Source organism: Hippocampus guttulatus, chromosome 2 (genome assembly GCF_054856545.1).
Source record: "Hippocampus guttulatus isolate MCC_2025c chromosome 2, RoL_Hgut_1.0, whole genome shotgun sequence".
NCBI classification, from domain to species: Eukaryota; Metazoa; Chordata; class Actinopteri; order Syngnathiformes; family Syngnathidae; genus Hippocampus; species Hippocampus guttulatus.
In genome coordinates this window covers 20,383,186-20,634,740 of record NC_141262.1, presented here as the reverse complement: position 1 = coordinate 20,634,740, position 251,555 = coordinate 20,383,186, and the positions used below count along the sequence as shown (strand labels likewise).

At 42.7% G+C, this 251,555-nt stretch overlaps 10 protein-coding genes across 25 annotated transcripts; 3 read left to right on the top strand and 7 right to left on the bottom strand.

Moving 5' to 3' along the window:
- The first annotated feature begins 8,875 nt into the window (after nucleotides 1–8,875).
- npas4a (neuronal PAS domain protein 4a) lies at nucleotides 8,876–17,598 on the top strand. 4 transcript variants are annotated; one of them, XM_086101268.1, is made up of 8 exons: nucleotides 8,876–9,092; nucleotides 10,084–10,244; nucleotides 10,303–10,405; nucleotides 10,503–10,806; nucleotides 11,762–11,871; nucleotides 12,004–12,139; nucleotides 12,787–14,534; nucleotides 15,789–17,598. In XM_086101268.1, exons 1-8 carry the CDS (start codon nucleotides 8,915–8,917, stop codon nucleotides 15,815–15,817), a joined length of 2,769 nt encoding a protein of 922 aa, XP_085957394.1. In that variant the 5' UTR covers nucleotides 8,876–8,914; the 3' UTR covers nucleotides 15,818–17,598. The 4 variants fall into 4 exon arrangements, with proteins under 4 accessions (XP_085957394.1, XP_085957393.1, XP_085957392.1 ...); XM_086101267.1 differs by having other exon boundaries at nucleotides 12,787–17,598; XM_086101266.1 differs by having other exon boundaries at nucleotides 11,762–12,139.
- Nucleotides 17,599–20,540: 2,942 nt separating this feature from the next.
- On the bottom strand, nucleotides 20,541–87,172 carry mrpl11 (mitochondrial ribosomal protein L11). Its single transcript, XM_086101264.1, has 6 exons — nucleotides 87,080–87,172; nucleotides 69,439–69,595; nucleotides 29,411–29,506; nucleotides 24,634–24,727; nucleotides 23,054–23,213; nucleotides 20,541–21,271 (listed from the first exon to the last, which is right to left on the bottom strand). The coding sequence occupies exons 2-6, from the start codon at nucleotides 69,559–69,561 to the stop codon at nucleotides 21,151–21,153; spliced, it is 594 nt and encodes a 197-aa protein (XP_085957390.1). The 5' UTR covers nucleotides 69,562–69,595; nucleotides 87,080–87,172; the 3' UTR covers nucleotides 20,541–21,150.
- tmem265 (transmembrane protein 265) lies at nucleotides 41,760–53,436 on the top strand. The gene is made up of 2 exons (XM_086101263.1): nucleotides 41,760–42,276; nucleotides 49,984–53,436. The coding sequence occupies exon 2, from the start codon at nucleotides 49,986–49,988 to the stop codon at nucleotides 51,033–51,035; it is 1,050 nt and encodes a 349-aa protein (XP_085957389.1). The 5' UTR covers nucleotides 41,760–42,276; nucleotides 49,984–49,985; the 3' UTR covers nucleotides 51,036–53,436.
- Nucleotides 87,173–88,936: 1,764 nt separating the features above from the next.
- On the bottom strand, nucleotides 88,937–110,575 carry LOC147208861 (uncharacterized). 3 transcript variants are annotated; one of them, XM_086101259.1, is made up of 17 exons: nucleotides 110,117–110,573; nucleotides 109,401–109,512; nucleotides 104,596–104,809; nucleotides 103,690–103,832; nucleotides 101,483–101,645; nucleotides 101,328–101,383; nucleotides 98,069–98,259; nucleotides 97,715–97,825; nucleotides 97,436–97,561; nucleotides 96,646–96,744; nucleotides 96,390–96,548; nucleotides 93,900–94,339; nucleotides 92,554–92,717; nucleotides 91,050–91,113; nucleotides 90,783–90,976; nucleotides 90,522–90,610; nucleotides 88,937–89,538 (listed from the first exon to the last, which is right to left on the bottom strand). In XM_086101259.1, exons 1-17 carry the CDS (start codon nucleotides 110,351–110,353, stop codon nucleotides 89,440–89,442), a joined length of 2,661 nt encoding a protein of 886 aa, XP_085957385.1. In that variant the 5' UTR covers nucleotides 110,354–110,573; the 3' UTR covers nucleotides 88,937–89,439. The 3 variants fall into 3 exon arrangements, with proteins under 3 accessions (XP_085957385.1, XP_085957386.1, XP_085957387.1); XM_086101260.1 differs by having other exon boundaries at nucleotides 109,470–109,512; XM_086101261.1 differs by lacking the exons at nucleotides 88,937–89,538; nucleotides 90,522–90,610; nucleotides 91,050–91,113 and having other exon boundaries at nucleotides 90,814–90,976; nucleotides 110,117–110,575.
- A 3,058-nt stretch (nucleotides 110,576–113,633) lies between these two features.
- On the bottom strand, nucleotides 113,634–118,294 carry slc25a5 (solute carrier family 25 member 5). Its single transcript, XM_086101258.1, has 4 exons — nucleotides 118,039–118,294; nucleotides 115,518–116,004; nucleotides 114,661–114,801; nucleotides 113,634–114,044 (listed from the first exon to the last, which is right to left on the bottom strand). Exons 1-4 carry the CDS (start codon nucleotides 118,147–118,149, stop codon nucleotides 113,887–113,889), a joined length of 897 nt encoding a protein of 298 aa, XP_085957384.1. The 5' UTR covers nucleotides 118,150–118,294; the 3' UTR covers nucleotides 113,634–113,886.
- A 553-nt stretch (nucleotides 118,295–118,847) lies between these two features.
- On the bottom strand, nucleotides 118,848–128,568 carry slc25a43 (solute carrier family 25 member 43). 2 transcript variants are annotated; one of them, XM_086101256.1, is made up of 5 exons: nucleotides 128,152–128,566; nucleotides 126,600–126,841; nucleotides 125,875–126,047; nucleotides 122,952–123,086; nucleotides 118,848–120,628 (listed from the first exon to the last, which is right to left on the bottom strand). In XM_086101256.1, exons 1-5 carry the CDS (start codon nucleotides 128,421–128,423, stop codon nucleotides 120,413–120,415), a joined length of 1,038 nt encoding a protein of 345 aa, XP_085957382.1. In that variant the 5' UTR covers nucleotides 128,424–128,566; the 3' UTR covers nucleotides 118,848–120,412. The 2 variants fall into 2 exon arrangements, with proteins under 2 accessions (XP_085957382.1, XP_085957383.1); XM_086101257.1 differs by lacking the exon at nucleotides 122,952–123,086 and having other exon boundaries at nucleotides 128,152–128,568.
- A 14,815-nt stretch (nucleotides 128,569–143,383) lies between these two features.
- lnx2b (ligand of numb-protein X 2b) lies at nucleotides 143,384–166,601 on the top strand. 8 transcript variants are annotated; one of them, XM_086101246.1, is made up of 12 exons: nucleotides 143,384–143,561; nucleotides 148,666–148,767; nucleotides 151,402–151,491; nucleotides 151,576–152,071; nucleotides 154,627–154,820; nucleotides 157,489–157,688; nucleotides 158,804–159,208; nucleotides 159,559–159,690; nucleotides 162,405–162,579; nucleotides 162,819–163,062; nucleotides 163,414–163,572; nucleotides 165,023–166,601. In XM_086101246.1, exons 4-12 carry the CDS (start codon nucleotides 151,683–151,685, stop codon nucleotides 165,156–165,158), a joined length of 2,034 nt encoding a protein of 677 aa, XP_085957372.1. In that variant the 5' UTR covers nucleotides 143,384–143,561; nucleotides 148,666–148,767; nucleotides 151,402–151,491; nucleotides 151,576–151,682; the 3' UTR covers nucleotides 165,159–166,601. The 8 variants fall into 8 exon arrangements, with proteins under 8 accessions (XP_085957372.1, XP_085957378.1, XP_085957373.1 ...); XM_086101248.1 differs by lacking the exon at nucleotides 143,384–143,561 and adding an exon at nucleotides 143,620–143,920; XM_086101252.1 differs by lacking the exon at nucleotides 148,666–148,767.
- On the bottom strand, nucleotides 166,599–174,633 carry chic1 (cysteine-rich hydrophobic domain 1). The gene is made up of 6 exons (XM_086101255.1): nucleotides 174,488–174,633; nucleotides 173,238–173,292; nucleotides 171,035–171,190; nucleotides 170,898–170,954; nucleotides 170,256–170,315; nucleotides 166,599–169,377 (listed from the first exon to the last, which is right to left on the bottom strand). Exons 1-6 carry the CDS (start codon nucleotides 174,613–174,615, stop codon nucleotides 169,327–169,329), a joined length of 507 nt encoding a protein of 168 aa, XP_085957381.1. The 5' UTR covers nucleotides 174,616–174,633; the 3' UTR covers nucleotides 166,599–169,326.
- A 2,118-nt stretch (nucleotides 174,634–176,751) lies between these two features.
- cdx4 (caudal type homeobox 4) lies at nucleotides 176,752–186,238 on the bottom strand. Of its 2 annotated transcripts, XM_086105998.1 has the most exons (4): nucleotides 185,746–186,238; nucleotides 178,238–178,383; nucleotides 176,905–177,075; nucleotides 176,752–176,823 (listed from the first exon to the last, which is right to left on the bottom strand). In XM_086105998.1, exons 1-4 carry the CDS (start codon nucleotides 186,236–186,238, stop codon nucleotides 176,752–176,754), a joined length of 882 nt encoding a protein of 293 aa, XP_085962124.1. The 2 variants fall into 2 exon arrangements, with proteins under 2 accessions (XP_085962124.1, XP_085962123.1); XM_086105997.1 differs by having other exon boundaries at nucleotides 176,752–177,075.
- An 8,292-nt stretch (nucleotides 186,239–194,530) lies between these two features.
- kdrl (kinase insert domain receptor like) lies at nucleotides 194,531–251,154 on the bottom strand. Of its 2 annotated transcripts, none has more exons than XM_086101244.1 (30): nucleotides 250,981–251,154; nucleotides 244,894–244,984; nucleotides 243,834–244,054; nucleotides 241,555–241,682; nucleotides 239,472–239,625; nucleotides 239,237–239,373; nucleotides 238,985–239,156; nucleotides 237,889–238,009; nucleotides 237,638–237,807; nucleotides 233,775–233,931; nucleotides 223,249–223,360; nucleotides 220,674–220,782; nucleotides 218,265–218,549; nucleotides 217,103–217,249; nucleotides 216,599–216,727; nucleotides 214,705–214,811; nucleotides 213,442–213,574; nucleotides 213,229–213,333; nucleotides 210,889–211,002; nucleotides 210,448–210,536; nucleotides 210,211–210,361; nucleotides 208,557–208,654; nucleotides 208,010–208,132; nucleotides 207,744–207,855; nucleotides 205,108–205,207; nucleotides 200,639–200,744; nucleotides 198,865–198,989; nucleotides 197,996–198,074; nucleotides 197,554–197,657; nucleotides 194,531–196,856 (listed from the first exon to the last, which is right to left on the bottom strand). In XM_086101244.1, exons 1-30 carry the CDS (start codon nucleotides 251,042–251,044, stop codon nucleotides 196,673–196,675), a joined length of 3,927 nt encoding a protein of 1,308 aa, XP_085957370.1. In that variant the 5' UTR covers nucleotides 251,045–251,154; the 3' UTR covers nucleotides 194,531–196,672. The 2 variants fall into 2 exon arrangements, with proteins under 2 accessions (XP_085957370.1, XP_085957371.1); XM_086101245.1 differs by having other exon boundaries at nucleotides 213,442–213,571.
- Nucleotides 251,155–251,555: the final 401 nt, after the last annotated feature.

Below are 251,555 nucleotides of genomic sequence, written 5' to 3'. Positions count from 1 at the left end.
ACAGGAAACTTAATGCAAGTGACAAAAAAATCTACTTGAAGCAAGCAGCAAATATGGGTCTTCTTTTCCTTTTTCAAAGTGATGATAATTTTCCATTTCTTGACACTAAGCAATCTTTAGAAATACTTAAAAAATGTCTTTTTGTAAGTTTTAATGTTTTAAAAGGGGTTATACATACACACACACGCACGCACGCACCCACACACACACACACACACACAAACACATGCTCAAAGTGGCAATCTGTTGTTACGTGTGAGTCCGACTTCTTTTTCTTGAAAAAGGATTTATATAAACGCTGTGACCTCCACCTTGGCTTCCTTTCCTCATTACATGAACACGGTTGCCAAGAGGCAACAAGGTGTTGCTATGGCTACGTGGGCGCACATCTACGATATACTGTATACTGCTCAAGACATCCACCCACAAGGGAAACGAAATAGCAACAACCTTTTAATTTAAAAAAAAGTTTATATTCATAAAAAAATGAATAAGTAATTGTTAAGGTACATTTTTAAACACTGCTTTCATGAATTTATTTAATAGTTTTCGCGGTTATAAAAAAGACGATGATTTTAAATACAGTTTATTTTTAATCCAACCATCCATTTTCCGAACCGCTTGATCCTCACTAGGGTTGCGGGGGGTGCTGGAGCCTATCCCAGCCATCTCCGGGCAGTAGGCGGGGGACACCCTGAATCAGTTGCCAGCCAATCGCAGGGCACACAGAGACAAACAACCATCCACGCCCACACTCACACCTAGGGACAATTTAGAGTGTTCAATCAGCCTGACATGCATGTTTTTCGAATGTGGGAGGAAACCGGAGCACCCGGAGAAAACCCACGCAGGCCCGGGGAGAACATGCAAACTCCACACAGGGAGGCCGGAGCTGGAATCGAACCCGGTACCTCTGCACTGTGAAGCCGACGTGCTAACCACTGGACTACCGGGCCGCCTTTATTTTTAATAATAAATGATATTATTCATTCATTTTCTGATCCGCTTCATCCTCACAAGGGTCGCGGGTGGTGCTGGAGCCGATCCCAGCTGTCTTCAGGCACAAGGCGGGGGACACCAACCAATTGCCAACCAATCGCAGGGCACACAGAGACAAACAACCATCTGCACTCACATCTAGGGACAATTTAGAGTGTTCAATCAGCCCGCCATGCATGTTTTTTGGAATGTGGGAGGAAACCGGAGTACCCGGAGAAAACCCACGCAGACCGGGGGAGAACATGCAAACTCCACAAAGGAAGGTTGGTGCTGGAATCGAACCCGGTACCTCTGCACTGTGAAGTCTACGTGCTAACCACTGGACTACCGGGCCGCCTAAATGATATTATTTTTCACAAAATTCAAATAAAATGAGCGAAAGATGCAGAAGTCGACTTCAAATAAAAGGAACATTTTTATTTAAAATGTTCAATTTCACCTGCAACATAACAATGCTTCAAACATTTAAAAGCTTAAATCATGTCTAAAAAAAATTAAGTGGGAGAAAATATCTGAAATGTATTTTCCTAAGACACAAGTGGCAAAAAAAAAACTAAAATTGAAATGGAATAAGTATACATATTTTATTTGATTTTTTTTTTAAAGAAAATGAAATAAGACAAGCAAAAATAAGTTTCATGGTCAGAAACGATAATTGTTGTTGTGTGCATTTTGCAAGGCAACGTGATCAAAACAGACGACTCGCTTTTACTAATTTGTTTGTTCTGCGCTGCTTGACTCAAGTGTGCTGCCGGCGTCTATTTGGAGCGGCAGTCAAAAGTAGAGCGCATGACCATCACCGTGATGAAGCGGCATCGGACGTCGTCACTCTTCATGAATCAGGAGTGAAAGTACGTGTGAATGGCCAAGGACGGCAGCCGGCGCACGTACACACACACACACACACAGCTTCATGTCCTCACAGTGTCAACAACAACAATGAGGTTGAGTGCAGTGTGCAGACAAAAGTGTCGTAGAACAGCACAACCAGTATCTGAGTGAATGACACCCATTCTCCTGTTGTACTGAGTGAGTGAGTGAGTGAGTGAGTGAGTGAGTGAGTGAGTGAGTGAGTGAGTGAGTGAGTCAGTCAGTGAGTCAGTCAGTCAATCAGTCAGTCGATTGGCTGGTCGGTCAGTGGAAATGAGTCAGGGAGTTGCTAGGAAATGATTGAAGGAGTTAATTGTGAGCGACTGAATAATAAGTTAGAAGTGTATACTCTTCGAACACACATTACATACATACATACATGTACAGTACGTATATTCCGTGTGTGCGCAGTGTATGGATGAAAACAACATTTGACCTGCATTTGTGTTCCTTGTAAAAACATTAAATAATGGAGCAGGAGGAGGAGGGGGAGCCGACGTTATCAATGAAAAAGTGGAGTGCTCTCATCATGGAAGACGTCGATGTGACATCTCCATGGCAACACCTGCATCAGCACCACTGTGGCAATGGGTAAGTGTGTGTGCGTGTAGGCGCTGCCGTGTACACACAAGTCAGTGGCACCCAAAAAGTTGATTCGAGTTCACTTCCAATGCGGCTAAAATCTGTTGGCAGTTCCTGCATGATGACAATTTAGAGTGTTCCATTAACCTGCCGTGCATGTTTTTGCGATGTGGGAGGAAACCGGACTACCCGGATAAAACCCACGCAGGCATGGGGGAAACATGCAAACTCCACACAGGAACCCACACACCTCTGCACAGTAAGGTAGATGTGCTAACCAGTCCAGCATGCCGCCCTATTTTTGCTCATAATAAATGATTTTCTTTCTGAAACAAATTGGTTTTGTTTCTTAAAGGTAATTAATTAAAGCATATTTACATATTGTGTATACTCACGTGGAACTTTGTGCGTTTTCCACTTGTCTAATTGAATAATCTAATGTATAAGATAAAATGTAAAAAAACGGAGAGACATAACAATTAAGAAACGTACACATATTTTCTATGGGGAAAAGAGCACACACACACACACGCGCGCGCACACACACACACACACACGCACACGCACACGCACACGCACAGGTATGCTGATGCAAAACATTGGGCAAGCATTGCCCGCCTGCCTCCTCGTCGGCTGCTCAGGGACTAAAAATAAACCTCTTATTGAAAAAGCACAAAGAACAAGGTGCAAGGCTACACAGCCGCAGCAGCAGAAGATGAAGAAGAGGAGGAGGAGGAGGAGGAGGAGGAAGAGGAGGAGGTGTCGGTGTACTTCTTATTCACCACTTGCACATTGAAAACTTGACTTTTGTGGGAGGCAACATCTCATACACTTTGTCCACTACATTGACAACCTGGAAAAAAAATCTATGTACATGGATTTCAAATGATGTTATTTGGATGCGATGAAGCAGCAAATGGATTTGGGTCATGTTTTGCAAATATGCTCTGCACACTCAGGTTTACATCAACCACTGCAGTGTAATTCCTAAACAGCATATGGGCGCATAGAAATCATCGATTTAACCCTTTCATGCACCAATTCTGATCATCTGTAATGTGATAACATGATAAGCTGTCCACTGTAGTAACCGCTGTCCCCGAAGGGTTAAACAAACCAAACAATAAAATAAGTGAATGCATGCTTAACTTCACATTACCACTTCCCTTCCATGCTTACATTGGTCAAGTATTCATGATTAATAATTAAATTGATCAATCAATCCAAAAAAAAAGTTGATCAATCAATTCCTTACTTTGACTGACTTTTGTGTCTCCAGCCCATCGCTTTCCTTGTTTTCACATATTCAAACTGGCCATGGCGGCTTTAGTCACCCCTTCGCTCTTCTCTCTCTGTCCTTTCCACCCTCATTCATCAACACGAACTCTGTGTTCCTGACGAGTACGCACGCGCACATAGCGGACACTTCGAGAGCGGTCCCGTGTTTGGCTGTGACAGCGTGCAGCTGTCCTGCTAACAGGTGTGACTTTCAAGCCAAAAAATAAAAAAACAGCACCAAAAAAAAAAAAAAGTGCAAAGATTCGGAGCGAGCAACGTGTTCCTGCTCACCTTTCGTCATCGTCCCATCACGCACCATGCTGACAGAATACATATCATCATTATCATCAACAACTTGCAAGTTTGGACAAGAATCCAAATGTGTTGGAGCCACACGCGCGCACACACACACGTACACACACACAAAAGCAGCAGTGGACTGCAAACCATCAATACAAGAAAGCATACAGCTGTGCCACAAACATCATCTGGAGCACTTCACAATCAATCTTCATCTCGTAACGTGACAAAAATGTCAAGAAAATACACCCGAGTCACCGGAAATGCCGATGGAGTATTTTTTTTTTCAAATCCACCCTTCTACCGATTATCCCATTGATGAATGGGACCAACAAAATGTACGTGTGAGGCGCAGGTAGCATTGCTGTCCACAAGGGGTCGCCATTGTCACATTCAACTGTAACGTTGAGTGTGTATGGCTTTAAAAGGCGGGGCCTGGCCTGGTGAGTGACGTGGGAGTCATCAAATGAGAATGAAGAGTTGGAGGGTATGTGTGAGGCTTTGAGCCAGAGAATTGTCTTGGATTTTATGAGTTATAAATAAGTCGAAAAGTGGTTTATTTTTGGGACACCATTGTACAAAAGAGACATGAGGGACAGCACACTCACAGTAATAAGTTCCAGCAAGGTGATTTTTTTTCTTCCCCTCTATGTGCTTATTTTTACACCCACGGATTTCAAGGTCTGCGCTTTGTTTCTTGGGAAAAAAAAAGGGGGGGGGGGAGCTAATCGGTCGCCTAGCAACACCTCCTACTGCCACATACGAGCAGCAGACAAATCGCATCAGATTTGAAAAAGAAAGAGAAAAGTCAATGAAGGTAATAGTTACATTTATGAATCGTTTACATAAGTCCTGACTTGGGACCGCTTTCTTTTCGTAAAGCTCCATAATCTAGATGGACAGAGAGATTGATATGGTAGCTATTGTTAGATTGAGTATGGTAGACCAGGGATGGGCCACAAAATACACACGTCTGTTTTGATTGAAGGGTTGGCTGCTGAATAAACTTACGTGAAAACCTGTAACCATTGTAAATAGCACAGCCACCTTATGCTGTGTTTTCTATGCTATTGCTAATTTATTATATTTATTCTACAAATATATTGCTATATTTATATTGCACTTATATTGAACTGTGTACAGTTCTTTTCTGAGACATTTATTTTGGGCAATGAAACACTTTCTCAGAGTGATTTTATCAAATAGTCTCCCAACTCTTGACAGCGTAAGAACTGGCGTTAAGGAATACAAAAGTATCGCGGGTGAGACTGGGACATATCCTTCATGATAAACAAGGTTTAACTAAACACCTAATGAACTTGCTGGAGGTGACCTTTCTCTGTGATTTGCAACATCCACTTCAAACGCTGCATGAAAATATGTCTTTTTTTTAAAGATAATTATGCTGATTTTGCCATAGGAGGCCACGCAAAAATAGAGCGGCGCATGTAATTAGGAGCACTTGTGATGTTATTTTTGTTTGTGAAACAAAGGATGTGCATGACTCACCTCATCTTGGGTCCATTCAAAAGCTGAACGAGCTCGACCTTTGATTCGGACTTCATTGACAGATTCACGACGAGCGAGTGTGAGTGATGTCATTGCCACGCAGCGACACACATCATAAGGCATATTATTAGAAATGTAATGAGCCTGAATTGCATCTTTTCGAGTTCAAAGTGTTGCACAATAGAGTGGCCGAATGAGACGACAATGACTAGGATCGCATGATGTGAATTGGCCCAAGTCATTTTCAACTTGCTGTTATCAAATCAGCTCAAAAAATAAATGCAAATGAACGTATTCAATTTTTGGGGTGTTTTTATTTTAACAAAACACTGAAATATGTCTTTAGCAAGTATGTTTCAGGCAAATTACAGAATTCAAAGATACATGCATCAGCCACAACATTAGGAACACTTATACATGTAATAATAGTAAGGCTGCTTTGGAGTCAGCCAATCCTCCATTAAGCATCTCCAGTTGATCCAGAATACTGCTGCTCGCCTCTTGACTGGTACTCATAAGAGGGAGCACCAACTTCTATACTGACATAACTTCACTGGCTCTCTATACATTTTAGAGTTCTTTGTAAGATCCTATTTGTTCTCAAATGTTTAAATGGCCTGTCCCCACCTTACCTCTCTGAGCTCCTCCGCCCTGCCCGGTGCCTCGGGGTCTGTGGACCAGACACTATTAGAGGTACCAAGAACTAAGCGGAGGCTCAGAGGGGATTGAGCCTTTTCTGGTGGTCCAGTGGTTAATCCTTCCGTTGCGATGTTGAGAACGCATGAATGAAGGAGGAGGAGCCAAGTCACAAGTCCTCCCTTGACACTCTGGAGGAGGTGGGCAACAGAAGGATGCTAACTAAGCTAAAGGCTATGATGGACAGTCCCTCCAACCCTCTCCAGCCCGCCCTGACAGCACTAGGTAGCTCCTTCAGCCAGAGACTGTTACACCCGCGCTGCAAGAAGGAGAGATACCGACGCTCGTTCCTACCAACTGCTGTCAGGCTGCTGAATAAAAAATAGCAACAATAATATTAATAATAATTAAATGATGTGGAAAACAACTGTAAATAGCACTGCGATTTATCCATTTTGTATTTATATTGCACTTAATTGAACGGTGTTTGTTTGTTTTTTCTTCTTCTTTCTGCCTACATTCTTGCTGCTGGAGGCTGTAAATTTCCCCAGTGTGGGACATATCTTATCTTATCTTATCTTAATGCTTTGACCTCACAGTGCAGAGGTCGTGGGTTCAATCCCGGCTCCGGCCTTCCTGTGTGGAGTTTGCATGTTCTCCCGGGCCTGCGTGGGGTCTCTGGGTTTCCTCCCACATTCCAAAAACATGCATGCAACAGGCTGATTGAACACTCTAAATTGTCCCTAGGTGTGAGTGTGAGCGCGGATTGCTGTTCATCTCTGTGTGCCCTGCAATTGGCTGGCAACCGGTTCAGAATCTCCCCCGCCTACTGCCTGAAGATGGGTGGGATAGGCTCCAGCACCCCCCTGCGACCCTTGTGAGGATAAATGGATGGATAAATACGGTTGAGTTGGGTGTACGTGCCTAATGAGCCCCAACACTAAAACTGTACTGGGTTGTATATTCTGTCTGAAGAAAACATGAAAAAAAGCTCACTTTGGATTGACAATGACAAAGGTCTATTCATATTACGTGTTTATTTTTATGATATACCGTCGAAGAGGCAACCAAAATATGAGAAACGGTGCTAGTTCTGTTTCCTTTTGTCCATTCAAGTGCTCCTCCTAGTCTATAAATAACATGAGAGTGACTGCAGGGGGCGCCATGCAGCACCCCCCCCCCCCCCCCCCCGCCTGTGTGTGCCTCATCGGTAGGATGCATCTTTCAATCTATTTTTAGATCCCCCCCCCCCCCCCCACACACACACACTCTTCTCTCACATGCACCGCAGCCAAGTCTGCGGGATGCTGCATGCACCTCATCCATGCATCGCTTCGTCCTTCACCCATCCGTTCATCCCTTCATTCATTCCACTTGTGACTTGGCTCCTCCTCCTTCATTCATGCGTTCTCAACATCGCAACGGAAGGATTATCCAGCGGCACATTCATTATTTGCGAAAGCGATAGATAGATAGATAGATAGATAGATAGATAGATAGATAGATAGATAGATAGATAGATAGATAGATAGATAGATAGATAGATAGATAGATTAAATGTTAGCTTGATTGAGAGAGGTCAATCGATAGATGACGGGATATAGAAAAGACACAGACGTACAGAAATATAAATGTATAATGAAATGGAGAGATGGAAAGAAAAAACTAAAAAGATAGAATGATAGCGCAATGGAAAGAGGAAAAGACAAACGAAATGACAGAAAGATGACAGACACACAGGCAGAGCGAGAACGATACAGCAGTAGAAAGATAGCCACGGAGAGAGATTGAAGGGTAAAAAGATTTTTTTTAACAGTCAGAAAAATGGGATAGAATGGTAGAAAGATGGGCAGAAAGATACAGACTAGAAATCGGAGAAACAGAGTGGTAGATAGACGGCACGAGATGGAATGACAGCAAGGCAGGAAGAATGATGAAAGATGGAACGATGGAAAGAAAGAATGATACAAAGATGGAAAGAGACACAAAGGGCAGCGGGAAGAAGGACAGATTGACATAAAGATAGAAAATAGACTGAAAGCCAGCCAGAAATGTACCCAGATAGAGACAGGTGATAGAATTGTGACAGCAAGATAGATGGATGCACGTCAAGGGAGAGATAGCAGTGAGAGATGGAAAGATGGGATGAAAGATGGGTAGACGCTCGCTAAGCTGCTCATACAGGAGCCAAATGCCACCTCTAAACGTGACATGTAAACACCGTTCCTCTCCTCGGATGCGGCACATCTCCCTCCCTCCTTACCGGGTGACTCCGTTTTACGTTTTTACGCTGGCCCCGCCCCTTACTCGGTTTTGTCCAAATCAGGCTTTCTGCGTGGCCGGAGCTCCCCGTTTCATCGCGACGTCATCGGCGGGGAGAGGCGAGCGCTGACGTCCGCGTGCAGTCACCGCCGGGGAGGGAGGAGGGAACGAGGGAGGGAGGCAGAGGAGCTCCGCGCTCGCAGCATCCATTCGGATGAGCCGTCCTCCCCCCTCCCCTCCCATCCTTCCTCGTTACGTCGGCGGCCGCGTCGGGGAGCCCCCCTCGCTCCCAGGCTATATAAGACACCTGCGAGCAGAGTCCCTCACACACTGTCAGCGGATCGAGCCCAGCGCAGGCCAGCCATGAACAAAGTCCAATAACCGGCGAGCGCGCGCGTGCCCTCCAGCGGGACTTCCTTTGCCCTTATTTTTTTTTTCAGGGGGGGGTGGGGGTGGGGGTTGGCTATCCGTAACAAGCATGTACCGCTCGACCAAAGGAGCCTCCAAGGCCAGACGGGACCAGATCAACGCCGAGATCCGCAACCTCAAGGACTTGTTGCCCATTTCCGACGCCGACAAAGCCAAGCTGTCCTACTTGCACATCATGTCGCTTGCGTGCATGTACACCAGGAAGTCCGTCTTCTTCTCGCCGCCAGGTAAGACGACGCGTAGTAGTATCATCATCATCATCATTTTTACACTCGCAATTTAGCAGAATGTGAAAAAAATATATTTCCCCCATTGAAATACTTTGAAATACAAAAAATATAAACGCGCAATCAAATATTGAAAATGTAAAGATAAAGTGTAACTGAGGCAAAAGTCGCACACAAACATACATGCATAGGCACATATACACGAAGGCACATACATACAAACCCTCACACATTTATGATACAATGCAGTACACGTAAATACAAACATAGATACACGTTCACGCACACTCGCACACACACGCACACGCTCACAAATGCGAAAAGTAGGACTCAAGTGTTGATGTGTACCTTTAAGGGGTGGGGATTGATCACACGGTTTAGTTGAGTGTGAATGTCTCAATTCTCCCTGTGTTTTTTTTTTTTTTGCGGGAGGGGGGGGGGTTGTTTGAGGGTTGGGGAAAAGTGCAGTTTTGCAGTGTGTGTGTGTGTGTGTGACGTGGAATCAACAAGTGTTTTTTGGCGCGGCAGCAAGGAAACTGTCTAGGGTCCTGGAAATAGATTCACTTCATCGTTAGTCGCTATCCATGGTGCTGACGTCACCTTCTTTATGCTTTAAAAAAAAATCCCCACGACAGTATTTCCATTTTTTTTTATTGGGCCAAAAGCAAAATATCTATTGATCTATCCACGCCTATATATATATATATTAACCTATTGCTATTAATCTATCCATTTATGTTAATTTTATTGTCCGATTATTCTTTCCATCATCATCCACCTGCAGCCATCTATAACTGTTATTCAATTTTTCTAGATTTCTTTATTATCCATCTGTCGGGCCACCATTCATGATTATGTTTGGAAAGTATGTTTTGTTTTAAGATTGAGTATGTTGATAGACGTGTGCGTTGATTAGTGTCTCTATCCTTGGTGCTGAAATCCCATGACGACCCCCAATGAAAAGTTTTTTGTTTTGTTTTGTTTTTACAAGAGGCCGGAAGCGCATCGGTGGAGCCGAGTGCCCGCTTCCTGTCCCTGCCCGAGCTGTCTGACCTCATGCAGGCTCTCCCAGGCTTCCTCATGCTGCTCACCGCCGAGGGGAAACTGCTCTACCTGTCCGATGCCGTCTCCGACCACCTGGGTCACTCCATGGTGAGTCCGTCCATCCGTCTACTGAAAGATCAGCGGATCACACTTGCCTGTGTGTCAGGTGGACCTGGTGGCGCAGGGAGACAGCGTGTATGACATCATCGACGCTTCGGATCAGCTGACTGTCAGGAATAATCTGTCCGGCGGAGCCTCCCCCGAGATGGGTCAGTGGTGGTGTTGATCTTCTGTGATTGCCATGTGTGCCAATAAACGTTGGTTCGTTTAGTTCTCATCACCTTTCCCTCGGTTTTTCGGTGACAGATCGTCTCTTCCGCTGCCGCTTCAACACCTCCAAGTCGGTGCGCAGGCAGAGCGCCGGGAACAAGCTGGTCCTGATCCGAGCTCGCCGCCTGTCCGTGCCGGCCACCAGCAGCGCCGCGGCTGGATCCTACTGGACCTCCAATCCAGTCTGGGTGTGTTTCTGCTCCCCTATGGAAAGCCATCTCACACGCTCCGGAGCGGAGAGCACGTCTAGCGGTCCTCCCGTGGGCGACGCCAACCTCTTCCTGGAAGGCTTTCACTCCCAGCACGGCAGAGACTTGAGGCTGCACGCCGCACACGAAAGGTACACGCCGCAAGTCGGAGTGACAAGACTGAACAGGATTAGTTGTTCAGAAACACATAGTCACTTTGGAGATACAAAAAATTACTTAGGGGGTTACTGTATCCAATTTGGAGGACAAAAGTATCATTTCAAGAGTCATATTTTGAAAGTTGTGTATTTTGAGAAGAAACTGCAAGAAAGGGCATAGAAGAGAGACAGCAGGGAGAAAAGTTGTACCGTATTGGTCCGAATATAAGACGGTGTTTTTTTGCATTGAAATAAGACTGAAAAAGTGGGGGTCGTCTTATATTCTAGACATTATACCCATTCACGACGCTAGATGGCGCCATATATCATTGAAGCGAATGCTGAACTTGACTCCCCAGGCCAAAGTGAACCTGTCACGAAGAATAAAAATAAAAATAGCGTAGCACGAAGACGAAAAATAAAAAATAGTGGTAAGAAAGAAAAGAGAAGAAAATAATAGAAGAGATAACAGAAAATGGAGAAACGTAGTGCCAATCTGGAGAAAAGTGGGTCGAAGATCGGCCAGGTTATCCGGCAGCTGAGGAGAAGTTATGAAGTAATTTACATTTCAAAAACCTGAAACCATTCATTTACGAATGTGATTGCACTTTTGTTTGCATATTTAAAATTTCAGATTATTAAGATTTGAATGAGGCAAAATAACCTTTTTTTCTCAAATATATTGTTATAATCATTTGTGTCAGATGTATTGTAATTAATTATTTTCTGTGTAAAAATTAATTTGGTGTTCAAAAAGTCTTTTTTCAAACTTGAGTCTTGAAAAAGAGGAGGTCGTCTTATAATCAGGGACGTCTTATATTCGAGCCAATGCGGTATTTGTGATTTCATATTTTATGGTTTTGTGAGAAATATGAAATTGGAGATGGAAGCTTGCCCGATGGTGGCCTAATATTGGCCTGCATCCTTTAAGTGAACGTGTCCCCCACAGCGTACGCACTTACCTCGGCTACGACGTAGCGGCGTTGCGATCCCGCTCCTGGTACGGCCTCCTCCACCCGCATGATCTGGCGCACGCCTCCGCTCAGCATCGCAGCCTGCGTAAGTGTCAGCTCACAAAACACCCACATGTACATGCCGACGGGAACACTGCACCTCCTGCCGCCTCACTGAAAAATAACCCGAAAATGAGGATGATAAAGGCGCTTACGAAGTTGCGCTGTGACTCATCAGTGCGAGAGGGAGGAGAGGGACGAGGCGAGATGGTGGTCCGTGTGCAGGCTCACGACCAGACGTGGGTTTGGCTGTACATGGTCCTCCAGCTACAATCCGGAGACGTACCCGTCGCCAGCAGCAATTACATGATCAGGTACGCAACGCCGCCGCCGCCACCGCCTCGTACGATTCGCGAAAACACAACATTTTCTCACCACAGTTCTTGAGCCAAGGCACATATTTGACATGAGTAAAATCTCAATGCGTTGAAAGATGTTTGAGCGTTTAGAATATGACAGCTTAAGGTCTAAGTTGACAAGGTGGTGCCAAAGCAGTACCTTTGTCTAAATGAAACTTCTCAACTCACTTTGACATCGTTTCTTGGCACCAAGATGGCATCAAATGCATTACTTTTTCCTAAACGAAGCTACTCAACACAGTTCAACAAAGTCCAAATGGAACTCTTCAGTTAATTATCAACATTGTTCCTTGGCACCAAGATGCCACAAGATGGCAGAAAAGTACTGCTTTTGTGTAACTGAAGTCACTCACTTCAACATAGTTCATTGGTCCACAAGTGTGAATGACAACTCACTTCGACATTGTCCTTTGGCACCAAGATGGTATCAAAAGCATTACTTTTTCCTAAACGAAGCTACTCAACACAGTTCAACAAAGTCCATCGGCACCAAGATGCCACAAGATGGCATCAAAGCACTACTTTTTGCCCTAAATAACAGTCCAAAACCTTATCTGATACCGATTCAGTTCCCAACAGTTTTCATTGTGTTTCAATTTCAGTGATTCGGAGGCATGGTCAGTGCGTCAACAGCTTACCATGGAGCAGACTCAGCTCAGCCTGGTCCTGAGCTCAGGCCCCCCCCAGCAGGAAAGCCTCCAGTCCCCTGACACCCTGTCCAGCCCCGACCAGGTGTTCACTCCCAGCAGCAGCGGCTTGTCAGGCCAGTCCTTCGACTTCAGCACGGCGGCCTGCAGCGTGGCCTCCTCAGACGAACGGGCCGGCTCGGCGGCCGAGGCCATGCAGACGGAAGGGGAGCCCCGCTCCAGCATCTCCTCCCTGGAGGAGGAGGCCTTCTTCCAGCCGCCCGCCGTGAGCAGCCCCTTGGCGGCCCCTTCTCCTACGCCGGTCACGGTGGAGACGGTGTCCGACTTGGACTTCTTAACCCAAAACATCCTCATGCCGCCCTCCTTCGAGCTGGACCCCCCTCTCCCGGTTCTCCCCCTGCCGCTGCCGCCCATCCCCACCTCGCAAGCTCAGCAGACCAAAGAGTTTGTGTGCACGCCTCCGTATACCCCCCACATTGGAGGGGCTAGCTTCCCGTTCGAGGAGCCCCACTTCAGCTTCGACCCCACCGGCACCACCACGCCGCCGCCATCCGCCACCACGGCCACTGCCACCACCTCCATGGCTGCTTCCGCCTCATCCAGGGCCCCGCCAGTCACCACCGCCTCCAGCCCTGCACCCCCCACCACCATGTCTACCAAGCTCCCCCTCAGCCTTCCCACCCCCTCCACAGAGCTGCTCTTCGCGACGGATCCTTGCTGCGGAGCTCTGTACGAGAAACTACCCCCGACGCCGGACAGCCCAGGAGACGGCGACTGCACGGTGATGACCCTTCCTGAGGTTCGGGGTCCGCTTTACGTGGACGTGCCCCTGGGGCCTCTTCAGTGTCCGCCAGAGGGGATCCTCACCCCCGAGGCATCCCCCGGTAAACAGCCTTGCCTCCCCTTCTTCTCCCTGGAAAGAGAACGGGAGAAGGAGAGGGCGGAGATCTCCTTGCTGGCCCAGCACATCAGCTCCCTGGTGGAGGGCTTCTATCTGGACCCTCTCCTGTCCAAGTTGTCCCCTCCATCCATGTCCCCCTTGTCCAACCCTCCATCCCCCTTCTTGGCTCCCGTCGAGACAGTCGATTCGGTCCAAACGCTTCGGGAGTTTTATCCCATCAAAGCGTGGTGCGGCCTGGATATTCCCACGTTCCTGCCGGATGACACATCTCTGTTTGAAGAGAGTATCCTAGACACCCTCCTCCAAGACGCACCACCCGAGTCCCCCTCGCCCATTCCCATCCCGGACCCCTCGAGCCCGATCTCTCCTCCCACACCAATGTGCTGGCAACAAGCCTCCCAGTTTGAGGGAGCGGGCCAATTCTGTAGCGTCCAATCGGCGCAACCTAACTCGGCGGACGGGTGCGGAGAGAGCGAGGAGGTTGCCATGGAGGAGGAGCCGGCGGAGGAAGCGGCGGAGATGGAGGTGGCATCATCTCCTGTGTCCTTGTGCTCCTCCATACCGGCTTCTCCTCCGCTAATCCTCACCGCCTCGCCGAGGCCCACTAGCGCCGCCGCCGTCGCCTCGACCACGCCGGCGGCCTCCCCTGCAGCCGCCGCCTCCTGCACTCAGTCTCTCCTGGAGGAACTGGCCGTGCTAGAGCCCATGTTTGGGGCAGGTGCCTCGATCGCCCCTGGTTTAGGGCAACAACCTGAGTTGTATCAACTCCAGTGTCATCCATCGCCACAGTGCTTCCACAAAGGTGAGATCCGGATGGATACATTTTGTTCTGTATCTTCTTACAAAGTACCTCACTTTCGTCTCACTGATACTACTACCAAAAAAGTTCAGGATATTGGGCTATGAGGTGAAATTTCTAGCTGATTCTCCAATGCCCTAGAACCTTCGGATCAACTTTACTGCAAACTTTTCAATGCACATGTACAAGAAGCACAGAAACAATAATTTTGCTGGGATGGGGAACTGAATGTCAAGATTCACAGTAGGTGTTTGATCCATGGAAATTCCCAAAGACATCCACTTCTATTTCTTTCTGTGACTCTACCAGTCTCTTTGTTGAAATCCGATGAGGTGACACATAAATCGCAAGACGCGCTTGCATTTCCGTGTGTACAAGACGTGCATCGTTCCTGAGATGGTCATGTAGTTTTCGTGCGCACATGCAGTAACACGGCCACCATACAAATGTTTACAATGACTGGAACAGTCACAGAAAGAAATTATTGTGGGTGTCCTTGGAAAATTCCGTGCATCTGTTGCGAATTTTTACATTTAGCTTCTACATTAGAAAATAACAAGCCGCATGAAAAGAACCGAAACAATTTGACATTCAAGGTTGGCGATGGTCAAATTACAGTCACCTTAAAAGTGTCTCGTGCATTTTAGGATCGTCCTGAAATGTCATCCAAAAGCTCAATAGCCCGAACTTTTTATGAGTACTGTATTTAATTTGCTTAATACCAACTCATGACTGATTAGATTGCGTTTGCTTGTCGTCGTTTGGATGGCTCCAGCTGATTTTATGATGACGTACTTTGTAGCTATCAGTTTAGTTTTAACAATCAAAGGCCTTTTAAACATTGAACGTAGTCTTTTGGGTGCACACCGTGTGGCAACACATAAGGACGACAGCATTCAGATGCTAAATTTGGAAGTACTTGCATAGCATCCAGCTAAGACATACCAGGGAGTCAGCACTCTGATATCACTCGACCGGCTCCACTCCTATTGCATGCGCCTTCTGATGTCAGCAGAAGTGCACTCCCGAATTGAATATACAGCATTCGTTTCTTGAGTCCTTAAGGAATGGATTCCTCGACGGTGCGCCGCGTGTTGCTAAGTGCAGTGTGAAAAGGCCTTCAGTTACCAAGATATTAAGTCATTTGAATTCTCAAAGAGCCTCTCTATTCCGTTTTTTTCCCTCTTTCCTAACATTAGCGCACGGCTGACTTGTTCTTTCCCTTTTTTTGTGTGTGTGTGTGTGTGTGTGTTCCAGATGGGAGTGGAAGCATCCCTCCGTTCTAAAATAAGTCTGTGACTTACTTCATCAAGTATGGCATATTGTCATATTTTGTGGAGACATACTTTTACTGCAAAGTAAAACATACTTAAGTGTATAAATATACATAATGTATAAAGGACTGACGCCTACATGTCTCTCCCGAGAACAAAAAAAAATGGGCTTTCTAATTTTTTTTTGTTCCATCACGACGCTGTGCACTAGTAAACCTGGTGCAAACATTTACAACCAGAACCAGAATAACAACATGGACGCCCGACTGACTGAGTCCTGAGTCCATGTGGTGTCTGCCGCTTCAGATTGGCCGTCTGAACTCGTTAAGCGTTGTTTAACTTACAGACATGCATTTGTATTCACTCGTAGTGAAAAATATCTGTTGTGAACATGGACGACAAAAAAAACAAAGCTATTTTAATCGAGATTTGATTTAATGACTTCTAGCACTTTTTTGCCTGACGTTCAGCAAACTCAAAATCGAAAAAGGTGCTCCAGTGTGACATTTTGAACACATGCGGAATTGAAAGCACACTCCCGGCTTCTGAATTCTGAGTTTGTGGCTTGTAAACCTTTAACATTCCATATGTGTCTGTACATCTCAACTTGTGTTGATGTTTGTGATGTGCAACAAACTGGAAAAAAAAGCATGTAAAGAGATGCTGGTTTATGCTGCCAATGCGCTCTTTCGTCGTACTGTACATTTAGACTCTGAATGTGGACTCTTCAGGTCGGGGATCGGTGTTGGAGGGAAGGGGGTCATATCCGATACGGTTGGAAAGGGGTGGAAATTTTTCAGCAGATTTCCATGGAAGTTAAGATGGGAAATTTTTGAGACATTCCGAAATGTAAATTTTTCATGGGAATTCGATTTGGAATTGAGAGGATGCTCATGGAAAGTCATCACATAAATTGAAAAACTCACATAGTTGCTGTTTTATTTTATTTTCTCTCAAGCCAAATGGTTGCAGATTTATGCTATTTGCAGCATAGCTTGGTCCCTCTCATTGTACATTAATTGCAATTTTTTTTTCAACCTTGCACAAGTGGTGGCATATCTGAAATTTTCCAAGTGATGATTTTGGTCGAGCTTCAAACTGCACAAAATCTATTTTCTCCAACTCGATTTACGCTGCCTATGAAGGTCCAACTTTAAATGTTGTCAATTGTCGGTTTATTCACGTTGCTTCCCATGAAAAATTTTCAATTCCAAAAATTCCCACAATTTTGCAACCCGAATATCTGCTGGCAGCTTATAGCAGTTCCCGCACTTATCACATTTGTCCTTTTGTTGACAAAAATGACATGTGGGGGGACTTTAGTAGTGAGGCACAATCATTTTTTTAGTGAACAGGGGAAAGGAGGGGGTTGTTGCTACTTGTTTCTTTCTTTCTCTGACTTTACCAAGCGACGCGGCTTGAGGACGCTCCGATTCCCACGGTGTCGACACGCTCACGTAGAGTTGTCTACGGTCAAGTAAAGGATTGATTCCTACGTTCTAGCTATTTAAACGGCTAACTTAATACGTACAATACACGTGTACACTTGTATGACTTGTATGTGTGACATGTGAATATATTCCTTTTTTTTTCTCCCAGAAGGTTGTAAACATTTATATGGAGGTTTGTACATAGCAAATATATGAAGAGAGATTTTTATGGGATCAAATATGAATATATTAAGTATACTTTACTGCAGAATGGACATTGTGGACCAGTGTTCTATTGTGTTGCTTATAAGTGTATTTGAATGTGGACAAACGCATTTATAATAAAGTGCACTTATAATGCGACTGAGGTGTCGTCAGTCCCCACCGAGCGCCCGCATCGTCTCAACGGAAGATTTCTTAACCCTCTCACGCACAAATAATGATAACCTGAAACAGCATAACCTGATAAGCTGTACACTGTAGTGACCGCTATCCCTGAAAGGGTTAAGGTTCATGTCCTCGTTGGCTCTTTGTCCTCACTAGTAAGACAATTCAGCACACTCGACTGTGTGTTCATTCTCCTGTTTTTTGTTTTTTTGGCAGACTCATCTGACATGTGACAAATGAGCCAAAACGGTGTTTTTGTTGACCAATGTGTGCTCCTAGTACTTTTAGCGGAATCACACAATTTTACTCTTTTGACGCCTAGCACATCCCAAGGTGAGTGCAGTTTTTCTTTCCTAGTAACGTTCCGTTGATCCACCCCACGTGCCCTTGTCACTCTGCTAATTACACTCCTTCTCCTCAGAAGTGAGACAATTCAGAACACGAGTAGAAGGATGACAATGTGCAAGTAGAACAGCGCATCAAAATAAATGCTCAGATCGCTGTATGAGAAGCCTTTTGAGAATTTAATTGAGATCCCTAATGACGAGGCCACCCTTGTGTGACACGTAGAAGCCCAAAAGCGGCATTAGTCGTGAAAAATCATGACTATTATTGTTCTACTAGTCTTCTCCCGGTGCTGTGCGGCATGTGAACGTAGCATATGTCGTTATTCTCCGAGGTGAATGTGAAACGTACGAGGAGAGAGATTTCCATGTCCGGCGTAACATCGCTCACTTCTCAGCATCAGCACCCGCATCCTCGTCATCATCATCATCACCATCATCGTCGTCATCATCCTCCTTCTCCTCCTCTCCTCATCGTCGGCAGCCCTCCTTTTTCTTCCCCCCCGAGCCAGGTTCGCTCGGCAACAGCGCTGACGCACACGCGTGACGAGACAGAATGAGACGCCATCTGACTCAGAGTGACGCACGAGCTCGGCTTTGTGGGTAGCGACGTGCGCGCGTGCGCACGCATTTGCCTCCCGCCTACGCTGATGCCAATGATGATGATGATGATGATGATGATGATGATGACACATGCCTCCTTTTACAAATCTCCTCATTGCCTCGGCGTACCTGCAACTCGGGGGGCTCCATATATAGGCATTCCGGTGCCACGCTCTATTCTCAGCATCCATTCCGCAGCTCGGGTCGGGGAGGGCTGCAGTGACGAAAGAGGGAGGAGAGAAGAAGAGAGGAGGTGAGGGGAAAGGAGAAGGAGGGGGGAGACAAAAGGGGGGAGTGAGGGGAAGCTAAATTTAGAGGTACAGTAAAATGAGGCAAGTGGGACAATGTGAGGCCGCACAGGCAATCCAATCGTTTAACATACGGTCGGAGCATTTCCGCCTTTTTGGTCAAGCACAAAGGTTACATAACACGGGCATCACATATACATCAATGCACATATACTACGGAGGTGGAGAGTAATAAAGTACATATCCATCATTCACACGCACATTCTGTATTTATTTTTTTTAACATATCCTCTGTTATTATATATTATCGTGAAAAGTGAATTGAGGAGCTTCATTGACACCAGGGCTGTGCACACATCTGTGATGATTCAAACAGAGAGGCGAATTGGGCCGTTTAAAAACGAACGTAGAATCTGAATTTTTGGATTTGACGCGGGTCATGGCAGAAGTACATGAACAATGTCTGGACCGTATTTTGAATTCTTGTGATCCCTCGTTCATTGCGCATACCAAACAAATGTTCACCTATTAAGACACACCTTTTAAATAAATTGTCAAGGTATTTCAACACACAAAAATTTAGCAAACAATACAATATCGTAAGTGTTCAAATTGAAGCCTTACATATCCCTCCAAATGCTGTAATCACACTGAAGCTTGAAACACTTTTCAAAAACACATCGTATATAAAAAAATATGAATAGAAAAAAAATCTGCGAAATATTTAAACACGACTTTCACAGATCAAACGTAATACAGCAAGGGGAGAACTGCACAAGCGCTTTACTTTCAGCAACAAAACACAAACATTTGCAAGTGACCGCAAATGTTTGAACGGTGTATTACTTGTATAAAATATGATTTTTTTTTACCCTGAAAAATGAACGTACCGGTACGTTGAAACTCCATACTGACTTTTGTGGAACAGTCGAGTTGAGCAGCTGAGCAGTCTTCAGTGAATCAGTCGACTGCTGCCATCATCTGCTCGAAATAGGAACTGCACCAGACGTCATGTCACACAGATAAATTGAATCTGTCACACAACAAACAAAAAGCGCACTATTTGAGATCGAGGCCGGCGTAGTAAAAAGGCAAAAAAATAAACATGACGGAGGGAGGGAATCAAATTAACATCCTTTTGAAATTCGAGGCTAAAATGTTGAAACATCTTCTTTTCCTCTTCTTTTATATAGCACATGAAGCTGTTGCACATATTACACGAAATGGAAACAAGGATATAGTGAAGTTTACCTTTTAAGACAAGTTTTCTAAAAAAAATAAAAAATAAAAAATTCACATCAAAATGTATAGACAGCAAGTGTCCTTTCTTTTCAAGATGGCGCAACTTGTAGTTATGCGTTTATTTTTTTTTAAACCAAATTAAGACGGAGTGAGAAATTTCAAGTCAATTGTACAAATGGAGTGAGGGGGAAGCAAATGTCAGACTTCGGGGCGACACCACATGTAAAACATCTATGATGCAAGTTTTGTTTGTTGAAAAAACAAAAAGACAAAAAAAATTGTCTGTGAAATTTGAGGTTAAACACACTTCAGGCTTGTCAAACACATTTGTCATACTCACGTATGGAGTGACGTGCACGACTAACTTTGAAGCTTGATGACAGTGTTACCTTGTAGAAAACTTCGATGGTGCAATGATTTTTTAATTTTTTTTTTTTTTTTAATGAAGTCTGAGAAAATTCAAGTCAAATAAGACGCAGCAAAGAGTTGAATTGGATTTATTCAGTGTTGGTATTGTATACAATGTGTATAAATAGGAATGGGCGGGTAAGGAAATCGGTCTTTGGCCTCACAAGTAAGAATTCAGTGCACGAGTAGAACGACAAGGGCAAACAAAATGCCACTTTTGGCCTGCCAGTACGCATTTAAACCTTACGAGAAAACTACTGTTACATTTGTAACATTATTAATTCCACCACAGCTTCATAGAATGCTTAAGGTCGATGTACTCGTAACGCTCTTTGTCAACACTCGTGGGACAAAGTTGGCATTTTAGTAGGACACTAGTGAGTTAAAATTGTGCACTGAGTGACTACGAGTGTATCATTATAACATCGCCATTAACATTGAACGCTTCACTAGCGGATGTGGATGTCCTATGCAGAAATGCCCAGAAGTGGTAAAAAACAACAACAACAAAAAAACGTTTGTTCTAATAGTGCAAGGAATCGTCTTTACCAGTGAGGTCAAAGAGTGTACGAGTACACGGACGACATGGAACAAATGCTGCTCGGGCTTTCCATGGAGGGCAGTGTAGCAGCTCACATGGCCGCTAGGTGTCAGTAAGGAGCCGCGGACACGCTCTGAATGTTTTATCTCTTCTTGCTTTGTGGCGCTTCAGCCGCAGCCGCAGCCTCGGCAGCCGCCGCGGCGTCCGCCTTCAATTTTTCTTCTCGCTGCTCCAAGAACACTTTGTACTCGTCAGCGGAGAGGCTGAACACACAAACAAAAAGAAGGATTAGGGGATGATGGGGTTTTGCTATTTTTTTGGGGGGGGGGGGCATGAGAGAAGAGAAACCACTGCAGATCAACCGTGTTGTTGAATCGATATTGTTGTTGGATCGAAACACATCTTATACACCTAGTAAAGGTTTTAAGATAGCGAAGACTCAATAAATCTAATCTTGTGACTTTATGACTTGAAAATATGACTTTTCAGGTTTGAACATGTATGCATTTATTGATATTGTGACATTAAGTTTAAAAAATAACCTGCTTATGCTATTAGGTTAACAAGATATAAACACTTATTCTGGAGAATAATTCTTATTTTGTGTGATACTGCAATGACTTTAATACTTTTCCCCCCCAAAATACGCATATTTATTCTTCTGATATTCGGACATTCTACTCTACAAGTTTTTCCTCAAATGCAGGGGTGCCCAAACCTTTTGGACCGAAGATCTACTTTTCGATCAACTAACCTCACGGGATCTACCCTTACGAGACACGCACACGCACACGTACACGTACACGTACGCGTACCCGTACGCGCACACGTACACACATTCACACACGCTCGCACACGTACACACACACACACACGCCATGATGAGAAACAGCCTGAAACTGAGGCATGCGATGCACTTTTGCAGCCTGTTAACCATCGTAGCTCACACGTACCGTTTTAAAGTGCTTCCCTGGGCCCTCCGAGGTTCCTATTCTTTGCCCGTGCCCTCGGTGAATTGTACACGAAGCAAACTCTGAATGAGAATAATGTCGATAAAAGATTGAGAGCGCAACAGCTCTGATCACAAGCTGCAATTGCAGACTGCTGAGCGCAAACAACTTCCGGTGACGTCATCACGCGCCACCATAAATTCAAGATTTACCTGCTTTATTTTATTTTTTTAAATATTTATTTTGTGAAAAGGAGACTGATAGGATGATTAGGGTGCAGCGTACATTAACACTAAAATATATTACTAACATGTACAAAGACACACAAATGGGTTTTTTTTCTCCTCGACACTCTTCGGATCTACTTGGGACCTGTCTCAGATCTACCAGTAGATCAGGATCGACGTAATGGGCACCCCTGCTCAAATGTATTCACACAATATAAATATAGTACTTCGTTCTCATAATATTGGAACTAATTAAGAAAATGTAAAAGCAGATTTCTCCAAAATGAACGAGATTCTCTCCAAAATGGGGCCTACATTAACCCATCATTTTCAAACAGATATGAAACTATTTTTGGAAATATATGCATTAATACTCACAATATTAAGACTTTAATTTTGAAAATATTATTTTCTATCTAGAAAATATATGTTTCAAATATAAATATGAGTTTATTCCTGAATGTATGTAACTATTGCCATATTTATCCCCCCAAATTTCCTGTATTTTTGTAAATGACCAATTATTGAGAAAATACATTTTCTTTCTTGTCACAATATTAATAATGAAAACAATTTCGCTTTGATTAAAAAAATCTTTTTTCTTGTGATATTAGGATTTGAAAAATAACATTTATCTGAAAAATATACATTTTTTTTTCTTACACATACAAATATACTTGTCCAGCATATTGGTGCTGTTGTGGTGCAATCATTTGAAAATACTCCTTATTCTTACAAATATTTCTTTGTCTGTTACGCGGGCGGGCGCAGTTGTGCCTAAACTTCATTAAAAGTGGCGATCAAACATTCAACTCGGCCAATCTCGAAGCTTCTGGCGCCGACTGACACAATGGGTTGCGCCACTTACTCGTTAACCACCTTGATGCCCAGCGAGCGTGCCGAGCCCACGATGCTTTTGACCACGTTCTCCAGCGACGTGTTCCGAAGCTTGAAGCACTCATCCTCCGCTTTCACACGGGCGATCTCGTACACGGCTCTCACCGACACCATGCCGGCCGTCTCGTGCCCTTCCAACGGAATGAAGATTGAATTATTTACTTTGATTATCATTCTTTTACTCATTAAAGTTACAGTGAAGGATTCATCCGGTCAGGACAGGAAAAACAGCCAGTGTAAAAAAGTGGGCCAAACATCACGGAATGGTGACGACCCCTGACAGGGAAAATCTCATTGCTTTCCTGCAGTCACAACTTTCCACCACCAGAGGGTGTAAATAGACTAAGAAAACAATCCTGAGTAGTTTGAACACAGTGCAATGGAGTTTGGCATAGACTGGAAATGTCTGTCTGTGTGGATGCCATCACGAGGTGCTGGCAAAGCTTCCGGGTAAAAATTGTTGTTGAATTATCCAACTTAGTGGACCTTTTTTCCTCCCCAAGCACAAGTGGGGACCACATAATATAGTACAGCGTTTTACCCCTCCACACTGTGTGTATGCATTGCTGCCCCGTGAGTTTTAAATTCAGTGGGATTTGCGGATTAAAATCAATCCATCCATCCATTTTCTGATCCGCTTCATCCTCACAAGGGTCGCGGGGTGTACTGGAGCCTATCCCAGCTGTCTTCAGGCAGTAGGCGGGGGACACCCTGAACCGGTTGCCAGCCAATCGCAGGGCACACAGAGACAAACAACCATCCGTACTCACACTCACACCTAGGGACAATTTTGAGTGTTCAATCAGCTTTCTATGCATGTTTTTGGAATGTGGGGGGAAACCGGAGTACCCGCAGAAAACCCACGCAGGCACGGGGAGAACATGCAAATTCCACACAGGAAGGCCGGAGCTGCAATCGAACCCGGTACCTCGGCACCGTGAGGTTGACGCGCTAACCACTGGACCACTGGGCCGCCGTGGATTGAAATAAATTAATTAATTAATTAATATTACTTTTGAGAAAAATTCCACCTTGAAGCAACAAATGGAAGACAAACGGTTGAGCAACAAAAACTCCACAGTCATATACTCTTTACCCTCTGGGTAGAATGACTAATATTAATGCCGTACTGATCATTCCACAGAGGAGCTGAGATGGTTTTATAAATTTCACTGCAAAGAGGCAAACTTTGTCCGGAATGCAAGTGGGATTCATAATAACACCTCAATGAACAGCACTCATCATATCTCTTTGTGCAGTTTTTCACCAATCGCTGGTGTGTCTTAACCACATCCCCCCGCAAGAACTGGAGTTAAATGTATTTCTCTATTGTAGAATGTGAACAAGAGTGAGCGGGCAGCAGGGTAGAGCTGGCTGTTAGAAGTCAACATCTGAACAGAGACGGCGCCGAGGAGGGATTAGCGATTCTCTTTACTGTAAAAGCTGAGAGTCCGTTGGAGCCGCCAGAACTGTGAAAGCAACACCGCTCGAGTCGAGCTCAAAAGGCAGCGAGCGCTCCCATGGCACGAGGGAAGGAGGCGAGTGTCTCACCTGTTTTTCCGGCTCCTTTGGCGATGCCCGCCGCTTGCTTGAGGAAGTACGAGACGGTGGGCCGGCCGATTTGAAGGTCGTACGTCCTGTCGGGCTGCCGACACAAAGGGGTGACAGTTATTAATTATCATGGAAGATTCGCCTTGCGCAGATTCCTCAAAACAAATCAAAGCCTTTCTCTTGGCTGAGAAAAAAAAAATGTCTTTGAAGTCATGCAAACTTTGGAGTTAAAAAGGTTGCAGCCTCAAGCAGAAAATGACGAATAACTCGACAAAAAGTGCTTGAGTTGACAAAAAAAAAACTCCTTTCGAAACTTGACGACAGCCAACTTTAATTTAGCAGCTACAGCCAACATTATATTGTCAGCTGAAGTCATATTCTTAGAGGGTGAGGGAAAAGTTTTGGACCCACCTGTCATAGTCGGCAAATCTGTGATACATGAGACCATATATGTTATTTTATTTTAGTTTTTCAGGGATTCACCCTTCACACACATATTTTTCAACATACGCCTTATGACCCGTTCTCACTTGCACCCAGTCAACAAATAGGAGACTATTGTATAACAAGCCTTTGAGGAAACAAGTACAAGTCTATCATTCACACTGTTCTCTTAATAAGAGGCCCAGCGTGCTTGCCTCAATTTGTTTGTCAGCCCCGATGAGGTGAACTGTAAAACTGACATAAAACAAAAGCTCATTTCACCATTGACGGGCTAACGGAAATGAGCATAATTGGCATCGGAATTCTAAACCCTCAAAGAACTACCGGCACTTTAACACACATGGAACAGCGACACTCTCGCACAGAGCAACTGTTGGCCACAACTTACACCCACATATTCACATGTCAATGTCACACACCACCTCACTAGGCTCCACCTCTTAAAGGAAAATCAACATAAATCAGCGATGTATTCAGCAGGTATTGTATTCCCATTTGTGGGGCTTTTTTTCCAATATGGTGCTAACACAGATAACTACCGTATTTTCACGACCATTCGACGCACCGTATGGTTGGGCGCAGTCTCATTAATGGGTGCTATTTCTGTATTTTACACATAGACAAAACACACTGTATTATTGGGCGCAATTTTAAAGTGGTAAAACATACGCCAGCTTAAACATACGGCATGCATGCGCGCACGCTAAAAACACGTTAGCTTGAAGCATACGGTAGCATGCCAAGACATACAGATACAAGCTAAAAACACGTTTTTAAAAAGGCAACGGAAAACTGAGTTCCGTTGTATTTTATTTAGCCATCGTACAATGTACTCACGTTTTTCGATCAATCATCACCCAGAAATCCATCAAAGTCCTCATCCTCTGCATCAGAATTGAACAATTGTGCAAGTACCGGTAATCCATCAAAAACGCCGTGTTCCCTCTCGTTGTCAGTCACTCTCATTGCCATGTGGCTCCACAGAAATGATGCCGGCTTTGCCAAAAACTCGAACAACAGTGCAAGCAGACACGTTCGTCCAAGCAGACACAATCCATTCGCAAATTGTGGCGTAACTCGCCCGGCGCTGCCTCTCACTCTTTGTAAAGTTGTGTTTGCCATCGATCATTCATTGTTCCCATGCCGCTCGCAACTTTACTTTGAACGCCCGGTTGATGCCGATGTCCAGCGGTTGGAGTTCTTTAGTCAAGCTTCCGGGAATAACGGCAAGCTCAGAGTTCATTTGCTTGACTTGGTTTTTCACCGCTGCTGTGAGATGGGCACGCATGCCAAAAGCATAACCGATGGCTTGAAGTTTGAACTGAGCTTCGTAGGCGTGTCTCTTTGTAGAATTTATTTTCGGGGGTTCTTAGAAACCAAAACCGAAGTTGTTTTGCAACAATGCACATAGCCACACTCTATACAGGTGTTGGTACCTGCTTGGGGCGTCCCTTTAGCGTCCACTTACACGCCCACCCTTCACCCATTGGCGGACTTCTTCCCCGCATGCCTGTCCTCACTCACATCTGCCTTTTCTCTCTCTCGCTCTCCATATGTGTATATATACACGCCCACCCTTCACTGATTGGCCGACTTCTTTGCCGCATGCCTGTCCACAGTCACTTCCGCCTTTTCTCTATATAAACAGCGTATCGGCTGTCAGTCAGTTTTGGAACTCAGCGCATAGACAAGACGCTCCGCATCATAAGGCGTCCTGTCCATTTTGGAGAAAATTTTAGACTTTTAATGGCACCTTATAGTCGTGAAAATACGGTACCCTAATTTTGGTTTATGATGATAATAATAGATTCACATTTCATCTCAAATATTGACTAGATTTGCACCTTGATCCAGTTCCTTGCCAAAATGTAAAGAATTGCGCAGAGCATGCTCCACCTCCCGACAAATGAAATGTCCTGCTAATGTATTCACCGTTTTCATCTGTCACGACTGCTGTGAAGAGCTTCATTAACAAAAGACAACACGGTAGATTCATCTAAGTGTCGACTCCCACGCAGTCTTCCACACTCTGACAAGGTGTCTGTATTTTCTCCCGCCACGTGCGCTTTTGAGGATGAAAAAGACACAGCAAGCGCCAGGCGGGGTTGCTATTCCCCAGAATGCCGTTCTCGATGCTAGGCTAAGCTGCAGTTGTCACCTCCCGGCATCAACAGGAAAGCGGCAGCCATCGTTAGCGGGGCACAGTCAACTCGGTTGGCGCGTCTTGTTTTTCACGGGGGTGTTGACGAGTCTCGTGGCTTATGAAGAAGAGAATTGCAAATACCACGAAGTCGGATACATTTTGTCAGGTATGTAAAAAAGCCATTGGTGTTCTAGCCGAGTTATGTGTTGCGTTAGCATTACTCACGGCACGTTTCTTAAATGCCTGTCCATCCATCCATCCATTTTCTAAACAGCTTATCCTCACGAGGGTCCCAGCCTTCATCAGGCAGTAGGCAAGGGACACCCTGATCTGCTTGCCAGCCAAGGACACACATAGACGAACAACCATTCACACTCACACCTCGGTACAATCTGGAGTGTCCAATTAACCTACCATGCATATTTTTGGAATGTGGGAGGAAACCGGAGTACCCGTAGAAAACCCACGCAGGCACGGGGAGAACATGCAAACGCCACACAAGAAGGCCAGAATCGAACCTTGCACCTCGGCACTGTGAGGCTGATGCACTAACCAGTCGACCACCATGCCACCCTTAGATGTATGTGTGTAAAGAAATTATTTTGAGAACAAAATCGCTTTCTCAGTCTTATTTTTGTTCATTTACATTTTGAGGTTTCACCTAAGCAAAAATAAAAATAAAAATTCACGTCAAAGTCACACATCTGCTTGACTCTTGACAAAAAGCTAATTTTCTCTGCTTCTTGTGCAGAAACCAGTGTTGTTCTAATGTTCTAATCCTGATTACCAAAGAACAGAAAAAGCTCGGGGGAAAAAAAATCAAAGTCGACTGCTTATTTTTGGTAGCTTCAGTGACACAGAAAACACTATTCTGTGGGTTTTCCATTGACGAAGTGAAATTGAGAGTAAGTTGAGAGATGATAACCATCCTTTCAAACCTTTTGTGATACAGTGATACAGCTACTTACGAACGTCTCTTCATATGAAATTTTCAAGTTATGAAACCCCTGAACGGGAAAATATTGCCTTTTGTTATGAAAGAAATTTCAAGATACCAAAGGTAAAAATATAGTATGGGTTGCTACTCACATCTCCGAGTTTTCTAAACGCAACATGTTTATAGCTGCTCTGCCATTGGCTATTACCGAGCATCATCCTGGCATCTCATTGGCTAAGAGGGACCTCTACCGTATGCGTCTATGTGTGGAGATAGATATATGTGTCTATGCAGCGTCCTTGTCATTCGCCCCTATGAGCTATTCCGAGTTTTAACGCAAATGTGAATCACCCAGAAAAAGTGTTCACCAGTCGGGCGGTCGCTCACTATGCTGATGTTTGCCTTGGACATTTTCAAAGGATCGTTAAAAGCCGACAAAAGCAAACATCCTTGGATCAGTCCTTTACAAAATGCCAGGCAAAAAAAACACTTCTGAGAGAGAACATGAACTAAAGAGGACAAAACACGATGAGGACGCAGTTAAAAGTTAAATGACCATCATTTTTCTTCTTTACTTTATCTTTTTTTTTTGTTTTTTTACATTATACATAACTCTCATTTATTGTGCAATAATCTATTTGTAACATGCCTTTGTTACATATTTTAATGCATTTTTATGCTTTGGAAAACATTTATGTCTGAATTTTGGGGGGCTTGGAACGGATTAGGGCATTTACATGGAAAATGCATCTCTACTTACAAAATTTTATTGTGAAGACATTTCTTCCAGAACCAATTAAATCATGAGATTCTTCTGACGTAAAATATGTCCCTGGCTTGGGAAACGCTGCACTCCTGCAACGGACATTACCTGCAGGTGGCAGCGATGGGCTTTAAGTAGATCATATGTCACTGTATAGTGACATTTGAGGTGGCAGAGTGTCAAGTCAACTGATGAGTGGTGATGGGAGAGAGTGGTGGTGGTGGCTGTGGTGGGGATGTCAAAGAAAGAACAAGCACTTTTCACTCATTGCAATGTCTTCCTGGCACTTAATGCCGCTTGACTGCACCTTCCTCTGGGTATTACTTCATTAATGAATTGCAAATGAAAAAAAAAGGCTTAGTTCTACGCCTGACTATGAATTATGGAAGCGCTCAGTAAATGTTCTTCGGCTGGTGGGTGGGCCGGGTCGGCGCGGGGCGGGAAGCGAAAGGAGGTCGCGTGGAGTTTGGAGCGCGCTCGTGCAAAATACCTTCACGTTGATCTTGATTGGAAGAGGGATGCCTTCCTTCATCTCTTTGGTTTTCTCGTTGAAGTCCTTGCAGAACTGCCCGATGGGGATTCCTCTCTGGGTTGGCAGAAAAATAAAAACATTTTTAAAATGCTCCATAATATCCGGATAGGTCAAATTTGACGGCAATAAATACGCTGCCATTTTTTTCCACCATGAAATTTGAGGAATTTGCTCAAAGTGACTCAAGTCAAGTACAACTTTATTGTTAAATGTGCATACAGCACAGATGAAATTTCTTCCCTCTCACAACATACAAAATATACAAATCAAAATTTAAAATATTCTTTAGTTCAGGTGCTATGAAATTTGTGTGCAGTGATTTTGTCAACTGAAATAAATTTTTGATTTAGCATCGTGTGTTCGATTCACAATAATAGTTGGAATCGAATGGAAACAAAAGACCCAGGGTGCCTTGAAAATATTAATTTATTCAATCGAGAGATCCAAAAAGTGGTCATACTTCAAAATTATGAAGTCACTTGAAGTGACATTTTCAGTGACTTTCTTTTGCTTTCTTTTTTTTTAATGCCAAAAACAAGTAATGTAAACCATGAAAAATACATGTTCCCTAACACCGATGAAAGATTAATCAGCCATTTATCAAATCCAGACAGGCTATTAAATTTGAAAAAAAATTTGATAAAGACAAATATGATGAATATATTTTTGGGCAAAACCTGGAACGTGCTACAAGGTGCGTATGCAGACTGAACAGCATCTGTAGGTGAGGGTTAAAATGGATGAGGGGGTGAGGCGGACGCCTGCATGTCGCCCGAATCTGCCCGGGGCCACCGTCATCCATCAATCACAAACCCTCTGACAGATTTGACTGCACGTGCGTACACACACAAACACACGCACGCACACGCGCAAACAAAAACTCACACACAAGGGTAGCTGAGGAAATGTACATATGACAGGGTGTGTTTGCATCAATGTCACCAGTCAAGTGTGTGTGTGTGTGTGTGTGTGCGTGTGTGTTAGTTCAGTGGCTGACACTTTTATATTAGATATAAGGCCCCTTGTTATAAATTCACAGTGGAATGCACTCGTGTGTGTGTGTGTGTGTGTGTGTGTGTGTGTGTGTGTGTGTGTGTGTGTGTGTGTGTGTGTGTGTGCCACGTTGTTTATGTGCGCGTCTGTCACTCGGTTGCGCGGGGGCCCACAGCCGCACAAGGCCGGTGATGAATGAGCCTCCCGTTCTGCAGCCCAAGCGCGGTGAAAGCAAAACGGATGGCTGACATTAAGTCAACATGTAACCCACCACACACAGAAACTCAACAGGCGACGTCCAATAACGAATCTAATTATTCGGGCCGCAATTTAAATTGGCCCTCACCCCGCGTCACCCCATCCACCGGCCCCACCATCCATCCCGACGCGGTGATTGAAAATGTTCATTTCGGAGATGAAGGGAAGGAAAAAAAAGAAAAAGTTTAATGGAGCCACCTTCCGTCTCTAATCAAGGAGCTGATGAAAAGTCAGTCATCCCGAGGCGTTCCACGATGACAGGGTTTCGGAGGCGTTCATTTGAGGTTAATGGGCTAGAAAGTTCTTTCAAGTCCACTCAGGGCTTCAAAAGCACTTTATGAATGCTAATAATGGCTCCATATCACCATTACTTTGGCATTCCTGATACTGGATGTTATGCACAGAGGTGGCAAAAGGAATCACATCTTGTACTTCAGTAGTAATGCAGATACTTGGCGGGAGACCAAGAAAAGACTCTCAAGTTGGACTGAAGCAAAAGAGTACAGACTGTAATGTACGTGAGCCGAAAAGTAAAGATGATGTTTTCCCCATTCGTCAAATAGAGTGACAACTATTTTGACAGAAAAAAATCCTTTAGGGCACACCATTAACTTAAAATTGTTCAAATCCTCTCAACACTAAAAACGCTCAGATTTGTGGGGTGCTCTGTAGAAGCAAACTAGTTCCCGCTGTGCTGCACACATATGCAGCATTCCTGCCAAATTCACTTTTCGGTTTTGCGCCGTGAGACTTTCTCAACGTCAAATCCGGCTCGGTAAAGGCAGAGGAAAAAACAATGAGGTTCCCAATTGTTTCACGGTCGACGTGATAATTTCCATCCTGATATTTTGCAACAATAAAATGGAATATTGACATCCCCCAGAGGCTTTATTTGTTTCTAACTACCATTCCCTGCTGTGCTTATTAACCAAATTCCCCTGTCAACCTGACTACCTTCTACATGTGCCCTTCCCTCCCTATGCATCGCATAAAACAACATCACCCGAGTAAACAACAAAGGGGGGGGCACCTAATTAAAAAAAAAAGATTCATATAAAGATGGCAATGCAGCATGTGAATTGAAGAAAGTGGCATCGTCTCACTCACTCAGTAGCAACCTCAATCTCTGTCATTGTGTGCGCTTGGCATCATCGAAAGAGCTTGACGCCACCTTTTCATGCCGCACAAAGCCGAGAAAACCCTCACACCAGCCCCCCCCCCCCCCCCCTTCCCCGACCAGCCGAGCCGGAGATAACAGCCCCATTGCATGTGAATGTGCTTAAGAGCAGACAAAGGAGCGCCACGACTAAACATAGCCGGAGAAAATGACTTGCTCAACAAAAGTCGGCTGCTTCAAAAGGGCTCGGACAAACATGGCGACCGGGTTGGCAAGATAAGAAGGACATGCGAGGCCACCTCAACAGTAAGCCGAACCACACCGAGTTTTGTTGGATGTGCGGATTTGCACTCGCTTAAAACATAAATAAATAAATAACCCACAGGTGACGTTTTCAAGTGCCTTTTCCTGAGTGATTCCTTTAAAGCGTGAAATTCTTCTGATGCTGTTGGAAGCTGAACTCCTGAACTTTATCCACGGTTTTTTTTTGTGTGTGGTGCATGTGAACCTGGCTGCGTAGGTACTTGCAAATTGCACTTGAGCAGAAGTACAAATACTTGTGTAATAAAGAAAAGAAATCACTCTGGGTAAAGGTGATGTCGAGATTCAACTCTTGTACTTAAGTAAAAGTACAGTGATCCCTCGCTATTTCGCGGTTCGTTTATCGCGGCATCGCGGATTTTTTGCAAACATTCATTAAAAAAAAAAATTATTTTTTTAAGTCCGCAAAAATCAGTGTCTAAGTGTTGTTTTCTATGCGTGCTAGTGTGTGCCACTCTGCTCAAGCGCGGAAGGTCCATGTGGGGCACCGTGTGTGTGGTGCACGCATGGGCTCGCAGATGAGTGAGTGTATGTGTGTTTCTGAGAGAAAGAGAGAGAGAGAGAGAGACTTATAAGAACAAAAGCAGGTCTCTCCATCCTTAATTGTCTAAACAACCTTATGTTGTATGTATGTTAATTGGTCGCTACTTCGCGGATTTTCGTTTATCGCAGGTGGTTTTGGTAACCATTAACCAGGATAAACAAGGGATTACTGTAATCAAGTCCAAACTGTAATGTACTTCTGCGTGAAAGCACAAAATGATAAACATTATGATTCTGTCAAAGTAAAAGGCCATCAAAAAAATCAAAATTGAGTACAAGTACAGTTCCAGAAAGCGACTTCAGGAGAATACCCAAAATGTGTCTAGAAAGTCACACTCTACTGTGCTATATTTACTGGGCTTGAAACACTGCAATAATCCCTCTACTGGGCACTAATAATTATTTATACAATTCTATCCTTCTGCAATGACTAATTATCTTTTGTTGTCAATATTTCTCGCCGTTTTTTCCCCGTATATTTTTATATTCTTTTTCTATTTAACATACTCCAAATGTTTGAACTTCACAAGGAGCTGCTTTCAAGATAACGGCAGAAGGGTATCGTGACAAGGAAAAGGCTCGTCTATTCTATTTGGAGCAACAGTGTTATTTTTTCCAACGCGTTACATCTCAGCCGCCTTCGATGTGAACTGCATCGCATTTCAGAACAGTCAAATTGCCGTGAGCCGCCCCACAAAGAGGCTCGTGCTAATGGTTTAAGTACTACAGGTTTGTCAGCCGCTTGATGTTGACAGCATTTACCACGTTTGTTGTGGCGTGCGATGGTGACGTAAGAGCATAAACTGCAGTGAGAGATGCTGCGAGCGCTCTTTAAAAGGTAGCAGATGGCGAGCGAGTCAAAAAAGTCCGCTTCAAGGTTGACTCGTGCACTTCTTATCGCATTTATTGAAGTGGCAAAAGCGGCGACGGCGGGCCGGCCAAATGGCTAACTCGCTTCACCGCGTTCAAGCATCTAATCATCCCGCAGCTCCAGCTGCTGGAGAAATCCTCTGCGCATGACTGAGCGGAGCGGCGTGATCTCCAGGAAGAAAAACGGCTGCGACCCATCACGGCAAGCGAGGTCACGCACGACGTTGGCTTGACAAGGACAACAAGGTTCTGGCTGCGCGTGTTGAAAAGGACCTTGGGGGTGCCAGCGCGAGCTCAGATTTAACGTCACTCTCGTAAAGAGGTTCCTCACCGTTAAATCCGGCGGCAAAAACGTTGTGTAATTGCTATGTGATGTGTTCGGAATCCACACAGCCCACTTTTTTTGCTCCTCACAATTACAGGGCCAATTACACATTTGCAATTAAAACCGGAGATGGGTCTATTTGATTGGACCCTTCTGGCAAATTCTCGGCAACCTTTTCTTGACACTTCCTCGGTGGCCTTTTGCGTGAAAATTGAAGGCCACGACACATTCTGCTAATACGGCAGCCGACACCATCTGTCGCTGGGATACAGTCGGCAAGCAACACTGTTCTGTTTCATGCTTTTTACATGCCGATCTTCATTCACTGCACGAACTGGGTCATCTTTTCTCAAGATCTCCACACAGAGAGTTTCTACTATCTTCTACGACCTTTATCTCCTTCATAATCTAGATCCCGTGCCGAGATTGACACCTTAATCTTTTTACGCAAAAGATGGGAAAAAAAATAAAAACGTACCTGCTGAATATATTCGTGGATGGCAGCAGTATGTGGAAATAAAAGTTGCGTGACGATTTATAATGACCAAAAGTCCGATGCTAATTTCAATTAGCCTGTCTGTGGTGTTTCGCATTATATGCTAGCATTAAGCAAGCAGACTCTTGTTATTAAGTGGTTGGGTTGAACATCCATCCAGCCATCCATTTTCCGGTCCGCTTCATCCTCACAAGGTTTGCGGGGGGTGTTGGAGCCTATCCCAGCTGTTTTCGGGCAGTTGGCGGGGGACACCCTGAACCGGTTGCCAGCCAATCGCAAGGCACACAGAGACGAACAACCATCCACGCTTACACTGTGGGACAATTTAGAGTGTTCAATCAGCCTGCCATGCATGTTTTTGGAATGTGGGAGGAAACCGGAGTACCCGGAGAAAACCCACGCAGGCCCGGGAAGAACATGCAAACGCCACACAGGGAGGCCGGAGCTGGAATTTAACCCGGTACCTCTGCACTGTGAGGTCGGCGAGCTAACCAGTGGACTATCGGGCCGCCTGGGTTAAAAATGTGTATGGGAAAATAAATTGCTTAAAAATCTACACTATCGTTTGGGTTGACTGTACTTGATTGGACCGTCTGGCAAATTCTCTGCAGTCTTTTCTTGACACTTCCCCTGTTAATGTGATTGCCCTTTCAGCTTCAGGAAGTCTTTTTAACAAGACGGCGCACTCAAGTGGTGCGGTGTTTGGACAAGGGTGGGGTGGGGGTGTTGGTGTGGTGAACTCTGGGGAGGCTTGTTGGGGGGGGGGGGGGGGGGCCCATGAGGAACTTCTGATATTCAGCCAAGTAGGAGGCGAATGTAAACATTTGAACAAATTAATGGCCGTTTGTTTGAGCGAGCCGAACGGCGCGGCGGATGGTCGGCGTTGGCGAGGGAGCGGGCTGGAGTGGGGGCGTTTGGGGTACGTTTCTGCATGAATGCCGCCACCTCATTTTGAGCTGACAGGACTATCTGCTGAAGAGTGGATGCGAATGCATATTAAGTTGCCGGGGAGAGCTGACAAAGGGGGAAACGTTGTCCGCGCGCGGTCGCAGGTGTGTCCACATTGCAGCCAACTGAGCGGCAACAGAAATTGCCTGAGAGATGGCGGGCGATGGCAAGGAGACAGGAGAGAATAGGTCAGGGGATGTTATTGCGCTTATGGAAGCGTGGCAAACATGGAGATAAAGGGCACACGGACGGTGATGGGCCACCAGGCGGGATTAATTGCCCCTGGCAGATGAGGACGGGGGCAATAATTACCCCACGTAGGCGACATGGAGCGCAATTGTAATTGTGAGGCCGCCACTTTAAAGAACTCGCGAGCTTGGTGGGAGGCCAGGGTCATTAAACCGGTCTGAGGGAAACACTCATTCATTACCTTGTACACTTAACCTGCCTCGCACTCTGTGTTTTATACTGTGGTGAAGGGTCGTGGATAGCAAAGGCCTTCTCTGCAGACCTAAACAATATCAGATGCAGTGACCTGTCCAAATTTGGTCAAGTCACTTTTTTTTTCAGAAATCGATACATCACAAAATAAAAATACAGAAAGATTAATTGAATAATGGAATCATTAAAATTACACTTTATTATAGTTCATCATACTCTACAAATAAATCAATTGCCATTTTATTATTTTTTTAAATTATTTTACACATTTTAAGTTTTTTTAAAAAAATTAATCTGGCCCATCTGTTGCCAACTTCAAATGTTAGTGGTGTTTCTCTCTGTTGGACTGCTTCCAGTACATTTGGATGTAAATTTCTATTTATTTAATTTTGCCCAATCAGAATCACGCCTCAACGTGTTGTCAAGTGAATTCAATCTGCTAAATCGTGCTGGCATGTGTAGTAACTTCAGTGCTCAGCTCAGCCTCGGGGTTGATTGATGATTCAGATATTGCAGCATTTTTTTTACAGTCACTTGAGAATCTATTGTCTGCAACTAAATGATTTTAAAAGGGGTTATTCATCAATTTCTTGTGTGTATGGAATAATATGAATGGCCCTCAAAATGGCCCTCTGATGGAAACCGTTACTACAATGTGGCCCGCTACAAAAATTAATCATGAACCAAACACATTTCCAACTTGTCCACACAGGGCCAGAACGCCGGTCCTTGATGATATCAGTATTTTTTTTTCTTCCTCTTCATCTGAAGCAACATTCACATTTGAATACATTGAATAATCAGCTCCATTGTGGCATGATGGTGGTTGTAGAGATGGCTTAAGTACAGACTGAAGGCCTGGGTACCAAATGCACGGAGCGCCACTGTTATTGTCACAATCGGCCTTTGCCAAAGCGGCATCTAGCTGATTAGCTCTCATGCTACGTGCGCGATGCCAACTCGAAAGAGCCAACAGATGGTGCCCCACGCAGCACAAAAATAAATTCGGTTCACTCCGGACATGCCTTTTACCTGATTTTCCACCCTGGAATTGGCAGCTCTGTCTCAAAAAAACAGGAGAACAAACTCTCAGTCCGCCAGACCGCAGTCAAGTGCGATAAAGCTGGTGAACGGGTAAGCAGATGGAGAGCAAACCCTGCGGCCAATTTTTAAACTCGCCAAAACAAAGACTCCACATGTTGGCTATTTATGCTTGAAACAACGTTACAATGAAGGCCAACACGAGCTAGAAGCGTCTCGGCCAAGAGGACGCAAAAGAATGTCCTGTTTGGATGGCAATCGGGGGAAGGGGGAAAAATGGACGGCATCGCGCACCTACAGGTATATATTCCATTTTCAACTCCATTAGGTCTCCCACACAGTGTTGTGCTTCTGGCCACCTCATGTGATTAATCACGTGTTCAAGCCAAGCAGCCTGAACGACACTCAGCTGAAACTCAATGATGACCATGGGAACGCATCGGTAAAACACAAACAGCACACCATGTGGGGTTTTGCCCTCCTCGTGGAAGCAAAAACAAAAATATGTTATACTAAGAGGATCACTACCAATGTATTTTGCTAGTCTGTAACAAGTGTTGCTCTGACCAATCAACCAGAGGATCTGCACCCTCGCCCGGTGTTTGGTTAATGAAACAGTCCCACTGGTAATGCGGATCGGAAAATGGATGGATGGATGGATAAACAAACATCCAACATACATGCACGATAAGCAGTGCGGCGAACACAAACACGATGAAATGAGTCGAAGACTACAGGGAATAAAGTAATCCATACATATTAAAGGAACTAATACAGAGGCGCCCTGAGATATGACTTTAATTAGTTCAGTGACCCTTCTCCAAACACTCAAGTTATCCTTTCCCCCTGAAAAGAATGGAAATGCCAGTAATCGGTTCTTACGTCTCCCCAAATACAAGAAAAATGGGGTGACTTCTTTTTTAATAAGGAAAATCTCACTATATAATACTGACTTCATACAGCACAAAGGAAGAACGTAAAAAAAGAGAGCAAAGAATTAAACAATATGCGCATCATTAAATATACAGTGAAACTTCTCTACAACGAAACCTACATGGGCGAAAATACCCCCTAGTGTGTAAAAATGTTCATGCATGAACACCATTCCCACTTTCCTGCCCCCCATACAACGAAAAAAAAACTGTCGCATTATACGAAATCTTTTTCTCTGCTCTTACTTCGCGACGAGATTCACTACAACGAAGTCTAATCCAACAGCGACCTCTACTGCTTTGTTCGGAAACAGCAACAGCAACGACCACACTGGCTTACACATGCGCAGTAGTCCAGGAAGTATTTGTTAGTATTCGTTTCAGACGAAGCAAGAACGTTGCATTGCTAAAATGGCGACAAAACGGACCTTTGGATATCAAGCAGCTAAGACAAGAAGAGCTCTGACGCTGGAAGAGAGGGTAAAAGTGATCAAAATTAAAGACGGGGTAAGCAAAATAAAAGACATTATCCAAGAAATTGATGTAAGTGAAAGTGAATGCTGATCGTAAATTTTGCAATTTCTTTCCCTTTTTTCTTTCTACACTGACTATATGAAGTGAAAGTAAGTGTATGCTCATACTTATGCACTATTGGAATAAAAATAGAGTACACAGAGGTTTGTGTGTGCGTGTACACATACGTTTGTGTGTGTGTGTGTGTGTGTATGTGTGTGTGTATGCGTGTGTGTGTGTTTACATCTGAGATCGAATTTGCTGCAGTGAAAAACCCCCGTTGTGAAAAATTTCTTGCTGCAAACATGATTTCGTTGTAGAGGAGTTTCAATGTACAAACTGTCATTCTCTGCTTTGTTTAAAGTGTTATATCATCAAGACATATGCTGGATGTTGCTTCGGGAAGTTCCTATTATGTGTTAGCATCAAGCTAGTGCACTTTGAAGCTATGTGTTTTTTTATTTACACGACATGTAATTTTCTTGGTTTTATGTTTAACCCTTTCAGGGACAGCGGTGACTACAGTGGACAGATTATCATGTTATCAGGTTCCAGGGTGCATGAAAGGGTTGATTTTAGTGTAAAATTAAGTGGGAGTGGTATCTTGATGTTCTGCTCACAAGTCCCCCCCAAAAAAGTCAAAGGAAGACTCACATCTTGAAAATATTCAAGGCATCTACCGCCTTGCTTCTTGCCTTTGGCACAGGTCAAATTTGAAGGTGTGACCTTCGACCACACCCATGGAGGCGGAAAATAGGTAAGCAGCATCAGTACGGAGAAGTGGGGAAACAACAGACCCTCACAATCGCAATTCAGTGTGAGGAATGCAAGATGCGAGTCGGCAAGCCAATGGCGGGGGTTGTTGCTAAATGTGACAAGAAGGATGAGTCACCATCCCCTTTTCACACCGGTCTGATTAAAGGTCACACTAAAGGCAAGCCCAGCACACTCAAAGTGTTGTGCTGTTACTTTTAGTGCAAAGTGAAGTGCCTGCAGATGAGACCACGGGACCCTGCGGACACAGAAAAGCGATGAAATCCAAGAGGGAGACACATCAACAAGGGAGCAAAGACCAAAAAGAGTTGGCTCTGGAACCAAAGGGTTTTTCACATTGTGACTGCTAGATGGAGAGTCGTTAATAAACTTCCTGAGCACTAACTGGGAACTCAAAGTGCCTCTACGGTAAAACATTCTGAGCCGGAGTGTGATGCGAGCAGCACGACCGCACACACACAGCGTGTAAAGGGGGTACAGTGTACAACTGGTTACAATTTGGAGGCATTACATTTTTAAGGGTTTTTACAGTGTACAGGCAGGTCGGAATTTAGAGTTACATGTTGTGCGGCACGAGCGAAAGGAGGCAGAGAAGGTCCCCACCTAAACTCTAGTAATATTCTTTGTTCCCAATGAGCAGAAAGAATATGTCCGTGAACGTTTGTGTATTTTCTTTTTGTATGCGTTGCTGCGCCGTGTGACCTAACAAGAAGCAGTTGTTTGAACGTTTATCATTATTGCTAACATCTATGCTAATTTCCACAAGCCTGTTTATGGTTTTTCACATGCTAAGGTAGCATTAAGGTAATACGCCTTTATTCGATGAAATGATATGGTGTGGTTGAACATTCCGAGGTTTAAGTATGGAATGTTTTGATTTGCAAGTCAGTTTTCCAGTAAACCTAACTCACAAACTGACCGGGAGTAACAAATAAAATAAAATGATTGACGCCAACCGTTTTGCCTCTTACGTGAAGGATCGTGAGCCTCTTCAGAAAAACAATTCTCTAAATCTTAAGAGCACCTTTCCTTAAACTTCCTGGAATAGGGCAATAGTTCAAGGCAAAATGGAAAAAAACATGTTTTTCTTCTCATCCTAGAAAAAAAAACATTGACACACATGCATGTTTGACTTGAGAATGAAGCGCTCAGCTGTTAACGGAGTACAAAGTCGCAATATTTTTCCCCCCAATACGCGTGCGCCTGTTGGCTTCTCGGAAAGGTTCATTCTATATTACTGCGAATAGCTGCACAACCACTCTCCTGTGAAGGGCAACAATCAATTCTTGGAAAACATGTTTTCACCGAGATACACAACAGAAGTAAAAATAACCTCTCTCTGTTGGGGGTTGACATTAGTTCATTGTGCTCGATATGTAATTCCCCCCTTTTGGGGTCACTAACCTCAAATCAATGTTTGTAGTTGGAAAGGACGACAGTGTTTTAAATCAAGCAGCTGAGATTTGAACCCAGAAGCTGAGAAACTCCGAGTTAGATGCGCTAATCTCTTGTCCAGTGCTGTTTCCCGCCCTTTTAAAATGTTGTGTTAAATTCCATCCATCTGCCCAGGAAAGTCTCAGAGCTGCTGTGGAAGCGTGCAGTGGGCAGGCTGCAGCGGCGCACAGCACGAAGACAGCCTGCAGTGAGTGAAGAGGAGGCGCTCTAATTAAACTTGTATCATCTGCCTGCTGCTCTAAATGCGGCTACAGGCTACGAGCATGTCTCGCTCCACTTCCTCGCCCGCCTCATTTGAAGATGGGGAGGCCTGCTCCTTGACAATGCTGCTAATCTACACAAAAGGAAGGGGGGGGGGGGGGGGGAATCTAATGATGGCAAATGCACGGCGCCCGAGAAAAAAAATGCAATTGTGGCCACAATATCGATTAAAACGTGCACAAAATGCCAATTTGTGGCCATGAAAAACTCATTAATGGCCATGGAGTAGCCTTGGGTGCACCAGTAGAATGACTGAGTCATGTTTTTTTTTTCCTACCGCTATGAGTCATTCAAACTGGTCCTCTGAAGTGTCTTACTACGTCAAAATCTTGTTTTTTTTTCAATCCTAAATTGTAGGATTAATTAATAATCCAAATGAATTAGTAATCCAAATGATAAAGAAAAAGATTGATTAATTGTTTGGAAACTAAAAATCTGTTCGTCAAAAGAGAATGAGGTTTACAATATGGATTCTTCAAAGTGGCAGATAACAGCTTTGCACATTTGGGTTAGTTTCTCAGTCTGCTTTATGACCCGGAATGACGTTCACATCTCAGGTGTGCGTTATCAAGAGTTAACCGCTTGAACGTCTTGACCTCTTGACGTGTTTTGAGATCATCCGAATTTGAAAGCAGTCCCAAACTTTTGACCAATACTGTACTGGAAATGTAGTCATAGCCTTGGTAAAAATCTGTCGAAATGCTCTGAAAACTGTTGGCAGCGAATGAGTTAAAGGGAGCTCCTCCACCGCTGTTTGGCTCAAGATGTAAATTTGTAAAAGTGACTCTAATGTCAGTGCCTCAGCAGTCATAAAGCCCACCACATGTGATTAGGGTAAATACTGCAACGGGTTTCCGCACGGCTCCTCGGTGTCAACGTCCCACAGCTGAGGGGGAGGAGGGAGAGGGGGATGTGGGGGCAAGCTCGGGTGGGAGGTCCTCAGCGGAGCACGTAACCCGCTTACAAATGAACATCGTGCCGGGGCCAAACTCACGCGCTGTGCACATCACTCTCTTTTTTTCGCCCCCCTTCTCGTTTCTTTTTTTTTTTCGTTGTGGGAGGCGTTGCGCATCGCCGCTGAGGCTCCGCTCCCCCTTCTTCTATTCCTTCCTTTCATTCAGCTCTACTCTACTTCGGACGCATCTCGCTCGGCGGTTCCGCTCGGCTTCGCTGGCCCACTTGGCGAAGCGACACTGCAGCGTGGTGATCGGATCAGTCTCCTCCTGGATCCCCCGCAGAACCATCTGCCATGCCAGATCTGTATCGGGGGAGCTGCTCCTCTCGCTCTTTCTCTTCCTCTTCTTCTTGTGATAAACTCCACTCGTTTGTGGCACAATCTCACCGCCAGGCTCGACATGCAGCCCGGACCGTGAGCCTCCATCAACGGGCTTATCGGCGGCAATAAACAAAAAGACACTTTTTTTGGTCACGGACGGCGCCTCTGCTCTCCGGACGAGCCGACGCCGCCGCGGACTGCTGTAAATCAAGCCCCGGAGCATCGGAGTGAGCAACGGGGTGCAAAGACGAATGATTCGGGTAACTCAATCTTTTTCCACTTTACTATCAGCCACGCAAGGCTGTTTTCTGCTAATGGCCGGGGCGCGCTTGAAACAGGTGTCATTAAGACATTGCTCAATTGGTGATCGTGATGAAATGGGGGAGGAGGGGCACATTTTACACGTTAAGTGCTCCAAACAGCTCCCCAAAGGGACGCTACCTGAGAAGTCAACAGATGTTTTGTACTCGCGTGCAGCGGATTGATGGAAGTGATGTCTCGTCAAGGATTAACCTCCTGCTTGGGCGCTAATGAATTAGTTTGCCATCGTGACACACATTGTCCTAGAAAGTGAAGAACAATCTAGTCTGTGTGGAGTGCACAACATAGAATCATAGATCTCCGCCAAGGCTCAAAAAAACCACTTGCAGTGAATCTCTGTATATTTGTGGTTCCGCATTCGCCAGTTCACTTCGTTGTGGAGGAAAGGGACCGATCGAGGCCCGCTGTGAAAAGCGAAAAATGTGCAAGTAATTGGCACTCTTCCCTAAAGCTGGTTATGATTGCTTGCAAGATGGTAGCAAAGCAAAATAAAGCTCCTCAATTTACTTCAAAGTACATTTTGACACGAGGATGCCACAAAATGATGCCGAGGTAATACTTTTATCAAAGTGAAACTCTTCAACGCACTTCAACATTACTCCTTGGCACCAGGACCAGGCCACAAGATTGTACCGAAGCACTACTTTTGCAAATGAAACTTCTCAAACCACTTCTCCATAATTCCTTGGCAACAAGATGCCACAGGATGGCGCCAAAGTAATACTTTTGTCAAAATGAAATTGCTCAACTGAAATGAACACCGTTCCTTGGTACCATAATGCCACAAGAGTGCGCCAAATCACTACTTTTGTCTGAATGAAGCTCCTCAATCCATTTCTTCATCGTTCCGCAGCATGAAACGCTTCAATATCATTCCTTGACACTAAGATGCCACAAGATTGCTCGTACAGGTCCTACTTTTGCCCAAATAAAACTCCCCAATTCACTTCAACACAGTTCTGAGATATGAAGAACAAGATTGCACTAAAGTGCGACTTTGATCAAACTATCCATCCATCCATTTTCTGATCCGCTTATTCTCACAAGGGTCGCGGAGGGTGCTGGAGCCTATCCCAGCTGTCTTTGATAATATAGGTAAACAACCAATAAATGAAACTGTATTAAAATAAACAAGATCTGATTTATTATACATTCTGCTACCAAACAAGTGCGGCGTAAGCAGTCATAAATCAGATGACAACAATAATGCAAACAAAATGTGTGGCTTTATCACTTCCACTTTGCATGTTCCAATTAAACAAAGATATGGACTGCACTTCTCAAGTTCTCAACTTATCTTGACACTATAGAAATAATATATGAATATTTTATTATTTCTATCGTGTTTTGAAGGCCAATGTATGAACATTGCCCTCCATAACCTTTGGCACTCCTGGTTAAGATGAGTTCTTTAGCTTTTTTTTTTCCTCCTGAAGACTGGACTAATTTTGTTTTTGTACAACTCCCAATCTTCCAACGAAATAGCACCTAACCTTCTCCTATATTGTTTCACAAGATGGGAGAATACAGAAAGAGGCATCTTCAACCATTCCTCTTAAGTTTGCACAATCTTTCAAACTTATCCAGTCCTCTCCTCTACACTCTTCTCTTTAGCCCACTCCACAGGGTTTTGATGGGGTTGAGGTCTGGGGACTGAGATGGCCATGGCAAGAGCTTGATTCTGTGTCTGGTGAAGCATTTCTACAATTTTCAGTCTGAGAATATGCTTCTTCCAAAAAAACTGAATTCACTTTCAGGATTTTCACACATCTTAACCAGAGGTGCCACTAATTATGGAGGGCGCTGTACATATATATCTAGTCAAGCGGGATAGGCTCCTCATTAGTGACCGTATTAAAGATCAGCACTTCAGAAAATGGATGAATGGAACTGCAGTTCAGGGACTTTGTATCGGTCTGTCGTGGTGAAGAAGGAGCTGAGCCAAAAGGTGAAGCTCTCAATTTACCGGTCAATCTACGTTCCAACCCTCACCGATAGTCACGAGCTATGGATTGTGACCGAAAGAACGAGATCCCCGATACAAGCGGCCGAAATGACTTTTCTCTGCAGGGTGTCGGGGCTCTCCCTTAGAGATAAGGTGAGAGGCTTGGTCATCCGGGAGGGGCACAGAGTCGAGCCGCTTCTCCTTCAGATCGAGAGGAGCCAGATAAAGTGGCTCGGGCATCTGATTAGGATGTCTCCTGGACGCCTCCCTGGTGAGGTCTTCCGGGCATTTCCCGCCGGCAGGAGACCCTGGGGATGAACCAGGACAAGCTGGAGACATTGTCACCCAGCTGGCCTGGGAACGCCTCAGGATTCCCCAGGAAGAGCTGGAAGAAGTGGCTGGGGAGAGGGAAGTCTGGGCCTCCCTGCAAAAGCTGTGCCCCCCCCCCCCCGCGACCCGACCCCGGGGATAAGCGGTAGAAAATGGATGGATGGATGGATGCAACTGCAGTTCATGAGTTATGCGAAACGTAGTAAAATGCAGGAAAATGTCTCTTTTGTGGTTGCAAGAGAAAAGAGCAACAAGAGCCCAATAATCACCCGCCCTCTCATTTCCCACCTCAAATCGGCCTCAACGCCATTACTCATGCTTAAAGCAAAATTGGTTGCCTCACCTTGTCAATGGTGCTGTCACCGAGCAGACAAGGAGGAGGGGTCGCCTGTGATGAATTGGTTCGTGATTGATGAGCGCGGTGGACAGGTGGGCCATCACAACACAACACACAACAAAGTGCACAGCGTTGATGCGCCACCTCAATACAAACACCGTCAGTCATGTGGGAGATTTCTGAATAACTGAAGAGGCAACGCAACAAAAACAACACAAAATAAAAACATAAACCCTCCGCCTGCCATCTTGCAGATTATCAGGTTTGCACACCCAGAGGGCAACATTTCAAATACATCCAATTTGAGGCTGACGATAATCAAGTTTCTGAGGGTGATGAAACAAAAGGGCTTGAAGACAATCAGATATGAGGAAAACGGCGGCGTGATCCGTGCGTGTCGTCCGCACAGTCGGCCTACGAGAAGATTAAACGCTTCTCCTCGCTTTGATTCACACGACTCCCCCCAAAAAAAAATCTGCGATGCATTCCAACGCCGCCTGTGATGAATATATTCACATTCATCCGCGCCAAGCTGAAAAAGGTGCCTTCATTTAAGCACGTGGAAGTCACTTTCTATCTGCGTTGGTGTCTTTTTTCCCCAACCCCCTCTCCCTTGGAGATTATTTATGAACTATTAACATCATGCAGTAACACTTTATTGGGCAGAAAGCCAAAAGGCCTATTCATCTTTCACTTGGAGTCATATGCTAATTTTCATACTCGCACGCAGAGGATCTCAAACCTCCCTTTTTTTTTTTTTTAACTCAGTGGAGTTTCTCAGTTATCTTCAATGTGTCAAATGGCGCAGAGGAGACAGCAATGGCCATTTTTACTGTTTTAGGGAGGGTAGGAGGAAGGGAGGGAGCAAGCGAGCGAGCATCCACCACTGGAAAATATTAATGCAGTGAAACCCACTGTGTCATAGTTGACCTCTCATGCCCTCGCTATATTTAAGCGACTCACAGTACAATACAAATCCATACTCTGGTGGAGTGTGAGATGTCTAAAATTGTCCGACTTCCAACAAGTTGGCATTTCTCTCCCTCGTATCTGACATGACAAACTGAAATTCTAGGCCCAGTTTCAGTTTCTTTTCGTCCTTTTATTTTATTTAACTAAATTTATTTTTGTGCATGTAAATACTTTGTTTTTCTACTTTCCTTCTTTCAAAATGTTGCCGCTGCAAATTGCGGATTGATTGATGAGACAAATAAAGATTTTCTTAACTTAATCTTTATCTTCTACTTAAAAGCCGTGCCGATCTCAAGTCAAAAGTGACACAAGGCCGCCATCTTCAGGGATCTGTTCAGCATTACAATTGTTTACAAAGCTGAATTTCACAGACAAGTTGGGCGAGATCCTTCTCCGCAGCGACCCATTGAAAAATGTACTTGATGAATATATGCCTTAGTGGCAATGGCCGGTTGGATGACAGCTGATGAATATAAACCGTGGCACTGAATGAGTTAAGAGCAAGAAGAAGAGGCCCCGACTAAGCTGCAGTAATAGTCGCTGTTTCTACAGGGCAGAGAGAGAAAAAAGGCCTCTAAGTATTGTTGAATGCTCTATATGGATGTGTTGCTGCTGCTTGAAGGTTTAGAATTAACATCTATAGTAATTTCCCCAAAGCCTAATCGACAGCATTCTGCATTATCTGTCAGCATTAAAGTGCAGTAATCCCTCGTTTATCGCGGTTAATGGGGACCAAAACCACCCGCGATAAACAAAAATCCGCGAAGTAGCGTCCAATTAACATAAACAGGTAATAAATATACTGTATATATAATTTTTCTTTTTTTTTAAAGTCCGCGAGAAGCTGCAAAACAACAGCGAGTCACAGAGAAACATATACAGGACTGTACTCCATGTACCTGTATATGTAAAAAAATAAAATAAAATGAGAATTTTTTTTTTTAATGTTTGAAAAAATCCGCGATGCACTGAACCCGCGAGAAACGAACCGCGAAGTAGCGAGGGATCACTGTAGTTGGCTTTCATTCGACAGAATTAAAGGGTTTGGTCAACATTTTGAAAATAGAATGCTTCATTTTGTTTTATGTGATGGTTTTACAGAAAATCTTTAACCGGGAGTGACAATTAAATAGCTTTTCCTCTTATTTAGAGGACTTTGCCAGCAAGTATTCTTTTCATTTCCTGAAAGTAATGGACATGTTACACTCCCAATTTCTTGACCGTGAGAGAATGACAAAAGGCGATAAGGAATGCAGTGAACCTCCGCAAATTTGCAGATTATTTTTTAGGGGAATTTATTTTCCATTATTCGGTGAGGGGTTCACCTATTTTGTTGCTGGATTTGTAATCAGCAGTTTTGCTAAGGCATCTTCGTGCCAACGTTCAATTGAAGAGATTTGGGATGCTTCAGTTAGGCAAAAGCGGACCTCAGTCACCACCTTGTGGCATCTACAGGCAACTACTGTACACAATAAACCTTTTAGAGCGGCCCATCAGTTACTCATGGATTTTCGGTAGTCGGGCTAGGGCACAGTCCCACACTCCCTTTTAAATGTGTCAAAGGCATGTGGAAAGCTGAAACGAGGAAAACATTTTTTTTTCAATATGGTCTCTCTCTCTCTCCATCTCTCAAATTTTCACAAATCCTGGTGGTTTCGGGTACGTGCCTCCACAATAAACGGGAGTCGACTGTACTCATGTTAGCGTGGTTACTCGGAGGCTTGCAATCTCACTGGCTGCAGCTGGTTGCATCACGCTCTACCGTCTCCTTCCCAACACGTGCGAGCGGCTAGCCATTCGGCATTATAATCTTATCAATCAGCGTTGAAGGGTTAACACCCTCGGGTGACAGCGCAGTAGTCGGTGTCGCGCCGTATGATAAAGACGCGTGGGGGTAGATCTCACTGTAAAGCCAATGATCATTCCTCATTCTGCAATCAATAGTGAGGTTTATTCTGCGCCTAAGCTGCGAGCCGCGGCGTGTCCGCGAAGGACGGCAAAAGTCATTTGTCGCTGTTCGTTTGGAACGAGAGTGGTTCTGGATGGCAGCAGAAAAGCGAGGTGGCAGAAGTCATCACACTCTGTATTCGAGTAGAAGTACACAGATTCTTGTGTAAAACAACAGCCTGGTCAAAGTAGAGGTCCTTAAGTTCCGGTAAAAATGTACAGACTGTGATTGAGTAGCAAATGTACTCACGCGCTATACTTCTGTACTGAAAATATTAATGTACTTAAATCCATCCATCCATCCATTTTCAAATCTGCTTATCCTCACAAGGGTCGCGTGCGTGCTGGAGCCTATCCCAGCTGTCTTCGGGCAGTAGGCGGGGGACACCCTGAACCGGTTACCAGCCAATCGCAGGGCACACAGAGACGAACAACCATCCGTGCTCACACTCACACCTAGGGACAATTTAGAGTGTTCAATCAGCCTGCCATGCATGTTTTTGGAATGTGGAAGGAAACCGGAATACCCGGAGAAAACCCACCCAGGCACGGGGAGAACATGCAAACTCCACACAGGAAGGCCAGAGCTGGAATCGAACCCGGTACCTCTGGACTGTTACACTTACACAAATGAACTCAATCAGTCAAATTGCTCTCAATTTACATTGTTCAGACCTCACATCATCAGCCGCAGAGACTGAAAAACACTAACAAGGAAATTTTGACTAAGTGAGGTGTAGAACAGTACTGAAATCTGCTTTCAATTGTAGCAGACAAAAGTCATCAGAAAAACAAATATTCAAGTAAAGTACACATCTACCCAATGTACAGTAACGTTATATTTGTACTTTGGTATAAACCACCGCTGGCAAAATACGAGCCGAAGCTAGGGTAACAACAGAAGCATCGACACAGCCAAGTGAATCCATTTGGAAGACAGTGAGAGCAAACTGCAGGTGAAACAACAGCTCAGAGTGCTCGCAATATCTCCAAGAAGCAATGAAACCATCTACACAGCGGTAAATTTTGGCCCAAGATGAAAAGCGCTAGCTTAGGCAAGATAACATTGTTGACCATCGGAACATGCAGCTCTGTTCTATTTTGCTCTTTGGATTTGAATCGATGAATCCATACACATTCATACATAATGTGCTTAATACTAACTCATGACAAATCCTAAAAGTGACTGTTGAACAGGTCAAATAGTCAAAGCAACAAACACAAAGTGGCGCTTCTCTGATTGGCTACGTTCCGTTGGCTACGTCACAGTTCACATAGTCATTAACACGGTGAGAGGGCGGCTTTCCCCAAACACGAACATTTTTGAGCGGAATTGTTCAGCACATTTCATATTTAAGACTATCAGCCTGACTCATTTTGAACCCTATTATCTGGATTAATAGACTCTTAACACACCTCAGACCGAAAGAGAATCTTACAGAGTAAGCCTATAAAACATTTGATATCCTTTGTTGAGAAGGGGCAAAATATAGACCAAAAAAAAAAACCCAGATTGTCTTTATGTGCGTACTCGGCTTTAAATATTAAACATGTTCAATATTTCTGACCAAAACGTGTGTGTGTGCGGGAATGCCGACATCTCCCAAAGTTTATGATTCTGTGAAGTGTGGAATCGAATGTAGCCAATCAAAGAAACAGCATGACTGAGGAACGAGGAAATGGCCGCAAAAAAAAGTATTACCGCATGTCCTTTTTTTTTGTACGAAAGTGGATCCTCCAGACAGTAAGAAATACTTTCCAAAGCAAGTGTTTTTGTTTTTTGACATTTTACAACCCTGCCGCCTGTGGTCCTTTTATTGAATTTTTTTTAAACATCGGTGCGTATCCGGAAGTATCTGTTGTTCTTACTTTTCGTGTGAGATTTATTCCTTGGAGGACTTTGTTTTGAGCTTGGTGGTAGAACAGAATCTCCGTTTGTGGTGTTCTGTGTTGAGATAATCGGCGCAGACCACACAAAGTGCGACCAAAATTGTTATTCTTTTTCACGTGTGGGGTCTGTCACAGATAAAATGAAAAATTTGGAAAAACAAAACAAAACATATGCGTGGAGCAGGCCTAAGTTTAACTAAAATGATCTTAAATGTGTCTTCCCAGGCATGGTGCCCACGCCCCAGGTGTGCGTCTCCACCCTGGTCACGGTGAGCACGATGGCGGTGGTGGACCTCTACCTGCTGGAGCAAAGCATGCTGGGAGCTCGCGGGCTGCCGGGGCCCAGCGTGTGGCAATGCGTGGCCGTGTTGCTGGGCGACGCGGGCTTCCTGCTGGCGCTGCGCTTCGTGTCGGCAGGGGTAGTGTCGGAGGCGCGCTCGCCCCGCCGCGGCTTCGCCAACGCTCTCTGGTTCCTGTTCCTGTCGCTGCTCCAGCTCAAGCTCTTTTTCGTCTGCCACAACTACAGGCAGGAGCGCCGGCCGCCCGACCCGCTGGCCAGGAAGGTCCTGACGCTCCTGCTGTCCATTTGCCTGCCGTCACTCTTCCTGATCCTCACGGGCGCCGACTACATGACACCGCAGCGCAGGAAGCAGGAAGTGCGGGGTCGCCTGCTGTGGGTGGTGGTGGACCTGCTGGATATTTTGGATCTGCAGGCCGGGTTGTGGGAGGCCCAAGGAGGGGCGGCGGGACCAGAGCAACGGCTGCCCATCTGGGCCGAGGGCTTGGTTTTCTTTTACTGCTACACTCTCCTGCTTTTGCTACCGTGCGTGGCCCTCACGGAACTGGGGGCCACGGGCCTTCCGGGACAGAGGGGCCCCCGCAAGGAGGCTTTGTACCCTTGGCTCAGCCTAGTCACCATCAACATCTTCACCCTGGGCCTGAGGGGCGCAGGCATGTTGTGGTACAGGGACCCCCGGGTTTCTACGGTGTTCCTGGGCAAGAACCTGCTGGCGTTGGTGGTGAAGCTGAGCTCGGCCTGGGAGAGGCACAACCAGGAGCGCGGTCCAGGGGGTGGCGGGGCACCGCCTGGAGGTCAAGCCGAAGAATCGACCCTGCCGAGTCAGGACTCTGAGCAGGGAGAGGGCCAGCCTCAAGGGAAAACTTCCTCGGCTCACATTCACACACTGTCTCGCTCGCAAAGCCACACGCTCTCCCACGTGAGCCCGGGACACGAAGGGTCACCCTTGGCACCCTCTTTCATCTCCCCTGAACTCTAAATGCCCTCCCATGTGCGCACAAATGTAAAGTTGTGCATAATCTATGCACAGCCACGGCCAAAACCCTGACAAGCCAAACAGATGGACACAATGGATGCGGTGCTCTGAAGCTTGGATTGATGCACACTTGGATCACTGTGTTTGTTTGGTTCTCTTTGGTTTGTTGGCATCAACAATGAATCTACTTCATTTTGACAAGATTGTTCCAAGAATGTATGTTGACATCATCTCATGCTCATGTCTCTGTAAATCGTCGCCCCGAAACCTTGTATGTCCAATTATGGTTTCCCCCCCACAAATAGATACCATAGGTCTGTCCCTCACGCTGCGACACAAGACTTGGAAGTCTCAATCACAGGTGTCAAACTCAAGTCCTGGGGGCCAGATTTGGCCCGCCACATCATTTTCTGTGGGTCGCAAAAGCAAACCATGCATGCGAATTTCCATAATCCTTGCTAAAATCCGAACCAAAATTTCAAATTCTAACGTGTAATAAAAAAATATAAAGTTGAGACTTTACAAGATTTTTTAACTAACTTTTTTTTTTTATTGTAACTTGAACAGTAATGAAATATTATCCTTGACTTCTGATTTTGAAACTAGTAATGCATCAATTTGTTGTATATATGTGATGACACTATGAGATGATTAAACATTTATTTGGTTTCGCCGTCACAACAGCCCTCCGAGAGAAGCCGTAAATACAAAACGGTCCACGACAAAAAAAGAAGTTTGACACCCCCGGTCTAGATGTTTTTTTGTTAAGACAGTAATGAGCGAAACGAGCTTGGTTCGATATATTTGATTGAGGCTGTTTTGCTAAAAATGGATCGCGACTGGATGGATTTTCTAGCATATGAAATCAATTGAACAATGTGGTCATTGGGGGAACTCAAACAAGATGGCTTTTTAAAATTCTCTGAAAAGTAGTTATTGTGGAAATACAAGGGTTCTGCCCGACAGTGACGATAGTTAGCCTTATAGGATAATTGCCTAAATCCACCCCCCCCCCCCCGAAGCCAACGTTTTCAAAATACAATCAAAAGAAAACTTAGTGACAAAACAATAAGAGTTGAATTGCTTTAATTCAAACTATCGACTAGGATGAACTAATGGTGGAGAATCCACACACAAAAAAAAAATTGAACAAGCAAATTGGAACTTTTTATTGATGCTCCAATAGTAATTTAAAAATGACTGAGGCAATTATGTTACTAGGATTTGATTTTCTTTGCATCCCAGTTTTCAAACTTTGAATGTTTTTTAAACTGTTGTGCATTCACAGTCCGAAGAAAGTAATTGTGTAGGGAAAGGATAAAACCGCTTCAATTAACTTATTTGTCCAACTCAAAATCACATTCAATCTTTGCGGGGAATAGCCTGTAACTGTTTTGCAATATCACTTTGTATTGTTCAGATTAACAAAGTAAATGAAGGGCTTTGGCAAACGGCAGAATGCTCTCGTTTTGTTTCTGCCTGTGAGTGGGATGGAGCGTCAGCGTGCTTGATTGATCAGCTAACAACCACACTGCAGAAATTACTATCGTTTAAGACGTGACTTCTCATGCCATCCAGCCACAACGACTCTTTAGAAACCCCCCACCCCTTTTTTTTCTTTTCTAACTAACACAAAATGAGCTTGTTTGCGATATTTGTAAGATAGTTTTATTGCAAGTCAGTTCAGGTCATCGGAAAGTGCTTGTTGGCAATAAGGTCGCTCTGAATTTATCAGTGAGATCTCAAAGCAAAAGCGAGATACAGTGAAACCTCTTTTTCAACGTACACCGTTTAAAACGTATTCACCCCTATAATGTTCTCATTTCAAAGTCCCAATTTCACATCATTCATTTTCCATTTGCCGATTGTGCTCACAACGAACATTTTTAGAACGTCGACTTCAGCATAATGACCAGATTTGTCCCACAAAATAGTGAAAAGGCCTTCGTTTACAATGAATGGTGGGAAACCAACTGCCGCCACGACCAAAATGTAATGCGCTGCATTCCACTCCGTTGCTTAGCAACACTACTGATTGACTCTTAAAATGCTGTACTCTCAGAAAAGTGGCGCGGTCCTGATCACATGGTATGAAAACAAGGCTGAAGCTGTCTCTCACTTTCAAAAGGGAGTCCACCAGACGAAAGGCGACGATTTTGACAATCATTCGTAATGGCAGCAAAATCATGGCAGAGTTCGAGGCTAACAGATGGAAAGATGGCTTCGGGGTGCGGCATATCCTGAACTGGAGAAGTCACCTTTCATTTGCTGACTGAATGTTTTGTTTTGTGTCTTTTAAAATCATATTTTTCTTCAAACTGTATACATGTATTTGTATTTGACATGTTTATACTGTATTACATGTTCATGTTTTTACATCTATAAATGTTCATACTGTATTAAACCTCGTAGTTGGCGTTCATTTTATTGGAAATGGTTACATCGAACTACCATTATAACGCACAGATTCGTTATGTCCCTCGAGGCGCGTTGTAAGGAGGTTCGACTAGCTTGATAAGAGGCTGAGCATTTATGATAAATTTCCCTCGAAATTTAAAATTAGGGATTTTGGAAACATGAATAATTTTGGAAACTGGCTGGGAATCGGGCTCTCGTTGCCCACATGCAAGGGCATTTTCTACCTCGACTCATTCACTTGCAAGCCGGTTCCAAAGCGGCTCCCCAAGTTGCCGGCCATTTTAGAGCATTTTGACCCACAAATTATGTTCGATCAAAAGATAAACTACGAAACACATTTAACGCATTCACTCCCACAGACGTATTTATATGTCTTTTCAGATGCCACACATTTCATCCCAGCTCCTCATTTTATATTGACTGTACTTGAAAAAAGGGTATTTTCAGACCCTTTTCCCTGAAAAAAGGGTATTTTCAGACCCTTTTCAAGTACAGTCAATGTAAAATGAGGAGCTGGGATTAAATGTGTGGCGTCTGAAACGACATCTATATACGTCTGTGGGAGTGAATGTAAAAATGAGTAGATTTGTTTTTGTCACCAGAGAAAAGTTACTTCGTAGCATTTTCCGTTCTTCAGTACCTGAACATTACAACGTTGTGGTTTCACAAAGGGAAAAAAATGTGGTTTCTGACCAAAAAGAGGTAAAAAAAAATAAATAGCTTCTTGTGAAAAACACGTCAAGCAGAACATTGAACTTGACGCAAATATGTTTTGCTTTTGTGACACCGCAAACTATAAAACAACAACAACAAAGAGAAAGGGCTTTGTAATGGCTAAATTATAATTTATTTACAGATAAACAGTATAACTATGAAGTGCACTGTGGCCTTAGCTCACTCCATGGCTTGAGTTGAATGACAGTGGCTTTTTAACATGTCCTTCGCCATTTTCTCCACAAGCTGTGTCATCACATCACATACTTCTTATACCACACATGTACAGTCTGTTAAATATATAATGTATAATCGACGTGACAAGAAAAAGTTCACCACCATATCGTTATTTTCAACTCAAAAGCTGTGCTGGTCTCTAACCCAAAGTGATGCAACACTGCCATCTATTGGGATCTGTTAGTCATTAGAGTGGTTTACAAATCTGAATTCCATAGATAAGCTCGACAAGACCGTTTTCCGCGCCTACCTGTTGAAAAAAAAGTTGGTGGCAGGAACGGTTTGGATTCCAGTTGACGAACAGAAAGGCCAACGGAGGTGAATGAGTTATTTGCTCCTTTTTTGGTTCACTGGAGTCACAATGTATCTTAAACTTGCTCGTATCTCAAATTTTGGTTGGAACATGAAGCCAAAAAATCTATTAAGCGACAGTCATTAAACGGCTTTGAATTAAGTATTTACTAATTCACAAGATAGACCGTTATGCTTCATTGACAGCAACGTAATCACAATGGGCTTATTTATTATTATTTTTTATATACATATACTGTATATATATTATTTTCAATATTTTTTAATATTGGGACTTAGTTTGTTGCATTTCAGTTTACAGCTACAGTACATGATGATTGGCAAATAGACGTAAGTGTTGCTTTGGGGTCATCTTGCTGTTGAGGCTTTCCAGAAATGCTTTGCTGATATCTATAGGCAATTATAAACCTTTTTGGAGGAGGTGTCACTCACTCACAATCATGACTCAATTGCGGGGTTGTAATTTTTGCGTCACAGAGCATTATGGCTCACAGCAGTAGGCGTACACCAACATCAGTACAGTGAAGCGGGCCCGGACGGGGGAAGATTGTCGGTGGTTAAGAAGTTCACGGCCATCGTGTGCTCCACGCCTCCAAGATGGAAGGAAACATGACAAAAAAAAAATAAAAATTCATTCTCGCCATGGCACCTCGTGGAGCATGATGCGGGCACATATTGACAACCTGTCGTCCCCACAAATACAGGAGGCACTGGAAAATAATTCAAGGCCAATACAACCTTCAAGACCAATAACGGCCTACTGACTTGCACATCCTGAGCTCTATTATAAAGTCAATCGGACTCCATTTGATGGCGCACACAAACACCTACACACACACGTAGATAGATACGGGATACCTGGACTCGCACGAACGGACAAAGACACATGAACACAGATGCTGACACACGCGGGTACACAGACAAACAGGCACACACATGGACATGGATGTGCACGCACGCGCACAGCAGCCAAAAGTCCGACACACTTTTGCACATGTGGTTGCCGCATACACGGTCACATATGGACACAAACAAACTCATGCACACGGGCAAACAACAAAATGGAAGGCATGCATGGATCACACATGAAAACGCAGATAGACGCACATATGCACACAAGCACACACACACACACAGACACGAACATATCGACAGACGCACTCATGCAAATTAACAGCAACTCTCTCAAACACACACACAAGACAAACGTAACAAACACAGACATACAAACATGGACAGACATGATGAACACAGACACAGAAAGACACACACGCACGCGCATACAGCGACACGCATGAACACAAGAGCATACACTCAGGAGAGAGTGAATTGATGGCATTTAAATACAACATGCCAGAAAAAGCCAGCTGTATTTCCCCAGCAAAATGTCACGCTAACAAAAAGCCGCCATTCATCACAATTATGCCGGCGAATCCTCTTGGAATCCACGAGCGTGCTGGCGTGCTCGCGCCTTTATGCTAAAGGCTGCAGACAAAAGTCTTGACGCGATCGGTGTCAAGTGTTGTTCTCACGCACGGACCTGAGTGCACTGCCGGCACCTCTTCAAGACTTTAATGGTCCCATTAGGTTCAACTGGGGCCATTTGTCACAATACGGGCCTTTATTGTCTCACCGCTGCACATAGCACATATTTAGACAAATGAACACACACGGCTGCAAAAAGGGGAATTCATTTTGAGCTTCTGCGGCGATTTAGCCGCTTCAGAGGCAGGGGCAGAACCAAAACGTGTTCAGTGGGGTGGCCAGGGTGACACAAGGATTCACTATGAGCCCGCCATAAGATGACATACGCACGCGAATTCAAATGTGTGTAACCTCATCACTCCAGTTGCGAGATCTGCCTTGGCTACACAGGGCACATGGCTGAGAAGTTATTCTTAACGCTTTCATGCACCCTGTAAGCTGGTAACATGATAAGCAGTCCACTGTAGTAACCGCTGTCGCTGAAAGGGTTAATCATACCATATGGTGGCCGAGCAAAAGTGCCTGAGGAGCCAGAACTGGCCCCCAGGCCTAGAGTTTGTGCACCTTTGAAGGTTCAGTCGTGTTTACACGGCAAGATTTGAAAATTGTCATCCGACTTCCAAATGCCGAGTGATCCCACACGTGATGAGAAAAAATAATAATAAATCACGGGTTTGTGTAATCTGCGGTCACAGCGTAAGATCAACACATCACATACGGACCAATCCATTCACGGATATTCTCATGTCGGACGGAAAATCTTGCAAAACCACTCAAGATTAAATGTGACTTCCGAGTAAATAAACATGGCGGACGAAAAAGGCAGCAAGGGGCTCAAATTGCGCTTTTTTTGTGGATTCTTTTTCGCAGAAAAAAACAAGCAGCACTAAAAGAAAAGTCGTTGGTCTTAAGGGTGGAGCCAGTCCAAACACGGGCTTTACCCGCGACAGCGTGATGTTGGTTTTTTTCCCCCTCTTAGAAGTATTGTGAAACGTATAAACATCAACCCCGTCTGTTTCATCGAGCTCGCTCTCCGTTTCAAATGCAAATTTTCAAGACACTTTTCATCTTACATTTGTCATATGCGTTCCCTCTCGAAAAACGTTATGCTTTTCTTTTCCACAATAGCAGCTACCATTTCGAATCGGTCGTGTCTGCTAACCTCTGGATACACTTTTCAGTATTTTCCCTCAGCTCCCTGTAGACTCTCACACTTTCGAGTCCCTTTGTGCTTCCACTCCTTTCCCAGACGCATTTCTCCTTCGTCATCTGAGCTAATTTCAGTCTGGCCTGTAATTGCTCTCCAGAGCCAAAACTGTCAGTTTTTTTTTTGTCTCCAGCTCCTTTTTATTTTTCTCGTTTGTTTGAATTTGCCTCACAGCGGACATGGCTCCTACATCTGTGCACTTCCCCTGTCAACGATGGGCAGTCGCAAACAAGGTGAAGAAAGCCAAGGAGGGTTAGAAGGGGAGGCGACCAAAGATTAAAAACAAAAAGCTGCTTCGAGAACAAAATGCAACTCGTCTGGGCAGACATGCGTTTTGCACAGTGCACGTTTGCTCTGATCACCTTTCGCCAAACGCACGTTTTTGTTCTGTGCGTCTGCGCACTCGCACCCGCGTCACCTCATTTCCCTGGCAAAGCGAGCAACAGCCACTGTGCGCCTCCCGGCGCTTGTCCACTTTTAAGCGACAGATTGGCGGAGAAATCTTTCATCACTGCGCTCGCCTTCAACACTGCGAAGACAACTTCAAAAGGAGGCAGCGAGCCAGATGGGGACTGATGCAGACAGCTTGGACGCAGAGTAGTGGCAAACGCCTACACACAGTCGGCAAACGCGCATGACGACAGACAGCGACTGTGCTACTTTGATTGACATATTGAACTCATTCCGTGACAAAGTTGTAACTCCTGTTCCTAGTGTATCAAATCAATTTGCCCCATTGGAATGAATTGAAATGCTATTAATCCGTTCCAGTACCCAATAAACCACCCCCACTGAACATTCTGCAAGCCTCCTCGCTGCCCATCTTTGAAAACCGCCTCAAAACTCATTTGTATTCTTTGGCATTTGACTCAGCATGACTCAGATTTAATCCTGGTTTTGCTGTTCAGTGCTTTCTACCGTCTTTGTTACTGATTTGTTGCTTTACTGTTGTATATGTTAGTTGCTCCATGTACAGCACTTTGTGTGCAGCGATGGCTGTTTGAAAGTGCTCTGTAAATACAGTTGAGATTAAAAAAAATCTTTCATAACAAAAGATAGCTCAATGTTTTATTATAAAATCATCATATGTAAAAGTATGTTGTATGTGTAAAGGTGCAACAAACGTATTGTTGTACCTTTAAGGGATGTGGCCGAGCGAGCAAAGACAGACGCTGAAATCACGCTGGCTTCGTCTGAGAGGCTTGGTGTGATTTGTGGCATGCAGCTTCTCCTGGCAAGCGTTTTCATTTTTCGGATTAACTTTATGTGCTATTCAATAAATGGCATGCAAGGGCATTTCACATAGTTTTCCTTTTTTTCACAACTGTATTTGTACTCCACAATATGTTAGACTCCTTGGCTGAGGTCATCAGAAGTGACTTAAAAACACTTGAAACTGTTGTATATGTTGGTTGCTCCAAGTACAGCACTTTGTATGCAGCGATGGCTGTTTGAAAGTGCTCTATAAATACAGTTGAGTTGAGTTGTCAAACTGGAATGTCAAATATTGAGCAATTTCAGCTTTTACTTTTCAACCGACCAGTTCGAAAACCAAAAGAGAAATTCAATTCAATGGTTTATATGTGATTGACCAAATCAACAGAACAACCTTGAAATATCCCAAAAAGGCGCCTTGAGCTGGAAGTGTCAGGGGGGACGACAATTAAATTCAGAAAACAGGCCAGCTTTTACAAGAAAGGTTGACAGCAAAGCAACGTTCACTTTGAAGAAACACTTTTAAAAGCACAAAGCGTTTATGTGTACCAGATGGCTTTAAATCAACAAGTTTACCCATATTTTATATTATATATCCCCTCTCAATAATAAAATTGACTGTGATATTCGTAGTGCCTTGCCGCATTCTGCATTCAAAGACAGTCTGCAATTGACAGCTTAAAGGTTACAAGATGCCTACGTGAACAATAGAAAATGAAGCAGTCTTTCCCCCACCTCCCCAGCCCCCCGAGCAAATTAATGAAGACATTGTGTTGAACAAAAGCAAAATTGGCCCCCTGGCTTATAAAATAGACGTAGATGCATACGGACAGGTGGCCTTTGTGTTTCAGGAGCAGAAATTGAGGAAGATTGTGGCACCCACCTGTGTAAAGGAGACCAGAATAAGAATGGGCGTCGGAAGACGAGATGACTGGAATAAGAATGGAAGGAGAGGGTGAAGGCGGAGGGATTCAGACGATTATCCCATTTTTATTTTTATTGAAAAAACTTTTAAGCGATCATTTTAAACCCAGAAGGGAACTTTCATTAGGCTTTTATTGTTAACGTTATTCAGTTTTATGTTACAGGAATGACAGATCACACTTCAAACTTAAAGGACCAAAACGTGCAAGGAAAAAGTCTGATCGTTTATGCCAATTCATCCCCTTGACAAAATATCGGCAAAATATTCTTGTCAAGTCAAGTCAAGTCAAGTCAACAGTATTTATAGAGCACTTTCAAACAGCCATCGCTGCATACAAAGTGCTGTACATGGAGCAATTTAACATGCACAATAAACAGTAAGACAAATCGGTAATAAAGGCGGTAGAAAGCACCAAACAGTAAAACCAAGAACAAATCTAAGTCATGCTGAGTCGAATGCCAAAGAATACAAGTGAGTTTTGAGGAGGGTTTTGAAGATGGGCACGAGGAGGCTTGCCGAATGTTCAGTGGGAGGTCATTCCAGAGAGAGGGACCAGCAACAGAAAAGGCTCGATCCCCTCTGAGCCTCAGTTTAGTTCTTGGTACTTCTAATAAGGTCTGGTCCACAGACCTGAGGCGCCGGGCAGGTGTGTAGGGGCGGATGAGCTCAGAGAGGTAAGGTGGCGCGAGATTATTCAGAGATTTGAAAACAAATAAGAGGATCTTGAAAATAACTCTAAAATGAATGGGGAGCCAGTGAAGGGATGCCAGAGTAGGAGTTATGTGCTCCCTCTTACGAGTACCAGTCAAGAGGCGAGCAGCGGCATTCTGGACCAGCTGAAGGCGCTTAATGGAGGACTGGCTGACTCTAAAGTAAAGGGCATTGCAGTAATCGAGCCGGGATGTGACAAAGGCATGAATTACTGTCTCAAAGTGTTCATGTGAGAGGAGAGGTTTTATTTTGGCCAGCTGTCTAAGGTGAAAGAAGCTGGATTTAACAACGGCACCAATTTGCCGATCGAGTTTGAAATCACTGTCCAGTTTAAGGCCCAAGTTTGAGACTGTTGACTTAAGATAAGGAGACAGGGGGCCCAAGTCTACAGGATGGAATGTACAAGGGCCACTGGGACCAAACAATATCACCTCTGTCTTCTTTTCATTGAATCTCAAGAAATTTTGTGCCATCCAGGTTTTGATTTCTTCCAGACAGGATAGGAGTGGCCTTAATGAGAAGGTGTCTTTCTTGCTCAGTGGGACATAGATCTGGCAGTCATCTGCATAGCAGTGGAAGGGAATACCATGTTTCCTTAAGATGGAACCCAATGGGAGCAGATACAGTGAGAACAGCAGAGGCCCCAGAATTGAGCCCTGTGGAACACCACATGACAGGGGAGCAGTGCGTGACGCAGAGCAGCCAAGGCTGACACAGAAGGTTCTGTCAGCTAAATAGGACCTAAACCACTCAAGAGCACTGCCACCAATGCCCACCAAGTGCTGCAAACGAGTCAGCAGAATACTGTGATCCACTGTATCAAATGCTGCAGTTAAGTCCAATAAAACTAGACACATGTGGTCTCCAGAGTCATTTGCCAGGAGGATGTCATTAGAAACGCGTAACAGGGCTGACTCCGTGCTATGCATCGTCTTGAAACCTGACTGGAAGACCTCCAAGATGTTATGTTCATCCAAGAAAAATTTCAACTGCATGTGCACCACTTTTTCCAGAATTTTGGAAATGAAAGGCAGTTTGGAAATTGGCCTGAAACTTGACAGCACATCTGGATCAAGACCAGGTTTCTTGATCAAGGGTTGGACCACAGCATGTTTAAACTGTTGGGGAACTACACCAGAAGAGAGGCTGCTGTTGATGATATCCAAGACTGATGCGCCAACACTCGGGAGAACCTCCTGAAAGAAGTGCGGGGGAAGAGAGTCGCAAGGGGAGCCAGATGGCTTCGTCTGGCGAACTACATCCTCCAAAAGCACCAAGGACACAGTTTCAAAAGAATTTAGCACAGCTGAACATGGAACATGGACAGAGGGGTCAGATCTTGTGAAAATAATACATAAAAAAAGACGTGAAAATGGAAAATAACTTCTGAAAGATGATAGTGAATGCAGAGATTTGTTTCAAAATACATTGTACATGTTTGAAGATAGTTTCACAATGTGAGAAATATGACTTAACCCTTTCAGGGACAGCAGTTACTACGGTGGACAGCTTATCATGTTATCAGGTTACAGGGTGCATGAAAGAGTTAAAAGACCAAGAATTATGTGGTACCGAATGGAGATAGAATGTTAAACTACTTTCCCCCCACCCATCTCATTTTTCCTTATTTTTGGGATTTATGGCTAAAAGTGTGCCACATGAAACATTTGGCATGAGTCGCTCATCGGCGGTTATGCAAACTGCAACATGCAGTTAGCTAGCTCGCAACGCCGACACCCCGACATGCATCTTCCATTCGGATGTTTCACTGACGGGGCTGCTTTAGAGCGCCTGGTCGTCAGCTGTGAGTGCGCGGACTTCATGCAGAGAAAGATGAACAGTTAACAGGTGAACGGGGCATGGGTTTAATCCATTCGGCTGACACGTCCACAGCATTTGAAAGCAGAGAGAACAGTATCATTTTTCGTTATCTTGATTTTCACTATTGCGTGCTGACTACCAGGAAAAAAAATGTTGTCCAATCACATTTATTTTGAAATTCCCCAATCTATGTGAAGTAATTGGACTCCTCCAAAAGAAATTTTTGAAATTCCACTACATTTTTTAAACACTTGAATACTAGGCTCAAATACACTTAAAACAACTCAACGTGTTCATAAGAGTCTTATAAATAAAATGCCAACAGCATTTCAAGACAAAATGTGTTTGATAAAAAGTATTACTTTTCCTCTTCCCATAAAAAGTGCTTGCACTAAGGGAAGCCATTTTCTTACTTTTTCTAACCCCTACAAATTTGGTATCATTGGAAAGCACAGAATGTCCTCTTTAGAGTAACAAAAGGAGTTAATGCGATTGGATGCACTGGGTGGGAGATATTTAGGTTCACAAATGTCCTCTACAGAGGACAAATTTGAACTACTGGTAGTCAGGAGGATAGAGTGAAAATGTGATTTACTTCGTTGCCCCACGAGACTGCAGTTCAACATTCACGGCCATGCTTAGCTTCAGATTGGAACCAATCGTTTTGTGTAGTCTGCATTTAGTATACTGTACGTCGTATGACATTGTGCCGTAGCATGGCGGGCAGCAGGGAGGTCTATTGGAAGGGACCCTCGAGTGAGACATTTACAGTGGTTAAGTTTTCCTATTTGTGGTTCCCATAAAGCTGGACAAATATATGCCTGTGAGTATTGTTGTTTGCTTTTTCTGTATGTTTGGAGCGCTACGGTTTACAATGGCCGTAACAACCATGCTAATTCCCACTAGCCCATCGACTGCGTTTCCCATTACTTTCGCATTCTGTTAAACAAATCGTTTGGTTTGGTTCAACATTCAGGTGCTTAAATATAAAAAATAATGAAAATAATAATAATTTTAAAAAATGTGCCAGTTTTACAGCAAACTTCAAATGGAAGTGATAAAAAAACAGCTTGAAGCAAGCACAGTTCTAAATAAAATACGAGTGCAAATAAGGGGCCTTTGCTTCTTATTTGGAGAACTGTGCATATAAGAGAGTAGGAACAGACACAAAGGAATACTTTGAAAAGTATGTTTTGATTAGTTTGAATGTGTTTATGATGTTTAAATGTATCAAAAGCTTGTGGGAGTTGCAGATTTTCACCTATTATGTGAGGGCCTGAAACACATTCCACGCAATAAACGCAGGTTCAGTGTAATACCAATACAGGTATGCCTTTTTTTTTGTCCTGTCCATTTGCGTACACAGCACAATTCAAGTGGCACACATCCCTTATGGCTGAAAGAACACATGAAGCGACCAGCGAGTGCAGACTGCCAAATCGCAGGTAAATACAGTAACTGCACAAGCATCGACACCAGACATTATTTAGTAAGTAAACAATAATATATATTTTAAAAAAACAATTTGAACGATCAACATAGCCTGTGCTGTCCCTCCCCTACATTGATTTAAAGGAGGGGTGTCAAAGTAATTTTTGTCATGGGCCACATTTTTGTTACCGTTTCCCTTGGAGGGCCGTGATGACTGCAACCAAATAATAAAGGTCAATAACAACGGATTATTTAACTACTGTTTAAGCTACTGTAATGAGGGGTTTGGTTACAAGAAAATGCTTACAATGTGTCTCTTATTTATTACATATGAGAATTTTAAATTTTGGTAGAGATTTTAGCAAGCATCATTGAAGTGGACATGTTTGATTTGCTTTCGCGGGCCACATAAAATGATGTGGTGGGCCATATCTGGCCCCTGGGCCTTGAGTTTGACACCTGTGATTTTAATGAAAGTAACCTCTGCATTACTTGACTGGCCGCAATTATTCAGGTCATTCAAATGTGCCATTTTTATTTACTAAATTGAGCTAATAGTTAATCCATTTGCTGTACTTTGGATTTAGTGCGGGTGTTTGTTTGACCGTTTTTCCGTGCTGCCTGAGCAGAAGCAGGTGTGTGTATATGTACTGTATATGTCAGCGATCAATTAATTTCAATGACTGCAAGAAGGCATTGCCAGCGTATACAACATCTGTGCATTTGGCAGACATCTGATACGCAGCAGATTTTTATCCACATTTGGAAGAGGCCCGATACAGATCTGAAGATATCCTGCTGCCATGACACGTATCCCCCATTGTACCAGAGAGCAAACAAGTCAAGTCAAGTCAAGTCAAGTCTACGGAATTCTGTCATTTGGATCATGTATTGTGAACCTAGCCTAACACTTAGAGAAGCCGAAACTGACTGAACTGAAAAAGCAATTCGCATGCCACGAGGCTGTCACATAAGCGCCCAGTTCTTACTTGGTATCAGGAATTGTGGGTATTGAAAAAAACATAAACCAAACTCAATTCATGTGATTTTCAAAATGAGATTGTTGGATTGGTTGGGATAAACAGTACAAGCCATTTAAAGTCGAGACAAGCCAAAAAATTAGGCTCCACACATTTGAAAGAAAGTGCGCAGATGCTTTTTTTTCCCTGCTAAATTAAATCACAAACAATTTTAGACAGTGGGGGAAAAAAAATCCTCTGTCCATGACCAGAAAAAAAAACATTTTACATTCAGGGCACCCCGGTGCGTCAACCTCACAGGGCAGAGGTACTGGGTTCAATTCCAGCTGCGGTCTCCCTGTGTGGAGTTTACATGTTCTTCCAGTGCCGGCGTGGGTTTTCTCCGAGTACTCCGGTTTCCTCCCACATTCCAAAAACATGCATGGCTGGCTGATTGAACCCTCCAAATTGTCCCTCGGTGTGAGTGTGAGCGTGGATGGCTGTTCGTCTGTGTGTGCCCTGCGATTGGCTGGCAACCGGCTCAGGGTGTCGCCTGCCCGAAAGACGGCTCGGATAGGCTCCAGCACGCCCCTTGTGAGGATACAGTGGTCCAGAAAATGGATGGATGGATGGATTTTGCATTCATTTGTGAAGAAAAGATGAAATGAAGTTCATACTGGATATTGTGCAGCCTGTATTCTTCTTAATGTTTCAGCCACTCCATTGGCATGCACGAGAGTGGATCGCGTTTCAATATAATTCACTCTGGTGCAAAATGGCCACCCATTAAAGCCTCACTGATGAGCGTAAAGAAGAATTACGACCTTTCCGACTGTGTCAATAAAAACAGGAACATTATAAGCTTCGTAAAAGCGGCACTGACTGCAGAAGCCCCTAATAAAGCCACCACAAGTGTGTATCTTAACAAGGATAAAAGCCGTACAAATTGCATGCGATTAATGCAGAGGTCCAACTGCTTATTACAGTATATTTGTCCTTTTCAAAGAGAACCGACTATCAAAACGCAATCCGCTTTTTTTGTCTGTAATATCGATCACAAAAAAAAAAAAAAAAAATGTTTGGTCAGTGCTGAGCAGCACAAATACCGTATTTTCACGACTATAAGGCGCCATTAAAAGTCTAAAATTTTCTCCAAAATGGACAGGACGCCTTATGATGCGGAGCGTCTTGTCTATGCGCTGAGTTCCAAAACCTGACTGACAGCCGACACGCTGTTTATATAGAGAAAAGGCGGAAGTGACTGTGGACAGGCATGCGGCAAAGAAGTCGGCCAATCAATGAAGGGTGGGCGTGTATATATACATATATGGAGAGAAAGAGAGAGAAAAGGCAGACGTGAGTGACAGGCATGCGGGGAAGCAGTCCGCCAATGAGTGAAGGGTGGGCGTGTAAGTGGACGCTAAAGGGACGCTACAAGCAGGTACCAACACCTGTATAGAGTGTGGCTATGTGCATTGTTGCAAAACAACTTCGGTTTTGGTTTCTAAGAACCCCCGAAAATAAATTCTACAAAGAGACACGCCTACGAAGCTCAGTTCAAACTTCAAGCCATCGGTTATGCTTTTGGCATGCGTGCCCATCTCACAGCAGCGGTGAAAAACCAAGTCAAGCAAATGAACTCTGAGCTTGCCGTTATTCCCGGAGGCTTGACGAAAGAACTCCAACCGCTGGACATCGGCATCAACCGGGCGTTCAAAGTAAAGTTGCGAACGGCATGGGAACAATGACTGATCGATGGCAAACACATGGCAGCGCCGATCGATGGCAGCGCCGGGCGAGTTACGCCACAATTTGCGAATGGATTGTGGCTGCTTGGACGAACGTGTCTGCTTGCACTGTTGTTCGAGTTTTTGGCAAAGCCGGCATCATTTCTGTGGAGCCACATGGCAATGAGAGTGACTGACAACGAGAGGGAACACGGCGTTTTTGATGGATTACCGGTACTTGCACAATTGTTCAATTCTGATACAGAGGATGAGGACTTTGATGGATTTCTGGGTGATGATTGATCGGAAAACGTGAGTACATTGTACGATGGCTAAATAAAATACAACGGAACTCAGTTTTCCGTTGCCTTTTTAAAAACGTGTTTTTAGCTTGTATCTGTATGTCTTGGGATGCTAACGCATGCTACAAGCTAACGTGTTTTTAGCGTGCGCGCATGCATGCCGTATGTTTAAGCTGGCGTATGTTTTACCACTTTAAAATTGCGCCCAATAATACAGTGCGTTTTGTCTATGTGTAAAATACAGAAATAGCACCCATTAATGAGACTGCGCCCAACCATACGGTGCGTCGCATGGTCGTGAAAATACGGTAGTCCACAGTGGGGTTCTGATTTTTTTGCGGTCTTTTGGGTTTGTTTTTGTTTTGCCGTATCTGCCACCAAAGTTGTGGAAGGAATAAAGCCAAAGATGAAGGGCTGAGTGTTTTTTACGCAGCCCGTCTCGCGGTGGCTGGAAGGGCATAACAAATTCTGACAGCGATAGTGTAAAAGAGCCCAAAAGGCACTAAAAGCTTGACGGGGCTGTGACGAGCTGATGTTGGAGCAACTACTCATCTCACATAAAAAAATAAATAAAAGTCATTGCAGCAAGCAGTACAGTTTGCAAAACGCAGATCTGGATCGTGTTTCAAACAAAACAATCCTATATAAGAACCACTCATTACCGCCTGATTTGATGAGATTTGGTGCCTCGACTTATAATTAACCCAATTTACAAGTTTCCAGTTTGCCCTGCTCAGACCTTTTTTTTTTTTGCTTTGAGTGGCATGCAAAAATTGGACGACCATGCAACAGTCGCAGTGATGGCAAACTTCATAACAAGTTGTGCACAGCATGAGCAATTCTTCAAAGCTTCAAGCATGAATTTTTCACTCCACTCAATTGAAGTTTACTTTAAAACCAAACACGAAACAAAGTCTTATGTATTGAACCAAAGCACATTAAGCTCGTCTTACAAAAGTCCGCTAACTTGATGCTAACACACCATTCAAAACGCCATAGACAGACCAAAACAAAACTAGCATCGACATTGCGAAAATTGCAAACATTTCAACAACTTATATTTGAACACAAACAGTAGGAACACATGGAGACAGAGCATAGGCAACAATAATCACAAGAATGTATTCTTTATCCTCTGCGAAAAATAACGACATATTGAATCTTAGTTGAGATGGTTTTCTGCGGCATTTCATAAGATAAGGCAGGATGATGTATTACCCCACGATGGGGAAATTTGCAGCGTTTCATGAGCAATAGTGAAAACGGGAAATAAAAACAGAACAACCGAGTTGCTCAAGCACGTTAGCATCATAAAATTTTCACAGTGCAAACGGCAGAGTTCACACAGTTCTTGTTCTAAATATCGGAGTTGGATCCCCATCAGAAAAGACATTAGTACAAGAAGTACATTGCACAAAATAAAATTAATCTGGAGCATTTTCATTTATTTTAATGGGGAAAGCTGATTTGAGAGACAAATAGTTAAAAAGAGAGTGCGCGGAAAGAAAGCAATCGTTTTTCTCAAGTGTCAAATATTTCGAGAGGAATACAGCCCAATGCCGTTTGTGTCTCGGGTGCAGTGAGTGTGAGGGGATTGTGTCAGATGGAGGCCCCCACCTGCACAAAGCGCAGAGCGCAACGGGTGGAGGACGAAGTGGAGACCGAGACAACTGTGTGATTTGCCAAATTGGAAGTGGTTGTTCCGCAGTTGTTAAAGAGTCACGCGTGAAAGGTCGAGAGATAAGATTAAGATCTACTGTGTATTCGTGAAGCACCGCTACAACCGCGAGTCATCATTTTCACCTCTGCAATAGCGCAGATTCTAAATAATCGTTTTGATTGCATTTTATAGTATACAGGTAAGTTTGAATTGAGTTGCATGTCTTTTGTGTAATATCGGGTTACGCCACAGTACGCTGAGCAGCACTGAGCTCTAGTGGATGGAGACTAGAGCAAGAAGAAGAGCCAGAAATATGTCTCTGAGTATTGGGGCACTGCGTGACTTGTTTGAATATTTTGGTGTTCAGATATGTTGAATTCTCTTTGATTTAATGTTTTGCTGCCCCGTGTGTGGTGAAGTAGCAGATGCTTGCATGTTTACAAATACAGTACCATAACATCGCTGCTAATTTCTGTTAGCCTGTCAATCGTGTTTTGCGTTATATGTTAGCATGAAACGCCTATACGATGCTAATCCATGTGTGTTGAAGAGACAGTTTGAAGGTTGAAAACGTCAATAACATCAAGGATCATTTCCATTCGCCCTCTATGGCATTTATATGTTAGCATTAAGCTAGCTGACGTTCACCCAAAGTGTGTTTTTTGCGTGAATATTTTGGTGTTCAGATATTTTGAATGCTCTTTTATGTTTTGCTGCCCCACGTGTGTTGAAGTAATCACTGCTAATTTCTGTTAGCCTGTCAATCGTGTTTTGCGTATGTTAGCATTAAGCTACCTGACGTTCGCCTAAAGTGTATATTTTTTGTTTTGGCGTGCATTTGTTTGACATTTTGGCGTTTAAATATACATTTAATTTTTGGGGCTTTGTTTTATGTGTCTTTTTTACAGTCACTCCAAATGAGAGTGACAAACGGGATGCAAGCATATTGTGGATCTTATTTGGAGAAGAGTGCAAGCGAAGGAGTCTTCTTTTCGTTTCCTTTAAACATGACAATGTTATTTAAGAGTCTCCCATTACTTAACCACGAGAGAGTCAGCGCTAAGGAATAATTTAATAAGTGATTAAGTTTAAAGTGTGCCGGAAGGTTGAAATGATATTTTTAATATGCTCTTTCTATATCACAGATTGTGAATGGGTCAGAAATATATTGCCCCATTAAACGAGAGTTCACTGTACTTCAGCGAATACAAGTCTGGTACTTCAGCGAATACAAGTCTGGTGATTACACAAGGACTAAAAGGGGGGGGAAAAATCATTTTACCTGTCCGAGGACTGGGCCCAGCGGTGGCCCGGGGGTTGCTTGTCCCGACCTCACAATAGCCCGGATCACGCCACCTGCATCCATCTTCTTCACGGCTTTGGCCGCCTTGGAGATCTTTGACATGTTTCCAGCTTGCCACCGAGCCAACGAGAGAATGCTGCCAGTGAAATGACAAGACAGCAAATTAGCATGCCTTCATAACATAGTCAGTGCACTAACTGATTTCTACACGAGACTCATTGAAACATGTTCAACTTCAAAAACATTACGAGCGAAAGCAACAGGCTAACGCGGCGCCTTCCCATTCTGCTGCAGCGGGCGAGTAATTAAAGAAAAAAAAAAAAAGATCTTTGTCTTCGATCAGCGTAGCGAGAGCTGGAGGTGCCCGAGGTGGCAGAGGTGGGGATGAACGTGAGCGTGAGATTCTCCACATGGCGCAGACAGACGGCAGGATTGAAACTTTGAAACCTGCACGCCAAAAACGCCTCACCTCTTTTTTTGTTTTTTGTTTTTTTTTAGATGTGTCACCGCTAAACTCCACCACGGGGGGGTAAGTGTCAAGCACGTGGGAGGATAAAAGCTGCCTTTAACATGACAACTACCAAGTTAGAATGGGAAAGTTATTTTCTCAGAGTTTTGGAAAGTTCCAGGGAAACTCAAAAACATTCGTTTTTTTCCCCCTCAAAATAGGCAACTTTTTAATTCCAGTGGCATTTTGAGTGACACAAGGTAATCATTTTTTAATTTGATTTTTGATCACAAAAAAAAAATCCATGAATAGATTTCTCTACAATACGATTTCTTTGAGTACAACATGACTGGTGCACTCATGCTGTTGGCCACTGCTCTCACGAGACCACTCACACGCAGAGTTGGAACTTCACCTGCCAGCCCACCAAGCCCGGCCTCACGAATTATATTCTCATAAATTGAAATGTATTTTAAGCATTTAAACAGGAACCAAAAAATTACCTTTTAAATAAGCTGATATATCCAAAAAGCTATTCTTGTGCAAGTGAACAGCCAAAACTGACTCCGTTTTTTTCTTGTTTGTTCTTCTGTAAATGGCCCTGAAGTAACAATACCAACATGAAGCAGCATGGAAATGTCATTTCTGTCACGCATGACCCCGAGGGAGAGGTTTTTTTTGCTTTTTTTTAAGCCCCATTGCAATTCAAAAAGCAAATAAGAAGTCAATTAGTCGAGTGAGGAGAAAAGCCTGAACCTGTGGCCTTTCTCCGAGGAGGCTGAACACATAAACGCGCTTTTGTAATCCTCTGATGGAATCAAAGTGATACAGGCAGAGCCATTAAAAAAAAAAAAAGCAGGAGCTGGAGAAAGGGGGGGGGGGGGGGGGGGAAGAAAAGATCAATGATGGGAGCCAGGGGACAAATAGAAGTTTTACGGTTGAAGCCTTGCAATTTGAGGGGGTGTTGAGCATTCAATAAAAATAAGTCGTTGAGGGTCGAAGCGTTATAGTGATGCTTCATCACAAGTAACCGAGGGGATCCAATTAGATCAACAGAGGAGAGACGACGAGCGAGAAGCACGGGACCGCATGCTGTTCTTGAGTCACTAACAGAAGGCAAGAAAAATTTGGAGCTCTAAGTGTGAACACAACGATGCGATTTTCGTAAGGCGCGGCTGCACGGGCGCCATTTAGCGGCTAAGCTACTTGTGTGAAGAAGAAGTACGTGCCGCCTCAGATCAAGCGTGCCGCAGACAGTGCAGAGGCGTCCAACACTAATTTGCGGGAAATAGACATCACAGTGGAAGAAAACTGGGGCAGAAATACCAATCCGAAGGTTTTGTGACTGCTTGCTTGTGCGGAGAAGCACCAAGTGGTGCTTTTATCCTCCTATTATGATATTTTGAAAAATAATCTCACTGCGATTTTTTTTCTGAATATTGCAATTGCGATTTAATGTGCAATTATTTTTTAAAGTTCTCTTTACATTGTTTAAAAACAACTATAAGTAATAATTAAATCTGAATTGAAATAAACAATATCAGTGTTATTATCCAAAAATGTTCTGGTCATAATTTAGGATTAAGATAAAATAATAATAATAATAATAATAGATTTTATTTATAAGCGCCTTTCAAGACACCCAAGGACACTTTACAATAACAAAAAACACAAAACAATACGGGTTGAGCAGCGGCAGCCAAAACGCGCCAGCGTTCACTCAACCCGAAAGTCAGAAAGAAACAAGGGAGGGAGAGGGGGAGAAAAAAAACCCCACGCTCGAACTACCCTCATTTAAAGGCCAAAGAACCACGAAAGGTTATGAAATATGTTTTTTTCCCTTTTCCTCTTCAAATAGACTTATCAATGTATTAAACGATTTGACTTGCGATCTTTTTAAATGTTCACGATAACAACTGGACAAAATTCGACCAAATAAATGTAGCATGTCTGAGGTGTGATAAGAGTGGATTTGTCCCATGAAGAGGGTCCAAAACGAGTCGGGGGCCAACAATCTTCATTTACGTGTTCAATATTTCCGAACAAAAATCTTAACCCAATAATGATAACCTGTAACCTGGTAACATGATAAACTGTCCACTGTAGTAACTGCTGTCCTTAAAAGGGTTAATATGTGCAGTAGAAAACAAAATCTCCCAAGTCACTTGAGGTAAAACGATTGTTGACAATCAAAGAAGCACCCTGACAGATGCTAAATAAAACAAAACATGTTCCACCAACGTCTTTTATTACATAAAAGTTGCTTCCCCTGACGCCAAGGAGTATTTTTTCCAAAGCAACTCTTTTTCTTGATAACATCATCATTTAAAAGACACTCCGCCTTTGGTCCTCCTCAGTCGGGTAAAATCGGCGTAAGATCCGACTTTGTTGTTTTGGAGAAATGACACGTGATATTTCTGCCTCTAATGACGTCAGTGGCGGAAGGCACACAATACGACCAACTCTGTTCATGTTGTGCCGTATATGGAATTTTTTTTTTTTTTTAAGATTTTGAAATGTACTTACGCATGTACCCCGGGCTAAATCACAATTAAGGGTTAAAAAAATCAGTGGCTCTATCACTTCAACTTTTTACGTTTCAGGAAACTATGATATGGAAACATGTGGACTGAACTTCTTAACCACTGTATCTATCGAGACAATACATGAATAAATAAATGAAATATACATTTGTAGAAAAGAAAAGCTTGCCAACTGACCAAACTGAAGGCGTTTTTTTCCTCCCTTCTAAATGCAGCCGTTGCGATTTGAAAACGGCATTCTACTATGCTGCCGTGTTGATTTGACTTTGATGAATTGTTCAGCCTTAGTTTATTCCAATTGGGAATTAAGGGAATAAACACACCGAGAAAATACAAAAAGCGCCTTGCTGCAACTCCAGTTGAGGTTGCGAGTGATTAAAGCGAGGTCTTCAGTCGGCGTGGCGCTAAATAAAACGAGGCATCGCAACGACTGAAGCGGCGAAGGGGGTGACCTACATCAAGGGGGCGCGCGACTGCACTCTGAGCACGTTTTGGCACGGCGGAATTTACATTACATCCAAGGGATAAAGGGCGTGCGACGAACATGCTTCAAGGCTGCAAAATAAGCATCAATCAGAGCCGTTGTGCAGGGGAAGAATCCAATCAAAGCAGCAGGAATGTGAGCGGAAAAAGACGCTTTTTCCCCCCATCGCAATGCTGCGTTCCCATGGCAATTCCTGGCCCAGGCAACTGCCGGGTCGTCCGTGAAGCCCAAGTGCAGAGTTAATGCACTTTGTCCAAAGCGGGCTTGATGAACGAGGCGTGAAAACGTCAACGTATAAATTACTGCCTTATTAACAAGGGGGGGGGGGGGGGGGGCGTTGTCTCGCAAACCGAGGCTCCTGACTTGCTGGCAAGTCTTTCTAATGGTGTGGCGGCTCGAGTTATTTTTCTCTGTCCAGTGGAAGCCATTGATTTTTTGCGGACCTTTGAGTGTGCAACGTTTTCTTGGCTCCTCAACAATTCATTCCTTTCACGGCTAACGGACTGCCTGCCAACCATTTAAAGTTCAAGTCGAGTTCCCCATATTGCCAGCTGTTTTTCACCCTTTTGACTGATCATTCACGACCCACAAAATATTGTTCTGAGACAAAATATAAGCACCAAACCTACCCGAAGACTCGACTCTCTTCTTCCACTAGAAAAAAATTCTACTTTGACCAAAAAAAAAAAAAAAAACGCTTTTTGTGGGGGGAAAAAAACACGTCAAGGACAACAGTGACTTCAACGTTAATATTTATAGTTAATAGTTGTTTTTGTGAGACCTCAGACCACAAAACAACAAAGACACCTTTTTCATGACAAAGTAATTATTTATTTACAGATATACAACTAAGAAAGGCGCCATGAGTGAAATTGACGCAACACATGGCTCGAATTGAATGTCGGTGGCTTTTTTACGTGGCGTGGAGTGAATCGTGTCCTTTTCTCCACATGCTGTCTAACACATAATCTTTATACTGTACATACGAATGCATACATACTCTGTTGCCTAAACTTGCTCTACTTCCAACGAGTTGTAATTTCTCTTCCCCATAATTGTCACGACAAGCCGAGAATTCCCCTTAATCTTTATCTCAAACTCCAATACTGCATGGACGTCAAATCCAAAGCGACACAAAGCTGCCATCTACTGGGATCTGTCGGTCATTACAGTTTTTAACAAACATGATCCGTGGGCAAAAACACAATTCGCGAATGAACAGAATTTGTTGGAGTAAGTAGCATTCCGGGTCGGTTTAACAAAAGAAAAAAAACTATTTGAATCGGAAAATCATTTTTGAGTAATAAGATGCAAATTTTTTTGTTGTTGTTGAATGTTTTACTGCTGTAAGTGGGTTTAAATACAGTATAGATAGCAGTTGTTTGAAGGTTTATAATGAGCGCAACTTCAATGCTATTTTTTCCTTCGATCGAGTATTAAGAAAGCTGACTATCTGGAAGCAAGCACGCATCCTTTTTCTTTGGAGAACTGCTCCAGTGAGAGTCGTCTTCTTTTTTCTTTCCACAAAGAGATATTATCTGACAGTCTCCAATTTTTTGACAGCGTGAAAGTCAGCACATAGGAATACTTAAAAATATCTGTATTTTAATATGCGGCCCGGTAGTCCAGTGGTTAGCACGTCGGCTTCACAGTGCAGAGGTACCGGGTTCGATTCCAGCACCGGCCTCCCTGTGTGGAGTTTGCATGTTCTCCCCGGGCCTGCGTGGGTTTTCTCCGGGTACTCCGGTTTCCTCCCACATTCCAAAAACATGCATGGCAGGCTGATTGGACGCACTAAAATTGTCCCTACGTGTGAGTGTGGGCGTGGATGGTTGTTCGTCTCTGTGTGCCCTGCGATTGGCTGGCAACTGGTTCAGGGTGTCCCCCGCCTACTGCCCGGAGACGGCTGGGATAGGCTCCAGCACCCCCCGCGACCCTAGTGAGGATCAAGCGGTTCGGAAAATGGATGGATGGATGTATTTTAATATGTTGTTTGTCAACTATGAAAAAGTTTTATTTTGGATACGGTCTTGCTATAGCGCCGATTTTCACTGATTGCAGGCGGGTCCGTTGCGCAACATCTGCCATTTACATTCGGTGTACACGGTATTTTGAAAAAAAATAATGTGATTTTAGTGAAGCTCCATGCAGAAAATAAAAAAGTTTAAAAAAAGAAAGAAAAAAGAGCATCACGGGAGCGCTTGCTTTCCAGTCCATAAGAAAATAAAAGCAAACTGTAAATAAGTGATGCGGCTGCCGTCTAAAACAGCAAGGCAGAATGGCTGTAGTGTAGAGCAACGGTACTTTTTTTTTGGACTATTTTTGAACACAATCTTGGAGTGACACACACACGCAACATAATCCCAATATATCACTATACATGATCACATTTTAGAAAAGATTTTCAAGTGTTTACAGGGGAAAGGTGGAGGCCTCGGATTGCTGCAGTCACCACAGTACCCAACACCTGCTTTCTCCAGACAGATTTGACTGCTCAAATAAATATGGCCTCGAGATGTTCTTCCCCCACAAAACATTTATTAGCACAGCCCGGTGATAGGACGAATTTGGGTGACGTCCTCGCCGTAGGAACAGAACTATGTCACCAATTAAGGTCCCGCTGAATTCCAATAACGCCATCTTAAAATAAATAAATAAGTCAATAAAACCTAAAACTGGCTTTAGATGTTTGTTTTTTTTAAACGCTAAATAAGTGACATAATTGCGGATCGTCGCTCTTGAGCAGAATCCTTGCATCTCCATGACAACTCTTTGGAAAATATATTTTTTAAAAAAATAATACGCCAACTGGCATGGTTCATATCGGTATTATTATTGCTTTCATATACCATTGCACACCAGCATTCACAAAAACTCTTTCTATAATTATGTCAGTTTGCCGATTGACAAAACAAAATCACTTTATTATTTCTGTTGAGTTATTACACTGTCAGTGACTAAAATGTTACAGATATGTCGCTGCTGCCGGCCACGCCGATCACTGTATGCGCTAATACTTCACAAATGTGTGGTTACATCGTGTTCCCAAACTCTTATCTGCACACACCTTAGTGGCTCACCGGTTCCTTCTGCACTAAAGTATAACAGTGATCCAATTTTAACAAATTTTATTGAAATGTATCTATTTTTACTTGCCATTGTCTAAAAAAAAAACCAACATCCAGACTTTCAATCTTGAGGCAACACAATGCTGCACGGCACCCACAGAGCGTGGGAAGAGGCAGATTTCTACATTTTTCAAACAGTTGAAGCATCCAAAGGAGACACAGTAGTAGATTTGCTGTAATGCTGTTCTCAACACTTTACATCCATTGGTGAAAATAACAGACCAAACGGTGACTGATTGAAATCGAACATATTCGGACATTCAAGGTAATTGCCTGACAGCGTTGACATTATAGGGCCTGCACGAAAACACTGAGGCAGGATGGCAGAAAGTTTGACTGTGGTCCCCCCGCCAACACTGCAGAAAGCAAGCTACACTGCAAGCCATACGGCAACACCACCGGGACAAACAACTAAGTGCAGTGCAAACACGTATGCGTTACTCATCCCTCCATTTTCACATTCTTAAAAAGCCGAAACATTGATCATGGATTTGAGCGGGTGTGATGGCAAAGCGCAATGCTCCTTTTTGTACCTTCAAATGAAAATGTAAATGATTTTCCCCGCATCGTTCAGGCTTCCTCCCAAGTCAATTGTCAAGCTGCCGGTGCCAGAGAAATCCAAGTAAACAAGTCAATAAACGCGGCCAAATGAGGTGGCTGGCGGGAAAACATAGCACCTGACGACAGTATACCCGGCGCCGCACAATCTTTTGCGCGGGCCGAGCCGAGGTGCTCCGCCCCCGAGGTTGCTCTTTCTTTTTCTTTTTTTTTTGTTTTACGAGCTATTCGTTACAAGCGCCAGGCGATATGAGAAAAAGATTTTCATTCGAGCGTAAAAGCTATTGCCGCTGGAAAACAAATAGAAAAGCAGCGCAATTCAAGGACAGCGCTCATTTTGGAGAGATTAATCAGCTCGTAATTAAAAACGGTGAGCTTAATTGCACCGGTGAGGCCTACCGTTGTGTCTTGTTTGGGCTATTAGAGGCTTTTTTTCCCGAATCCTCTTCAAGGAGAGCAACAACCAAAGCCAATCTGTTGGTTTATTTATAAGTCATGGGGATGTTTCAAACTAACAGATGTTTGTCAGCACGATTGTGAACGACGTGGCGAGAGGGGATCTCATCGCATCTCTTTACGACCTCTCAGTGAAATCCGAAACCAACTGGTTGAATGGAGAGCTTGAAACGGGTTGGCACAGTAAATCCTAATTCAAAGAGTTTGCGAAAAGGAATCATCACAGCTTGAACACGGTTGGCTTTATGCTGGCCTTTTTTGTCCACCTTGCGTCATTATTTTTTTTAAGATGTGTTCATGCAAATGCAATAAAACTTCCCATGGTGGATTTGTGTCTGATGTTGTCACTTCCAACTTCTGTCCTTTAGATATAGCAATAATATGGGGTTTACATGAAATTGTATCTTTGACCAATTGAAACTTGCACAAGCTATATTCTTGTTGCCTGCCAGATTACATTATTTAGTATTAGACAAGGGAGCAATTTTATGTAATATTGTCAGTTTCTCAAAGAAGTGTTTAATGTCATACTGCACTCCGACGCCGAAAAACGAATGATGCAATTTGCATTTGAAAATGTGGACAGAGCCTCAGCTGACCCTGGAGAAGATTTATGCTTTCATCGTACAAGTGGAAGCTTCCTCTGCTCACTGGAGAAAGGCTATCCAGTATATGAAACAACAACAAAAAAAATCTATAAAAATGACAAGAACTGATGTAAAAGGGGAAGTCACCCCCCCCCCAAATTCTTTAGAATAACAAATTCTATGCAGCCCACTAGTCTAAAGATGACATTCTGATAAATATCGCGTTTGTGAAATATGAGTTAAGCAGTAAAATCTAGCCGTTGTTATCCAACTCACGGGGCGGCCATTTTGCCACTTCCCGTCGACTGAAAATGACATCACAGAGCTTTTCTTTAAAAAAGGAAAAGAAAGAAAGAAATTTCTAAGTGCCGCTAAACTTTTCAATGGGATTTTTTTCTTTTGTCAAAACTTTTTACTACTGATTATCCCATCAATAATATGGATAAAAATTATTATAAAACAATAATGTACATTTCAGATGCAGGTGTTATTTTTGCGCATTTGGGGTCACTATCGCCATGTTCTACCACAGTATCTGTGACAGAGTATGGTTTGATGAGTGACGTGGGCGTCAGCGAGTGTCGTTGGCTGACTGTTAGCTGGTTAACTCATTAGCCGGTGTGCGTGTTGAGTGACTTGACGTGGGCATAGGCAGCTCATGTACGAACAAGGTTATCGCGTGTACAATTATTTACCGTTTGTTAAATTAAGTTACTGATAGTAAACCAGCAGCTATGTTTATCCTTGAAAAACCTTGGAGGCATTTACAATTTGTTATGACTAGCGATCATAGGCTACATTAAATCAGCTAGCATTGAAACGTTACCTTGAGCCCGGGTACAACCTGAACTGGTGGCCAGTTAACCACAGGGCCGCTATAATTCTGGTACAAATTGTTCATGTTGCCTTCATCTCAATTAAGGATGACCTGTCAGGGCAAATCATCATACAAAAGGGAAGGCAAGACAGCTGGTTGTTCACTTTTTTTTTCGGTGGATTGAACAGACCAGATACGCCACAAGCTTCCACAGGGGGTATGGACAGCACTGAAATTAACATAGCACTGACACGGACAAAATAGCCCCCTGCCTCAAAAAGGAAAGTAGTATTTCCAGCAAGTGAGATGATGTCCGCTGTGCTCTGCGTGCGTTCCCAGTGATTCCCCCCCGCCCCCCCAATCTTGTGTCTGACATCTTGCTTTAAACGCAAAGCTAAAACATGAAAGTGATGGCGGACAAACCAGCTGTGCTGCTTAATAAATAAAACTTGCTTTCCCAGCTCTGCAGCATTAATATTCACACTGTGCCAGTTTTATCTACGCTATATGGAATGCTTACAAGACTCGTCAATATGAGCAGCCTTAATTAATATAATAATTGAAATGATATAGATGAGCATTTTCACTAAACGTGAGTGAAATTGCTGGGATAATCTCTCCCTATTATCTTGCATCTTTGATTGATATGCTGTAAAGTGAAATCTCGCGACATCACGGTTCATCTTTTGCAAGGGACCGTTTTTAATGGGAATGTACTGATGCCCAGGCTCGCTCCCAAAATCCCCATTCGCTATTTGTGTTGACATTAACAAACAAGTGGCTGCCATTGTACTTTTGCCCAAAAAATACATCCAAGTCAAACAAACGAAAAATCCAATTCAATCAGAAATTTACTTACTTCCACAATACATTGTCCAAAGTGCTTTACAAAGCCTCATATTCACTTCTGTTTTACCGTATTGAATGACAATTCTACATTTTGCCCAAGGACATTTATTTTATCACCACTCAGTATTAACCGGTAAATTCTATTTGAAATAATTCATGCCCATAAGAGCCCGTTTACATGCGGCAATTCATTTTATTGAGATGGTAAGAAAAGGTGGCACAATATTGTCCTAATCTCCTAAACACATTTTGGTTTAAGGGAATTAAGTCACAACACAATAATAGCGCACATTTGAAAGAACGAAAGAGGAGGAAAGGAAGAGCAGGAGAAAGGGCTAAAAGAAAAAAGCCTTCGAGACACGCTGTTGTCCTTGGATACCGGTAGGAAAATAACAAGAAAGAAAATCATAAAAGCAATCCCGTGTCCCTGCCCATCTTTGCACAAATGCTTGAATCTCATTAGAGACACAATAAATGACTGAGAGCCTTGAATACTAAATGTCTGCTGACAGCGCGATAGACAGCGCAGGGAGGGACCTTCACCGGCAGCAGGGCATTCTGGGAAGTCATATTTGCTTCGAGGGCAGGCGTTTTATTAATTAGGGCCATGAGGTTTTTTTTAACACACTGACCAAAGTGAGAGGATCTATTATCGAGTGGCGACCCGCGATTGGCGGCGGCAGGCCGCTGCTAAACACGATCATGCGCTGTTGCAAAGTGTTAGCATTCATCACGTGGGTGTGAGCTGCGTCTTCTGATTATGGGATGGCAGGTGCTGAAGGGCAGTGGTACATAACCAACACTTCAAAAGAGTGCCGGTTGAGAAGACTCGCTTTCACCCTCCATCTCTGCCGCCTTTCAACTCGGTCGCTGTTAATATTCACCAATATGCAGCGGTGCCTTAACTTGAGAATTTAATTTGTTCCACGACCAAGCTCTTAACTAAGTTGACTCACCTAGCAAATCCAATTAACACATTGAAATGAATTTAAATGCCATTACTCTATTCCAGCACTCCCTGAATAAATATGCAATCAAATAAATCTTTCATGTTTTTAACTCTTTCACTGCAGTTGGATGCTTACAATCGTCAATGTGTTGTGTTTATTATTTTACTTTATGTTAACTGTTTTGTTAAGCGCTTTGTTACAGCTGCCGCTGTCGTGAAAGCGCTATATAAATCAGCATGTATTGTATTGTATTGTCAAGCAGAACCCACAAATACAGGTATATTTGTTAAATGTGTTTTTTTTAATTGGTAGGCTCGGAAGAGGCTCGACACCCCTTGTCTTCTGCGAATATCTAGTTTGTCAACCACCGGAATGACAAGCAGATCCCTGGAGATGGCATTGTTGCATCGCTTGGGATTTGAGATCAGCACAGCTTTTGAGTAGAAGATCAAATTTGGGCGGTTGATGTCGGCGTGCCACTTCAATTATGAGGGACACAAATGCCAAACGGCAGCCCAATCAATCAAGAATTTGTCGGAAGTCGGACATTTTTAGGCACTTGATGCTCGAACAGAGTATGTGTAAGTGTGGCATAAACAGAGTGTGTGTCACCGTCATGAGAAAAGATGATGGAGTGAATGATGCCATGTAAAAATAAAAAAAAAAGCCACTGACGTTCAACCTGAGCCATGTGAAAAGTCAGTGTCGGCCGCGGAGTGTTTCTTGGATGTGTTCTTACATTCTTCTTTGTTACGTTTTTGTTGTTTCATAGTGTGAGGTGTCACAAAAGCAAGTGTTTTGCCGCCATCTTTTGGCATCTACAAGCAATTAGAAACCTTTTTGTGTGTGCGTCAATTAATAGGGAGTTTTCGCTATTCGCGGCAGGACTCGGAAAGAAACTGGAAAAACTTACTGTGTTTACATTCCAATCACACAGGGCAGATGTTCTTACTCGGCCTATATGTGTGTTATAAATATTCATCTATATTCAAAAGAAGAACCTTGTAATCGAGTCCCAGTGGGATGTGCGAGATTGCATTGGCTCACACTAACAGGGGCTTCAAATACATTGGTTGGCTTCCACTGAAAGGTACAGAGTACCAAAAAAAACCCCTCATAATATAGTAGAGTTTGACACCATTGAAAACTACATGCATAATAAGAACTACGACTGGAAAACAAAAACAACTTAAACATTACTCTGCTGTAAAGTCGTCTCATTGCAAGGCAAAGGTTCTCAAGTGTGTGCGCATGTAGCGAAGGTTTCTATTTTTTTTGGTCAGGGTTCGTTCAATGTTGTGAACAGTTAAGCTAAAGCAACACCTTTGAACTAACAGACATTTTGGCACAAGGCAAATTTGTTTTTACGGGTGCTTTTGAAAAAGAGATCATAAAATATGGAGCCGTTTTGTGCACATTGTGCGTGATTACAGTTGACTGCTTTTCTACTTGTTAGGAAACCCCAGCGGGGAAATAAAACATTTAGGCAGCGCATCATTCCTCGGTACAGTTGTATGAAAAGTTTTGGCTTACAGCGGCAATACTTTGGCGGTCATCAGCGCGTCCGAGTTCAAACGAGGACCCCTCTTCCCAACCCCAACTTGAATCAGCCATGCAGGCGTCATCTCCCCTGAGGATGCTGCTTTATTTATTGCCTTCTTTGAATTGCATTTCCTCCCCCACCATCATATTTGACAAACAGCAACAATGGCGGATAAGCAGCATGGCGTGTGCCTGACAAGCCTTTCTCTCAAAGTGGCAAAACTAAATACGGTTGAGCCTCCAAAATATGAACGATATGAACGCACTGAAAAGTGCAGTCCAAACAACAGTTTCTGGAAAATATGCCTCAAAAGGAGAAAATAACTTCAAACATCACCCTTCATCGCAGGACATCAACAGATTTCAGGTGTCAAACTCAATATTTGGCTGCCACATTATTTTAAGCAGCCCTCGAAAGACTCGATAAAATGATTTCAAAGTAAATTAAAGTCTATGTAAAGGGAAACTTATGTCATCTAAATATGACACATCACAGGGATGAGAGTAGCATCTTTCTTATGCTAGCCCAAATGGATATATTCGTTATCCTCTGTGAAGAAAGAATTATTCCATCTTACAGAGGAGCTGATCGACCATTTTTACGTACAGTATATAACACACAACAGAAGGAGAAGCACGCATTAAAGCATATAATGTGACAAAAAATGTTTAATTTATTTTATTACATGTAATTACACCATTATGGGATGTTTCTATAAAGCGCAATACCCTATAATATGATTTTTATCATTAAATTACACATGAAAATTATTTTTGTTGAATTTTTTTTGGGGGGGTGGGGCTGGAATGAAATAAGGGCATTTCAATTCATTTCTATGGGGAAAGACGATTTCACTTCTGAGAGAGAACATGAACTAAAGAGTGCAAAAAACAATGAGAATGCAGTTAAAAGTTAAATAACCATCATTTTTACTCTTTATTCTTTGTTTACATTATGCACAACTCTCATTTATTGCGCAATAATCTAATTGTAACATGTAAATATTTTGATGCATTTTTATGCTTCATAAAACATTTGAATTTTGGGGTGGCTTGACACAGATTAGGGAATTTACACGGAAAATACATCGCTACTTACAAAATGTTCAAGTTAAGAATTTCTTTCCGAACCAGTTACTGTATTTTCCGCACTATAAGATGCACTTAAAAGCATTCCATTTTCTCAAAAGCCGACAGCGCGCCTTATAATCCAATGCGCCTTATATATGGATCAATATTCTGATGTCTTGGACATAGTATTTTAAAGATGACGTTCTTTAAAGCGCTTTGTTACAGCTGCAGCGGTTGTGAAAGCGCTATGTAACTACAGCTGTATTGTATTGTATTGTATTCCCTTTAGTGTAGCGCCATCAAGTGGATGCATATGCCACTATTGTAGCTTCTGTTTATGCACCTTATAAAGCGGTGCACCCTATTGATGAAAACAGATTTAAAATAGGCCATTTACTGACGGTGCGCCTCATAATCCTCAGCACTTTATACTGCGGTAAATACGGTAATTTCGAAAGTATAGGTACCACTGTACTCCGTTTCATTTCATGGAACGTACCTCCAGAACAAATGAGTGTTTGCTGCAGACTGTATTTTTCAGGCAGACGGACCTGTTGCTGATAGATAGTCATCCTCTTCAATGTGTAATGCATGGCAGGATGAGGTGAATTAATCCTACAGATAGAAACAGATTGATGCACGGTGCAAAATTTAGTCTGGAGGAAAAATGAAGATGAAACTGAAGAGAGCGGGGCTTCTCTACGCTTGAACATATTCAGGGAGGACGGCGCAAGATGAAGCGCAATCCAGCGGGCTATTTCAATGATTCAATTCTCTGTAGAAGCATCCGTCATCTCGGGGCGACACGTGGCTACACAAAGGCTTTGACATTATCAAGTTCCCTCTTTGGAGGAGTTCTTCTTCACCAGGCACCAGGCCACGTGTGACAGCAGCCCTAGAGGTATGAAAAGTCGTCTGAAAACAGTGCATTCTTAAGCATTATTCATCGATGTCACAGAATATTTCAGGCAAAAAAATGGGAACAATTGTCATCAGAATTGGAAAGTCATATCTCATGAATAGCAAGCAGTTTGTATAAAAGAGTTAGTACTCATTGACATTAAGGTGCAATTATTTGTGGTGTCCACCAGGGGTCGTTTCTGGAACCTTTGTTATTTTTATTGTACATTAATGCTTGATATTGTGTTTCAATGAATTTTTTTCGCAGATGAGAGTGCTATGCTTTAGTAGAATGACTGTCGTTCTTGAAGAGTAACTGGTCACCACCAGTGATTTTTGGGGGAACTATTAGTGCCATTTTTGGCATGCAATTAAATCTTACCTAACTATGTTGCACTACTAGCCTAACAAATAGGTAAGTGTTACAAACTAGTCGCTGCCTAATCACGTATAATGGTGTATAATAGTGTGTCATGCACTTACGTATTTCACATCAAGGATATCGAATAAATACTCAAACAGCTTTCTGTAAAGAATGTGCATGAAAAACGGGTTAAAGGTGGTGGTAAATGTTTGGCTAATAGGGCAATATTGATAAGACCGATCAGAAAAGATACAAGATATTGGATTGATTATTTTTAGTCATCATACATTCGCTTATGCCTGACATGATAAATTGATTATGCTTGCAAAGAAGAACACTTATGCTTGCAATCATTAATTGACTATGCCTGCAATGAAGAACGCTTCTGCTTTTAATAAAGATACATTCTTTATTATGTACTCACATTTTATCCATTATATACTCACTTTTATAATCAAGAATGCTTGGTGCACTGTGTGGAAGTTTAGGGACGCAACCACCTTTCCAAGGACGTGATTGGGAAGAGATAAGTGTTAAGACTAAACAGTGAGCAAGGGTGAACAGTGAATGGAGCCATCAACACCAGCTGCGGCGTGATGTTTTTGTGACAATTGCACACATGTACGTAATTTGCACTCACATAGTCAAACAAGTTCAGTGTGTGTTCAACAGCCCCCACCCTTTAGGTTGGACACACCTATGTAGTAGCTTTCCCAATAAATGAGGAGGTGAAGGGGGAGACCGTTAGGGTTACGTGCGGAGAACTGAAACCGAACGCTTCTCCTTGTTCCCTCCTGGTACCAGAATGGAGTCTCCTGTCTCCTCCTTGTGTTTTACTCCCGAGTGTCAAATTGGACCAACCTGACACAAGAAGACAACCATTTAATTCTGTAAAGCTGTTTGCGTATTTACTACTACTACGACTACGACTAGGGCACAAGTGGCACTTGTGGGGGGGGGGGGGGGGGGGGGCATACCTTGTACAAAGTGTGAATCCTATTCGATTCAATCTACTAGTCTATAAAACATCTTTTCACAAGTCTGCTTTCCATAAATCTGAGCATTTATTTGTTGTTCTTATAATCCACCTCAGGGTCCAAGTATGAGTAAACCTTTTGTCCACACTAGTTAATCAACTTTTGCAAACATACATACATCAATAGATGCCAACATGTTATTAGTACGGGAAAATGATAAGGAGCTACCACTGTGAAACATGCCTACTAGTTGGACCTAGTCACGTCACTAGTGCATGGTAGTTTACCGGTTCAACTGCATATTAGTCGGCCAAAAGTGGCACCATTGGTGGATTTTTGATACATTGTTTTCAAGGTCCTTTGGATACTTTGATTATTATTGCCAGAAAACATGTTTCCAAGCGTGTTATACACGCGACCAAGTGAAGCCAACTTAACAGCCGTGAGTGCGTTCAACTCCTCGCAAAGCGAAGACAGTAACAGAAGTACAGCATTCAGTCTCCTCCACTGACACGTGTGAAAGCATCACCGCCATGCCCATTGGCCTCATCCCAGTGCCATTCAATCTTCCAAATGCTTCTAATGAACTTTTCAACTGATTATTGCCGCCACTCGACATGAAATATGCCACCGCTCCTCTTACGATTTCATTTGCTCACCTCAACAATATTCATGAAAGGACCGCTGCATTCAAGGTGAAGGTGGGGGTCGAGGGGATTCTGACAAATGGTGTGAAATAAGAAGGATATGGCATGAACAGATAGCGCATTCCCTGGAAAGGACAACACAAGTGCAGTCTGGGATTAAAAGCAATACAAAACGTGATAGAAAAGCCAAAAATGAGACAAAATGGTGCTACTCAAAAAGATATTTCCAGACAAATTGGGTCCAAGCACTGCCGCAAATAATTGACACCCCTATCAGCCCCAAAAGTAAATGCTGATGGATTCCACCAGACTTTTAGCAAAAACACTGAAAATAAAATGGAGAGGACATGAAACATGAAAACCATGCATTTAGCATGTACAATATCATGAACCAATGTTACATAAACAACTGCATTCAGTATTCACATGAGGCTCATCAGTGGTATTGGCTAGCATACTAACCGAAATTCTAGTACAAATTGGCATGACATCACACAGGGGCAAAAAAAAAGTGTACTACCACTTTATGCACATGGTAGTGAGTCATTAAACACACCTTTTGCCATTTACCCACAATAATAAATGTTGGCGGCGTAGAAGACATGAACTATTATTAGCTACATCTCGACAGAAGCAAAAAAAACTTTTCACTTTGGAACCGCCAGCAAAATCGGACATCTCAAACGTAAATGAAAAAACATTATCAATTAATTAAATACGACAACACCCGATAATCCCGGAGATGACGCCTACTACTAGTCGGCCGCATACATTTTACTGGTACAGCACAGTAGTTAAATGGTGAATTTGAATAACGTACCAGTAGGCTACGAGTAGTGGGGGGAAACGCTTCGAGTAAGACGGTCGTTTTTGAGTGTGCTGAGCTGCCTGCTAGTGAGGAAAAGGAGCATACCAGAACATGATCTTGAGCTGAATATCAGGGATACGAAATGCATACATGCTCAAACAGCTATGTTGATGGTGATGCCATTCGTTTTTGATGGTGTGGGTTTATCTGAAGATAGTAAAAGAATTGCGCCATTCACGTGATAGGGACACAATGTGTGTGTAAAGTGAAGGAATAATACACCACTCCTGTCATAAAGATTGTGAACGCCACGAGAAAATGCATCCACTGTTTCCAATTGCAACTCCACGAGCCGCTCAGTCACGTTGAACGCCACACGCCGGACGTCACCGTCACGTTCACTAATAAATGAACCAACATCGGATGCTTTAAAATAGGAGAAAGCGAGCCGAGTACAGCACAATAGAGATCATCTGCAGCAGATGACGTACCTGCTTGTCGTCTTGTGCTTTCACAGTGTTTCTATTGCTGTTTGTGTCTCTCCTTCAGGGCGCAGACATGTTGGATCAGTACTTCGCTCAAGTATTTGCTGTTATTTGTTTCTCCACTGCCACTCGCAGGCGGGGAGGGTTAACTGCAATTTTCCCACTTAATGTTCATTTTCAATGGACAACTACATCAATCAGTATTTCATGAAAGATGACAAATAACAATCCCCCTATTCTTGGCACCCAAGTTAAAGCATTATTTACTTTCTGAGTCTTCTATCATTGTTGAATCGCACTTTTTGGGATGTTTATGTTGTGGACTGAAGCTTGTGTTTACGGGCTTGTCCATCTTGAAAATTGCAGTTGGTCACACATAGATCATTAAAAGCGCGGATTGCCACCTCCAAGTTGAACTTGGAATAAAACCTTAGTCAACTATTCATCTGAAAAATATGCATTTTCCCGATTCGTTTCTGCACTCTGCAAAATACAAAAATGGACTTTGCCCGTTCCAGTTCTCAATAGGTCGAATAATTATTCTTGTGCTGTTTTGAGACTTCCCATGCATGACCCTTAAAAAGCAACCGTTTTTGATCATGTGCAAATGTGGTGAGGACACAGACATTTCTCAAGGGTGTTTCAAGCTCCTTTTTACGGGTTACCGTGATGGGCTCTAGCTCAGCCGCTTCCCTAATGAGGAAAAGAGACGGACTGATGGATTTATTCACCTTCCAAGAGGACCGCTTTAAATTAATGTGCACATTTTTAGACCATGGTCATTTTTTAGTGCTTCATGTAAAATGACATACATATAAACTCATGAAATGTCAGTCACTGAGCCTTATAAGGACTATTGCCCGCATATTCATGAAATAAGCCATCACTGGGCATATGATTAATTTATGAAGAGATGCAGTTGGCATGTTATGATTATTATGAAAGTGATGATTAACGATTATCTAAAATTGCGTGCATACACACTAATTTCTCTCAGGAATTGCTGCTCTGTATTAAATTTAACATGTTAGGGGAAAAAATGAAAAACATCAGATCTGGAAATTAATCATGTTCCCTTTTGAGACTGACTCTGTCAATCTCACTGCTTCAGTGTGATTAATTTTCACCTGCATTTGAATATTCATATTTCTATTCATGCAAACAAATCAACACTTCAAATGCGCAAACATGATTACATGACATCCACTTGAGCCCCTGGAAAAGAGTACAAATAAAACTTGGCATTTTGTTGCTTCGCCACAGAAGCAAAACAAACAAAAACTCATTTAAAAAAATGAACAATGACTTGCTTTCTAATAATCTCCCTCCAGTGACCTGAACCCAAATAATCCCGCAATTAAATCTCATTCATTTCCATAATTAAACACTGTGACTGCACTGGCTCGGGGATTTCAGGACTGAAAAAAAATGAAACATTGCCGTTAGATTTTGTCCAGTCTCAAAACAAACTGTCAGAAGAGCAAATACTCTGCTCTTACACTATGCATGATTTTGTTTTTGGGGGGTGGGGGTTGTTTTCTCCCTTCAATATGCAGGTTCACGATGTATTTTTCCTCACCGTTTGTTCCACTTTTCGCCTGGATAGGGATTGCCAATGGTTATATGGAAAGTGTTAAATAAACCATTACGTTTCCTCTGCTGAACTATGAGACATGACAAATGGAATTTTTCGCATCCAAACCAAAGGCGTTGGCTGGCACGAAAGAAACGTGACGTGGTTCAAATTCTAATTGGATTGCAATTTAACTGTGACAATGACCTTCTCCTGAGGTTAAGTAATCACTTCCGACCACATTATCGTCATCAATCTCAAAATCCAGATCAATTTCATCAAGGCAACAATAAAAGTGGACATTTTGTTTTATTTAAAAAAAATAAAAATGGCACTGAAACTTGACATTTCAATGTAGTTAACATTTGACACTTTTCAAGTTTTCTGCTTATGTGATTTGTAACAATGACATCATCTCTTGGTGGAAATAAATCCTGCCGATCAGGATACAAAAAGTCAACCGACTGATGTGTGAAAAAGTGACACCAAAACATTCATGGAAAAAAAAACGTGAAAGAAATTAAATGTCTTCCTTAAGGTGAAAAATCACAGTGTCGCAACAGGAATCCCCCTCCACACAAAAATAACGATTATTCATTTGAAACAAAATCTGATACAAAATTCACATTCATGTTTAATATGAGGTAAAAGAAAAAAAAACCATCAGAAATTGCTGACTGGCGCTGAGGTGGTTTGAAAGTTTAAGGCATTTCACTGTGATTAATAAATAATTATACATGATATATATATATATATACCACAAAAAAAACTGCATTAAAATAAAATTCACAGATTAGGCGATGAGGTTGGTCACGTTCTGCAGGGCGGCAGCACTCCGGGTCAGGGAATGCTCGTGAGGGAATAATTCTCGCAGGAGGAATGACAGTAGCATCTGAAAATAGAGGGGGTGGGGGGAGCCACCAATATACTCAAAAATGATTTTTAATAGATTGAAAGCCTCATTACTTTCTCAAAACCCTACTTTGAAACCCATTTAAAACCCTAAACCAATTAAATTTCTACTTCAATTTGCGTTTGAAGATTCAAATTGGAATCTTCAAACGCAGGTCTGAAACCCAACTTTGAAGCACAACGTAATATCCAACTTGGAAACTCCCAAACTAGCTTGAAACCTTAACCCTGACTTGAAAGTCTTCTCAGAAAGGAAGAGAAAAGCTGTGCATGTATTGGGGCCAGCTGATTTCATTGGTTGACATTAGCTCTTTTTAAATCGACAAACATTTCCAACATGAGAAAGATGACATTCAACCCTCACCCACAAAAAAATGTCACATGTTGCTTATTTTTGTCTGTTTTAAAGGTAACTTTTAAAGGGAAAATTGTAAAACCATTAAACATGCTGCCTGTAATTCTTTGTAGCATTAAGGGATCAAAAAATAAGTTCTTCTATTCATATATACAGTCATACATCGGTATTCCATCATAATCCGTTCCAAAAGGCTGTTCGAAAAGCGATTTGTTCGAAATCCGAAACCATTTTATTTGCTCATGATTAGGGGCTAATACACTATGCAGAAATAACAAAAAAACAGTCAGATTTGCGTAAATCACAACAAACACGTCTACTCAGAATGAACGCTACACGAGGAAGCGTCACTCCCTCGTGTTAGGAAGCCGAGAGGAGTCGAGTGTGTATTCAGGTTTGCTCAGTTTGATCGAAAACCGGTTTTCGGTCGAAATCAGAAGCGTAAAAATCTCACATTTTCTGTTTGAAATCCGATTTGGTCGATAACAGAGACGTTTGAAAACCGAGGTTTGATTGTATCATATTTACATTGCACCTTTCTGATCCATTAATTTTTGTACTAAGTGCTTGAAATATAAATAAACCAGTCAAAAACAACAGTTACTTACATAAACAAGGGCCTTGTTTTTCTCAGCGTCCTGAAAGAGATTAAAAACGTTCTCCATGTCCGTCTTCTTGAGGACCAGATAGTGCGAATCTAACAAGAGGGAGGGGAGAACATTACAATTAGAATAATTAATTATATTATAGTATACATGGACTGTCGTCCACGATATAAAAATCCCTATAGAGTGAGAAATGAAGTAAATGATCGTAAACACAGGTAGCGAGTGCCGAGCTTGCATGTCAAGTTGCGGCACGACGCCTACATCGAGTGCTGATGAGGTTGTGCGCTCGCTCGCGGGTCTCGCTTTTCTCGTCATCCGTGCGAGGCGGTGGCGGCGGCGCTGAAGGAGAAGCGGCCGCGGGGGTCTGCGGCCACGCTTTGTTGCATAGGGTTTGGATGTACGCCGCCATCTGCTCCTCGCTCGGGTTCATCTTGTTCAAGAAGGAGTTGACTTTCCTGCACAGACCAACAGCGTCGGCGTCAACAGAACGGCGGGATGCAACTAGCAGGAAGTGGAGACTACACTCACTTTTTCAAAATGGGCATGACGGGTTTCAAAATGGCGTCAAATATGTTAATGAGAATGGAGTTTCCTATGAAGACAACAACAGGGTTAGTGAAAAGACTGACGCCCTGAGTGCAAGTATCTTGTTGCGCCACAGCATGCTGAGCAGCACTGATCTCGACTGGCTGGAGATAGAACACAATCAAAAGCAAAAAAAAAAAAAGGCAGAGAAGGTCCCCTACTAAATGACAGTAAATTGATGGTTCCCACAGACCAGAGAGAATACTGTATATTTGCATAGGTATTGTAGTATACTCTGTTTGTACGTGTTGCTGTTCCTTGTGTGTTAAAGTAGCAGTTGTTTCAAGGTTTACAATTACCGTAGTCGTGCCCGGGAGCACCAGGTCGCCATTAAGGATCACCATCTTTGCATTTTAGGACTAAACACGAAAGGCGACACCTCTTGGCGGTTTACCATAACATGACACAAGCCACAAAGGCTCAGCACAAGTCGTCATCGCAATTAAGCCAAGGCAAACTTTCTTTTGACGGCACAGCGTGAAGTTGTTTAACTTCCAACTGTCGCTTGTCGCCGGAGGCCAACATAACCTTCAACAATCAACATGCTATGCAAGTCATCTAAAAATAGGTACAAGATGACTAAACGCTTGCAGCGTCTTTGAGATGGAAATGAGCTACAGGAATCACTCGCATATTCACGGTTCATCATTCGCAAAGTTACTTGCTGAACCCCCAATTTGCATTTTTTTTTTAGACGTACTTCCAACGGTTCGGAAAAGGTCAAATTAAGTCAACCTTTCAAGGTTTTAAAAGCATTTATGTTCCTCCTGAAATTTCACTCCAAGGTTCAATATCCTCAGATTCTTTTGAGTATGCTATTCAAGTGATACATCTTGACTTAAGAGCCAAGCTTTGTATGATGGGGAGGAGCCAAGTTTAGCCTGTGTGATTAGCAGAAGTGAGCCTTAGCTGCTTGTGAAAGCCCATTTTCGTGCATGTATACGAAATCAAATCATCTGTAAATCATTTCTTTTTAAGGTCAATGTTGTAAAATGTGTTTGAAATATTTAACTGTTTATGTACAAAAAAAACAATGTGGGAAAAAAAAAAGATTTGTAAAAGTGTAAAAAAATGTACGATGGGAAAGCTAAAAGTCAGAACAACTGCACGTGTGACATCACAAACATGGCCGGTGAGTCTGTGTGTGAGCTTCTGTGTGTGAGTTGTGGCCTGCGGCAGCTCCTTGCAGGCATTTTTTTTGTGTGTGTGTATTTGACCGTTTGTTCCATTCAGCCATCACTGAAAGAGCATCTGCAACTGACTCCCTGACGTCTGTCGAGCGATAGCATATCTGAACATCGCTTGGGGCACAACTTTTAGCTTGTCTCAAAAAAAAAAAAAAAACTCAATTGGAGGACTGAATAGAAGAATAGAAAAAATGAATAGAAGCTGTCAGGTTTTTTTTCTTTTAGCTATTGTATAGGCTTTGCTGTTAAAAGGAACAAACCTGAAATTTCTTTGAGCAGATCAAAAATGGCTTTGGTGGCCTCAAGCTGCTCCCAGGTGCCTTGACTCCTGGCCTCATCCCCCTTGGCCGGGACCACCTGCTCCTTCCCTTTGGATTTGTAAGTCCCGCAGGACAACCTGGGGCTTGTCTTCTCTTTCTTAGTCCTTTACAATCAAGACAACAAAAGTCAACGTTAACTCACTTTAGACAGTTCTAACAAAAATCGATACAGTGATCCCTCCCTATTTCACGGTTCGTTTATCGTGGCTTCAGTGCATCATGGTTTTTTCAAACATATTCATAAAAAAATAAAATATACATTTTTTTCACATACATGGTACATATACATGGTACTGTATATGTTGCTCTATGTGACTCGCTGTTGTTTTGCTGACTTTCGCAGCTTCTCATGGACCGTTTGCGGACTTAAAAAAAAAAAAAATGTTAATTGGTCGCTACTTCGCGGATTTTCGTTTCTTGCGGGTGGTTTTGGTCCCCATTAACCGTGATAAACGAGGGATTACTGTAGTTCAAAAAAATTAAATAAGCACTTTATGGTAAAAAGAGCACAATAATGGCACAAACAGGAAGATTATTTCCTTTTTTTTTTGTAATCGTGCACTTGCTAAAGGTTTAGGGTTGCTGTTTGCTGAATCTTTGTGCTTTTCTAAACCACAATAAATAAATGAATCCAGATGGCATCCCAGTCTCCATTTATTAATTTATTCCAATTATTCATGGAACTATGTTCCATATCAACCTTTATTACTGTGTTAAATGGCAAAAGTTGAGTTGAATGGCTTAACACTGTTTTGCGTCCAGTGCTTGTGTGCCGATGTACAAGCAATTTATTGAGAGAATCCGCTATCTAATATCATCGACATGCCTCATGTGACGGTGGTTTATTTGTATTCACTGACTGAAGAAAATACTAAATACAGTTTTCTTGACACATTTGCTCATGACTATGTACATGCTAGATGCTTTTTTTTTTTGCTATGCTGATTATTTGTGTTGTTACAAAACCACGGTGAATACATCCAACCAGAATAATCAGTATGTGTTTGTTAACTCTGAACCTAAACATCTGAACGACCAAGGGCTTCATATAACCCCCGTTTTATTATCTCGGTCGTTTATGTAACACGGTTGATGATTGTGTACATGCTAGATGTGTGGTGTTTGTTCTTTATAGTGGTCTTACTTTAAGTGTTTTGCTGCCATCTTGTGGCATCTATAGGCAATTACAAATACCCTATGCGGCGGGACGGTCATTATTCGGAGATTTTTTGCTTTCTTCTTGCGCTCTCCTGATTGGTGGAGCAGCTAGTTACAGGTGAGCTAACCTGGCATTGAAGTGCAACCACGACGGGGCATTGGTGGCATCCTCCCCATGAAGGCCTCCTTCGCGGCTGCAGCTTGGCGACGCGTACTCCAACTGGGATGCGTCCTCGTCGCTGTGGTTTTTGAGAGAGACCAGAGACTCCTGCGATCTGGATCGGGTTAGTCCCCTGAGGATCATTTTAAAGTGCGTTAAAGGATTTTCGGAATCCTCCCCTTTTTCCTGGGCACAGCTTCCAATGGAAGAGTCTGAGTTGAAACGTGGGCGCGGCTTCTTTTCGGTTTCCTCGTCGTCTCCCTCAGGCGTCTCACATGAGGTTATGACAATGGTGGGAAGTGAAACGGCGCTAACGATGCAGCTCGTCTCAGAGGAACTGGGGAAGATCTCTGAACCTTCTGCGGATGTGATGATTTCTTTGGAGGCTTCTGTCGGCGGAGTAGAGCTCTGCAAGGAAAATAATCAACTTTGGTTGAAGCGGCAGGAATGAAAACACATCATGACACATTAAGCGGTTTATATCCTTGATCCAGTTCAAGGTCCATATAGATTGAATGTTTACAAGTCAGGCTTTTCTTTTCACTACTGTATGACACCTTTGCACACGACTGGGACAGCTCCAAGTTACCGATGAGGCAAAAACGTGCACTAAGAGACAACTGTCTGCATCTAGTTCTTTTGTGCTCAGATTAAAGCAAAAAACTGCTTCCAATATTAGTTATCAAACGTGCCCCTTTTTATGTATTTTTCATCTTAACAGATTAATACTTTTTTTCTGAATTGCTGGTCCCTCTCTCTGGAATGACCTCCCACTAAACATTCGGCAAGCCTCCTCGCTGCCCATCTTCAAAACCCTCCTCAAAACTCACTTGTATTCTTTGGCATTCGACTCAGCATGACTTAGATTTGTTCTTGGTTTTACTGTTTGGTGCTTTCTACCGCCTTTATTACCGATTTGTCTTACTGTTTATTGTGCATGTTAAATTGCTCCATGTACAGCACTTTGTATGCAGCGATGGCTGTTTGAAAGTGCTCTATAAATACTGTTGACTTGACTTGACTTGAATTGTATTGGTGTAATTTGCACAGTTTTTAAATAAAAATGTTGAATTTATTGTAGTATTACATAAGAAAATTCTGATATTTCAACGGGAGTGTGTTCACTCCCTACATGTACTGTATATGAATCTTTATCATTTAAAAAAACACACACTTGTTTTCAGTTTTAGTGGATTTTCGATCCAAATTTCTCTAATGGCTCTCAGATGTATCATTTCTACAACATTATCTTATTACTGAGCAAAAGTGATCCGATACAAAAAAAAAATAGGTCTGCATTTTTCTGAGGATGATTGTATCTTACCCAATATTAATAACAATCTCAAAAATACAATGTCTGGGCATCATAGCTGGAGTTTAAAACATTTTTACTTCAGCAGTAGAGTGCTGTTTACCCCACAGCCCACTAAATAAAATATGCAAACACATTGCAGACTGCGTATCCCCTACAGACACCACTAAAAATGACAAGTTTATTTGCCTTTTCTTTTTTTTTTTGCACTCAATTTCCTTCAGTGCTTCTCCATTGTGTGCATGCGGTGTGGCATCTAAGAGGGACAATACAACCAATTGCTATAAAAGATCTGCCTATGCATGAGTAGCTCTTTAGATTACTTTGATGCAGCCTATTCCTGAGCAAGACACTTTCTTCAGAACAAATTGAAAAGTGTCTGTCATTCAACTGCGGGTCATTTGAGTAAGGCGGTCGGTGTAAAACAATCAACATAAGAATGACAAAACAAGAGCTGCATCAAAAATGTGGCTTTTGCAAAGATAATGCTCACCACGTTTGAGTGGTATGGCCAGGGAGATTTTTTTTTTTTACCTTATAAAGCCAGATTATGGAGCACTCTCATATTGGATTTGATGAGATCATGCAGGCCGAGATACAGCATTTCCCCGTTACATCGTAAACTGTTAATATTATGTCCCAATATTTTGGACATACAAACACTACAACGCAAGTTAAAAGAGCGAGACAGTGACAACAGGCGCGAAGGAACACTTAGAGTGTGTTTGAATATTTAACAAGGTCTGCGGGGGCTATAGAACAAAAATACACACCCCAAAAAAAAAAGGGAAAAAAAAACCTTTTGTTATTTTCCACCTATAGCAGGTAGATTTGGAAGGTATCACCCACATTAACTGTGTTTCAATGCACTGTATAGGTAAAACAATTCACTTATTGTGATTTTAAAAGAAAAAAAATAATTACCGGTAGTTCAAATTAAGTTTAGTCGCGAAAGGGTTCAAATACAGAAAAAAAAATCTAAAATGCGCTATAGAGTTTGAAAAAAAATCCAATCATCATCTTTTTTTTTTCAAATGTATGTACATTACCACCCACCCCACTCCCCACAAAGGTGGCCATAGGATAGTGCAGCCCATTTGGTGAGGGCGAGTGTTGTCATGAAATACCTAAAATGAACTAGGTTACCTCTTCGTCCTCTTGTCCAGGTGTCAAGAAGTAGGCCAACCCGCTCAACAGGCCCCACACGCCTCCGTAATGCTGCTCTTCATTGAGCAGCTTGTCCAGTGGACACAGAAACTGGAACACCGGTTGCGTGTGTCCAATTAGAGTGTCACAAATTAATTCCTGGCAAGGCAAACAAGACGCTTAGTAAAGAGTAAAACAATCCAATTAGCTTCTCGTGTGCGTGTCTATGTTTCTTCTTCTTCTTTTTTTGTTTTACCTGAAGGAAGTGCTCCACGGAAACTTTTGCTGCTTCTTTAGCCTCGTCATTGACCTCAAGCTCATTGACCTCCAAGATCATGGGCAAGCTGGTGGAGTCCTGAAGAAAAAACAAAAAAAATAAATAAAAACAAAACACACACACACACCTCTGCCAGTGGAATGCACAGACGCAGTTGGAAAATGCGGTGACTGATCACCTCCAACAGCCTCTTAAAATATCCACATCCACCTTTATTTTTGCATATTCTCTTTGTGGCAAGCTTCTTCTTCCTTGACAATCATGCTATGTTTTAGCTGGTTCAATAAAATAAAATACAGGACAGTATATTGTATAAGACTGCTCATAGCCTGATACGGGGTTGCAGTTTCTCCCTTGCAGCCTGTCGATAGATGTGTGGTGCTCAATCGCTCGGTGAAAAGAATTGTTAAGAGTATTTTTTTCCAGGATGATTCACTTCAGTCCTGTTGCTTCATGTGGGGTGGGCCTAAGATGCCACTAAAGATCCTTGCAGTAAAGCCCTGGCTAATAGGAAAGCAGTACTTGGTGTCAAGGAGGTATATATCTTGAGGTGGTACGTCTCTTTAAGAAGAAAATAATCTCACACACTTTTTATGAAGACACCTGGCATCCGTTTTAAATTGTGTGTGGGGGAGGGAGGCACAAGATTTTCTCTAACTGCTCCTTTTCAAACAGTTTTATATGCACAATGAGGTCTGATTCAAATGGCAGTCTTCAAGAAAGAGATCTGAATGGCATTCAAAGTGGGATGTGGAGAAATCCAATTTACCTGCCACCCGTTTCTGAAATAAATGACATCTGTGTACTTCTTCTTGATGTCCCACTGGAAGTTTTCAGGGCTGTCCCTCTCCTCCAGGTGAACCGTGAAGATGAGCTCTTCATTTTCCCACTCAGCCTGAAGCAGAAACAGAGAGAGTGAGACGGAAAGGGGGAAAATATGTACACCTACTCAAGCCGAGCTTCCAAGGACAAGCATTCGCATACTCTCTGCTGACAAATAACAGGCCCCGCAGGACATTCCAGACTGTCAGTGATATTTAGAACTCACATGAGGGATGCTGACAGCCCAGCGGCCGACGCGCCACATTTCATAAGACAGCTTGAATTCCATCATGTCCTCTTGGACGCTTGTCAGGTAGTTCTCCAGATCGCTGTCCTCCTAATGGTGTTTGGCCACAAATCAACAATGAGTCGTCCTAGTTTGACTCCGGATCACACTACATTGTGTCTTGCATCCGTGTTTGACATCCTTTATTGAGCCAAGACGTGCAATTTTTACCAAACAAAAATGTCCCTACTTGCCAGAAAGGGATTTTTTTTTTGTGAACACCTTATAAAAATCCAGTCTATAGAAATCCCAATCTAGTGATTTAGGGAGTGAGCAATGATGGGGAAGCCTCACCCGGTCGGAGTCGTGCTGGCTGTGCACGGAGCCCTCCCGGCTGCTGGCCTCGTCCTCGTTGGCCGCGTCTCCCTGGGCCGCTATGATCCTCATCACCAGCTCCCGCTCGAGCTTTTTCATCTTTTTCTTCTTGGCCTTCTTGGTCTTCATCTTGTCCACAAATTTTGACCAGCCCGCCTTGAACTTGTTGCCTGACAGAAGCAGATTAGAAAACATGTGGACAGACGTGTTGCGAGAGGAAAAAAACAGAAGCAGCTCCTGTACTGTTATTATTATTGGCATTATATTGACATAATTTCTACCATGACTTTTGAATGAAGCAACAGCAACAAACGTGTTAAAAATGAATAATAAGTTTGCAGTAAGCTGCCGGATAAACAACCCAACTTGCTCATGATGTGTGGACAAATACATCTCATTAGAGCGCTTGTTTGTCCACATTATGTAAACTCGGGCTGGTGTTGCATAAATATGTACAAGGCTCATTACAAGCGTATCATTATTTGCTTTATTTCACTCATCGATGCAGTTTGCGGCGCGCTGGCGTGACGACAGCGAATAAATGAGTTGACATTAGCTGCTTGGACAAACAATGGAGAAACTAATTAAAGCATGAAGCGCCCCGGTTAGTACAAACGTGTCACGAATAAAGACGACACCACACGGCTACTGATTAAACCCGTCCTACATTCACAATCCGAATCGTAATAATGATCACATCTGCTCTCCCAGATGTCGGCGCCATCTTCCCATTTGAAAACAACCCTTCAATGAAATGTGCTTTTCCTCAAGGTTGAAATGAGAATAAAATTCAACCTTGTCCCGACTTGCCTCATTCTCATCCAACTATGACAGGTACACTGATTTATAGCTCAATTCAAATGTGTTTAAGTTGGCTTTGGAACCCAAGAAGCGATCCGGTGAGAAGACTTAGAGAGGAGTTCTTGTCCTTGTAGATGTTTAGATCAGTGATTCGCAACCACAGTAATGTACCGCTGAGAGATTAACCAATTGCATGAGGCAGATGATAACTGCCTGTTCATGTGTATATATGAGCTCACCTAAGGAGAAAATAAACAGACGCTTCTTCGTAAAGAAGCCATCAGGTTGCAGCTGAACTGTGCCTCTCATTATTCTCAAAATGCTAGTTTCGTCTCATATATTAGAGGTCTTTATGTCCTCAGGATTGCCACTTTTACCATTCGTCACTAGAAATAATAACAGAATACTAGGAAAGGGACGTTTAGTAGGCTCGGCACAATACAGTCAGTACAATACGCCCTCATGGGCCGCGGTTTATCAGTTTTCATATTGAGATGATGTGTGCGTGTACCTGTACTCACATTCGTAACATTACCGGGCTTCAAAGTAAAATGTAAAACTAGCACTACGAACATAGGGTTTGAGGGGCGCAACTTTAAAAGCATGGCTACATTGACATTTCTGGGGTGGACTAATGTTGGCTTTACCGTCGAATATAAGGACAAAGAGAGTGAAAACTGTTGACATACAATTTACTGGGTTGCTCATTGTTCCGTGTTCTGTACGTCAAGGGGAAAAGAGCCTTATGCCCAAACCCGTGTCCGCATTCTGATGCAACATTTGCGACACTATCCAGTGGTAGCATTTATTGCTCAAGATTTGCAGCCCTTTTCTGGGTTTGAAGATTTGTGCTTTGCCCACTTCCTGAAAGTGTGCTTTAAATTCAGCGTGTTTTGATTGATCGCGCCTGCAGAGTGGGTTGCTGGTATGACCAATTGACAGTGAAACAGAAATAAGTTAGTGTATTGTTCGGTACACCAAAAAAAAAATCAATTTTTGTTGACAAGTTAAAAATTTTAATAACATTTAAAAATGGAGGTAATTTTGAGAGTAATGTTTTTGCTAAAAACATTGACCCAAATGTACAGAACCATGGCCCCAAAAACTGTGACAAAGAGTACCGTGTGTTAGTTGTACCGTCCAGCCCAACAGAATACATGAAGAGATACAAACAATAAATTGGCTTCAACAATGGGTGCATTCATGAAGCCATTTCACTCCATCTGAGCATTACCACTGCTGGAATTTGATTAATTTTAACGAAGAAAGAATTTTTTAAAAAAGGATTTCAATAGAGCGCAAGATGCAAAATCCTTTTCAATCTGCTTTAGCTCTTTGTACAATATTCTGTTGTCAGTCTGTTGATAACTGCCAGTCTTCGCTGGGAGGATGCATTTAAAGCCAACAGAAGCTTCATTAAAATACATCCAGCCGCTTGTCAACAGGACTTCAAGCGCAGGATTGCCTTTGCAATAAACAACACAGGCAGTGAGAAGAAACGCACGCTTCTGTGCTTTGTCACAAAACATTAGCGCTTGTAGCGCGGGTACAAAAAGAGCAACGGAACACAACCCAAACACAACCCGTCTCAACCACAGATCGTCTGTCTCCAGATAGAGACATGCAAGTCACCGTCAAACACAACGGGAAACTCTTCAATTATTCATTCACAACAAAAATATTGCTTTTCGCGTCTGTCGATGTGAATGCCCGTTTATATTTCAAAATGGACGGAGCACAAGCGACACACTAAGAACACTAGAATAAGGTCTCATACTTTTTCTGACCAGTTGCTCGTATTCTCAATTCAAGTAAACCTAGATCAAAATGGAAAATGCAGTTTGGCCCGAAATGATGTATGAAGGCTCCTGGACTGAAATGTGGAAATTTTGGGGGGGGGGGGGGGGGAAATGTGAGACGTGAAGTTGGAAGGGCTTGAATTGGTCAAGAAACATTGAAGGAGCGACAGTAAGTGCCAAAAAAAAATCTGGTCATTTGGGAATTCTGGGAAAAAGAGGCAGAGAAGGTCCCTACTAAATTGCAGTAACAATCATCGTTGCCACAGAGCAGGGAGAATATGTGCCCGCGACTCTTGACGTACGCCCTGTTTGTTTGTGTGCGTTGCTGCTCTGCGAGTGTGCTCCGGTATCAGTTGTTTGAAGGTTTATAATTACTAGGACCAAGTCATGTCTGTGCTAATGTCCATAACTATTTCAGTTAGCGGCAGAATTTCATTTGATAAAATTAAGGTTTAGCTCAATATTTTGATGTTTTCATTTACAACTTTTACTTTGATTTTTTTTTTTTTTTTTTTTTTATGGGCGTTTTGTAATCGGGTTTTCAGTAATCTACAGCTGGAAGTGACAAACAACTTGAAGCAAGACTGCCCGGCCTCTTATTTGGACATGTAAAATGATGCTCCAGAGTTCAAACAGACCTTTGCCTTTGCCCTTGATCCTGGTGCTGGTGGATACTTCCACTCCCTCCAAGTTCCTATAAAAGCAGAGACACGGCAGTCAGGACCTACGAACGCACGCATGCCGACAGATGATCATGAATCAAGCTGTGTGTGGAGTGACAGTGGCAACCCACACTTGAGCGGTGTCGTCCTCCTGCGAAGCCAGAGAGATTTGGTCTGGGTCAGAAGCGCATAGCTCTTCTGTCGAACCTTTAGTTGAAACGCTGTCAAGTTGGCTCACCACCAGCTGGTTCAGGTTGTCAGGGTCAGACAGCCATGTCACCAACAGGCCCAAACCTGAGGATGGAAGGGGGAGAGAAAAGGCAAAAACACTCACTTACACTTGATCGGGTATACAAGCACCCTCCAATTCAACAGAAAATAAGAGAGAGAAAAGAAATTTAAATACAAAGTGAACACGAAATCGCAGTTCGTTTGTGCCACAGTTAGATCACCGATTTTAAGGCAATGGCTTTTAAGGGTTTCTCAAGTATGAAGTCACGGATGTTTGAGGGTTCATAATCACCAACATCTATGCTAATTTCATTTAAAACCCACCTATGGTATTTCGCCTTATATGGTTGAACATGTTATTTAAAAACATTTCAATAAAACATCAGTTAATATAAATGTGTTACGTTTTCTTTGGTTTGATGGGTCAGTTTTAGTGGAGTGACGAATATACAGCCTGAAACAAGCACATGGTGCCGCTGACCTGGACGGCTGCGAGCGAGTCTTCTTTTCCTTTCCCAAAAGTGATGTTATAGAATAGCGTCCAGAAAGTTACTTTCTTTGTTGCCACATTGAACATCTATCTCCGAGGATGCACGTCAAAACAAAACAAAACAAAACGTTCTGAGCAAGAAACTTACTTTTAAAAAAGATTAATCAGCCAGACGTAATGAACCGATTAAATGTGTCTTTTGTCGATAAGAGTTTAAAACAAATGCCGTTCTTTTTGAGTCAACAGTTCATCTTGTTGCAATGTATCATTTATGCTTGGGAGAAACGAGTGACATGTGCGCAAAGACATTTTTTCGTTGCACACAACTCAAAGACTATCGATCAACAAATTATAGCCTCCTAATGTGTTGTACAGTTGAAAACAAGTGCCACTTTTTTTTTGTGCCTCCAATTAGTCAAAGTCCGCACATAAGTCTTTTGGCTAATTACAACTGATATAAACAGCATTTAATGTTGGAGAAAATCGCCGTGCGATATTGCCAACTCAATTATACGGCATATGAATAAAATGTTTCATCAATACTTCTTTGGGTGCAAGCCAACAGAAATAGAAAGAGCCTGCACTTGGGCGATAATTCTTCAATTAGAGTCATAAAAGGCATTCAGTGTAAATGCGGCGCAATAGCAAAAATGAAAAGATTTTATGTAGTTGCTTTAAAAGACAAAGAAGCCCTAAAGGGAGATTATAAATCTGTGAATACAGACTCTTCTTTTAATGTGATTTTGGGGCCTTTTTTTAAGATCTTAAAAAAAAATCCACTGACAAAGAATTAAACTATAGTATGTTATATAGAGAGAGAGAGAGCTCTGCCAAGGTGGAACAAAAGAAGGGTAAGAGGCAGAAAAATATTTCATAAAAGTGGTGGGAAAATGTGGAATGCACATATGTATTGAGGAGACAATTTTGGAGTACATAAACTCACTCTCTGCCGCACTGTGGACAGTTCTATTTGTCAACAGGAAATCAATCGCTTATTGCCATCAAGAAATATCTTTCTCAAGTACGTTGTTCTGATGGGTAGGCGTGCAAGTCGGTATTGCCCAACTTGTCTGCAAAATTCGAGATTGTAAATCACTTAAAGGACAAACAGATCACTGAAGATAGCGCTGTTGCATCGCTTTGGAGTTGAGATCAGCAAAGCTTTTGAGTAGAAGGACAAGATCAGGTGGTGAATATCGACTTTTCACGTCAATTACCTGGGAGAGAAATGCCAACATGATGGTAGTCCGACGCTGTGAGTGTTTAGAGAGGCAGAACGCGCTCCCCTCTTATTAGTTTGCCTTTCAGAGCTGTTGAGCTTTTATTGTTATTATTCTCATTCAGAGTTTCTTTCATGTACAATTCACCGAAGGTACTGGCAAAGAATGGCAATCTGGAGGTCCGAGAGAAGCATTTTAAAACAGCACGCCTGAGCTACGATAGTGAACACGCAGCAAAAGCACCTCCCATGCATCCGTGTCAGGTCTCGATGAAGGTAGGCAGTGATTTCCTTTTCACAAACTCACCTATTTTTCTGTTTCGTTCACCTTAGGGGCCGTTATGGCTGTTGCTCATTATGGCATGCATGTGTAAGTGCTTCCTGAAATGGTTCCTTACCCTTTAAAGCAACTATCTCACTTAGGGCACAGCGGGCCATTTGCTGGCACCACAGGTGTTCGGGCAGCAGGTTCCGCACCAGAGCGTCCGAGAGCTCACGGAGCAACGCCATCTCCTCGGTGCGGCAGCTCAACAAAGGCTCCCTGAAAAGATATACAAGAGCACAGGGTGAAAACATGGCGGGATTTCTAAGTGTCCTTCAATGCTATTCATCCCTACGGGGGTGAAAAATCACATGCGCTAAATCGTCAAGGTGCCACTTTTTAAACCTTTTTTCGCCGGAAAAAAGCCATCACTGCAGGTAAAAATCCAATAAAGCGCGGTAAATTATTCATGGACGATAAAACATCCGGAGGTATTTATAGGCACGTTATTGAGAGCAAAGAGCAGCTGAGACAGCAATAATTGAAGATGGGGTTTTTTTGGTTGTTTTTTTTAACTAAAGTAATGCACAGCACAGCCTCCAGCACGACAAGCCGCGCTTGAATTTTAATATGCTGGGATTTGGAGCACATTTCTTGATTGAGCAGTGTTTCCACGGCACTTGTTTTACATTAGAGAAATTTTACAGTACCAAATACAAATGTCAAACTGTATTCATTCTAGATACAGTCATGTTTTTTGTGTGAAAATTTTTCTGAAAAATAAATAAAAATAATCCACAATAAAATCTTTTGTGGCCCAAAAATCTATTGTTTAATACCATGACGAGCAGAAGGTTCAGTAAATAACTTTGTGAATGCTGTTTTCTTGTTCTGTGGTGTGCTTTGTCTTGAGAGCTTTCTCATGTAAAATATGAGCCTTGGCGCGATAACGTTTGAAAAATACCGCGTTCATGACCCCTGATGACCTTGTGAGGGTACGCGTAAAACCCCAGCAAAATTCGAAACGCGAGGTTCTGTTCACCTGTCTGGTTGCTTGGCGTCGTGCAAGTGCTGCGTAAGAATGCGAATGGAGCCCACCACCGTTTGGCACACATCCAAGTCCCGCGTGAGCTGGATAATGCTGTCGATGACATAGTCAAACTCCTCACCCAGAGCCCGGCGCAACGGCTGCCGCTCGCACGGCTCGGGAACGTCATACCACGGCAACACCAGCCGCGCGTAGGCACAGTGGAACACTGCGGAGATCAAAGTTAGAATAGTTTGGGAATTTTCATTGTCGTTTGTTTTCATTTCATTTTGATGTTCTTTAGTTAGTTTTAATTACTTTTCTGAACAGGTTTGTTAGTTTTTATTCATTTTAGCTTTATTCAAAAATGCTTCGTTTTTGGTCTTGTTCTTATTTGTTTGTTTGTTTTTTTTAATTTTGAAAATTTTGTGTACTTCTTGTGTCAAAGAGTGACAAAAGCTGGAATGAAAAGCCATTCCAAAACACGCAATATGGAAACACGGCTGTTGCCGAGGAGAAACATCATTTGGTGGCGCTTTTTTATTTGCGGCCACTAAATGACGTCGTTTCGACGGGACACACAGGAAAAAGATCACAACTCCCAGACGACTGTTCCACCTTGTTCCTTCCCACGAACGACCGAGCTCGAATGCCAAAATAAATATATCTTAAATCAACCCCTGAGGCACGTGTATTAAATTAATTGCCAATTATGAAACCAAAGGACATTTTAACATAGATAGTTGTGTAAATGTAAAAAAGTAGTTTCAGTTCATTTTTAAGAGTTGTTTGAAGTCTCGCCATTGCGGTCACCGAGCTTAGCGGGTCATTGGCAGGTTGCAACAGAGATGGAGAGATTGGAAGAGTCACACAGAGCCATAAGTGCACCAAACTGGTAACCAGTCCAGTAGACAATTAAAATACTCATCTAGATTCTGATACCAGGACTTGCTTCCAAGATCCTTTCAACAAGTGCAAAATATTGTGAATCCCGAATATGATTAATTTTCAGAATGAAACCAAAAAAAATGCATCCTCGATGTCTTTCAACAAAAATGGATGGATGAAACTAAAGTTGAGTTTGTTAACATTTCCCTGTAAATTATCTTATACATACACACAATGTGTGGACAAATACATCATGAGCACAAAAGAAAAAAACAAAATAAATTTGAAAATAAAAGTGTTTTCGTTTTACGAGTACACTAATCAGGGTTACGAGTGCCATTACTTCCCACTCAGAGTTACGACATAGTCTGCGGCCGAGTCATGAAGAGACATTTATTAAAGGCGGCGGGCGAAAACACACGCCGGTGAAGCATGCGAAGCAGGCATGTTACTTCCCGTTCTGTCTTATCTAAGAATGGGATACATCTTTTTGGTAGGTGGGGTTTTCCATTTTTTTCTCTTGCCTGGACGCCCCTCCTCAGTGGAGGTAACATGACCTCCTTAAAGTGTGTCAAGTCACAACACAACACTGCATTTGCTGGCATAACACAGTTAGAAGGGAACCAATGCGTTGTAACAGCACAGATTTGATTTGTTTCTGGGCGCCGACAGGTATGGCAGCCTCGGTCACACGCTCCCTAGTATTATCCCTGTTTTTGTCATTTTCGTTAGTTTTTGGCGACCCTGAGCGGCTTACTTACACGAGGGAAAAGTTGCTGCGCATTGGGGAGTCTACGCTCGGTCTTTTTTCACCAGCACGCGAAAACCCACAAGGTTTTTCGGAGCTAATCGCGAGCGGAGCGGCTGCGCTGTACGGAGCATGGAAACGCCGCCGGAGGAGGGGGAAGAGAGCCGGCGTGCTCGTCAAGCTCCGGCAGCGCGGATTTCGAACCCCGCTCCCATCGATCCATCTTGCTAATCTACGATCTCTGCCAAACAAGATGGATGAACTTCTTCTCCTCACAAAGACCAACAAAAACTTTGCACGTTCTGCTGCGCTCTGCTTCACTGAAACCTGGCTCAGTGACCGCCACCCGGATTCCGCGCTACATCTACCCGGCTTCCGCCTTCTCCGAGCCGACCGCGACACGGAGCTATCAGGGAAATCGAAAGGTGGCGGGATTTGCTTCTATATCAACGAAGAATGGTGCACTGATGTCACGAAGCTCGACGCACACTGCAGCCCGGACCTGGAGTCGCTGTCTTTAAACTGCAAGCCATTCTACTCGCCACGTGAGTTCACCTCCTTTTTACTAATCGGTGTTTACATTGCGCCACAAGCTAACGCTAACACGGCGATACAAACGCTAGCCGAACAAGTAAACAACCTCGAACTAAAATACCCAGAGTCACCCCTGATAATTTTGGGCGATTTTAATAGAGCACATCTTAACCGTGAACTTCCCAGATATAAGCAGCACATCGACTGTTGCACCAGAGAAGGCAACATTCTAGACCACTGCTATACAACAATCAAAAATTCATACCGATCGGTCGCCCGTGCAGCATTGGGTCTTTCTGACCACAATTTAATCCACTTAATACCTACATACAGACAGAAACTCAAATGTGCTAAACCGGTTGTTAAGACTGTGAAAAAATGGACAGATGAAGCAAAGCTAGCTCTACAAGAATGCTTAGACTGCACTGATTGGGGCGTCTTTGAAACTTCAACGGGCACACTGGATGAATACACAGACACTGTAACATCATACATCAGTTTCTGTGAGGACATGTGTGTACCAACGAAGTCCTTCCGCTCCTTCAACAATAACAAGCCATGGTTTACTCCCAAACTCAGGCAACTCAGGAAAGAGAAAGAGGCCGCATTTAGAAGTGGAGATCGGGCACTGTACAAACACGCCCGAAACCAATTGACAAAGGAAATTAACATCGCTAAGAGAAGCTATGCAGAGAGGCTGAAAAACCAGTTCTCTGCTAACGACTCTGCATCTGTATGGAATGGCCTGAAAGCAATCACTAACTATAGAATGCCATCCCCCCAAACAGTGGACAATAAGGGTCTTGCTAATGAACTAAACATGTTTTTCTGCCGATTTGAAAAGGACACCCCCATTTCCCACTCACACCCACCTCTACCAGAAACTACTCTATCTACCCCCCCACCCTCTTTTTCTCCACTACAGATCCACGAACAGGACGTGAGACGGCTCTTCAAGCAGCAGAAGATCAAGAAAGCTGCGGGGCCCGACAAAGTGTCCCCCTCCTGCCTGAAAGTCTGCGCTGACCAGCTGGCTCCGGTCTTCACACAAATCTTCAACAGATCTCTGGAGCTGTGTGAGGTCCCATCCTGCTTCAAACAGTCTACCATCATCCCAGTTCCCAAGAAATCGGCAACATCGGAACTGAACGACTATAGGCCTGTCGCCCTGACGTCTGTGGTCATGAAGTCCTTTGAACGCCTTGTGCTGAACCACCTAAAGAACGTCACCGGACCCCTGCTGGACCCTCTCCAGTTTGCCTACCGGGCAAACAGGTCTGTGGAAGACGCGGTCAACATAGGTCTGCACTACATCCTCGAGCACCTCGACAGCACAGGGACCTATGCAAGGATTCTGTTTGTGGATTTCAGCTCTGCGTTCAACACCATCATCCCGGAACTCCTCACCCCCAAACTTCTCCACCTCGGTGTGTCCCCTACGATCTGCCAGTGGATCCTCAGCTTCCTGACGGGACGGACACAACAGGTGAGACTGGGAGCAACAACATCATCAATACGCACCACCAGCACTGGAGCCCCACAGGGATGTGTCCTCTCTCCACTGCTCTTCTCTCTCTACACAAACGATTGCACCTCAACAGATCCAGCTGTCAAACTCATAAAGTTCGCTGACGACACCACGGTCATCGGTCTCATCAAAGACGGCGACGAGTCTGCGTACCGCCAACAAGTGGAGCAGCTGGAGCTCTGGTGCAGCCGACACAACCTCGGGCTGAACACGCTCAAGACTGTAGAGATGATCGTGGACTTCAGGAAACATTCTTCTCCACAGTTGCCCCTCACACTATCCAACTGCCCCGTGTCAACCGTCGAGACCTTCAAGTTCCTGGGAATCACAGTCTCCCAGGACATGAAGTGGGAAGTCAACACCATCTCCATCCTGAAAAGGGCGCGGCAGAGGATGTACTTCCTGAGGCTGCTGAGGAAGCATGGCCTGCCACAGGAGGTGCTACGACAGTTCTACACGGCAGTCATCGAATCAATCCTGTGTTCTTCCATCACGGTTTGGTTTGGGGCCGCCACAAAAAAGGACAAAATCCGACTTCAACGGACGGTTAGGACGGCGGAAAAAATCGTTGGCACCGCCCTACCCACTCTTGAGGACTTGCACACTGCAAGAATCAAGACAAGGGCACGGAAAATCCTCCTGGATCCCCCGCACCCTGCCCACCACCTTTTCCAGCTACTCCCCTCAGGCAGACGCTACAGATCCATGCGCACCAAATCCAGTAGACACTTAAACAGCTTCTTCCCTCTAGCCATTAACTCCTTAAACAGTCACTGACGTAGTCACTCTTCTTGTACTACAAATACTGCTACTGGTTACTCTAAAATGGTTCAATGATTTGTTGTTTACGATGATACTAATGCAGCGTGTTATACCGGAGACAAATTCCTTGTGTGTTCTACATACTTGGCCAATAAAGATGATTCTGATTCTGATTCTGATTCTGATTCTGATTTTAAAAATGTATTTGTTAAAACCATGGTTACCAACCAGTGAGCCAGCAAACGTGAGTAAACGGACACGAGATGGTCATTAATCAGTATACATGCTTTTTGTGAGATTTTTTTTTCCCAATATGAAATATTTACCAAAGTTCGGAAATAACTGCATGAAAACACCCACCATGCTGCAGAGATCTTTTGACATGAGGATAGCGGCGCCCCAGAGAGCCCCCGGCGTCGTCATCGTTACCTTCTGCAGTTAAGTCGCTACTCAAGCGTTCATCAAGAGTCTCCTGGGAAACACACAAAGTCATGAGGGCCCTGATCTACACTTCAACATTGCAGTGGCCTCAAACATTTTGAACTTACTGTCATAATATTAGTATAAAATAACAACGGATAGTTTTCAGGTGTCATTCGCTAATTTAGCATTTCTTTGGTAATCCGTTCAACGTGTTTGCAAAGGCGAGGTGACAAGTTGGCCAATGTTCAGTAATTTTGGTGCTATTTTATTCCGTTTGTTTGTTGTGTGGGAAATAAGTTTTAGCTTCAATCTTTAATTAAACACCGTGATGCAAACAAAATGCAAACATCAATCAACTCATAAATGAAGCTCTTATATAAATTATTTAGAAAAGATTATTTTATTTGTTCATGATTGCATGATTGTAATTTTAATCGTCTTTTTTTGGAGTTTCCATATTTTGTTACAGCTGCAGTTGATAAGTGTTCCATAGATCAAGTTGAGAATCGATCAGGTTTTAAACATGTACTTCTACTCAAGTACAGGGAGAGTACATCTCTGTATCTCCTTAACTCAAGTAATTGTACTTCTTTACTTTTCTCCACAATTAAGTCTAACCGTCAATTTACAACTCGCAGTGTTTGTTGGTTCACCTGGAGAGGGTCGTCGTCGGTTTGCGTGCTGCTCTCCCGGCCGCTGTTGGCCAACAAAAGCGGCGCAGAAAGGCAAAAAAAGAAGAAGCAGACAAAATATTGAGCCAGAGTTCGACCCGACTCGGTCAAGTACCAAAGAAGGCCCAGCGTCACCGCGATGGACACGCGCCATCCAAACATCTTTTCCTCGTCCGTTTCCTCCTCACCACTACCTCGCTCGGACCCAAGTGCCAACATGGAGCGGTATCCGGGCCGCTCGGGCCGGCAGCATCGCGAAAACAGGCGCCGAAGAAATAACGTTGGCGAAACCAAGTCGGAAAACACAAATGAAGTGGCAGGGAAGCAGCAAAGTTTGGCGAACAGTCTACTTGGACGGCGCGTGGTGATTGGCTAAACCAGGCCCGCGTGATACTTCAAGGGGAGGGCGCCTTCTACAGGACACATTGTGTCACTACTGAAAATTTAATCAAAGCCTTGACTAGCGAGCGAGCTCGATAGATAGCTGGATTGATAATTTATTTTTTAAATAGATGTATCCCCGATTACATTAATTGATTAAATAAACATAATAAGATAAACATATTAGATCATATATCAAAAGACATAAGTCTGATTTCTCTGTACAAGGCATTTTGCAAAATCTCTCACAGTGATAATATTGTGGTTTCAAAATATCCATCTCGACCTCTCCCGATTAATGTCCTTGAGATATCTCATGTACATAGTTTTACACCATTTATCAAAACGATCCTTGAAGCAACAGTCTTGTGTTTTAATGAGAAAAAAATGTATAATCGCATAATCTCCACATTTCCATGAACATGCTGATTTTGTATTTTGGGCTCATAATAATCATTCTTGTTTTCAATTCCCTTTTCTTCCCAATTCTTTGTCCCTGTGTAGGACAATTCAACCCACGAGTACTGCAGAACGACAAGGGCACACCAGCAGTTGCATAGTGGGAAAAAAATTACTTTAAAACACGATTGTTCCACCGGTCAACTGAATTGTTTTATTGGGCAAGCCAAACGGTACAAGTGGATGTAAAACACACACACGCACACACACGTACGCACACACACACACGTACGCACACACACACGCACGCACGCACACACACGCACGCACACAAACACGCACACGCGATGCACACACAAGCACGCACACGAACACGCAGACACACACACACACACACACACACACACTCACACACACACACACACACTCACACACACACACACACACACATAAACAGCTGACTAATGTAATACCAGCCTTGACCTGTGGAAGGCAGCATGCTGCCACTGGCCATCCAAAATCCTTAATATAATAACCGTTAATGTAGTCCAATTTGATGGTTCAGCATTATTGATGGCAAGGCCCTGGGCGGTTTACATTGGCAACACATTATTGGAAAAAAAATCAAAAACATTTACACCCATGCACTGCAAGCTGGGCAGCCAAGAGAAATGCTACCAAATGAAATGAATAGACTGTTGGGAATACTGTACATTCATACAATTAAATGGAACAAATATTAGAATTGTTTGTAGTTAAAATAATTTAGCATATAAATGTAGATGAATTTTCAACCTTTCTTTAAACCACAATTTTTGTATCACCGTACTCACCTTTTGCAACATGGCATGAATGAAACAAATGTCACAGTGTCCCTATGTGGTTTGTGTGAAGTGGAAAGCGATGCGGTCGGTCATGACCTAACCGAGCTCACCCATGACAACTCGGTCTACCAGCTGATGTTACGCAACAAGTGGGAGACTTTTAATAACCCACCATGAGTAAAACATTCACCCTAGCTAGATTACACCTTATTAAGACAGGTGTAATCCAAATTCATAAGGCCATTGAAGCACTTTTCCGATATCCTTGATATCAAAGTTAAGGTCCATGGACTAGTACACTCTTTGTCCTCACGAGCAAGACAATTTAGCACACTAGTAGGATATCAAATAAACGCTCAAAGTGATTTTATCTATTTTTTTTAAAGAAAAGATTGTAGAGTGTAAAATTGTCCAAGATAACATCGAGTGCCCCTCCTTCATTTGACATTATTACTGTATATATGTTTTATGTTCAATAAACAAACAAACAAACAAACAAACAAACAAACAAACTCCACTTAGGACTCATGCAGTGGTGAGCACCTAGGGACCATGTAGAGTGTTCCATTAACCTGCCATATATGTTTTTGGAATGTGGGAAGAAACCGGTGTACCCACAGGCACGGGGAGAACATGCAAACTCCATAGAGGAAAGCTGGAGCCAGAATCCAACTCTGGGCCTCAGCGCTGTGAGGCGGACGTGCTCAATTGCTAACCAGCTGACCACCCACTCACCCCATGCAAAAAGTGAGCTGTTTATAAGCCATTAAGAAGTCAATTTTCCAGAATATTTAAGTCAAAACGCTCTATCTGGATGACATATAAAGTTTGCTGGCAACATGTGACCTCACAAGCCGTCCGAGTAGACATCGTAAATTGCCAAAGCGTCTCCACTAATCCCGGCTAAAGTCATTCAGTAAACCCCGAGGCGGGGAAGCCGGGGGGCATCTCATTTAACAGGGGGTGAGCCTGAGGGGTTAATTTGAAGTCACCTAATGGGATAGAAACTCTCCCGTGCAACAATCCAAACAACATCCCTGCCTAATTTCAGCAGGTCAAAAGTTACGCCTGAGAAGCGCAATACTAAAAAGTGCTAAAATGAGGCTATGTCCTCTATTAGTGCGACACGTAGAGCTCACATTACTCATTTCTATGGTTGAGCTTCAATGTCAGCCTTATTAAGACATTCTTGGAATGTGATATTTATGACATTTCATAAGTATCAAAGTAATGCTTGGCAAAGTATGGCTACCTTCTTTAATTAGGCCCATCGAGCATCCTGTAATTGTAATGAGTCGAATCAGTCATTCATTCATTTTCTGAACCGCTTCATCCTCACTAGGGTCGTGGAGTCGAATCATATTTGTCAAATAATTTCTCCCTAAAATCTGAAGGAACCAACAACAGAGTCCTGGGGAACAACCAGAGGTCCAATCCAGGATGTTAGACTTTTCACTTGTATAAATAGTACCATGTGCAAATCCAAAAAATACAAGGTGAACGCAATCTGTTCCATTGACGGAAGCTTGGCAGGAGATAAAAGTTCAATTCAAAAGTGTGAAATAATTCACATAGCAGCAAGTAATCCCAACCCTGACACCCGTGACTCTAAATCTGTCAGCGCAAATTCAGACTTCTAGGCAAACTGACAGGTGCAAAAAGTGTCTTGGATGTCGCACACTGTGGCAGCTCAACCTTAACGGCTGATTTTGGGTCACCCCCAAAAACAACGTGGTTATGCAAATGTATTTGTACACAGAGGGGGTTATCAAACATTTACTTGCTGTAATTTGTAAATCAGATAACCTGTGTCTCATGAGACCACTGTAATCCTACAATGTTAATTTTCGTATATGTCATTGACCGCTAAAAAATGAACAACACCAGGCAGGATGTTCACTCAGTAAGTTGCCTTTATTTCTCTTTTTCAGGCAAAGTTCCTGCATTAAGTGGACGACATTCAGGTGTGGGCCAAAAAACATAAGGCGACAAAACAAAAACATGGGCCAAGAGTGCATTGCAGATTTCAATTCCCCCCTCCCCCCCGGCACAACTAGTAGCCAAATACTAGTTGGTCCCTTATAAATATATTGCAACACGTCAGTCCATCCGAATGTACAAGATATGCGAGAGCGAAAATGAAAACAATTACAGCACTTTCTTGAGCTCGTCATAGAGAACGAGCACAAAGGCGCCGCCCATGCCTCGCAGCACGTTAGACCACGCCCCCTTGAAGAAAGCCTTGCCGCCCTCGTCACGGGCAATCTTCTTCCAGCAGTCGATGGTGCCACTGTACATGATGTCGGCTACAGGGGGTAAAAAATGCAGTCATGACCAATCGAATCAATTTCAGAATATAATTTCCACAATGAAATGAAGTGAAACGCCCTTAATCCGTGCCTGCCCCCCTCAACCACCACCAATTTTTTGGTTAGGTGTTTTTAATAAAGAATAATGACTAACAAACTATTAGCCTCTTTGACAGGGACATCAACTCAACGCTAAAATGTTTCTGAGCATTTCTTCAATACGATTGATATCTGTCTTAAGGTGCATGCGCAAATGCATGCTTTGTAATAGAACAACCAATCATGGCTTTCTATAGCTGAGCCATGATTAGTCGTTTCCATCAAAATGGGTGGACTTTCCTGCTTAATTGAAAATCCACAAATGCAATATTAATCAGAATACGGTGTTTAGACAAATGGGGCTGCATAGAACACATTCTTATCAAGTCTTGTCAAATTTGGCGGTTCACTTCCCCTTTAAGAATAGGCTAGAGCACATTACAATAAACAGCACATTGCTTAAAATCACCTTTGTAAGCATACGGTATGTGACGACATTTGCCGTCAATCTCGCTGCTGTAAAAATGTGCCTGAACAAAACAGTCGAGTACAACATGGAAAGTGTGTTTGTCACCTCCTTTACGCCCGGACTGCATCATCATACGACGGCGGACAGTGTCGAACGGGTAGGACACCAGACCTGCCACCGCTGTCACCGACTGAGCGATCATCCAGCTCACCACAATGTGAGTGTTCTTGGGATCAGGGAGCATGCCTGCCAACGTGACACACACAAGGTTGGAAATGGCAAAGAGAAGACGACAGAACAATGAAGAATAAAGCAACACAAAAATGAGAGAGAAAGAAAAAAGAAAAGCGAAGTAGAGAGCAGGGCTGTAGTACTCGAGTCTGCACTAGACAGTTTTTTGATGTATTGGACATGACTCGGACTCCTCGACATTTGTCTTGGACTCGCAAAATAATCTTAGCGACTCGACCGAGTCCAACTACGCTTTTATTCCTGCACACACAGTTAAAAAAAAGCAAAGGGTTCCATGCCATCCAAAAACAGTGTTGAGCATAATGAAATTTCTCTAATTTTATGGTTGTGAAAATACTTTCTCTCTTAAGGTTTACTCTTGATCTCATCTGGAATAAGACTCCAGCCTTGTGGACTCAAACCTGACTTGGACTAGATAAAAGTGGACTTGACTAGAGCCCCGGTAGAGAGACAGACAGATAAAGAGATAGAGGGAAAGACAGCAACAGATCAATAGCGAGAGAGAGAGAGAGAGAGAGAGAGAGAGAGAGAGACCGCCATAGGGAGACAGATTGGCCACCATAGGGAGAAGGTTTGACAGAAACAGACAGACAGATACATTGAAAGGGACAGACAGACAGACCGAGAGACAGACAGATAAAGAGGCACAGACAGCTGAAGAGACAGAAACAGAAAGAGAGACAAATATAAAGAGACTAATGTCGCCCGACCCTTGGCGGTGTCGTAGACGCCAAAGTAGGCAGCCCTGTAGATGATGATGCCCTGCACGGACACGCTGAAGCCCTGGTACAGGCCCCTGACGCCATCCGACTTGGTGATCTTGACCAGGCAGTCCCCAAGCCCTTTGAACTCGCGTCCACCCCCCGCCTTGCCCACGTCGGCAGCCAGACGCGTTCTGGCAAAGTCCAGTGGGTAGACGAAGCACAGCGAGGTGGCCCCCGCCGCACCGCCCGACGCCAGGTTGCCGGCAAAGTATCTCCAGAACTGCTTGCGCTTGTCCACGCCATCCAGGAAAATCTTCTTGTATTTGTCCTTGAAGGCGAAGTTGAGGGCCTGGGTGGGGAAATATCGGATGACGTTGGCCAGGTTGCCCCTCCAGAATGACAGAAAGCCCTGCTCCTTGGGGATGCGGACTACGCAGTCCACAATGCCCTTGTACTGCTTGTCCACCGAGATCTGCTTGCTGGCATGTTGGACCTGTGGGCAGAGGATAAAAACAAACAAAGTCATCAAGTGACAACAACTAAATCATAATTTTTCAGAGAAAAAAAAGTCGCAGTGTTAATTGAATCAAATTGTATTTTGATGACAAAAGGAACAATTGTGTATTTTATTGAGATAAGAAGGAGTAATCTTACAAGAATAGTCCCGTTTTTCAAACACAAATCATTAAAGTCCAAGTCAAACTAGAGACCAAAGTCAAATTTGAACAAGTGAATTTTGGAAATACAACTTTAAATCATCTTTTTAGTTTGTTGACCCCAAAACGTCCCATTAAAAGTCGCCTATTTCAGAGAACAAAGTCATTAAATGTTGATAGCAGCCATTATGTAATATTAAAATCAAGGTTTAAAGAGGGAATAGAGTCATATTTCAATATTTCAAATATACACTTTTACTCTCCTAATATTCTAATTTCCGGAAATGGGAAGTACACAACACCAATCATTTAAGATGTTTAAAAAGTCCGGTGTGCGTGTTGCCCTCTGCCACGCGTGAGTGTGAAAGCGTTGCAGCTGCCAAGGGCACCTTCGCATGTCTCATGAGGCTTTTGCGTCTTCGTGCCAAAGTGCAATCCGGACAGCAAGCATTCAACTATTCACACCTCGCCCTCTCATCCCCCTTCCTTCAACCTCATCCTCCTCTTGATCCAAAACCTCGCAGTGACCTTCACATTCAAAATGTTACTATTAGTCTAAAAAGTCTTGAATGGGCTTGGTCATAATATAGGAAGATCTTTTAGTTCCCTCTGAGACTTTTCGACCACTTTGAGCCTTATTGAGTGTTTGCCAGAATCACAAGCAGAGTGAAGAGGAATCGTGATCCTCAATACATTTCATAATGCAGCCCTAAATTGTTCACTGCTGCCTTTTCATCAAGAAAAAAACATAAAGTTTTGCATTTTCACTATCTTGCTTTTATTTATTTATTATTATTATTATTATTATTATTCATCATTAGGGGTTTCATCATTAGGGGTTTGCGGACACGCTGGAGAGACTATGTTACCCAGCTGGCCTGGGAACGCCTTGGGATCCCCCGGGGAGAGCTGGAAGAAGTAGCTAGGGAGAGGGAAGTCTGGGCTTCCCTGCTAAAGCTGCTGCCCCCGCGACCCGGCACCGGATAAGTAGTAGAAGATGGATGGATGGATTATTATTATTATTTTATCTCTTCAATGCAGTGACCTTGATTTGTGTCCTTTTATGTAATCATGCTTTTAATCATTATTTATTTGCCTCTGGAAAGCGATTAGGCAGCGGTGACAAAGTCCAACTTGGGAGGCCTTTTGCTTTCTCAACGATAACACCAAGTGTCGATTGAGATTCTTTTCTTGAACTATGTTGAACAGCTTATCATATGGTTTGCATATCGAATTGATTTTAGAGTGTTTACTAAACAAAAGCTGAAGTGGTCGCCCTAGTCCTTTGGTTTTTCTGTTAAGTGTCCCTAAGCAAAAGAAAAAAAAATTGACATGCTTACACTTTTTATTTGCCTTGTGTATGAATGGTGCTGTACAAAGAAATGTGTCCTGCCTTCAATGTCTATTAACTTCCAACCAACTCTCATTTCACACCAGCTGGGCAGAGTGCATGTTTACGCTCACGCTTTTTGTCTATGTTTGGTCAGACAGTAACTGAGGCTCGCCATGAATGGAGTATAACATAACATGCAAATCCAGTGTTTCTCAGCCACTGTGCCGCAGAGAGATCGTCACATGTGCCATAAGAAAGGGCCCATTTTCAAATTAACGGCTTTTTTTCAAACATTATGAATGAATGAATCGATTGCTCTAATTTTGGAGAATCAAGACATACCCAATCCTTAGCATTATAAAAGAGAATTGTTTGTTATTGTTGGCACATCATAGTGTTGATGAACATGTTTTAATAGCATAAAAGTTGAGTCAACCAAGTTAGCTGTTGGTTGAAAAAAAGATATTAATGATATTTTATGATTGTGATTTGGCGCTCGATAAATACAAGTGAATTTAAATTCAGGAATGAAGATGACCTGAAGCAGAAGTTTGACCCTCTCAATCGGGGCAACGGCGGTCTTGGAGATGGCGGCAGCGATACCCCCTGCCAAAAAGTCCTTGGCAAAAGAAATGGCTTGTTCACTCATCCTTCCCTCTGTCGAAAACTGAAAAAATATATATATATCTGTACAACAAAAACAAACAAACAAACACAAAACAATTGATAAATAAAAAGTCGCCGTCCGGCTGCACTCTAACCGTCTAATGTTGAAATGGCCAAAATTCAAGTGGAGCAGGAGGGATTTAAAGAGTCACAGCCCAGAGGTTGTGTCCCGACTTCCGCTCTTGGCGCCCATTGGTGGAGAGTAGAGGCGAGTAGGCGGGGACTTTCTCTCAAACGACATACGACGTACGTTTCGTGGTTACGAACGGCGACCATAGAACAAGGTGTGTAGTGACCAATGTATCTAGAAATTCTATTAATTCAGTCCCAGAAAACACCACCATTTTTTTGATGTTTCTATTACCACGAATAGTAAAATATAATGCCGTGGCATACCTGCGTTAGTCACTACTGCAAACTCAGGAACTATGTTAACAGCGAGTTGAGGAGCTTCAACTGTTTTTTGTTGAACACAAAGCTATTAGCATGCTGTATGAATGGCATCAAGTGGATAAACCGGTTAAATGGACCTACTGTCATCTAGTGGAATATCATTAAATTATTCTGCTTGTCACTACACATGGCTGGAATTGATAGATGGACAAAGAAACATTATTTGTAGTACCGGTACATTCATAACTTTCAGATCAATTAAGTGAAAATGGACAAATTATGTCACAATGGTGGGGAATCATTGCTTTAATAAACGTCAGTCCTTAAATGAAAATTATGTTTCTTGCAAAACATAAAAACATATCAGTTTTCATTTCAAAACGTCCTATCGCACACATTGTACAGCAGTCTCAAATATTCATTGAGGCCCCATTTACAGCAATAAAGAGCATTCTTTATTTTAATTTATGTGCTACGATAACCTAAATAACTATTAAGGCACAATAAGATATTAAAATAGTCCTTTTGAAGTAGCTAAGACAAAAGATGTGGAAATGTGCACTTCACAATTTATAGAAATTAGAAGGCATTAAGGGCACTTTTGCCGACATTTAACTAGATTCGATGAAGATTTGGGGTGTGGGGGTTGTGTGTAATCTTGATACAGCACTGAACAGAGAAAACCTCCTTGATGTAAGGAGGTTATAAACACATAACACAGCTGAAAATAGTAGGACTTATCTGTTTTGAGAAGTTGTTGATGCAGTGACTGTACTGTTCGTGACTGCATTTCATGTAAAGCACTTTGTGAGTCTGCGAAATGGTATATAAACAAAACATAACGGTACCTTCTTCTTTATAACACTGACAGGAAAAGAGGTAGAATGCATCATATAATCGCGCAATTATTGCAGAGGACTGTTTCCAAAGAATAGACACATCAGTGCGATCCAATGTTGCCTGTACACATGCTTAGTTTTAGACTGACACATAGAGTTACTCTTTTTAAGAGAAATAACATAAGGTAGGGCGGCCTGGTAGTCCAGTGGTTAGCACGTCGGCTTCACAGTGCAGAGGTACCGGGTTCGATTCCAGCTCCGGTCTCCCTGTGTGGAGTTTGCATGTTCTCCCCGGGCCTGCGTGGGTTTTCTCCGGGTACTCCGGTTTCCTCCCACATTCCAAAAACATGCATGGCAGGCTGATTGTACGCGCTAAATTGTCCCTAGGTGTGAGTGTGGGCGTGGATGGTTGTTCGTCTCTGTGTGCCCTGCGATTGGCTGGCAACTGATTCAGGGTGTCCCCCGCCTACTGCCTGGAGACGGCTGGGATAGGCTCCAGCACCCCCCGCGACCCTAGTGAGGATCAAGCGGTTCGGAAAATGGATGGATGGATGGATGGAACATAAGGTAACCCATTCAATTAAAATGACAAAAAGTAGCATCATTGAGCAAATAAGTTAGAAGCTGTGTAAAAATGGATCAGAGTCAATAAATAAATACAGTACGGCCCTTTGTAAGATAGCATACACTTTGTAAAAAGCCATGTAACAAATGTATTAATCAATGAATACCTTTCAAAACACAACAGATTATTAAGTGACCGTTTTTGTGGGTTTTCACTGTGTGTATACTGTATATACATACACATGTGTGGGAGAGGTAAAACTATATTAAAAAAGATGTTAAGTGGTTTCTCTATATCAATCTTTTCATCACGGGTGGGTCTGGAACGTTTCCCTTGTGATAAACAGGGGTTCACTGTAAAGGCACATTTTGTTTTTCGTATGAGCTTGTACAGGTGTATTTTTGCACTGTCAGAAGATATTCTGGATTTTTCCTCCTCTGTGGATTTTTTCACCAGCGGTTTCCAATGGTGGATTGGCTGGCTGCTCCAAAGCCCCTATTCTTCAGGTAGCGCTTGACCTCCTGCAGCTCGGCCGGCCTGAGGCTCTGGTCCACGCCGGGCGCTGGCGTGTAGCTCAGCGGTGACACGATGTAGCCGTTGCGGTACAGGCAAATCTGCTTGCAGAGCTCGAAGCATGCGAAGAGGAGGCCGAAGTAGGGCACTATCTGGAAACGATACCATCAAAGTGGGCATATAATGAGGCAGAAGAAAGACAGAACGGGGGGAAAAAACTGATATACCAGCAATAACAGAATCCTACCAGCATATGACAATGCCATGACATAGGAGGTGGAGTATACCTATATAAATGTATATGATGGATTGGGAAGGCAGTCCGACACCAAGTGTTGGAAGGGGCGTGTCAAGTAGGGTAGTAAATAGGATAGGACAGAACAGGATAAGGCAGGAGCCATGACTAATAATTAGGACAGGACAAAAACAAAACAGTACAATGCAGGACTGTTTTATGACGAGTAGCAAATAGGAAAAGGACATAGGAGAAGACAAAGCACGATGCAACAGTAGCAAACCTGGACAGGCATGATAACAGGAATGGACAGGGCAGAGCATGGCAAGATGTGACGAGTAGCAAATAGGGCATGGACAGTCGGCATTGGATTGTACAGGACAGTACAGGATAGAGTCAAACAGGAAGGGCAGCACACAGCAGGATTGGGAAAGATGGGGTAGGATATACACTATCAGGTAGGATGCCACAAGTAACAAATTGGAGAGGATGGAACTGGATGGGAAAGGACAGAGACAGGACAGGGTAAGATATGATGAGTCGGCAATAGGACAGAACAGGAATGGCTAGGAGAGGGCAGGGCAAAGCGCAAAAAGTAGCAAATAATGCTGAGCAAGACAGCACAAAGAAGGGTTGGAATAGATAGGACAGGGTTGGCCAGCGAAGGCCAGAATATGACATGACAAGACAAGACAGAACGAAGTAGCAAACAGGTATGACAGCATTGGACAGGCCGAGACAAACCGTACAATGCAAGATGTGAAAAGTAGAAAATAGGACATAACAAAACTAGGCAGGGCAGGAAAGTCCAGGCCAGGTCAATATGCAACAAGTGGCAAATGGACAGGATCAGGCAGGGCCAAAAAAGATGCAAATATGACAGGACAGGGCAGGATGCAATGAGTAGCACATAGCGGAGCACAAAACATCTTGCAACAAATACCGTATACTGTACTGGGGAACACAATTTTTGTTCAGTTAGGTCTAGGTCTGACAGCTGTTTATAACTGATTTTTGGGTGCAGAATAAGAAACTGATCTCAGTTTTTCCTCCATCACATCATCAAGTTTTGAGCCATAAGATACCAATTTTCTTCAAAAAAAAAGTGTGTGTGTGTGTGTAAATAAAACACTACGATGGAATACTATATTTACAAGCTTTGAAAACAAACAAACAAAAAAATAGCATAAAATGAAATACAACTTAAAATGGTATGTTCATGTTTACAAGGTTACAGCACGATGCTAGAGCAGTTTTCCGTTTGAGGACATTGACAGAACTGACCTTTTGGGAGCTGCATACACCTCTCACTGTACTTAATGTCTTAATTATAGATGATTAGAGATGACTCCAATCACAATCAACTCCTCTTACTACAATCTTACTACAGCTAATCAGTGGAATTTTGCTTAACTGGAGGGTAAACTGTGGAGAAAAAAAACTTGACTGGCTAGAAAAAAAAACTGACTGTAATCTTGGACTCAAATTGGCAATTTTCGTTTTAATCAGTATAAAAATCCAACTCAACACATTTTATTAAATTGTCCCAGAGTGATAGCAAATGGGACAGGACAAGATTGGACATGACCATACAGGAGAGGGGCCAACATATTCTCACAAATGAGCTCTACCTTGACTTTTGCAGTTGTAAAAGCACATGCAGCCACCTTGACATTTGTGGCTGAAATCGGAGAGCAGAGCACGCTGTTCCCGAGGCAAACTTTGCCCACCTCACTCGTGATATTCTTGCTATTAATTACTCGTTCCGCATTGTTTCTCATGCAGCCACTGCCACCCCTCTCCCTTTCCCTCCCCGTGGCACCCTTTTACCTCCCTCATGGGACGCTCACGCTCACCAGCACGTGCACATGTAGGACGGCCAGTTCTACTCAACATGGAAAACCCGGCCTCATGAATGACGTGGTTTGACTGGGCAAGACCATGTGACTTGACTTGTGATTCGCTTAACTCTAGTAATGACTCAAACGTGACTTGACTTGATTCTTCCCACACAGTAACTTGGGACATGCTTGAAACTTGAAGGTTAAGCCTCGAGAATTACTGATGATCTACACACAATTTGACAACTTTTTCGCTATATGTAATGACTTTTCTGACCTCTGTAGCAATAAATGAATACATTTTAAAAAATATATTTGCGGATTTTAAATGAGCTCATATCTGGCAATGAAACCGCTGGCCTGTTAATCAGTCGGGCCCATATAATAATGTCACTGTACCTTTATCGTATTGGCGGTAAGGCCACTCCAGAGCGAGAGGACGCCCTTATTTTTGACCACCTGTACAAAACAGTCGGTCACGCCGCTGAAATGCACATCAACACCACCAAAATGCGGTAGTCTGGAACTCTGCGCCTGAGAAGAGAGCATTAGAAGGAGCCTCAAGTTTAGCAGCCACATAACGTCCTTCCTCCACAGCCCACTTGTCATCCTGATGAGCTCGAATATGACTTCACGCTGCGAAATATGGCTGTAATAATGTTTCCAAGGGTCACGGAGACCCACTCGATTCAAACACCTCATTTAGTTCCATTGCGCTGGAAAATCTCCAAGCCGTTAACCCTCTTGAACTTGCAAAAGAGCTTTTTATAGCTCGGGAATGTATGATCCTACCTCCCCGTCTGAGGTCATTAACCGGATGAGAAACAAGTTCATTTTCATTAAGAAGCAGGCAAATGAGTCGGAACGCGCCGGCATCGTAAACTGTCACTTGGGATTCGGGGAACAGCAACTTTTAGAAAGGGATTCATCTACGCTGAATGTTTACAAGCAGAAGTCCTGATGAATACATATTAAAAATGCATCGCTACAAAAAATCCATCCAGTCATTTTTTACCATTTGTATGCACCGAAGAGTATTGTTCACTACTGGTTTGGCAGTGCAGTAAAACTGAATGAGAGTTTGTTTGTTATATTTTGTTGACGTGTTGTGAAAGGGGCTAAAGATGAGAAAGTGGAGGGTCAACCTACCTACAATATATATTCACCAGTCCAAAGTACAACTAATAATATATCAAAATGTTTGCCAGAAGTTTCTCTCGTAAAAGGTATACTGTGTTTATTTTGTGGGATTATTGATTGTGATTCCAATAAACTGAGGCGTTCTAATAAAGCAGAAGTTTGGGTGTATATTAAAATATAAAACTGCAAATTATTTTCTTTCTGTTTTGGGCAACAACCTATTCTACTATAATAATAATAATAATAATAATAATTCATTTGATTTAAAAACGCCTTTCATGCCAGCCAAGGACATTGTCAAGTTGCTCTGGAAAAGATGCTCAAAACCATATAAAAATACAATTTATTACATATCAAGTTGTAAAAAAAATAATAATTATGTGAATAAAGTCTTAGTTTTACAAGCATAAATGTCACACTTACTTAGTAGTACAGTTGACCACGAGAGCACATTTTTGCCTCTCGTAGTTGTAATATGAAGTTGTCCTACAAGTATGCCAAAATTGTCCGACTCGCATGCAGTAACGCCATACGGTCATGTGAGACAGTGGTGGAAAAAAAACTAGATTCCACCAGTGCGCTGAACTGTTTTACTTGTAGAGCCCAGAACTAGTGTAGTTTTATCTAACTCGCAACATGTACTGTCGTTGTCTGAATAATATGCCAAAGTTGTCCGACAGTGAGGACAAAGAGCATCTTAGTACATGGATGTTAAATTGGATATGAAGAATTGATAAAAAGGCTACTAGTGTGGTACTCATGCCTGCTAGTTGGACCGAGTAGTGTTACTAGTGTGGCTCAGTATGATTTTGTTGTATACATGAAGGCCACTATTGTTAAAAAACATTACTGCTGAGACAGCGGTTCTCCAAGTGCGTGTTAGTCTATTAGTATGCTGAATTGTTTTACTAGAGTCTTTACAAAAGAGTCTTAAGATGGATATGAAGGATACAGAATAAATGCTGAAATGGCTTTCCATGGACGCGTTGTGCACATAAAAGTCAAGTGGCTAGCCTGATGCTGATAGCCAAAGTCTATCTTTAGACGTTTTATCTAAAGCTTCTGCTGCAGACCCGCCATGCATTCCCAGCTGCTGGCAGCTAATAATAATAGTACGCACATGGAACCGGATGTAGTATTCCCGTTCCTGGGGGCCGCCATTGTCCCCTTGTGTCCTTGTGATGAACGTAACACATCTATTTCTCATTCACACCTGAGACCTTGTAACACAAATGAGTCACATATAGGTAGGGATAGGGCACATGGCTAATTGGGTGAAATTTGGATATTTTCAGTTTGGAGTGTACTCAGTTTAGCTGCCTGCAGTGTGTCTGTGTGCTAAGTTATTTCTATGGTACAGTGAATTTACTGTGTTACACAAACTGTACAATGACTACTACACAGAGTAGCAAAATCTAATTTCTTCATGAAAACATGAAAACATTTACATCGCCCCCTTGTGGATTCAAGACGTTAATACAACTACATTTAATATATGTTCACTCTTTATATAGAGAATCCCATTTTAAAATGAGTTTTAAGGTCACGATGAACGTATAAAATTAAGGTATAGGCTTATGTGAACTAACAAAGAAAAAAAGGAAAATAAGGAACAAAGCGTTTTTTGTCACTAAAATTGTGAGTGATGTGGTGCAGGTTCCCTCTTGTAATAGGCGAATTGAATGTTCAGAATATGCCTTTATAGTGGCCAAAAACTATTTTTTTAATCCAGTAGAATTGTTGATTACAGTTCAGTTGTATTTAACCTTTAATACCGGTACAGATGGAGTTTTTTCTCACATTTATTTACCGGTACTTTTGTGCAATATATTTTAATTGAATCATCATTTAACTATGTACATTTTCCAATATTCTAGTGCAATGTTGATCTTCAAACTGTGCACAATGTTATGGCCACTGACAATAATATTAAAAACACTTTCTAGAAATAGAATCTTTGTCTGGATTTTGACTATCTAAGCAAGGTAATGTTAGTACCTGGATAGCTCAGTTTTTTTAGGGAGTACTTGTAAAAGATTTGAGAACCACATATATAATGCAGTATAAAAAAGTAGCTTTGGTAGCTTTATTTAAATTAAATGAATACATAAATAGATATTTTTTAAAAACAGAAATCACATGCAAACGTTTTCCCCACCCACGCTGTGCTCCAGTGACTTACCTGCATTTTGCGTTTAACAGTCTCAAAGGGGTAGGAGAGCGTTTGTGCCACTCCTGCTGCCAGGCAACCATTTATGAAGTTCTGGAGAGGCGAGAAGCGGAAAGGAGGCTCCTGCCACATTTTGTCCACGTTTGTGTACACCACGTAGCATCCCAGGGAGAAGGGAAAGGCTCCTAGACACACACACACACACACACACACACACACACACACACACACACACACACACACACACACACACACACACACACACACACACACACACACTACTTAATTTAGAAAATAAGTTGTGCTTCGCTGCCATCTTGTGGAATATTTAGGCAATTCTAAATATTTGCAGGGGCATCAATTGCTAATTTCTGCTATTTGCAGCAGCGCTGGTCCTTATCCTCCAAAACAGGATTATTGTAGCCTGAAATAATAATCTCGATTTAATTTATTCAAATGTCCAATCTTTACCCATCTAGTTTGAGCTATTATTTGGATGTCTGACTGGCAACAGATGGAAAGACAGGTCAAACAGACATTCGAACATATAATTGTGCTGTACCCATTTGGCGCTGGCATAGTTTGGGCCAAACAAAGACACATTCTCAATAAATGATAACATCTTCAGTTAGGTGAAATTCGATCATTTCCTGAGGCACACCTGATGGTCGTTCACTGCACATGACACAGGGTTCAGGAATCAGTGATGTAGATTCTTTTTCCTGGTGTCTGCATACCTAAGACAGTGAGGGAAAAGCCCCTGTAGAGCGCGAGTAGGCCTTCAGTGCTGTGGATCTTGGCCAGCGTGTGAACAACGCCAGCATACGAAGGCTCCCTGCTGTTCTGGACGATCAACCTGGTCTCAGCAACCTCCAGGGGGTACGTGGCCAGGGCGGCGGCCGCGCCCGCCAGCCCACCCGCAGCGATGGCTCTCGCCTGGGAGATGAAGCCCAGTTCGTCCATGTGAAGGTGGACTATCCTGGGCACAAATTGAATGTTACTTGTTGCTTGTTTCAAACATGACCCCACTCTCACATACCTCCCACCCGCCCACACCCAAAAAATGCTGTGTATTTTAGTGCAGTGATTTTCAACCAGTGTGCTGCGGCACATTAGCGTGCCGTGAGAGCTCTAATGGTGTGCGCAGAAATTTTTCGAATTTCATTTAATTGGTGAGGAAAATTATTTATGAATAACAAATAATGTACAGATTCTTCATCCATTTGACAGGTCACAGATAAATTAGTAACAAACCTGGGAGCTGTCTTGAATTCTGAAAGAATTAATATGTTACCACGGAGTGTACAGTAACTCATGAAATGTGTGCTGGATAGGAAAGTGGGGGTTTTGTTTTCCTGGAAGACTTTGTAACAACTGTACTGATTTTGCGAGATGAGTGGTTATATATGCATTAGCACGTGTCCTAGATGAGAGGTGTGCTTTTCTTGATGCCCTTTACAGATAGCAGCTACCACTGCTCTATTTGTATTCACCTCAGTGTTTATTTATCAGCCATATGGTTGCTAATACATCACGTTTTGACCGATAGTAACTCAGACGAAAAGAGTTTGCCCAACATCTGATCTCTCAGGAGACACAACCTGTATAGATTTCAGTCTACGAATGTTCAAATGCTGTTTTATTTTTCGGCCGTGCATTAAGAAGTGACATGTGTGTGTTAAATCAAACAGGACTTAGGTCAAAAGTATCGGAACAGTTTTCAAGTTTAATGTACACATTTTTAATCAATCTCAAGACCCAAAAGCTATTTTGACCGATAATGCACTCAAATGCTGTGCCCATTTATGTGCCCAAATATGACGCCGCTAGATGTTTAATTCGTCAGATTGTCAAGTCATCGTTTTGTTTGTTTGCTTGCTTGTTTGTTTTTTAAAGGCAAATGAATTCCTGTAAGTTAAAACCCAGGGTAAAACTCAAGGGGTAACATTTGAATATCGACTGAGAAAAGAAAGCCCTCCGATTGGCTTGGAAAAAATCAGGAGCTCAGAAACAGGAAGTAAATCGTAACGTCAAAACATACTACTTTTACGAAAGCCTGATAAATGTTACGCTCTTAAATACGAAGTTTATTAAAGGTTGTGCTTTCCGCCAATCGAAAAGACGATAAAACCCTTACTACGGTCGCTGTTCGCTACACAAACGTCACCTCCTACTAATCGGTTGACTAACAACAATAAATAGATCATTAATGGTCCAATTGACCACCAGTTTGTGCACACTGACCTCAAACCTGTCATTTAAACACGATTAAAGTGTATGCGGACTTACTTCCTGTAGGTTGTCAGATGGACTGCGGTGTAAGGGAACAGGCGAAGGCAAGAGACAAGATTCCCCTTCCAAAAGCCTTTGAAACCCTCATTTTGATAGATGATGAGAAAAGTTTGTCCGAAACCTTTTTTGCAGTGAAATGTTCCCACTTGACTTTTAATCTTCACCACTTCCAAAGGCGATGTGGCGCTTTTACTGAATAAACCCGCAAAGCCGACGCAAGTGAAGCTTTGCGAACTTGTTAGCCTGTAGTCCTTTTTAACCGTGCCCATATCTTGATAATTTGGCTTTAAAAGACGAATGTAAAACTGTTTTGGGTTGTCCGAACGCGATGTTTACACGGCTTAGACATCTGGTATCTATTTGTGGAGCCCACTGGCAAGGCGGATCTGACTACACGAGTGACGTCAGTTAACCCACAGCCGAAGTGACATCCAGGATACACTAGAGGACGCCATGTGGCAACGTCTGCATCGCAGCTTACTTCAGGCCGGTTTAAAAAAAACCGCTTCATTTTTATTTGACTACTTAAATTTTTATTTTCATTTTGGGCTGGTTATTTTTATTTTTTTAATTACATCAATGTAATAATTTATAAATACAATTATTAAAACATGTAATAACTATAAATAATGAAAAAGTAATTCTAAATAATTTCACTGTCTCTGTTTTAAGACCTATGTTTGTTTTTATTTTAAAAAAATACATCTTGTTTATTCATTTATCTATTATCATTTAATATTATTGTTGCATAATGCTACGATTGGCTGCCAACCAGGGTGTACCCGCCTGCTGCCCGAAGACAGCTGGGATGTGCTCCAGCACGTCCGCGATCCTTGTGAGGATAAGGTGATTAGAAAATGAATGGATATTGCATCTTGTTTTTAATTTTTAATACTCGATTACTATTTATATACACCTTTTTAAATAAAGGTGAATTGAATAAATAATAAATTAATTTTAACTCAACATTTAATCTATTTAAAAACAAACCACTGAAATGAGTTTCGGAAACAGAAGGTGAAGTATCACCCTGTCCCCCCTCTTCCTAACAATTTTGTGTTCTGTACATTGTGCAACCCTCCAGCAATGCATCCGGAAACCCCACCAGGTGTCAATATCGTGCTGTTATTTGTCTATCAAGTGTCTTCAAAGGGTGAGTAGTTTTGCTTTGAGTTACAGTATTTTTATTGTACTTAACAGTTAGGAGAGTAAAAATGTCATTAAAACACATATGTAACATTAACAAAAGTTTAATGATGCTGACAGTATGGGTTTAATTGTCTTTATATGACTTCTTAGGAGTGAAATTGGTCTTGAGTCTGGCTGTGCCTACTAATGAGGTATTTGCGACACTGTACATTCATCAGGAGGGATTAGCCATCGTGTTTGTTTGTTTTCTCCGCACCTTTAACAAGCGTCACCACCCTTCTCTGTCCGCACCACTTGGCCCCCTCCACAAAAGATTTGTAGAGTAACAGGACCCACCAGAAGAAATGAGAAGCGGGCCACCTCGGCCGACATTTTCGCTGCTCGCTCAAGATGCCGGCATGAAAGGCAGATTTGAGGGCAGACCAGGAGTTTGACTCGATAACTACAGTCAACCTGTGTGGTTGGGCATTTGCAAAGTTCCCAATTTGCACATTTTTAATGCCGTTTTTTTGTGCAATAACAGTATTGCTTTGGCTTCCTCTGGTGGCTCGACTAAAACAGTAATTTACCGCCATCTTGTGGCATGCATAGGCATTTCCGTACTGTAAAACTGGTTGAAATACAGAAGCTCCTCTCGGCTGGGTTTTCTGATTGGCCGATTTCATTTTGACAAAATGGAAGGAAACAATTTATTTTCATAGTTTTGTCAAAAAAAGTCAATTTTCAGCGAGCACATTTTTCGAGAGGGCATTAATTACTTGTGGATAGTGGTGATATTAAGAGGTGGGCTAAGTTGGGCAAGTACTCACTATGCACTGCCCACCACTGAGTGAAATCCACTTGATGAAGGCAAAGATAAGTTGGATGAAACAGCATTTATTATCAAGTAAAAATCTGTCTAACAGGACACTGTAACAATACCATCTGTGTGTCTGTCAGTCAGTGTGGTGCGTTGCCCTTCATATGTCCCTCCTCATTTGTATAGAATAGAGAGTTAGGCCGCGGCCATCCTGTATGTATGTCTGCGCTCTTGAATGAGCACTTCCTCAGTGCGGGAGCAGGCTTTGGGCCTTTGTGTCTTCTGGGAGCGGCACGTCGCTCAGACCCACGAGGCATTGTCATTCTCCGCATGGCATGCGCAAGTCGACCCCCTTGATGTCTCACTTTGAAGTGCGCTAACCGCTAAGTGAAGGACACAATGGAAAGTTGCTTCAGCATTTACTCCATTCCATATCCTTGGTATCCACCTTGAGGTCCATGTACTCGTATGGTCTTAGTACTCTACAATTGCCTTACTAGTAAAACTGCTGCTACTAATAGTGTCCCTTTTGGCTTTCTAGTATGCAATTAAACCTTAACAGGAAACTACTGTGTTACACCAGTAATACTATTATGCCCCACACTATTTAGTTTTTCTGACTAGTGAGGAAAAAGAGCACACTAGTAATTATAGTATTCAGTCTATAAGAATGACTGTCAAACTAATAATCATTTTTCCACTACTAATGTCACTTTTGGCTGACTCCGATTAAACCTTACCTGTGAACTACTGTGCTGCACATTACTAGGCCCAACTAGTTGACATATGTCACAAACAAGTAGCCTGCTTGTCAAGGATATTGACTATATGCACACTAAATACTAGTGACGACAAAGAGTGAACTAATACATGTACCAATTCAGTCTTTGTTCTCACTAGTGACAATTCAGAGCACAAATACAACGATTGTATTGCTCGTAACTTTTTTCTGTTACGAGTGCTGGTTTTGGCCTACTCGCACATAATTAAACTTGACTAATAAACTACTGTTTAGTTACCCTACCAGCCCCAACTAGCAGACATGTGTCATGCACTAGTAGCCTACTGGACCTTCAGAGTAGCATCAATATGACAACTTGTAGTAATATAAAAAAATTCAGGTACTCAAAATTGCACCTCAATGCAAATTGAAAAACTCATTTCTAAAATATAAAATGCAAAAAAAGTTAAATAGAACTGAATTGAATGACGGCAGTGATTCTTTTGTGTACCACTAGAGGGAGCCCCACACTTTGAGAATCACTTGAATAAATCCTCAAAGTGCTTTCTATAGAACATTGGGGAAACCCTTCAGCTCCAATGTTGGCCATGAGGGGGCCCCCGGCACCACGACGGGCTTGGGGAGTTGGGAGGGCGGGGGATGCGCGAGGCCCGCTGTCATCCTCGCAGACTGGTGCCAGGATCACAGAAGGCCGCAATAAAATTCTCACCTCATTATCTGAGACGGTCACATCACAGGCTTGTGTTGGGAGGGGAGGGGCCGAATGAAGAAAGGCTGGGGGGGATGTTTGAAGGGGGGGGTCGTACGGAGGAACAGGCATGGTGACACCACAGTCTGCCTGTTTGTGTGTCTTCTTCTGGGGGTGGTGCGCTGGTGAGAAAATCAGGCATAAGCACAATTGATGTTGACACCTCGACCAACAAGCAGCCCTCACCCCTCGCCCGTGTGACCACCCCGCTCAATCTTCCCCGCTCACTTAGCAAGAATGGGAGACATGTTATGCAAAAGAAGCCAATTTTCAATTCGGTTTCTCTGAAAGGCCGTCAGGGTTTGCTATGATTAGTCAATGTAATTTTGCACCTCATTAGAGCCGACACTCGTTTTGAACTAATACAGTGATTCCCAACAACTGTGCTGTCAGATGTACTGCGGGAAATTATCCAACTTCACTTATTGGCTAAAAACAAGTTATTTACAACAAATGTTAGGGTTTTTTTTTTCATATACTGTATATCCATGCCAGCATTGTACAATGACATTTTACTATGATGTTACACATACTTCTGGGTGGAAAAAGATGCTTTGTTAGATGACGCCATGAGTAAACTTCCATGTTGTTTGACAAAGGCAGAATGATTGAGAAAACAGGGGAAATGGCTTGAATGAGGAATTTCTTAGTCAGAAAGTGACTAAATTATGAGAAAATGCTTAAGCCACATGTAATATACATTTCAACAGGTCAGTTTAAATTTAAAAATAAACGTGGTGGAAATTCAGATATAGTTATGATCACAGAGGGACTGGATAATAAATACACTTTTCTGTTGCGCTCTTTGTGCATTTTTTACACTAAATGGGATGTTAATTACCAGGCTAGGCATGATTTATTTTTACTGAACTACACAAAGACTACAAAAGCAAACATTTTGTACATACCTTTCAGAAAAAGGTCTTTGATCTAAAAAACATAAGGAGTTTTTTTGGTCGTGAATATTTAACATTTGTAATATTTTAGGGCCGCTGCACACGAAGAGATGCGGCGGAACTCCATTCAACACTGTCCAAGTCTCAGCGACTGATTTTATGGAAATTCAAAATTTGAATAGCAGTCGCACGATGTGGCAATGTCACAAGTTATTGCCAATCAAAATGCACGGAAGCTTTCACACAGACGAAATTTTTAATTTGGGGTTATAAGTGAGCGAGACACCGCCAAGCGATCGAGATACACTATATACAGTTTCCATTTTGTGTTGAACAACAATACTTAACCATATTTTACAATATTTACCACATACACTCAAGACATCAAACAAACAAACAAAATCAAAATAATTGTTTTCAGTACAGGTCAATCATTTTTCTGCAACGCGAAAGTATCCTGTTACCTATTGTTTACAAACTTGATGAAAAGATCGATGTTGACACAGGCAGAAGGTATGTACTGTACCTTTGTAACCACTTTTTGTGACATTTTGGTTTATACCATGCAAAAAAATAAAAACCAAAACAAAACAAACAAAATAAAAAAAGGTTGAGCTGTAAATCCTAACAGGAATCACACATCACCTATTTAGCAGGATGTAGATAACCAGGAGGCCCATTGTCTACCAGGATGCAGTGGAGAACTTGTGGCAGCTGGTGTCGCCCCCCCCCCCCCCCCACCTTCCCTTATCTGGCCATGTACAGCCAATAAATCAATATCAAATCTAAAGGAACAGGAAGCCAGATGGCCTTCCCACAAGCGGGCCGCTCTTAGGGCCTGCTCGGCTACTGTACCGCCGGGCCGATACATGCCGCTCGGCCTCCCTTTGAAGGCATACACATGCAACCGGCAGCTCAATGAATGACTAAAGGGAACAAATAAGCTATTACGACTCTCCTCAAATCAGTGTTTGTGTTTCCATCCACATCAAAGAGAGCCCGCGGCCTGTTTGATATGCGGCCCCCACACCTTGATCCGACCCGCGGACAGGTACCGGGGAGGAGCAGCCCATTGACAAGGAGAGAGGGTCATGTGGTCCCGGCTCGAGGGTAGTTGACCTAGACGAGGGGTCTGCCGCTGTCTCTTGTTCTCCAGGGGACCATTTACTTCTTGCGCCGATCTCCAGACACCTTATTGATAGATACTGTCGATAATTTAGTCATCCCGTGAGGGGAAATTCAATTCTCACAGCAGAAATATTGACACATATACACTTGTATTAAAAATAAGGCTAATAAATAACCAGGTCAAACAAATACAAGGAGTGGAATTGAGTGGGAATTTGAAGAAAGTGAAATCGAAACAATAATCCACTTTTTTTTTTTTAAGTGACGAGGTTAAGATGTTGCACGTTCGTATGCAATATGTAGTAACTAGACAAAGTATGCCACAGTAATATTTAAATTCTCCAGAAAAACAATTCTTTTGCGAGTTGACAGTCAACCTCAGTGGCGTGAAACAGCTGGAAGCCTTTTTAACAATCGTTTGTTGTCTGCCAAACTTCTTCTCGTGGAGTGAGTTGAGTTCACAGCAAGCGTACAGCGCTCAGTGTGTCAGGTCCCTTGTATCTCAAGGCACCACTGTATTAAAAACGGATAGTAATATAAATAACGTATAGCGCGCACACGCTATGTTAATATGCCAACAACCGAATGTGCATATGTAATATGTCTCACAATATTTCACAAAAGCACTTATCTCACACACAGTGGTGTGCTGCTCCACAAGCAATTGCGAACAGTACAAAACAATGACATTTATTCGGCATTCTGTTTGCTGGATGCAGCAATTGGAAACAAAACATGTCAGAGTGACAGAATGAAGTGGAGGCCTGCTCAGCCTAAAAGGTCAGTTACCTCTCAAAAGAGGTCCCGCCAGACTCATCCAGGTCTGAGTGGAGGCCAGGGGTCACGTTAAACAGTAGTTTGATTGAATGGCCGTTCACAGGCCAGCGTGAAATGCCAGCTCCATTGCAATGTGGGAGAGGGGAAAACGGGGGTTCTCTGGCCTTTGTGTGGCCCGTGCCCCTAAAGGTCTCCGAGCACGCAGCCATTGTTAGCGGGCTGACCAGCCAGCCCCTCTCAGACTCTCCTTTGGCCTGCTTTGTCTCCAGCAGCGTGACCATTTCCTTCATCCAGGTCAGGGCAGGGTCGTGACTTTGGACACCATCTTGTCTCGTCTGTCTGACTCAGCCTGAAATATTCAAATCTGACCCAAGATACAGTGCTCTATACTGTATTTGACTTGCGAGTTGAGGAAGTTACATGGAGACTTTTTTTTGACAATCCGATTGAAATAATTCAGGTTGAAGATCTCTGGTCAACAGGTTACATGTGACGTTATCTATACCGGTCTGCCTATTACATGTGTCACGTCATTCTTCAAGATGGAGTTCAGTCATTGAGAGCACAATAGTTGCAATTATTTTCTCACTTTTATTATAATGACATCTCAATAAAAATGAAGTTAGCAGCAGTTTAAAAACGTTTCCATTGTATACAAGCTCTGTCAGGAGGCCACCATCTTAAGGTGAGTAATTAACGACGTCACTAATCATTTACGTCAAGAAAGAGCACGCAGAGACCAACCAGACTAGCAGACTTTCGTAATACAAAATTATGTGGTTTGATTAATTATAAGGGTTTTTGTTGTTGTTTTGAATTTAGTTTTACAGAATACTTAAAATGGGAGTCGCTGTGAACAACTTGAAGCACGCACACTAGGCTCACGTCAAACTGCACACGGAACGTTCAGGGAGGGCAAACTAGACATCCGAGTTGGGAAGAAAGCCTACTCGTATGTCAATTTTTCTGCTCTCTTTAGGGAGACAAAGAATGGGAAACCCTCAACACTGAATCTTGGGTCAATCATTCAAGAAAAAAAATCGTGACACGCAGACAGATACGCTATGCTCACGTTAGCGGAATAAATACATTTTGAGCCCAATCAAAAACAAATATACTGTACGCTGGCAAATCATGTAGCTCATTAGGTATCCTCCAAGTATCTTTGATCGTGTAGACAATCAACCCCAATTATATGTACATTCATGCCGGCATTATATTGTGGATGATTGCTGTAATAGTTGTGTTCGCAAAGCACAGCAAATATACAGTATGAATGTGAGAATATTGCTCTGATGGTCTGAGTTGCTGCTCTGTGTGTGTTCAAGTGGCACTTTGAAGGTTCAGAATTACTGTAATGTCGACACTCATATCTGTTAGCACGTCTATGGCGTTTTACATTATATGTTAGCATTAAGCTAAAGGACGTTCATTATTATATCGAATGGTTGAATATTTCGATGATTCAATAGACAGTGTTGAATTCTCTCATTCAAGTGTCAGTTTTACAGTAAACTTCAACTGCTGGTAACAAATGAACAACTTGAAGCAAACGCTCTCTTTGCCTCTAATACCGAGCGCGTTCAGAAATTCACCGATGCCCGTGCACTATTCTGAGAGTGTGTGTGTTCGGAGAGGCAGTGTGCGCTCCATTCCCATTCATTTCCATTGACACAGCAGGCACTGGTGCACCTTGTTTCCAGTCGGAGTGCTGAGTGCATGCACGGACAGTGTTTGGTGCACTCTGAATAAGCGAATGGCAAATTTGAGCAACACTCTGAGTTTCCGAACTCAAAGAGTGAACCGGTGCGCGCTTGAAGAACAGTGTGAGTCTTCTTTTTATTTCCTGCAAGTGATGTCACATGATAGCTTCCAATTTCTTGACACAGAGAGAGTAAGAATATGTGCTAAGGAATCATTTAAAAAGTGAGTTTTGATAAGTTCAGAGCATTTAATGAGTTTAAATCGGGTTTGTGTGTTAAAACTATTTTTAATTGAGAAATAATTTTTTAAAATTAAAAAAAAAAATTAAACTGCCCAGTGGACCAGTGGTTAGCGTGTCGACCTCACGGCGCAGAGGTACTGGGTTCAATTCCAGCTCCGCCTCCCTGTGTGGAGTTTGCATGTTGTCCCCGGGCCTGCGTGGGTTTTCTCCGGGTACTCCGGTTTCCTCCCACATTCCAAAAACATGCATGGCAGGTTAATGGAACAAACTTGTCCCAAGGTGTGTGTGGATGGTTGTTCGTCTCTGTGTGCCCTGCGATTGGCTGGCAACTGGTTCAGGGTGTCCCCCGAAGACGGCTGGGATAGGATGAAGTGGTTCAGAAAATGGATGGATGGAATAATAAAATAAGGTTCTCAGATTCAAATGCAGAAAAGTTGATTTCGAGTAGGTGCAAATCATGCTGTCAACTGGCTAACTAATGTCTGAATCTCACCCAAACTTAAGTAGGAAATTGTGTTTCCATCAAAAACACACACACAAAAAAAATCCTGTGGCAGTGGACAGACAATCATGAATTCAATTTACAATTATGCCACTGATGTGTGTTCGTGAAAGCCAAGGCAAACCAGACTACAATTACGATTTGAACAGCGAGACATGTCTCACTTTTTCCACTTGGCGACTGTGTAAAAGTCAGCGCGGGACACAAAAAGCAAAGATAACCTCCCCATTGCCCTAAAGTGTCCAAGTTATGCAAGAAGAGCGGCCAGCACCCTCACCCTCAGAAGGTCCCCAGGCTGGACCTGCCTTATCACAACCCAGCCATCACGCTGATAAGAAGAGGAAAGGCCAAAGGGCCATAAGGAACCGCGTGCACGGCTCGGGTCAACAGTGTAAGGAGGCTGGACTTAAAGGGGACAAGAATATTATCTGATAAGCATCAGCCGGCTCTTTTGATCTCATGGGGGCTGATCCTGGGCTACGGGGTGTCATGCTGGGTGGACGAGCAGAACGACATGGCAGGTACAAACAAGCGAGCCCTTGAAGATAAAACTGAGGCTGAGCAAATTTACACAGATGAAGCACGACGAGGCCAGGGATGCACACAGGGAGATTTTTTTTTTGGGTCCCCACGATGGCACACTAGCACTCACACTGGCATCCTTCAAAAACAAGACAGACGGTGAGCCTCGATCACGCAGGCAAACATCCGTCGCCGTTTACTGACCACATGCTCCAATGTCACAGTCTGGTCTGCTGATGCGTGCCCATCAGTCACTAATTAAAGGCCATCATGTGGAGGCCAGACACGGCCTGGGGGTCTGCGCAGACAGGCTGTGGCTTGAACCAAATGCCTTACTGTCCCTCCCTGGGGCAAGATGCTCGTCTTTATTTTTTTAATCATTCATTCATTTACTTTTACCTTTGGTGACCTGAATTGTCCTTTCCACTTTGCAACATTTGCCCAAAGCGGCAGATGCTACGCTTGTAAAAACAAGCCCCCTATTAATTATTAGTTAAAGGGGGCATTCTGGATGTGTAACGGTTTCTGTGTTGCAAAATACATTTATATAATAAGTACAATTGTTATCAGCACAACTAGTAAATTACCCTCAATACATTCCGTATCTTCTCTTTCATGGAACAAAATAAATCCCTTAAAAATCAAACGCGAGTTATTTTCACAAATGTGGCAGATCCCTCTATTTATTTAGCTTATACTCTTGCTGCTTAATACTGCTTTGATATACGTATTTCATTTTCTTAGTTGGGGCGGTATTTCTTCATTTTAGATTGCACATTTAATGCTGAAAAGGGATTTTGAATGACATGAAAGGTGCCCATACTTGCATGCTTGCGACAAATTATTTTATTTTCTATTCCATGACTGTAAGTCAGTATTTTCTCCAGTTTAGCCTTGTAATTTACACGTGTGTTCAAATATGTTGACAATGTGTTGGTTTAAAAATTGTTGAAATGCATCCAGTGTGTGGGAGGGGTATCAGGCTTCAACTCTATATTTTTTTTAAATTGTAAAAAAAAGGGCTGAAAGAATTCTAGGTTCAAGCACTCAGGCGGGTACTGTAAATGTCAAAAGCTTTTATTCATTTACATTTACAGTTGACAACCTTTTTTAACCCTGGAGAACCCACGGGGTCAAATTTGGCCCCTATAAATTCTGCTACTCAAATGCTACCCTTAAATCCCAAAAGGGTCAAATTTGGCCTTAATCCTAAATTAGGATTAAAGCATTAAATATTTGGAAAAACATATATTTTGGTGTTCAGTGAACATATAGCAGTCATTTAATGTAAAATTCTGCATTTTCCAAAGAAGAAAAGGGTTCTTGGGTTCTCCAGGGTTAAAATTAATATTTTAACACTTCTAAAAGCACCGGATGATGCAGACAACGCTCCAGCTCCTAATTGGTTTGTTTAATTCAAGAAAAACGTTTTAATATTTTTAATTTTTTGTGATGCCAAATTGCACATTTTCACCTATTGCACGTGTGCAACTCCCACCATGAAGAAGGGATAGATGTTGCAATATTTAGACAGATAAACAATGGTCAACATAAAACACAATTTTTTTAATCAGCCATGCAAGTAAACTTTTGTAGATGACTTTTTGCTCCCCATTTTGTCTCTAGAACATTTATATAACGTTATATAAATTACAACGCATGGTAAAATCCATACTGCGTGAGATGTTTTCGGCCAAACCTAAACATTTGGCATTAAACTATCGAGAAAAGAAAAGCTATAAAAAAAAGAGGCATTTTTGAAATCACCATCAAAAATGTGTTTTGTTACACATGTTGTGACGGTGTTTTGATTTGGGACCTTGATGTTGTCAGTTGCTACAGTTTTTTATTAGTCTTTATTTTGTCACCTTCACTTTGTCATATAGGATCGAGCTTGGCCTATTGTCCCTCAGTATTTAAGGTCAGGTGGCTCAGTGACACGTCAGAACGTCATGCCCAGCTCTGATCTCTCGCGTAATTGATATTTGTTAATATAAAAACTCTTTTTTTCACTTCCATGTCCTGTGTTCCTCGTGTGCCAACATACAGGCAAATGTGATTAAAATTGAATGTTGACCAATGAACAAGTGATGCAGTTCTTCAACAACGCGGTTCTATTTTGATTACGAAAGACAGAGGTGACGACAATTTATGAAAACAAACTGCAAGGGACCAATCCAAAAATAGATTATGGGTCATCGGAGTTGCTATGCACCGCCCCGCTCCCAGGCATATAATACGTACAGAAAAAGGACTACGTGAGCTGTTTTATGTAAGTTCATACGAAAAGACACGCAGACGATAAAACAATGCTGAGCTGTGGTCTCAGCACATCAAAGAAGGCGGTGGAGTGAGAGTGCAGCTGCCCACGTTGGTGCGAGTTTCTCTCCTCTTTCACTCCTAAGGAGCTGTTTTGTGTCGAGGATGTTTACCGATCCCAGGAAAAACAAACGACGTCTCTCTTGTTTGGAGGCAAACATTGCGCGTGTGCGTGCGTGCGTGCGTGTGTGTGTTCGCGTGCGCGAGACCCAGGATGCGTCAGGATGAGGCGTATTGTTAGCTCCGTGTTTATCTTGTCTCGGGGCCTTAAAAGGCTTTTACCCCACTTCCAAGTTTCCCAGCAGTGGTTGATCAAATCCAAAGTTGACAACGCGCTTCAAGACACAAATCTCATCGCAGATGTGGCAAAAGTATCCACACTCGGCACTTGATACTTGCTTCACATTATTTTATGTCACTGCTATCCCCAAGATCCCAAACAATGAGCGAATCAAGATCACAACCTCTCAACCGTGGTTGACTTTCCCCGTTTTCCCCCCACACGCCACATCGTCGGAGGTTGAAAAAAAAAATCACGTTACCATCGTGAGGAAAGTTGATGCAGTTCACATACCTGTCAACTCATACGGTTTAGCCATAGTTCATACGGATTTTGTGGTGAATCTTACGTATATGGCCGTATCGCACAAATCATACGGATTCTGAAAATTTCCGGGGGTTTTTTTCACCAACTCCAAATGATTTGGAGTTGGTGAAAAAAGTAACGCAGGAATACAACTCTGAACACAGTAATGCCACTAAGTAGAATGATTAGACATTAACCAGACATTGTATTATGGAGATCTACAATAAATATCATTGAAAATTTCGTGGGTTTTTTTCTGCCGTTATATTGACATATAAAATGCTTTGGTGTGTTATAAGGATTTTTTGCTCTTTATAAGGATTTTTTTGTTAGTTTATACAGGTTGGCGCTCCGAAAAGTTGACAGGTATGAGTTCATGTGGTGAATGGCGAACGCATGTAAAAAAAAAAAAGTCAGTGATGTTCAACTTCAGCCTTGCAGTGAGCCAGCGCCGTTAGAATAGCTCGATCTTTATCTGTGAAAGGTTCCCCGCCGCTGTTTTAGTGATCAACAATACCGCATATGAACACAAGGCGGCACTGTTTCTTCACTATACACTGAGAGGCCTCATATTTCACACTGTGTACATTTATTACATGCCAACATACTGTCAACTTGTAGTTAACCCTGTTTTGTTTGCCATAAAACCACTACCTTTTGTCATAAAAGCTGACATGCAAGGTCAAAATGCGATTTATTTGGCGGTTGTCTGGCTATTTTGCAGGCTGCTCTAATTTTATATAGTGCTCCTAAAAGGCGTCTGCGCTTAAATGACATGTTTAGTGAGAATTTGAGGAAGGTCACTATACATGAAATGTAAAGTCAAGCTGAGACAGTGGTTTCACACAGCAGCAAAATTTTCTTATACTTATTAAAGCCAATGTTAGCTTCTTTTTACACTTGTATGACAGGTGAGGATGTTGAGTTTTTACCTCTATTTTCATTTCTTTTTCATCGTTAACCTCTAACTGTATATCATCAGGATGTCATTATATAACACCATCAATAATATTATAGCATAATTATACAATGCTATTTCTTACCATATACCTCCATGCAACATTAAAATTCCTTTTAATTTCTCCTCACTACTGCTTTTTGATTTATTTTTACTGTTAGTTGTTTCTATATTATTCATAAAGTTTGCATGTGAAAATATTGCTTCTGTGACAATTGAATTTCCCCGATGAGAAAAATAGCACTCTTGAAAAAAAGTGTTCACTAATTGTGCAGCTGCTTGTTGTCATCTTTCTATCTACAGCTGTGGCCCTAAGTGAAGAGACCTTGGCAAAATGTGGAAGTGCTGTTTTTACCATTGAACCGCAACCTTTTTAAAGAAAGAAGACCATGAGTGATCAGGAGAGACACTTTAAAAAAAATCGATCCAGTTTACAGTTTGTAGCATTTCAGAACAGGACAATCATGAAAGAAAACAGAGCAATTAGGGGGGCAAAAAAATGGTGTGTATTTTCCCAAAATTGAAGATATTTTGCAAATTATATCAGGGTATATAAACTTATATGTAACGTTGGCTTCTGTACTTCACTCTTGTTTAATTGCATTTTGAGGAGGTGCCTGACAATCTCATGTTTGTCCTGACATTGGTCACTGGTTAAATGATGAAAGTTTTGATTTACCATTCACAGAAGAAAGGACTTTACAGAGTAATACCGGTAATTTGTGCTGCTGGCCTGCCATAGGTGGTTGATTTTAGAACAGTTGTAGGTGTTCTAAAAAAATGGCTACAAAGGCTATTTTTTGGGAGGGGTGGGCGATGGTAGCTTTGGTGTGGGGGCAATGTGACACATGAACGGTGTAAAGTACGGTACCCCCTGTAGAATGGAAGGGAAGTCCTCACGCCATAAAACCTCCTCTCTGTGAAAGCCAGTTCCCCCCCAGACGATTTACAGCCGTGGAAGGAAAAGCTCCAAGACAAAGCGACATTTGCTGATGCCAGCTCGCAGGACTAGACACTCACTGGTGACAATGCAGATAAGTGCAGGAAGTAAGGCCACAGAGCGGATGTAATAAGCGGCTCATTGATTTCAATGGTAACATGCTAATAGCGAAGGGGAAGCTATCGAGGGTTCAGTCCCAACAAGGCTTTTTCTTGTGACCTTAACACTATCAGAAACAAGGGCCTCGAGTTACAACCTAAATTCTAATAGTTGCACCAAGCACAACACTGGTACCCCTCCGGGCCAGTTATAAAAAATAGCTCATCAGTGATGGGACAATATGAGTTCCAAGGAATATCTACACTTGCAAAGATTTATAGAAATGTTATAGAACATTTTGCTGGCACATGTAACTTGAAGTTGTTTCATGTTGTTTGAAATTTACTACTGTACGGTACTTTGTTAAACCATTGTTGATAATTATTGAGGAATCATCAATTTGATCAGTGTCTTCACATTGTTGATTTTTTTTAAATTCATCATCATATGTAACTGAAGTTAATTTGAGCAAAATGTTTTATAATGAGTGATTTATCCTCTCCAATCTCCTCTAAAAACAGCCAGGGCCGACTATCATCAATGATAAATGTGTTTGATATTTACCAAGCTTATTAGACTTGTATAATATGTCAATAAAGAATAAATTCAAAGCTAAATTCTTGAATAATAGCCAGTAAACGCCTGAGTACAGTATGTTTTGGAAACACTCAGAGGAACAACTTGAAAAATTAACGTTATTTAATGTATACCTTTGACCGTGTCAAATAACACGATCTTTACTGACAAAAAAGGTTTCCAAGGTTGGGGCAATTTTAAGTGGGTGTCTTTTGTTCCAAAAAGGCCAAATATATATATTTTACTGAGCTTTCTTGTACATTGCAACGAGGCATACAATAATTGTAGCACGATAGTGTTATTTGGACAGGGGTACGTGAATTATAGACAACGTCAAACATTATATAAGAGGAGCATAGAAAACAACACAGAAATAAGAGACGTCTGTTTTTGTTTACATGGAGAGTGAAAATAAAGACGTGTGATTCCCTCCATGTTGTTGTTCCACCTGCATTCACTTTCTTTCCCCTCAAGTGCTTTACGTGGGAAACTCCCTCCTGCCCCCCCCCCCCCCCTCCCTCCGAGCAGGTCCAACTACACCTGATACGCCGAATTGAGACTTTTTTTTTTAACCGACGGCGAGACCCAACAAAAAACAAAAAACTCATCAAGAGGGACGTTTATATTTTGTTTGGACGTCGTTTTTCGCCCCACGTTGGCAACACCGATTGACGTCTTTGTGTTTGCCATTTCCGGGTAGAAGGGAAAAAAAACTTCACAGGTAAAACGAGTTTCGGTCTGACTTGCACAAAGTAGATTATTGTACGCGACAAACACGCCAGAAAGACAAAGACCACCCACTGATTATTAATGATCACATTTATGATGCGAAAACACAACAAATCGTTCATTTGGAATTTGCTACGAAACTAGTCAGCCGCGCCGTTTATCCATTCGGTTCATTTCACCTCTTCTGCTACATTGAAATTGGGATTAACGAGGTCCACGTTGACATGGGGACAGTGAGTTATTTATGAGCTGGGTAATAAACAAGCAGGGGCCATAAACGTCTTAGTTTAGGAACTTTTTACTGCAGGACATGGAAGTTCAGACTGACATTTTGGAACCCTTTGTGTCCAGGTAGGACCAATTGTGGTAACTTTATGGCCTTAATACATTTTCCAAGTGTGAGTCTCACAGTCGCAGTTACTTGGCCAATGACAAAAATAACACGTGTTGCTAAAGACGTTTCATGAAGAGCCCTAATTAAAGTGATTAGAAGCACCACATGCCATGTCCTGCTGCTGTGTTTATGACTTTATGGCACCTTTTTTGGATCCCACTATGGTTACTGGTTCAAGTTCAAAATGCAGTGAAACCTCCTTTATGGCTGTATTTTCCCGAGCTTAAAAGTACTTTTAAAAGACTTTTTAAAGTATTCCCTTAGTGCCTATTCTTACACGGTCAAGAAATGGGAGACGATCACACAACATAAGGAAATGCAAAAAACACTTTTACTTGCACAATTCTTTGGACAATAGGTACAATGCTTTACGCCGTTTTCCATCAGTCACGTTTCCTGTAAAATTTAATCACAAAACAGATGTTGGGGTCCTTGGATTGATCGGGCACTGATCATGATTGGCCGATATCCTTGGAAAAGTACGTGATCGGCATGTAGTTCAGTGCCTTTCCAGGGCTCGATACTGCGATCAATATGCTCGCAAATGCAGACAACTTTTCAGTGTGATGTGGTAAAACATTCATCTGGTCGCACTAGCTTGAGTGCATCATTTAATGGTCCTACTAGTAATTGGGGGAGGGGGGGGGGTGGAAGGGGATGTAGTTTAGTTCGTTCTGTCAGACTGCACACATAGGGCAGAAACCCATCTGATGCACATCAGGTTAAATCTTTACTGTATAAATTGTCTGAATGTGTACTTTGCCACATTAATAGCCCTTTATCTAAACTACCTCTATTTACTTTTGAAAAAACATTTTGAGGTGGCTTCCCATTCAACTCTTGCGTCACGTCTCGCTCAGCATTTTGGCAACAGCGACTGCGTGTTTGTTAGTGGTACTTGTGTTATTATAAATTCTTTTGGGTGGTGCTCTTGTAAAAATACAAGAAGTATATGGTCGTTTGGGTCTCGAACTATTAAACGATCGCTATCTTAAAATGACATTTATTTACGGGAACATTGCATTAAGCATTATCATCTCTCAAGTTCGGCGAGACACGAGGTGCATTCAAATAATCATCCATTTCAAACTAAAAACAGAAAAATAGAACTTCAATGCAGTCACTCTTAATAGCTACAAATCTCTAAAGTGTGCTTTCGTTCAATTGAGAAAAAATGGCATATCAAAAATAAACCCGTATTTTGTGTTTTTTGTTATTGTAAAGTGTCCTTGGGTGTCTTGAAAGGCGCTTATAAATAAAATCTATTATTATTATTATTATTATTATTATAATAATGGGGGTGATATCACTTTGCTATTTTACTTTATTATCCAATCAATGGTCGATCTAGCCACTCATGTTGGGTTAAGTGCAAAAGTTTGTGTAGCGCCCTGCTTTCATTGACGATCACAAAAACTCATCACCCGCAGCTCGGGTGAAAAATAATTGAAATAAATAATTGACAGATTAATCAATGATTTAAATAATCATTAGTGAGCAGCTCTAAAACTGAAAAATGTGTAGCTGGTTCATATGATCGCAACACTGAAGGTGCGCGACACTAAATTCAGACTTACCAGTGAACTGTAAAAATGCCCTAAAAAAATAACTTTGGAATCTGTGATAAATTGATGCAAAACACTAAGTTTGGCATGTTGAATTGTTGTGACTTAAGCAACAGGAAATCTGGGGCGTTTTGAAGTGCATCCAATTGCAAAACTTTATGCCTTTCTTTTCTAATTAAATCCATTTAAGTTGATGAATAGCCCACCACCTTGAAAGATTAACAACTGTGTCTTTATCTAAGCTCTTCTGAAGATGAATGTGATGTCCAGGATGTCATGTTGTTGTTGATTTTGCTAAGTTGAAGACTTGTGAATGTAAACACAAGTGATTCTTGCATTCCAGCTGTAAAGACTAACCATGTTGAAACATTCATAAAGGAAGTGTGAAGGCACTGCGAAACGGACAAACAGAAGGGTGTATCCGGCTTTTTCATTATTTAAATTGGAATTTCCCTTTTAAATAGAATGGCAGGAAAAACGAAATGTCCCTTGATCAAACTTGACACATCCAAGCTTCTCATCTGATGACTCAAGTGCTGATGTCCTTGATTTGATCAACTTTCCATTGTTTGCAATTTCCTTTGCCGGTAATCCCAAATTTGACGCATCGCCTGTCTTGACGGCTGGGTGAAGTCATTCGTCTGGCTTGGCATCACCTGAGTTCTGTGAGGGGTGTGGTGGGACATGTGACTCACTGGTATACATCATAGTAAGTTCTTGGGCCCAGAATCATAATCCTTCGTGAGGACACTGTCGGACCACCAATGTTCTCTCCCCACCATGCAGTGGGAGGGGAGGGCTGGGGGGGGGGGGGGGGCTTACATCACATGATTGCAGCTTTCGTGTTTTATTCTTTTTTGAGACATTTCAAAGGAGCCCAAAACATAAGGTCCTCGTTTGAGATATTTCCGAAAAAGCATATATACTCGGTTACCAACGACGACACTCCTTTGAACAGATTTGCCACAGGAAAGAAGAAAATTCAACATTCATGGCTTTTCTTCTTTGACTTTCTTCATTAGGTGCTAATTGTGGTCAAATCAAATTTTATCAGCTGCATTTTGTATTGATATTGATCACGTGATTGATAGTGAATTATCAACCAGCCCTATTTCCTGTACAACCCCCCCCCCGAAAACTTGCCAATATTTCTAACATTCTGCTAGGGAATGGAAACTTGTGAGCCAAACTGTTGTGAAAGTGAAAAATATTTACCTTTGATCTGTCATGTACGTTGTCCTGAATTACGGGACTTTTCTCTCCTTGTTTTAAATCCTTAAACTGCATCTAGGACCTTCAGCTTGATTTTTATTATTATTTTTAATTCTTTTTTGACATCATCTTCAGAGAGTGACATCGGCTTGTCGCTGCCTTGGCTCTGTGACATGGGGAATATGTCACTTAAACTTGTAACTGCCAATATAACTAGTTTGTGCGTACTAATACACACAGCGATTCGATGGAATTTCCTATTTTCCACTGAACTTACTCATAACCATGGGCGAGTCGTCGTCTTTTCGTTTCCTCAAAGTGATGTTATACAATAGTCTCCCATTTCTTGACAGTGAGAGAACGAGAACAGGGGTAAGAAATATCTTTAAATACTGGTATCAAACTCATGGTCCGAGGGCCTGATCTGGCCTGTCGCGTCCTTTTATGTGGCCCGCGAAACCAGATCATGTGTGTCAACTTCCATGATCCTGTCTAAAATCTGTACCGAAATGTCAAATTTTCATGTGTAATCAATAACAATTAAGATTTTCCAATAATTTTCTGGCCCTGTTTACACTCACTTGAACAATAAGTGCCCAAACAACAAACAAATAATTGACTGATTTCAAAACGAGTCATCCATCAATTTGTTGTGTACAAGTAAAAATACAATGTTATGATTAAACATTAATTCGGCATTCCGAGGGAAGACGTAACTCCAAAGTGGCCTGCAACAAAAATGAAATTGGCACCCCTGCCTTAAACAGTCGATTTTAGTACTGTAAAATTTGTTTTAAAGGTCCCATGGCACAATTAAAAATAGTTATACAATTAATTTTTGGTGTTCTTTAATCTTGTTTGCTAGATAATTCAGATTGAAAAAATGACCAGGGACCTCTTTTTCAAACTATTTTTTGTTTTCTCAGAACTCATTCAGTGCCAGCCATTTTCAAAGCCTTCTTGAAACAACCACCTGAAAAAAAAAAAGAAAGAAAAATACATGAAGATATACATGGTATTGAATGGCTGGATTCTTAAAAAAAAAACCCATTTTTGCCATTGAATGAGTTAAATTCATACGTCAACAAGCTTTGCTCTGACAGGGTTGCTGTTCTCCTTGATTTGATAGGGAAAACCGCTTTCCTGTGATTGGTAGTTGCCGATATGTGGGCGTGTTGGCCGCCAGTGTCTCTTTGTCAGCTCCGTTAAAATTCAGCGGTCAGAATTCCGGTCAGCCACAGTGCACTCCGAGATGGCCAAGGCAGCCTTCATGGTGACGCTTGGTGCCCTCGTGGCCGCCGAGAGGCCACTGGCACTGTGGCCGACCGACCAATGTGTGCTCATATAGGGCCGTCTCTCGTAAAAACCTGGAAAAGTATTTTTCATGTGTCTGAAAGCTTATGTTGAAAAAGTCATCCTACCCGTAATGTGCCCAAACACAGCACAATTCTGGTTCCAAAATGTTTAGGTCTTTCTCAAAATAAAATACAACACTTTACTCCTCAACTCCTCTGAGGTCAGCAGACGATGCTAAGTTTTAGGGCGTGTAGCAATCACCAAGTAGGCACACTGAAAAAAGTTTTTGTTGAATTTACTCAATTTTATTTTATCAAGTGGTTGCACGAAATAAAGTTGAGTCAATTCAACACATCATTTTTTGTCAGTGCAATTACTTGAAAAAAGTCTCAAATCTACGTCACAGCGCAGCCAAAATCTGATCCGCTCATTTCACAAGCCTTGCCTTTTTTTTGGCGATTGCATACAATCGACAAACCAGCTGTCAAACAAAAACCATGTCAATCATTTGGGAAAATATATATATACCGGTACATATATTTTGATGGTATGGGACCTTCAAGCGTACAGGAGGGGTCAATCTACGGTACTGGGGAAAAAAATATATTGACATGTTCTCTCTATCGCAGATTTTCCCCTATCGCGGCGTGAGTCTGGAACGTATCCCCGTTGATAAACAGGGGTTCACTGTACCTCCTTTTCCACCCCCTCGTATAAGGATCACAGCCTGGGTGAGTTTGCACATGCGTGTGTTGCGTGTGTGTGTGTGTGTCACAGGATCCATGAACAGTATCCATTGCAAGACCAGATATAAATTGTACCAAGTGAGAAAAAAAAGACCAAAGCCACAGTATGCGACAATCAGCTGTTTGTATGCAATCAGTCATTCAGTGTACTTCACCTGAGGAAGTGCAACATCAGCAGACCTACACCCAGCACACACACACACATTACTTACGGCCACTGACAAGAGGAACACTTTGCTCTCGGCCAAAGCTCCACTCTGCCTAGTTACACCAAATCACCACTGCATTCCTCACGGCTGTACAGCACACAAGTATTCTTCCACACTTAGTCGCACACACACACGACACACACTGACACACGCATGGCACGCCCAGACATTATCGTGATGGTGTGCAGGGGAGGCAGGGCTCTAGTTTCATTGAGGCTGGAGGCAGCTGCTCGGTTAGTCTCGTGTTTGCGTACTTTGACTGCTCGACCGTCCGCATTGGAGATACCATCTCTGGTGAGTACAATACGAGGATAATAACCCTAAACGGGGAGGGGGGGCGTGCAGGGGGTAACTTGTCTTCAAAACTGTAGTCCTCGAGAGAAAACTCAAGGGTGTTGTTTGTTGCCAATGTGAGCAAGTCCGGACAAATACAAAGCAACATTTTACATGTTGAACTAAAGCCATCGACAGCAACTTTATCAGTCCTTGTACTGTACTCCTAATTTAGCATTTATGAGTAGCCGAATGTTTTTATGTAACCTTTTCCGTGGTTGTTCCATTGACATGCACTCTGCGGACGCAAATTGAAGGTCCTCGGTTTACGACGGTCCCAACATACTGTATTATATGGTTTCAAGGTTACAAACAGACCACCCTAGCTTGGTTTGTCGGGTGGTTATAAGAAGGCACTCTTAGTTCATGTTGTTGCGATTCTGGTTTATATTTAGGGACAGGAAATGTTTTTCATACAAACATCGACTGTAATTATGTGAGGTTAGCTTTGATTGGTTGGTGACCAGTTCAGGGTAGGCCAAAGTCAGTTGGCATAACCTGTTGATCACCAGTGACCCCCGTCCAAAAAGTGGGCGGATGTTAGGATGACAGGCCATAGTGCCACCTGACTTCTGTTCAAATTCAAGTTGCTTCGCGGCTATTGGATCGGACGTACAGAGCTATAGATGTCTTTTATACCCACAAAACGTGAACATAGAAGTCACAATATTAATTGCATTACTTACAGCTAAAACGGCTTCGATTGTTTTGGGAGACACTCTTGAATATGTTGGGAGTATTTCTGTGGGAATTTTTTGTCTTATCTTGACAAACATTTTTGAGGTCACTGATGTTGGTCCTGAGAAGAGGGTCTGGCTTGCAATCTCTGTTCCGGTTCATCAACGGTGAATTTATCCAAGTCTCTTCCCATAGAGTTGGACGCATGCACTTAATCCAAAATGCCATAATGATTGATGTCTTTAACAATTGAGAGGTGTGTCTCAAATTCCAGTACTGTTGTCCGTCTAATGCTGCGTGCTACGTTGAGTGTTACATGAGAGGACATGTACAGTGCAAGAAACTCCAAATAGGACGCAGAAGTCAGCTATTTTAAGTTATTCAAACGCCCATAAAGCTATTAAAACACACTTCTGAAATTATTCCTGTGCACCTGTTCTCACTCTCTTGCGGTTAAGAAGTGGGCAACAATCGTAGAACATGACTTGGACCATTATCTCAAGACCAGGCTTGCTTCAAGATGTTGTCAATGCATACTATAAAAGTAACACATTCAACAAAAGAAAAATAAAAAGATATTTCAGTACCGTAATGTTCAACTAAAATATACTTTTGTCTCCGGAGGTCCGCTAGCTTAATGCTAGCATACAATGTGAAACACCATGGATGGGCTGACAAAAGTTAGCATAGCATTGATGTAAAATGGTAATTCTAAACCTTCAAACAACTCGTAGTTTTACATTTAAATGGTAAGATGTGATTAGAAAAAAATACACCGGAAGGAGCGTCCTCTTCATTCTCCTAAGTATGCTACATCTTTTCCAGTAGAGCTAAGTTGTCTGAGGCTGAGTCACCTATGGCAAACAGGTACTAGGTGAGGAAGCAACGTGGCACAACATGGTAGTACCCTGAGGCGGGCAAAGTAAAACTCGGAATTGTGTGTGTACTGTTAAAAAAAAAAAAAAAATTACTTAAAAATCTCCATTGTACCAATGGTGTGATTAACCAGGCTATTGTATTCATCAATTGCGAGGTATGTCCCAAACCCCAATACTGTAGACCACATTTTGTCTCACTACACACAGTGAGTGAATTCCATGACAGGCCAAGTACAGTATGTATTCTAGGAGGTCAGATGTTTGTTCCAAGAATGTGTTCCTATTCAGCATTCTTCGAAGGGAGAATTTAAGGAGATTAAGTGGTGCACAAAGAGTAAAGACCGGTGCTGATTAGGTTCAAGGGGCCATTAATGACAGGACCTCCACTGCGGCTCACTTCATCCAAACTTCTCGCACTCTCGTAGCACTATGTCTTTATTCCTTCGTCTTAGCACTCTTCTGTGGAATATAGAGCATTTTGTTTTTAGCTGAAATTAGCTGAAATTCCTTTTGTCCCTTAGGAAGCCCGCTGAAAGGAAGCAGCTGCAGTTCGCTGCCATGTTGCTATCGCTCGGTTGATTTGTCATTTCCTGTGGCCGCCTTGAGCACAAGTAGCCGCCTCATTTCCCCTTTAACCCCCCTTTAACGCCCCTTTAACCGCCTCATTTCATCTCACTGTGTTCCTCTGTCCACAGAAGATGAAGACATGGCGGTAACACGGTCGGACCGTTATCGCACGCTGACCGCCTGAACGGATTTGCCTTTATTTGAACACACCATTTTTCCGGACTGAAGAGAGACAATGACCACAGCAGAAACAAAGACTGCGTGCGTGTCCTGGGCGAGGGTCTGCAAGGAGTGCGGACAGCAGCACGAGGGCCAGGAAAGCCACCTGTACGAGTATCCCGATGATGTGGATGACGAGCTTGTGTGCCACATTTGCCTGCAGCCCCTCATCAGGCCCATGGACACCCCCTGCGGACACACCTACTGCTTTGACTGTCTGAGCAGCTTCTTGAAAGATAAGGACTTTTGCCCCGTGGACCGTCAGAGGCTGCAGCTGCACCAGTGTCGGCCCTCCACCCTGTTGGTCAGGAACCTGCTCGACAAGCTGGCTGTGATGTGTCCTTACTATGCAGAGTGCCAGCAGCAGATGCAGCGCTGTGAACTTCAGCCTCATCTGCACAACAGGTACCACTCATCAGCCTTGTTTGATAAGTCACCAAATAACGATTAAGTAATTTTTTGGGGTGAATTTGTTAGGAGTTTAACAGGAGTTTGTCAGTGTGCCCTGGTGTTTGCTCCCAAGTGGCTGCTTCAAACCAAAACAGCCAAAATAATTTTTTTCATGCATCCACTGAAATTAATGTCAATTGACAATTGCATCATGTTTTTGTGGTTCATTAAAAGTAATACGGAACAATATTACTGTATGTGGAGCCTCAAAGCACAATACAGGGTACAGTTACGTTACAGCACGCTTTTACCAGGATATGCATACGTTTGCAAAGAATTGGGGACTTTGCCGGCTTTTTTAGGCCCCAAAATGTCAATTTCTGAGTCTGTAGAAAACTAATACTGTGAATCCTAGAAGGCCGAAATACCTCATTTTGGAAACGTTTGAAACGTTTGAGTTAAAACACCTGTCCGTCACAATTAACACAGAGAAGTTCTGCCTTTGCATTTTACACGGAACCCAGTGAAAGCATTGGTAGACAGTTCACTTATACAGACGTGTCCTGCGGCGTCAAAAAGTACACAATGGTTCAAGTAAATAAACTTAGAATGCCAAACAGAAACCAAATAACTTAAAGTGTAACAGAGAACGTGATGCTTGTGGAAAAACACACTCCTCCTTGCCGATGTCTTGGCGAGAAAATTTGTAAATTTAATATGCAGCCCACAGCCTGCAACTCCTTAATTTAGCATAAAGGCTAACAACTGAGCTAATCTTTCTACTACAGCGTGTCTAAGGTGCACTGAAGTCAAACATTTAAATGCATGCGTTTAATCCGAGGATAGTTAGAAGCCACACGGCTTCTCAGCTGGGCTACAGTAACTCTCTTGACTCTTTCTGTTAGTTGCCTGACAACTTTGCGGTTTCTACAGTTATTGAAGAAATCCAACGGACAGATTTTAGCTTCAGCCCGATTGCGCTTTAATGCTAAGCTAACTGGTTGATGGCTGGAGTGTGATGCTTAATGGGCATGGACGAGAGTGGTATTGATCTCTCATCAGCTGCTAAAAAGCCTTGAAGCTTTTTGTAATTCATACATTTTACATGAAATTCACTGGTCACATCATTAGGTACCTGCATTTCTGCAAAATGGCGAACCCACTAAATAGAGCGCTATCTAGATAGGGACTAATTCCCAACACAGCCATAGATTATGTAAGTCCCTTGTGTGCGTTATAAAAAGTCTCCCGTTCTGCTCCACTTCACAGAATACTGAAAAATCATTTACAGAAGAGTCATGCATGTACAGTATAAAAATATGTCACTGGCTTGAACTGCCATCATATATTTGCTTGTGTAACGCACTTCCCTTCAGACATGCAAAAGCTGAGGTTAAAGAGTTTGAGGCGGGCTGTAAATCAGTCGCCAAGTTATCCACATGTTCAGCGAGCTGCTTCTTCTGGCCGAAGTCGGGCGAGATGACGCGGCCTGTTGTGGTCGGCAGGCAGCGGCCGATCTGCGCAAACAACCAAAGGGGTCAAAGTTTGGCCGGGAGGAACAAGCACACAAAAGTTTGCAATGAGTTTTGAGTATTTTTTTCCATATCCTGATAACCAACTTCAGGTCCATGTACTCATACAACAACTGTTTTACTCGTGATTTATTTTTCAAATACTAGTGCCACTTTTGGCCTACTACTACACAGTAAAAGCTACCGTCCGCTGTGCTGCACTCGTAACAATACTAGGTCTAACTCGTAGGGATGTTTCACACACTGGTGGTAGCCTCCTTACCAAGGATATTCAGTAAATGGTTTTCAATGCAGTCGTGTCATCAGAGCATTTATTCGATAACCGTGATATCCAGCTTTAGAACAAATATACTTGTACTATATTGTCCTAACTAGAAAGAAAATCCAGCTCACTAGTTGGATAACTTGGTAGGACATCTACATACTACCAGCGGAGCAAAACTTCACTACAGTGTCGACATCTGTATTGTACTAGTATTGCTAGTAGAGGTATTGCCACATTAGTAGCTGGTAGTTGTCCTATTAAGTACACAAACCTTCAGCTCGATATCAAGGATATTGAATAAATACTCCAAATAGCTTTATATAGATAGCCGTTGGAGCATTTTTGGGATATCCTTGATAAGGAGGCTCCTCGTGGGTGACAATTCTACTTGTTGTGCACAGTAGTTTCCTAGTAAGGTTAAATTGCATACTAGTGGACCAATAATAGTAGGAGTGGGAAAAAAAAAATTCGGACAGTCGTTCTACTAGTGTGCTGAATTGTCATTACAGTGACGACAAATAAATATGGTGGATATCAAAGCCATCGAACAGTTTTCCATACTTGAGCGGACGCCCAGCTTGTAATGCACTCAAATGAACTTGTCACGCGTACAGTAGTACTTTGCAGTTTTAGGCACAAGTGTCATGTTTTCCGCTCCGTTATGATGTCCACCCCTCTCTTTGCACCTCCTAAAACTGCTGTTTCCGCATGTTTCTTTAAAAGCAGATGATCCGTCATCACTTCTCCCTGATGGCATTCTGTTTTTTGCCCAGATGTTCCGCTTTCAGGAGACTCCGGGAGGAAGCGGAGAAAAGGAAGAGGCCCCCGTGGAACGAACTGAAGGGCCGCAAAGGCGACGGCGAGCTGTCTGCTGACGCTAAACATTTGGGAACTCCGCCGCGCAGCGCCAACAGAGACCTGCCCGATCCCGGACTAATTAACCCCGCCTATGAAGAAAGCGAGGATGGTATGGAGTCATTTGTCATCAAGAAGCTCTGAGTGCGTCAGTCGCGCCCTCATGATGAGTGGCTAATATTTGGCTGAGATGAAAAGAAATGATCTCACCGGTGTGCCCATCCCCTGTCTGCGGGGAGTGATTGTAGATGCAGAAGAATTGCTGATGGTTGAGTCCTAAGTCTGCCATGGGTGAATCATTAGCCTCGCTGCAGGAACATGCTGCACATGCAGCACAGCTGTTTACACCAGACACATTCTGATTGAAAAAGTACTACCAGCTTCTAGCAAGTCTGTCTGGAACTACATTTAGTTCCCACTTAAAATACAGTGATCCCCAGAAACTGCAATATAGCTAATTTGTTTAGTTTTAACTCTCCCTCATGCTTTAAACACAATTCAAATTATTCAGTCTCACTCTTTAAAGTATTCCTGACTGTTTCCAGTCCCTCGCTGTCAAGAAACGAGAGACTATAGTATATCATCACTTTGAGGAGATGTAGACAACTATAACTCGCACAGCTCTCCAAATAAGATGCAGAGCGTGCGTGCTTCAAGATGTTTGTCACTCCTAGTTGAAGTTTAATGTAAAACTAACACAATACAAAAATCAAACATACTATTTCCACACCAAAATATCCAAACAAACCACAAAACAAAAGGCTGCTACTTTAATGCTAACAATACGAAACACCATAGCTAACAGTAACTAGCTTTGATGTGACAGGAATTGTAAACATTCAAACTGGAATTTTAAAAGCGGAATCACATACAATTCAAGGGAATGAAACTTAGTGTATTCAAACACCAAAATCTTCAACCAACATTTTAGTTGTGTTTAAAAAATGTCAGATTGCCTGACAGCAACAAAACACCATAGACAGGCTAACAGATACATGTATAGATGCCATAGACACATGGAGGAGCAACACATACAAAGTACACAACAATACTCAGTCATATATTTTCTCTACTTGATGACTTATTGGCATTAAATTGGGGGCCCTCTCTGCCTCTTCTTCTTGCTGTTTCTGACACGACATACATCCGGTAGTGCTCACTGCTGCCTGGCATTGTTGTGGCACAACGTGGTGCTACACCGAAGGCATGCAACACTGAATTCAACTTCCAACTGTTTTAAAACCCATTAAAAAAATAAAATTGCAGAAAAATCCACCATTTACTGTAGCTTGGAGCCGAAAGCCAACACGCAAACTGTCATTTTTTTTCTTAGAAAACTTTTAAAGCGGTGTGTATTGGTTCAATGTGATCTGTGTGACTGCACGTGGAAGTCCTCCTCACTGTCCTGTTTGTTTTACCTTTATCTCTACGCCAGAAAATTGAACATCACGTGTGTCATTCTCTCTGTTGACACAGCGTTATGTCATAGATTTACAAGCAAAGGTCTTTCACTTCTATTTCAATACAGGTATCAGTAGAAACACAGGGTCATTGGATTTTTTTCCCCGTCCTTATCAATGATATATGCTATTTTTTACATTCCTATCAAGGATAAGACACAATCTACAGTACAGTGCTCAACATAAATGGATACGCCCCAACAGATTAGTTAGACAACCTTGAGTATACTTTCAGAATCGATATTTGTTCTTACTTTCACTGATAAATGAATGCGGAAGTTACTTTGGGTTGCATCTCAATACATTTGAAGACTGTGGAAGACTTTCAAAAGAAATTCAAAGAAGTAAACTCAAAACAAATTAACTTCAAAAACCAAAATATATCATGATTCTTTTTTTTTAATGAATTGTTTTCCAAAGTAATTTTGATGACGACACCCTTCAGCTCATGAAAACTCAAAGTTCATCACCTCAAGAAACAAACAAATTTTTGGACCTGTGAAAATTATCTTCCTATTGATTTGATGATCTATAGTTCCATATTTTGTGTTTAACAATTGAAAAACATTGACTTTTGTCAATACTCCGTTATTTACCTGTATGTTGAAAAACACAAAACTCAATATGGCGTTGGAGTTGTTCCATGTAACGTTTGCAAAGTGTCATACTCTGTGTCATCATTTCCAGTGTCTGGATTATGATATCATTTTGACAGGATAATAGCACACTCGTGGCCCACACATAACTTACCCCTTTATTAAGGGTAATTTGTAACATTGTGGGCGGCCCGGTAGTCCAGTGGTTAGCACGTCGGCTTCACAGTGCAGAGGTACCAGGTTCAATTCCAGCTCCGGCCTCCCTGTGTGGAGTTTGCATGTTCTCCCCGGGCCTGCGTGGGTTTTCTCCGGGTGCTCCGGTTTCCTCCCACATTCCAAAAAAAATATGCGTGGCAGGCTGATTGAACACTCTATATTGTCCCTAGGTGTGAGTGTGAGCGTGGATGGTTGTTCGTCTCTGTGTGCCCTGCGATTGGCTGGCAACTGATTCAGGGTGTCCCCCGCCTACTGCCCGGAGACAGCTGGGATAGGCTCCAGCACCCCCCGCGACCCTAGTGAGGATCAAGCGGTTCGGAAGATGAATGAATGAATGTAACATTGTGCAGCTAAAGATCTGCTGCTGTTATGTAATGATGGCAAGTAACATAATTGTGAAGTCATACTACAACAGTACATCTTTTATCAATAATCATTTCAAATATGAAATGGTATTTAAAATGGAGGAAAGGTATTTCATGATGGTTCTCGTCCTTCTCATTGCCAGACAACACACCGCTGCGCTCCAGCCTGGTGTCCGAGTCCAATGTGGTGGAGCTCTTCAGAGAGGAGGCGGATGAAGAACTCGGCCTGCGCATCGTCGGGGGCAAAGACACGCCGTTGGGCAACATCGTCATCCAGGAAATTGTACGCGACTCGCAAGCTGCTCGCGATGGCCGATTGGCGCCCGGAGATCACATCTTGGAGGTGAGAGTGTGTGGAGACTTTTTTTCACCGTGGCGTCACGTGTATTCTTGGGCGTCAAAAGACTGATATTTCTTTCTTTGGTAGCACCACTAGTAAACAAACGCTCCCATGTCATTTATTCAAGGCACAGCACGTTTTTGTCATTGTTTTCCGTTCAGGTCAGTAGTAGTCACTCGTGTTCTGCCAGCTGTGAGTCCCCTGGTGCTATTGTTTACAAGCATTGTGAAAAGGTCTATGCTTGAAAAGCATCATTTCACACATAGTTTGAAGCTAGAAAATCAGAACGCGCGACTCATTTCCATACATTTTCGAGGCAAACAAATCAGACTCCCATTAAATTTGTATTGGAAAGTTATAAGTGTAGCTTGGCCATTTAAGTGATAACAATCTTCTATCAATACATACAGGTTACATCCATTTTTTGTAAGTATTTCTTAAGTAAAATGCAGAATCATTATCAGTCAAAAGTCTAGAGGTCAGTTTTGTCCTTTGAGACAAAACTGCTTTTTATTAATAAAAATCCAGACTGTATTATTTGAATATCTGAAAAAATGTGACAGTGATTTCCCCTCCCCCTCCCCATGTCGAACTAATCTGAAACTTTGAGGCGTAGCGTGATAACTGTATGTGCATATATGTTAAGAGTCGAGCAATGCGAGCACGATACTCTTGCACCCCCCCCCCCCCCCCAGTTTTGTAAACATGCCTCGATACAGCAGGGAATGTGAAGGCAGATATTCAAGATAAACAGGTTTGATCTCCATGGTAACAAGGCGTGGTTACTACCAGCAGGCGTGAGCACCTCAGGTCAACTTGTGGCTGGTGTCACTGATTGACAAAATGTTGTGTGGTGGTGTTTTTTCGGCTTGGAGGCTAAAGTTCAAACTAGTTATGCAAGTATTCTATTATATGGGCCAGGGTGAAGACATTTGAGTTTCCTCCTTGCAAAAATAAACAAATAAATTTAAATTTAAACTTCAACAATTTTTGCCATTCCGTCTACATCCCTTCTGATGGAAAACAAGCCAAATCTGGATGAATTGTTCCAAACAGTGCTGTACTCTCCCACCGGATGTACACACACCTTCATCTTGTCTGCGCTGTGATGTTTTCAGGTGAATGACATCAGCCTCGCGTCCGTCCCTCACGCTCGAGCCGTCGCCGTGCTACGCCAGCCTTCCCTCGTCAGGCTCACCGTCATGCAAGAGAAAGGTTTCAAACCCAGGGAGGCGCGCTCCGATCAGCACCCCGTCTTGCCCGGCACCGCCCACGGCAACGCGGCCTCCCCTCAGAACCCCGGCACTGTACTGCAGGTGACATTGACCAAGAGTCAACGCTCGGAACCGCTCGGCATAAAGCTGATCCGCAAATCGGACGAGAGTGGCGTGTTCATCCTGGATCTACTGTCGGGAGGGTTGGCGGCCAAAGACGGCAAACTGAAGAACAGTGACAAAGTTTTGGCCATCAATGGACAGGACCTGAGGCACGGTACACCCGAGAGTGCCGCCCAGATCATCCAGGTATAGTTTTTTTTCCCCCTACTGTCTTGCAGTTCGTAGCTCATGGCTGCGCTGTATTGTAAATTTTAGAAGCAAACATTTTTTCCATTTTTCTTTTTCGGTATACTTATTGCAATGCTCTTGCATGTGGGAAAGGAGAGCCACAGTTGCTGATGTCCCATCATACCGCCTCTTAACTCATTCAGTCCCAGCCAATTCTGGACCAAGTCTGAAAAGACGTTTAAAAACGTTTTTGGGAGTGAATGAGTTATGGCACATGCAAGTGTCGAAAAGACAATATGGAATACATGATGTACGAGAAAACATCTGGTTACTCTACCAGTGAGTGAAACAGCGTTTTTGTTTTGCAGGCCAGTGAGGTGCGCGTCAACTTTGTCGTCTTCAGGCTGGCAGAGATTCAGGACGAAGGCGGACCACAAGGCCGAGTGGCCAGGAGGGTGCCTGAGCCGCAGTACTTCAGGCGGCGCTCCACATACATGAAGGTACAGCGCAACGTATTTTTGCACCTCACCTGAGTCATCTTGAATTGTTAACCCTCACACCGCACAGTTGTAAACATGTGCAGTGTGTATAACGCGGGGTACACACATAGCGATTTTTAACATTCTGAAGGATTTTTAAAATGTGAACGAACGTCGCTGGGCTGAACTCAGGAGGATTTTTGATTGTGAAAATTGAGCAGGTTTATATGATTTAGTTTACCATCAACCGAGACGAGTAGTTGAACCAAAGTGAAGTGAAATTGTGGTGCTGGAAAGGGTCAACAAAGGCTGGGTTTCCTGTGCAAGTCCAAGTCCAGTGGCCGCCACCCAAAATTATTTTCTTTATCCAACTTTGAACACCCCTTGAATGTATTGTCTGTGCTTTCGCTGTGGTTTAGATTTACAATGGGTGGATTTGAATGTTTCATGGATCTACATTAACGGTGGCCCAGTGGTTTGAGGCCACTACTTGACTGTCGGGCCACCTGACATTAAAAGACACTGGGCCAGTACAAATTTAGTACAAACCTAAATGCAGTGAAATCAGCACATTTTTTTTAGTCCAGTATTTTGAATTTTACACACTTAAAATGCTATTTTTACCATGCTGCCTTCATTAAAAAAATATTTATTTTTGCACATCTTGTTAATTTTCTATAAGGAAGGCCTTGAAGACCACATAAAGCCCAGAAATTTTCAAAAATTAGTTCGATTTTATACTGGAAAAAAAACCCAACATACAAAAAGACAGAAGTAATATTTTTCAAATGCCTTCAATTATTTGAGTATAAAGATGCTAAACATGAAATAATAATTTCAATTTACCATATTATATCACAAATATATAGGGCCAGTGCTGGCTCTGACATGCCCGCACCCAAAAAGATGTTTATTTATATTGTTTGAGCAGACACCAGGTAGTCATCATTTTGTGCATTTTTTTTTTTTACATCTTTGCGCTCTCAACGAAATATCTCAATTCTGCCTTCATACCACAAAATCTGTGCAGTGCAAGTCCATCAAACAGCAGTGAGAGGGAAAGGTTTCTTGTTTGGTAAATGTCTCTGTGTCTTTGCCTTGAATATATGGCAGCATTGTGACGCCTCATTGCTCCACAACTTAAAATGTCTTCCCGATCAGCCCACTCTTGACTTGCATTGCAGTGTGTATGTCCAGCTTCCTGTGACGCAAACACTGCACCTCGTGGTGGTATCCAAAACAGGACATTGTTAGTGTTTACACAGCGTAATTGTTGTTCCATACAGCGTGAGCAGGAAGAATAGCAGCCCCCCAGCTGGGGGTGCAATGCTTTTGAGAGCAGACACCTGCGTCGCATCGCGGAGATGAAAGCGGCCGTGGAGGGCCTCCTTCTGTCCTGATCAAAAGGCCCGGGGTGCTGATCAGTCTGCCACTGCGGGGCCGCTGCCTTGTTGTTTTTTGGGCCCTTCTTTCTTTGGGTGGCAGAGGATCAAAGTGGGTAACAGTTAGCTTTCGCCTGCAGAGTGGAGCCTTTTCGTCTTGCTGGGAGGGAAGGACCCCCCGCCGGGTGGAGGAAGAGGCCTCGCCCCCCTCCCCCGAGCTTCCCTTCCGACGGTTTACAGTCTCCAGAGCGCAGCCAGGAGGCTGCCGGGAGCTGTCACTTTCCACACATCTTCTCCATTACGAGACACCAGTGTGGGAGCTCGCACGTCGCCTCCATTTCGCGTGTTCCACATTTGTTACTGCCCCGAGGCTTTTTAACGAAGGCACTTGTTCACCGTTATTGGCAGCAGTGTCCCAACCATGAATGTTATCTGAAATGACAGGAGTGATCCACAGATCTTAATCAATCCACTCCTTTGAGCGTTAACTAAAGTACAAATGTAATTGTTTGTTTTGAGCGGAATACACAGGTGGCGTTGCAGCTACCTCTGCCTGATTTTAGGCCATCTCTTGCTTCAAAATTGCTAATGTAGTGATTTTTCATTTCTTTTTTTTAACTGCAATTGCGGCCCTGTATCGGAAACATTTGGAAGTCGTTCCTTAAACTAGTGATGGGCTTTTTTTTTTTTTTTCTACTGACACGTCAGACGATTTTCATTGATTTTCCGTATTTTTACTTTTGTAACCCAATAATTCTGATTTTGCAGGGGAAAAAAATCTTACATGAGCACAAGACTTTGTTTTTGACTTTTCGTCAATGTCTTCTCGGATTTATTCAAGACAATGTTGTGACCAGTGTCGTTAGAAAAAGGACGTGTTAAAGAACAACTCAATACATGAGAAAAACTAAGAGCCAAGTGTCTACATAATGTACTTATGCGAAAGATCAGATGGTTCACATTAGTCTCAATTTGAACCGTAACAAAAAAATGACAGATGTGTGCTGACTTCTCAAATTATGTGTGGTGTACTCAGGATGACACCACTCCAATATCATATCTCCACCATGTACCGTGAGTGTGTTTCATCATGTAAAATATGTGCAACGCTCAATGAAGGTTGACATCCGATAATCTTTTGTCAGAGGCAAAATGCTCAAATTTGGCCTGACCAATTAGTCTGTGTGTACCCCGCATCAGTGAGTAGTAGTTGTGAAAGATGGTCACTGGATGATTTTTTTTTCTAGACTGTATTTTGATACTGGAGAGAGCTGCTAAAACTCTATTGACATTTTATTTATACCAGCACTAAAATGAAACGCGTGCACTGAACGTGGTTGTGCAATCACACAGGACCCTCCTGGTGGGTTTTCCAGCCAGGAGAAGACCGTGAGCCTGAAGAAGGAGCCTCGCCTTTCCCTGGGAATCACCATTGCTGGCGGACGAGACTGCCGCAGCCGCCTGCCGGTCTACATTACCAGCGTGCAGCCCGTCGGATGCCTGCATCGAGACGGCACCATCAAACGAGGTATACAGAAGAATCTTTGCGTTCCAGTGGAACCCTGCTTATTAGCAATTCACTACTGTACTTACAAATCCATCTTTTGTTTTAGTTTTTTTTTCCTATGTAAACTATCCTCAACTACCTCGGACCATCAATTGATTACTCATGAGTTTTCACTATTTGGGTCTTGGGCCTGACCTCCCTCAAAGAGTTGACCGCAAACATCTCACCAACTCTGTTCTGAATTTCCTGTGCGTACTCAGGTGACGTTCTGCTGAGCATCAACGGCGTGGACTTGACGCAACTGACGTACAGCGAAGCCGTTTCCACGCTGAAGGCGCAGGCCGCTCAGTCCCAAGTGGCGCTCCATGTCATCCAGACCATTTCGGAAGAGTCACAGGAGGACGCCGAGGCTGGCGGCGGGAACAGGTCTGATGGCGCGGAGGACGCACGGGAAGAAGCCTTCAACTGGACGCCGCTGTGGACACGATGGTTGGGCTTACCGAGGTACAACTTTTCCTCCATTTCGGCTGGATTTTGCACTGCATGGTTCAAGTGACACATTTCCTATTTCTTGCTTTCAAGCGGCATAATTGCGATATGCCGAGGGAAAAAAACCAAAAAACAAACTCATGGATTCTGGTTGGCCTTAAATACATTTTGCAATGTGACATGCAGGTTTGTTCAAGAATGCAAATTGTATTTTCTAACCTTTATTGAGCCAAGACACGTTATACACATTTAACTGTTGTGTAACTTGAGAGGTGGGGTTTTTTTTTTTCTTCTGGTTCCAATTCTACACTGTGAGCCTCATTTGTGGCGTACTTTTTCCGCTAACGTTACCCTTGTCATGTCAAGCCACATGCACTGGTGCCGCGACATCGTCCTGCAGAAGAGCAACAATGAGAGCTGGGGCTTCAGCATCGTTGGAGGCTACGAGGAGAGTCGCGGCCAGCAGCCCTTCTTCATCAAGACCATCGTGCCCGGCACACCTGCTCACTTTGATGGACGCCTCAAGTACGTTAGAGCAAGGGCTCTTAACCTTGTTTTTGTTGTTTGTTTAACCTGAGGACCCAATCTTTTGGGGCCCTTTGCTATAGTTTACACGTTATTGGTTTTGATGTAACTCTGGTTTCATAGGCATGACATCAGCAAATCAAATCAACTTAAAGTAAACCAACTTTGTCAAATAAATTACATTTAATATCGCTGGCGGGTAAAATCCTCACGTCTCCCAAATAACTACTTTTCAAGACGTAAAAAAGGCCATGTTGTTCAACTTGCCATACAATGCATTTTTCAAGTATTACACTGTCAAACTGTCATCATCATTTCACGCCAACATCAACATTCCACCACCATCAGTCAGTGATGCGCAGAAAAAAAAAGAATAATAATAATTTTGTTGTCGTGTCATTGATTAAAATATTAGAATAGAGTAGCAGTCCTGGCGGATCACATCAAAAGTCTGTGCCCTTGCTGACCCACCCACCCATCGGCGATTCAAAATTTGAAATGCAGCTGTGCAATGTGGCAAATAATTACCTGTCAAAATGCATGGAAGCTTTCACGCAGGTGAAAAATCTCATTTCTGGGTTGTAAGCGAGCAAGACACAACCACCCACCATGCAACGTCAAGCAATAGAAATACAATTCACATGTGTTTTACAACAATACTTAACCATATTTATATGTGCAGCGAAACCTGAAAATATATGCAAGCGGCGTACATACCATTCATTTAAATGAGTGAGAGCGAGCACCGCTTTTCAATATGTCTCCATTTTTTCAACTTTATGCAAGCCCATTTCCTCTTTCTGGAGCAACCTATGTCTTGACTGACACTCCTATCTTTTTATGGATTAAAAAAAGTGATACGGTACAACATGAGGAGACTCAGAACGTGATACAGGATTGTACAGTTCATATGACAAGCAGCCCTTGTGGTATACCGCCCAATATGCGAGGTGGTCAGTAATAGTTGCGATGGTCACATCCTAGTCTGATTCGGAAGCATCCTGCAATATGGGGGCACTGAAGCTCAAATATAGTGGGGTGGGGATAATTACATGATTGAGATAAAATTGTTCAGTATTGCGCTAAAAACATAATTGAAAAAAGGTTCTTCCAATAGTATTTCTTAAAAAAGGTAAAGATTAAATGCAAATGTGCTGTACTTGAAATTTAAAAAAAATATATTGTATTAGATTTTTTTTTCTTAAACAGGCGTTTTTCTAATATCTAATTGTATTTAATGGTCTAAATGTTATACTTTTCAGTTGTATTTAATTCAGTAGTAATTTACACACCACACTTTGAAACTTGCCGATCAGTATATTTAATTGGGGTTTTTTTAAGCATATGTTATGACCACAAACTCATAAAAACTTATCTTCGCTGGATAAGTTTGGACATCCTTCCTTTAGTCAGTCCTATTGTTGGTGTCTGACCAATGTTTGTCTTCCAGGTGCGGCGACGAGATTGTGGCAGTGAACGGCTCCACAACGGTGGGCATGAACAACTCGTCGCTCATCCCCATGCTCAAGCTGCAGAAAAATAAAGTGACACTGACGGTGGTGTGCTGGCCCGGGAGTCTGGTCTAAGCCAGCGGACTCAATATTTGGACGCATCCTGTGCACAAAGCCGCAGGTAACTTAACCCCCCTCACCCAACATGTGCCAGTGTGCTTCCTTAAAGGGCCGGCGCTCGCATATATACAGGGTGTCCCAAAAAGAAATATGTCCTCACTCTTTGACTGGCCATTACTTAATTACATGAGTAACAAGCCGTCCATGAGTGTGTGTATATATATACAAGTGTATCATTTCTTTTGGGGGGGGGGGGGGGTCAGACCCTGTTTGTACACTTTTAAGTTTGACCAGGGTGAAAATGTGATGGCAATCAGCAACGATGTCCACCAACTTGGAGGATGTTGAATTATTTGGAGCACATTTTATTGTGTGTGTGTTTTTCATTTTTGTTGTGTTTTTTTTTAATTGGAAGAAAGACGCAAATACACACTAGACTGTTGCGATGAAGGATTTATGTTGGCTGCTCGTGACCAAATCCAAACGATTCCTGACTGTAGTGACCAAAGTGTCCTTTGTCCACTTTTACTGCACTTTTTTTTCAAAGCCATCACAGTGAATGCTTCTTTTAGATGGGGTGGGGGATGCTCGAGCCACTTTGGGGGTCTTGACTTTAAAGGTTCCTGACAATGCAGTTCTCCATTTCCCATGTACATGTTTGTGTCTTTATGCCATCTAAATTGTGATGATGTCGCCTCAACACTGTTTTGTCCATTCCCTTGGATTTATTTACATTTATGGCTACATCTCAATAAAGTGGAAAACGCCATTTATTTAGTTGTTTAGTTTTAAAAAAAAAGGTGAAACAGCCATTACTGTATATAGATTCACTTGATGCGAAGAGGTTTTTTCCCTGATTTTATTGTTTTTCATTTTGAAGATTATTGTTTTTAAAACCCCAAATTCTGCATCATTTTTAATGTAGAAGTTAAGAATTGGCCTTCTGAAAATTCTTTTCCTCTGTGTTTAATGAATCTGCATAATAAGTGTGACTCACCAAATTCAGCTATTAAAATTAAGGGACGTTTCTACCACATATGTCCTTTTTCATCTGAAACTGCTTCAAACAACAAAGCGTGTGACGGAAAAGTGGTTAGGACTGCACGACTGTCCGTGTTTTATGTTATGTGTTGTGTTTATTATTTTACTTTATGTTAACTGTTTTGTGAAGCGCTTTGTTACAGCTGTCGCTGTTGTAAAAGCGCTATATAAATCTGCATGTATTGTATTGTATTGTATAAATTGTTGAGATGCACCTGCATATGGTAACTTATTGAGAGGTGGCTCACTTGAACGTAAATTTGCCCTCCAAAAATGCCCCCCTTACCGCCCATCCCCCTTCCTTGGTTATGTCTTATGTCGATGCAGAATTTTCAGTTCAGAGTGGCTTTGTTTCAGTTGCTCACTGGGCCACTCTTCACTGTCATCTCTTTGGATACAATAAAAGCACGACAGTAACTGGTAGTCATTTATTGACAAGAGCGCGGGATGTTAATCCTGTTTTGTTTCATAACGGCGACAACACAAATTTGTAATCGGCACGACCCGGTATAATGGCACTCAACACAATCGCGGTTCGGTATGTACAGTACTTGGGTTTCAAGGTCGTAGTTTGGTTTACATTGGGTAGAGTAAGGGAACAAAATGCTCTTATTTTGCGCAAACTGGAACAGATATAATGAATCATCAACAGCTTGATTTTTTGGGGGAGGGCTGGGGGGTGGAGAGGGTACATCACCAATGAGCTGGCTTGTCAAATGCAACTATCAAATATTTCATGTATAAAAGTTTAGGGAACACTGATAGTCTGTCTCCTTTTTAGGAATCAAAGGCCGCAGTCTCACATTGAACAGTGAATTGTGCTACACAAACACTAATAAGGTAATTTGGTATCATTTTGACTCCACCTCAAGAGCCTGACTAGAAAAACTAGGCCAGTCGATGAGTGAATTGGTACATGGAGTCTTAAAATGGATTTTAACCCTTTCAGGGACAGCAGTTACTGTAGTGGACAGCTTATCATGTTATCAGGTTAGAGGGCGCATGAAAGATTTAAAAACATGGACAAAATGCCCAAAGGGCTTTGCATTGGCTGGTCAACAGTCCAAAAAAATTGTTCAACATATTGTACAGACTGACCCCTAGTGGACAGAAACGCCTACTGTTAAACGTTTCCTGCTCATGTTCTGTTCGGTCCCAAATGAGCAGAAAGTGTTGGATAATGTAACAGTTTATTACCTATAAATGTAGTTATGGGTTTGGATGACAGTAAATGTTGCACTTTCTTATCTTCTTGATGTTGGCGGGATTGCGCTGTAGGCCAGTGGGCCAGACGACGTGGAAACAATTCAACAAAGGACCATAAAAAGGACTCTTGTGGCTCTAGCTTGACTTACTTTGAGGTCCATCGACCGGTTACACTGTTACTACTGCTACTTGACTTTTACACTTGTGTTCAAATAATTGCGGGCCGTCTTGTTAAAGTTAACGATTCTCCCGCCACGACTTGCCTAACAAGATTTGGACGAGGCGTGTTTTGTAGAGCAGAGACAATTGACAACACATGAAAGTTTTATTTGTTTTTTGTAAAAGGAGGGGGTGGGGGGGTAATAATCTGGGTAAACATTTAGAAGAAATGGTAACAGGACACAATTTCAGCCTGCGGGTATGTGGTTCAACTGTGGGAGAGGCACTCGAGTTAGTATAAATGGATGCCGCCATGGAAGAGGATCACAAAGAACTACCATCTGCTGCTTTGCCAAGTAGCAGACGCTAAAATGACAGCATGTTGGGATCAAACAAAACCGGAGGCCATAAACTCGGTTTACATCATGAGCCAAGCAGAAGTCATAGTTTTCCTCTGAGCGGCCAGTATGACTAAGAAAACTAGGGTTGCAAAATTCTGGACCTTTTCAACAGTGGGAACTTTGTACAGGAATTTTCACATAGGACCTTGATTTAAAAGTGGCCCAATTACAAGTCAACCAAATGTGGCCCAACCCAGAAAACAGGTGAGTCTCCATGTTTGTAATGCGAGCCCAAAGTCACTGTGACCTCAATTCCAGTCGACAGCAGAGGGCAGTATAAGGTCATGACTCCACCCTGAGACAAGGGTTGAGTTTGCACCCTTTTGAATTCTTATTCCACCAAATCAATATTACCCAGCATACTGTGTTTAGACTAGTGGGGCCACGTAAACCATATTTTGGCCAAGACATGTTTTTGACTTCCGCTTTTAAGGTGCTATAATGCCCTCACATGTGGGCAAGAACTACCTGCTTAGGATAAAAATATTTAAGCTTGAACATGACACATTTCCTTTAAATGACCCCTACTTCCCATGGAATGCTTCTCATGTGGAGTATTTCCAATCTTTGTAATTCTAACATTTTTTAAAAATCATATAATCACATCACCAAATTTACACTAATTCTTCAGATTTTTAGCAACTATTGTCCAAGGAATTGGGTGAGGGCAAATGCTGGTCGGAAAAGCATTTTGCATTCGATTTTCTGCTCGGATGTAAACAACAAATACATTTTAGGAAAAAAAAAACTATTTTGCTTTAGTGTGACCTGTCCAGCCCCTGGGCTTCGACTTTTGACACCCGTGAACTCAACAAAAACAAATAATGACACACATGAAGGATTCCAATCTTCCTTCTTGGCAAACATGACAGTTTCAACACTGTGGCACGCATTAGGTTCTCTCGAACTACATATGCTGTATATGGCTTACAAGGTAAACAGGTCCGCACGAACTCGGAAAAACTATTGTACAGCAATTCACTGGCAACAACAACAAATAAGCACCTAATATGTAAACAATGGACATGAAGTTAACTATTTACACAGAAGGAAGGAAACTTGCCAAGACATGGATTTATACAGCGAAAAGCCAGCACGGCATTGGATTAGCCTTCCATTTTCTACTCTAAAAAAGAAACAAGGCCATAATGTCCTCTGATGGGGGAAAAATGCCCTTTCATGAGTTTTTACCCCATCATGAAACAGGGATGCAACATGGAGGGGGAGGGGGGGGGGTCTCACTAACTGTGCAAAATGCGCTCAAAAGCAAAGTGACAGCGTGGCAAGAGTGCTGTGTACAGCTGCACGGCGGGTGGGGGGCTGATTTTTCTTTCTGACAAGGCACTGAAGTAGAAAAGGGGGTGCAGGTTGCATCTTCAGTCTGGTCTCAAGATTGGATACTTGGGTAAGAATTCTATAAGAATCACCTTTGTACACACACAAACAAGAAAATCATGTTACTTTCATTTATGAACAGTTGACACTTGATTGTAATTAGTGCACTGTAGGTCAGTGGCACCGTGATGTCGTGAGAGAATCTGGTTTAGAGAATCTGATGACCCAAATACATTGGTCAACAGCAACTTTATAGTCCGAGGTGGCTTCATGTGGGCCTAAATATATTGTTGATGCAGATTTTTAAAAGTCTTGACCGTCCTTTTTTTTGGAAATATTGTACATTTTTTTGTTTCCAATTTTGACCAAGTATAGCTTGCGCAAAATTGATTTTACCATGTCATTTATAGCTAACTTGTTGCAGGAGGGCCGCCGGCAAGACTCTTTTGTCGCTGCGCCGCAGCTTCGACGGACCATCAAAATGTGTCCTTACACAAAAGCAATCCAGAGTGCAAAAGAGATTGGGCACTGGACTGCTGCCCAAGAGAACTGTGCTTAAGTAAGCTCACTGATCAGAGGGTCCCATACTACAAGTCAGAGATGGGGGGCAATTCATTTGTTATTGTTTTTAGTGGTGTTAAATATGAGTTTGCCATTTTACAAAGCAATACGGTCTCGTTATAACTCATTCACTCCCAAAGACGTTTGTAAACGTCTTTTCAGACTTGGTCCAGAATTGGCTGGTACTGAATGAGTGTTAATAAGATGCCACTGTGTAGCCTTGGTACGATATAAAGTTTAGTCAGTTATGTTAAAAAGTCTTCTCTATAGTTAACCGATTTTGCAGTGTTTTTAACAGTGAATGTTACAATTGATTAAATGGAGATAACTCGCTGTTGGGAGTAAAGGATGAACACATGCCTGGTGAACAATGATGTGACCAGTAGATGCTGTGCTTATTACTACTTACATATTCCATCATGTTGCTGGTCTCACATTTTCTTTTACTCAGCTTCCAGTGCAGGCCCAGCTGAACAGAAAAGACCAAATCAATAACACATGCAGTAAACACACACGCCAGACAGCCCTGGCGTGTGTGAGGTCAAACTGTGGCCAGACATGCTGAAGGGCTTTATGTCCACGTGCACACACACAAAAAATGCTTCAGAGTGACAGACACAGACAACAGGCAAAGAGATTGACAGATAGAAACAGAAAGCCAGACTGAGAGAGGAACACAGTGACAGACAAACCAAGAGAGGCACAGACCAACAAACTGAGAGACAAAGTCAAAGAAACACATTCACAGAGAAAGACAGACAGACACAGTAAGACAGAGAGAATGACACAGGGAGAGACGCACAAAGAGAGACAGTTAAAAGCGAGGGACAAACAAAGATAGGTGACAGTGACAAACAAAATGAGAGACAGAGAAAGAGACGGACAGTTACAGAGACGAAAAACAGACAGCAAGACAGAAACAGCAAGACAATCACAGAGAAACAGACAAGACGGCGAAACAAAGACAAAAAGAGACCTACATAGTGAGACAAAGATCCGACCAACAGACATAAAGAGTGAGATAGACAAACAGACGAGGAAGTTAAGATACCTTATGGTACAATCTGTTGTTCTCCCATTCTAACAACTTGTGAATGGACCTTCTTGTCTGCAGTAGGAGAAAACACCAATGAGTCCAGAAAGAAAAGCCTTGTTCGGGACACTCTGGTATTTTGTCTCTCGTCTGACCCTCTTGTTGAGACATATGACGGGCCACAGGCTGCATCCGACCGTGCAGCAGCAACAGAGACACCCGCACAGCAGCCACTTGACGTTGACCGGCACGTTCTTCCTCAGGCAGGCGTTGACGCGACCTACACTGGAGCGGAATTCCTCCGGCGCCACCTGTGACCAAACAAATGTGAGAGCAATAAGATTTACTTCACTTCCAAATTGGGTCACGTAGGATACGTCCATTATTGTACTTGCAATTGTACAACTATATAAGTGCCAAGTTGGACTTAGTCTAGTTTCCAAGAAAGCCTAGCCTACAGGACCGAAACATGTATGTATCATCTGATGTTGCTTATTGTAATATAGATTAATTTTATATCGTGTTTGTTCAAAAATACATGGTAAAATAATCAGATATTTAATTGCAATAATTGAGCGTACACAATTCTTTTTCCAAATTGCTCAGCCATATTTATTCATTCATTAAATACTGATAGATAAGGAAATCTGAATTTTTGTAAAAATAATAGACCACCAGCACCCATGATATAAATCCCAGAGGTTTTATTGCAGCCATACTTTGCAACTCTAAATTCGTCTTACAAAATGACAAAAAAAAGCCCACTCTGGTGTCAGTGTTCCATATAAAACTTTTTTTTAATAGTTCACCCCAACCACACATTAAAACATATTACAAAACAATTTTAAGTATTTTTTCACACCTGTTGTCACTCGGAAAAAAAAAACAAGCTGTTGTTGCGCCCAGTTGAGTTTTACTGTAAAACTGAAACAAATGAAAACCGAGACATCACCAAAATGTCCAATGATATCATGTAAAAAAATGTACACGGGTCTATTAGCTTAACGCTAACATATAATACAAAACATCCTGAACTGGTGAAACAGAAAAAAAATCCTGCTAAAATTTTCCATGGCTTTAAACAACACCTACTTTACCCACCTGGAGCAGCAACACATACAAAGAGAGCACATAATGATACTCAGAGGTGCATTTTGTTGGCCTCATGGCATAAATGCTTAAGTCGTTTTAAATTAGTGTCACAAGCTCAAAAGAATACCAATGTCCTTACTAAAAATTGTGTATTTTTCCTTTGGCAGTGTAAATTCTCTTGTCACCCAGGTCGTGACAATCTGCAAAGGTTAATCGAGGCCAATTTGACTCTTGTTTGAGGAATTTGTTTTTTCCTTGTTTTCCCCAAAAAGGTTTAAATATGACTCTAGGTGACGATCCTATTAGGGTAACGAGATTCTCTGTGATCTTTGGGAACGACACCCTCGTGAGGATAAGTGGTTGAGAAAATGGATGGGCTTTCTCTGCCTTTTCTTGCTCTTAATGCTGCTGCATTTCTTACAGTCCAGTTCAGTGCTGCCCGGCATGCACTAAAAGCACACAGCTGTAAATTGGGTCTCAACAAGTGTGCTGTAAAAATCTTTTTTTTTTTTAATGGTCACTTGAAATCTACGATATAGAGAATGATCAACCCCAATATATTGGATGTTGATGCTATCACGCTCTGTGATGTCTCTGAATACCCTTTCAGTATCTCAACAGTACTGGCCATCTCGTAATGTTGTCCCTGGCCTTGCAAGAGCGTGTCAAAGGCCTCAAAGGACAAGATAAGCAGCAGAAGCGCGGCCTGTGGCTGTGGCGGGCGGGCGGTTTGGTCAGAGCCAAGCTGAATGGATTGCTCATTCCTGGCCCCGAGTTTGTACGCCATAAAAGGGGGTCGTAATCTTTTGTGACAGGATGCAAAGGTCTCTTTGCAAACAAGCAAAGAGCTGGGAATAAAGCCCAGCAGGGCCTGATGCGCACCCTTCAATCATCATAATTGTGAGCTCCTCCATCACATGTCGGCCGGTCTCACAATGCCGGAGGTGCGCTTTATTGCCCCGCACTTCCCTCGGCCCCGCACGCGGCCCTGCAGCCTTTTTGTGCTCCTGCGTCTGACCCAGGAAACGGACCCTATTCTTCTCGCCCTCACATTATTTCGTCACCTGGAGTCGGACCCGCGGACGCGACCGGCCTGGCCCCCCCTGGCGGCGGCTTACTCATTGACGGGGCCAGCGTGGGTGTGACCAATCCGCTGGCGAGGACGTTTGAATGGGGAAGATAAAAGAAGCGCTGGGCCTTTTAATTGTTCAACTGGAAGTGAGTGGAAAGTGCAAGAACAAGAAAAGTCCAAACGTGCAAATGTACCTTTCCCGTGAGAATGGACGGGAACTCGCTATCGAATCTGTTGCTCAGCCCGAACCTGCACAAACACAAACACGGGGATAATGAACATTATGAAAGTGCAATCAAGAGTGTCTTCTTTTTGGCATCCACAAAGAAAAAAATTAAATGCTCTCTTCTGTACAAATACGTCAATATATTCGAGAGGGGAAAAATGCCTCAAAATACAAATACTGTTTAAGAATAATAATCTATGAAAATAGTAATAAAAAAAAAATAGTGCAATCATGATGTCACTAATGAGACATGAAATAAATTAAAAGGCTATTTCAGAAATAAAAATTTAAATATATTAAATTCAAACAAAATTCTATAAAATGAAATATTGTATAAAATACAGATTTTAATTTCATTAACTCATTTTAAAAGATGCAACTATTAAGATAACGTAAATAATGTCATGATACAAAATACATTGAAATCCATTCAATAAAAATACAAAAGAATGCTATTTAAAACAAGACAAATGCATATTCCAAAATATTTGAGTACTAAAAAATAAGTCATTAAATGAATAAAAATGCAATACAAATTCCATTAAAGAATAAGTACCGTATAAAATTCATAACGAAACGTACAATACCATTTTTATGCAAGAAACATTTCTTAGTAATAAGATTTTAAAATTTCTATAATTACATTGGAAAAAAATTGTATGATGGAAATAATTCCATGACAGATGTTCTTAAAAATCTCAAAATAAATTTAAATACAATCAGTAAAAAGATACACAATCCAAAATCGGTTTTTATACCTTTGAAAGGCTTCGACTGCGAACGCAGTTAGCGTAGTAACAGATGACGTCACAACAAACGACGAAGCTCCACAGTTTGACGCTCGACCTCAATGTAAACTGACATCAATCACGCTTGGACACGACTGAAATAACATCAACTTGAAGTCCAAGTTAAACGCGTGGCTGTCGTGGCAGTCAGTGAGCTCGTTTGCTAACGTCACACCACGTCACCCACTGTCGACAACGTCCTCGGTCGGCCGGACCACACCGTAGAACAGCATCAAGTTATCGGTTGCCATGGTGACGCCAGGTGCAGGAGACGCTCGTTTCGTGTCTTAACAACACCCCGAGGGACAATTCTTGTTTACCAAATGAGCTACTTGGCTACCTAGCAGCTGCACAAGCTACGAGATGCAAAAGTGACCGCAACAAAACACGACACCGTGACGAAACATGCGCAAGAAAGAAAAACATTTACACTGTGATGTGTCCAGCGCCGCGCATCACGACGGGCTCCGGGCAGTATCTGGATAAGCACTCCTCAATGACGACACGTTCGTCTTCGTCGTCGTCTTCTAACTCGTAAATGGTATCAAAGTCCGCCATGTTGTGGCAGCGAGCCGTGACGTCACTCGCCAAGCCGCGCGCGCACGCCTGGACGTACGAGCACGAGAGCGAGCACGCAGGGGAGAGGCGTTAACATTTACCATTCCAATAATGAAATGTGTTCATTCTGACAGCAGGATTGGTATTACAGTAAACCAGACGGATCAACTGAATTTTAATCTTTAAAATGCTATATCATACATATAAATTGTCCATATATTAATTATAATGGCCATTATATGTCATATCAGCAGATATACGCCTATCAATGACATTTGCTGTTAATGAATTTAGAAAAGTGTACATATTGGTTTTTTCTTGAACTACTGGACATATTTGAGTGAAAAGACAGAGGTGTCATAAATAATCCCAAGTGTTTTGACCCTCTGACCCAAGCACTCCATTTACAATGATGAATATTTCTTGAAGACATTTATTATATGGGGCTTGCAAGGTGCAGGATTCAGTTGACTTAACAGGGCCTAATTTGTTAGGTGTACCCATATTTAACATAACAAATTTCACTGAAAATAACCCCAATAAGTAAACGTTACTCATTGAGACATAGGAGTCCTCTATGGAGACCTCTGCTGTATTTAAAAAGAAACTATGCATATACATTTTGCAAATTATAGTGTATACTGCCCATCATTAACATTACTGATGACCAAATGTTCTCAAGCTTCCTGGCCTCTGGTAGAGGACCCGAGCTGAATGGGGGACGGACACTACCCGAGGGGTGAGACAAGGATTTTAATGTATATATATATATATACATTTTAAAAATCTCCAAAATTATATATATATAGATCTATATCTATATATATATATAATTTTGGAGATTTCTTTGCATTGGGTTCCATTTAGGATTGGTTTCATTTAGGCTCCTTTAATTAACATATGTTTAGAAAATAAAAAATGTCATATTCCAAATACATTGAATCACAAAACTGAAAATCAAAGATTTTTAAGTTTCAAGACATTCCCAAAAAACTCCCCAAGGATTGACCGATTTTTTGGATGTTTGGAGATTGAGAAAAGGTTGATCCTCCCGACACCACAGTTAGCAACTAACTTCAGCTGTCTAGTACAGTGTGGCTAAGCATGTTTTTTAGAGTCATCCCGAAGTCAGTAAAAATATCCATGACTGTGAATAAGTTTTTCTTTTTACTTTGGAGGTCTGCAAAACCAGTGTTCTCAATTTACATTCCAGTAGATCTTATCTTTTTTTTCAATTTAGCTTTACCAAAAACCATAAAACCTATTCAGAACTACTGAAGTAAAACTGAAATTTACATTTGTTGGACATTCCCCCACTTAAAGTGTTCTTACACAACAAATGAGTTTGTTGCAATGAGACTTTAAGTTTAAAAAATGCTTTTTGTAAAAAAAGAAAAACAATTGTCCATTTGTTGCATTGTCCAATATTTTTTGTTTAATGAAACCTTTCCTTGAGGTCTCTGGGATTAACCTGTTAAAAATTGCTCCTCAAAATTACAAAATTGATCCTCAAATGAAGTCACTGATGACCAAAACTGCTCCACAACAAACATATGCTATTTTGTTCATATTCTATTGGTCAGTATACATGACCGTATACTGTGTGTGCATGTGTGTGTTTGTGTGTGTGTGTGTGTGTGTGTGTGTGTGTATATATTTGTATATATAAACATTTTCTAGCAATTTACCACTTTTTAAACAAGGTGTACAAGGTGTATGAAGTTATTTCTTGTAATGGATCAACTTGGCAAATTCTGCAAAAAAGTATTTTATGTACATTGTTAACATTGCCAGAGAACACCATTCTATACTATTCTCATCCACATAATTTTTTTTTTACACTGGAAAATTTAACATGATTGATTATTCCCTGAGTTTTCATATTTCACAAACAAAGACATTTCAACCCAAAAACATTTATATCTCATTAAAATTCACAAACAATGTCAAGCTTTGGAAGTTGGAACCCAATTTCCCCGCCTATCCCCCCCCCCCCCCCCCCCCAATCCTCATCCTCTTCCTCCTGAGGTAATGGAACTATTGTATTTTTTTTTTAAAAAGCCAAGCATATTGTGTGAAGAGTCCTGCTGCAGTGTGTCGGAGTGCTCCATTTGGTTCCATGTGTTTGGTGCCACGTCACTGGCTGACAGTCACTTGCTGTATATTCCTGATGGGCGGCAACGTGCTCATGGCCTGTGCTGGAGGGGGCTGAGGGTGGGGGTGGGGATGCGGGTGAGGATGAGGATGAGGATGAGGATGAGAATGGGCATGAGGGTGAGGGTGGGGGGCAGGATACAGGGCGCCGTGAATGTCCGTGGGACTGAGCGAGCCCGGAACCGGCAGAGGGCTGACGGAACCCGGGTCGCTGTGCACGGAGCCCCCGCTGCCATCCGACTGGCCCATCTTCTTCTTGATCAGCTTGCGTTCCTTGGCGCGCCGGTTCTGAAACCAGATCTTCACCTGCCAACAGGAGATACACACACGTATTTTATTTTGTCTTATACAGTGATCCATCGCTACTTCGCGGTTCGTTTCTCGCGGGTTCAGTGCATCGCAGATTTTTTACAAAAAAAAATATATACAGTATATATATATATATATTTTTTTACATATACATGGAGTACAGTACTGTATATGTTGCTCTATGTGACTCGCTGTTGTTTTGCAGCTTCTCTCGTTTGTGGACTTTTAATTTTCTTTTTTTTTTACCTGTTTATGTTAATTGTACGCTACTTCGCGGATTTTCGTTTATCGCAGGTGCTTTTGGTCCCCATTAACCGCGATAAACGAGGGATTACTGTATTATTAAGTTTTTATTTTGTTTTAGTAGAACTTTTTTTAAGTTGTGATTTATGATTTTTATTTTATTTTTATTTAAACTATTGACTCTTTTCTATATTTAAATTTTTTCTTTAGTTATTTAATTTTACTTATTCATTTATTTTTGTATCAATGTTTAAGTATTTTTAAATGTAAATTTTTGATTTTGTCATTTATTGCTGTATTTATATTTTAATGTTTTCAATGTTATTTTAATTTATTGTATTTTATTTGCTTAATAGTGTGTTTTTTATCTTGTATTATTTCATTGTATTTTATTTTTTATGTAATTTGATCTTATTCATTTATTATTATACTGTGTTTCCTGTTTATTTTTATTTATTTCATTTCTTATTGATTTTATTAACCCTACTGTATAATGCACATAACAGGAGAAACGTAATGTTATTAAAACTCTCACCATTTTTTCAAAGGCCAAATATATCTCAATATAAATATACTGTGTATATATATATATATATATATATATATATATATATATATATATATATATATATATATATATATATATATATATATATATATATATATAGGGAGAGAGAGATGGATGGATGGATGGCTAGAAAGATGTTATTATTTTTCCTCATCAGTTATATATATGTTTTTTTAAATCATTTACCTTTGTAAAAAAAAAAAGATCTCTCACAAACTAATTGGAGCACAGGTGCACCACAATATGTCTTGAATGCAGAGAGAAAGATGCGGTGCTCAAGAAATCAGACATCACGACTCAGCGAGGACATGCAAGGTTTGTTTTTTGTTTGTGTTTTGCGCGTTCCACCTGTCTCTCGGACAGGCCCAGGTTGACGGCCAACTCGGCTTTCCTCCTGATGGTGATGTATCTGTTGAAGTGGAACTCCTTTTCCAGCTCGAGCCGCTGGTGGTCCGTGTACACCACCCGATACTTCTCCTTCGTCCTTGTCTTCCCTTCATGGGAAAATAAAAACAGGCACTTGCAGTTCTTATAGAGCCGGGATTCTGAAACACTGTTATTCTTGTGTGACAAATGAAACAAATTCATAGTCTATTTAGCTAGCGAACTAGCGAGCTAGCGAACTAGCGAGCTAGCGAGCTAGCGAGCTAGCGAACTAGCGAGCTAGCGAGCTAGCGAACTAGCGAGCTAGCGAACTAGCGAGCTAGCGAACTAGCGAGCTAGCGAACTAGCGAGCTAGCGAACTAGCGAGCTAGCGAACTAGCGAGCTAGCTAGCTATCATCCATCTTTCTATCTTGCTATCCAGCTAGCGAGCTAGCTTCTTTGTTGTCCCCAATAAGACAATTGTAACTAGCTCATTTTTTCTCCCAATAAGACATTTGTAAATATCTGCTTTTACTTTGGAAAACAAAGGTAATAATTTTACGCCTTTTCTCTCATGTTACAGACCAAACCAATCACTGAATTCTAATTTGTGTTTGTGCATTTTATGCACTGTCAATTTTAAATAAGGTCTTGTTTTGGAATAAAGGGATGGAAATCTTTTTTTTTTTCAATCTCATTCATTGGTTCATTGACAAAATAATTGACAGGTTAATTGATTATTAAAATAGTCGTTAGTTGCAATGTATTCGCCCCGTTGATGTTTTTGACCTTTTGTTATGCTTCAAATAAAGATAGAAAATGTGATTTTTTTTTTGGAAGAAACAACACCAAGTGGGACACAATCGTGAAGTGGAACAATTTTCATACGATACTTTCAACTTTATTTTGTAATAAAAAACTAAAAGCAGGGTGAACGATATTTTTCATCCTCACTCCAGAAATTCCCTCATGAATTTCAAATGATCCAATGTTGACATGAATGACTGAGAATTACAAATAGCCCACCTGTGTGCAATCGAGTCTCAGCATACAGTATATCTGTGATAGTTTCAGAGTTCTGTTAAAAGACTATTGGGGAGCACACTGCTTCATGAAGACTAAGGAACTTACAAGGCAGGTCAAGTTGCGGAGAAGCTGAAAGCAGAACTAGTATATGAAAAGATTTCGCAAGCTTTAAGCTTCTCACAGAGCACCGTTCGATCAATCGAATTAAAATAGAGAGAGAACAGACCACTCCAAACCTACCAAGACCCAACCGCCCCTCTAAATTTTCACCCGAAGCGAGAGCGCTGATCAAAGATGTAGCCAATAGGCCCACGATAAGCTATTAGCCCTACACTGCACACAAATGTGTCCTTTATGAAAGAGTGGCAAGTCGAAAGCCATTTTTCAAAGAAATCCAGAAAAGGTCCCATTTGAAGTTTGCCAAGCCACCTGCGAGACACAACTAACATGTGGGAGTAGGTGCTTTCTTGGTCAGATGAAACCAAAAAGTAAAATGCAAAACGTTGTGTTTGGCGTAAAAGTAACACGGCACATCACCCTGAACACACAATCCTCCTCACTGTCAAACATGGTCGTGGCAGCATCATGGCCTGGAGCTGTTTTCCTTCAGCAGGAACAGGGAAGATGGTTAGAATTGATGGCAATATGACTGGAGCCAAATACAGGGCCAAGAAAACCTGCTGGAGTCCGCAAAAGATCGGAGACTGGGACAGAGGTCACCCTTCCAACAAGATCATGATCCGAAACATCGAGCACAATCTACAACGGAATGGCTCAAAACGAAACATATCCAGGTGTTGCAACGACCAGACCTGAACCCAATTGACAATCTGTGTTAAGATCTGAAAACACTTGTTCACAAATGCTCTCCGTCTAATCTACCTGTGCTGGGGCTGTTTTGCAAGGATGAATGGACAAAAATGTCACTGTTGATGCACAAAACTGATAGAGACATACCCCAACAAACTTTCAGATGGAATCGTAGCAAAAGATGCTTTGACAAAGTATTGGGGGCGGGGGGGGGGGGGGGATCATTTGCCATGCCCCACTTTTTTTTTTAAACAAACATATCGTATGAATTTTGTTCCACTTCACCATATGTTCCACTTGATGTTCATTCTTCACATAAAATAAATGACATGCTATATCTTTGTTTGAAGCCTAAAATGGTAAAAAAACATTGCAAGCCACTGTGTATATGCACCCACATATTTATGTATATATGCATTTTATACATCACAAACATATTAAGGCAGAAATATCTATCTATCTACAGTATCTCTATATACAGTATATATGTATATATATATAGAGAGAGAGAGAGATTCTGTGTGCTGGTGTGTCGTGAGATGTTTCTCAAGTGAAATATGCGCCTGGGTTCACTAAATGTTGGGAAAGTGCACAGACAGCCAGGCCTGGTCGGACCAGAATGAGGCAGCCGGCCGTCGGCATGCCTGGACCGGCCCTATCAGTTTCCAGCATCAAATCCGCATCTCTGCTCTTTGCTCTTCACATACGCAAATGTCCGCTTTGATGTGGACCTGCAAGTCACCTTCGCCAGGATTTCTGAACTCTTGCAGCGCACGCGCACACACACACACACACACACACACACACACACACACACACACACACACACTGACATACACAAGCCAGCAGATAAAACCAGTCTGCGACATTCATGCAAGATGGCTGGAGCCAAATACAGGGCCAAGAAAATTTTACTGTTTAAGGTTAGATATAATATATTTCATATTTAGCTTTTCTTCAGCACAATCATTTTCAAATGAATGGAGTGCAGCTGCTCCTTGACCCCCCCCCCCCCCCCCGCCTTCAATTCCAAGAGCAAGAAAACCAGACTTGTCCATTGCACGAGAAGGGAGGCAGGTAGCAGTCAAAGCAATCATGACGGATTAAGAATTTTTATTCAGGAACCCAGATCAACACTAATACAAAAATTAATGCTTTGAATCAAAGACAACTTTAGTACGGTAATCATTTTTTATGAGACAATTGGGTTCCCAAGGAAATTGCCCGCGTTTTGTGAGTTGAAGTCCCGTCTGCCTTGGCTCATTTTTTTATCTGTGGTTTGTGGCTTCAAATTAAGTATAACATGCACACAATAGCAATTTGTGGCCATGAAATATTATGTTTTGGCTACAAATTGGATATAACACGTGAATGAAACAGCACTTTGTGGTCATGTCATACCAATTTGTGGCCGTGAATAATTTACAACGTGCAAGAAATCCTAAATTTGGTGTTGGGCTACATTCCATTCACTTGGCCAGATGTTCAAGTTTTTCATGGGAATACAAAACCCACCAGTTGCTGTTTTGTGGCCTCTTCTACTGCCAACTGCACATCTACTTGCTTTCCAGTGATGTTTCATTTGATTAAATCGTCTTTCATACAATGTTTTTTTTTTTTACCATTAGGATCAATGCCAATGTGAAACTGAACTATGACGTATTGAATTGAATTGAATACAACTTTATTGTCAAATGTGCTGTACGTATGTGTAACATACAGCACAGATGAATATCAACCGATGTTATCCCCCCCCCCCCAAAATAAAACACAAATTAGATTTTTCTTGGTTCCTCCTCTACGCTGCTATTTTTGTATTTTGCGCTGTCAGTGTTCCCAACCCAAGTTTTATTTCGCTTTACTTTCACTCAAATAGTCATCTACTGTTCGTGCAAATCATTTCGTTTGACTGAATTCCCTTCATGGGATGAATAAAAGGACCTCCAAAATGTATCCCGCCCCATCCCTCTCCGACCCATGTCACGCGTGTCTTCCCTCTCGTGTAACGCAACGCAGTGTAGCGCACGTAATGATGACGTGGCACGCACGCCTAAGAGGTGCGAAAAGCGCCTCTCCCTCCTCGAAGGAGGAAGCGAGGCCGCAATATCAAAGCGAGGCGAGGTGTCGACAAGCCGCAGCCACGCCGCTCCACTTCGCGGTGTGACCCGCGCGCACACGGCAAACGCGCAAGCAGGTCACGTGACTTCCCACGCTTGAACACAAGCTGAGCCTGGCGCCTTCTCCCACCCTCTTTTTCGCCTCTTCCTCGTGACCTCCGCCAAGGCAAAAGACCCGTCGCGGGTCCGGGCCCCACGCACTCACGTTTGCCACGTTCCCACCGCTTGCAGGTCATCGTCGCTCTATGCTGATTTGACTCATTATTCATGAGTTTGCTTCTCTTGGGGTGCTCAAGGCTCACTTTTGATCGTGAAAACGGACAGACGACACAAGTCATTCGATGAGGAAGTTAAAGGAAAAACAACAACAACGAGAAAATGCAATCAAAATGTGCTCGGAAAAAATTTAATTTTTAATTTAATTTAAATCACAATATAATCATGAATTCAATATTAATTGTTATTTGATGCAGTGAATTACAATCAACTCAAACCAGTGGTTTTAAAGATAATAAAAATAATCAAATGCGCGTGTCAAATGGAGTATTCTACGTGAGTTATATATTCTATGTGATTAGGATTTATTTACGTGAATATTTACAATGAAAGATAACCATGTAATTGAGTTCACTAAGAATACATATTCATTCTTTTTTTAAACGGATATATTATTGATTTGAATACAAATCAATAACATGTCCAATAATTTGAATAAAAATCAATCACTTGACAAAACCAAATGCTAACTGTGAGTCTATATGTCAAATATTTGATTCTACATTTAGTTTCATTTACAATGACTCAAGTAGGAAATTACTTGATGGGATGAAGAAAAAAAAGAAAAAAATAGTAAAGTTTGCATTATTGTCGCGATGAAACAACAATTCGAATAATTCTCATGTACTGTTGTATTATTTTCTAGATATATCATTAGATTATGTCACTCAATACTATTTTAAATACTATATTAGTACGTTTTTTTTAGTCTTTTTTATTCTAGCACACAAGACTATCCTCGTAACGAATATTTTTTATGGCAATATCATCAACCATTTGCTACAGAATCTCACAAGGTATTTACATGCATGGGACAAATATATATATATATATCATGGTCACGTTTTTGACATTATGACATATGACATATCATCCCTCCATATGAAAAGATGAGGTCCTTTCTTGACAGAGTAGAAATAGAAAAACAATTAAAAAACATATTTAAATTATTTCTTTTTGGAACAATTACCTTCAAGTCTTTTTCCAAATACATTTTTATATTACTATAGGCTCCAGCACCCCTGCGACCCTTGTGAGGATAGGCCGATTAGAAAATGGATGGGTGGATGGATGGATAGTTCAAAATCTTGTCAGAAAAACGATTTCATTCAGAAACTGTAAACTGTTTCATAAGTTGTCAATCAGGCGCATGTTCTTGCAGCAAGTTGATCCATGCTCTTTGTTAGCAATGCTTACCACACATTTGTATGTACAGTTCATGTCCAATAATTGATTTATTTGCATAAGTTTGCATCCCTGGGAGGAAGCGCACTTTATTTGGGGCCTTGAGTTGAAAAGGAGCCAAATAACGTCTATGGGATTATTAACAGTGGAAAAATACACCGTTTAATACAGGGGGGGAGCAACTTTTAGGAACCAGCTATGGCTCCTTGCCCTTTTAAGAATGTAGGATGCACTATTTAATAATAAGTCCAAAATATTGATCAAAACTAATCGATGTGGTTTACATGACTTGTCAAATGTACTTTCCGAGGGGGGGAAAATAGCTTTTAAGAACCAAATATGGTTTCTTTCCTCTTTTAATGCTCATCATGGAAAAATGTCAGGAAAAAAAAGGTTCCTTATTCTATCCCCTCTCTCTTAAATTGGCAAAAGCACTGCAGGAACCAAATACAATTTGGGACATTGTCTTTTAAGTAAAATAAATGTTTTTGTAAGGGAGCTGCAGGCTAGGGTATAAGGCCTGTTTGAATAAAAATCACTGTGTCAAACTTAATACAGTACAGTATGTAGATTCTTGCTCTTCTAAGGGTACTACATGCAGAATTTGATCGGGAAATATACCTTTCAATAATGAAATGTCGTTCCTTGGGTCCTACTCAGGGCGTGCACAGTTTAATCAAGCAAGATTAACATTTACCAGCCAAGTATGCAGCATGCATCATTGCTTTTGCAATTTGTAAAATACACTTCTCTAACATAAGCAAAGTAAACTTGATTTGACTTCTCTTAAGGGGAAAATAACATTTAGGAACCAAATATGGTAGACTACCTTATCAAGGATCAAAAACACTATTAAATGCGTATAAAATCCCCGTGAGGAACCAAATATGGTACTTTTACTCCATGAAGAGTGTAAAATGCACTAATAACCTAATATTGGTCCTTTAAAGGTCTGAAAATACATGGTGCATTTTTTGGGAGAAATATATATTTTGGGAACCAAATATGGTTCTGGACATCATTAACACACACCGTTAGAAGGGAGAAATAATTCACTTGTGCCCTTTTATAGGTGTGTTTTAATAAATTACTCTGCAATCAAGTATGTTTCCTTAAGAAAGGGTGTGGAGGAGAGATCAAGGTTTGGAACCAAATATGGGAACTTTTCCAATGAAGAATGTCAAATGCACTGTTGAATAAGGAAACGAAGCCTTTCAGGAACCATGTACAGTATGGATCTTTGTCTTCTTAAATTTGCAAAATACACTCTTTGACAAGAGAAGAAAATTAACTTTAAGGAAGTGTGCAAAAGCACGCATGCGAATAAACTAAAATGCCATGCTTTTTAACACGGCAAAAAAAGTGCACTCTTTTAATAGGGATCAATGACTTTTAGTAACCAAATATGGTTCAGGACTATTCAGGGTGTCATTTACACTCTATTAGAAACGAACGTCCACAGTGAGGCTTCAGATATGGTACCCTTAAAAATGTAAAATGCACTCTTTAATAGGCGAAAATATTTTTTAGAAATTAGTATAAGCTTCTTCAGGCTAAGGTTACAAGATACACTTTATTAAAGGCAAATCACTGCAAGGAAACAAATGTAGCCTTTTAGAAAGTAAACTACACTGTCATTTGAGTGGAAAATAACTTTTCAGAGGCAAATGTGATACCTTGCCTTGTTAAGAATGTAAAATACATTCTAAGAGAAAAAAAAAGAAACCAAATGTGGTTCCATGGGCTTTAGAAGAGTGTCATTTCCACTCTTATTGAAAAACCCAAAAAAATGTTTACAGCCAAATACCCTTCCCCATTAAAAATGTAAAATGCCTTCTTTCATAGGGGAACAATAACTTTAAAAGTTGGCTCTTAGTCTGATAATAAGTGCAAAAAACCCCATCAAAATGGCACGTGCTATAAGAGTGTAAAAAAAAAAGAATAATAACGTCAAGATACATTTATTCCCACGTCATACTAACATAATTTGCTCCAAACCCTTTTTTTTTTTGTCACGTGTGCTTTTCTTTCTCAATCCCAGCTCATTGATGCATTTTTTTTCTGGGTGCGTTTCTCACCTGTGGAGGAGGACTGCGCAGTTTTGCTCATCCACTGGTATGAGTTGCGCCTTTCTCGGTCGGGGGACATATGCGCGCTCCCGCCGCCTCCGCCACCGCCGCCTCCACCGCCGCCGCCGCTCCCGTCGTCCGTGGGCGGCGGCGGCGGCAGGAGGGCGGAGGCGGGCGGCGGGTGCATGTGGGTGTACTCGGCCGAGCAGTAGGGCACCTGCGCCGGCGACGAGTTGTTGACGGGTGTGGCCAGCGTGTTCGGGGGCACCATGCCGTAGGCGCTCCAGTCCTCACGGGAGGCTCCGTACGCCGACGGCCCCCAACCGCCCGCCGCCTGGCCGTGGCCGTGCGAGTCCATGTTGGGGACGTGGTGGTATCCGCTGAAGTCGGGGTACTGTGGCGAGGACACGAAGTTTTGGGGGGGCAGGCTGATGCTGGATCGTCGCACGGGGCCTTGGTGATACATGCCGCTCTCTTTATCCAGAAGGTAGCCCACATACATGGCTTTGGCTCACGCTACGAGGAGGTTCGACTTGGAAAGAGTCTAAGGACACATGCTTGAAAGGGGGCGGGGGGTGGAAAAAGAGAAGGGAATCCTCGTGAAAGTGGTCCAAAATAGGGGTCCCCCCTTTTTTTGTTAGTTGTAGTCCGTGCAGGTTGCTGGTGTTCTCACATGATGTGCTTGCTGCTATATGACAAGATACCACTAAAAGTCTGCAAGCCAGCCGCCTTGACGTCAACTCCCTTCCACATTTGCATCCAAATGAAAGCCCCCCCCCAACACACGCACCCACCCACCCATGCGAGGGGGCATGTCATCAGGTGACAGTGGGCCTTCTCCCCAAATTCATTCATTAACATGAGAGGCGCCAACCACAGGCCACAAAGCACAAAAATTGTGCACACATAAATACACATTGAAAAAAAAGACGTTTTGAAGTCACCAGGGCCATTCCATGAAAACACACCGTGGTTTAGATCAAAAATAAACTTGACTGCATTTCTAATGTATCTAATATCTTTCATGAACATTTTAGAACATTTCCCCATATTTAAATGTATTTGTAAATGTACTGTCTTTTTAATTCATTGATTTTTATTTTTATTTTAAAGAAAAGTACATTTCCCGCCCAATAAAGACAACATTATATTCGTTTTATAGTCTTGTTAATGTGGTTAAACGGTGCTTTTTTTTCTAAGCTACAGTATACTGTACACATTTTTGCTTCAATATAGGCTAAAATGTTCGGGTACAATTTTAATTTTTTTTTTAATTTTCCGGAAAAACACAGCCCGCATTTCCACCACCTCCCAAGATAATGTCATGAACATTTCTCAAGTGTCTTAAATGTATATTAGTAGTATGAAGCTGCACAGATATATTGGGTGCTTGCCTCCAAAAATGCACTAATATTTTCACTGGCCATGGCTCATTTTCATTTCTATTTAGGGGGTTATCGACATGTAAAAAAATGAAATTGGTTAAAACGAAAGAATGAAAAACAAAAACAAATTGAAGGCAAATGAATAGCACAAATGAAAATATTAGTCAGAGTGACTATTTTTATACCTCGTCTACGAGCTAATTGTTTTCTTCCAAAATGACAAAAATATCTATTTGTTTTTTTTCATCTATCCACTTTCAAACGACGCGTTTGTGTATTCCACAGTGAAGCACTGCGCGTCTTCACTGTGAACTGTGACGTCATTGAAAATACCCCCCCCCCCCCTCTCAGGTTTGTGAGCCAAACGTTGCCATCTGATAAGACGATTGCCGCAAAAGGTCTTATTTAATGGATGGACTGTGCACGTTTGCAAGTTCCACGCTTCCAATATTTGCTCGAATATTCACTTGCAAATGAGGTGCAAAGTATGGGAGACCCCCCCCCCCCAATCCAACGCCTCTCCGAAGCACACCTCTTTTTTCCCCTCTCCCTTGAACCGCGCGCTGCGTTCACACCTCAAGGTCGCACTTCACAGCTAATTCCGGTTACAAGGATGAGTAACACCACCCCCACACCGCACGGCCCCCTCCTCGTCCCCACTTGAGAGCGACACGATCGTTATTGCAAATCCTGTTGCTCATCCAAAATACAGCATGCAAAACGAGACACGTGGACGACTTTCAAATGGTTTCAATATTATTTGGAATCGTTTCAAAGGCTCATTCATTTGCCAGGTGACCAATTGGCTAATAAATGTTGACGATATCTCTTTACTACCAACAAAATATTTATGAGTTTCCAATGAAAGACACCACTATTCCTCTTTAACTCGTGTCTTTTTTCAAGAAGGATGTGGGTGGGAGGCGTTTAATAGAAATACATTTACTCATTGCGAGAATAGTTTGTGGTGTTTTACCAGATCGTGCCACTTACCAGATAAGAGTAAATCGCCCTGTAAAGCTTTTTTTCTCTCTTTTACAGTCAGACAAGTAATCCTGGACAACATACCTAAAAACAACAACAATAACAACAACACAAGATGACATTAGAAGGGTCAGAATTTGAAGCTTGCAATTCAAGCTTTCGTCCACGCACTGCTGCTCTCTGCTGGCTTTACGAGGCACTGCACTTCACTTTACCCACCATGTCACGGTGGACGCCAGGGGACAGCCTCGCTCCATGCACAAGGTTCTAAGCGCGCGCGCGCGCGCGCACACACACACACAAGGACAAAATAAAACTATCTGAACCAATCAGATTTCAGATTCACAAATCTCCGCCTTCGCAAATTCTAAGTGATGTCGGCACTCTTCCGTTCTCTGATTGGTTGATCAGACCTGATTCAGTGGAATTTATAATTACGTGCAGGTGATTGAGCAGTTGGGGGACAAATGCTGAATATGATTAAAAATTCATTTTAACCAAAACTGGACTTTAAGCCAACAGTGTTGCTGGCTGAGTGGTTTCTCCAGACGAAAAAGGAATTTTTGGGCACTTTCAGAGTGGCACGTATGTGCGCTACTGCTAGCAAAATAGACAAGCAGGAGTTATGCATTAGCATCTGTGGTTAGTACAATGTCATTGTTTTCATGTTTGTGATGTTTTTGTCCTGTTTTTTTTTTTTTTTTTTTTTTTTTTACCAAATACTGATCATGAGCTGTTGTGATTTAGTCTGGAGCTTTGGAGTGGTTTGGAGTTGATGAATTGGAAGATTAAGTTTAGCTATGTTTTCTGTTTTAGTAAATTAGTTTTTTATCCTCTAATATGCAAAAGGCATCTGTCTCTTCTTTAATGCCATGAATAGTTATATGGCGTTGTTGTATATAATTTTGCGATGTGATGGCATCACAATGAAAGTAGCAGTTAAAAAAATATTAACATTGTAGTATTGTCAATGTTGGGCCCGTTTATGGTATTTCATATTATATGTTAGCATTAAGATAGCGAACTCGGATGACATTACATGATGCGGTTGTACAGCTTTGTTTTTTAATTGGCTTGCTTAATTAGTTTTTTGTTATATGGATCAGTTCGTACAGTTAACTTCAACTGGGCATGACAAGCAGGTTGAAGCACGCATGCTCTGTTTCTTGTTTTGTAGTTTCTTGTTTTGTAGAACTGTGCAAGCACCGCTCCTCTGTGTGGGTTCCAAGCAGAAGTTGTTTGAAACTTTTAGAATTTTTATAACATAAATGATTTCGGCGGCCCGGTGGTAAGTGCGTTGACCTCACGGTGTAGAGATTGTGGGTTTGATCCCGGCCCCGACCTTCCTGTGTGGAGTTTTCATGTTCTCCCTGGGCCTGTGTGGGTTTTCTCCGGGTACTGCGGCTTCCTCCCACATTCCAAAAACATGCATGGCAGGGTGATTGGACGCTCTAAATTGTCCCTAGGTGTGAGTATGAGTGTGAGCGTGGATGGTTGTTCGTCTCTGTGTGCCCGATTGGCTGGCAACCGGTTCAGGGTGTCCCTCGCCTACTGCCCGAAGATGGCTGTGATAGGCTAAGTTAAAAGGGCTTTTATCTTTGATGAAAGGTAAAATTGACTTTGTATCACAGAATTAATCTACCTACTGGTGGAGGTGAATGTATTTCAAATGAGGAAACAAAAAATTCCAACCCGTGCTGTGTCCCACGTGTGGATTAATGGCGTTGCATAACTTGTGCGGAGATTGTCAAATTGACCGCAGTACATCTCTGCGAAACAGGAACATCTGCTTCTATTTTTAGACCAACACGCAACACAACACACATTGCGCTCTCAGCGTGCCAAGCGGGATCCTGCAAATGCTTCAGATTTCTACTAATTGAGTTCAAACGTGCCCAAAAATAGATCAGAGAGACATGCGTGCCGAGTCGGGCTGAGCATTGATTCCATCCAGCAGGCACATACTCTTGAGGAATTTAAACATTCCATCGCTGGCGAGGGAACATTTTGGCAACTTTCACTTCTATTAGAGGTACTCATGTGGTGTTTAAGACGGACAGATGAGTCAGGTCATTTGTAGATGAAAACGTGTGTTAAAAAAAGTGTTTGTAATTCTTAATTTGAACTGTCATTTTGTAATTTGCTTACAGTCTTCTATAGCGACTGAATCTTAACAAAAATGTGCAAATGCACGCCCTCCCCCCTGCCCTGAAAGTTTTTTTTTGCCTATAGTTACCACAAGATAGCAGCAAAGCATTGCTAATGATGTTCCTCAACTCATGTCCACATAGTTCCTTGGTACCACGATGTAATATGATTACAATGTTACTCAGGGACGAGTCCTGCCACAAATGCTGCAAATCCTCAAGTAATTGACACTCTTTAATTGACAGTCTTTCAGTTTGCAGTAGATGCCCCGCAAGATAACTGCACAGCACTTTTTGGGCGGTCCGAGACATAGATTTGGCCTGAGCAAAAATATATCTATGAAAATTTGTATCTTGTTGATTTTCATGTAATTTTTGGCTGGTCTGGAACGTATCGCCGTAATAAATGGGCCTTGACTGTACGTTTATGAAACAAATGTTGAGGATGATTGTGCCGTGGACTTTGTCATTGGGAAATAAGTTCAAGCCCAAGACAGGAAAGGTAAAAGGATGCCCCTCATCATGGAAAAGGACTGTTGCCAACTCCAGCCTGTTGTTTGTTGCCAAATGAAAAAAACATACTAGTCACAACCCCCACCTCCACCTCGACCACCCGCCCCCTCCACCCTCCACCTCCTTTCGCCACCAACATCCTTCCCTTGTTTGTCTGCGTTGGCGTGTTTTGCCCGCTCACCTCCATGTAAACATGGCAGATCCTGTCAAGACCTTCAAGGAGACTCGTGTTCTGATTCCGGCCTTATTCCGTACAGTATCTTACTTCCGTATTTAACATGATGAATAAGGTCAATGTGATTTTTACATTTTTTAAATTTTTTAATATTAACATACAAATTAACTCGATAAACATCAGAAATAAATCCACAAAAAGGCAAAGTCGTGAATGGAAAACTACAAATATACTCTACTGGTGGAGCGCTAGATGAAGGGTGTCAAACATACGGCCCGCGGGCCGGAACCGGTCCCCAAGGACGTTCAATTAGGCCGCAGGATAATTTAAAAGTGAAAAAATGCGTAAAAGACATGGAATTAATATTTTTAATAAGGTGCAATTCATGGAGTATCTGCTAGGGGACACACTGTTCTGATCAGAGAAGAAGAAAACCACAGTCTCAATCTGTCACTGAGATGGACCCAACACTGCAGACGCTATCAAGGACATGTGAATACTTCATTCTTTACACATTTAATAGCACTCCTTAGTTTGTAAAGTGTAGGCAGGGAATAAATTTAGATTTTATATGCACATGTGTAAATGGTTTAAAAATTCCTTTCTTGATAAATCTCATTTAATGTTAAAGTGCATGACTATATTTTTCAATACCAATTACTTGTTAAAGTTTTGTGCCTTTGTACAATCAGTGGGATCAGTTGCAATGCGTATATGTGAATGATAAAAGTAAAATACACATTTGTCGAAGGAAATCTTAAGGTGCTTCCTGAAATGTTTTGTAAAAGAAATGTTCATTAAATGTCAACATTTTCCTAATGTTCTTCTGCCTCTTTAGACCAAAACAAAGGAAAGACATATTATTTTGGTTATTTGTAGCAGAGTATCGTATAATTTTAATGGTCCGGCCCATTTGACATCAACTGAGGCCGTATGTGGCCCACAACGTGAAATGAGTTTGACACCCCTGCGCTAGATGTTGTAAAATATTATCATATCACTCGTAGTATGAGTAACATGTCCTACTATTGTACGAAAGTTGTCCTACTAGTGCGTACAAAAAGTGGACTAGGATTATTACTTTAAAATGGATATGAAGGATATGGAAGTAATGCTCAAATGGATTTCCACTCGAGAGCGTTTGGCTCCCATAGGAAGCCTCGTGTGTGGCGTCCTTCAGGCGGGCCGTCGTGATTAAGAGTTCCTTCCTTTGTCCCGGAGCACAGACATGCTGCCGACACCTCGCCCGACCGGAAAACACCGTCACGCCGTCCGAAGAGCGCCGCGTTCCTGTCCCAAAGGCATGAATGAGTGGAGAATAAAAATATGAATCAACAGGAAGGTCATGGTTTAAAGAAATCGAAGGCGAGCGGGAAATCTTGCTACCTTCGACCTCATCACTCACTATGTCCTCGGGGGATGGACATTGGGCTGGGCTGTATGGCCATCTTATACTCTTCCACAAAAAAATTTGATTGAAAGAAAAATGTAGCGTCACAGATATAACCAGCAGATATGCAAGAAAGTTACTTTTCCCAACTATATTTGAAGGGTACGTGGCTGTGTTTTGAGTCGTTCCACAGAAATGCTGTTTTTGAGGATATTTTCCGAAAAAACATCGTTGGGTTCAGTTGTCTGGATTTATTCAGAGTTATATAATTAAAATTGGCCAATAATCGCAACCAGGCACAAACATGACTAATGCGCCAGGCTGGTTGTTATTGCAGGGGCTGCAATCACTACGCACCATAAGTTGATTTAAAAAAAAAGCATGCATAAACTTGAAATATACTGTACAGTATAAAAAATATTTTAATATAATTATTGTTGAACTATCATCATATCGGATAACTTAAACTCATTCATTTTGTTTAACAACATGTCGTCACAAAAATATCAGAGCGTTCATGCTAAGGCACCGGCCATTTTCTAATATTGCTATTTTAACTAACGTCAAGCCACGTTCAGAGGGAGGAAAACGCTGAATGCCCACAAAATCACTGTGGCGTTAACTCCATGGGCTCTCTTTTCATTCTGGGCGTAAGTCTCGTGCAATGCTCAGTCTAACTGTGCGTATGGGCGGAGTTTTGTTTCTTTTGGTATTTTGCTCAACTTTGCGCTGGTAGAATTGGGCATAATTGCGCGTTTGCACCTTTGTGCGCTGTTGTGAGATGGAACGCAGACTTTTGCCAGCCAATTTGCACGGTGTCCCTCATTTGACGGCTGACGGGGTGTTAATAAAATACATTTAAGATAATGATTATAATTTGTTCAATGAATTCGCGTTAGACCACCTGCGCTGCAAAATAAACCCGCTTTTGAGAAGTCTAAAATTTAGTCTACTTTTTGTGACCAAATTTGCAGATGCGCTGGGGTGTGGATTGCGGGGGGCGATGCACAAACGGCCAGTGAGGCATAGCGCATCTACAACATTCACAAACCTGCTGGATTACCCTGGCACAAATATGACGAAGCATCCGCTTTTATGCAGACTACTATCGGTTACGAAATTGTCGGATGACTCGGGGGCGAGGCAACTCCGTGTATCGAAATGCCCAAATGGATGCAACATGGTCTTGAAGACACAAAAGTATAGACTTGCGCTGGCACAAAAATTAAGCTCCACCCATTTTTACACTGAGCGCACGGGTGCCAGCCGACCAAAATAGGGGCCCATGTCTGTTGAGTTACATGTTTATCGTGTCTCTTCGAGCGCTATATAACAAGTGATTACAAATTTGTTCCAACCATCTAAAAAAAAAGTCCGGGATCAACTCTTAAAAACAACATGACAAACAAAACAACTTTTTCTGGTTAAAATATAAATATTTTCATTAAAATACACAACACAAAAAAAGCAACTGCTAAAGCTTTACCGTTGAGCTAATACCAATATTTTAACTCGATGTCTGTTTATTTACTTGCTTATCGTTTAACTTTGTGTGACTCATGGAGTGACACAAGTAGTTAAACTATTCCATCCATCCATCCATTTTCCGAACCGCTTGATCCTCACTAGGGTCGCGGGGGGTGCTGGAGCCTATCCCAGCCGTCTCCGGGCAGTAGGCGGGGGACACCCTGAATCAGTTGCCAGCCAATCGCAGGGCACACAGAGACGAACAACCATCCACGCTCACATTCACACCTAGGGACAATTTAGAGCGTCCAATCAGCCTGCCATGCATGTTTTTGGAATGTGGGAGGAAACTGGAGCACCCGGAGAAAACCCACGCAGGCCCGGGGAGAACATGCAAACTCCACAAAGGGAGGCCGGAGCTGGAATCGAACCCGGTACCTCTGCACTGTGAAGCCGACGTGCTAACCACTGGACTACCGGGCCGCCTAAACTATTCCAAAGTCGTAATTATCTAGAAATATTTTCCTATTGGTTTTTGCTGGCTTAATTTCAGAAATTAGATCATTTGTTGACTGACTGTCGTAGGACACTTACAGTTGTAAATTATAGGTCCTTTTATCGATGAGATGTCTAGTTTTAAAAATCAAATGTGCGATTTTATCGTATGTGAATTGTGTTGATCAAAATATAATTAGGTATCCAAACAGATGGAACACAAAAACCACCAGAAAGCTTTTAAAGTATAAATATAGATTTATTTATTTATTTATTTGCTTCATATGCTCAGCAACAGTGTTGGGGAAACATCATTATAAAACACGTGACACTACAAGGATGAAGGTGAATGACAAACTACACGGTTTTTAACTGCTGCAGGTTATTACATACATTAAAAAAAACAAATACTATTCCAGATAAGCTGCATCGACATCAACGTTTTTGGTCAACAGGCATTTTCCAACATACGTTGAATGAACAGGACTAATGAACTAGTTAGACGTTAAATGTGCGACTTGTGAGCCACAATACTGTTGAATAAAAAAGACATAAAATTTGAATATGAAAAAAAAAAACCACATTTGATATAAAGTATCAGTGCATCGTGATTTTCCTCTGCGCATTAACACAAAAATTCCACAGTTCATCCATTTCGGATGCATTTCTTGTTGGTTTTTCCAATCATGGTCGTGAAACACAAGCAAACTGATGAATTCATATTTGGTCCACGGTTCTTAGATTTAACCCTGACAGACTGTTCATTTCCCCTTTTGGCACTTCTACCATTCCCTGAACAGTATGTAAGGGCTGACACTGATCTCCCCCCATGACAATGTCACAAAGCAAGGGCATTGGCCAAAATTCAGTACAGTCAAAGGTGGTTACCATGACGCCTGCCCCGCAAGCGTTCGTTAGCATCACAACGAGGAGGAAGAGGAGGAAACCTGCTGAATCTTGTCAGTGAACATAGCAGCATTTGAACATCTGCATGGTGCAAGTCAGCTTTGCTTAAACATCACTCCACGCACACAACCTCTTAGTTGACAGTGTTTACAGTTGAAATAAATACATATGTTGTGTTTGAGGGAGAGCTTCCTGTGACATTGTAATTGTTTTTGCCCATCCATCCCTCCATTTTCGAATCCGCTTCTCCTCACGAGGACTCGCGGGCTTGCCTATCCCGGCGGTCTTCGGGCAGTCGGCAGGGGACACCCTGAACTGGTTGCGAGTCCATCGCAGTAATTGTGTTTGTAAACTAGGAAAGATACAATTGAGCAGAGTCTCTTTATTGGCTCCTTCAAAGTTTGTTTTTCAAGCAAAACTTTCACTCATTTGTGACTGGAGGAGACAACCTGAGCAATTGGACGTTGGACATCTTAGACATGAGACTTTAACCAAATAGAGACCTTCACGTCACTCTTTTATAACTTATATTTTAAGAGGACAGATCACGGAAAATTGACCTTTTGTGGCCGTTATGCGAATAGTTCGGGTTTGGCGGGGGAGCGAAGGGGTGGGATAACAGTGAAATTCTGGGAACCAAGGGATACTTTTCACTACTTTAAAGTCAAAAGGTAAGCGGAGCTGCACTATTACAATGTTGAAAATGTACTTTTGTGGTTTGCATACGAGTAGTTGTCTTTGGAGTCCGTCAAAGAGCGGGGGGAGGGGATAACGGTGCAATTCCCGGCACCCTGTGGTGAAATTTGACTACTTTAAAACCAAAGGGTCAGCAAAGCTGCAAGAGCAGCGTCTGGAGGGGGTGGGAGTGACTTTTTAATGACGTGTGTACAAATATGGTGAACCCTGCATAGTTGTAGTTTGGTGTTCTATTTGTTGTTTTTGTGGCGTCTTAGCGTCAAGGAACTATGCTGAAGTGAGGTGAAGCGTTCACAGCTATGTTGTTAGTGGCAAAAAAAATAAAATATTGTGATGGTTATTCTCAAATGGTGTTAAGATTACATGGAGGTGCTTGGCAAATTTTGTCACCGGTGTATTACAAAGACTTTTGTGAACTATTGTGAAAAAAAAAAAGAAAAAATCCCCCCAAAGCATCATGATCATAATGATCTCCTTTCAAAATCTTGCCCTTTTGAACATGAAGCGTGTCTTTTCCTCTTGCGTGTTGCTTGCTGGACCTTGTGGAGCCATTTCACAGTAGAAAAGCCTGATATGGAGCTGACTGAAAATACCTGAGCCACTTTTCACTTGGAGCAAAACGCCCAAGCTCCGCAAAGTCAGTCCGGCGCATCGGTCGGACGACGCAATTTGGCCGCTCGCTCATTTCACAATTCACAGTTTCGCCGACGTTCTCCCTGTTCGGCCACGAGGGGAAATCCCCTCTGAGCATGCTGGAAGGCTTGTTGAAGGTGAAAGCTTAAACGGGCGGGGTGGAGTAGCGCACCACGTAGTTGTAGTCCGGCGGTGGGCTGTGACACTCGAGGTCGGCGTCCAAGGCTGAGTCGTCCAGGTTGAGGTCCAGAGGAGGGACGCTTGGCGGGTACTTGTCCTTGTCGGGCTCGCTCAGGACCGACTCTTTGCTCCTGCTCATCGCCTTCATGCTGCAACCACAAGCGCGCACGTTATTCCGACTGGCACGTTAGGCAGAAAGGGCTCATTTGATAACCTGCATGGAGCTGATTGCTATTCGGTAAGGAGTGTACAGCAATTTTCAACTGTGAGTGTGCGTCACGGACAGCTTGTAACGGGAATTTACAAAAGCAGGATGTTGTTACTCACAGTGAGGGTAGGCGAGACCCACTGCTTTACAAATTTTCTTTTTTTTCTCAGATGTACACTTTTTTTTCCTTAAAAGGAGGCTACACAGCTTAAAAACAAGTACACCCTTTTTTCCCCACAAAATGTTTAACGTTATGATTTATCCAATAATATGATTTTTTTTTTTTTTGTGAAAATATACATTAGCCACCCATTATCCAAAAATGTCTGAGCTGGTTCTCAAAATGGACTCAGCCCAAAAAACACACAATTGTTTTAAACTAACTTTTTAAATACATTTTTTTCTCAAGAACAGGCATGACTTCATTTCAAAAATATCATTTAAAATTTTTTTTTTAATTAAATATACAGCATGGCATATCCAGCGTGAGGGTCATATTAGAGAACCCTTTCTGTCCTCACTAATATGACAAATAAGTGCGCTGGTAAAATGACATGTCTTACTAGTTTGTTTCCCCCCGCCCCCCCATCACCAGTTCCACCGCGTGTGTGTGTGTGTGTGGGCGCGTGTATACGTACGCCAGAGCCATGATGCTGAGAGGTCGTCCGGCTAGCGTCTCCAGTTTCTTCAAAGTGTTCATGTTGTCGGACGACAGGCCCATCCCACTGTCGCACTGCACGCCCTGCTCAACATGGATACACACACACACAATGCTATCATCATCATACATTTAAAAAAATGTTCAAAATGAGTACTCCTTGTATTATTTAAAGGAGACAAAATTTTAAATCTATTTCCAACCAACCATACATCGGCCCAACAACTATTATACCAACCAACCAGAGACCACCTCATCTATCTCTCCATCCATCCATCTTCCCAGAGACCTAACATCCATCATATCTCTTTCTCTCGCTCTCTCTCTCTCCTATGCTCACTTATCTTCTCTCTTGCTCTCTCTCACTTTCATTCTCTCTCTTGCTCTTTCCATCCATCCATCCATCTGTCCATCCTGCTGACCTGGTGAGCATGATTGTCTTCGCCATCCATGGTGACTTCATCAAAGGTTTTGACGCTTGCCGGTCTGATCTTGATGTTCCTAACACATAGAAAGATTTCCAGGAAAGGCCATCTCAGTGTTAAGAGTTTGGAGAAGCCAAGAGGCAATAAAACGGCTGTAATGTAATGACTAAGCACAACAACGTGTTGAATCCTCGCCATCACAGCTGCTAAGGGGCTAAAAGACGATCTGAATAATTCAACTTCGGGTTTATCTGTCATCGCTGCTTTTCATCATGTCATCAGGAACACATACTTTGGACATATGTCAATGCCCGAGAGTTTCATAAAATGTTACATGAAATCTGAATAAATCCACAAAGTGGCTGTATATAATTTGATCAGAATTTGTTTTCATTTCAATTAAATCAAAGTGTGTTGAAAGAAATTAGATTTGATTTCATTTAATTTGATTAGATTAAATTATTGGGCAAATAATATAATTTGCTTATTTATTTCTAAACGGACTTTTATTGAAACATTGGTTTACTTAAAGTACGCAAGCTGGTCAACGTATGGAATTTTACTAATTAAGTAAAAATAGTAAAACTGGTCAATGTATTATGTAATTAAATTTTCTAAAATGTGCTTTTAATTCAATTCACGTCAAATACTTGTCTACCAGTCAAACTGGTCAAAAGATTGAAGTGATTTAATCACATTAGATTTAATTTTCTGTCATTCAATTAGATCAAACTGAAGAATGATTTGATATAATTTAAACTCAATTAAAATTTTGAAATTTGGCTGAGTGTCATTAGAATCATCTTGTCAGCCCAAATTGCGAGGGGGGAGGGTAGGATGGTGGGGCGTTTCCCCCATCTCCTTACCAGGTGCCGCCAGAGTCTCGCTGCGAAACGGGCCGGGTGGGCGTTTCTTCCGTCATCTTGCCGCCGTCGATTTCGCCGACTTTGGCCAGCAGGTCGGTGTTGACGGGTATGTAGTGTTTCCCCCCCTAAATTGGTCACACAAACAAAACCATCTGGATACAACTTTTCCAGGAGGTGCCCGGTGGGCAGATTCACGGACGATGGGCTGCGGATATTCAAACATAAAAATGCACGCACACCTTTTGGAGAGCAGCCAAAGAAAGCTGGGTCACGGCTAGTAAATCAAATAGGTCACTGCCTGTGGAAGGACTTCCTGCACCACAACAATGGTGCCACTAATGAGAGCTTTTAGATGTGATATTCTTCCGCTTTTGTTGTTTAGGAGCACTGCGAAACCTCGTTTATCAGTGATCTAAACACAAAAGCTATCAGTAAACCTTCAAACAGCCACGACCTGAACGCGCACAGGACAGCAACATATACAGCAAATCATAAATCGAACATTATATTTAAGCACTAAAATATTCATCATATGGTCTCTTAGCCTAACGCTAACGCATAATGCAGGTTGCCATAGACGAGCTAATGGAAATAAGCATTGATGGTCGAGAATTTTTAAACCTTCAAACCATTTAGAACACACACCAAGCAGCAACACATACTAACGGAGCATACAGCAAAATGCAGTCATACCTCGGTTTTCGACCATAATCCGTACCAGAAGGCTGTTCGAAAACCGATTTGTTCGAAAACCGAAACCACGCTCTTCTGGAAAAAAAAAATCTTTATTGAACACGTCTGCTCACAATGGAACGAAGCGTCACTTCCTCATGTAAGGAAGGCGAGAGGAGTCAAGTGGCGCATTCAAGTGCGCTGGTTTGTTCGAGAACCAAAATTCGGTCGTAATCCGAGGTATTAAAAAAAACTCAAATTTTGGTCGAACGTTCGAAAACCGAGGTTTGACTGTATATTGACATCTATTTATTCCCTTTGCCCTACAGAAACAATTATTACTGCGGCTTAATTGGGGACCTTCCCTGCCTCTTCTAGTTCCTAATTCCATTGCATTTACATCCAGTAGGGCTCAATGCTCCCAAGCATTTTGCGGTCCAATGTGTTCCTGCACTGATGGAGCGCAACTCCAATTTGGACCTGCCTGTATTCAGTCAAAACCCAGAAAAAAAAACACCCATACTGGGTTTCACTGTATTTCCTTTCCGGTCAAAAATTTGTCACATTATTTCAAGTCACACTGATGGAATTCATCAGTTTTCCTCTGAGGCGCTAATAAAAGGCTGATGGTGTCACCGTCATCTGCGCCAAGTGTTTGTACGCGATGAGTGCAACTTCCCCTTGTCGGCTACTGTGAGCCGACCGCCCGCCTGCTGCTTCTCAAGCCTCAGGACAAGGACGGGCCACGCCCACTTCCTGCTGCTTTTGCAACTTGCTTTTTGTGACGCAAAAATGGCTGACCGTGTCCTGTCATTCCACATTTGACTGGGGATTTGTTTGGAATGCAAATGAAAAAAAAAAAAAATCATTTAATTAAAAAATATTTTTTTAAGGAATGCAAAACTGAAACATTGAATAACAACTGAAATATAAAGAAATTATGAAATAGATAAAATAAAAATTACATAATTGTTTGATGGAAGTCCCCCCGAGCCTATCGCCACAAATTGATCATTTATTGGCTTAAATTGGTAATTATTTTTATTCTTAATGCCCAAAAGCTTGCAAAGGCTGCCATGTTTTTTTGGGGTTTTTTTTGTACCTGCTGCACGCTGGCTTGAAGAAGGTCTCCCAGCTGTTCAACCAGCTCGGTGAAGGTGGGCCGTTCCTGTGGTTCCCCTTGCCAGCACTCCAACATGGTCTGATATCTACAATGCAAACACACACACACACACACATGCTTTGTAAGAACATACATGAGGCTTGAGGTAATGAAACGCAGAACCTCTCAGTGCCAAAATATTTTGCATGTTCACGTGCACAAATGGCGGGTCGTGTCAGAGAGGCGCAACATCTGCTGTATTCAGCGCTGCGGAATAACCATGTCCAAATACTCTGAATCCCCTCGTTTGTTTTTGAAGTGCTTTGACGCCATACGGGATGGTCTCAGGGCACGGGCGTGAGAAGCGCATAACTTTTGACGGCTCCGCCACGAGCTGTCAGCGTCGGGGGGTGGGGGGGGGCATGTGGGAAGACTCAGTAAGTCCTTGTGTGAGGTTCACTCCTTTCATTCAGGAATTTGGAGGAAAAAAAGAACCTTGGTCCCAGAGCGGCCCCCGTTTTAAATGATCTTCAGAGCAAAACGTCTGTGATCGCAATCGTGGCCTAGAGGAGGTCAAAGTGCTCACACATACTGTATATTTAACTCTTTCAGGGACAGCGGTTACTACAGTAGACAATTTATCATGTTATCAGGTTACAGGGTGCATGAAAGGGTTAAAAAAAAAAGGCTCCGGTGCTCTACTCAATTTTCAACGGCAATTAGCTATAAATGACATGGGCAATTATGTCATAATGTGATAAGGGTTATTACACATTTCATGATTTTCATAGTCATAAAGGCCCTCTGAGGGTGATCCGAACACTGTGATCAGGGACAAAAATTTGTTTGATGCCCATCTGTTAGTCAGAGAATTGTTATTTTCGAAGTCAAAGCCTTCAATGAAAAGTTTCTTCCTTTGTTAATGCACCCTGGCTGACCTCCATTTCGCCGTTGTATCTGTTTTTGGGGGCTGAATCAAAGACTGGAAAGACTCCAGATTTCAACCACGGTTAACTTTTTCGTTCTTTTAGTTCCGTCTTTGCTTACGTCGCGTCGTCATCCGCCGAGGTTGAAAAAAGTACCGAGCCTATTTTGGCAAAGGGAGACTTCAAGTACCGATAACCGAAAGTAGAATCTTGGAGTGTTTCTATTCAGTGACTTTGCAGCACTGTCGTTCCCATTTTGGTTTCATAATGAATTTGAAAACCAGATGTTGCAATATTCCTCCGCCTCGCCACCTGTGCTGCTCTCCGCTTTTCAGGGGGATTTTATTCATTCACATCTTGACCAGGTGGGAGCCCTCGCCACGGCGACGGGATGTCACCGCTGTAATGCGGACCATACAAAGGGGGAAGTTATCACTATTTGACCCACAGCACAATGTGAAACACATTTCCTGACCGGAATGTCATGTTGAACAAAAAAAGCTGCCTGGAGCATGTGTGTCGGCATCCCATTTATTGTTTTCCCGCCGGAGTAAGCCGCCGCATTCCAAAGTTACTCGTCACGCATGCGCAGAGGCGAGATAGCAGTCGGCGAAAAAGTATGTAGCATTTGGCGTCGGGGTCGAGCTGCCGCGCCGTGTCCGCTGTCACTTTGGGGCGGCCACTTTGGCCCACCATTGACTTGGTGTGTTGTGTTGAGACCTTTTCATACTTAACGTGTTTAACTTTGCCCATTGGTGGACTCCAGCAAAAAAATAAATAAATAAATAAAAAATCTCTGAACGCACCGCTAACTAATCTAGGGGAGAAATCTGATTATCAGTCTTTTGCTGATTTTGGTTGGAAAGAAGAGAATTTGCTGAAATTTGGACCGATCGTCAGTGTGTGTCCAGGCCGCTTAAGCAAGCTGCAGTGATCAGTCGTATCGCGGTTTGACTAAGACATCACTTAAGAGTATCGACTGGCAAAGGTTTTTCTTTTTTTTGGAAATAGGAACTTAACGCTTTTCTTTCATACGCTTGCAAAATTGGCAGGTCAGCTGGATCGGTTTTCAAGAATAAGAACAGACTTGCAATTTGTGCACGATCTACATTTGGCCATCACACATCGACTCTCACGACTGTTTGAAAACCGTTTGAGCCGTTTGATAACCAGCTTAAGATCCATGCACTTGTATCGTCTTTTTTTTTTTTACACGAGTAGAAACTATCCATCCATCAATCCATTTTCTGATCCGCTTTATCCTCACAAGGGTCGCGGGGGCTGCTGGAGCCTATCCCAGCCATCTTCGGGCAGTAGGCGGGGGACACCCTGAACCGGTTGCCAGTCAATCGCAGGGCACACAGAGACAAAAAACCCATCCGCGCTCACACTCACACAATTTAGAGTGTTCAATCAGCCTGCCATGCATGTTTTTGGAATGTGGGAGGCAACCGGAGTACCTGTAGAAAATCCACGCAGGTCCGAGGAGAACATACAAACTCCACATAGGGAGGTTGAAGCTGGAATCGAACCCGGTACCTCTGCACTGTGAGGTCGACACGCTAACCACTGAACCACCGGGCCGCCCTCGTAGAAAGCTAACAATCGCTAAAAACAAAACTAGTGCACTGTGAATCAATTCTTAAAAGGCTTTATGGAAAATATGCCATTCTACTAGTTACTACAGGGTTCACTAGTAATCCTACTAGTGCGCATATGTTTTGCTTCAATTGTAACGTGGGTGTGCAACTAGTATGCAGAAATATCATACAGTAGTCTAAAAAAAAAAGAAAATATTTTGGGTGGGACGCGGTTGTTCCTCTAGTGCACCCTCCATCATGCACCGAATTGTCGTGCAAGTGAGGAGAAAGAGTGGCAACAGTACATGCACCTTATGCTTGAGTAGTAGCACGAATAGCGCTCACGAGTAAAAGGACTGAGGTTTCCCCAACAACTAGTGCCTCCTTTTGGCCTACTAGTTCCCAATTAAACCTTCCGAGTTAACTAGCAGGTATGTGTCACGCACTAGTTGCCTCCTGTACCAATAGTAACACCAAAATGCCCAAATCTTATGAGGTCGCTAGTAGTACCAGTGGCATGCAGATGTCGGAGGGGCCTAGTTTTGCCTCGCTAGTAACATTGAGTTGTCTTACAAGTATACAAATGTTGCCTTACTAGTGAGGACAAAGAGTGCACTCGTATAAGTAAGGCTATGGAATAAATGCGAGGGGGTTTCATTTTCCGCTCCAGTTGAAGCGCCCGCGTAGTCCATCAATCTTGTTTTCCAAACAGATTGCTTCAACTTCTGTTTAATGGCTCTCTGGTATCAAAGCTTCAACACGTTTCTGGCCGCCTCACGCCAAGCGAGACTCCCAAAGTGAATCCAATCGACTTTGCGGGGCCGAGACTCGGATTGAAAACGATGCCGAAAATCAAAAGCGGATGTGCGGATGCAGACCGGCTGGTGCCAGGAGTTTCTCCTCGCGCGTTCCCTCTTGATCTATGCGAGACCTGTCTCCGATAGGAAGATGAAACCCGCTGATAGCTTGATGAATGCCGTTCCAGTCCTTGAGGTTAATTCGGCCGCGTGTGTTTGGAAACGTTCTCTGTCAGCTTGAGCTCCCAAACTCTCGGAACGGGGAGTTTGACGCGGCAAAAATCCGAATTGGGGGCAGCGATGAATCATCCCGTCTCTGCTCTGCTAAACTGATGAATGACTGCGGTGTGGCTTATTACAGCGCCGGGACAATAAAGTGAAACTCCATTTATTGCGAATCATGTGTAACTGGTGAAAAGCCACCATACAGACTGATGAGAGGCAACCCCCTCCTTGTGACCACCCTGGCAACTGCAAACTGCGATCTTGAAATACCCTCTTTAAATATTCCCGAAGGATGTTTTTATGGCATCTGCTAGAAACAGACCGATTGTTGAACCGACGATATTAAGCACTTTGATGAATATCGGCATCAGCCTGCTTTAAAAAGAACAAAAAAATGGCAGATAAGAGATAATTTGAAAAAAAGTGTAAACTTCAGGGAAATGTTGTTTTAAATTTTCAGTTATAAAATATGCTGCCGACCTCTCTGCGCCTTTTGGTTTTGTTTGGAATGAAAACAAATATGAGCGAAAGTTTCACATCTCAGTGATATTTGAAATTTTGGAAAACTTTATTTCCTGTGGAAAACAACCGAGAGCCATTGCTTTGTTTTCATTGAGCTTTTGAAAAACGTCCCGATGACCCTGCAAGCTCCTTGAACTTGTTTGAATTTTAAAACAAAGGCGTAAATTGTCTGTGAGTTAAATAAAAATAGACAAACATTTTGAAAATCTGAAAAGTTGTTCTGTAAACATACATTCAAAGACATTTCAAAAAACTTAAGTGCTGTGTCGGTTACCTCAAGTACACCAAAACTGAGCTGTTTATTTATTTTAGGGTAGTGTAGCGTCTGTGAGTTAAGATGTCCAAATCCGCGCACTTGCGTGTACCCTGTTTTACTCGTGGGACCCCCATGGTATGGTGAGACTGGGCCGATCACTCACATTTCAGAGGAAGAGTATTCGGGGGCTCTCATCCGGGTGCCTTCTTTCAGTCTGCAGCAAAACTCCTCGTCGATTTGAACACCAGGGTACGGCGACGCACCTAAACCAAGCGACGGGAACACGCTTGTTACAAAATGACATCATGAAAAGACATTTCGTCCATCTCATAGTTTGACTGAATTGTCACTGCACTAGTAGCCTGTCTTAATAACTAGTCCACTTGTCCTTCCATGACTGTTTGACATTTCTGCGTACTAGTGAAACAACAAGGGCACATTAGTCGACCGGCTACGTGTCACCAGTGAGGCAAAACTACAGTAATCCCTCGTTTATCGCGGTTAATGGGGACCAAAACCACCCGCGATAAATGAAAATCCGTGAAGTAGCGTCCAATTAACATAAACAGGTAAAAAAAGTATTTTTTTTAAGTCTGCAAACGGTCCGCGAGAAGCTGCAAAACAACAGCGAGTCACATAGAGCAACATATACAGTACTGTACTTACTGTAGTTACTGTACATGTATATTTTTAAAAAATATACATATATATGTTTGAAAAAATCCGCGATGCACTGAACCCGTGATAAACGAACCACGAAGTAGCGAGGGATCACTGTATGCACCAATTGACAACTGTGTGCTACTATCCATCCATCTTCGAAACCGCTTTATCCTCACAAGGGTCGCAGGGCGTGCTGGAGCCTCTCCCAGCAGTCTTCGGGCAGGAGGCGGGGGACACCCTGAACCGGTTGCCAGCCAATCGCAGGGCACACAGGGACAAACAACCATCCGCGCTCACACTCACACCTAGGGACAATTTAGAGCGTTTCATTGACCTGCCACGCATGTTTTTAGAAAGTGGGAGGAAACCGGAGTACCCGGAGAAAACCCACGCAGGCCCGGGGAGAACATGCAAATGCCACACAGGGAGGCCGTAGCTGGAATCGAATCCGGTACCTCTGCACTATGAGGTCATCGCGCTAACCACTGGACCACCGGGCCGCCCTTGTGTGCTACGAGTAGAGTATCATTATTGATCTTATAAAAATTCTACGAGTTAACACCTATAGTGGTTCACAAGTAGAATTAGTACCACGCCATTGTCAACTTGTGCAATTTTGCCTCGCTTGTGACCTGTAGTGGTCTTCTATGAGTTTGCCCAAGTTGCTCAACTAGCCTGCAGAAATGTCATCAACTGAAAAACTAGTAACGAGTAAGGCAGTCATAGTACGATTGAGGACAATGAAAATAATACGACTACATGGACAGTTCGGAGCACACGTATGATATGGAATGAATGGTCGAGGGGCGTTCCGTGTTTTCCCAGTGACAAGATGACGGATGCTGTAAACACAGCGAGAATTCTACTAATAAGATTTGATGTGGCAATAAAGTGAAGTTATTGCCATCCACCCCTCACAAAACCTTTTCCAGTAGTTACAGCGGGTCAATAAATGTAAAATACACCAAGCTCACTCCTGAGTTTGACTTCAGAGTGTCATCAATCAAAAGCAGCGTAGGCAGTTTATTTGCTTGCAAAATGTTAAGGCTGGAACTAAAATGTTCAAGCTCAGCTCGATGTGGGGGGAAAAAGAGCCGTGAAAGATTTTCAGTCGCATATTTCCCAGGTTTTTGGAACATTTCCAGGTCAATCCTCTGAGACAATGTGTAACTTATTGTAGACAACTCGAAGCCATCAAGTCACCGTCTCCATTTCAACAATTCGCGAGACACAAGATGAAATAAGCAAAAAAAAAAGGGCTGCCATTCAAAAGTGCGGTGGTCACTTCGAAATGTCCTTATGAAGACATGAACACACAATGAGATTTATTTGTAAAATATTTCTGCACATATGATCGCACCCCAAATCAGAACTAAAGCTTGCCCTACTTTTTTGCAGCTTTACGTTTTGAAGACAATTGGTCACACGTTTTCGATTCAAAACGTTTCATCATGAGTCCACCTCTAGAAATGATCACTCGAGCCGCAAAAGCGTCACCCAAAGCCCTTGCCGTGGTTTAACAGCGGGGCTTATACAACTTTGCATTTCCATCGTGACACGGCTGTTTGGCAACACCGTTTGGCTAGTTTACATACTGAAGCAGTGGTGGCCACAATCAGAAGCGCCGATTTAAATTTAAAGATACCAGGTGGTATAATGAGCTTTTGGTGGATTTGATCGATGCGCAGACAAATCCTGTGCTCAGCTGATATCTGCGGTGGATGTTATCGTATTCCATTCATAAATGGACATTGGTCAGAGCAAAACATGATTAAATCAACTTCAACTGTCAAAACACATCCGTAGTGATCTGCCCACGTTCAAATATTTGATCCTCTTCAGTGTTTTAAATTTGTTTTTGGCATGTTATTAGATAAATGCTGACTGAAAACAGCACCAGATGATCAACATGAGATGTGGTATTATGACATTTTGGGGGGTGGAGAGATCACTGTCAGTGTGGGTTTGAGTTCAGGATTTTTGGAAATGTAGCTACTTGTGAAACATGATTTCTTTTTTAGTATATTTGTGCATATTACTTCAATGAAGTGTCTTACTTTAACCACCCACATTTTGAAAACAATCAAAAAAGATTTTCTAGAATTAAAAGTGATCTGATGTGGTCACGGTACCTACCCAATGAGAAGATCTCCCACATGAGAACACCAAAGGACCACACATCGCTCTGAGTGGTGTAGATCTTGTCAAAAATGGCCTCGGGAGCCATCCACTTAAGGGGCAACCGGGCCTGGAAAAATGGAAAAATAAGATTCCAAATCATTCACTGAGTAGTTATTATATTGCATTTTAATGTATTTTTTAAAAGTAATTGTACAGTGACAGTGGTGATCCAAAGAGGAGCAAGACCAAGGTACCAAATGCACAACCCGCCACAGACTCACATCTCCTTTGCGCACATAGTCGGGGTCCTTGTAGATATCTCTGGCCAGCCCAAAGTCGCAAATCTTCACCACGTTATTCTCAGAGAGAAGGATATTTCGAGCGGCCAAGTCCCGATGGATGCACTAAGTGGCACACAAAAGGAAAGCGAGTTGTGATTGGAGGCAGCTTGACAACGGTGCGCTGCCTGCTGTAATTCAGATCAGTTTGAAAAGCAACACATGGTTAAGCCGTCAGTGATTGTACAAAAGGACATGATGTCTTCCATATCCAGGCTAAAAATGGTCTCTACGAGATTTATTTACAACAATGGCTGCATTTCTAAATCAGTCCCAGCCACTCGTCTTGGAAGAATGAATGACTGCCTCACTACAATAAACAGGTGTTGAAAATACGATGAAGAAAAAAAATTAAGTTTCTTTTTAATCAATCAAACATGTGGATCAAAACCACATGACCTTCGCATTAAAATGGAAAATCATTTTTCATTTGAAGTAATTAGGCTGTAAGCCGTTGCGCAACACATAACATAAAAACGATTTTGAATACCTTGCGAGAGGCCAGAAACTCCATGCCCTTTGCGACTTGGAAGCTGTAGCAAATCAAGTCTTCCAAAGTCAAAACTCGCTTGTATAAATCCTCAGATTCTGCAAAACAAGTTGTCGGAGAAGAAAGACATTCAGTGAAAAACATTTTTCATTCAACAAGGAAGTCTTGGAGACATTAGGGTGTGTGTGTGTGTGTGTGTGTGTGTGTGTGTGTGTGTGTGTGTGTCACACACACTACACTATCTGAACCAAGTGCATTTGTGACAGAAAGTAGACTCAAGTTTAGACTAGTTAAAAGCAGGTCTAAGTTGTGGCACAGGTGGTGTAAAGAGCTATATCTATCTATCTATCTACACACACACACACACACACACACACACACACACACACACACACACACACACATAGCACTTTCAAACACGTACGCTGTCTGAAACAATCTTGCGAAAACACCCTCATTCTCCCGATGCCCCTTCTATCATGTTGAAGACAAAAGGTAAGCAAAGCTGCACTGACTTTTATAAGATGCCCAGGTTAGGCATAACTGTTACATAAAGTTAAATACAAGTAACTGTTCATGTTGGTTGTTTTTATCAACTCGGATGCTAAGGGGAATCAATAAGCGGAATCATCAGGCAAGCAATCAAAGCGAAATTTCAATTCCCATCCATAGTGTCCATGAGCCACATACACACAGTCGAGTGTATGAAATGTTTCCTTCATGTGTAAGTGGGGGGGGGGGGGGGGGCTATTAAGTCACTGTATGTCTCATTTAGAACATCATTTATAAGAGGGAAAAATAAATCACAATAGGTTAGGTGAAATGTGCGCTCGGGGTTGGAGGGTGCAGGTCGGCGGTCCGGAGAGGCACTCAAAAGAAGCCCCACCTGAGTAAACAACTAATCAAACCAAAATAACACCTCCGGAACAACACGCCTGACGTAAGTGGCCGAGAGAGAAAGAGAGAGGGTCAGGGTAGGAAACAGAACCGCCTCCAGACCCAGTGGGGTGACGGCGGCCGCCTGCTGGACTGATTGTACCGCCGAACAGGAGGAGGAAACTTCCCATCGGACGGAGACTGCAAAACAATCTGAGGGGTGTGGGGGGCGGGGGGTGTTCGCGCCTCGGTGGGAGGGGCGGAACAGCGGCGTGGGAGGAAGGAGCAGTTTGGGGTCAGAGGGGCTACGCAGAAGGGGCAAACAGAACTGCTACAGACGTGTTTTGCTAGCCGGAGTTAGCTGGAACAAGTTTTGCTCTGATCAACCAATCAGAGGGTATAAAAACACAGACATCATGGAGGGCCAGACCTCTGGCCCTGTGAGGACAAATTTGAAGTCTGACCAAAATTCTGTCTTCTTTCCTGTGGTCGAATGAAACCTCAACATCGCACTCCTTCACAGTTGGTTAAGGAACAACAGGCACATAGTGAGATATGGTGACATTTTGTCAGGGCGAGCCAAAAGATACGATAAATTAAATTGAGAGTGCAACACCGCACAGACCGCAGGAAGGAACTGGCAGCTCAGTGCTCCTTATAGTATTAAGCAGCAGCAGGAAGGTGGAGGTGGAGGTGGGGGTGGTGGCTCCATGGGAGGAGCAAACAGAAACGGAAGAGCGGATGGCTGAATGGGCCGCAAGGAATGCAGGGCTTTTACCTTCTTCCTCTTCTTCTGAGTCGCAGTAGCTCTTATCTTCGATGAAACCGGAGCTGGCCGAGCTTCCCGTACTGGCCACGCTCTCTAGGCGGCGTTTCATCAACTCGCTCAGTTCGCACGCCGTACCCGACATCACCTTGCCATCCCGGCCCTGAACACAAAAGGCACGCCGTGCTGAAGGGTGACGTGGCCGCCCAAGCTCCGAAAAATTCAAAATGAACAAAGCTACAAACTCACCTTGTAAACCACAAAGTCGTCTCGCTTGCCTCTTAGGTAGTTGGATAAATTGCCGTATTTGCAGAACTCCACAATCATCATCAAGGGCCCTGTTTGGACAAGATGTATCATGAACCAACCGTCCAACATCTATGCTAATGTCCCTTAGCCTGTCTATGGTGTTTCCCATTATATGTTAGCAATGAGCTAGATGACTTTTCAAAGATTTTGAAATCATGGTTTGTTTGAACATCCATTTCTCTATCGCTGATTGCCATTAGGAGCTGGAACCTATCTAACTGGTTAATTGGGCCCCTGTTCTGCATTTTCACTTGGGGGTGTACTCACTTTTGTTGCCAGCGGTTTAGACATTAATGGCTGTGAGTAATTTTGAGGGGATATCGTAAATGTGGCCGTTTGAAGTGGCCAACACGGGGTATTAGAGTGGCGACTGAAGCTCACCTCCAGGCTTGGTGCAAGCGCCCAGCAGGTTGACCACGTTGAGGTGGTGGCCGATGTGAATCAGGATTTTGAGCTCCGACATCAGGGCTTTGCGCTCGTTAGATGTGGCGCCGCCTGTGGGGAAAGGCACGCCCAGCAGGGTGAGCGTATCGCAAAACAATTCTCTTGTGCTCAATTCAATATTTGCATTCCATAGTGCATGCTTTCAAGTCATAATATGGAACAGATCGAAAAGACCTCATCATTCTGTTATTAGCTGCAAGTTCAGAGTAAAAAATGTGAATCAGTCAGATCTATTATGAAAAGAGCAGATGGGCATTTGTTCCATATATTTTATGCATTTCAAAAACTGTGCACGAGTGGACTCTTTGTCCACACCGAGTAAGACAGTTCAGCACAGTAATGTTTTCCCACTGCAGCAGCAGTGGCCCATTTGGCCGACTACTATGCAATTAAATCTTTGCAGTAAATGCATTGCATTTCTCAAGCCAGCTGTTCTTGCCGACAAAGGCATCCCACTCGTACAACTAGCGACAATCCAATCCAATACAAGACATCTTTATTGATAATAACTTTTTCCACAACAGCCGTAACAAAGCTCTTGACTAAACTGTTAACATAAAATCACAAAATATTACCCAACACATAAATCATGGACAGACATACAATCGGAAAAACTCTTCCTGCATACACCTTGTTGTTCAAAGCCGTTTTTGATGAAAGAGGAGAGAATCAACGTCTCCTTTGACCAGTGGATCAGAGACGTCATGCTCAAAACATGCACGATGTCCCACACGTCGGCTCCAAGCTAAATGTGAAAGTAAACGGGAAGCTGTAGCATCCACTGACGTTAAAAGAAATCGGTTCACTTCTGTCAATTTGAGATCCGCTTCAATTCCAAGCGGTGACTCTCGGTTCCAAATCCGCATTTGTGCTCAACAGTTCGCAACGGGCGCCTCACTAAAAATGTTTTTGCTTTAGTTGTATTTGTTTATTTATTTTTGGGTAACAATCATAATCTTGCTCACGACTGGCGCGTGCCTACGAGTTAGGCCTCGGTACTAGTCCACCGATGTAGTTTACTACTATGATTGATTTGTGTACTCGTAGGCCAAAAGTGACACAAAAAAAAACTGACTTATCCGTCAGTTGTTCGACAAGTGTAGTGAATTGTCTTACTGGTGAGGACGAAGAGCACACTAGTGCTATACATGGACCTTAAGCTAGTGGATACGAAGGATAACTACTCAAACGTCTTTCAGGATGTTCCAGATGTATAGTAGTGAAGTCATCATGGGCAAATGCGACAGCTGATTCAAAACACACGATGTTATCATTTACGGAACACCGGCTAAGTTTGGAATTTAATATGGTACGTTCATTAAACATAATGTGAAAAGGCGGATAAGCTTGATTTAGCGAGGATTTCGACTTTGTGGAGTTTTATGTTGCTTGGCCCTCGCAGAAATTTATGAGCCGCCAAAGTCTCCGCTCGTACACGAAACCAAATCAATCTGTCTGGTTTTCATTAAAGTTGACCTACGAGTCGGATAAAAAGCCGGCGCGAGCCGTCCTTATTTGGCATCGTGATTAATTTGACAACAGCCGCTACATTTGACACGCGTTCCCCATTCATTCATTTTTCTTATCTGCGCTGATGCGTTATGTGCTCCTCTCACAATAATGAGGATTAATGGGGCGGATATTTTCCAAATGGTGCGTATAAATTTGAAATTTGACATCATCATTTTATAGACTAATAACAGACAATTCTCCCTCATAGAATGTCAAATTTCAACAAGATGTGCAGCGATCATACGTGAGTAATCATTTTTATGTCTTTGTGGTTGGGCTACGTCCCAATGTAGTCTGAATAAGGGCTTCTCAAACTTATTGGGGACCCAGCAAATGATCACAGGTGAAATAGTTTCCACGAATGCACGTTTTCAAATGATTGGACATAATAATTGATTGCAAATCATTTTTTCAGACCCCCAACCGCCAGCCGGCTGATGCCAGTTTGAGAACCTTTGCCTAAAATATCCTCATGGATGGAGGTCTTTGCTTATACTTGTAACCGCCTTTTGGCTTTGTACTTAAAATTGCGTGTCCGTCACGTGCGGCCGAAATCCATCCCGAGTGATGGATTTGATCATCCGCTTCCCATAACGGTCCACCGTGTGAGGTTAATGCAAGCCAGTTCATGTCGGTGTTACCCCTAAATTGAACCTGAGGGGCCATCGGGGGCTTACGTGTTTATATGAGCAAGAATTCCTGCGGACAGTTTTATTTGCTAACGTGTGACCTCATATTAAGACAAATGAACGAAAATGTCCGAACCTTTCAGCATCTTGACTGCAACAGTCTTGCAGGTGGAGAGTTTGTCAATCCCGAAGGCAGAGGCCTCCACCACTTTTCCAAATGCTCCGTGGCCCAGAGTTTTGCCTGGCAAAACAAGAAGGGTTAGCGGCTAATGTTGGATGACATCAAGGGGTAAGATGTAAAAAAAAAAATGGGCCTAGGTGTACCCGCCTATGTTTGCACAGTGCCCACCTAATCTGAGGCGATCGCGGGGAAACTCCCATTTGCTGCTGTCGTACTGGAGGAGATCGTTCTGCTCGTCCAGAGGACACTCGTCGGGGTCAATGATGATGGACGGCCCCATTTTGTAGTGCGCAGGCTGCTGCTGGGTGGGGAAGGATGTACAACCATGTTAAGTTCTGGTCGGAAAGCGAGTGCAAACAAGAATGTTTCACAACCTTTGTTGATTGCGTGGTTAGAATTGCAATCATATTATTTTCAGGAGCACTTAGACCAGGGATGGTGCTAATTAAATGCTGCAGGGGGCCCCAATTTTTCATCAATTCTCTCCTCTTTCATCTCAAACAACAAAGCGTGTGACGGAAAACTGGTTAGGACTGCACGACTGTCCGTGTTTTATGTTATGTGTTGTGTTTATTATTTTACTTTATGTTAACTGTTTTGTTAAGCGCTTTGTTACAGCTGCCGCTGTTGTGAAAGCGCGATATAAATCAGCATGTATTGTATTGTAATTCTACTCGGTTGGGCCACATAGAACCATGCACTTCCTAATTAGATGTACAACAAAAATAGCATCTTAAATATGGACAAAATATGTGCATCCATGCAAAATACATGCTCCAAATATGTATACGTTTTCTAATACATTTCTAAATGCATAAATGAAAGATCCACTATCCGAACCAAACAACAGTGTTTGAAGCAAACAACAAAAGAAACACATACCGTACTGTGCTTCCCCCCCCCCCCCCCCCCCCGTTCAAAGGCCTCTCTTACATTAAAATTACCAATGAAAGATGGCACAAAACTGTTGAACAGGAAAACAACATTAGGTGGAAGAGGTCATTTTGTCCATCTTTCCACAAATATCCAGTCACTCAAAATTTTAATATGATTTATTTTTTTAATAGTTTTTCCTATAGTTTGTCCTGCATAACATTCCAAATTTGCAAAAAAGTATTAGACTTCCTTACCGCCATCTTGTGGCGAAAGGTTTTAAATCTTAAAGTCTACCCTTGCATATTCACAGTTAGCACCAAAACATTTTAAAAAAACAAAACACACATTTATTTTTGGGGAAAATTAATCAATGACCCACTGAGAGTGAGGTCGTAGTCCGCATGTCCGACTGAACTATAACGCTTCCCTATTTTAATGGTGGTCATTATTATGGTACTGGGGAGTGCTCAGAAAGCCACGATGAGAAAAATCACACCACCAAACGTACATTTCACAGAGCGTTCTTTGCAGGAAAAATTCTCTGCAGCGTCTTACCTTCCTCAGCTTGCGGATGAAGAGGATGAGCATGAGCCAGAGGAAGGTGGCGGCGGCTCCAGTGCACACCAGAATTATAACTTCCACGTTTGGCTTCCCTTCTTCCCCTGTAGAGAGAGTGAAACAACAACTCAGCCACAGACAACTTGAATGGGCTAACTTCATATTTGTGATTTTGGAAAAGGTTCATGATGATTCATCTGTGCAACAGTGGGTCAATATACCAGCAAAGGTTGGGTGCCAGATGATAGTATTTATCATCTTTTGCATTCAACCTTTTTTTCCCATAACCCTGTTTATTTCTTTTCTTTCAGTCAACCTCACGGATACTGACTGTGATCCAACCTATCAAAGTGAAGACGATGACCGTATCCAGTCGTGCAAAAATGTCATTAATTTTCATCAAAATCAATTGAACTATTCTTGATCTGAGTAAAACCACACTTTCTATAAAACCAGGATCCAGACGGTGTAATCATTATCATATAAATCACTGGGATGTTACCCTCCCGGACTTTATTTGAGCCATAAATCTTGAAATCACTCTCCTGCAATATGAAAAATGGAGCTAACCCACTCTTGTCAGTAGCTGAACTCGTCAGTGCGATTGTGTGTTTAACAAACAGTCAAACAAAAGCCTCAAACGCATGACACTTGGCAATTAAAGCCGCACATCAGATACTGTAAACATCATGTGGATATTTGTGAAACTAGCCGAAGGCCGCCTTCTTCTTATTCTTCTTCCAAAAAAACAATCACAAGTGTCCTTGCAAGCCGTTGAGCTGTCAAATTCTCCGTGCCGTCATTAGTGGACCTCTAAACAATTTCCACAGGTCACGTCCTGATTGTAACAACCCTCAGCCACAGCCTTGATCAGAAACCTCAAGAGAATTCACATTGCCATAGTGTTTGGAAGTAACCAAGTACAAATATGACCACACAGTTTAATTGTTTGATTAGTTGAGAGGTATATATATGTATCTTTTTACTTTTATTCCACTACCATTCATATAAACACACTGCACATTCTGCTCACTTGACCCCTTTTGGCTCGATGCTAATGCTAATGCTTCATGTTGTTTTGTCTCTTGCCAGCCTAATGTTTTCCATGTAATCTGCAAAAACACAAACAGGTATTGTTTCCGTTGTTTAATATATCGAAATATTTTTTGGTTTGTCGGTTCACCACAGTCGCGAACCATCGGGGGACATATTTTGATAGCATAAAAGCTCATTGCTAGCTTTTTTCTACTTCTCAGTATTAGCATGTTACTGAAGGCTAGATTTAAATCAGTCTTTCATGTTCACTGTGGCTTTTTTTTTTTTAAATGAATTGAAAAAGAACATTGTAATCTCAATCTTTAATTTTGTGGTTTTGATTTAATTTATCCTACTTTTATTTTGGGATTTATCTTGATTTTCATCTTTTAATTTGATCTTGTTTTGAAATTATTTGTCCATATAAATTAGTTTGGATATTTGTTGGGTATGAATGGTGCTGTACAAAGTAAATTGTCTCTTAAAATAAGTAAAAGAGGAAAAATGTTTTGTATAGAGATGGTTTTTGGTTTTGCTAAGTTATCAAAAACAGGATATAGTGGACAGTAAACTTTTTTTTTACATTTGTACTTAAAACCATTCAGAATGAAATTGTTTTTACTTGGACTTACGTTCTGTAAAGGAGTTACTTTACATTGCTTCTACTCTTACCAGAGTTTTGTTTTACCAACGTGTCTGTCCTTGTACTGAGGTACAGCATTTGAGTACTTTTGCTACTTTTACCTTACGTCAAGGGAAACTCTCTAAACTGAAATTGGAGTGGAGCTGTGTTGCGGTTGTGCTGACCAAACATCGAGGGTGGCGTTTTGATCTCATTGACTGCACAAAATCTTACCGAGCACAGTGACCAAAGCGCTGGTCCTGACGACACCCTCGCTGTTGCTGGCCACGCACTCGTAGAGACCCTCATCGTCCTTCTTCACCCTCTCGATGATCAGTGTGCCGTCCTTCCTCAGGGTGATTCCTGCAAATGGGCAGGAAACGTGGGTTTTAGCAGAACTGCTGATTGAAATAAAAGATGCTGAGCCCTATTCATCAGGTGCTTGAGCTTGTGAAAATGTGTGGCCCCCAAATAGCAAACACACTTGTCAGTGGTGACGTCCTGTTCAGTGGTTAAAATGCCAGCTTGAACTTCCATGATTTCATACACCATATTTCATTGTATTAAGTGTGATTGGCTGGTTATCATATGTGGTCACTTGTTGCTAGGCAGAATTCATACGGCTCAATCGTAACTGCCCCATGCCAATAAAATAACTGTCACATCAGCCGTTCCTACTAGGCTATTTGAATGGCATAAAAAAAAGAAATAATAACAATAGAGGATGATATCATTTACCTGGGCCTTCCTCCAGCTGAACGCTGTTTTTGTACCATGTGATGTTGGGGTGAGGAACCCCCTGAGCCAGGCAGGCCAGCATCAGTGTGCTGCTGCTGTTCACGTCCCGATCAGTGAGATTTTGACTCAGCCAGGGCTGCTTTCTCGCTGGATGACACAAAAACACACTTTGAATTACAGTACTCCTGTACTGTACTATGACCACTGAAGTAAATTTGGACTACTGGCATTGAGCATTTTTATGACAGCTTACTAGTACCTACTAGTACGCTGAATTTTCCATGTACTTTACACTCTTTGGCCACACCAAGCAGTAAGACAATTTCGTGCACTCGTATAACGACGATGTCTTACTAGTATAATGACTAGGGGGCACTGGTAGAAGAACTACATATTACAAGTGCAGAAATACTGCACACTAGTTGACAATTGCATGCTACTAGTAAGACTATTGACATTATTATTATTATTATTTTATTTAAGGTTTTCTCTGGGGATCATTAAAGTTTCAAATTTCTGCGATTGGCTGGCAACCGGTTCAGGGTCTCCTACGCCTACAGCCCGAAGACGGCTGGGATAGGCTTCAGCATCCCCCGTGACCCATGTGAGGATAAGCGGATCGGAAAATGGATGGATGGATGGATCATAAAAGGATTATCTAATATTGTAAAATTCTATTTAAGATCACAAGTAGATCTAGTACAATGCAGATGCTCACTAGTCCCAAGTGACTAGTTGTTCATCTTGTTGTGCACACTAGTCATTCTACCAGTACACAGAAATGTCATACAGTGGAAAACTGTTAATTGTAAGAAAGGTTGTTTTTTTTTAACTATTATCCTAGTGCATAAAAAAGTCATATCTTAATGAAAAGCAATAGTAAAAAAAATAAAAATAAAAAATAGCCACTCGTAAAACAGGCATCTGATGAGTGCAGCTAGTTATTCCATTACTGTGCCCTTATCATTCTACTAGTGCATAGAAATGTCATACAGTCACAGAAGGCGATAGAGGACAAAACCTCTCTAATAAGACACAATTGTTTTATGAGTTCACTCTAATTATTCGACTAATGAGCTGAAACAGGTAAGGATAAAATGTCTACCAGTTTTGGACACACAGTAGGATATCGGTAAGAATGGGCAAAGGCGTACGTACGTACCAGTCACATTCAAAGCTGCCGACTTGACTTCAAGCTTATTTTGCAGCTTCGAAGCTCGACACTTATAACCGGCAGTGCTGTTTTTGCTAACGTTTCGCAAATGGAGCAAGATGGCAATTGAGTAGCGGTCAAGCTGGAGACGGGACACATTTGCGGTGACGGTTCGATTCCGGGAATCCAGCCATTGCAGGTCTGTGTAGAGATAACGTGAGGCCCGGCAGCTCAAGGTGATGTCGTCCTTCTCCACGGCTGACTGAGGCTGGATGGAAATGGGCTCGGAGTGATCTGGTGGGACAAGGAGGGATGATGTCACCTCATTTGGTAGCGTTTCTCTTGGCTGGACTACTTCCAGAATGTGTATATGGAAGCCAGATTTTGTTGCAATGTCAATATAATCAGCCCAGGGTCTTCATAAAACTAGTACTGGCTCACAGAATCTAAACTATACAATGAACCCCAGCTACTTTTGCATTAAAGCATCATCTTTTGGAGTACCACGTCGACTGGAAGACACTTAATTAAGAACAAGAAGAGGCAGAGAAGGTCCCCAACTAAGCTGCAGTAATAGTCATTGTTCCCACAGAGAGGATACAGTACATCCCTGCCAGTATTGTTCTTGTACCTGTTACTGCTCTGTGTGTATCAAAGGAGAAGTTGTTTGAAGGTTTGTAACCTCAATGCTAATTTCTGTTCGCATTGTTTTGGAGGGGTTGCTAATTTTTCTTTTGTTAGCATTGTACTGTATGTTAGCATTAAGCTTCATGGGATTTTGATGTTATCTGGTTTGGTTGAACATTTTAGTGTTTGAAAGTACAATTTCTAGTTCTCTTTTGCTTTGTGTCCGTTTTACAGTAAAACCTCAACTGGGAGTAACAAGAGCTTGAAGCAAGCACGCGACGCTTCTTACTGTGTGAGTACAAGTCTTCTTTTCATGTCTTTCCAGTGATGTTGTATAATAGTCTCCCAATTTTTAACACTCGGAGAATGAGAACAGGCTTTAAGGACTGTGTGGAATATTTTAAAATGTGTGTTTTAACAATATAAGGTAAAAGAGTTTCAAGCTTGAAGGTGGCTAAAACTATTTCAATGAATTTATTGAAGATGGCCTCTCACCTGGAAGGTATCCCCAGCGATAAAGGGGTTCACAGTTTTTTTTTTCAAACAATCACTTTTTTTTTTGTTGTTGTTCCTCACAAAGAGAGCGCTGACCTTTGATTATGTCATCATCTTTCTGTCCTATGAAAAGTTTGGTCCTGGCGAAACCTTTCACAGCCAAGTTCAACCGGGAAAACACGTCTATTGTGATCTGCCCACATTCATACATTTAATAATCAGCATCTCTGCTGAGTGACATGCGTTTAGATTTTAGTCACGATATTAGATACACAATGACCGTGAACTGCTCCAGATGTGCATGGCACACACACTGTGTTGCTTTCTTTTAATAATTCTGAAGTGATAGCGGTGTTAAAAGGAGGTGGATAAGGTCCCCCCCCCTGAAGGCCCAGGTACCAAATTCCTGTCCCGGCCAGTGTTGAAGACAGAGAGCAGGGACAGGAATGTCCAATGTGAGTTATTTCCTGTTTCATCACCGATAATTGGAAGCACGTTGGTGCACGACGGCGTCGCTGATGGTGCCGCAGCAGTCAGCCAATTGCAGGGAAGCTCAACGTGGGCCCCAAGGGGACCAGACTGTGCTTGTTTATTCACATCGCTGGGAAGCATTCTGTGTTCCGTAACAGAAGACAGCTGTTGTTACAATTCTGTCCTTTTTTTTTTAAGCGGCATTCCACCATCTCTCATCTTCCTCACCTCTGGACCAGAGTCAGATTCCTCTTGGGAATTCTCCCATGCTGCAGTCTAGTAATTTGTGAGGTTTGAGCCATTTTCCTTAAAATTTAAATTGTGATTCTCTTTTTTTTTTCCCCACCGCCTGTCAGCAATTTGAGTTTACGTTGTTCTGGCAGTTCTGAAATTGATTATTTAATGTGGGAACATTTGGAAATGTTCAGATGCACATAAAATGCTAATTCTCATAGTGGAGGCCTGGCAGATAAAAGGGGAGGGGGGGGGGGAACAATGACCTGCTTGCACTGGAAAGAATGCAGTTATTCATAGCTTTTTTTGTTTGTTTTGTTTTCTTTTTAACGTGTGCCATTATGGCGCTCCATATGGCTCGGGATGGATTTGCCTCGCTTACACCCCGAAGCCGCTCAGCTGCAAGGGAACCTGGTTTCAATTAATGCCCCCCTCTGGTGTCTTTATTGCACAATGTACGCTCAACATGCTCATTCCAGGTTATTATAATTACCTCTCAAGAATATTGTACGAGAAAAGCATGTGGTATCCGTCCCGTATTATTTTGCGTGATTATGAAATGAAGATGTATGGGCGTGACCGACCACTTACCACTAACAAAGAAAGGGATGCTCATGATGCTTTTGCCATATTCATTCTGGGCCAAACAGGAGTAATTTCCCGACACACTGGCTTCTCCAATCACCAGGGTGCTCCGAGTCTGAATGGGAACAACAAGGCAATTATCGTAAAAGGGGGAAAGAAAAAAAAAGGCTCAAAGCAGTGAATCGCGATTAACAAAGAGGAGAGTGGTCAGCGCAGCATGAATGAACTTTTTTTTTCTTTTTTACAATCTTCGGACCTGCAACGACCTCATGTGATTCCAAGTGCCAAATTAAATATTAAGCAAAATCCATAACTAGGCTGAATTTGAGTTTTTGCCCGACTAGTCACAAGTAATTTTTCTAATAGTTTGCCAAAATGTCATTCAGTACTGCAAAACAGCAGTGGAAAAAAAAAAAAAAAAAAAGAGATATGGTCATTCAACTCATGCATCCTTGTCACGAGCATAGCATAACGACTTACGAGTATTTTTTTCCCCACTAACATTTCTGGCCTACTTGCATGCAATTAAAACTGAGCAGTTACCTGTTGTGCTGCTAAAAGAGACAATTCGGGCCAAGAATTAGGCAACACATGACGAGCCATAGTGTGCAGGTGTTAACTAAACATTTCATGTACTAGTAGCCTGCTGGACCCTACTAGTCAGGATGTTGTTGCACTACAGTACTACGTAGTATGCCAACGTTGTCCTATTAGTGTGTGGACATAGTAAATCAAATAACATACAGTGATGAAAGGCAGCATGAGTGTGATTGTTGTCGGGTAAGTATGCTGTGAGGTCAAAGAGTATACTAGTACATGGACCTTAAGCTTGATGAATGTCCACAGATTCCATTCTAAAATATTAGGAAAAAAAAGCTTTGAGTCCAATCCAAGCACAATAATAATCATATTGTTGCAGCATCATGCCATTTCTTCTGAGCGCACTGCTAAAAGGTTCCAAGTGAAATTCAACACAATTCACCCAAACCCTGACAAGGAATTACAGAATTATTATCCAATAACGATGATGTCATCCAAGCGCAATAAACAGTCCGTCTTTTCACTGTTTCTGTAGACTTCCTTTTTTACTCGCCAGCCTTCTGGGGGAGCAGCTCGGCTCGGAGGCCCCCCCGTTGTGACCAGCGTCTAATTCACGGGCCGTCGCGATTTATGTGGAGTGACAGAAAGGAATTTGCCAGCAAATCCCTCGCCTTTTAAATTCTCGCTTGTTATCGTTGACCTTTAGTCATCGCCCTCATAAAGCAAGCGCTTTCGGCCGCAGGTACTTGTAAACAAGTGGGGCTCCACTATTTATGACGACCACGTATTAGAACCGATGCCCTGTGAAAAGGGCCACATTTACAATTATTGAGCCTTGTAAAAAGAAAAGATAAGCTATTCTACTTTTCATCCACAATAAGACAGACATATGAGAATTAGGGGAAAAAAAACCAAAAACCACAATTCTTTCTGTTTTCGTGACATAGTTGGACTCAAGATCCGAAATATTTACAGTATTCTATGGAAAGACGCACGCGATTGCAGTCAAGTCTGCTCTTGATTATGTTTGAGGTGAAAAGACGCGAACAGGAATTGGATCATTTTCTTCTCTCTCATTTTGGGTTTACATGATGGAATTAGTTAGATTCTTGAAATGACATTACAGCCTAAAGACATACCGTCGTTTGTTTACCTCAATCTGATTAAGGCTTGTCTTATTTCAGCCTTCATCACATTTCAATAAGTAAGTGGACTGTCTGCACATAAACAATTGAATGTACATACGTAAACAGTTTTTAAAAGGTATATTTTTTCACTGCCAACAAGCTATTGAGTTTATTGTGAACGGGATATCGCTAACGTATTTTATTCGTTATTTAGCATTTGCATAAATGTAATGTGGCCGTATTTCATGTGTTTGCCACTTCGATGCTAAAATTCGCTCCCGTTACACAAATTAGGAGTTTCAGTCAAATAAAATGATGGCATAAATCACAAAGTTGCCCGAGATTGGCCATGACACATTTTTGAATCGTTCAATGTGTATATTACGGATTTAGAGTTGAAAAAGCACACACATTTCATTTTCACTTTGGGAGCGTTACAACAGGCAAATGGCACCAATTCAGCGTCAGTCTGCAGTTTAAAAACAATGTACCGGTAATCATTTTCAGATTTAGGGCTCCGCCTGCCAATCCAACAACAAGAACAACAACAACAACCTATGTCCCATTTTCCTGGTCACTCCCTCCAGGAATAAATAATTCCAAGTGATGAAGGCATTTCTTCAAAAGCGACTGCCATAAAAGCGCATTTTCATGTGTTTTGGTCACAGTTGCTCATGGAAGAGTTACGCGTCACATTCATTGGAAGCGAATTGGAAAGGATTTATTCCTTTCAGATGAGGAATAAGACTTTAATGTGCTCCTCGTGGAAGAATTCCACTTGAATCCGGCCTTGCCATTGGATATTGTCTTGATGTTGGCCAGTACCAGTGCTCATAAAAACCCTGCTGTCTACAATATTTCAAATGGAACAAAAAAACAACAAAACAAAACAAAATACTGGAACAAAGGCATACCTTGTTTTTTCCTTGAACCAATTCAGGCTTGGTCCTTATACTCTCGATTCTGTTACCGACATTTCCCTTTTCCATAAGGGTGACCACCGTTGGCTCCGAGGAGACGATGCATCTGCGAGAGAGTCAACAATGGCCGTAAAAATGGCTATCATGTCACACTGCAAGTATGAAGAAAAACAAATGTACGTGTTAAGTGCCGAACAATATACCATGTACAATATTTGCATTAAACGCTTGCCCAGATGGAATGAATACCAGCGGAGCAGTTATGTGATTGTATTTCATTATAATAGCTTCACAGCTGTCACCGCGCGGAGACTACGCAGAGAGAGTGTCGGCCTGTCCTATTGAGCATTGTTTCTTTGACATCCATCTTGGCTCCATGTGCTGGTGGTGAGGTCTTTGTCCTCGCGAGGAAGAGAATTCCGTGTAATAGAAGAACAAGTGTGTCAAACAAGTCATATTCCCACTCTGAGTGCCAGTTTTGGCATACTAATGCGCAATTGCCCCTCCGTGAGTCGTCACCTTACCGTGGTGGAGGGGTTTGTGTGTCCCAATGATCCTAGGAGCTAAGTTGTCTGGGGCTTTATGCCCCTGGCAGGGTCACCCATGGCAAACAGGTTCTAGGTGAGGGGCCAGACAAAGCACGGCTCAAAGACCCCTTATGATGACAAAAATATATGGACCAAGGTTTCCCTTGCCCGGACGCGGGTCACCGGGGCCCCCTTCTGGAGCCAGGCCTGGAGGTGGGGCTCGTTGGCAAGCGCCTGGTGGCTGGGCCTACACCCATGGGGCCCGGCCGGGCACAGCCCGAAGAGGCAACGTGGGTCCCCCTTCCCATGGGCTCACCACCCATGAGAGGGGCCAAAGGGGTCGGGTGCAATGTGAGCTGGGCGGCAGCCAAAGGCGGGGACCCTGGCGGTCCGATCCTCGGCTGCAGAAGCTAGCTCTTGGGACATGGAATGTCACCTCTCTGGCAGGGAAGGAGCCCGAGCTGGTGTGTGAGGCAGAGAATTTCCGACTGGATATAGTCGGACTTGCCTCCACACACAGCCTGGGTTCTGGTACCAGTTCTCTCGAGAGGGGTTGGACTCTCTTCCACTCTGGAGTTGCTCAAGGTGAGAGGCGCAGAGCAGGTGTGGGCATACTCATTGCCCCCCGGCTCAGTGCCTGTACATTGGGGTTCACACCGGTAGACGAGAGGGTTGCCTCCCTCCGCCTTCGGGTGGGTGGATGGGTCCTGACTGTTGTTTGTGCATATGCACCAAACAGCAGCTCAGCATACCCACCCTTTTTGGAGTCCTTGGAGGGTGTGCTGGAGAGTACTCCTGCTGGGGACTCCCTTGTTCTGCTGGGGGACTTCAATGCTCACGTGGGCAATGACAGTGAGACCTGGAGGGGCGTGATTGGGAGGAACGGCCCCCCCGATCAGAACTCGAGTGGTGTTTTGTTATTGGACTTCTGTGCTCGCCACGGATTGTCCATAACAAACACCTTGTTCAAACATAAGGGTGTCCATATGTGCACTTGGCACCAGGACACCCTAGGCCGCAGTTCGATGATCGACTTTGTAGTTGTATCATCGGATTTGCGGCCGCATGTTCTGGACACTCGGGTGAAGAGAGGGGCGGAGCTGTCAACTGATCACCACCTGGTGGTGAGTAGGCTCCGATGGTGGGGGAAGATGCCGGTCCGTCCTGGCAGACCCAAACGTATTGTGAGGGTTTGTTGGGAGCGTCTGGCGGAATCCCCTGTCAGAAGGAGTTTCAACTCCCACCTCCGACAGAGCTTTTCCCATGTTCCGGGGGAGGCGGGGGACATTGAGCCCGAGTGGACCATGTTCCGTGCCTCTATTGTTGAGGCGGCCAATCTGAGTTGTGGCCGTAAGGTGGTTGGTGCCTGTCGTGGCGGCAACCCCCGTACTCGCTGGTGGACACCAGCAGTAAGGGATGCCGTCAAGCTGAAGAAAGAGTCCTATCGAGCCTTTATGGCCTGTGGGACCCCAGAGGCAGCTGACGGGTATCGACTGGCCAAGCTTCGGTGGTCGCCGAGGCAAAAACCCGAGCGTGGGAAGAGTTCGGTGAGGCCATGGAAGCCGACTTCCGGACGGCTTCGAGGAAATTCTGGTCCACCATCCGGCGTCTCAGGAGGGGGAAGCAGTGCACCACTAACACTGTGTACAGTGGGGATGGGGCGCTGCTGACTTCGACTCAGGACGTTGTGAATCGGTGGGCAGAGTACTTCGAAGACCTCCTCAACTCCACCAACACGCCTTCCTTGGAGGAAGCAGAGCCTAGGGACTCTGAGGTGGGCTCTCCTATCTCTGTGGTTGAAGTCACCGATGTGGTTAAAAAGCTCCTCGGTGGCAAGGCCCCAGGGGTGGATGAGATCCGCCCGGAGTTCCTCAAGGCTCTGGATGTTGTGGGGCTGTCCTGGTTGACACGCCTCTGCAACATCGCGTGGTCAACAGGGAGAGTGCCTCTGGATTGGCAGACCGGGGTGGTAGTCCCTCTTTTTAAAAAGGGGGACCGGAGGGTGTGTTCCAACTACAGAGGGATCACACTCCTCAGCCTCCCTGGTAAGGTCTATTCAGGGGTGCTGGAGAGGAGGGTCCGTCAGAAAGTCGAGCCTCAGATTGAGGAGGAGCAGTGTGGTTTTCGTCCCGGCCGTGGAACAGTGGACCAGCTCTACACCCTTAGCAGGGTCCTTGAGGGTATGTGGGAATTCGCCCAACCAGTCTACATGTGTTTTGTGGACTTGGAGAAGGCGTTTGACCGTGTCCCTCGGGGAGTTCTGTGGGGGGTGCTTCGTGGGTATGGGGTACCGAACCCCCTGATACGGGCTGTTCGGTCACTATACCACCGATGTCAGAGTTTGTTTCGCATTGCCGGCAGTAAGTCGGAATCGTTTCCAGTGGGGGTAGGACTCCGCCAAGGCTGCCCTTTGTCGCCGATTCTGTTCATAACCTTTATGGACAGAATTTCTAGGCACAGCCGAAGCGTTGAGGGGGTCAGTTTTGGGGGCCTCAGTATTGCATCCCTGCTTTTTGCAGATGATGTGGTGCTGTTGGCTCCTTCAAACAGGGCTCTCCAACTCTCACTGGAGCGTTTCGCAACCGAGTGTGAAGCGGTTGGGATGAAGATCAGCACCTCCAAATCTGAAACCATGGTCCTCAGTCGGAAAAGGGTGGAGTGTCCCCTCCGGGTCGGGGAGGAGATCTTGCCCCAAGTGGAGGAGTTCAAGTATCTTGGGGTCTTGTTCACGAGTGGGGGCAGCAGGTAGCGGGAGATCGACAGGCGGATCGGTGCAGCGTCTGCTGTGATGCGGACGTTGTATTGGTCTGTCGTGGTGAAGAAGGAGCTGAGCCAAAGGGCGAAGCTCTCAATTTACCGGTCGATCTACGTTCCAACCCTCATCTATGGTCACGAGCTATGGGTCGTGACCGAAAGAACGAGATCCCGGTTACAAGCGGCCGAAATGAGTTTTCTCCGCAGGGTGTCCGGGCTCTCCCTTAGAGATAAGGTGAGAAGCTCGGTCATCCGGGAGGGGCTCAGAGTCGAGCCGCTTCTCCTCCACATCGAGAGGAGCCAGATGAGGTGGCTTGGGCATCTGATTCGGATGCCCCCTGAGCGCCTCCCTGGTGAGGTGTTCCGGGCATGTCCCACCGGGAGGAGACCCCGAGGAAGACCCAGGACACGCTGGAGGGACTATGTCACCCAGCTGGCCTGGGAACGTCTCGGGATCCCCCGGGGAGAGCTGGAAGAAGTAGCTAGGGAGAGGGAAGTCTGGGCTTCCCTGCTAAAGCTGTTGCCCCCGCGACCCGGCCCCGGATAAGCGGTAGATGATGGATGGATGGATGGATGGATGGATAATGCGCAATTGAACCTTACGAGTAAACTACTACGCTGCAGGAGAAACACGATTCGACCCGTGCCACCTACTAGTAGCGTCATTTTCAAAGAAGTGTAATAATTGATCAAAACGGCTGACCCTATAACCATTTGAGCAATCATTTCATATTGTTGGTATCCCACTTCTGGTCGATGTGCTAGTACGCAACTACGAAGGCAAGTCTGTGCACAAGTAGAATGACTAGGCCAGTGCTTCTTAACCTGGGTTGGATCGAACCTAGGGGTTCGCTGAACCGGTCTCAGGGGTTCGACGAAGCCTCTGCCATGGAGGTTCAGACAGACCCGACTCCAGATGTCAATTAGTTATGACACGCCCGCTTGGCCATCACTGGCTGCAGATGATCACATGACATTGCTTGTCCAATCAGTGCAGTGGGAAATTAAGTTCGCTCAGTCGTCAACGTGTGACTGTCGTGATAGTACGTCATACAATTTTTAAAAAATGTAGGCCATGCAATTTTATTTACTTTTTTTTTGTTTTTAATAAATGTGTTTTTTTTAATGTCTTGAATTTGTAAAAAGTCACATTTTTATTTTTCACTAATGAAAGATTCGGTTAATGTGCATATGAACTGATTGGGTTTGGTACCTCTAACAAGGTTAAGAACCACTGGACTAGGCCATATAGACGTGCTGGATCGTCTCTGTTTTTCCCCTTCCTTGTTTTTTTGGGGTCTTGTCTGTTTTTTGCTCTCCGTTTTCTAGTAAGTTGTCATTTTGGTTTCGGTAAGTTCTTCTCGGTTTGCATTTGTCGTCATTTGGTTCTCTTGTCCTTTTGCGACAAGCTATTTTCGTTTGTATTCTGTATGTATTCCTTGCTTTTTGCAAGCGTCTTTTGTTTCTCTCGTTTTTCCAGCGTCATTATTTGTACTTTGTCAGCTTCGCGCCCCTTGTTCTGTACATAAATATATCCATCCATCCATCCATTTTCCGAACCGCTTGATCCTCACTAGGGTCGCGGGGGGTGCTGGAGCCTATCCCAGCTGTCTTCGGGCAGTAGGCGGGGGACACCCTGAATCGGTTGCCAGCCAATCGCAGGGCACACAGAGACGAGCAACCATCCACGCTCACATTCACACCTAGGCACAATTTAGAGCATTCAATCAGCCTGCCATGCATGTTTTTTTTGGAATGTGGGAGGAAACCGGAGTACCCGGAGAAAACCCACGCAGGCCCGGGGAGAACATGCAAACTCCACACAGGGAGGCCGGAGCTGGAATTGAACCCGGTACCTCTGCACTGTGAAGTCGACGTGCTAACCACTGGACTACCGGGCCGCCCTACATAAATATATATATTTTTTAATGTACTTATCTGAGACTGCGGTTTTTAGAGTCCGCTTCTGTCCTGAACCTTGCGGACCATGACAGTCCATGGATCTTAAACTGGGTTTGGATTGGATTGGATTGGATAAACATTATTGTCAAATGTACTGTATGTGTAACCTACAGCACAAATGAAATTTCTTCCCTCTCAACATAAAACAAGAGGATCCGCTGCGGGTGTCCGTGATACGGAATAAATGCTTAAACAGCTTTCCACCTATCCTTGGCCGAAAGGCTGAGAGCAAACTTAGATTAGCCCACTCTCAAGCCTCCAAAATGGAGGATGGATTGGTGACAACCTCTGCACTGTGAAGTCGACGTGCTAACCACTGGGCTACCGGGCCGCCACAAGTTATTTATCAGATGTGAAATTAAAAAAAGATCACAATAACTATTGTGTGAGAAAACCTAATCTTTAAAAAAAATGCATAGTAGTACCCTGACTTAAAAGTTTATGATTTGTTCCCTCACCAAGCTTACAACTGAACTTTGTCACGTCAAATAAATGCTCCTATTAATTCATTCCAGCACCCCCAAAAACTATTTTTCAAGTCAAGTCAAGTCAACTGTATTTATAGAGCACTTTCAAACAGCCATCGCTGCATACAAAGTGCTGTACATGGAGCAATTTAACATATACAATAAACAGTAAAACAAATCGGTAATAAAGACGGTAGAAAGCACCAAACAGTAAAACCAAGAACAAATCTAAGTCATGCTGAGTCGAATGCCAAAGAATACAAGTGAGTTTTGAGGAGGGATTTGAAGATGGGCAGCGAGGAGGCTTGCCGAATGTTCAGTGGGAGGTCATTCCAGAGAGAGGGACCAGCAACAGAAAAGGCTCGATCTCCTCTGAGCCTCAGTTTAGTTCTTGGTACTTCTAATAATGTCTGGTCTGCATTTTTGTTACCTTTTTTCACTAAGAAAAATAGCATTGTTTCGTAAAAGAGAAATACATGAAAAAATATTAAATATTGATAAATATGAAAACAAAAAGCAAAATACAATGTAAAGATTTATTTACATTGTAACAAAGCCAAATTTCACACAAACACACTGTAGTATTTGTGTGTGTTTTTAAGAGTTGTGGCCAAAATGAGCGCTATCATACATTCAGACTCCAGTTTGAGTGAAGAGAACAAAAAAGAAGAGCGACAGTCACCCATGTTCAGTCACACACTTAAATACGAAATGAAAACACTCACAGGGAGCATGGAGAAGGCTGAACTAATTGCGTGGTGAATAGCCAACCTGACTGACTCGAACCTCTGGGTGTCACTCAGTAGGCCACACCCTTTATTTTACATTTTTATTTCACTTCACAAAAAATGTTTTTCCCCACTCTAGTTTTTATTTTGTTGATAATAACCTTAGTGAGGGTTAAGCAAATGAGAAATAATCAAGATCTCGCATCTGTTGGAGAAGTGTCTGGACTGTAGCCACTCTAGCCTGCTGAGTGGTGAATCGTACACAATGTTTGTTTTATCAAGACTTGACCCTGCAAGTGCTCGACACTGTAAATTCATTCAAGATCATATCTCATCTTTGGACGGAGGGGAAACAATCAATCTGAGGAAGCTGACAGTAGGCTGATAGGCGCAAAGTGTACAACAGAGGTTTCCAAACGCTAACCGATGGCTGCATTAAGGGGAAAAGAAAAAAAATATATCAACATTCAGAATGCTGATATGTTCACAAATTGGAACCTGACGCAGAACAGATGGAAAAGAAATATGAAAGTACATCCTTGATTTTCAAGCCCACTTATTTTCCCTTTTGCTTCTGACAGTAAGTAGCCGCTTAATTTCATCCAGAACTCAATGCCGCCTACGGGTCGCAAATGGCCCACAAACCAGATTGTGTTCACACCTGCTGTAAAAGGTCCCGGGGTGTCATTGTGGGTTGCCAGTTTGCGACGTTATCAGCGGTCCCCTGTTTGACTGCCAAGGTCTACGCATCAACCTTATCTCCTTGGAGCAGATCACGCTGGCGTTTCCTGTTGGAGGTGACGCACAGCCAGGCCCTTCCTGTCACTCGGGCCGTTTCCTCCTCGGCCTTTCGTCTCATCAGGTTGATTGTTTGCCACCGCAGGCGGTGGCGGCTTTGGAGGCTTGAGAGTGGGCTAATCTAAGTTTGCTCTCAGCCTTTCGGCCAAGGATAGGTGGAAAGCTGTTTAAGCATTTATTCCGTATCACGGACACCCGCAGCGGATCCTCTTGTTTTATGTTGAGAGGGAAGAAATTTCATTTGTGCTGTAGGTTACACATACAGTACATTTGACAATAATGTTTATCCAATCCAATCCAATCCAAACCCAGCTTAAGATCCATGGACTGTCATGGTCCGCAAGGTTCAGGACAGAAGCGGACTCTAAAAACCGCAGTCTCAGATAAGTACATTAAAAAATATATATATTTATGTAGGGCGGCCCGGTAGTCCAGTGGTTAGCACGTCGACTTCACAGTGCAGAGGTACCGGGTTCAATTCCAGCTCCGGCCTCCCTGTGTGGAGTTTGCATGTTCTCCCCGGGCCTGCGTGGGTTTCCTCCCACGTTCCAAAAACATGCATGGCAGGCTCTTTGAACACACTAAATCAGGGGTGGGCAATTATTTTCCCGGGGGGGCCAAATGAGAAGCAGAAAATATTGTGGAGGGCTGGGCCAAAAGTTAGAAATAGGAATAGAAAATAAAGAAGATAGCACAATGTCTTTGTATGCCAGTAATAATGTAACATTCTCCTCCACCATCACACTCAGCACCGGTTCTCCTCAAGGATGTGTACTGAGCCCCCTGTTGTTCACGCTCTACACATTTGACTGCTCTCCGATTCTTATTAGCGGTCCAGTTTGCAGAAAGTTTTTAACATGATAACAATCAAACCATTCTAGGAAATGTTCATTTACTCGAGCCACAAGCAATTCACTCACTCATGGAAATTGCCAGAATCGGACTGAGTAAGAATCGTTTCCTTGTTTTTCAAAGTCTCGTAGATTTGAGTCTTTCCGACTCCAGGCGTCTCCTGAATGTTTCGTACTTTGTTACCCGCTTCGTTTAATCAGATACATATCACTTTCCCTTCCATGGTCATTACTCTCTCCCTCTTTCTTCGTCTTCCCCTCCCTCCCTGTGCTCTGCAACTTGAAGTAACTGCACCACCTGGCGTTGAAATATCTGTCATTACAAGTCCAAACGAAATGAATGCAATCAAACCTTAATTGTGCACCAATCTTCAAACGTTTGGACTTGTAATACCTGTCATTACAAGTCCAAATGAAATGAATGCAATCAAACCTTAATTGTGCACCAATCTTCGGCGGGCCGGATTAAAAAGACCAACGGGCCGGATCTGGCCCGCGGGCCGTAGTTTGCCCACCCCTGCACTAAATTGTCCTGAGGTGTGAGTGTGAGCGCAAGTGGTTGTTTGTTTCTGTGTGCCCTGCGATTGGCTGGCAACCGGTTCAGGGTGTCCTCCGCCTACTGCATGAAGACGGCTGGGATAGGCTCCAGCACCCCCCGCTACCCTAGTGCGGATTAAGCGGTTCGGAAAATGGATGGATGGATGGATAAATAACTTGTATTCTGAAAATAAATAAAGCTAATGATAAAACTAAGTGAGGGAAGGGGAAATCATGTATTTAAATGAGGGAGAGGGGTGGCCCCAGAACAGAGCTTCTAATATCTTTAAATATACATTTTGTTTAATTAGATTTAAAACTATTTTAAACTTGACCTGCACATTATATGCCCCCCCCCTCCAATCCCACCCCACCTTGCTAAAAGCATAATGAAATTTAGTATTTCCGGGAATAAGTGAGGCGTCCCCTCTTCACTCACGCACTGTTGTTTTTGCTAATGGTGCCGGGTCCTGATAACCCGAGGCTAATGGCCCATTGTTTTGCTGATCTTACGGCTCGAAGGTCTCCCGCTGTCACAGAGCGGCCGGGATCTCGGGGAACGTTCATCTTGTTTGTGGGTTCACTAGCAGGCTGGTATTCAGCAGCAGTCACTCATCGTACACGAAGAATTACTGGGGGAATCAGCGGTAATATATCTCCCCACTGTTTCCTCTTTGGAATCCGAAGGCGTTGACCTCAAATGTGAGGGCACCTCTCCGGGGCTACTTTACTTTGATTAATGTGCTGTGTTCTGAGTCAATTTAGACAGTGGAGATGTGCTGTTGTTTTTTTTACTGGCACTCTGGGATGGCTTGAGATTATGCATAAACAGAATTGTACAATTTAAGTTTTTTGCCCCTAATGGGTGAAGATGAGCATCCATTCATCATCTCTACTTTTGTCTAGGTTGCTGTTTTGTGTACATGGTATGAGCACAACATGTGGGGACCATGTCTATCCATCCATTCATTTATTTTCTTACACCGCATATCCCTGGACTGGTCACCAATTCAATCACAGGGCACATATAGAGACAGATAACCATTCACAACACATTCACATTCACAGCTATGGAAAGTTTAGAGCAGGAGTCACCAACGCGGTGCCCGCGGGCACCAGTTAGCCCCCCCCAAGGACCACATACAGTAAGTAGCTTGTGGCCCTGTTTGAAAAATAGCACACTGGCAGAGATTGATATAATCAAGAATGATCCGTGTCTTCATATCTGCGAATATCCTAATACAATGATTAAAGGTAATTTCCACAAATTTGGAGAGAAAAATAAGAATCCTGCCAACCTTTTTTTGTTCTTCACCGGCCCTAATTCCGCGTGTAACTTTCAATTTCAAAAAGGTTGGTGGCTCAGAGTCCAAAATGAATGTAGCATAGCCGGAGTAGTTCAAAACAAGTTATTACAGAGCAGAGAGGATGTATGTTTAAAAAAGTAGGTCAGTTAAACATTTGTTTTGTGTGCCATGTTTGTCCAAAGTAGCAGTTATTTGAAGTTTTATAACTGGTGTCACATCTCTGCTAATCTCTGTTATTCTTTCTACGGTGTTATGCATTATATCGTAGCAAGAATCTAGTAGGCATTTGCAAGAGGAAATAATACGATTTGGGTGAAGATTTTGAACGCACAACGTTCCATTGAATTGTTTTTTGTTTTACGTGGCAGTTTTACAGCAAAGTTTGACTGGGAGTGACAAACAGCGTTATTTGGGTAAATATCCAGACGTGTCTTTTTGTTTTCTCAAAGTATACAACAGACTCCCATTTCTTGACAGCAGGAGAGTGAGAACAGACGGCAGCTTATTGCCGGAGCCCATTAAGAGTTGAGATGCAGCAATTTTGCCTGCATCCCTGCAAGATAAGGAACCTAGAATGACGAGCACTTACTGTTTGAGGACGGTGTCTGTGTGACAAGGTTGCCAGAGCCAGGTGATATGTGGCGCGGGTCTGCCGGAGGCAGTGCAGGTCAGCTGGTGGCGCTTGCCAAACATGTAGGGCTGGATGTCCACAGGGGCAAACTCTGACTCGGAAATACTTGGCTTCACTGAGAGAATAAAAGAAACAAAACACTTTTTGAAAAGGTGTCACCAATCCATCCATTTTCGAATCCGCTTATCCTCAGGAGGGTCACGGCGATGCTGTTATCGGGCAGTAGGCGGGGTGCACCCTGAACTGGTTGCTAGCCAATCGCAGGGCGCACAAAGACGAACAATTATCCGCGTTCACACTCACACCTAGGGACAATTTAGAGTGTTCCCTTAACCTGCCACACATGTTTTTGGAATGTAAGGATATCGGAGTACCCGGGGAAAACCCACGCAGGCATGGGGAGAACATGCAAACGGAATACAGGAAGGGCAGAGCCGGAATTGAACCCTTGAGGCTGACGTGCTAACCAGTCGCCCACCGTGCCACCCAAAAGGTGTCACCAATATATTGAAATTCAATTTTCAATCTCTTTGAATGAGATGGCAATGTCTTAGTACTTTATTTTGTTTACCGTTTTAATGTTATTTATCAATTGTTTTTACTGTCTTTATTTTTAGATGTCAGATTTTTTTTAAACTTTATTTCGAGCACTTAGTATGCAGCTTGGTGCTTTTAAAGTGCTTGATTAAAATTTTAATGTGACTAGATTTGCTGTACATTTTTTTTAATTGTAAAGACAATGTATTCTGACAAGATAATTTGGAAGAATATTTGTCCATTTTTTTGAAATCATACAAGATATCAGGCAATCATTTAATTTTAAATTTCAACCTGACGCTCTAAATTGTCCCTAGGTGTGAGTGTGGGCGTGGATGGTTGTTCGTCTCTGTGTGCCCTGCGATTGGCTGGCAACTGATTCAGGGTGTCCCCCGCCTACTGCCCGAAGACGGCTGGGATAGGCTCCAGCACCCCCCGCGACCCTAGTGAGGATCAAGCGGTTCGGAAAATGGATGGATGGATGGAACCTGACAAAATTTAATTGGAAATCTATTTTATATATGAATATTGTACATAAAATATATTTTTTTCAGTTTAAAAATAAATTGCATATTGCATTAATTATTATGATTTTTATATCACAGTGAAATTTTTTCGCAGCTCTCACTTCTAATGACAAGCTGAAATTTGGACTTTTGTCTCATGTACATTTTTTCTTTTCATGTGTTTAACTACAACGATGCGGTCTCAACTGGTTAGCATGTTCGCCCACAGTGCAGGGGTCATGGGTTCGGTTCTGGGCCCGGGCCTTCCTATGTGGAGTTTGCATTTTCTTCCCGTGCCTGTGTTGGTTTTCTCCAGGTCCTCCGGTTTCCTCCCACATTCCAAAAACTTGCAGAGTAGGTTATATAATCACTCCAAATTGTCCTTTGTGCCCGATGATTGGCTGGCAACCAGTTCAGGGTGTACAAGGCCTGTTGCCCGAAGTCAACTGGGTTAGGCTCCATCACGCCCGTGACCGTCGTAAGGATAAAACGATGGATGGGTGGCTGGCTGGATGTTAAACTGCTTTGCTTCTTTTGACCCATACAATAATTGAATTGAACATGAATTGGTTTGAGCATGTTTCATAAACGCAACGTGAAACAACCTTTGCACTTCCTTGCCTTTTCAGTCTGTGGCCCTCCGTTTTAAAAAAGTTTCAACATTCCTGCGTTAGATGACGCCCCCCCCCCCCCCACCCTCAGCCCAATCCACTGCCGGAATCTCATAATGTCTTTCTAATGAGCAACGACAGTCATGATGGATAGCCGTGAAGACGGTGCCACTGACACCATTTGTCCTGTAGACGCTATGCAGAGGGGAAGAATGGCTGGATGATGGGCAAGCCTGGGGCGGCAGGGTCAGAGCGTGACCCCGCCGCTATCCGCAGCCGTGACGAGTGAGTCGACGCGAGCTCTTTAATCGGCAACGTACAAAGATCCTCGCGTCACCTCTGACGTTGTGGCGTAGCCTTTGACCGCTCTCGCAGATTGAACCGACAACATAAATCTCCCTCGCTGCGGCCAGCCCAGCAGCATCATTGCCACCAACATTTTCTCTGTCTGCAGAGGTGGGAAGTAACCAAGTCCAAATACTCGATTACTCTATTTGACCTTTTCTCTATTTGCGTCTTTTTTTTAGGTTGCGTCGTCATTTGTAAAGAAAGCAACCAAATACAAATACTTATACTTCTTAATTATGGATTTGAATGAGTACTTCTACTTTTTTTTAAACACATACACTTCTACTTTAGTATAGAATGTGAGTACTTTTTGCCACCTCTGATTGTGTGCTGCATTTTGTCAATGCTCAACATCTGATAAACGACGTTGACATAGTTTCTTAATTTAAACCAGGATCCCTCCCGTCAGTGTTTATTTGTACACTTCATTTTATGTCACTCCAATACGTTTTAGTGATGTGACATGGGACACTATAAATTTTTCCTTCACATCTTTGGCACTTTGATATCTGAAGAATGCTATGAAATCATTTTGCAGTCTCCCACACTTAGTCAAGCTCATGACCGTAAGAAGGACAAGTGCTACAGAGCATAGAGGTGCGTGTTGCTGAAGCGTGTGCTAATCTAGTCATTTTTTTAGAAGGTTTGTTGTAAGATTTGTCCCAAATTGATCATAAAATGAGTAATTTGCGCTGATGACGTCATTTTAAGTTTAAGATCAGATAAGATCATTAAAAATATATAATTATTTTTTAGTGCAACAGTCAGATTGCTCTTTCTTTCTTTCTTTTGTCACAAATCGCAGAGGTACTTGATCAGGAGTTAGTATCGATCGATACTCAAAATGAAATGACATCCTGATATATAATTACTCGAACATCGATGCTAACCTGTCTATTTTCGCAGTGGATGTTCAACATGTCCCCTGCGATAAATGGGGGTTCACTCTACGCCCCCAAAATTTCCGATGTTGCTTTTGAAAAGCCCTGCACAGGCCATGTTGACAACATTTGTGAGTATAAAAGCAGCACATTTGTTTTTGTATTGTACAATGTACAAGTGGTGAAAATGCAAACAAAGGCTGCTGTGAACCCAGGGGGGGATCTGGAGCACTTGAGTTTACACTCTGCGCCAAGGCCCTACCAAAGAGCCCCACTAATCAACAACAGCTGCCATGGCACTGACATAATCTTTTTCTGGAATCAACAAGCACACATAATTCCTCTCATACTAAAGCTGCTACCTGCCGTCCAGTCACTTTTGTAATGTAACGGAGTATAAATACTTTGTTCCTGTACACACATTTCTTACGCCTCGGGACAAAATGAAATCAGAAGAAATTGTTGTTTGAAGTAATGCTGGAGGAGTGACAAGATGAAATCACCTTCTGCCTACTCTGCTACTCACAAAAGCAGCAGATGACGACCAAAACGACTTCAATGGTGAATATGAGAACAGGGATATCGTTACATTGTATAAAGTGCCTCTTATGACTTAAGTGAGAAAAATATTAGCATTCAAGAGCTCCATGTCCACCCGACAGAAGCAAAACAAGGCGGTTGAATTCATTTTTGAACACAAAACGTAAATGTTCCTTGAGTTATCATGGGCTTGGTTTTAACGCATATGGTTAACATGATGGCTAGGCTAACATGTACTAGCTAACTTTACTCATTAGCCAATATAGAGATCTTTAACTACTGGAGACCATTGAGGTAAATGAAATATAAATAGACCAAAAAATAAATTACAAAATATATTTGTCTTTTACAGTACAGTTATTTTTCTTTTCCAGTTCAGTGTAGTAGTAGCAGATTACCCTCAACTTCCAACGTGTAGCTCAGGTTCCGGTACAGGCGATGGGCTTGGTTTCCGAGGCTTATGGTGAAGACCCCGTCGTGTTTCTGCTGCACATCGGAGATGATCAAGTTGTAACCGGAAATCTTGTAGCAGGTGGAATTCTTCAGGATGGGGACTCCGTCTTTATACCTGGGAGTCAAACAAATCAGTCAATTCTAGGAAAACAAGCGAGGTGGCAGTCGACTTTTATGTGTAGAAACCACAACTTGCCATGTCAATGTATCTGGTAGTGGCAGGGCATTGACCTTGGGCTCGAACACCAGCCTCTTTCTGCCCTCCCTGACAACCACTGTAGCCTGGTGCCTGTGTGAGATGTTGAGGAAAGGGTGCTCTGAAACAAAACATATTAGAAGTTGGCAACATATCAAATACAGTAAAGCCCCAGCATATCGCGGTTCATCACCGTAGCCCCTAATGACGCATATCAATTTAAAATGTATTTTTACAGTCAACAGGCAAGTCCGAATTTAGGGTTGAGTAGCTTCAGTGTCGTACCACGTCTACTGGAAGACCTATCATGAACAAGCAGAGGTTTCCTACTTAGCTGCAGTAAAATTCGTTTCCGCAGTTGAAATAAGAAACACATAGCATAAATAGTCATATTACCGTGCTTGTATGTATTGCTGCTGCATGTGTGTTAATTTAGCAGTTGTTTGAGGCTTTATTTTTACCGCATGCTAATTTCTAATCGCTCGATTATGTTTTGGTGGTATTTTTTCTTCTTTTTTTTTTTTAATTTTGTTAGCATTAAGCTACCAGATATGTTAGCATTAAGCTAGCGGACAGCATTGCGGTATGTTGTTTGAATAAACGAGTAATTCTGTTCTGTTTCGTGTGTCAGTTTTACTGTAAAGTTTGACTGTGGGTGACAAATATGCAACTTGGAGCAAGCACACTTCTTATTCTGGTGATTTTAGGCGACAAGTCTACCATTTCACTTTTTAAAGTGATGACTGAAATTATATAAAGTAGTCAAGAATAACGTTTTATTCAACTACTGCTGAAGTAACTATAATGAGGGGTTTGGTAACAAGAAAATGCTTACAATATGTCACTGATGTATTGCATGTGAACATTTGAAATGTCGGTACACATTTTAGCAAGTACCATTGAAGTTGTCATCTTTGCTTTCGCTTAAAATGATGTGGCAGGACACATCTGGACCCCGGGGCCTTGAGTTTGACATATGTGATGTACACGGTCTCTCTTGATCACGAATTCCCACCGGACTTGAACATATCCCCGGAGATAAAGGTAGATTCATTGTACAATTAAAAGTTCGAGTCAAACATTGGCACGTGCTCACCGTAGACAATGACCTTCGCTGTGGCATTCTTATGTTTGGTGGGTGCAATCTCAGCTTTGCATCGATACAAGCCCTTGTCCTCCATGGAAATGTTGGGCAACACTAATGCCTTGCTCATTGTAAATGCAAGAGCGGTGCTGTCTTTGGTCTTGTTTGTGAAATGTCGGTTTTCCTGAAGGCAAGGGAAAAAAAATAAAATTCCATGAGCACATTAAAACCATCTACGCTGCAGTTTGGCTGCGTCTCACTTACTTTCTTTCTCGGAAAATCCCACGTAAAGCTGATTCTTTCACCGAAGGTGGTCACTCCGGTGCAGTTGAGGAAGAGTGTGTCGCCAACCAACACCCTGACCCGCTCCGGGGTGATTGTCACATTCTCAAGAAAAAGTGCTGTCAACGTGAGAGAGAGAGAGACAGAGAGAGACTCAGACGCCTCCTTCTGACCAGTCTTTCCTAGTTAATTTGTCTGAAAAAGACAAAACACTCACACAGTCTCTTGGGGATGTACATGGAGCTAAACTGCTGACCATTGACGACGGCAGAGCAGATTAACATGTCGTACACAGTTTCGGGGCTGTAGGGAATTCTGAAGCCCACTTTTGGGTCCCATTCATTGTCAATCTTCTCTGAGGAGGGTGACAGCTGTAAATCAAGGTGATATGACATTTCACATGAGATGTTAGCATTAACCTGGCAGACGTTTGTTTGACAAACACTATGTATGATGAAATGATAGACGGTTTGGTTGAACATTTTGGTGGTTGCATTGACAGTGGTTCATTCCTTTTTGTTCTGTTTGCATGCTTTGCTGCTCCGGGTGTGTTGAAGTCGCAGTTGTTAGAATTACCCTCACCAAAACGCACGTTTTTTTATTCGCCCATCTGTGACGTTTCAAGTTACATGCTAGCATTAAGATTGGTGCGGTGAAAAAAAAACATATGTCTTGCTTTTTTTTTTAACATTTTGGTGTTTAAATACTGAATGTTTTATGTGCTGAAATCAGTCAACGTCAACTGGGAGTGACAGTTTCAGTGTGTTTTAACAAATTTAAATGTGTTCTAAGCATGTAGAGGAGGTAAAACTAGTTAAATGTTTTTACAGAGTCTCTCTATATCGCAGATTTTCACCTGCAATTGCTTATTTGATCAACAAGGGTTCACTGTATGATTTTTATGGTGGAAAAAAAAAGTCTGTACTGTAAGTGCTTGCTCTTGCTTGTTGTGATGCCAGAAATCAGGCTCGACGAAAAGGCAAGGGAAGGAAGGAAAGGGAGCAGGAAGGAGGAGCACCATTGATTTACCAATGGCAGGAAGGTCACACCACCATTATCTGTTCCATCTCAAGACAGCTTGTTTGTCCACAAGTGGGCACAAAGTCACGCAGTGGTAAACCAGTGCCACAAATAGCGCAGTGATTGGCAGCTTTACAGCTGAGTGGTACCGAGCACCAACAAGCTCAGAGGTTTCACAGGACTGCTGTTCCTGTGGCATCCAAGGAAAATGGTATCAAAAGTTAAGAGTCCATCGGGCAGGTTACCTTGTTGTTTCCTGTGACTGGACACAGTGCGTACAGGTTTTGTCTTGCATTTCCTGAAAGGGCCAAATTTAGCGGGAGATTCTATTCTGAGCAAAAACACTCTTGGACCACCTTCCTTTTCGCACAGGAAGCAGACAGACTGACTCCCTTCGTTTCCCCTGATGCTTGTTTCTGTGTTTCTTTAAGACTGGTTTTGTGGGAACCACAAAGTGACAAAAGTAAAAATGCTCCGAAGCTTTGTGCAATGAACCCTCGCTGTAATGCGGTTTATCGTTCGCGCTCCCACTTTTTCACAGATCCTTAAAGTTGTTTGGGTTTTTTGGAGGGGGTTATTACTGAACACAGGCAATTCCAAATTTAGAATTGTGTGTCTTTGGTGTAGCACCGCGTTGTACCACACGTTGTGTAAGATCTATTGGAAGACTTGCAGCGTAATTGAAAGCAGAAAGAAAAGGCAGAGAAGGTCCCCTACAAAGTTGCAGTTGTTGTCGTTGTTCCTACCGATCGTGATCGTGAAAGATGTTTTTGAAGTGAGCAATGGCTTTTATTTTTTATTTTTGCACGATTCCGAATATGTGAATTCACAAAGTAATAAAATCATGCATCCTTGATAGATCCACAAAGGTTGATTCAAGGCAAGTGGACTGTTCTCCTTTGTTGAAGATGTTTCACCTTTCATCCAAAACGCTGCTTCAGTTTTAAATTTAGGTGTGGGGGTCCCTCTATTTATGCCTTGTGTGTGTAGTCCATTCGAGTGTTCGCCAACAGTGTGATGGTTGCTGTTTTTCACTGGGGTTATGAAAGAACCTTCATATATCAATCGGCCGTTGACAAAAACGACTCATGAGGGCCGATCTTTCCTTTGAATGAGGCGAATGAATTTGTCTTCAAAAAAACAAGAACAGCCCAGTTTGCCTTGATTCAACCTTTGCAGATGACCACAATCTACATGGCTGATAATCTGTGGGAATATGAGCCTGTGTGGGTGTGTGTGTGTGTGTGTGGGTGTGGGTGTGGGTGTGGGTGTGGCCTTACCTGTTTTAGTGTCACAACAGTACTGGGAGACGATGTACGGCAAGGAATCACAAGGCTGGACTGATCCCTGTGGATGAACAGGACGTAAGGTGTCTGATCATAGGGCTCCACAAATGGCTGCTCTGGATCTGAAGGGGAGAAAAAGGATGCAAACTTCTAGACTTGAAAAGCAGAGGTGACGAAAAAAACGCTTTGCTTTTTGGATGTTTTTAAACGGGGGTTTATTGTATGATGTAACAAACAGCTGAAGGACTGTGAAAAGGCCGTCAGACTAAACAAAGGCACAGGAGGCTGCGTGACTTTGTCATCAGGAAACACATTCAAAAGGTTAATTTGTTTAGTCTGCCTTGTCCAATATCACAAAATTGTGTTGCTTGCTTATTTGTCCACCGGGCTTTTCAAGCAAATCCAAGGAAAACTGTCTGAGTCCGAACTAAAATTGTACTCCTTGTCCTGCCTCGCACAATCTCCTTTGGAACAATGCTTGAACGCTAACTTGTTCCATGTGTTGTTTTCGAAGGGATACTTTGCGAAACAGTAGCTCGAGCAGGAAACCACAATCAGCGTCTAGGGCTTCCCGTGCAATCACATAAAGAATTTTGTTGTAAAATAACGGTCAATTCCGTGTCTGCCTTGCGACCAGTTTCAGGGTGTGAACCTACACCCCCAAAGTCAGCTTAGATAGGCTCTTGAACGTCCGCGACCCTCGTGAAGATAAGCGATGCGGACAATAAATGGATGAATTTAACAATGCACCTACTGTAATTTCACAGTATAGTACTGTACAGTGGTACCTCTACTTGCGAACGTCTCTTCATACGAAATTTTCAAGTTACAAAACATCTCAACAGGAAAATATTGCTTCTTGTTACGAAACAAATTTCAAGATACGAAAGGTTCTGTGTTTCCTGAATGCAACATACTTATAGCTGCTCTGCCAGTAGCTATTACTGAGCATCTTACTGGGGAGGGACCTCTACCGTATGTGTCTATGTGTGGAGATAGATAGACAGATATATATGTGTCTATGCAGCGTAATCGTCATTCGCCCCTCCAGCCATGAGGCGATCTGATAGTTTTACGTAAATGTGAATCACCCAGAGAAAGTGTTCACCATTCGGGCGATCGCTCACTATGTTGATTTTTGCCTTGGACATTTCCGAAGGATTGTTAAAAGCCGACAAAAGCAAACGCACTTGGATCAGTTCTTTACAAAACGCCTGGCAAAATCCACTTCTGAAAGAGAACATGAACTGATGAGGGCAAAAAAACGATGAGGACACAGTTAAAAGTTAAATGACCAGCATTTTTAATCTTGACTTGATTTGTTTTTTACATTATGCACATCTCTCATTTATTGTGCAATAATCTAATTGTAACATGTATTTGTTATATATTTTGATGCTTTCGGAAACATTTATGTCTAAATTTTGGGGGGGCTTGGAACGAATTAGGGCATTTACATGGGAAACGCGTCTCTACTTCCAACATTTTCTAGTTAAGAAATTTCTTCCAGAACCAATTCATTTCGTAAGTAGAGGTACCACCGTGTTTTGAATTATAGTATATATACACACACTGTATTTGTATGTAAATCATGGCTCAGCTTCAGAAAACAGGTGAGCTAGGATTGGTCATTACCTGAGCCCCAAGCAACTGTGATGTCATTTGCAGTGGACAGAAAGTGGCAAAATGGCTGCCCCATGACATGCTAAAAACCGATGGATTTAACTCGCATTCCTAACACAATATTTATCAGAATACTGTGTTATACTGTGAAATTAGTTTGTTATTCTTAACCAAGTGTTAACTGTTCATAGCACATGTGCTTGAATGTTATGAAATATGCTTAGGCAAAATGGTAATTCATAGGATTTCATGGGGCATATCACAGTTGTTTTCTTTGCTATAAGGTTGAAAAATGCACGCACACACACACACACACACGCTTTACATTTTGTCTGTCAAGAAGCACCATTCAACACCGTGAGGCTCTAGACTGGCGTCAGCAGATCCCAATCACCCTGTGAGAACCTCACACTGCTCTTTCATCGGGGCTCTTACATGACTTTGACAAAAACCAACGGGCAAACCTCCCAACAAAGAAAACAATTCAAGAAACGATTCTTATCCCTGCAACGGTTTGGAATTGACTTTCTCATGGTGGAAAATTACCACTGTTTATTTGACTTGTGGGAATAATGCCAGTATTGAATTTTTATTTTTTTTTAAGGCTTTCAAGGGCTGTCAATCACATTTTCTGATTATTAACATCTCACCTGCGACGTAGACGTATGTGGATGCAACGTGGTCGGACCCCCCTCTGGAGTAACCGCAACTGTACTCCCCAGTGTGACTGGCATTCAAGTGTGTGATTGTCAGTTTGCTGCAGTGCGGCGCATGTCTGGAATCACACCGCTGCACTTTCATGCCCTCCCAAGAAATGAGACGTCGGGATCCCACCGGCTTTGGAAGTGTCCAGTGCAGCTGGCCGTGCCCCCTGGTAGAGGACAGAAGCAATTTTATACATTTAAATACGCGTCTACCAAAGTACCGTAGTCAAGTATTTGTATCCGGTCACCTCTTCAAACCGAATGTAAGAAAGACTCACGTCGGAATCCTTAACACGTTACAGACGGCGATCTATTTTAAGGAGCAGTGCCGCAGCTGGCAATGAACTTTCACGCCTTTTAGTTCAGGATGGCAGCATCAGCATCTGCTCTCGGGGAAATTGCGGCCCCTGCGACAGCTTTTGCTTGATTTCGAGTCATCTGATAAGGTGAACTTTCACATGGGAATGTGTTTCTTTCAAACGGCGTGCTCGAGCTCACACATTCCTTCCACACAAGTACCCAATTTTAACATTCTCATTAAAGGAATCCCAGAGGAACATCAAACATGTCTGGCATACCACGGCCACTGCCTACAGAATTTTGGGTCAAACAACCTCTCGCCTCTCTCATCCAGTGACAGAAGACCAGAAAATATAGGACAGCTGTCCAAGCATACGGCCTTATAGGGAAGCGTTGCATTACAGAGATACTGTCCATGCTCTTGGACATTCCTTGCGGCCCTGCAAAATGATGAAGGCTCAGAGATACGAGCGGTCCCAGGAACCCTCAAGACCGATAAATGTTGGACCGCCATCAAATGTTCCAGTCTCATTGAAGCTATTTGCCCTAAGGCCTTGTCTCAGTCATTTCCCCGGGGGGCTTTTTTTTTTTTTTTGCCATAGAACAAGTCTAAAAAAGGACATTTGCAACACAGTCTGGTCACTGAGCACAAGACAATTACATTTTGTTTAATTTTCAATGTACGTGTGATTTTTGGGGCACTTACCTGCATGTGAGATGAAGAGGGTCCCCTTGGTGAATAACGATTGGATTCTCGGAAGGCCAGATTTTAGGCAAGCGCTCGTCAGCCAAATATCCTGAAGCACACATGCAGAAACACCATCATCCATCCACACAAAAGGCCTATTTCAAACTAAAGTTCACAAAATTATCTAAATCTGAGTGAGTGAGCACTTCTCCGAAAATAATCCAGCAACCTCATGGTAAAATTCCTTTGGTGTCATCGTAGTCATCATGAGAAGGTCACGTAATAATGAAACTCTGAGAGCTTACCGTATTTTCCGGACTATAAATTGCAGTTTTTTTCATAGTTTGGCTGGGGGTGCGACTTATACTCTGGAGCGATTTATGGGTGTAATTATTAACACATTATTATATCATTTCACATGTTATTTTCACATTTAACCACAAGAGGCCGCTCTAGACCTGTGTTGATAAAACCACGATGAGTCTGACGTAAGCGACGTAGAAGAGGAAGCGCTGCATCTTCTAACTCCGGAGTTGGTGGAATTGTTTTAAAATGACACAGAGGATGAAGATTTCATTGGATTTAGTGATTTGGAGTTACATTGATGGTTTGCTTGTTTAGCATGTTCTTTATGCTATAGTTATCTGAATAACTCTTGTACACTTATTCAGCGTGTTGTTTTCTATTTTATTTTAATTTTCAATTGCCTTTCAATATGGCATGTATGTTCTTGGTGTTGGACTTTATCAAGTAAATTTCCCCCCCAAAATGCGACGTATACTCCAGTGCGACTTATGTATGGGTTTTTTTTGTTCTTTATTACGCATTTTATGGCTGGTGCGACTTATATTCAGGAGCGACTTATAGTCCGGAAAATACGGTATTATAAGTGGCCAAACACTTGCATACATGCCAGTACAATGAGTATTTTAAAGTGTTTCCTTCATTTTGTATAATTTTGGCAACTCCCAAACAGACACCTGTAGAAATGGTTAAATGATGCAAAATCAAAAAAGTTTTTGCACGGTTATACTGTCCACAATGTCATTTGATTAAATGAGTCCTATTGCATGTTTTTTTTTTTTCATCATATTGAATGGTTTCTTTCCTGAAATTGCCTGCCCATTCTGTCGTGGTGGTTTAACTGCCTCGATTAACACTTTCAGGGACAGCGGTTACTACAGTGGACAGCTTGTAATGTTCTCGGGTCACAGGGGGCATGACAGGGTGAACAAAGCCTCTGAGGTTTTCAGTCAGCATGTCTTTCTTCAAAGACGCTGGAACTGTGGAAGGTCCACTATGTGCTTATCGAATGCTAATATGAGCCAGAAATGTCCACCCTGTCAACACACTCAAATATTCCGTCTGTTTGCATGTTCCTTGTCTACACCGCACGCTATACAAACAATAAGAGCACACTTTTTCCCCAGATTTTTTTTTCCCCTTCCCTCACCATCTGTGAGGTCTGTTACATTTTTTAAAAATCGCTGCGTGTCTACTCCGCTTTGGGAAACACCATGATCCACCTTAAGGTCCGGAGGGTGTCATAGACCTCCACATCAGAGTGCCTTGTTTTTGCGGAGCCTTCCACTTGACAAAACAACTTTGTTGAGTCGACCAACAACATGCGAGAGAGGTTCGTCGTAGCCTTGAATCAAGAATGAAAATAATTACACAATAGGACTGACGCGCTCTGACCTATGAATAAGCTGATAGACGCACATGCGCATTTACACCTGCAGCTACAACAGCGGACGCACATTTGCCTCGAGTTGGACTGTTATTCAGAACAGCTGTCATGCAGGGGGGAAAAAAAACAGCTGACTGTGCCAACGGTGGTAGTACAACACAGCGGTGGTTTCCCTTCAAAATACTTGAACATCATTGTTTTATTGTCCAAGGGCGCGCAGAGGAAAAGAGACAATTGTGCGCTAAGAACTGCTGCTTTCATCTGTGGAATGGAAGATGCAAATCAAGGTTTCTGTCCTTCGCAAACAATGAGAGAATATACTTTTCACTAGTTCATAAAAAAAAAAATCTGCTGCTGACTGCTAACTTGCGAGAAACACAAACGTGTTGCCTCACATCTGCATATTCAAGAATGGCTGGAAAATGACAACTTGGTAAGAGCAAACAATAATTGGATCCTGGGAGCACAAAAAAATTAAAAGAACGCATCTGGCTCTCGCTCCGAGTATAGAATGCGAGTCATGTAAAGAGTGAGACATCTGCTCGTATACGTAACCTCACCAAAAAAAGTAACTTGACCTTGAATTGCACTCGCTCATTTCATAAAACGGGCCAATTGCCAAAGAGTCTTCCAAAGTAACTGGCTACAGATGGATGAATCGGCGGGGGCCCTTGGGAGCGCGGCTAAACCAAAGAACGAAAACACCCCGCCGTTGCTTCTCAACACCCACCTCCCCAACTCTCGACCTGCGCCGCTGCTTAGCCAGCCAGCACTGACTCCCACAAAAGGGTGCAGACACCCCTCACCCCCTAACCCCCCCCCCGACCCCCACCCCCCTGCAACAGCTGTGTGCCCCGCGTTCCTCCGGCGGACGGCCAGAAGAAAATGCCAGAAATTGTGCTTATCGTGTCGGTTCAAAGAGTCCCGAAGCTGGTTCTCATTTGGAGCCAATAGAAGAAGAGGACAGGCACGCAACAAACGCGTAAAAGGGCAACTAAAGAGAGATGAGTGACCTTTTAATTCGAAACCCTAACCCTAGTTTAAAACCGTACCTTGAAACGATAAGCCTGGTTTAAAAACCTACGTTGAAACCCTCGCCCTAGCTTAAATTTGTAGTTTGATTTGATTAAGGCCTTTTTGTTAGCTACTTTTTCACGACTCTCTTTCCAAACAGCAAAGTCAGTGTGTCAGGGGAGTTGTCAGCCGACTTATCTCCAGTAAAAGCCACTATTGCTCACCATCACATGACTATCACCGTTCAGGAAACCGCAAAGAATGGGGAATAATGTCAGGACTTCCCGTCACTCCTTTACACGTCGTCTCCAACGGCACCATCAAGGTGAATGAAACAATGTGGCCCGGTGACGCTTTTGTTTCGGCATGCCACTCATTTCAAAGAGTAGACATAGAAAAAGGGGAGGGTCAGTGACATTATTAACAAAAGAGGGAAGAGTCAATAGAGTTAGAAAAAAAAAAATGGCGACCCTGATGTTTGTTGAGAAACGGTAGCAAATGGCAACACACATCCTGTCTCAGCCTCGCTGACCTTCTGGAAGCGTTGCAAAATGCCTAAAGGAACAGCAAAATGAAAAGAAACATCTTCTAAATTTGCCACATGAACAAAGATGATTGTTGTTAACAAGAATTTGAATCATTAAAAAAAAAATCGGCAAGAAAAAAAAAAGGCTTTGAAATTGTATCCCACCAGGTTTTTTTTATGCTGCTATGAGAAAAATCGTTTTTTAAAAGAAAACCCACACAGCCCGACAAAGCAAAGAGCTTCTACGAGGTGGCCGCGCAGCAGTTCCTGGCCCAAGAAATCTTGCACCAAATTACCTTTCGGGCAGAGAGTCTCAAGAGAAGCAGTCTGAAAATAAGAGGTCAATACTCAAATTCGAACCTTGGACGCCACTTCAGATCGGCTGCCAAACTGCTCAATCTATGCAAACCCCACGTGTGTTGGATTTTTGCTTTTTATTAATCTCAAATGTTCCCCCTTTGCCAGCGGCAAGGTTAAGACAACACTTAGAGAGCGAGCTGTTTTATTAGCTACAAACTAGTCTTCAGAGATTTGGAGGCAAAAAAAAAAAAAAAAAAAAGGAACATCTGGGGGTTGCGAAGGGCCGTCCAAAAGCCAACAAACAGCAATTTGATGGATGAAACTCTTAAAAACCAAACCGAAAGGCTTCTTCTTGCATTGTACAAGAATCACAACTCACAGGCACACGGAAGCTCCTTCAAATTGAAATCTCATGCGGGATTTCTAAAGGCTATATTGCAAGCCCAGTTTGGAGCAGACGCCTCAATCATCCCATAATAAGAGAAGCGCAGAGTCATTTGTATCGTTAAACATCACAGCACATCCTGGCAAATATCCCAATCCAGGAGAGTGTCTATCAATGTGTGTGTGTGTGTGTGGTGGTGGTGGTGGTGGTGGGGGGGTTGTTGTTGGTGTCTTTTTTTTTTTTTTTTTTGTAATATTTGCCGGTGAGCATTGAGCCTCTGTTGGACTTGGATGACCTCTCATTACTCCCATTTTCCACTCCACCGTCTCAAGTGTCCAAAGTGCAAATCAAAAACGCGCCCAAACAAGCCAGGCACAACATCGAAGTCAGCTTCTCACATTATTACTGCAAATATTTGACCTGATTAAAAAAAGAGAGAGAGATTCAGTTACAAACCATGGTAAACTGTATGACAGATTTAAAAAAAAGTTTTAAAATGAATTTTCCCAGGAAACAGGCAAACAACGAATTTAGAGTTGCACACATTCACTGCGGCATCAAGTTGTAATGTTTGTTAAATTCTGTGTGAAATATGTCATATGTAATTGTGTGTGTGTGCGCACGCAAACATACAACACACACCAGCACAATTTTTTTTCTAACCCTTCTGAACAACATTTTTGGTTTTAATATGCGATTATAATCTGCAACTGGCCACAATGGTCCCCCGGGCAAAGTTGGGACACCCCTGGTCTAATATCAGGACGCATCAGCATCAGTGACAGTGCAGTGCACTAAACCAGCTTGAGACAGCCTGCCGCTCCTTCACTAATTGCTCGAACTGTCAGTGGCACCTCCTGTGCAATAACAACGCTCTCCTTCCCTCTCTTCTCCTGTCAATCACGCCTTGTGAGTACAGCGCAAGCACATCCAGGATGAATTCTTTGCTCAGGTAGCATGTCACACATCCGTGACCTTCCCTGCAGTCTGCCTGCCTTCAGCTCCAACGTCCGCTTCCTCCTTGCGTCTTTCCCACGCCTTTGTGTGGGGACGGTGAAGGAAATGTCCTCCAAATAACATCGCGGACAACAGTGTGCGGTTTAAGGTGTGAGCAGGAACAGCGTTTCCTTTGTTTGGATGTGCTGTTTATTTGGGAAACGCCGTGTGTCTATCTCGTTGGCCCTAATGGCGGAAGGACATCCACCTTTTTTACACTCCGTGTTATCATCGGTGGCACGTCCCGAGAGACAATGACATGGAGTTGGCCCCACGGAGAAGAAACACACTGTACGTTAGCTGGCGTTTAATCCTCTTAACAATAGCTGGAACAAACATTCACTTTGTGTGGAATGTGCTGATTTGAAATGTCTCCCACTATAAATGGGGAGGCCATCAATCAATTCCTGCATTCACACAAATAGCCCTACATGAAAAGATTTTACATAGCTGACTGTCAGTGGGTATTAAATGAATCAGTACAGTTACAATGGGACAGGGCTACTTCTAGTGGAATGGCAAAGAAGCGAAAAGAATGACACTCGCATATCCGACTTGGACTGTGTGGTATGCGAGTGCAAATGTAATTTTGTCCCACACAAATCCGAAAATCAAAACCCAGGAATATAAATCACACATAATAAATATGCAACGCTGGAAAAAAATAATAAAATAAGAGACCACTGCAAGATGAAACAAAAAACAAATAAGAGGGCTCTGAGTGCGTCAGAATCATCAAGACTTTCAGATGAAAACCCAGAAATGACGAATGCATCTCACTGAAGAATTGATGGCACGAATGGATCGTTTAGCAGCGGTTTCCTTTTTTTTTTTCTATAACAGCTGTACATTGTTGGCTACGATAGCACTCAAAATCGAATGGGCGCTAAATAGTTGCCAAAAGTAGTTGCCTTATATACGGACAAGCAAACAAACCGCTTTTTAAATATTTTTTAGCATCCTTGACAACTAAGAATGGGTGCTAAATAGTACTTTTGAATGCCAAATGGTACTCATTTTGGGTTCCATTTAGCTTTCAAAAAGAATAGTTGCTAATTGTACCAAAAACCGGATCCCTTAACCATACCTTTATTTTATTTCATACTTAGCGTGTATATGTCAAAAGGTTTTCAGACAGTTGTAAAAAAAAAAAAAAATCTTATGACTTCAGATGAATAATGAACGGCTTCTTACCACTTATGAAGGACGACCAATTCAAGATAATTGCCAACTTGAAGCAGGCACACAGCAGCATCATCCTTTTCAAAAGCTTCAACAAAGTCCTCTCCCAGAATGAAAAATAATCGTCCGAGGTAGTCGTTGGCTTTCAAATTCCGTACGTATGACAAAAGTTCCCTCGACGGAGAAGTTGCAAATAAGACAAATGTCAAAAGAAGCCTCAGGTGGATGCGGGTCAGGAAGCCGCGGTTTTCCCCGCTGCCATTACGCGTTCGGCGGGGAACCTCTCCTCCCCTACTCCCGCTTCTCTGGTTCCGTATCCTCCGGGCAGGTGCTCCCTCCCGTTACGAGCAAACAGATGAATTCAAGAGAGGTCTAATGAATTGTTGTTTTTTTTCTTTTGTACGGAGTGTGGGGTGCAAAATAAGAACCAAGATGAACCAAGGACGACCTTTCAGTGCCTGTGTGCGCACACTGAGCAGCCCCGCGCGTCAGGCACCTTTTAATGGTGGGTGGGGGGGGGGGGGGTGACGGAGGAAGCGCGCGACGTCACTTTGGAGAGGGGGGGACATTCCACGATTGTTTTGCCT

Bases quoted from the DNA above. Each gene is read 5' to 3' on its own strand.
- npas4a (XM_086101265.1), top strand. From the start codon at position 8,915: ATGTACCGCTCGACCAAAGGAGCCTCCAAGGCCAGACGGGACCAGATC. The intron at 9,093-10,083 runs GTAAGACGACGC...TGTTTTTACAAG, and splicing joins CGTCTTCTTCTCGCCGCCAG to AGGCCGGAAGCGCATCGGTG. The intron at 10,406-10,502 runs GTCAGTGGTGGT...TTTCGGTGACAG, and splicing joins CGGAGCCTCCCCCGAGATGG to ATCGTCTCTTCCGCTGCCGC.
- tmem265 (XM_086101263.1), top strand. From the start codon at position 49,986: ATGGTGCCCACGCCCCAGGTGTGCGTCTCCACCCTGGTCACGGTGAGC.
- mrpl11 (XM_086101264.1), bottom strand. From the start codon at position 69,561: ATGTCAAAGATCTCCAAGGCGGCCAAAGCCGTGAAGAAGATGGATGCA. The intron at 29,507-69,438 runs GTAAAATGATTT...CTGCCAACCCAG, and splicing joins TGGGCCCAGTCCTCGGACAG to AGAGGAATCCCCATCGGGCA. The intron at 23,214-24,633 runs GTGAGACACTCG...TTCCGTTGGAAG, and splicing joins CAAAGGAGCCGGAAAAACAG to GGCACGAGACGGCCGGCATG.
- LOC147208861 (XM_086101259.1), bottom strand. From the start codon at position 110,353: ATGTTGGCACTTGGGTCCGAGCGAGGTAGTGGTGAGGAGGAAACGGAC. The intron at 90,977-91,049 runs GTGAGTGTAGTC...TGGTCTGTGCAG, and splicing joins GTCATGCCCATTTTGAAAAA to GAAAGTCAACTCCTTCTTGA. The intron at 90,611-90,782 runs GTAGGCGTCGTG...CCCTCTTGTTAG, and splicing joins CAACCTCATCAGCACTCGAT to ATTCGCACTATCTGGTCCTC.
- slc25a5 (XM_086101258.1), bottom strand. From the start codon at position 118,149: ATGAGTGAACAAGCCATTTCTTTTGCCAAGGACTTTTTGGCAGGGGGT. The intron at 116,005-118,038 runs GTCATCTTCATT...CTCTGCCCACAG, and splicing joins GGGTCAAACTTCTGCTTCAG to GTCCAACATGCCAGCAAGCA. The intron at 114,802-115,517 runs GTCGGGCGACAT...TCACGTTGGCAG, and splicing joins CGTCTACGACACCGCCAAGG to GCATGCTCCCTGATCCCAAG.
- slc25a43 (XM_086101256.1), bottom strand. From the start codon at position 128,423: ATGGGCACGGTTAAAAAGGACTACAGGCTAACAAGTTCGCAAAGCTTC. The intron at 123,087-125,874 runs GTAAGTCACTGG...CTCTCTTCTCAG, and splicing joins CTGTTAAACGCAAAATGCAG to GCGCAGAGTTCCAGACTACC. The intron at 120,629-122,951 runs GTACAGTGACAT...TATCGTTTCCAG, and splicing joins TTACCGCCAATACGATAAAG to ATAGTGCCCTACTTCGGCCT.
- lnx2b (XM_086101254.1), top strand. From the start codon at position 151,683: ATGACCACAGCAGAAACAAAGACTGCGTGCGTGTCCTGGGCGAGGGTC. The intron at 152,072-154,626 runs GTACCACTCATC...TTTTTTGCCCAG, and splicing joins CAGCCTCATCTGCACAACAG to ATGTTCCGCTTTCAGGAGAC. The intron at 163,063-163,413 runs GTACAACTTTTC...TGTCATGTCAAG, and splicing joins CGATGGTTGGGCTTACCGAG to CCACATGCACTGGTGCCGCG.
- chic1 (XM_086101255.1), bottom strand. From the start codon at position 174,615: ATGGCGGACTTTGATACCATTTACGAGTTAGAAGACGACGACGAAGAC. The intron at 170,955-171,034 runs GTCAGACGAGAG...CTCCTACTGCAG, and splicing joins TCATATGTCTCAACAAGAGG to ACAAGAAGGTCCATTCACAA. The intron at 169,378-170,255 runs GTAAGTAGTAAT...GTGTGTACAAAG, and splicing joins CCAGCAACATGATGGAATAT to GTGATTCTTATAGAATTCTT.
- cdx4 (XM_086105997.1), bottom strand. From the start codon at position 186,238: ATGTATGTGGGCTACCTTCTGGATAAAGAGAGCGGCATGTATCACCAA. The intron at 178,384-185,745 runs GTGAGAAACGCA...TTTCCCATGAAG, and splicing joins TGCGCAGTCCTCCTCCACAG to GGAAGACAAGGACGAAGGAG. The intron at 177,076-178,237 runs GTGGAACGCGCA...TCCTGTTGGCAG, and splicing joins TGGGCCTGTCCGAGAGACAG to GTGAAGATCTGGTTTCAGAA.
- kdrl (XM_086101244.1), bottom strand. From the start codon at position 251,044: ATGATGCTGCTGTGTGCCTGCTTCAAGTTGGCAATTATCTTGAATTGG. The intron at 223,361-233,774 runs GTAAGTGCTCGT...ACTCTCTCGCAG, and splicing joins ACAGACACCGTCCTCAAACA to ATGCATCGTCTCCTCGGAGC. The intron at 220,783-223,248 runs GTATGCCTTTGT...GTTCCCATTCAG, and splicing joins TGGTTCAAGGAAAAAACAAG to ACTCGGAGCACCCTGGTGAT.